This window comes from Bemisia tabaci, chromosome 2, assembly GCF_918797505.1.
Source record: "Bemisia tabaci chromosome 2, PGI_BMITA_v3".
Classification (NCBI taxonomy): domain Eukaryota; kingdom Metazoa; phylum Arthropoda; class Insecta; order Hemiptera; family Aleyrodidae; genus Bemisia; species Bemisia tabaci.
The window spans coordinates 35,467,743-35,721,250 of NC_092794.1; the positions used below are offsets into that span (position 1 = coordinate 35,467,743).

The 253,508-nt window shown below is 39.4% G+C and overlaps 1 protein-coding gene and 1 long non-coding RNA gene across 4 annotated transcripts; one reads left to right on the top strand and one right to left on the bottom strand.

The window, feature by feature from the left end:
• Positions 1 to 26,768: 26,768 nt before the first annotated feature.
• LOC109040889 (BOS complex subunit NOMO1) lies at positions 26,769 to 240,493 on the bottom strand. Of its 3 annotated transcripts, XM_072297223.1 has the most exons (18): positions 240,231 to 240,371; positions 239,067 to 239,199; positions 211,330 to 211,429; positions 206,665 to 206,793; positions 172,291 to 172,454; positions 157,583 to 157,742; positions 146,319 to 146,573; positions 137,378 to 137,552; positions 124,269 to 124,542; positions 108,429 to 108,610; positions 106,757 to 106,941; positions 74,786 to 75,075; positions 69,372 to 69,713; positions 68,063 to 68,186; positions 54,964 to 55,157; positions 52,168 to 52,342; positions 47,502 to 47,585; positions 26,769 to 30,163 (listed from the first exon to the last, which is right to left on the bottom strand). In XM_072297223.1, the coding sequence occupies exons 2-18, from the start codon at positions 239,111 to 239,113 to the stop codon at positions 29,564 to 29,566; spliced, it is 3,480 nt and encodes a 1,159-aa protein (XP_072153324.1). In that variant the 5' UTR covers positions 239,114 to 239,199; positions 240,231 to 240,371; the 3' UTR covers positions 26,769 to 29,563. The 3 variants fall into 3 exon arrangements, with proteins under 3 accessions (XP_072153324.1, XP_072153323.1, XP_072153325.1); XM_072297222.1 differs by lacking the exon at positions 239,067 to 239,199 and having other exon boundaries at positions 240,231 to 240,493; XM_072297224.1 differs by lacking the exons at positions 211,330 to 211,429; positions 239,067 to 239,199; positions 240,231 to 240,371 and having other exon boundaries at positions 172,291 to 172,469; positions 206,665 to 206,795.
• On the top strand, positions 31,440 to 52,157 carry LOC140224074 (uncharacterized). Its single transcript, XR_011899321.1, has 3 exons — positions 31,440 to 36,008; positions 48,045 to 48,262; positions 49,352 to 52,157. It is a non-coding gene; the product is annotated as an uncharacterized lncRNA (long non-coding RNA).
• Positions 240,494 to 253,508: the final 13,015 nt, after the last annotated feature.

A 253,508-nucleotide genomic window follows, 5' to 3' on the forward strand; every position in this document is an offset into this window, starting at 1 on the left:
AATTTTCTAACCTCAAAACGGCCTAAATGCCACCATTAGCCTCCTTTGATGACTAGGCGTGGAGAAATGTAGAGAGAAATATCCGGTTTTATCGTCTCACCTCTTAAGTGATCCACTGAAGTACCTTGAGTCAAAATTTCGAGTCGATCAGAGTGGTGCGCAACACCCAAGCACGCAATTTTCTAACCTCAAAACGCCGAAATTGCCCATTTCGGCACCCATTATCACTCCGTGTGAAAAAATAAGAAGAGATACATCCGATATTATAGTCCTACTTCATGGATTAGGCACTTGAGTACCTCGAGTCAAAATTTCGTGTCGATCAGGGTGATGCGCAACACCCGAACACCCCGCTTTCTAACCTGAAACCTCCCAAAATTCCCATTTTGGCATTCATTATCACTGTATGTCAGCCAAGATCCCGCTTGAAAATTGCATGATGCACATTTCAAAGTTTATTTTGGCACCCTGCCGCGTAGCAGACCCGGTCACTCAGGGAAACCTCTAAACTCCTAGGATATATATGATGCTAGGGAGGCTCGCTCATCCCCCACGAAGAAGCGTTCCCTCGTCCAAACTTCCATAATACGTAGCGGTGCAATGAGTGCTGGGGATTCATGAAGGGAATCCCTCTGGGCGCTGAAGGGTATACTGAGGCCAATGCTAGACCACGGTAAATACGACTATATTACGGTAAATACGTCTACTGTAATCCGTTAAATTCGGTTATTTAAGCGTTAAATTCGACCAATTGTCCTAAGTATTACGTGACAGATTGACTTGAATTTGCCAGCACTCATTGCACCGCTACGTATTATGGAAGTTTGGACGAGGGAACGCTTCTTCGTGGGGGATGAGCGAGCCTCCCTAGCATCATATATATCCTAGGAGTATAGAGGTTTCCCTGAGTGACCGGGTCTGCTACGCGGCAGGGTGCCAAAATAAACTTTGAAATGTGCATCATGCAATTTTCAAGCGGGATCTTGGCTGACATACAGTGATAATGAATGCCAAAATGGGAATTTTGGGAGGTTTCAGGTTAGAAAGCGGCGTGTTCGGGTGTTGCGCATCACCCTGATCAACACGAAATTTTGACTCGAGGTACTCAAGTGTCTAATTCATGAGGTAGGACTATAAAATCGAATGTACCCACCTCTCTTTTTTTTACACGGAGTGATAATGGGTGCTGAAATAGGCATTTTGGCCGTTTTGAGGTTAGAAAATTGCGTGCTTTGGTGTTGCGCACCACTCTGATCGACACGAAATTTTGACTAAATGCACTTAATTGCCTAATTTATGAAGTAGGACAACAATATCGGATGTACCCCTTCTTACTTTTTCACACGGAGTGATAATGGGTGCCGAAATGGGCAATTTCGGCGTTTTGAGGTTAGAAAATTGCGTGCTTTGGTGTTGCGCACCACTCTGATCGACACGAAATTTTGACTAAATGCACTTGAGTGCCTAATCCATGAAGTAGGACTATAATATCGGATGTATCTCTTCTTATTTTTTCACATGGAGTGATAATGGGTGCCGAAATGGGCAATTTCGGCGTTTTGAGGTTAGAAAATTGCGTGCTTGGGTGTTGCGCACCACTCTGATCGACTCAAAATTTTGACTCAAGGTACTTCAGTGGATCACTTAAGAGGTGAGACGATAAAACCGGATATTTCTCTCTACATTTCTCCACGCCTAGTCATCAAAGGAGGCTAATGGTGGCATTTAGGCCGTTTTGAGGTTAGAAAATTGCGTTTTTAAGTATGGCGCACCACTCCGATCAACACGAAATTTTTACTGTATCTTATTGGATGTATAAATTAAGAAAAGAGACAATTTTTGTTTGTGTGCATGTTTCCATACGCCACCTAGCCGCGAAAAAAGGAAAAAAAATGATTTTTTCAAAAATTTTACGAATTTTTTTGGAGGCTAAAATATGATCCGATGATAATGAATTTTTTTCTACAAAAACAAAGCTAATTGATGTAGATTCTGACAAATTTTGGTTCAATTCTATCGAAAATTACGAAAGTTATGAGGAAATGACGTTAGCGTAGTCAAAAATAGCCCAAAAAAGCGGTTTTTGGGGGTCTGAGGGGGGGCGGAGGGGGTTAAAATCCCCCAAAACCTCAGTTTTAGGACACCCTTGATGACTTAAAATGGTTAAAATAAAAATCCATTCACAAGGGCATTTTGACATGCTTATCCCGGGATACCCTTTGAAAGTTGTGCTGTTTCAATGTACTTCATTCATTTTTTAGATGCAAAGTACATTTTCAGAATTGCCTCGTAGAGTTTGATGCAAAATTAATGATACTCTGCTCTTGATTTGGATACTCACTTTGATTACCAATCTGCAACTTGAAAATTACTATTCTTAAAAAATATGTTTAATCCCATTAAACTTTTTTTTGCAAGTCTTCCAAATATATTTTTAGAAGTTATTTATTCTAGTTTTGAAAAGCTGGCATGAATCATGATGGATGGGCCCCTCCACCCAGCGTTAACCATGTCTAGGAACAGGAACACCTGTCAAACTATGCCAAGGTTTAAAGGCCTGAATACAAGATTAGCCTGAGCATAAGTCTGGCGTCAGTTTGATGGGTTTGTTGCTTGGTGAACGTCAGGAATTAGCGGGCCACCAAATCCTGACCCGCAACCATCAGTCCGAATTTCCAACATCCCGAATTTTTCTTACATCTACACTTCTACAGGTTGCCTCTCGACCTAACCTCAATGATTCGTTTGATTTTGATACTTTAAATAGGCAGGGAAAATTAATAGCAGCAAAATGTGAGTTTGGTGACGTCACCAAACCTGACAAGTCCAAACCAAACTGACATATTAGGCTTGGTAGGGAAAAATAATCGCAGAGATACTGCGATGCACCTAATTAAATCCTATAGTATGGAGCTTTGAAATAACAGAAAAGTAGTCTATAGCTTGATATGGCCAAATCACTTTTCAACTTTTTTTCAGAACCATTTTCTCCGATTAGCTGAATTCACTCTTATATTTTGTAGGCCTTATTGGCAACACTATTTTCCCCGTAAATAATCCGGAACTTAAGACGATTGCGTCACTCGACATACTTGACATTCAACAGTAAAAATACAATATTATCTCTCATCAGGGTTCGGGGTTAGAGTCCCTTTATACTGAGAGTCAAGACAATGTGAATCCATTGCTAATTGGTTCCCGTATTTTAGGCCTTCACAGTGTCACAAACGGGAATAATTATGACATTTTCACCGATTGCAAAGATTATAATCTGGAATGGACCAGGGAATTACGGGTTCGGCAAGGAACAAACGGAATGAGAGAAGAAACGGAAAAAGGAATTTGAGAAGGGGCTGATCAAAGATTACAAAAAACGTTCAATTTGTGTAATCTTCATTCCCGTTTGTGGCTCCATGAAGGGAAGGCGGATAATAAAGAATGGTGGTCTATGGAACGCCGTTAGTGTCAAAACCCTTTTCTTGCGCGCGCGGAATTTTTTCTGGCGCGCGGAATATTTTTCCGGCGCGCGGAATTTTTTTTCGGCGCGCGGAAAGAAAAAACCCGTTTTCGATGAAAATTTCTGAATTTCCGGATTCCGCGCCGGTTTTCCATATATTTGCGCCGTTTGTGTCAAAACTATTTTTTCCGGCGCGGCGCTCCAAATCTGTTCCGCGCGCAGAATTTTCGATATATCGATTCCTGCACGCCGATCGTGTCGAAACTGTTTTTTCCGGCGCTGCACCAGAAAATAACTCCGCGCGCTACTTTTCGATGTATCGATTTTTCTGCGCGCGGAGAATACAGGGTGATCCAAAAGTCCCTTCCACCCCCTCTAACTTTTTACCTAATTGAGGTAAAGATTTGAAACTTAAGGGATATTCCTAGGTCAAAGGGAGCTACTTTTTGGCCCCCCTAAAATTTTCAGGGGGGCCCCCTTGGGGGGCAACGGCCCCCAACTTTTAATTTTCAAATGGGAAGACCCCCTTTGTGATAGCTCGTTTGAAAGAACATAAAAAAAGAAAACTTTTCGCGCGAACCCGAAGTCAATATCTTAAACCGTTTCAAAATGGCGGCCGGTTATAGTTCAAAATGGCCGAAAATTCACATCGGTTATTTGTCGATGGATTTGCGCGAAAATCGGTATGAATGGGTATTTTGACACGAGAAAAACGAATTTGATGTTAGATTTAAAAAAAAAAACCAAAATTTCCAAAACGGCCGCCGGTTAAAGTTCAAAATGACCAAAAATTGATTTTTTTAGAACTCTAAGTTCAAATTTGTTTATCTTATGCCAAAATACTCTCAAATTCCAAGTTTTAGACAAATCCATCAGGAAAAAACCGAGGTGACAATTTTCGGCCATTTTAAACTTTAAACGGCGGCCATTTTGGAAATTTTGGTTTTTTTGAGAATCTAACATCAAATTCGTTTTTCTCGTGTCAAAATACCCATTCATACCGATTTTCGCGCAAATCCATCGACAAATAACCGATGTGAATTTTCGGCCATTTTGAACTTTAACCGGCCGCCATTTTGAAACGGTTTGAGATATTGACTTCGGGTTTGCGTGAAAAGTTTTCTTTTTTTCTGTTCTTTCAAACGAGCTATCACAAAGGGGGTCTTCCCATTTGAAAATTAAAAGTTGGGGGCCGTTGCCCCCTAAGGGGGGCCCCTGAAAATTTTAGGGGAGCCAAAAAGTAGCTCCCTTTGACCTAGGAATATCCCCCAAGTTTCAAATCTTTACCTCAATTAGGTAAAAAGTTAGAGGGGGTGGAAGGGACTTTTGGATCACCCTGTATTCTCCGCGCGCAGAAAAATCGATACATCGAAAAGTAGCGCGCGGAGTTATTTTCTGGTGCAGCGCCGGAAAAAACAGTTTCGACACGATCGGCGTGCAGGAATCGATATATCGAAAATTCTGCGCGCGGAACAGATTTGGAGCGCCGCGCCGGAAAAAATTGTTTTGACACAAACGGCGAGCAGGAATCGATATATCGAAAATTCCGCGCGCGGAACAGATTTGAAGCGGCGCGCCGACAAAAATAATTTTGACACAAACGGCGCAAATATATCGAAAACCGGCGCGGAATCCGGAAATTCAGAGATTTTCATCGAAAACGGGTTTTTTCTTTCCGCGCGCCGGAAAAATATTTCGCGCGCCAGAAAAAATTCCGCGCGCGCAAGAAAAGGGTTTTGACACTAACGGCGTTCCATAGGTGGTCGCATTTCGTACCCTCTGGACGTCACACGGTATCGAGTACATCGGGTACATGGGCTGGCCGAGGCCGGGGTGCCGACTCAACCTCGGATTGCACGGCAAAATCCGTACCCTCCTGACGTCACAACGCTTCAAGATGGCAGCCAAAATCGAAATGCGACCACCATTCTTTATCCGCCTTGCCATCTTGCCATGAAGGGGTGTTGTCTAGAGTGTGTTGTCTAGACTCTCAGTATAAAGCTGCCGTGATAGCGAAGAGAGCCGTAAGTGCAAAATTTTCGAAATCGAGTCTTCTTCAAAATTCGTCTAAACTCTTTTAGATGAAATTACTGAGACAGCTAAAACAGCAAAATTCATCCTAATTTAATGAAAACGAGACGTATGTAAAAGCCGTAAGTGCACAAAAAATTACACATTTTTTTTTCAAGACAGCCGTAGATGCATGAGAGCCAATGAAAACAGTGCTTTCCAGTAAGGTGCCGCCCTCTTCTCCCAATTTCTAACCTGAAAATGTGTTTGTTGTGCGTCCAAAACGCAACCACGAAAGCATGCAGAAGATAGCACTTACGGCTGTCTTGCCTAACAATAACCTAGCATGAAAATGAAAAATACCCTTTTTTATGTAATGGAAATAAAATCAGCCGATTTTTAATCATCCATACGATTTCCAGGAGTCTTCCGGACGATTAGTGGCAATTTGACAAAGAACGGAGGCTTCTTTCAATAAAATGATCTTGACAGAAGCTTCTGAGCCCGTTTTCTCAACACTTCATTTTTGCACTTACGGCTCTCTTCGCTTTACTATAGCTACGTTTATGCGAGGCTCGAAACCAAGGTTTCACGAAACCCGAGTTTGTAATGCAAGTTTCCTCCGTCGGGTTTATGCGGGCGCTGTAACCCGACTTTCGCGGGAAATCAAACTTTCCGATTCTGGCGCTGTTTATGCGCATATTTTCGATTGAACTTGAATTTCATGGCGCCATTTTCACAAGCTATACTTCATTTTGTCACTATGAATTGATTCAATAAAATTATTATTACTCTTTTATCCCGTGTATGTTCCACAATTTTTCCGCAATATTTAAGCGGAGGCTTCATCTTCACTAGAAAAGCCTTTACTGACATTCTGAGGAACAGTTGGAAAAATGACAGTGGACTTTTAATCATTTTAGGTTCATATTTAAAAATTGAATGAATACCTAGGTAATCTCAACAACTCTTCAAATCATACTCGAGCTTATATTCTGAGTTCAGAAAAGTTGCCATTGGTAATTTTAGTGATGTTAAAAATAATTGTGGCAGGCGCAGAAATTCATCATATTGTTTATTGAGCTTCTAATGATCTTACAATAGGTAGATATAGGCATTGAAAGTGTAGGAGTGCTAATCCAGTAAAGCACCGCACCTTCACTCCATGCTGTTGTAAAGATTGTATGTCTGCCATTATTGTAGTGAAACAAATAAAGAATCGGGATATACTTATGGGAATTCCTCCTTCAAGATATGATCAAAATAAGCAGATATTGATAGGTCAACAATGTATCGCTGAAGCAGAAGCGTCTAAATCCTCTTGAGGCAACGGACGGTGACAATCTCAACAAACTGGTGACGCTTCACAAATTTTGAATTTCCACATTCCCAGAGACACGCGCTGTTTCTCACCCCTCTTTCCGACTGCTCTCCGAGTCCATGAGCAAGACAGGAAGAAAATAGGCAAGCTACCTAATACTGTTTGCCTACCTATGTGTGTTTTTCTTAAACTTGATTTTCAAAGGTGACTCATATAAAGAGCAACTGAAAAACAAGATTTCAGAACCTGCCATTGCATTTCACTAACCTAAGACACCAACCCAACCTTACCATTGATATTCTTTCGCTTACACTGTATATTATTCTCCCACTGAGATTCGATATGAACTCAATTCAAAAATCCTTCTGAATTTAATTATTCAGGTAGATTGGAATCTGGAGCTCTCAGTCTATCTGTAAAGCGCATTTTCTAACATTCACTGCTGTCACAAGATATTTTTGCACAGGCAGAGCCACTTTCCACAGTTGATGCATCTCTAACGCCAAAGCTCAATTATGACAAGTGGTTCAACGACCAAAAATTGTTACACGCCTCAATAATAACCTTATTCTTATCTCAAATTGAAAATCTTGGATCACAGAGCACTCACCAAAAAATCTCCTTCCTCCTGCCGCAGTATGAGAAGAGTGACGATACTTTGGAGCAATAACTTTGAACTAGTTTCAATAAATGATGGCCTCAGAATTTGAGTCATCATTCACTAGAGATTGGATCAAAGAAATAAGTCAGCAGGTCACGGTTATGGCTGGAGTCACACTTCCAGTAGGACAATCAGGAAATACGTACACGGATAACACACAAATTCAAGAGCTATGCAGCTCTGATTGGATCAGATTTTAGATTTAATCGGTAGATTGAAATGAAAAAATTCGGTGCACTACTTAAAGGGAAGCAGGGTGCCTTATCTTGAAATCCTAGGCAAATCGTGTGGATACGGTAAAAAAGTTCTCCGCAGATGATGAACTGGTAGGTAAGGCTATTACTCAATTGTAGCCTGTAAAGCTCTTTGCTTGCTTTGCTTCTGTGGTCATAAAATGTTGATTAGAGTTGCAAGAATTATCTGAAAAAGCAGTACTTAATAAGCCTGGATTCCATCTGACACTAAACACCTTCACTAGAAAATAACGTCGTACGTTTAGCTAAATAAGGATAAATAAGCCACAGTAAACTGAAGGAATCACGTAAAAGTGCTGAAGCAACAATTAAAGTAAAATTATTATTGTAAAAGTGTTAAATAATGGCAAAATTAAAGCTAAATCGTGGAATAAGCACCAGTTGTTTACGAACGTTATGATAATAAATCCGCCATATTGCCGATCGCGCACCTGAAAATCGCATTTGAAGTCGAATTTCAACTAATTTCAACCTCCGGTTCGTTTATGCGGAGTGCGAAAACCTAGTCTTTAGTGTAAAATAAGGTTTCAAACACAAATTTCGGAAACCTACATTTCGTTAGTTCCGTATCGTTTATGCCGTGATTTGAACCATTTTGAACCTTGGTTTCAAACTCAGGTTTCGATTGAAGTTAGGTTAAGAGGCTCGCATAAACATATGTTTATGCGAGCCTCCTAGTTTTTGAAACCTTATTTTACACTAAAGACTAGGTTTTCGCACTCCGCATAAACGAACCGGAGGTTGAAATTAGTTGAAATTCGACTTCAAATGCGATTTTCAGGTGCGCGATCGGCAATATGGCGGATTTATTATCATAACGTTCGTAAACAACTGGTGCTTATTCCACGATTTAGCTTTAATTTTGCCATTATTCAACATTTTTTACAATCATAATTTTACTATAATTGTTGCTTAAGCACTTTTACGTGATTCCTTCAGTTATATGTGGCTTACTTATCCTTATTTAGCTAAACGTAGGACGTTATTTTCTAGTGAAGGTGTTTAGTTTCAGATGGAATCCAGGCTTATTACTGCTTTTTCAGATTATTCTTGCAACTCTAATCAACATTTTATGACTACAGAAGCAAAGCAAGCAAAGAGCTTTACAGGCTACAATTGAGTAATAGCCTTACCTACCAGTTCATCATCTGCGGAGAACTTTTTTACTGCATCTGCACGATTTGCCTAGGATTTCAAGATAAGGCACCCTAGGGTGCGTCAAAAAAAATGAAAGTCTGAAATGTTCCGCTCCCCAGGCGGCAATCGATGACGTTTGGTAAAAAAACATGTTTGCCAAAATTTGGGCCAATTTCAACCATTTTAAATGGTGCCAAAGGTCAATTTTGTGATGAAATTATGATATTTTGGTTTAGACCTCGATTTCGTACAAAAAACTCGATTTTACGCTGAAATCGTGCGTTTACGAGAAAAATGTCAAAGAACTCGACTTGTAGAGGATGAAATTTTACACTAGGAGCACGTCTTTGTAACCGATAAAAATCAAATTGAACTAGAAAAACTCAACTCGGTATTTATTTTTTTGGTCCTCAGAATTTCCGAGGTCTTACAAAGTAGAGGTTTAAAAGACTCATTTTTCACGAAAATAAGTCGAAAGAGGGTATAAATGAACTGTAGGCAAGTGTTAAGGATGCAAATGTCATCAGAACTTCCTCAGTTTCAAAAAAGTTCCAACTATTTTGCACAATCCTCCAAAAAGTGTACGGCTCGAGAAGCAGGATCGTGCCAGGGGATGTAAGGGGAAAGTGCGGTTTGACCGGGAAAAATTGCGTAACAAACTTTCCCTATGTAATCGTCATCGGTAGGTCCCCCTAAACAACTTCCTTCCTAAAAGTTAAAAATGGCCCGACCCCGGAATACCCCTCAAAAAAGTTAAAATTGAAAATGGCGGCCGTAATAAGAGGGTCCGGGAAATCGGTATTTTAAAATGCTCATTTTGTCTCATCCTGTGAGGTATCGTTTCCTATGTAATTTTGGTCGTAGATTTCATAAATGAATTCCACAAGGCCCTCCGGCCAAAGGAGGCGCTCCAAATCGAAGATGGCGGCCAAATGTGAAAGGCAGGAGGTTGCATTTTTTTAAATATTCACCGAAGGAACAAGAAAAGTGAAGTGTCTATATTTTCATGTATTTATGGCCAAGAAACTTAAATTTGATGTTATAAATATATTTAATAAAGGAAATTAAAGGAAACATACGACTACCGAGAGAAACTTAAGCTCAGAAGGGGCCTTGCGGAATTCATTTATGAAATCTACGACCAAAATTACATAGGAAACGATACCTCACAGGATGAGACAAAATGAGCATTTTAAAATACCGATTTCCCGGACCCTCTTATTACGGCCGCCATTTTCAATTTTAACTTTTTTGAGGGGTATTCCGGGGTCGGGCCATTTTTAACTTTTAGGAAGGAAGTTGTTTAGGGGGACCTACCGATGACGATTACATAGGGAAAGTTTGTTACGCAATTTTTCCCGGTCAAACCGCACTTTCCCCTTACATCCCCTGGCACGATCCTGCTTCTCGAGCCGTACACTTTTTGGAGGATTGTGCAAAATAGTTGGAACTTTTTTGAAACTGAGGAAGTTCTGATGACATTTGCATCCTTAACACTTGCCTACAGTTCATTTATACCCTCTTTCGACTTATTTTCGTGAAAAATGAGTCTTTTAAACCTCTACTTTGTAAGACCTCGGAAATTCTGAGGACCAAAAAAATAAATACCGAGTTGAGTTTTTCTAGTTCAATTTGATTTTTATCGGTTACAAAGACGTGCTCCTAGTGTAAAATTTCATCCTCTACAAGTCGAGTTCTTTGACATTTTTCTCGTAAACGCACGATTTCAGCGTAAAATCGAGTTTTTTGTACGAAATCGAGGTCTAAACCAAAATATCATAATTTCATCACAAAATTGACCTTTGGCACCATTTAAAATGGTTGAAATTGGCCCAAATTTTGGCAAACATGTTTTTTTACCAAACGTCATCGATTGCCGCCTGGGGAGCGGAACATTTCAGACTTTCATTTTTTTTGACGCACCCTAAAGGCACCCTGCTTCCCTTTAAGTAGTGCACCGAATTTTTTCATTTCAATCTACCGATTAAATCTAAAATCTGATCCAATCAGAGCTGCATAGCTCTTGAATTTGTGTGTTATCCGTGTACGTATTTCCTGATTGTCCTACTGGAAGTGTGACTCCAGCCATAACCGTGACCTGCTGACTTATTTCTTTGATCCAATCTCTAGTGAATGATGACTCAAATTCTGAGGCCATCATTTATTGAAACTAGTTCAAAGTTATTGCTCCAAAGTATCGTCACTCTTCTCATACTGCGGCAGGAGGAAGGAGATTCTTCGGTGAGTGCTCTGTGATCCAAGATTTTCAATTTGAGATAAGAATAAGGTTATTATTGAGGCGTGTAACAATTTTTGGTCGTTGAACCACTTGTCATAATTGAGCTTTGGCGTTAGAGATGCATCAACTGTGGAAAGGGGCTCTGCCTGTGCGAAAATATCTTGTGACAGCAGTGAATGTTAGTAAATGCGCTTTACAGATAGACTGAGAGCTCCAGATTCCAATCTACCTGAATAATTAAATTCAGAAGGATTTTTGAATTGAGTTCATATCGAATTTCAATGGGAGAATAATATACAGTGTAAGCGAAAGAATATCAATGGTAAGGTTGGGTTGGTGTCTTAGGTTAGTGAAATGCAACGGCAGGTTCTGAAATCTTGTTTTTCAGTTGCTCTTTACATGAGTCACCTTTGAAAATCAAGTTTAAGAAAAACACACATAGGTAGGCAAACAGTGGTAGGTAGCTTGCCTATTTTCTTCCTGTCTTGCTCATGGACTCGGAGAGCAGTCGGAAAGAGGGGTGAGAAACAGGATTTCAGCGCGTGTCTCTGGGAATGTGGAAATTCAAAATTTGTGAAGCGTCACCAGTTTGTTGAGATTGTCACCGTCCGTTGCCTCAAGAGGATTTAGACGCTTCTGCTTCAGCGATACATTGTTGACCTATCAATATCTGCTTATTTTGATCATATCTTGAAGGAGGAATTCCCATAAGTATATCCCGATTCTTTATTTGTTTCACTACAATAATGGCAGACATACAATCTTTACAACAGCATGGAGTGAAGGTGCGGTGCTTTACTGGATTAGCACTCCTACACTTTCAATGCCTATATCTACCTATTGTAAGATCATTAGAAGCTCAATAAACAATATGATGAATTTCTGCGCCTGCCACAATTATTTTTAACATCACTAAAATTACCTATGGCAACTTTTCTGAACTCAGAATATAAGCTCGAGCATGATTTGGTGGGTTGTTGAGATTAGGTATTCATTCAATTTTAAAGATGAACGTAAAATGATTAAACATCTACTGTCATTTTTCCAACTGTTGCTCAGAAAGTCAGTAAAGGCTTTTCTAGTGAAGATGAAGCCTCCGCTTATATATTGTGGAAAAATTGAACATACACAGGATAAAAGAGTAATACCTAATAATTTATTGAATCAATTCATAGTGGAAAAATGAAGTATAGCTTGTGAAAATGGCGCCAACATGAAATTCAAGTTCAATCGAAAATATGCGCATAAACAGCGCCAAAATCGGAAAGTTTGATTTCCCGCGAAAGTCGGGTTACAGCGCCCGCATAAACCCGACGGAGGAAACTTGCATTACAAACTCGGGTTTCGTGAAACCCCGGTTTCGAGCCTCGCATAAACATAGCTATAGCTACTAGCTACGTTTTTGCGATGCTCGAAACCGAGGTTTCACGAAACCCGAGTTTGTAATGCAAGTTTTCGCCGTCGGGTTTATGCGGGCGCTGTAACCCGACTTTCGCGGGAAATCAAACTTTCCGATTCTGGCGCTGTTTATGCGCATATTTTCGATTGAACTTGAATTTCATGCGTTGGCACCATTTTCACAAGCTATACTTCACTTTTTCACTATGAATTGATTCAATAAAATTATTATTACTCTTTTATCCCGTGTATGTTCCATAATTTTTCCGCAATATATAAGCGGAGGCTTCGCATCTTCACTAGAAAAGCCTTTAATGACTTTCTGAGCAACAGTTGGAAAAATGACAGTGGATTTTTAATCATTTTACGTTCATATTTAAAAATTGAATGAATACCTGAGTAATCTCAACAACCCTTCAAATCATGCTCGAGCTTATATTCTGAGTTCAGAAAAGTTGCCACAGGTAATTTTAGTGATGTTAAAAATAATTGTGGCAGGCGCAGAAATTCATCATGTTGTTTATTGGGCTTCTAATGATCTTACAATAGGTAGATATAGGCATTGAAAGTGTAGGAGTGCTAATCCAGTAAAGCACCGCACCTTCACTCCATGGTGTTGTAAAGATTGTATGTCCGCCATTATTGTAGTGAAACAAATAACTAATCGGGAATACTTATGGGAATCGCTCCTTCAAAATATGATCAAAATAAGCGGATATTGATAGGTCAACAATGCATTGCTGAAGCAGAAGCGTCTAAATCCTCTTGAGGCAACGGACGGTGACAATCTTAACAAACTGATGACGCTTCACAAATTTTAAATTTCCCCATTCCCAGAGACACGCGCTGAAATCCTGTTTCTCACCCCTCTTTCCGACTGCTCTCCGAGTCCATGAGCAAGACAGGAAGAAAATAGGCAAGCTACCCACTACTGTTTGCCTACCTATGTGTTTTTTTCTTCAACTTGATTTTCAAAGGTGACTCATGTAAAGAGCAACTGACAAACAAGATCTCAGAACCTGCCATTGCATTTCATTAACCTAAGACACAAACCCAACCTTACCATTGATATTCTTTCGCTTACACTGTATATTATTCTCCCATTGAGATTCGATATGAACTCAATTCAAAAATGCTTTTGAATTCAATTATTTGAGTAGATTGGAATATGGAGCTTTCAGTCTACCTGTAAAGCGCATTTACTGACATTCACTGCTGTCACAAGATATTTTTGCACGGGCAGAGCCACTTTCCACAGTTGATGCATCTCTAACGCCAAGGCTCGACAATTATGACAAGTGATTCAAGGACCAAAAATTTTTACTTGCCTCATTAATAAAAACGGTATTCTTATCTCAAATTGCAAATCTTGGATAACAGAGCACTCACCAAAAAATCTCCTTCCTCCTGCCGCAGTATGAGAAGAGTGACGATACTTTGGAGCAATAACTTTGAACTAGTTTCAATAAATGATGGCCTCAGAATTTGAGTCATCATTTACAAGAGATTGGATCAAAGAAATAAGTCAGCAGGTCACGGTTGTGGCTGGTCTCGCACTTCCAGTAGGACAACCAAGAAATAGATACATGGATAACACACAAATTCAAGAGCTACACACCTCTGCTTGGATCAGATTTTAGAATCAATCGGTAGATTGAAATGAAAAAATTCGGTGCACTACTTACAGGGAAGCAGGGTGCCTTATCTTGAAATCCTAGGCAAATCGTGTGGATACAATGAAAAAGTTCTCCGCAGATGATGAACTGGTAGGTAAGGCTATAACTCAATTGTAGCCTGTAAAGCTCTTTGCTTGCTTTGCTTCTGTAGTCATTAAATGTTGATTAGAGTTGCAAGAATAATCTGAATAAGCAGTAATAAGCCTGGATTTCATCTGACACTAAACACCTTCACTAGAAAATAACGTCCTACGTTTAGCTAAATAAGGATAAATAAGCCACATATAACTGAAGGAATCACGCAGAAGTGCTTAAGCAACAATTATAGTAAAATTATGATTGTAAAAAATGTTGAATAATGGCAAAATTAAAGCTAAATCGTGGGATAAGCACCAGTTGTTTACGAACGTTATGATAATAAATCTGCCATATTGCCGATCGCGCACCTGAAAATCGCATTTGAAGTCGAATTTCAACTAATTTCAACCTCCGGTTCGTTTATGCGGAGTGCGATAACCTAGTCTTTAGTGTAAAATAAGGTTTCAAACACAAATTTCGGAAACCTACATTTCGTTAGTTCCGTATCGTTTATGCCGTGATTTGAACCTTGGTTTCAAACTTAGGTTTCGATTGAAGTTAGGTTTAGAGGCTCGCATAAACATAGCTAATCTATTAGCTGAATTCAAATTCTTTATTCGTAGGTAGAAGTTTAACTGCAATTGGCCTATTGCAAACACTTGCTAGAGCTAAAATAAGTGTTGTCACTCATAGCTAGAAAGTGTCTCAAAAATCACGATTAGCGTATCGGCAAAGTCTGAAACGCACTCCTTACTTCACAATTTGCACAGTGGTTCGATGAAGTTGAAATAGGACATATTTGCAAAAATTCACTGCGGAGCGAGAAATAAACTTGGAGAGCTCGATTTCTTTAGAAACTGTAGGTAATTGAGTTTACTTTTCGAATAAATAATAGTTTTGAATGTCAAAGTAACTTAAATGTGAGTAAAATTGAAAGAAATTGAAAATTGAGAATTATTGACCGGTATTTTCTGTATTTACGTCCTTAGGCCTTGTCTCCACGGGACGTTTTCATGGGATTTGTCCCAAGTTCGAATCGCAGGAATGAAACTTCTGGGATTTTTCCCAGTTACCGTTTCTACGGGACGGGGCTCATACGGTCCTGCGACTAGTTTGCGTGGGAAGATAAATTAGTTAAAGACAAGTATTTAACCGGGATTAAAATAATAATTGCACTCAATTGACAATTAGACACATTATTTTAACGAAACAAACATGAACAATGGAGTAATGAACAAAATATCGCACAATGCGTTTTCACTTTTTCTTCCTCTCTCAGTGGGTCCGAGGGGTGCAAGAACCAAACTTGGTATTGGGAAAAATATTGATTAACTCAATATTTTCCCCAACTTCGTAAGTGGGATTTTTCCTTGGGACAAATCCCGTGAAACGGCTCGTGGAGACAAGGCCTTGTAAAGACCCGGATCGAAAAATACCCCTCTGTTAAAATTGAACAGCTTTATGCAATAAGGAACTAGGGTAAAATTTTCGATTTTTTTTTTATGATGAATTCCGTATCACGAGGGTATTTACTCACTACTGAGAAAAATAAAATCCTCAAAACGATTTTCATCCCGCTTCAGTAACCCCGCAAAAATTTGCCGTCGCAGGATCACGCGAAGTTAATTTTGCAATTGGAAGCTATACTACGGTTCCCTATTCATAATGCGAAACTCGGATTTCCCATTTTGCTATTCGGAGGACGGCAAAATGCTATCTCGGCTCCTGTTCGATCGATCTTGCTGATTTTTGGGTTCAGGGGGTATTTTAGGACGGGAAACTCGAATTTCTAGTCAAATTTTGGAAATTCGAAAATCCAAGATGGTGGATGCGGCCTAAAATGCTATCTCGGCTCCTGCTCGATCTATCGAGGTGAATCTTGGCTCTAATTGGTATATTTGGATGGGAAACTCGAATTTCTGGTCAAAGTTCAAAAATTCGAAAATCCAAGATGGTGGATGTGGCCGAAAAAGACCTCACTCAGGGGATTTTTCATTCCTCGGAGACACGCTTTTAAATGGGAGCTCAGAAGACGCAACCTCAAACTAGTTTTTTCGTGGGTTAAAATCGGAAAAATATCGGAGAAAATTCTTATGGCTTATGCGTAATCAATACTTCAAAAAATGTAACAATTAAAAATAAGTGAACAAGCTCATTAACAAAATTTCAAAAATTTCAAATTTTCGAAATTCGGCAAGGAATTCGAGTTTCCCGTCCAAAAATACCCTCTAGAACCAAGTTTCACCACGATAGATGGAGCAGGAGCTGAGATGGAATTTTAGGCCACCCACCGAATTCGAAATTCGAATTTTTGAAATTTGACCAGAAATTCGAGTTTCCCGTCCATATATACCTACTAGAACCAAGATTCACCACGACAGATCGAGCAGGAGCTGAGATAGCATTTTAGGCCGTATCCACCATCTTGGATTTTCGAAATTTGACTAGACATTCGAGTTTCTCGTCCTAAAATACCCACTGAACCCAAAAATCAGCAAGATCGATCGAACAGGAGCCGAGATAGCATTTAAGGCCACATCCCAAGCTTGGATTTTCGAATTTTCAAAATTTCACGATTCACGGGTTTGTTGACAGGATTATCAATTCACGGATTTTTCGAACGACTCATGGGGTTGTCAATTGATTCACGGATTTGTCGATCGATTCATAGGTTTTTGATCGATTCACGGCCGTCAATCGAATCAGTGCCGATCGAATCACGTCAATCGGTTCACATTACAACTTTTCGATCGATTCACGTCGGTCATGTCGGATTCATGACACCGGTTTTTTAATTTGTCGATCGTGTCGGTGTCGATCGATTCACGCTTCCATTTTTCGATCGATTCATGCCAATCGAATCTATTAATCCTCCCGTTCCAATTGCATGTTAATATCTGCCACCATTCTCGAAATTCTAGCAAGTCTGTGGGTCTGGGTATCCATATTTTTGGCTTACCCTGTTTTTGGTGGAATATCTTTCCGCAGGGACAATGCACCTCCCCCTGCCTCGTATGACGGGAGGAAGGGGTGTTTTCTCTGTTAAAGTGAACCCTCCAGTGTGTAATAGTGACACCAGGGTCGTCTCCCCTATGCAAGTCAGTGCTAAAACAATCTATAGTTCCTAATTGCAAAGTGATCTTCCCCGGATTCTTCATTTTGCAATAAGGAACTATAGCCTCTTTTTGTAATTTTTGGCAACAGTGTGATGTTTTCGAAAAATCTGTCAACACAGGGTGTTAAAGGAACTCCAAAGCTATAAAATGAACCATCAAACCGCAACATTGATCGTTTTGAGGAAAAACGCTATTGGTTTTTACAAAAGTTGCTCTCCTGAAAACCTACCGTATTGCCTATAGTTCCGAATTGCAAAATGCCGTCCAGTTGTAGATCGTTCTTTTAGCGTTGATTTGGTATATCACATCATAGGTTTATCTCTAAAATTGAGGGAGCGAAAGCGAAAAAACGGAGCGGGTCGACGCGGGGCCGCCTATGTTTTGAATCGTAAACTGGCAATTTTAGGTGGCACATGATGGCAGTGATGGTTAATTCACCTCTGCTTGTCTACTTACGACCAAAATTAATCATTTCCATTATAAAGGCTCTTTTCTAAAGCGTCATGGTTGCCAGTTTTCGCTTTATTATTTAACTGTTTACTAATTTGTTCTGGTAGCGATTCAAGTAATACTTACGGTTTTTTGGACGACTTTCTGAACCTCCACCCCTTGTGAAGCAACAGTGCAAGTACTTTTCAATCCCTTTTGGAATCAAGTAACTACCCTGATCGCCCCCCCCCCCTTAATTTTCCAGAAAGTAACAGAGAAAGTGTGAAAATATTTTATTATATATTACATATATTTATTTGTATATATATTAATTTTTTGACATAGTTGATCAGTTTTTCATTTGAAGATAAAATAAGGAGATCATTTACATAAAGCAGAACATACACAATTTCTGTACCGATTTTTAAGAAATATAAACAATAATCATAACTCGAGCATACAAAATTATTTGATAACATAAATTCGTGAAAACATTCATACCAATCTCGTGGTGATTCTTCCAGACCATAGAGGGATCTATTTAGTTTTAAAACTTTGTTTGGATCGATATTATAGCCTGGCAGAGGATAAACATAGACATCACCTTTACCTTTGCCGTTCAAAAAAGCAATTTGAAAATCCATTTAATGAATCATTAAGTTAAAAGTACATGCAAGAGCTAAAACTATTTTCAAAGAACATAAACGGGCAACTGAAGAATAAATTGCTTCATCTAAGCTAGAATGTTGCTGGTAACCTCTTGTAACAACACGGGCTTTTTTGCCATCAGGCTTAATTTTGTAAATCCATTTTGTTTTGATAATTTCTTTGTTATCGGGAGGGTCAACTTGTTGCCAAGTATTATTTTCTTCTGAACTGTTCAACTCATCATTCATATAGCTTCTTGCCAATTTACATGATCTGGAGAGATATTGCTTGTTTATAGTTATCAGGGACAGCAATATTACAAACATTTGCAAAAATAGGGTCTTCGATAAGGCGTCTTGGTGGTTTAGTTATACGTTTAGGTCTGGGGGAAGGGGGAGGTGGCACTGGTGTTGGGGTAAATTGATAAGCATTAGGGGTATTATCATTAATGACATTTTGATCAGGAGGTTGATTTGCAATATCATTCTTCTTTGGTTTTAGAAGATTAGAAGAATCATCGACAATTACATATTCTTTGTTTTTGTTTGCTTTACATGGAGATTTATTTTCTAATTTAATACTGTTTTCAGCATCATGAATAAATCTTACATGTCTACTAACAACCACTTTTTCTCCAATTAGAATTTTATACCCATAGTCAGTGTAACCAATTAGACTTCCTCTTATTGCTCTGCATTCTAATTTTGAAGGGTACCTTCTCACATCAGGAACCAGAACAAAAGAGGTAGTCTCCAAAATTTTTAGGTTTGATTTTGGTTTTGAGTTAAAGAAAATTTCATAAGGGGTTTTTACTAGTACTGTGTTTGCAAGAGATCTGCTGTATAAGAATGTTGCAGTTGAAACTAATTCAGGCCAAAATTTATGTGCAACACCTGTCTCCCTTATAAGACACCTAGTTTTGTCCATAATCGTCCTATTAACGCGTTCTGCAGCTCCGTTTAATTCATGTGTATAAGCAGGACAGGGTCGCAGGTAAATTCCCTTTCGTCTGATAAAATCATGAATTCCTTTGTTTAAATATTCAGACCCATTATTACAGCATATCGACGGTGAAACTACCAAACCACGTATCTCGGTTTGCGACGTCGCAGACTTCCTGTCATACTTCATTTTTTAGATGAAAAACTACTAAACGTCCAGTCTTGAAAATTTCTGTGATTTTTCCTCTTTGTGCGGAGAAAATTCCGTGAAAATTTCAAGGAATGATATTGATTTGGTCTACTTCAAAAAAATAAAATTTGAGCGTAGATTTTTAAACACCGCAAACGAGATACGTGGTTTGGTAGTTTCACCGTCGATATTTCATTGACCTTTATATTAGTTTGATTTTCAACAAAATTAACATATATGAAATAAAGCAGTTTAATACATCACTTTTGGATTTGATGAGGAAAACAAAGGCAAATTTACTGTAATCGTCAATAAAACTTAACAAGTAATGTTCTCCTCTGTAGCCAAGGGGATTGGTAGGTCCATTTACATCTGTACGGATAACTTCTAGCTCGTATGACCTCTTTGATTATTGAATTTGAGTTTGGACATTTTGTTTTCTAGACAAATTTCACAATCTAAATATCTTTTACTCAAAGTATTCGGTAAACCATCGGCTAATCTTAAATTTACAAGTTCCCAAAGATCGTTAAAGTTTATGTGACCTAATATGCGGTGCCATTTTTCAGTGTTACTCATATTAACTGTGTTAACTTCAATTCTATTGGCATTACTGCGATTGACTGGACATTTCGATTTATACAGATTCTCACTTCTAAAAGCAATTGAGATCATTTCATTTAAAGCATTATAAATTTTAGCACAATCTTCCAGAAAAACTACCCAGTAACCATTGTCGCTAATTCTTGATATGCTTAATAAATTACGTATCATTTCTGGCACATAAATAACATTATTGATTTCAGTTTTGATTAATTTACCAGAGACATTACAAAAGACAGACACTTTACCTAGTTTTTCAGCTTTTAAAATAAAGTCATCAGCCACCTTAATTTCGAGAGGGGTTTTCGAGATAAGAAATTTCTGAAAAAAGGGATTCATCATTTACAATATGGTCGCTACATCCACTATCTAAAAGGAATTCAACAAACAGATTTGAATCAAAAGAATGGCTTGCAGATAAGAGACTTATAGAACTAGAAGTTGAAGTAACGAAGCAATTCCCACTGTTCAAGGTATTTTCATCGTATGGAGAGTAGAAGTAATCATTACTAGACGTTGAAGCTGCATTGCTTTGGTTGAAACCTCTGCTCGGTCTTCTTGCATTGTATCCTCTGCTGCCGTAACTTCCATGCCCTCGATTGAAGTTGCCTGAATCTCTTGAACCACGATTGTTGCTCGGATGTCCTCTTGAGTAAAAGCCACCTTGGTTGTTACTGTAGCTTGGACAGACGTTGGCATAATTTCCTGTGCCACCACAGCGATGACAAAAGTTGTTGCTTCGCACCCACGGTCTTCTGTTGAATCCACGACTTCTCCCACCGTTGTAGGAACGGTTACCACTAGAGTTCCCTCGGCTTGACTTGTGGGCCTGGAGATTTAGGGCTTCACAGTTATCACTTAGCTTTAGACTGGAATCACTTGATTTCTTTTCAAAAGAGGTCATTATCTTCTTCTTCACAAAATCAACTTTGCGCTGAGCAACTGGTATGGCATCGACAATATCATGCAAATGAGACATAGACTCAGGAAGGTTTAGCAATAAATAGTTGAGATGGTCTTCATCGCTAACATTTGCACCTGAGTTTTTGAGGTCAGTGATGTTTCCTCAAAACTTTTGAAGAAAGTGGTGGGATCCTCAGGATCAAATTTAGTCTCTAGCAGCTTTCTCCTAATCATCAATTTCATTGAGGTATTGGTGATAGCATATGTGTCATCTAATTTGTTTAGCATTTCTTTAGCATTGTTCTCGTGTCTAATGAGAACAAGAATTGAATTAGATACGACATTTACCAAGTAGTATCGGGCTTTAATTTCCATTCTGACCCTATCTTCCTCTTCGATGTCTTCTGGAATTTCATTAATGTCGGGGTCCACAGCTTCGTAGCACTCTTTAAGTTATAGGAGTAGCTCCAGACGGTACTTCCATTCATCGTAGTCTTTTTGACTGCCATCGAATACTGGAATTTTTAATTGAAAATCATCATCAGCCATAATGTAGGTGAGGAAACAAAAAAAACGATGGTTCGGACAAATGGGCCACTTTGTGCATGGCTCCTTGAAAAAATTGTCATTTTTGTCGTTTTTCCTGAACACCTTTTTTTCTGGGTGATTTTTCGGCGAAAATGGTCGTGGAAAAGTGAAGTCAGCGAAAAATGCTACAAGAAAGACTCTCAATTTTTGGACTAATGAATGTTTTTACAGAAGTTAGGAGCGCTTGAAGTCGAAGACACCAACGGCCGAAATCGGCGTCAACGCTGGATCACGGTTCTGTCATATTATAAGGATTGTACTTAATATGGTTTCATGACGTATTATTTTAGCTTTGAGGCATTGAATCTCGCTGTGAACATTACAGTTAGAGGTTTCAATTCACCCAGTATGGCATCCCTTTCTAGATCCCTGCTCTGTCCCTATTCCCGCAGGTCTCGCAAAATTATGATGGAGCACTTTCCTTTCAGGGTCTATATTTTTTCGATCCCGGGGGAAAAAGAGTTGAAGTCGCCTAACCATCATTTCAGCATTATTATTAGGAATGTAAATTGTTTGTCGAACCTATTTTAATATCTGAGGTTCCAAACTTTGCGAACAGGGTCACAGGAGCCTGAACATTGAAGTTCCTGCCAACTTTAATTTTCAGGCCGTTTTTGGCCCTTTTTGTGCATGGCTCTTTCCCGCGGTTTTCAGCGCGCTCTGGTGGACGGTACATGCATTGTATCAAAACTTTGATGCATGTTTCAAAATAAAAATTTAACGTACTTTCGCTTTGCAGAACTTTATTTGTCGTCCGCACAGGGAACGAGTTATTACCGATTCTTGGACAAAAATGAGATTCGGCAACGTCTCTTCAAGATGGCGGCTTTAGCGGCAAAAATCGAAGGTAGCAAAGTTCAGATTCGAACATAGCGCTAAAAAACACATAGGATGCATATGCTAGAGATTTTTTTCCAGAATGTGGAAGGTAAACCCCTATTTTGGGATAGGTTGGCTATGGACTATTGTGCATTCACATGAGGCAGAAAAGGTCGATTTTAGCAACTTTCGGGCGGTCTGGCAACCCTTTCCCAGCAGAGTTCGACGGTCTGGCAAGGTAATATCTACTCAGGGAAGTCACCCCTACAAAATGAGACTAAAATCAACTATAATACTTTCCGGTTAAATTTTACGCAATTTTTCGGAACTTTCGGGCGGTCTGGCAACCCTTTCCCAGCGGAGTTCGACGGTCTGGCAAGGTAATATCTACTCAGGGAAGTCACCCCTACAATATGAGACTAAAACCAACTATAATACTTTCCGGTTAAATTTTACGCAATTTTTCGGAAATTTGATGGGTCTCAAATTTTGAACCCAGCGGCTATGACCAGCCAGACTGCCCGATCCTTGCTACACTCGAGTGTCCCGATCTAAGAATGTATGTGAAAATTCTTATACACTCCGGTTAGATAATTCGGTGCTGGCTCTTGGACTATAACGCCCCCCCCCCCCTCCCCTCATTCAATTATATTATTGTGAGCGTGACAATGATACGCCCTGAAAGTCACCTTTTAGAGTATGGAATTTTCGCATTTGTTTAAATTATTTCGTGATTATTGTTTGGGGGGAGGAGGAGGGGGTGGAAGAGGAGGGGGGAGGATAAACCCTTCTCCCCTCCCCCCCTCGTTAAATTATGTTAGTGTAAAGCGTGTTAATGACAAGCCCTGAAAGTCGTCTTACAAAGTGGAATTTTGCGCGTTTAATTAACGTTTTTCTTGATTATTTTTTAGGGGGAGGGGGAGGGAGGAGGATGTACCTCCCTCCTCCCTGTCACCTCTCACAAGTCACGCTGATGTTCTCTCAGAACAAACGCACTTGTTTTCATTTGGCCGCCCATTTTTGCGCATAACGCTACATCAAGGAAGCGGCCAATCTTGACGGTTTTTATAGGGTGGGTACTGCTGGGGGGCCCCCCTCCCCCCACGAGGGGTTAGGCCGCCCCTCGTATGAAAAATTAATGCTCTATCATTTTAGGGATAAACAATTTTACGATATTACCAACCTTCTCCGCGTCATTGGCGAGAAATCGCGGCGAAACGGTCATTTTCGCGGAAATTTGAGATATTTTTTAGTGTATTTTCCGAAGGAAATACACTATTGCGTTCTCCCCTGATGTCAGACCTGGACCAAAGACCATGTAATGAGCATCGATCATGGGCCGTAGATTACGAATATGCATGCCGTTTGAATTTATATATACAGGGTGGGCCAGAAGTTCCAGGACGGTCGGCTAACTTTTGAACGGTTCGAGATGGAAAAATGAAACTTTGGGAATGTTCCTATCTCAAAGGGGACCATCTTTTGGGGGAGTCAAAATTTTGGTCCCCCCTAAGGGAGGGGGCGGGGGGCCCCCAACTTTTTTTTTTCAAATGGCTACCCCTATCTTGTGATACCTCATTCAAAAGACCATAAAAAACTAAGAATTTTGGCGCAAACCGCAGATCAATATCTTAATTTTTGACCGAGTTATGATAGGGTCAAAGGTCAAATTTGACCTATTTTCAAAAAATCACAACTCCGGTTCAAATTATCGTAAAGAAAAAAATAAAACGAGAAAATTTACTAAATTGTATTCGCTTTTTTGTAAAAGTTGTAGAAATCACTTCGAACTAATTTTAAGGGGGGGTTCGGACCCCCAAATACGTCAATTCAAAGGTCATTCAATTTTCCCGCGAAATAAGCCAATTTCCCCTAGATTTGCCTCTACATTATCTCAGTAAGGTCAAAATCAGTTCAACATTACGTTGAGCAAGTCCCCAAATTTCAGGAAAAGTTAAAAAAACCCAATTTAAGGTAATTAAATTTGACCGTTTAAATTGGGTTTTTTTAACTTTTCCTGAAATTTGGGGACTTGCTCAACGTAATGTTGAACTGATTTTGACCTTACTGAGATAATGTAGAGGCAAATCTAGGGGAAATTGGCTTATTTCGCGGGAAAATTGAATGACCTTTGAATTGACGTATTTGGGGGTCCGAACCCCCCCTTAAAATTAGTTCGAAGTGATTTCTACAACTTTTACAAAAAAGCGAATACAATTTAGTAAATTTTCTCGTTTTATTTTTTTCTTTACGATAATTTGAACCGGAGTTGTGATTTTTTGAAAATAGGTCAAATTTGACCTTTGACCCTATCATAACTCGGTCAAAAATTAAGATATTGATCTGCGGTTTGCGCCAAAATTCTTAGTTTTTTATGGTCTTTTGAATGAGGTATCACAAGATAGGGGTTGCCATTTGAAAAAAAAAAGTTGGGGGCCCCCCGCCCCCTCCCTTAGGGGGGACCAAAATTTTGACTCCCCCAAAAGATGGTCCCCTTTGAGATAGGAACATTCCCAAAGTTTCATTTTTCCATCTCGAACCGTTCAAAAGTTAGCCGACCGTCCTGGAACTTCTGGCCCACCCTGAGGTATATATATATATATATATAGTGTGTGTGGTTTTTCCGATTTTCGCTGGGTTATATTTCCCTCATTTTAAAAAAGTTCCGGGTGAAACTTTTTGCGATGTAAAGTAGAGGAACAGGACTACCATTCTGCGAAGAAAAAACGGAGATCGAAGTATTACATTTCGAATGGTGGGGGGCGAGAAGTGGGGGGAGGTTCAATTTTGTGGGCGCGATAACTCGCGCAAATTAAAAGCTTCCCCCCTGAAATTTTTATAGAAGGAAGATCTTACTTAGTTCTAGGCTGGTATTGAATTTGAGCGAAATCGGTCGAGCCGTTTAAAAATGGCGAGCTTTGAAAGTTTTAGGCGGGGGGTGTGCGGCAAAAGAGGAGGGAAGCCGCACAGTGGGTCACGAACTGAAAGTTGGTGGACAAGACGGCAATGTTGTCGCACAGTGGGTCACGAACTGAAAGTTGGTGGACAAGACGGCAATGTTGTCGCACAGTGGGTCACGAACTGAAAGTTGGTGGACAAGACGGCAATGTTGTCGCACAGTGGGTCACGAACTGAAAATTGGTGGACAAGACGGCAATGTTGTCGCACAGTGGGTCACGAACTGAAAATTGGTGGATAAGACGGCAATGTTGTCGAACAATGGGTCACGAACTGATAATTGGTGGACACGATGGCTTTATTGTCGCACAGTGGGTTATAGACTGATAATTGTTGGACAAGACGGCAATGTTGTCGCACGGTTATGGAGATTCATCCATCGTCATTCAGGCTTGCCACAGCGTTTGTTGACATCTTTTCATATCAGACATTACATGAGGATTGTTGTTGCAATCTGGCGACATGAAGTCCTTATTCGAATAATCAATGCCTCCAACAGTGTAAACGTAAATCCAACCTCCAAAGATTGATAGCTCCCCGCCCCCGCCCCTCCCTTCGGAAAATACACTCTTCCCGCGGTGGACGCGCGGGTCACTTAAAAGACAGAACAACTGAGACCGGACACTCAAACTAAAAAAAAAATACACTAAAAACGCGCGCGTCCTGGGGGGGCTTGGGGGGGGGGGGCAAAGCCCCCCAAAAACCGGCGCGGAGCGAAGCGGAGCGCCGGTTTTTTACATTTTAAGCCCCCCCCCCATTTTGAGGAACCGCGGGTAAAAGCGAAAGTCACTTAAAACTTTTCTAGACCAGAATTTTACGAGCTTTCAGAATGGTTATCTGGAGTTTTGCCCTAAAATCAAGCCTTTTCGGGTAAAAGTGGGAGAATTCGGAATTCTGAGCAATTTTGGGGGGTTTAGGGGGGGCTTACTCCCCCCCCCACCACGATAGAATTCGCGTAAACAAGAAAAATCTTATTCTACTAGTCGAGAGCTTCAAGAAAATCACCACCTTCAAAATTCCCACGGGGGGGGGGGGGGGAGGGTTACCCCTTGCTGGCCCACGGTCTAAGATAGATCTTTCATTAAAAGAAAAGTTCAACTCAATCCGATTTTTCGCTCAAAAGTTATAGGCAGTTATAGGTTTTGCCTTTGACCCCCCGCACCCCTTCTCTGGGGGGAGGGGGGCTAAATCAAAATGACCACCATATTTGAACATCTCGCATACTACTGTATCACCCCTGAAAAGAATGATCATATTTGATAGGGGGCCAAATCTAATTGGGGATGGAACAACCTCTATGTGTTTGAAATACACAAAGATGAATATAAATAAAAATTACCAGTTTTGATAGTAAGAAAGTACGAATGTATTAACAAAAAATTACAGAAAGCATTTTAACACATACCTACTGAACTTCGAGTTCCATTCAACCGAATCTCCACAGAAAATACAGCCCAATTCACATGATATACGTTTTCATCCAACTTTTTCTCCAGATCTATTGAATGAAAATTTGTCCCATTTCAGTCATACAGTTAACATTTTCATGCAATAAAATTGGTACATACGTTGAATGAAAAAGTTGAATCGTGTGAATTGAGTTAAAAGGGAGCTCAAATCATGATTTAATACTATTTTGAGGAGGGACAAAATAAGAATGATTTTACTTTGACTTTTGTCAACAGATTGTTGGCACTTGCAGACAATGGCTGTCCAGTATATGCTGATACAAAGATCGCATGCCGACTTCTTTCAAAGATGGGTTTTTAAAAAACGTTTTCTTGGGAAACTCGGTAAAATATTTGCACTTTTAAAAAGACAATAAGAAATTCTTCCACTGGTCTCTTTTTCCAGAAACCTTTAGGAAATATGAAGGGAAAACTTTTCAGCATTCTAGGCGAAAAACTTAATTTTTGAATGAACGAGTATGTAATGGGCAAAGGCATATTTAATGAACATTAAAATAACATTCCAGATTACGTATAAAAAAGCTACGCTATCATTTTCATATTTTTTTAGAGACTAATAAATTTAAAACCAAAGAGCCGTATGCAAAAACGACATTTTTCGCCCCCCCACTAAAACTTATTCAAACTTCGTCTATCAGTTACTAATACTGGAGCACTTCTTTCCCCAAATTTTCAGACCCCCAAAAAATTTTGGGGGGGCGCTAGGGGGGGTGGAAGTCAAAACCTGTGAACCTCGATATCTTTCGAACGAAACAAGATATTGAGGCCCGGTTTGGACGAAAAATCGTCTAAAATTGCATACTTTAAGATTCTAAAGATCAAAATCCCAAAATCAAATTTTTAAATTAACTTATGTGCTTTTTTTCAGTTTTTGAGGAAAAACAATTTCTTTTAAACAGATTAAACTGAAATTTCACATTTTTTGATTTGAACCAAAACCAGTTTTTTAAATTGCTCGTCTTTTTCCGCATCCAACGAGTGGTCGTATAAGCTGGGGAACCGAACGGTTCCGGAGTTATGATTGATTGAAGTTTCCGCTCAACGCGCGCCGACCGATTTTCGCGCGCAAAAAAGTCGGATTTGACTGTTATTAAATCGGATTAAATGTTCAAACTGAGCAAAATGCATTATTAGGGACTCTTGAGGGTTGCTGAGTTCAGAAATTACAGATACTTCCAAAAAATTCGCGTTTTTAAAATTACAGATCCGCACAGGACCACTGAGCGGCTGGTCGGCGCTCAGTGGGCCTCTAAAGCAGCGCTACGGAGCTGTAATTTTAAAAACGTGAATTTTTTGGAAGTATCTGTAATTTCTGAACTCAGCGACCCTCAAGAATCCCTAATAATGCATTTTGCTCAGTTTGAACATTTAATCTGATTTAATAACAGTCAAATCCGACTTTTTTGCGCGCGAAAATCGGTCGGCGCGCGTTGAGCGGAAACTTCAATCAATCAACTCCGGAACCGTTCGGTTCCCCAGCTTATACGACCACTCGTTGGCTGCGGAAAAAGACGAGCAATTTAAAAAACTGGTTTTGGTTCAAATCAAAAAATGTGAAATTTCAGTTTAATCTGTTTAAAAGAAATTGTTTTTCCTCAAAAACTGAAAAAAAGCACATAAGTTAATTTAAAAATTTGATTTTGGGATTTTGACCTTTAGAATCTTAAAGTATGCAATTTTAGACGATTTTTCGTCCAAACCGGGCCTCAATATCTTGTTTCGTTCGAAAGATATCGAGGTTCACAGGTTTTGACTTCCACCCCCCCTAGCGCCCCCCCAAAATTTTTTGGGGGTCTGAAAATTTGGGGAAAGAAGTGCTCCAGTATTAGTAACTGATAGACGAAGTTTGAATAAGTTTTAGTGGGGGGGGGGGCGAAAAATGTCGTTTTTGCATACGGCTCTTTCGAGGGAAACTCCTTCAAGTCCACTTTAATTTCTTATACTGTTGCAAAAAATTCAGAAAGATGGAGAGGAGTAAAATACCTTAGAATGAATTCAGGTTTCAGTTCTCATTACCTACTACATTGACTTTTATTATTTTCTCTGCAACTGATCAAGAGATTTTGAGAATTATTTAGGGCATCACTCGAAATAAATGTACCTCAAAATGGACAAGAAATGTCGGCCAGACACAGAGGTTGTTTTACGTGAATAATATTGTCTCCTCCTATACACTTGACTAACAATAATCTTGCTCACAAGCATGAAGATAAATGCTATCAGTAGTTCTTGTAAGAAACACTGACAGTGACTGATTTTTGTTTCTTCAAGGGTGACATAAAAGAATTTCTCCACATTGAACCAATGGGAACCAAACTTTAATTTGTATAACTCATGATTTAGAAATAGTCATAGAAATTGAGGATTGCTTAAAAAGAGACGATGACTAATTTAGTCAACATTATACATTCCGGAAAAAACGTGGAATACTGATCAACTTCGATTTCTAAAACCTTGTAAACAAAGTTTATTTACAAATGATAAACTGCTTCCCAAAATCTACTAACAAAACTGTTTTCACAGGTGTTGCATGTTTTCTCCTCAACCGTTCAATAATGTAATAGATCCTACAATAAAATACCCCCCTAAGGTGTAAATAGAATATGACTTTCCAACGTTTTCTGATAAAACTTAGGATATTAGAAAGTTGATGTAAATGCAATAATTACTACAGCTTTTTCGGCTTCAATTTTCTCTTAATACTAACTGGCTCGACAATTACTACATCTGAGTTATTTTCATCATTTACAACTCTTTTATATTCTCGTGAAGTCCAACGTATTGCTGTGAGCGGGATGATACAATTCATCAACACATCTTGTTTGTAGTAAGCAATGGCCAGTGAAGCTAAAATGAGAACTACTATGAAGGATTTGTTGTTGAATTCACTTTCACTGAGTCGCGGCTCAGGATTAAATACAGCTTTAATTAACTGGAAGGAATCGTTTGCAATAAAACTAACTGATGGTAATGTGTAAGAATGAGAATTTTGGGACAAACTTGATTCAAGCTGGAAGAGGTATCGTGCACCATCCATTGAGACAGAAGGCAAGGTAATGAGGCCTGAATTGAGTGCATATGTGGACCATTTCCAGTTGCTCAGTTTTACAGAGGCCGTGGGTTTATCAGCTCTATCATCGCGGTACAACCTCGCTTGGAGTGTGCGTAAATGCTCTGGGTTATTCACTGATATTTGAGCTACAATGTTTGTCTGCGTGACGGGAGACAGAACTGTCAATTGAATGCCTTTTACATCATTGTCTTTTACCTAGGAGCACAAAATTCAGTTTCAGATTAAATAAAAAAGCCACAGGATTTTGATCATATATTTTTAGGATCAACATAAATTTATATGATGAGATCGATACGAATTACGCTGGTCAAAAAAAAAATACTTTTATAAATTTACAACCTAACTGTTATCTGTACGTGAGGAGATTCATAGCACTGAGTCCGAAAATGACCTCCGTTTAGCTGGGCTCCGTCGATTTCCGCCAGAAAAATCGAAATTTTCCCTAAACACTAGCTTTCACAGAGAAAAATCAATTTTCCGGAAAATCTGTGCACGATAAAGAAAAACAAAGGTCATCTTCAGATTCATTGCATGCAGCTGAGATGTTAGATCTGATGATTCCTTCTGGCAGAACTTTTCGCGAAAAACCCATTTTTCGCATTTGCAACTTCCGGAATTGAGTTAAAAGCTCCGAAAAAGCTCGGTAAAAAGTCGCAAAATCGCGGTAAAAAATAAACGATTTCCGTTGGCTGTGCCGTCAGTTGGTATACGAGGCCCCGCCCACCGCCATCACCCCTATCTCGACCGTGTGTTTATTGAGTCGAAGCGTGATCTGTTGTACTATTTTAGGAATCTAAATTATGAACGAGAAATGAGTCGCATAAAAAACTCAAACTTTCAAATTACCTTGATATTAACAAAAAAAAGGACAAATTAGTTTCGGGAGCCTAACTGATCCCATCTTCAGCGGGTGACGATTGAGGCGCTCGCAGCACACCCTTCGTCAGATTCCGAAACTAGGACAGAGAGTAGTGGATCGTCCAGCCCTTCAAGATCCTCATTCATAAATCTAGCTCTCTTCTTAAAAATGAAAATTTTCTCTTGCATTGGTAAATCAATTTGACGAATAACTTCTTTATAAAGCACAGGTTCTTCCTTTATCCTATGGGACTCTTCACAACAATTGAATCGGCTCGTGCAAAAACCGCTAATGTCCATTTTTTTCAATTTTGAGATTTTTGGGTTAAAATACTCTCGGAGGTTAGACACACTCATTAATGCGGTGAAAATGTTTGTTCCTTACGTTTGAACCTCTTTTCAGGGGGGGCCGTGGTCCGAATCATGCGAAAACCGCTAATGTCCATCTTTCGTTATATGCCTCATTATACTGTACAACAAACCAAAATAAAAAAAATGTCTCGTGGACAAAATTAGGTGATCTTAATGCATTTTAAGGCGCTGAATCCAAATATGACCTCCGTTTTTTCCCATCACCCTCAATTTTCCGGAAAAGCCGATTTTACTCGGAAAAATGACCATTTTGGTGCATTTTCGGTGTTTTTCCGACTGCTATCCCCTGCATAATGTAGGTGAAATTTTTCGTAGCTACGAGATTCAATTGTACCGATGTCTTTTTAACTGATGAGTCCGGAAATGACCTTAATTTTTCCCGTTCACCTCTCAGTTTTCCGGGAAAGCAACTTTATCCCGGCAAAATGAGCAAATCCGACGCATATTTGTCGTGCATGCAATGTATTTTTATAAATTTTCCTGGACCCGTGGTAGCATGTTACTCATGTATTTTGAGCTGCTAAATCTGAATATGACCTCGGTTTCTTTCTATCACGCTTCAGATTTCCGGTAAAGCCGAATTTTCCGAGCCTAAAATTGTGTATTGTAAAACCTTTGCCGGATCGAAGTGTATTCAAAATTTATTGTATGAATGTCTCCGACATGTGATACATCGGTTCCTTTGTATTTTGATCTGTTGAATTCAAATATGATCTCAGATTTTTCCGATCACCCATCATTTGTCCGGAAAAGTCGCTTTTCCTAGGAAAACGCTCTTTTCAGATATTTTTGCAATGATTTTTCTGCTCTAGGGAGTTTCAGAAATTTTCCGAGATCCTCTTTAGGTCTCTCTTGCTGTATTAAGAGGCACTGAACTTGAATTTGACCTTCACTCATCTTTGACAACCCCCCGTCTTCTAGAAGGGCCGATTTTTCCGGGCCTAAAGCTTTTCCGGACTGTTCCCACTTCTAGGGAAATTCAAAACATTTTCCGTATGTGTGATACATCGATTCTCATGTAATTTGGGCTGAAAACCCCGAATATGACCTTAGAAATTCGTTATAACCTACCGGAGAATTTCTGAAACTCCTACGAGCACAAAAATCATCGCAAAAATATCTGAAAAGAGCGTTTTCCTAGGAAAAGCGACTTTTCCGGACAAATGATGGGTGATCGGAAAAATCTGAGATCATATTTGAATTCAACAGATCAAAATACAAAGGAACCGATGTATCACATATCGGAGACATTTATACAATGAATTTTGAATACACTTCGATCCGGCAAAGGTTTTACAATACACAATTTTAGGCTCGGAAAACTCGGCTTTACCGGAAATCTGAAGCGTGATAGAAAGAAACCGAGGTCATATTCAGATTTAGCAGCTCAAAATACATGAGTTACATGCTACCACGGGTCCAGGAAAATTTATAAAAATACAATGCATGCACGACAAATATGCGTCGGATTTGCTCATTTTGCCGGGATAAAGTTGCTTTCCCGGAAAACTGAGAGGTGAACGGGAAAAATTAAGGTCATTTCCGGACTCATCAGTTAGAAAGACATCGGTACAATTGAATCTCGTAGCTACGAAAAATTTCACCTACATTATGCAGGGGATAGCAGTCGGAAAAAACACTGAAAATGCCCTAAAATGGTCATTTTTCCTAGTAAAATCGGCTTTTCCGGAAAATTTGAGGATAATGGGGAAAAACGGAGGTCCTAATCGGATTCAGCGCATCAAAATACGGAAGGGTGACTTTCTTTACCCGAAAGGCATACTGAAAAATATGCGTTTTCGATGATTTAGAACCGACCATGCACGAATCATGCGAAAACCGCTAATGTCCAGTTTATTGCTGGTCGTTTCGTGATGAAACTTGCTTTAAGTGCCACAATTGTCAAGAATTTTAGTTTTACAACTTTATTTGAATGATAATCTATTGTTTTAATATCTTTAGAATGAATTTTGAAAGTATCAAACGGTTCCTAAACTCGGAGATTTTCACGAATCATGCGAAAACCGCGAATGTCCAGAGTCTTTTCTTTTTAATAATTCCGTCCCAGACAGAAGAGGAGCTGGAAACTGTTAGGGATCCTTTTCTACAATCCTCTCCTGTAATAATTAACTTCCGAACATTTTTTAATTCCGCATTTTAAAGGCTCCTACAGTTTTTTGCAGTTCTCTCAAAATTAGAGAAAATGGACATTAGCGGTTTTCGCACGAGCCGATTCAATTGTTGTGAAGAGTTTTAGTAACAGTTGAGTTTTTAATGCGACTCATTTTTCGTTCATCTTCATTTCCAAAGATTGTAATCTCGTGTAAAAGTCAAATTGTCTAAATTATCCATATTTTTTCAAAACTACCGTCGGAAACCATGTCAAAAGGTGTGTAGAATCCTGTGCTATCTTGATCATATGCTCAGACACGATTCTCGTTCGATCCTCCGAGTTGACAAGTGCGTTGTGCGTTTTTACTCCACTTACCTCTCGGTTCTCGTTACTTTTCGATTTCTGTTTTTCGTTTTTTGTGTTCCTTTTACACTTATGCCCTCCAGTTAATCTATTTTTCTAGTCCTTTTTTCCTTGGTTGTTCCTTTTCAGCCTTGTCTAAGTTTTTTTGTTAATCAAACTCCGTGCCCATGTGGTAAGTCCTTCTTTCCTAACCTCCGTCTCCCTATGACAACCTAAATGTTTGATCCTCCAGTAGATCCAGGGGACCCTCCAGGTGGTAACCCCCAAACGGTTCCTGTTCCCACATCCATCACCACAACCACCAATTCGTTATTTAATTCTGTTGAAAGTAGAGGAACGATCATTCTTAAGAATAAAGTGGATCTGGTTTACCCTGAGAACTCTTCAGGCCCCTTCGTAATCTCTTTATCTTATGAAGGCATAGGCAACAAACATGCTACCCTTATAGGAGAATCTCTTTATAGATGCAATGTTCTTGGTATAAAGTCTATCGAAAAGATCAATAAAAATTTAGTCAACATTGAGTTAGTGAAACGTGAGCATGCCAATACTTAGGTTACCAATCATAAATCGATTCCTTTCTACGAAAATGCTAGGGTTTTCATCCCCCTTAATTATATTACTCGTAGATTAGTAAGTAATGACGTGCATACAGATCTCGGCATCGACTCTATAGGTAACTACCTAAAAGATAAATATTCTAATGTTATCTCAGTCCGACGTATCTACGGAAGAAATGAGAAAGGTGTTTTACCTCCCACCCCTAAGCTTGAACTTCTATGGGAAGGTACTACTCATCCTGATTTCTTCTATTCTCGCTACAAAGCTAGCACCTACATCTACAATGTTACAACCTGTTCGAACTGCTTAAACTACGGCCACCGTGCTGAATTCACGGGTATCTTACCTTGTAAAGGTCTTAATCGATGCCCAAACTGCGCAGACCAACATGCTGCCCATGATATTTGCCCTAATGCAACCAAATGCCTTCATTGCAAAGGCCCTCATAAAACATTCGATCCATCCTGCCCTTCCCTCCTTGAACAGAAAACTATTAAAAAAATTATGGCCTTTGAAAACCTCAGCTTCCATGAGGCGACCAAAAAGCTAGATGTGATGAAAACTGAAAGCATTAAATTGACCCTGAACGACAGACCATTAGCAATCCAGAAGAAAGTTAATGCAGGAGAGACCATTACTATTGAAGACATTGATCCCAAAAACTTTCCGGTTCTGAAAAACAAGTATCTAGTCCTAATCTCAAACGTTTATCAAGAACAAACGAATCCTGATAACTTCTTATATTCTATCGACGACCTTAGAAGACCCTCTTCAGAAATTGTTCTTTCCCCTTCCCCTATAAGAAAGAAAGTTAAGATTTCAGAGCTTAACGATCCTGTTATGCCATCAGGTAAATGGCTTAAAAACTATCAAAAACCAATCTTCCACTAGTCAGGTGTTCAGACCAACCAATGAGCAGAATAAAGGCTTCTGACCCTCTCCGATTAAAGGAAGCCAGTCTAGTATCTCTCAATCCCACTTAGCTCAACATCAATTTAAATTGACTCCTCCCCCTTTGATCAAAACTTCTTCAAACCCTAACTCATCCATCATTCCTACGAAACAAACCCTTTCCTCTAGATCCTCTCTACAATCACCTAACCCTGGACAAAAACAAGCCTCCCAACAACACTACAAACCTTCGTCTACTTCTACAAAATCAATAACCTCAACCAATCTTCAAACTGAAAAGATAAGTTCATCACAACCCACGAACAGTATACCCCCTTCCACTCTAACTCAAACTCAATCTTCTGAACCTGTTTCTCCGCCAATCCTTATGGATATTGGTAGTGAGACTGCTCTAGCTTCCTGATCCTTTTCCCCCAAACCCCAGTTCTGGTTTCAATCTTTTTCTTTTTTCCCCTTTCTTTTTAACCCCCCTTCTTTCCCCTCTTCCTTTCTCTCCCTATGACGCCTCCAACTTTATTTACTCTTCCTTCTAACTTTCATATTCTGAACTGAAATATGAGATCTTCGAATGAAACTGGTCTGAAAATTTTTCTCACTGATTTGAAGCCAGACATAGTGTTGTTATCTGAAACCTGGTTAAATTACTCCTCTCATTTCAAATTTCCAGGTTACAACATCATAAGAGACGATCGCGACGATGGTTATGGTGGCCTCTTATCACTAATTAAAATCAAATATAAATTTCAACGCCTCCCTCTAGATGCAACATCAATATTAAACACAAGAATTGAAACTCAAGCCTTCAAGCTTATCCTTGACAATTCATCTAAATTCTTCTTCTTGAATATGTACATCAATCCCGTAAGTAAATTATTACTGAACAACCTTCTGACCTTCTTTGAATCCAATAACCTGGTTGGTAAACCTCTCTTCTGGGCTGGTGACTGTAATGCAGAACACCCTCTTTGGGGTTACCCATCTAGTGACCCTATAGGCGAAGTTATTGTTAACCTTTCCCATCAATTAGATCTTTTCAATATCAATTCACTTAACCCCCAACCAACAAGGAAACCTGCTCCAGGCCGTAGCCTCAGATTCAACGATTTAGCCTTCATCTCTGAACCATTCTGTAGGAACACCTTCTGGAAAGCTCTCCAAACTGGAGGTAGTGACCACTTCCCATGCTCCTACTTCTTAAATAAAACAATCTCTTTAGATACCACATCGATACCCCCCCCCCCCCCACTTCCTCAATTTCTCCTCCTAAACTGGAAAAGTTACCAAAACTGGAAAACTGGAGTTCATTTAAAACCCACCTTAATCAACTTCTCACTTGCTCCTACTACAGTTATGAAGACTACATTAATATTGTTCAAGAAGCCTACGCTAACAGTGTGAGAGATGAGAGGTTATTGAAAACCCCTCAATCACAGTTTGTCCAACTTCCTCCCTCCTCTCCAACAATCCCTAACCTTTCTAAACCCAAGAAATATAAAAGAATTCCCCGGTGGAATGAGGAGTGCCAAATGTTAAAAAATAAACATGACTGCCTCCTGAGAGATTATCATAGAAATTGTTCTTTTTCTACTTTTTTAGAATATAAGAAGACCAGTGCTGAATTTAAACTCCTTGTTAAAAGTCCAAAAACGAAAAATTGGAGAGAATTCACAGCCAAACTAAATCCCTTTACCCCTGCCAAAGAAATCTTTGAAAAAGTAAAGATTCTTAATAGATCACTAACCCCGTATCAAGACATTAATTTTGATTGGATTGACGACCTTCATCTAGCCTTTACCCCTGACTCTCAGTTCATTAAACAATGGAACAACTCTTCATCCTTCTCTAACTCATTTGAAAAAATCTCGAAAGAGGAATTTCTTTTGGCAATTATGAAACTCAAAAAAAAAAAATCCTGGTTTAGACATTATCCTGGTTGAATTTTTTTCAGAAGCCCCCCCCCCCCCTCCAGCCCAAGCTACCCTCCTTGACATTTTTAACTATATCCTAACTACTAAAAAGATCCCTGATTCCTGGAAAAATGTTAAATGGACTACGTGCAAAACGGGGCGTTTGGGGCTCGGGGCCGATACCTTTGAGACTTGCCCTATTCATTCACCTAACAATGCCCTATCTTTCCCCAAAGTTTCAAGCCCCCCAAAAATTTTGGGGAGACGCGGCGGGGGGTCAAAGTTAAAAACCGGCAGAATTTTCGCGAATTTATTACTCGAAAACCAAGAAGTTTAGGAAAACGCGGTTTAAACGAGCGTATTCAGAATGACGAGAGCTTTCAGAAAATGTATAACATCATAGGGTTTTGTCAACTTCAGCTCGAGTTATCGCCTTCGAAGCGCCGGAACGCTCAAAAAAGACCCCTTATTTTTTCACGTTTGGGCCGATTTAAAAGAAAGCCATTTTTTTACTTACATGAAAAACTAATATGTTGTTCCTGACTCTCTGTAGCCCCTCTAGCTCTTTACCGCATGCTGGGGAAATGTTTTGGTCGCGAGTTATAAGAGCGGAAAGGAGCGAAGGTTGGGAAAATCGGCTATTTTAAACTGCGCGCGCGGCGTTGATCGGAGGGAAAACGTTCCCTCCCACTCAGTTTGACGAATCACACTCCTCTGCCGACCTCGCATTGTTGCCACATGTCTCCTGATCCGTCGCCGTGCGCAGTTTAAAATAGCCGATTTTCCCGACCTTCGCTCCTTTCCGCTCTTATAACTTTCTTGTGCTCAATGGGCCTGTTGCATGCAAGAGATACAGCCGTGCGAAGAGACTTTTTAGTGGTTAAATGACACGAAAATTATGATGCTCACATTAAAAAAGTCTGAAATGCACTCCTTATTGCGCAATTTGCGTTGTCAGGAACGCGCTTTTTCAAATTTCCCGCGTCTGGGGGCAGTTTTCTAACGGAAACAATTAACGGCAACTCGCGGCTATTTCCGGTCAACTAAAACTGACAACATAACCTAAAAATCGGAGCTCGTGATATCGTGAAATGAAATGTAGAAGGATTGCGTTGGATATTTAAAAGTTGATCGATTTGGTTACTGCATAAAGCGTATATGGACCACTATAAGAGATCACGTTGGGTTTGTAAACAAACTGAAGGAAAAAATAACAACAACAACAACGACTCAACATCTTCCGGAAATCACCGAGCCCGCCGTTTGCTTGTTTCCGGTGATTAGAAAACTGCCCCCAGACGCGGGAAATTTGAAAAAGCGCGTTCCTAACAACGCAAATTGCGCAGTAAGGAGTGTATTTCAGACTTTTTTAATGTGACCATCGTAATTTTCGTGTCATTTAACCTCTAAAAAGTCTATTCGCGCGGTTGTATCCCTTGCATGCAACAGGCCCATTCTCATGCTTTTTCTTCCCCAGTCACTCTTTGACCCTCAAAATGGCCGCCGCATAAGGGCGTCATAGCGCGCTTCCTCACTTTCACATAAGTACGGCTCCATATAGACTGTGCCGACGAGTATCTCAAACTCTTCACCCCGTTACCGTATGTACATGCCTGGAATTTACATGATATGCAAAAATGATGTACTTTTACCTTGTTTGCTATGCAAAATTCTGTTTTCAGTCAGTAAACTTTGATGTTTGAGCAATAGCCTGTGGGTGAGGTAAAACTAAAAAGGAAGGAAAAGTATTTTGATGACACTTTAATCCTAATCGTTGTACTACATATTTGTGTTAAGTCGATTCGCAGATTTCAAAAAGATCAAAAATTAAAAAATATAAGTCTTAACTTCGAACTTGTCGGTCTTAGAATCTTAGAGACAATTCCCAGAAAAAACTTGGCGAGGTGAAATTTTCACGTAAAAAGATAGTCTGAATTTTAGATATGGACACGGGTAACACTTTTAAATTCCACGAAAATAACATTACCTGTGATGCAAATATTTCAACGCATCTCAATTTTTATGACGTTACAAGGAGGCCTTGGGGAATTTTGTTGAGCCGAAAGTAGAAAAAAGGCCCCAAGTAACAGCACATATATTATTGATGGTGGATTTCTATTATCCGCAGTTTGGCCCCAGGGAGCAGAAATAATTTAAGATATTTTAGAAAATTACGTATCCCATATTTTTCGACATTTTGGTAGAAATCGTGTCATTATTTTTGACGGTTACGCACGTGACACATTGTCAACAAAAACTGCGGAAAGATCCCAAAGATACTGTAGATCAATTTTCAATGAAATTGCTTTCCATGAAGAAACAAAAGTAACTTTAAGCCATGAAAAGCTTTTATCTAATGACGAAAAATAAACAATACTGATAGAAATACTACAAAAAAGTTCAGGAACATTGGTATCGAAAATAAAATTCCAGATAGAGATGCAGATCCATTGATTATTGTTCAAACGGCCTTGAACTTGTCTTTGGAGTTAACCGAAAATTGTGTGATTGTTGGAGAAGAAGTCGATCTTTTGGGAATTTTTATTGCGTTGTCTTCAGAAAATGAGGAAATATTCCTTCTAAAATCTGGTAGACAAAACGTTAAAACATAAATTTACTCTTTCAATAGCCTAAACGCCCGCCCAAAACTAAATCACATACTATTTTTACAAGCATTTTCCAGATGTGATACTAAATGGGCGATTTCTGGAAAGGGCAAGATGGCACCCTGCAATTTAATAGAAAAAAATGAAGACCTGCAAGATTACTCGTCATTTTAATGATATAGGCTCAACGTTTCGCTCCATCACTGAGTCCGGTAGTAAAATTCTCTTAAGACTATGTGGTGCAAAGAAACAAAATGACTCATTAGACAAACTTCGTTTTCATTTATTAAAAAAAAAAAAAATTCACGCAAATTTTATTAATTTCATTTTTGCTTTAGTATTTAACCGCTACTAAAACTGTAATTCATAGATAAAATGTTCTTTCATTCCTTAACCGACCGCTTTTTACTTCCTTTTTTGTCCTTCCTGCCCCTTCTACGCCCTTGATTCTTGTTCATTTTAAAAGCCGTAAATTGACCTACAAATAATTAAAAAGCTGAAAATTAAAAAATTAAAAGCTTGAAATTCTGAAAATTTTGGCTCTATTGATACCTTGCTTAATGTTTTTATGAAGGAAATATCTGTCATTATAAGCCTTTTTGTCCCGTTAAAAACTTAAAAAAAAAAACCCCATTTCCTGCTTGGTTCTCATCAGATCTGAAACACACTATTATTACTAAGAAAAAACTGCACAGAATTTATGTTCAATCTAGATCCTAGTATGACTTCCTGAAATTTAAAGAACAAAGATCCCTGGTTAAACGTATTCATACTGAAGAATTTAAGAAATTTGTCCATGAAATTGAATGTAATGTCAAGTCAGATCCTAAAAGTTTTTTCGGATTTGTTAATAAATCAAAAACTTGTAACAGTATCCCTTCTGTCATGCATCTTGATAACAAGAAAGCTGATACAAGTTACGGTATTACTAACCTCTTTCGAAGCTTTTTGCCTCTGTATACAATAATAATTCCTTAGATAATTTCAACAAATCTTTCTCGGATGATTCTCTTAGTTCAATTCAGGTTTCTATTGCTGAAGTGCATGAGTCTCTTGAAAGTTGAAAGTATCAAAGTTGATGCATCCGCTGGTCCTGATGGGCTTCACCCTTTTTTTGTCAAGTCATGTTCTGAAACTATATTATTCCCTCTTTACTTCTTATTCAATGAGTCACTGCGCACAGGTTCATTTCCTTCTAGTTGGCGTCAAAGCCACGTTGTACCTTTTAATAAAAATTCGGGTGATAAAGCTGATGTTAGAAATTATAGACCTATTTGTGTCCAAAATGTTTTAGCTAAATTATTGGATTCTCTTGTAAATAAGAAAGTCTCTTCTTATTTATTTCCTTACATCATCCAAGAACAACATAGTTTCGTGCCAAAGCGTTCAACTGTTTCTAACTTGGCAGTGCTAGTAGATTATATTACTGATAATTTTGCCCAAGGCCATGAAACTCATGTAATTTATACTGATCTATGTAAAGTGTTTGACACTGTCAATGTCCGAAGGCTTCTTTCCAAATTAAAAGCTTGTGGTCTGATGGGTTCTATTTTGGATTGGTTCTGCTCTGCTCTAACAGACAGGAGACAGCGTATCAAGATCAACAACTTTCTTTATCATGAATTTCTTGCTTCTTCTGGCGTTGGGCAAGGATCTCATATGAGTGCTCTTTTATTTATAGTATACATCAATGATGTTCGTTCTGTTATTCGATTTTGTAAATTTTTGCTTTTTGCTGATGACTTTCAGCTTTATAGATCTGTTCTTTCCCTATAAGACTTATATTTCATTCAGTCAGATATTATTAGTGTTACACTTTGGTTCCTTATAAATGGTTTGTCCTTTACTGTTGGTAAATGTGGCTTCATGGTGTTCTGTAGAGGGTCACCTCTGATTGAGACTTATTCCTAGCATATTAATAATGAAGCCATTCCCCGTCTTGATAATGTGAAAGACCTTAGAGTTATTTTTTATCCTAAGTTACTTTTTAATGACCATGTTGATTTTATTGTTGGTAAAGCTTTTGAAAATTCTATTTTTTTAGAAGAGCTGCCTCGTCTTTCCAGGATGTTCAGTCTCTTCTCACTTTTTTTAAGTTGTTAGTGCTACCAATTTTAACTTATGCTTCTCCTATTTGGTTCTCTCATACTTCCCATAACATTTGTAAACTTGAAAAAGTTCGCCACAATTTTCTAAAGTTTGCATCCTATCGCACTAAAAGCCCCATAGGAATCCATGATCATTTTTATGAGGATATTGCTAAACATCTGAACTTATGCCCCCGAGTCTCTATGTGACGTTGTTATGATCTCATGTTTTTGTTTAAACTTTTTAATAATTTTAGTTATTCTCCTACTCTTCTTAGCTACATTCATTTTCATGTTCCTCCGAGATCTTTGCGAAACTTAAATCGTCTATTTGCTATCCCCTCACATATTGTCATCTGGAAGCATAGATCTGTTATTCCCAGAATTTCAGATTTTGCAAACAGCTGTACGGAATGGATCCAATTTTACGGCCTAAGTATCTCAAATTTTAAGTCTTCGGTGAAAGAACGAGTTCTAGTTTTGCCCGTTTTGTAGTATGTTTTGTTGCCTTTGTTTTTATTTCAGTGTTATGTAATTGGGACTTGTCCCGTTGAAATTGAAATAAATAAATAAATAAATTAAAAAAAAAACTACCGCGCAACTATGTGGGGCAATAATTAGGATCAAAGTGTCATCAAAATGTCAGTTGTCAGCCTCCTATGGTCTAGTGGTTGTAGCGCTAGCTCTATGATCGGGAGGTCCCGGGTTCGATTCCCGGCCAGGGAACCTGAGTTTGATGGTCGCAAATAATGGTTGCTTGGGACTGGTTGTTAGGGACGGAGGGGGGACGGGACTGAAGCGCAGGATTAGCCCTTGTAGGCTATTTGAAGTGGGGGGGAAAAAAAATACTTTTCCTTCCATTTAAGTTTTACCTTACCCACAGGCTATTGCTCCAACATCAAAGTTTACTGACTGAAAGCAGAATTATGCGTAGCAAACAAGGTAAGAGTACATCATTTTTGCATATCATGTAAATTCCAGGCATGTACATACGGTGACGGGGTGAAGAGTTTGAGATACTCGACGGCACAGCAACCAGCATGCGGTCTATAAGGAGCCATACTTATGTGCATAGTGAGGAAGCGCGCTATGACGCCCTTATGCGGTGGACATTTAGAGGGTCAAGGAGTGCCTGGGGAAGTAAAAACATAAGAAACTTTTTGGTGCAAAATTTGATGAGGAACATTTTCTTAATGACACGCAGCTCGCCATCTCCAACCGTCCTCGAGATGTAGCCGAGAAACCGATTTTTCAGCCTTTTTGGGAGGCTGGGGGACTAAGCACAAGGGATATCAATGGGGACTTTTAGCCTATGCCTCTCTGGACCCTAACAAGCAACTTTAGCTAAAAATCGCTTGTATGGGAATTTTTTCCTGTAATCCGAGATATTTGATCTAATTTGACTGGACTCATTGGCAAGGTAGGGCTCTAGAAGCTATTTTGACAGGAGGTATGGAATAACATCCACAGAAGGTCCTGACTCAGATGACCCTATTAAGTGTTGACCAATTTTCAGCACGTTAATTACGCTTTTCCTAAGATTTTCAAGGCCTAAAATTAATTCTTATTCCCTCTGTAGTGCTGCCGAGAAAATGGTCTCAAAATAAAATACCCTCTGAACAAAATAAGAAATAATGATTCTCTGAAAATACTAACTTCCAGAATATCTATACGGAAAATTCAAGGGTTCAATTAATTAAGCATGTAAGGTAGCTGCCGTTTACACAAAAGTTTTCACTATACAGGGTGATCCAGATCACCCATCCACTATCTTTTTCTCGAAAACGGCGGAGAATTGAGCTTCGGAACAAAAACCTTCTTAAGGCAAATCGACCCCAAAGAATCGAATGAAAATATTTTCAGCCCCCCCAAATGGCCCCTTGGGAAGGTTTTGGGGGGGAGCCCCCCCGTTTCTCGCGATTTTCAAATAGGAAAGATATGTTTTGACTTTGGATTCAGAATCTACGGCAAAAAATAAGAACATTTTGCTCCTTGCGCTTTTTCCATAAACCCCCATTTTTTGGATTTATGGGGCATTTTTGGGGCAATTTTCAATTCGCTGCTTTAAGCGGTCAAATTGTCCAAATTTCAAAATCTAAAAATCTCCTGAGAGGAGAGGTCAATACCTTTTTATTGATGTGTCATATGACCCCTGTTGCTCCAAAATTTGGGGGGCCACAGCCCTCCAACAATTTTGGGGCTTTGGAGGGCCTTAAGTCAAAAATTTCAAATGGCAAGAGTATTTTTTGATTTCAGATTTGGATTCTACGTTAAAAGTTACGTAGAATTGATATGGCGCACGGCCTGTTTCCTCAAATTTATTTTTGCCCCTTATTTTCTCCAAAAATACACGGCTTCTTATGGGGAAATGGGGTTCTTCAGTAATTTGGAGCAAACAGACCGTGCGCCCTATCAATTCTACGTAACTTTTCGCGTAGAATCCAAATCTGAAATCAAAACATACTCTTGCCATTTGAAATTTTCGACTTAAGGCCCTCCAAAGCCCCTAAATTTGGGAGCAACAGGGGTCATATGACACACCAATAAAAAGGACCTACCTCTCCTCTCAGGAGATTTTTAGATTTTGAAATTTGAATAATTTGGCAGCTTACAGCATCGAATTGAAAATTGCCCCAAAAATGCCCCATAACTCAAAAAAACGGGGGTTTCGGGAAAAAGGGCAAGGAGCAAAATGTTCTTAATTTTTGCCGTAGATCCTAAATCCAAAATCAAAACATATCCTTCCTGTTTGAAAATCGCGAGAAACGGGGGGGGGGGGGCTTCTCCCCCCAAAACCCTTCCAAGGGGCCATTTTGGGGGCTGAAAATATTTTCATTCGATTCTTTGCGGTCGATTTACCCCATGAAAGTTTTTGTCCCGAGGCTCAATTCTCCGCAGTTTTCGAGAAAAAGATAGTGGACGGGTGGTCTGGATCACCCTGCATACCGGGTGTCCGTAAAGTAACTGAAAAGTGTGTATAATTTTTGAACAAAAAAAGATAGAAGGTCGCGGTTTGTGGCATTCTTCATCATTCGAAAAGGGAAATTTTTCGATGGGGGATCTTTCTTGGTGGACCCCCCTGGGGTCCCCAAGGGGGGCAACTTTTAAAATTGAAATAGCAACCCCCATTTTTTTAGACATGGTTAGAAAGAAACTGAAAAGACAAGCAGAATGGCGAAAAAAAAATTAAAATCGGTTCACTCGCTCAAAAGTTATAGCCGGTCAAAATTTTGAATTGACCACTTTTTAAAAAATCGCCGTTGAGCTCCAAATTATCGAAAAAACTAAAAGCAAACCAGGAATGAAAAGTTTGAAAAGTGCCTTTTAGGAAAAGGAAAAACAATTGACGTTGTCACAAGTTCGGATGGCATTGTTTCAAAATAAAATTTTGGAAAATTCAACGTGGCAGCAAAGGACCCCGCACACCTCATATGGGAAGCTGCACCATGACCGATTGCCTTCTGACTAATGTCATTCGATTCTCCTCAAGATGCTGATCAAAAGTTACAATTGCGCCAACTTTCTACGATGCACCGTTTTCGCAAAAAACCTAAGAGAAGATCCAATTATTCGGCAACAATGAATAAAAACCAACAAAGCATTTGAGAACAGGCCCAATGTAAATAAGAAAAAAACGTAGCGGGTGTCCGTCTTCTTATCTATACCTGCCGACTCTGGGGCTATCTCCCTCCCACTCTCGTCCGGTTGACGTTCCGACTTTCCTGTTCTTATGCTCCTCAAGAATCTTATTTGGATGGTCGAGCAAAACGGCGTGCGGAATCCGAGATAAGACTGCCGGTCGGTGCGGGAGTTTCCCTGATTTGTTCACTCGAGTACTGAAATGAGGAATCTTTCAGGCTTTTTATCGTCGAATAATTAAATATTCTTTTAGGTTTTTTACGAAAACGTTGCATCGTAGAAAGTTGGCGTAATTATAACTTTTGATCAGCACCTTGAGGAGAATCGAATGACACAAGTCAGAAGGCAATCGGTCATGGTGCAGCTTCCCATAAGAGGTGTGCGGGGTCCTTTGAGGAAATGCAAAAAATGAAAATTCCAGAAACTGTTATCTTTCAAATACCCTCTAGTTTAAGGAAATCAAAGGTATCAACTTTGATTTCTTTATTTGGCCAAGTAAGAGCAATAATTTGCTGACTTGAAAGTTTTCAAGCGGAGCGCCTTCAATCGTTGAAGTATGCAACATCACAGGATTAAGTGAGCTGTCAAAACATGAAGCCGATCTGAAGAAGCGCTCCTCCTTTGAGATGCTTCAGAAATTTTCAAGGTCCTCCTCCAAAGCAGCAAAAGTAAGCACTAATAAATGAAACCAATTAATATTATACAACTTCATTTGTCAAATGACTTGATACCAAATTTAAAACAAACAAAAAGCCGGTGGAAAGTGGAAACAGTAGTTTTACTGTAAATCGAGAATAATCTGATAATTGCAAACTAAATCAGAATGCAGCATGATCAAAGGAACTTAGCATACTGATTTCAGCTTCGTAAACAGTGTCACCGATCAGATAGTGCATCAGATGTTACCTAAAAGATCGGTGCCTCAAATCGTGAGTTTGAGACTGTCAATAAGATAATCTCAACTCAGATAATAATCAAGAGTAGAACGGCGTTTTCGGAATTGAAAGCGCAGCAGATATCCTCCTTGCCAATTAGGAGTGTCAGGAGTTAGGGAATTAAAATTATTCTTGGATTTTTAATTTTCAGAGAGAAATGTCAAACATGTCAACCGCCCTTACCTCATCAAGATAAACCATGTTTCTTTGGCTCGCCAAGTTTATGGGTAACAAATTGCTCAATTTTTATTTTCTTCGTTTTATCGTTAAATTTGAGGAGGAGGACCTTGAAAATTTCTGAAGTATCCCAAAGGAGGAGCGCTTCTTCGGATCGGCTTCATTTTTTGACAGCACACTTAATCCTGTGATGTTGCATACTCCAACGATTGAAGGTGCTCCGCTTGACAACTTTCAAGTCAGCAAATTATTGCTCTTACTTGGCCAAATAAAGAAATTAAAGTTGATACCTTTGATTTCCTTAAACTAGAGGGTATTTGAAAGATAACAGTTTCTGGAATTTTCATTTTTTGCATTTCCTCAAAGGACCCCGCACACCTCTTAGGGGAAGCTGCACCATGACCGATTGCCATCAAAGGTATTTTGATTTCCTTAAACTAGAGGGTATTTGAAAGATGACAGTTTCTGGAATTTTCATTTTTTGCGTTTCCTCAAAGCCGCCACGTTGAATTTTCCAAAATTTTATTTTGAAACAATACCATCCGCACTTGTGACAACGTCAGTTGTTTTTCCTTTTCCTAAAAGGCACTTTTCAAACTTTTCATTCCTGGTTTGTTTTTAGTTTTTTCGATAATTTGGAGCTCAACGGCGATTTTTTGAAAAGTGGTCAATTTAAAATTTTGACCGGCTATAACTTTTGAGCGAGTGAACCGATTTTAATTTTTTTTTTCGCCATTCTCCTTGTCTTTTCAATTTCTTTCTAACCATGTCTTAAAAAAATGTCCACCAAAAAAAATCCCCCCCCCCCCCATCGAAGGATTTCCCTTTTTGAATGATGAAGAATGCCACAAACCGCGACCTTCTATCTTTTTTTGTTCAAAAATTTTACACACTTTTCAGTTACTTTACGGACACCTGGTATATATTGTAATACTCTTTCTAGGTTGAAAGTGTCAAAGCAATGAAAAAGAGGATGTGTCTTTTGAAAGTCATCACAACTTACTTTAACTAAAAATTTTTCAGGTACGGTTTTGGATACATGCTGATTTTCATTGGATTTGTTTGCAATCCCAATAGAATACTCGCACTGAAAAAAACGAGAAAAAATTCAAAATCAAAATCGAGCGATTTTCAAGTTCTGTCTCTAGAATGGTACAGAAAGTCATTAGGTTGGAGTAGTTCAGTAAAAGACCACTAAAACTGAAACCCTAAAAGCTGGAAACTCAATTTTTAATTCAAACATTTGTAGAAAATCTCAGTTAGAGAGAAGATCTCTGAATTAAAATAGAGCATGACCAAAGGATTAAAGTCGAGAGTTCTCCAGAATTGTCAGCATGGTGTCATGTCTTCATTGTATCATGCAAGAGTATTAAGTGAATGAAGGTAGATGTTGTTTTCTTAACTTTTTTTTAGTGAAAGCAACCAGGAGAAAAATTTACATGAATAAGAGCTCCATGAAGTTGGCTGACCAACATGAAGAACAAATTCCAAAAATAGGTCCAGCATTTAGTGCTTCAATTGCTCTTAATTGTTCTTCAAATTTCAGCTCATACCGCCAAAGGGTTCAAAAACTACAGCGTTAAAACGAAATGATAAGCCAACTTCACGCCCAAAAACCTATTTTTTACTTTTGCGGAGAGCTATTGATGCTATCAATTGTGCTTTGCGGCCAGCATTTAGTGCTTCAATCGTTCTTTCTATATCTGAAGAAATGTTTGAAATCCGTGCAACTGCTCTCCTACCACAGTCAAAAAAATAGTTTTGGTAAGCCAACTTTACGCCCAAAACCCGTTTTTTTTTTACTGTGGCGGTATATTTTTGATGCTAACAATTGTGCTTTGCGGCCAGCATTTAGTGCTTCGATAGTTCTTTCAATATCTTAAGAGATTTTTCAAATCTGTTGATCCGTTCTCTTGCCAGAGCCAAAAAACCGAGTTTTGAGCTAAAACGGCGTGAAGACAACTTTCTTGAAAGTTTTTGGACACAATTGTGCTTTGCGTCTATCATTTAGTGCTTCAATTGTGCTTTCGATATCAGAAGAGATTTTTTAAATCCGTTAATCCGTCCTCTCACCAGGGCTAAAAAACCTTTTTTTGAACTACCACTTAAACTGCGTAAAGACAACATTTTTAAAAATTGTTGGACACAATGGGCCTGTTGCAAACTTTTGCTAGAGCAAAATGAAGAGTTGTTTCCTATAGATAATGCCTCAAAAATCACGATGAGCGCATCAGCAAAGTCTGAAATGCACTCAGAAATTCACAATCTGCGTAAGAAATTTGCGTTATTTTGAGCTACCCGCTTCAAAAACGATACTACTGCACAGGTGAACATTTTGGTAGAGAAGTCGCTCCATCGTCGGCAATATTCATCATGGCCGACGCTTGCGCAGTTCCTCGCGTGATTCGAGGAGAGTTCAAGGTCAATTAAGGCGGGCGAGGAAAATATGAACGTAAACACGCCGATTGTTATATGGTTTAATCCTGTTCAGGTGTTATCTCGTCCCATCACACGTGTTTTGGCGGACTGGCGTCGGCCATGATGAGTATTGTCGCCAATGGAACGACTCCTCTAACAAAATGTTCACCTGTACCGTAGTATCGTTTTCGAAGCGGGAAGCTCAAAAAACCGCAAATATCTTACGCAGATTGTGAAGTTATGAGTGCATTTCAGACTTTGCCGATGCGCTCATCGTGATTTTTGAGGCACTATCTGCAGGAAACAACTCTTAGTTTTGCTCTAGCAAAAGTTTGCAACAGGCCCATTGTGCTTTGCATCTAACATTTAGTGCTTCAGTTGTGCTTTCGATATCAGAAGAGATTTTTGAAATCCACCAATCCGTTCTTTTGCCAGAATCACATTCCCAGCACCCGAGCGCGCTAATCCAGCCCCGGTTTGAGGATCCTGCACGAAAATTCCGGATCTTCAGTAGTGGCTATCTGGGACTGCGGAAGATTCACGGTCCGGCCGCGCATGAATTGGATTTTCTTCCAGGATTTCACCTATTAATTACATGAAGTTAGATATAATTCTCGTTAATGAATTTGACTTTCTTTTTTTTCGAGGGAAAATTTATTCTGAGTGCCTCGGAAGCTCTGATTTATATACAGGGTGGACCAGAAGTTCCAGGACGGTCGGCTAACTTTTGAACGGCTGGACGTAGAAAGATGAAATTTTGAGAATGTTTCTAGGTCATTGGGAGCTACATTTCCGCGTATTCAAAATTTCGGAGGTCCACCCCCGTATGCCTTCGCGGACCGTTACTAAAACTTTTTAAATGGCAACCCCTTTTTTTCATTTTGAAACCGTTTAAAAGAAGATTGAGGGAGAACAATGTTGACGTGAAGAAAAGGTGGTCCCGATTTTCCGCTTCGGACGCATCCTCGATCGAAGTTCGAAATAGACCTAATTTCAAAAACTCAGAAGTGCAATTTAAACTGTCAGAGAGAATTACACAAGAGGGGTAAATTACTCATAATTAATAGTACTTGTAAGAAAAAATCATAACTCATAGGTTTATACGATTTTGAGGCAGCATTCGAGACTACAAAAATTTTGAACGTTTGAGCTCCTACTCTTCTCTTTAGAACGGTTGCTGTTTCGGTAATCGGTCTTGGGATTTCAATAAAAACACAAACTGAGATTTCAAAGATACTAAATGCCTCCCTCCCCCCCTCCTGCGTAATCATCGATGAACTTTCGATTTCTATGAGCAAGAAACGGGCCTTTCATTTTCTAGTTTTTACAGACGAGGGAACTTTTTATTTAAACAGAGTTGCTAACAAGCATAACGACAAACTTTGGAGTAACGAAAATCCTCATTGGATTCGGAAAATTCAGGTTCATGCGCCATAACAAGTGATCACGTTTGCTGTTGCATATTTGGCTTGAGTGTCACTCTATACATAGTAGGTAAGCGTCACTGCTGCCATTCCTCCATCTGTGATGCGTAAATTTGCATTTCGATGGCGGTAAGGATCGGGATGGTTGGAAGGTGCTTTAGAGGACCCCGTAAAAGGAAGCATTTTATCTCAACTCACAGTAAGTTTTAAACACTTTTAATGCGGTCATTATACCACCCGCGATTTTTTTGCGGAAATGTCAACTAGAAGGCCTACTGCTGATTGAGGAACAACAAACCGCGAAATCTGTAGTTTGACCGTTTTTGAGAAAATGCGATTTTTCGCTTTTTTGGCGGGAATTTCGGGTCAAGGCGCTGAAAAAGTCAAGTTAGTCTGTTTTTGTGGCTTGTAAATGCATAGCCTATACATTTATAGTCAATCAAGTGTCAGTAGATTTGTGCATATTGCCCAAAATACATATCCTTAAATCCACGACTTTCGGATTTTTTGGGGGTTGGTCAAGGAGAAATCCGAAAAAAAGAGGACCCAGAATAAATTGCTTAACAAACTTTTCCTGTGTAAACGTTGTCAGTATGTCCTCTTGAACAACACACCAAAGTTCGTTCGATCCCGGAACACCCCTCCAAATAGCCTACATTTCAAAATGAAGGCCATAATAAGGCCTTCAAGAATAATTCAGGGTGACATCAGTCAGACTCAGGGTAGTTAATAGAACATAGCTTGACGTCAGGCTGATTCACTTTTACTAGGGATGTCACATAAACATTTCAAAAATTCACCCTCCTGCCTTTCAAATTTGGCCACCATTTTGGCATCTGGAGCAATCCCTTTGGCCGGAGGGCTTTTATGACTTCATAAATGAAATCTATGACCAAAATTACGCAAGAATTGATACCTTTCTTGCCTTATCACGCGAACATTTTAAAAATTCACCCCTTTGTCATTCAACATTGGCAGCCATCTTGAATTTGGAGCACCTCCTTTAACTTGGGGACTTTTCTGACTTCGTATCTGAAATCTACGACCAAAATTACATAGGAATTGACACCTCACATGACACTATATGCATATTTTAAAAAATCGAAAACCCAGAGGCCTTATTATGGCCTTTATTTTGAAATTTAGGCAATTTGGAGGGGTGGCCCGGGACCGAACGAACTTTGGTGTGTTGTTCAAGAGGACATACTGACAACGTTCACACAGGAAGAGTTTGTTAAGCAATTTATTCTCTTTTTTTCGGATTTCTCCTTGACTAACCCCACTTGATTGACTAAAAATGTATAGGCTATGCATTTACTATCCACAAAAACAGACTAACTTGACTTTTTCAGAGCCTTGACCCGAAATTCCCGCCAAAGAAGCGAAAAATCGCATTTTCTCAAGAGTCAAACTATAGATTTTGCGGTTTGTTGTTCCTCAATCAGTAGTAGGCCTTCTACTTGACATTTCCACAAAAAAATCGTGGGTGGTATGTTGACCGCATTAAAAGTGTTTAGAACTTACTGTGACTGGTGCGCCATTTTGTGAAATTTAACGAAGCCCATCATTTTACTTGTACCAAAAATTGGGGAAATCAACTAGTTGCAGGCCGATTCCTCCCGAGTTTAACTGACCCAGTATACTACAAAAATAATTTTCCATCAATGTGGAGGTCAGGCAAGGGTGGCATTTACATTTCATTTACCTACGTTCTTCCTCATAAATTGGCCTTCTCAATACACTTTTCTTTTGGGGGCAATTCAGTTCATTTGACCGTTACAACACTTTTTCAGGAACAAAAGTTTGATAGTCCTGAAGAGTGCTTACCTGTGGCTGAAGACCTCGAATACAAAAAAGACCATTGGCTTCAGACAAGCTTTCTTCCACGAGTTGAGTGCAAGCTGGTGATCCAATACCAGTTGCTTGAACAGAGATCCCCTCTTCCGGTTCACCATTTAATGCCACCAGTCTACCAAATACACTAAATGCAACACGTTCTCCACTGAAAATATAATAAACAAGCTTTGGTCAGTTGTGCAGAAAGTTCAAATCCTTCCTCAAATTCAATTGATCATCCTCCATCTTCACAAAAATTCATGATTAGTTCTTTTTAAAGACTCAAAATTTTTCCTCCAAGAAAGTAGAATCTTCCACTCCTCGGACACATTTAAACCAAAAATATCATAAAATCTGAGAGAGTTTCGCGTTCCTGTCCTGATGAGGGTTCTCTCATTGGAAAAAACCAAGCCAATTGCATGGTCTTAGTGGTGTAGTCAGAATCTAGGCTGAAATTTTCTATCAATATTGCTTTTGATTATGGTAATTTAGCATAAGATCTTTATGTTTTCTTATTGATGAAATACTGTGAGTATTATCTAAAAAAGCAAACCCCAAAAATAGCGAGATATTGACCCCCCAAGATGGGATGAATTTTTGCAGTGTTCAAAAGAGCCCGTTTTAACGAATCAAATTTTCTCGACTCCCCTCACTATGACTCCACAGCGAAACTCTGTATGAGTCCATAATACTTACAAAGAGTGTTTCTAAAGCAACTTTAAACATAAATTCTAAATATTTCATCAAAACTGAGCTAGAAATGATTTAAATGGCCATAATTTAGGGTTTTTTTATAATTTACTAATTTCTTGCCACTCGACATTCTAACTGAACTTTCCAAAGTACATACCGTCAAATTTTCGATTTTTCCCCCTAGTTCATGCTTACAATGTATACTTTTGGATGATGTACATATTTCAATTGCTATCGGATGGCCTGGGGCCTAAAAATTTCGAACAGGCCAAAAAAGGTAAAAGAAGGTCAAAAAAGGTCAAAAATTGATAAAAAAAAAGACGAATTTTTACACATTAATCCACGTGTCTCTAAAGTAAAGAATTCAATTATGGTTATTTTTTTTCCAGTTCCACCTCAAAATGTATAAAACCAATTTATCAACATTTAAAGATACCCATCGATCGGTTAACGACCTACAGTTAATAGAAATTGGCCGGAAATGCTAAAAAATGACGAAAAAAGACAATTTTTCGCACGGTAACCAATGTAACTGATGAATGGTCACTACTATTTCCAATTTTTTTTATCTATTTCAACCTTAAGATATGAGGACTTATATGTAACAATAGCGGATGTCGAGTTTTCACATTGTGAGAAAATCGGGTTTGAAGTTTTCGAAGCTTTGCACTCTGCCGCCTGTGGAAGCGAGAGGATTCTTATAAAAATTTTCATGAAGAGCAACTCCTCCTGTAAAAACACACATTTTTCGATCTAAGTAAGTGAAAAATTGAAGGGGTAACAGCGATTTGAAAAAAATGTGACATCCGCTATTTTTACTGAAAACACTTTTTCATGCATGACACAAAGTCTTCAGGAAGGGTAAGGCCGGTGAAACGATTGAAATGAACCAAAAGTATGTCAATGCTGAGTCATTTAATCAAATTCAACAGAAAACTAAACCGTCTGTAACTTCTACAACAAAAACAAGGAACAAATTATCAAATCCGTTGAAAATTCATCAATTCTGGCAAAATGATCCAGATATATGTTATTTGAGTGACAGCTGCAGCCCATGGCCGGTGCTTGGGCAGTTATCGCAAGCTCGTTAGAATCTCTGCGGTGTCCTGCCGCTCCAGCCGAGGAGAACACTGAGAACAGTGGATTCTCATATCTGCTGTTTTTACAAATAACATGGTTTTCAGTTCATATCTCCCCTAAAAAATTACACTGGAAGTCTAAAACTTTGCACAGGCATTCTTGAGGGCTCCAGAATTCGAAATAAGCATTTGCCCTAAAAATGGCAGATGTCAGCGACCGCTGTTGTTACATATAAGTCTTCAAATATACTTTCGAGTACTTATCTTTTACTATTGTGCATCGATGGGTTCCAATGTGTAAAAATTCGTCATTTTTTTTTTACCAATTTTTGACCTTTTTTGGCCTATTTGAAATTTTTAGGCCCTAGGCCATCCGATAGCAATTGAATAATGTACATAATCTAAAAGTATACATCGTAAGCTTGAACTAGGGGGAAAAAATCGAAAATACGACAGTATGTACTTTGGAAAGTTCAGAATGTCGAGAATGTCGAAAGTCCAGAATGTCGAGAGGCAAGAAATTAGTAAATTATAAAAAACCCTAAATTATGGCCATTTAAATCATTTTTAGCTCAGTTTTGATGGAATATTTAGGATTTATGTTCAAAGTTGCTTCAGAAACACTCTTTGTAAGAATTATGGACTCATAGTGAGGGAGGTCGAGAAAATTTGATTCCCTAAAACGGGCTCTTTTGACCACCGCAAAAATTCATCCCATCTTGGGGGGTCGATATCTTGCAAACGGAGCATTGGATGGGCAAACCCTTCAAGTTAGTTTCTTAGAATGATGTAAGGGCCCTGTATACCAGTTTTTAGCCAGATCCAAGGGTTCGGGTACCAGGCTTGGTTGAGTTGACGTGGAATGGCCCTGCTGCAGTAAAGAGCCGCCATGAAGTTAAGCAAGAAATCAAAATCTTACACATGAGTACTCAACTTTTCCGGTTACACATTTTCTCTCACTGACTTATCTTAACTTCTCTGGTTTTCTAAGTCTTTAGACACAAAGCATACTAACCTAAACACGATCTCAGCTGTAGCACCCTCGCTGACACTGACCATCCTGGAGGATGGAAGAAAGCGATATTCTTTCATGATGGGTCTTAAATAATACTCAGATGGACTTAATGAAAGAAAACTGATATTTCCAGTGGCATCAGTTTGTCCATTACTGCGGTAATTTTCATGTCCCGATAAGGAAATAAGCACTCCCTGAAATAAGAAGAGAAAGTTATGCAAAAATCAAAAGAAAGTCCCAATGGGTCTGTTGCTCGCAAGAGGTACAGCCAAATAAATGTACTCTCTACCAGGAAAATCGCATGGAAATCACGTTAGGTATGTCAAAAAAGTTTGAAATTCATTCCTTAGCATACAATTTGCGTAATTTGTAAGACACTTTTATAAGTTTCCCGCGTCTGTGAGCAGTTATTCTGTCACTGTCGACCAGGTTTGCACAGGCAGGAGAATAAGAAAAACTAACCTGAATAAACAAACGATTCGACTGATTTCTTCTACCGTATATTTCAATCGTTTTCAAGCATTTGTTACCTTTTTCTTTCTTATTTTGCAAAAACAAAAGCTTTGCCCCAATTGAATTAAGATGATTGGAGGGTTGCACACAAGAACGTAACACTGGGTTGAGACTAAGGCAAGAACGTAACACTGGGTTGAGACTAAGGCATTTTATTAAGAAATGCAAGAAATGCAAATATTCAACAGTCACAAATACATATGATGATCACAAGCAAGCAAGAGCAAGAATGGCGAATGCCTCATTGATGGATGATGACCATCGCACACTGTGGTATTTGACCGAAAAACCTGGCCAAAACCTCAATTTTAAATATTTTTTTTTTGGAAAACGAATGTGATATTCGAATCGAAATCTACACTGTTTTTCACCCTAGTAGACATGTATGTGCCATTTTTCGAGTGGCTCAATTTCCCGTGAAGAGACCACGAACTTACCTATTTCTTAGCGATTATTTTGATATGTTTCGGCGCGCTACTCGTCGATCAGTTTACTACAACTGTGCGGCCATGAAAGGGAAGTTCGGCGATATGCAACACGTTTTTAGGGGTATATTCTACACAACTACCCACAGTATTTTCGAAATTTCCTTTTGTAGTGATTTTCACGGGAGGTTGAAAAGAGATGTAAAAGTAAACGTTTTTTTCGAAATTCAGAGTCCGATTTCTTTTTGCACTCAACTGCGCTCAAGCGGTTTAATGCGAAATGTTATAGTCCAAAGTGGGTATTTTCAGGATTCAGGGGTGACAGACTGAGGAAAACTGAGGAAATTGAAATTTTTGACCTTAAAGATGGACTTTTGAGCGATTGTCACAAACATGAATGAGAAAAATTATATCGATACTAACAACTGAAATTGTATTTTTCCAACAGCTCTGACCCATTTAGTACAAAATTGGGTGATACTTGGTCACGCAATCTTTTTCTCTAGCCCCTGCGCCCCCGAAAGAGGGATGAAAAAAATAATTTGAAAGCGGATGAGAGGATCACTTTAAAGTCTTGCAAAAATGTTTAATCCGTTATCTAACCATCTCTTCGTGCATTATCCTTGAGTATAGACATATTTATGCCATGTTTTACATTGACAGACAAATTTGAGTCCATGCAGCCATGGGGTGGGGCTTCAAAAGTGGCCTTCTGGCACCATGAAATTACGCTGAGAGGCACATTTTGAAGCCTCGTAAAAGTTATTTTACGATTTTTCCTAAGCCAGCAGATTGTAAAGGGACATCATTAAAATTAAATAATCCATTATTATCAACTTCTATTTTCTGCGGTCAGAGTATATATACTACCCACGAATTTTTATAGAAAATACCTTCTGCATGATATTAACGTATTATTACAATTTAAATCAAAACTGTTAACACTTAAATATCGAGAATGATTCAAAACCTAAATTTTGAGAAAGAATACAATTGCACCTCGATAAGTAAGATATGTGGTTTTCTTACGAATTTCGCAGTGACTTACGCTGTTTTATATTAAAAAAGGCAATTTCAAAGGTAATGAGCTTGTTCAGCAATTCGTAATTCTTGCATTTTTGGAAACTAGAGAGTGCACAGAGTTCACAGGAATTTTCCCCGATTTTTTTGAGCAATATTAACCCACGAAATACGAGTCCAAAAGTCCGTATTTTGGGCTCCCATTTAAACGCGCGCTGCTTGGCCCATCTCAAAATGGCGCCCATTATCTCCGTCCGGCGGTGGCCACACTTTTGACCCGGCATGCCAGCGAGGTACCTCTGCATGCCTCTGCCGTGTGTGGGTCGTGTAAACAAACGAAGATTGATAACACAAATGATCCAAACAACTCGAAATCTCTTAATTTTAATTAATTTAAATCCATTTTCGACTTCAACCAAGCATTTGGCATTAATATTCATCGTATTTTACAACCAGGAGCCACGGCCTATCGGCTCATTTTAAGGTGCATTCTGAAAATCAGTCTTACAAGTCCAGTGTCCAAATCCAGACTTTCTTCTTTTACTTTTTTTTGACCATTCTCTTTTCATTTTCGCCTCAAATCAAATGTTTTGCAGTTTCTTTGTCTTAAGTATGTGGTCCTGAATTCATTCAAGAGTTAGAAGTTCACCATTTATTTAGTATTATAAGCCTTTTGACCTCTCAAGCTTTACCGATATGATCTCATGTAGTTCAAGGTTTCTTTGGCCCAAACCAAGTGATTACACATCTGATGTGTGTCATATGGCCATGTTCCTGACTTATTCGTATGGGAGGATGTAATTCTATGTCTTTTCAAAATCCTTCCATCCGTCTGTACCTGAGAAATTCAGTAAACCAGCCGACTTTCGGACTTTTAACAAGAATGGTCGGCAACTTTACCATTGAAATGATTCTTAGGTGTTTCTGAACAAAGGGACTTTATTAAAATTTTTGTTGGACAGGTTTGATTCACCCTGAATTCTTAAATAGAGAGAAAAAAAATAATTTCTTCACTCTAGAAAGACAAGAAACTGACGAAACTGTAGGTTAGTAAGTAGTTTTTGATTAGTTCATTCCATGAAATATGATGAGCCTTGTTGCTGCAGGAAACACAACATACTAGCAGGAATCCTCAAATAAATTTTCTGTCTTGTACAATATCTGTTGATACTTAAGTATTTGATGATACCTATGAAGTACAAAATTTCTGAAAAGACCCTGGGAATACCAGCAGAGTCATCTCAAAATTTTCTCCCAGGAACAAAACTAAAAATTGTGGAAGTTTCCTAAGAATGCTCTCAAGGCAAATTTACGTATTATTCATAGATGAAGTGTAGCCTGCTACATATCATGTCGTATTCCTCTTCAAATATACATGCAGGTGAGTAGATTTTGAAATTTTAAGCGCACAATTTGCTTATGAAAGAAGCGTGCACTACCATGATTTCCTCTTACCATTACCACTTCCTGATAAATTTTTATAAGTTGATGCTTTTGAAAGTTGAGTTGTGATGTTGGTTCAGCCGCAGCACTCACCAGAAAATTCCTTCTTCGATCGGACCTTTGATGATTCATTGTCGAAATAGCTTTGAACTGATTAAAGATAAATCACACCGCATGAGTGTCATTTAGTGATGAATCAGAGATCAAAGTATAAATTTGAAGCTGCTAGAGCAGTAATTTTATCAGACAAGAGTGACCGTCTAAATGCAAAATCCACTTGTGACAGATCTCAGAAACTTTGCATCACCGCAAGGAGACATTAACAGAATATCTATACACCAAATTATTTACGCAACTAGGTGAATTTCTTTGGTAAATTATTGCGCTTAAGAGAAAGTCCTGACTGTAGAAAACAAGAAATAATACCTGTACCGATAGCATAGCTGTGTATATGCACTACAGTGGTCACTTATGAAGAACAGACACGAACAAACACTTATGAAAAACATTGAACAAGAGAGCAGAACTGGATTAAGTAACTGTAGTCTCTGATTTAGTTCTAAACTGCGAATTTGAAGAGCCATATGACACACATCAGATGTGTAATCACTTGGTTTGGGCCAAAGAAACCTTGAACTACATGAGATCATATCGGTAAAGCTTGAGAGGTCAAAAGGCTTATAATACTAAATAAATGGTGAACTTCTAACTCTTGAATGAATTCAGGACCACATACTTAAGACAAAGAAACTGCAAAACATTTGATTTGAGGCGAAAATGAAAAGAGAATGGTCAAAAAAAAGTAAAAGAAGAAAGTCTGGATTTGGACACTGGACTTGTAAGACTGATTTTCAGAATGCACCTTAAAATGAGCCGATAGGCCGTGGCTCCTGGTTGTAAAATACGATGAATATTAATGCCAAATGCTTGGTTGAAGTCGAAAATGGATTTAAATTAATTAAAATTAAGAGATTTCGAGTTGTTTGGATCATTTGTGTTATCAATCTTCGTTTGTTTACACGACCCACACACGGCAGAGGCATGCAGAGGTACCTCGCTGGCATGCCGGGTCAAAAGTGTGGCCACCGCCGGACGGAGATAATGGGCGCCATTTTGAGATGGGCCAAGCAGCGCGCGTTTAAATGGGAGCCCAAAATACGGACTTTTGGACTCGTATTTCGTGGGTTAATATTGCTCAAAAAAATCGGGGAAAATTCCTGTGAACTCTGTGCACTCTCTAGTTTCCAAAAATGCAAGAATTACGAATTGCTGAACAAGCTCATTGAGTGCCCTCACTTCGAGATATGGACCATGGGTCAGGAGGGAACCTATCAAAATGAATCATTTTCACAGGTGCGTTCTGTCCTTACAATGGTTCTTATTACAATATTATTCATTTTTATCTTATAAGTTATCCTCAAATCATCATATGGAGGTCCCAGCATTTTCATACTAGCACTAATTTTGATTCAAAACTGTCAAAAATCTAATATCTAGAATGATTCATATTAATTTTTTTGAGAAATGTACAATTACTCCTCAACATGAGAGATCGGCTGTTGCGTCAAAAATTTTGAAGTGACTTACGCTGTTTCTTAAAAAAAACCATTAATGAGGTCATAGAGAGTCCTTCTTTCGAAAAGTGGAGCATAGGTGAAGGAGAAACTCGTCTAAATGCACCGCTTTAGTCCAATACTTTGCGTCCTTTTAAAGGCTTTTTGGAGGGCTTCTTCCATCCGCTTTAAAATCTCCGCAAATTGTCATATGATGTGTTAGATGGTTAAATTGTGCATATTATCACTTAAGAAGAAGTACTAATTGTAAAATATTTTTAAAACTCTGCGATATCTGGTGATAAATAGTTTTGGCCAGCTTTTCAGGTCCAATACCACAGTGTGCATCGGTGAGAGGCGATGGGTAGTGACGTCATGATGACATGACATCACTATCCAACACCTCCCCCTTCACACTTGTTTTTTAGAAACCATTAGGGCATCTTAATTAAAACTTATCTGAAACCATTGGGGCTTCGTAAATACACATTATCTGAAACCATTGGGGCTTCGTAATACAAAATTGTCTGAAACCATTGGGGCTTTGTAATAAAAATTGTCTGAAACCTTTGGGGCTCTGTAAATAAAATTTGATCTGAAACCATTGGGGCTTTGTAATAAAAAATTGTCTGAAACCATTGGGGCTCCGTAGTTAAAAATTGCTCTGAAACCATTGGGGTTTCCTTTACTAATTTTGAAGAGACACCATTGGGGTATTCAGGTTTGTAGATACCATTAGAGCATCATAATTTACAATTTAACCGAAACCATTGGGGCTTCATTTAAGAAATTTCACTAAACACTATTGGAAGGCACAGGTTTGAATTTTAAAACATCATTGCGATGTGCACCGCTTGACATTGATAACACCATTAGTTGAAATAGTGCGTTGAAAATTGTATGACACCATTGGGGCATCGCTAACGATTGACCAGAAATTCTTAGCAAGACATAATTAATATTTTAAGTTGAGCTAAGATTATGATAAGGGACAAGAGTTAATGATCTAATTTAAAAAAACAGTGATCTAAAATATTAAAACATAACAATTACCAGTTTATCTGGAGATTGGTAAATGTTTGTGCGAGAGCAAGAAAAACAAATAAGGTCTTAGCTAAACACATTCCATTTAAGGTTCAAAGAATACAAGTCAACTTTGTATAACACGTTTTAACTACTCATTTAGATACAAAATTAGGGTCAGGCTTTTTTGGTACGCCTCGACTTAAGTTCCTAAGCCTAATAATAGTGGGACTCACAAGTGTTGAGGGTTGAGCTTCTGGAGCGGAAATTCGTTGAATTGCAGTCGAGTTATCTATAATTGTGGAATTTTCAATTATTGTTATGTCTAATTCACTATTTTCAGACGTTGACCTATCCAATGAAATGATACTATCAGGGTCACTAAAAAGAGATTCTTGATCCTGGAGTTCTGGCTCAAATTCATTTTCAGGAGCTCTCTCAGAGTTACTAGAATGTGATTCTCGATTCTGTAGCTCTGTATCAACTACATTTTCAAGGGCACTTTCTGACTTATTTGATGATGTGCTATTCTCGGTTAGCTCATCATCAAAAAATAAGAGAAGTGCACCTGAATTATTTGTTTCTTTCACGTTTGTACTAAAGCTCTTGCTAATGAATCTAGAATTTCTCCTTAATGTTACTCCCTGCTGATTTTCAAGCAGATAGGATATAGGTGCATTTTCAATTTTCTTTAGTATCACAGCTGGATACCAACATTGATTACTGTCTTGCAACCAAACTTTTTCATTTTCTTCAAAGTCAGGTTTGGATTTGGCACTTTTATCATAATAATGCTTTGTTTTATTTTGAGTTGAAATAATTTTATCAGTCACATCACAAAGTTGCGGTTTCAGGTTTGCTACACTTGTTGGCAGCTTTGTTCTTATTGTTCTACTCATCATGAGCTGCGCTGGTGATTTATTCAAACTACTAATTGGTGCATTATTATGCTCTAAAATTGCTAAATCCAAGTCTCCATGACTTTCATGAACTTTCTTTAGAATTAATTTAGCTTTTTTCACAGCGTCCTCAGCCATTCCGTTTGATTGAGGATATCTCGGGCTAGAAGTCTGAATTGTAAAATTATATGCTTTTGAGAATTCTATCATTTCGTGTGAATTAAAAGGTTGATTGTCAGGTATCAGACGGGCAGGTATACCGAACACTCGGAAAATATCTTTAAAGACTTTTAAAACTTCAGAAGCTGTTTTTTTATTGATGGGCCTAATCTCGAGCCACTTGGAATAATAATCTGTGACAATGAGAAATTGTTTACTTTGGAATTGCGCAATGTCTGCTGCAATTTTATAAAATGGTGAGGTGGGAATCTCATGCGGAACTAGAGGTTCTTTAACTTGACTAGGGTGAAACTTATTACAAGTGGCGCAAGATTTTACAAATTTTTCAATGTCAGAGGTATATGACGGCCAATAACAAATGGACCTAGCTCTCTGGATAGTTTTCCCAATACCTAGATGGGCGTCACCATGGAGTAAAGTAACATAAGAAGCCTGTAATTTAGCCAGAATGATGAGACGGTTTTGAAAAAAAAAAATTCATCGTTTATCTCTGTTTCATGTCTTAATTTGAAATAGGGCATTAACACTACATCATCGCATTGATCCCAATTTTCAAGGTGCATTTTTTTTAAATGTGCCAAAATTGGGTCTTGCATCGTGGCTTCTGTATTTACTGTTAGACCGTTCAAAATTCACTTCCAGGTAATGTACAATTTCATCAAAATCAATTTCATCATTACTGACTATTTTACTAGAGAAGTTCCGAGACAACATATCAGCTACGTACATTTATCTACCAGGCAGATATTTGACTTCCAGATCATAAGGAGTAAGTTTAAGAAGCATCCGTTGAAGACGGTTGGACATGACTCTGGTTATTCTTTTCTTGAAAATAGCCTGTAATGGTTTGTGATCGTTTTCGACTATAATTTTGTAACCATACACAATATTGTGAAAACGTTTAGCAGAAAACAAGATACTCAGCATTTCTTTCTCAATTTGCGCATATCTCGTTTCAGCGTTCGTTAGACATCTTGACGCAAACGCTATTGAGCGACCTTCCTGTAGTAGGCAAGCTCCCAGGCCTTTTGAAGCGTCACATTGGATAGTAATTTCTTTGGACAGGTCAAAATTTTGCAAGCTTGTAATTTCACAGATAGTTTTTTTTAACTATTTTGAAATGCTCAGTATGTTTTTCTGTCCTAACAAATTTTGTTTGTTTCTTCAGAAGGGGTCTGAATGGTTCTATGAGATCAGCCATGTTTGGAACATAGTCTCTAATGTAATTTATAGTTCCTATTACACTTTGCAGTACTCAACGTGTTTTAGGGATTCTAAGATCGAAGATTGCTTGGCTATAATCATTATCGGGACGTATACCATCAGCACTAATTATGTGACCCATATACCGTACTTCTTTTTGCCTGAACTGAAATTTGTTACAATGAAACATGATGTTGTACTTGCATGCTCTGCTCAGTACTTTCGCGAGTGCAATATCATGTTCTCTGTCAGTTTCTCCGTAAATTAGAATATCATCAAAGTAAATAACTACATTTGGTATGTCCCCAAAGTATTTAGTACAGAAGTTTTTGGAACACTTCTGGGGCGTTGACAAGGCCAAAGGGCATGCGTAGAAATTTAAAACTACCAAAGGGTGTATGGAAGCCACATAAGTTGGATGCTTCAGGCGTAAGCTGACAGTGCCAAAATCCGTCTTTAATATCAAGTACAAAAAATATTTTCTTATTGACTAGTTTCGGTTTGATCTCCTCTAAGGTTGGAATTAAATAAAATTCACGCTTGATTACTTTGTTTAAGTTTTTGAGGTCTAAACATATTCTGATTTTACCATTTTCCTCCACAATAATAAGATTGCAGAACCATTCAACATTTTCAGTGTCTGGCGAAATAATATCAAACAAAACTAACTCCGTTAGTTTGCGCTTTAGTTTTTCCAGTAGGCGTACCGGAAGACGTCTTGGAGGGTCTACAACGGGAATCGCTTGTGGATCTATTTTAATGGCGCATTTATCCGGGAATGTGCCAAGACCTTTGAATGTATCCTGGTTGTTAGCAATAACTTGTTCTTTGGATTTGAAATTTTCAATATCATGCACAAAATTTCTAGTGACTAGACCTAACCAAACACATGACTTTAAACCTTACAGGGGAGTTTTCCCTACATTAGTAATTGTAAATGAAAGCTTACGGACAAGACTCTGATTTGGCAGTCTAAAATCTAGAACGGCATGTCCACAGGAGTCGATAGGAGCACCACCATAGCCCAGAACCATCGCTTTGCTTTGTAGGAGGACGGTTGAAGAGTTTTTGACTTGATCAAAAATGCAGCGTGGCAGAATGTTGACCTCAGCTCTGGTGTCCAATTTGAAGTTCACAGTTTGGCCATTGACAATGATGTTTTCCATCCAGCATCTATCAGGAGTTGTTACACTATGGATGTTGATTTCATCAGGGGTAGCAGGACCGATACGAACATTAACTTCTTCAGATTGTGACGAACTGTTCGACTCATTCACTTTCGCACTGAGGAGATGAAAGTTATTGACTAGTGGTGACTGATACGGTTGTATCATTGAGATTTCAGAAATATACAGGTAGTCACTAGCATTAATATCTTCCGAACAACCGCACGATTTGGCTTGAACATTTTCAAGCTGACCCGGATCACTAATGGATGAACAATGACCACACTGATTTTGTAAGTTAACTTGATCAGCCGTTTTAGGAGTAGGTTTAGAGCCACCTGAACTTTTAGGTTTGGACCGGCATTTGTTTGGAAAATGATTTAGCCGCTGACACAAGGTGCACTTTTGACCGTACGCTGGACACTGGCGAATTTTATGCTTGTACCCACAATTCCGGCAGTTGAATTGCTTGGTTGGTGACTGTGAAAGTTGTTGTTGACGACCACTTGGAGTCGGCGTTGTTGTTGAGATGTTTTGCTGACTTCTACGATTGTTGACCCAATCGATAGCAGTAGTCTTCGACGCGTCACTGGCCATTTCATTGGCTTGGAGTTTACCGGACGACACAATTTAACAAATTTTTCGAATTCATAGTCTTCACCTTGCAACCGTTCGCGAAGAATTTGATTATTAATACCGATAATGATTCGATCCCGAATGAGTGACATTTGGAGATCTTTGAAATTGCAATGTTCCGACAGTTTTTTAAGAGCGAGAGGAAAAGTTTCGAAATCTTCACCTTCTTTTTGAACTCTTGTAAAAAACTGGTGCCTCGAAAACACTTCGTTTGATTTGGGTTTGACATAGTCATCAAGAGCTGAAGTGAGTTTTGCTACAGTGTCAGCTATGTCATCAGCCAGATCCAGAGAATTGATGAGCTCCTCTGCTTCAATGCCGATTAGGTTCAAAAAGATCGCTTTTTGAACTGCTGCGTCCTTCTTACTGATTTCAGCTCCCACACTGTAGTTGGTCCACTGCCTCTTGAACTTTTCCCAGTTCTTTAGGATGTCTTCGTTCACCTCAAGAGGTGATGGCTTGATGAGAAACTCCATCACGATAAACACGTAAAGAATTGCAAGGAGCAATAGAAATTCCACGATTAGCGAGGAATAATTTAATTATCTAGAGTTCCGCGATTGGCGAGGAACTGAGGAGGACCTTAACACATTTGAAGAAAATTCCACGACATTTGGTCACGAACACGACATTGAAATAAGCACTTGATCCAAGATTAGCGAGGAACTTAGGTAATGTTCGAAGACCGAACGCGTTAAAATTAATTAAAACATTTCGAACTGAATCGATATTCTAAAATTTAAAAGAAGAATTGGTGCTACGAACACGACATTAAAAAACTTGGCCGCACTATACCATTTTAGGCCACCGTTTTGCGTGGTCGAGCCGCCGTGTCGCCGTCTTTATCCCGCTGCTCGGCTGGAATCCTTCTTCTTTCGTCGTTTTATCCTCGTCGCCATGATTTAAGATGATCGGTGGGTTGCACACAAGAACATAACACTGGGTTGAGACTAAGGCATTTTATTAAGAAATGCAAGAAATGCAAATATTCAACAGTCACAAATACATATGATGATCACAAGCAAGCAAGAGCAAGAATGGCGAATGCCTCGTTGATGGATGATGACCATCGGTGAGAGGCGATGGGTAGTGACGTCATGATGACATGACACCACTATCCAACACCAATTGAAATACTACGCAACATTGTTTGTTTCCTCAGATTAGGTCTCTTTCCAGGCAAACCTGACTGCCGGCCACCAAGAAAAACTGCCCGCATGCGCGGTAAAGTTGAAAAAGCGCGTTACAAACTACGCAGATAGCGCGTTAAAGAGTAGATTTCAGACTTTGTTGAAGTGTCCAACGTGATTTTCGAGTGAATTTACGCGTGCAACAGACCCATTGTATATTTCTTTCTAAGAATTTCCCTGGCGAGGATCAACCACAAAGGTGGCTGAAACAAAAGTTTAAACACTGATGCTTCATTAAATTGGTCATCAATACAGAGCCCATAGAGGTTAAGCCTGGACATTCGTCCTGAAGCTCGGATATTTGAAGTAAAAACAAACGGTGAACTCTAGTACAAAGTGTTGCCGAGTCATTCAAACAATTCAATAGTTTTCTTTTTATTTTTCAATTGCTTAATATTGGGGGATAAAATCTAGTTGAGACAACTACTGTCTCCAACCTGTCTCCAACCCACCAGAGGTCCCGTTCAGCGTAATCAATAGGGACACCCCTCCCCCGTGGGAAGGGAACCAAAGCTTTCTCGATGTTCAGCAGCGCGCCCACTGGTTTGGTTCCAAATTCTAAACCCCTGCCCTGAAGCCCCCCCGCCCCCAAACATTCCCAGCTGATTGAGGGCAAACTGACTGTTCCTCCTGCAGGTCTAAGAGAGCTTTTCGCAGCAGTATAGAACCTAGCTCATAATTCAAAGATTCGAAGAGCGCAGGCTCTTATGATAATTAACACCAAATGGTTGGAAAACCACATAAATCAAGGCAGATCACATTCCAATTCCATTTACTAGTTCACTTGGATTAAGACTTGGATACATTCCAAAACTTCAATACAGGGCAGTAGATTTCTACAAAAAAAAAAAAAAAAAAAAAAAAAACTGGCAGGACGCAATCCTTTGAGGATTGAATTGTCTTGGTTGATTCTACTTGGATTAGGGCTTCAAGCTGCCAAATGATGCAGAAAAAAAGGGAATTAGAATTCAGAGATTCCTTTCACAATCTGGTGACACTGTAAGAAAGCATTATGAATACAATGTTACCAAATTTTTAGAAACATGAAGCATTCAAAATCAGAAAATTTTCACGAGTTCACGGTTCTGGCAACGGAGGATTGCGGCTCCGCCATTATCGTCTTCATTTCAACCTCCTCGAGTCCGCTTCAAAAATGTGACTGTACGAGATCATACAGGAGAATCTGCCAATTACCTTTCTGGTAGCTATTATTCTATGAAACGGTTGGACGCAGTAGACAGCGTAAGTGGAGACATAACATCTCTAACATGTGCTCAAGGGCAACAACTTTCCCACGGTTACTTATCAAAAGGCACTCATAGATTTTTATACTCTCACACAAATTCATGGAATAATAGACAAAACAGTCTGTTCATTGGCAGCTTGGCTAGTCCACCTCAAAATTAAGAGATCCGGATTGGGTAGTAAAGAACCTGAAGGCGGAATAAATGATGACTTCCTTCTTGTTATTTTCAAAAACGTTATGATGGGTGGCGTATCTACAGCCAACTAATATGATCTATGCAGTAAGGAAAATAATGTACATACTCTCCGTCAGCAGCGCACTGACAAATAATCACATCCTGAAGTTACTGAGATACTGTGAACATAAATGCAATAAAACTTAGTGAGTAAAATAATTGGTAAATTCTGTAATTTACCAGCAGACTGTAGGCAGTTTGCACCTAGTAATATATTATTCATGATATTTTGGTTTAAAATGTTGTTTGGCCAAGCCGTTTCTCTCTACATGATTCCTAACCTACAGAAGATTTTATTTTGTCGATTGCAGCATTATCCTTTAACAAAACATAAAAAGAAGGGATGAAGATTGAGGATTGAACTGACCTGTAAGGGAGCTGTGGTTCTTTTGTCAATCGCTGTAACAGCAACCTCAGCGAGTTTCCGAGCTTTGAAGACCCCTGCGTTATCTGGACCACTTATGACATACCCCTCTTTTTCAGCTGTGATCCTGGAGGAAAATTACACGAAAATCTAAATTCAGTTTTAAGAGAATAACTCTGTTAGTGGATGGTAGTTCACAAGGAAGGAACCACAGGAAACGTTTTGTTCATCATAGAGCACCACCCTGCTTTGTCACCGTAGCTGTCATCGCGAGGATTTTAAATACGTTCTCACGGGGAGGAACAACTCCCTGCTTTCACCAGCGGCGCCATTTCAGGTTACTATAGGGCCCCGCAAAAAAGTGAGGTTTTTTTCCTTTTTGCTAGGCTTCAATTTAGTAATTAAGCTTTTTATTCAGGGTCCCCCATCCCCTGGATCAATATTTCAGAAAGGGCTGCGTTAATTTTGGACTAACTTGCTTTAGCTTAAAATTTTCTTAACTTCCTAACTGCTACAAAATGATTTCAAAATTGTGATGAGAACTCTGATTTTTAAAGTTGGGATCTCTTTTCTAGTCTCCAGGGCGCTCCAATGGTGCTTCGGCACTATGAGATTCAGATATCTTGGAGTCGATGCCCGATTCGCCCTTGTGAACCTCGACTCCATCTAACTTAGAATAACCGAGAAAAAAGCCTAGAGCCGTAGGTCTGGACCACCTTGTGCACAGAGTTGAGATACCTAAAATTCATTCCTTATGTTAGGTATGGCAAATTAGGTTCCCAACTGACGTACTCCACATTTTCAACTTTCATACGTCTACAATTGCTATTCAACCGGTGAGGCAATGCCTCTCGAGACATGTTGCAGAGAGAGATTTTAATTTCTTGATGCACAAAATAGAGAAAAAGAAACATTTAACTGGTAATTTTTCAGGGCAGGGGGGGGGGGAGTGGTGCACATGGCTCCAGTTATAGCTTCGAGGTTCCATTGGAAACACTTCTATGTCTTACATCTTGAAACACTTCAATCATACAAACGATCAGTAATAATGTACGCTGAGCGGAATGAGATCATGAGCAGCTAAATAGATATCATAATTCAGGAATTACAGCATCAGTCCCGAAACTTTTGAAACATCCTACGTATTTTATAACAGGAAAATCATGTTTGCCTTAAAAATCCTGAAAGGCCCTTAAATACTGCCTAGACTATCCGAAAAAGGTCTGGCATTTTGGAGTGAGATTCGAACACTGCACTTTTTCTAATGAAACAAGATAGATTTAAACTAAAGCTAGAAAAGAGTGAAACTAACTTATACGACAGACCAGCTTTGATAGGACCAAACTGATAGCGGCCGTCTGCTTCCGTCACCAGCTTGTTTATCACATTGCTATCATCATCCTTAAAAACAACAGATACACCCGAGAGCGGCGGAGTGATGAAGCCTGTCAGGATTACACCTTTTTCCGCATGAAATGGTTCTATAGGTGGATAACAATGATCTTTGCCAAAAACATGGAGAGAGAAAGGTGTCACAATGAGTAATTTCGATTCCGGAACCAACTCGATCTCTTCGTTAGGAGCCAGGAATACCTCCAACGTGTATACAAATTTTCCTGTAATGACTGAAGTATCAGCTTTCAGAGGTCCAGGCCTATGAATAAAAATAAAAATACAATTTTAAATAAATGCAAAAAAAATATAACGAAATTAACGATTATTAAATAATGAACTTCCTACGCGCCAATCTTGAGGAAATCATGGTTCTCCATCAACCCTGAAAGTACATAGAAGATCAGGCTGAGATTGGAAATGATTGATTTTAGATAGGGTCCTTTGTATTAAAGTCGCCTAAAACGAACAGTTAACAATCTAAAGGGAACTTGATCCGATAGCATTTTGAAGGATTCCCGAAATTTTTCAACGCAGCTTTTAGAGATTTATAGGTACTGATAATAGGAAAGGCGTTTATTCAAGACAGAAAAAAGGTCCCTGGCGTGGTTTTGAATCAAATTCTAGTATTTTATTCTACTGTATTGAATACGCCTTTCTGCAAAATTACAAGGCCTAAAACGAATTCTTTTCCACGCAACAGGGCTGCCAAGTGTGAAACTGTAAAGTTCCACCTCTATCAAACGAAAAAATATTTTGAAGTGCGGTTTGCGCAACGCTATCTAATGATCCTCGCCCGGGATTTTGTCGGTACAGGCGGAGCGTCATCCTTAAATAGCTCAAATTCCCGATCCCGTCGTTTCCCTGAGAGGTATAATACATCAAAAGAAATGGAAAAGTACGACTAATACAATGAACAGTTTTTTGTTTGATTTAGAAAAGAGGCATTTGACAATGTGCTATGATTTAAAAGAAATCGATGACATAAAAAAAATGAAAAATGGCAACGTTGCGAGTTTACAGTAATAAAACCTCCGATTTAATGACCTCTCCGGAAAACGCATTTTTAGAAGAATTTTTGCGCAATCCGCACTTCAAAATCTTTCTTTGTTCAATAGATATGAAACTTTATAATTTTACAATTTAAGACACTTCTGCACGGAAAAGAATTCGTTTTAGACCCTGAAATTTTGCAGAAAGGCGTATTCGATACAGTACAATTACATACTAGAAATTGGTTCAAAACCATGCTAGGGACTTTTATGCCGTTTTTGAATAAATTCCTTTGTGATAAGAGAGTCGAATATAACAAGCAACTACCTTAAAATCTGATTTTATTAATTATGCATCTATGCAGCTGCAGGTTTCAGCCATATCAAATAAAATTTGCTTGATGTAAGTAGCGGACCCACCGCTCTTACGAAAACTAAAACAAAATAATGATATGAACAAAAAATTGTGGAGTTTTAAGGATACATGAATATTTCCCTTACAGAAATCTGTTATGAATAAACCTTCATTACGTAAGTATTTAACATTTTGATGGAATATTTTAAATGGGTCTGTTGCACCAGTCACAGAATTGTGTTTTGATGCTTGATCCTTATAGATTAACTAAAAATGATAAGACCTGTCCAAACAGCAACTTAACATTCAATATTAACAGAGAAATCGCGCTTTGAAATGTCAGGTTTTACACATCATCTACCACAGTAGTGACACCCTTCGTTTCTTCCTCTTTTGCTCGTATAGTGATGCAGAGGGCGCAAAGCGAAAATTCAACAACATTAAATATAGACACACTGAGATGTATTTTGAAATTCAGGTAGCCAAGAGCTAGAATTAATGTACAAGATTTGATAGGAAAAACTTACATTTTATCGCATGAATTAGAATAGCAGACCGAAGCTTTCCGAAGCCTACGCTTCATTGTCAGGGTAGTTACAAAGTTTTAAGGTGAATCCAGGCTTGGAACTTCGCGATTTGGCCACCACGTCGCGCTGCTCAGAATAGCCGTATATATTTGTCGAAATAATAAAAACCGTAATACTTATTCACGATTGGGGATCCAGGGGATATAGCAACATACTTGAGGAACACTCAGTAAAAAAATCTTCCCAAAATTCCCAAAAATAAAGTCGTAACTACGGCGGAAAGTAATTCTCATTGCGGCAATGGGAGAGAGAGAGACAGAACATGAGGGATTCGGTTGTGAGCTCGGCCGCCGCGGCTGAGCTGAAAGTTTCAGCCGTACTTTCTCTGCGCTTGTAATTCTAATTGCCAATATTTTTGGCTCAAAAAATCAAGCAAAAAATAATCAATATCTTGTGGATCTGCTTTTTGTAATTTGAACAATATTATTTCAGTAATCGTTGAAGGAAAGTGAAATTCTCAGTGGTGACTGGTGGCGCTATCTCTTATCTTGAATTATCCCTAATCGAACCCTGGATTCACCTTAAACACAAGGGACATACCTTAATTTATAAAAACAATTAGTAGGTAACATTTGCATCAGACAAAATCTCGTGCCATTGGACAAGTGTTCTTAAACAATTTTGAAGAAATGAAAATTTTGAGTGATAAAAATCCTTTCTTTAAGAGAATCAAAAAATATTACAGATATGTTGATGATACCCTCTTTGTTTTTGTTGGACCGACTGCATAATTGGCTAGTTCTTGAATTACCTCAATAGCATATCAAAACACATTCAATTTACCATATAACATACAATAAATAGTCAGATTAGTTTTTTAGATCTTACAGTAATTATTAACAAAGATAACCTCATGTAATTCAGAATATTTTGTAAGCCTACAACCACAAATAGTATAATCCCTTTTCATTCAAAAAAACTCTAACAGCCATAAACATGCTGCAACACATGCAATGTCACATAGAGTATTTTTCAGTCCACTTGAGGGTCATCCATGAATATTACATAAGGCACTTTTTCCCGTTTTTAGACCCCCCTCCCCTCCCTTGTAGGGCACAGTAAGGCATCCCTCACCCACTCTAAAAATTACATGAGGCTCGACTGACGGATCCCCCCCCCCTTTTTTTTCAATTATCACAGATTAAAGCATTACGCTTTCTTTTAGAAGAACAATGACACTTTCAGGCCAAAATTTTTAGTAGTGAAACTAAATTTTTGAAGTAAGTTCATAGGAAATATTAATGATACCATTAGTTTAATAAACAAAAGTGCGTGGAGTAAAATTGAAGGTTTTTTGGGTCTTTTGAATAGTTAATAGTATAAAGTTAACATAAGGATGAAACCACTACTCATCATACCACGGAGTGGAGAAGTGTAAATCAAGAGAAATGACGGGAGCATGGTCCGATCGGTCAGCAATCGGTGATGTGCTGATTCCCTCTATTTCATCTTGAATTTTGTTATTAACCTGACAAAAGATGGATTTTTACTTTTCCTATAAATATAGGTTAGAGAGCTTACGTAAGGCTCAGCCACTACTAGCCCCTCTACCCTCTCGTAAGGCTACCTGCATTTCAATATACATAAATCAGTGCTACTACCTTTGGATATTGTTTTTACAAAGTTCGTTGAACTTGAAACTGAGATGAACTGACTGACCGCCTAATCTCTTCGCTGTGAGTGCAACATCTCCTGATAAGATGATCTATGAAGTGCAAATCTGTCTGTTTCTTGAGTTTGTTTATGTTTCACATCGTTGAAGTTTCGCGTTGCGCCCTCTGCATCACTGATCCAACAAAAGAGGGAGAAACCAAGGGTGTCACTACACCACGGTAGTGACACCCTTGGTGGATGACATCAAAAACCCGACTTGTCAAAGCACGATATCTCAGTTAATACTGAACGCAGGAAGTTGCTAATAGACGGATCTTATTATTTTCAGCTAATCCATAAGAATCAAGCATTGAAACACGATTCTGAGACCAGCGCAACTGACCCACTGACCAGAGTTTTATAGAGCTATGTTACATGGTAAAGTGGTTATAGCACAACCGAATGAGCAGAAACGCTCGAATGGGCCTGTCGCAAACTTTTGCTAGAGCAATAATAAGAGTTGTTCCTTATAGATTTTGTCTCAAAAATCACGATGAGCCCATCGGCAAACTCTGAAATGCACCCCTAACTTCACAATCTGCGTAAGAAATTTGCGTTTTTATAAGCTTCCCGCTTCGAAAAGGATACCTACTACAGCACAGGTAAATAAATCGTTAGAGGAGTCGTTCCTTCGATCCCTGCTCAACATGGCCGACGTTTTCGCGCGCAAGTTGAGGAGAGCACAAGGTCAATCAATGAGCAGGGGTTGGATGGAATGACTCCTCTAACGAAATGTTCACCTGTGCTGTAATATCCTTTTTGAAGCGAGAAGCTCAAAAAAACGCAGATTTCTAATGCAAACGGTGAAGTAAGGACTGCATTTCAGACTTTGTCGATGCGCTCATCGTGATTTATGATACACTTCCTATGAGTAACAACTCTTATTTTTGCTCTAGCAAAATTTTGCAACAGGCCCATTGTTTCAAGTGTTGGATAATTTCGCCAACGTGCACTCAACGTGATTGTTTCAAGTGTTGGATAATTTCGCCAACGTGCACTCAACGTGATTATAGCTTCGTATCAATTGTGAATGTGAAGGGAGTTAGAGAGCATTGAAAAGCTAACATCATTTCCTCCCTTACGAAGTGGAGATTTTTTGTCAAATCCGCCAAGTTTAATTTAGCATCGTCATGGGTTCCTGGTTTAAACAAAAGTCCATTGAAAAACGTGAAGTTGCTACGACTAGCAGGACTTCTAAAGTGCCTGCAAGTGCACAGTTCAAAGCGTGTGTGTTGGCTCTATATGTGAAGGTGGGGACTTGCATGGGTGAGGGTGTGTTGGTGTGTGTATGTTGGTGTGTGTGTGTGTGTGTGAGGGTGTGTGTGTGTGTGTGTGTGTGTGTGTAGGTGTGTAGGTGTGCGTATGTGCAGTGTTATTTGTTTAAGGTCCACGTGTGAAATACATGTGTTGTGATCGGTTCTGATAGCTTCATTATAGCATTTCCTTATCAAAATACTTCTTCTTAAGATATTTTGAAGGCTCCAGAACTCTTTTCATCCAATCCTTTTTCCTCCTTCCTAGGTCTGGAGAAACTCACTAGTCTAAATTCGATCCTGATTATTTTTCATTTATTTACAGAAAAAAAAGGGGGAAAAAAGGAGAGAACTTAATGATGAGAGCTTTGAATCTTTATTCAAGGTAATTTTTAGATGAACACTCAGTCTATAAAATGGTCGACCAAGAAATGTATGCAATATTTTATTACACCGGTAAGCATTTAGAATATAAGGAGCATCACAGTACAAACCTTGTTGTCTTGATGATCTTGTTTTCTGCAATGTAATTAACATTCATGTAAAGATCTTCTGTCTTGTCTGAGCTAATGATTTGAATTTTATTAGCGTGATTGATAGCTTTGATGGTCAACGGACCAGATCCACTTTTCCATTCAATAATATTAGATTCATATCCATGACAGCCACTGAATGCGAATTCATAATCTCCACTACTTGCTAGACAGAAACTTGATGTTCCTGCTTTGACTGATAACACGGAAGCTTTTGCAGGTACTTTCCCTCCTAATTTACGATAGGAACCCTGTTGATCATTTAAAAAAAATGTAATTTGATTGATTTGGCGAATAGATAGAGAGAGAGAGATAAGATACTTTATTTCTTCCCAAGGGGGATTTAATAAGGGGGGAGGGGTAGGGTGTTTCTTATTTTTTAAATTTTCGGATTTCGGAGGAGGTCCTGGTCTTAAAAGTTGATGTGTGGATAGATTTGGAGCCTCATGCAAGGAAAAAAATTTAAAACCATTTTTACCAGGTGCTCAAACGACTTTAAGTGATGCGGGTTGAAATCTGAGGTTTATAGATAAAATGACATGTTTCTCCATGGAAAACGCGGAGTTACGGACCTAAAGATAAAAAATGTCGTCCGTTTGGCCGTATATGCACTACAAAAGCCGCAAAACATCCAAGAAAGGCGCGTGCAACGAGAGACACTAGGAGCTTAATGGGTCTTTAAAAATTAACTACATTATTGGATCTGGCATAATCTTTTTCATTATTTCAGAAATCTGTCCATTTGGCTAATTTTTCTGAATATATTTTTACTAAAGATTAAGACCAGATATAGGAACGGGATCAATCTGGCCTCCTTTCAAGATTACGCACACTGTAACGAAACATAGGATTGCCCGGTCATGGACTTCCTCCGCAACTTTTCCCCGCTATATCCTTCGATCTTTATGGAGTTTCAGGTCAGGTTATATGGCTCCCCAAGCAATTTCATCGCAGAATCCGATTTTGACCTCAGTTTGGCCGATTTTCACACGGAAATGCATATTTTCGGGTGTTTTTAAGAAGTATTGCTCAGGATTGTAGGAACCAAGGTGTTTTCATACATTTCCTCTCCAGTTTCTTTCAACCGTGTCACTCTCTTTTCCAAAATTCCAAGTTAAATTTCACATAATCTGAAGTATTTTTATCGTAGAATTCGATTTTGACCATAATGCTATCGATTCGTTGACGCAAAGATTACATCACATCAACATCAAGGGAGAAGTATCGGGTACAATAAAATTATGCTCTTTTATAACTGATTATTGTGCAGTTATTTCAAAGTGAAATAATTAGAACATATTGAAAGAATAGGAAATTAGAGTAAACCGTCAGTTCATGAAAAAACTATACTTATTCAGTATACGGTTCGCTATTAGAACACAGTTGACATAAAAATTGGCCTCCGGCAAATTTATGCGCGGCGCAAGCGCCGCGTACCGGCGCTTCGCGCCGGCATGTCATGGTGCGAGGATCGCATAAGACTTTCTCGCTTTTGCCGGCGCGCCGGTATAGAAACTTTTGCTGGAATGTTTAGAAAAATACTGCCAATTTCAAAAATCATAAAGTTTGATTGGAATTTCGATTACAGGATAATAGTTATGAAAGATTTATTCAAACCACTAGACTTTATTGTAAATATCTTCGCGATATGTGATGAATTCATATATTCGGAATGGACTTGTTGATGGTATGAGGCATCTTCAATTAAATAATTGATTAATGATGCCTCCTATTGAAGACGGCGATCCTTAAAACTCTCAGCTTTTCTACGATTCATTAGGTTCCATTAGATTCATTGACATCATACTTCAGATACGATTATATATTATAATATTTCCTTAAGCACGGTAAAAAGCTATCAAAAACCTACTTTAATGGGTAGAATCACTATTCGATGTTTAAATAGTCTTAAAACAGGACGGTTATCGCCAAGCATCAATTTCAAATTTTACATTTGGCGGTCAGAATCTCCCTGCTGGAAATGGTTCACCACCCGCCCGCCGAGAGCGCCACCTCCTTAGCGCGTATCCCCGTAAGTCGAAAGGACAACAGCAGAGAGCACCACCTCTTTAGCTACTCGTATCCCCCTGTATTTAAAAAACAAAAACGTCAACAAACCTGGACGAGTGATAACGCGCTTTCGTGAAATCATCAATCATTAAATCAATTATGTTCGTGGAGTATTATTATATTATATTTGTGGTCAGTACCTCGTAAAAAGGAACTGCAAAAGATGGAATCTGCCGGGATTATAAAATTCATTAACAACAAACATATAACTTTCTAATGAAGATCTAAGTGTCAGTTCTAGGCGTTAGCTTTGATGATTCATAGTACATATGTAATGTAAGTGCCTAAACCAATGAATCAAACATTATAAACAAGATTAAAAAATATAATAACTTCAATCAGTGAATAATTTAAAATAAAATACTAATCTTGGAAATTTGAATTAATAATATTTAACTAATTATAATTATATTTTATAGAAGCTTTTAGTTGTCTAATTTTGCTTGGTGTATACCTACGGAGTAATTTTGGAGATAGTATATGATGCATTATATAATGCACTAGCCGCTGTGGCTCGCTTCGCTCGCCTCGCGTCTAGCCGGGGGCTCCGCCCCCTGCACCCCCGGTCACTCGCTTCGCGAGTGACTTACGGCTCGCAAGCGAGCCGTATTCCGTGCCGTAAATGCAAAAAGATGATAAAGTAATGTAATTCAATAAGAACTCTTCTGAATACATGAATACGAGAGGCATTCCTTCCTAAATTAGTTTACCTGTTTTCAGTTCCGTAATGATCTTCCTTGTAAATTTTCAAAAGAAAGACGAAATTACGCGAAATTGCCAAGAAGCATTATGGATAGTTTTCCTGTAAGGGATTTTTCTTCGGGGGGGGGGGGGGGCCTTAACTGTAAGTTAAATAAGGCGAAGTCCCTCCAGAATATGACAATGTAAGCCCTGCGCACTTGTTATTGGCCAGGAGGAGTAGCTCACTGGCGTCCTCCAGGTCTCCAGCCAAAGCCACAGACTTAAACAATCATACGTCGGGTGGCGCCAGTAGTAGAGAAGTTTAGGACTTAAGAAAAGAGACAATTTCGAATGTTACATTAAAAAAAAGCATCTCATGCATTTGGCCATCATATGAATGAGTGTATTTTCAAATGAATTTCGCGCAAATGTATGAACGAACGGGGTACAAAACGTATTACCTTACAAAAGAAGGATTTTCGGTTACTCGGCACTGACCGGCAAAATACATGTAAATTTGGAGTTACTCCTCCTAGTCGTTAGCTACTATTCAAGGAACATTCTGCGTAAAAAATTCGAGTGAATTGTTTGAATGTGTAAATTATTAGACTCATTAATTAGTATACGCACTAAAAAGAGACAAACTTCATGCACAGGACGCAACAATCTCGCACATTTGCACCCAGAAAATATGAGTAGAAATTGTGTAGAACGTCTCTGGCGAAAACAGGTGTACAATAGCCTCGCACTGGGTTGGACACTAAAAAACCGAGGATATTCCGTAAAAAAAAAGAAAGGAAAGAAAGTATGAATAGAAATTGCTAAATATCCATTCATCGACTGGCGCGGCCGCAAAAGAACGTATCTCGCGAATACAGAGGCAAAATAGTATCACTCAGTATCGGACACTCACAAATCGGAACTGTTCCGTGAAAAAAGAAAGAAAAATTGAGCAGATATTGTTAAGTACCCATTGATCAACTAACATAACCGTAAAAGAACGTATCCGACGAAAGCAGATGAGCGATGGGCAACCTCTCAAAAAGTCGCGAGATTTCGAAGTCTAATCAGTGTTGCTCTCGAGATGCAGGATGCTGCTAAGTTGGCAGCGTACACGAATAGACTGATTTTCGGAGCAACTCAGAGGAAGCAATTCAAAGGAAGCAATTCAGTCCTGAAAACATTTTGTTTCCTGTTTTTTCCCACGGTTTTCCTTTGCTCTTCGATAAAGGTGGCTGATGTAGGGGTAACGGGAGGGACGAACATAATTCTGCAGTGGTAAGGAAGAACGCCGTATGAGTCTTCAGACGTTGCCAAATTTCCCCTGGAAAACCACTTAATTTCAGGAAAATTTTTGAATGCTTGTCTACCAATTTCTTGGATAATTTTGTTTTTAATTTGATCTAAAACGTCTGAAAATTTCATGGGGAAAATATTCATAATTTTCCTCAAAAATAAACATTTTATCGAAGAAAATTTGGCAACTCTCGAATGTTCATATGTCGTTCTTCCGTAGCAGGGCAGAATTGCAAACACTGCGCTTTAAAAAAAGAGACCATTTTCGGCTTTTTTCAAAATATTCGGACATAACTCCAATAAAAATACAATGAGAGCATTAGCGCGAGGTTTGGATGTCGCTCCCTGGTCGGAAAAACATGTTTTGACTTGTCTGCCGACAAAATCTCGTCAAAGCGTTCAAGAATAGCTGGGCCTGGACATGAGTCAGGAGTCAGGAGACCAGGCGACAGCAATAGATCTCAATTCGTCATCCTTTTTTCCCTTCCTGCTCGGCCTAGTGGAGCTCCAAAAAAATTGATGAAATTTCTCTCATCGGGTTCGATTTCAACTTTCTCAGTAAATTTACGCTCTGCTAAAAAAGTATATTACAATGAACTAAATTTCGTCGTGATATGTTGATAAGTAACGGAAATATCGTTCAGCAAGTTATAAATGCAGCAGTTGTGGTATCGATCTTAGTGTACCGTAGAATCATGTATTTTCATTAGTTTGACCACCATTCTGCTCAAAATTTCACCGCGAATCGAAAAATGTACACTGTAAAAACAATTTCCGAATGATAGAAAAAATTGCATTTTTACTGTCTTTAAATTTTGAGGGTCAGATTTTGTTTGGCATATGAGACAATAGGGCTGCAATCCCGTAGCGGGCAGCCTCGGTCTCGAGGGTTGTTAGACAAAAAGGACGGGAAAACCCATGTCATCGCGCCGCTTCGACAGTTTTATGGAACCACGTAGCTGGGGCGGCTTCCTTTTATTCAGACAGAGCAGTGCTGAGACAGAGTCCGAGTTTGACCTTCGGCGTTGGGTGAAGGCTGTGTAGTAGTAATATGGAGAGGGGTCTATTTGCATCTCTCAGCGGTTTACACAGATGTGGCTGAAAAATTGGAAATTCTCATAGTTTTGCGAGCATCTAGGAGCTAGAAGCTTTCAATCGACCCAAAAATCGTAAAAATCGCCCCGGTAGATCTCTCAAAATAGGCGTTACAACAGGAACATACACCAATTCCCGAGAACTTAAGGCCGGAGGGGGGTAGATTTGGCTTTAAGAGCGTCTCAGGAAGAGGAGTCTGAAAAATTTGGAAGTCTGACAGTTTTGCGAGCATCTGGAAGCTAGAAGCTTGCAGTCGACCCAAAAATCGTAAAAATCGCCCCGGTAGATGTCTCAAATTAGGCGTTACAACGGAAACATACCGCAACTCTCGGAAACTTAAGGTCGGAGGGGGGTGGATTTGGCTTCAAGAGCGTCTCAAGCGAAAGAGGCTGAAAAATTTGGAAGTCTGAAAGTTTTGCGGACATCGGGACGTCAAGGGCTTTCACCAGAGTCAAGCATCGTCGAAATCGGTCCGGTAGAACTCCAAAAATAAGCGTTACAGTGAAACCCCCAACGATTTTATTTATATAGATTGGAATTCCTGGGTTACACCTGACTCAAAGCGTTTGCTGCTCATACCCAGGAGCGTTCCGACTCATTTATCGGAGAATTGAGCGTTTGCTATCGGCCCCTCTGCAATTATGAGATTAGTCCGAGGATCCTTTAGGAACTTAAATTAATGACTCAGGTGGTGCTTTCCTGCCAACTTTCAAAGAATTGAAAGGCGTTTTTTCAAAATCTACAGTCCGTGAAAGTGAGCTCTCTGTGTGATCAAAGTGCTCTCATCGCCATATGACGCGTAACCCTTCAATTTTTAGTTTAGTCCAAAGATCTCTTAGGAACGTAAATTAATGACCCAGGTGGTGCTTCTATGCCAACTTTCAAAGAACTAAAGGCATTTTTTAAAATTTACAGTCCTTGAAAATGAGCTGTCTGTGTGATGTCGCAGAGCAAAGTGCCCTACTTTTGGGCCTTGTATCCCTTGAATTTTGAGTTTAGTCCAAAGATCTTCCAGGAACTTAAATTAATGACCCGGGTAATGTCTTGATGCCCACTTTTAAAGAATTAAAGGCATTTTTCAAAATTTACAGTCCTTCAAAATAAGCTTTCCGTGTGATTTTGCTGCAAATGGACCTTGGACCCTAGCCCGCCTAAATTTTAGCGTAACCCAAAATCGTTTGACGAACATAAGGAGACTATATATATGGTGTTCTCTGCAAATTTTGGAAGAAATTGAACTGATAGATTCTGGGATATCGCTGCACACAGGTTTGAGGGACGGACGGACATACATTTTTTTCAAGTATGGTTATTTAGACTCCTGGGACCTTAAAACGTCTAGAAATGATGAAATTTCAACTTCCCCCCCCCCCCTTGCAGGATGACAATTGTCTTCTACCTTGGGGTAGCGAGAAAGTAAAAACGGTTTGAAGGCCTATACAGGGTGGACCAGAAGTTCCAGGACGGTCGGCTAACTTTTTAACGGTTCGAGAAAGAAAAATGAAACTTTGAGAATGTCCCTACCTCAAAGGGGACATCTTTTGGGGGAGTCAAAATTTTGGTCCCCCCTAAGGGAGGAGGCGGGGGGCCCCCAACTTTTTTTTTTCAAATGGCAACCCCTATCTTGTGATACCTCATTCGAAAGACCATAAAAAACTAAGAATTTTGGCGCAAACTGCAGATCAATATCTTAATTTTTGACCGAGTTATGATACTGTCAAAGGTCAAATTTGACCTATTTTCAAAAAATCACAACTCCGGTTCAAATTATCGTAAAGAAAAAAATAAAACGGGAAAATTACTAATTGTGTTTGCTTTTTTGTGAAAATTGCAGAAATCACTTCGAACTAATTTTAAGGGGGGGTTCGGACCCCCAAATACGTCAATTCAAAGGTCATTCAATTTTCCAGTGAAATGAGCCAATTTCCCCTAGATTTGCCTCCATATTATCTCAGTAAGGTCAAAATCAGTTCAACATTACGTTGGGCAAGTCCCCAAATTTCAGGAAAAGTTAAAAAAAAAACCCAATTTAAACGGTCAAAAATTACCTTAAATTGCGTTTTTTTAATCTCTCAATGTGGACGTCGAGGATTCAACGGACTGTGATCCAGACAGCGATGACTGCGTCTTAGACCTAGAAATCCAAGCTCAAAGGAAGATAATTCGCGTAAAAAAGGCGGCTATGAAGAGGAAAAGAGTCTCAAGTCCGGAGGACACAGCCAAATTCGTGGACAATCAAACCTCCGCGGGAAAAACCAGCAACCAAGGTCAAATCGGTGAGATCAACGCTAATCAGACGAAAACTATGAAGTCTCTTCCCCCCCTCCTATTAAAGTGGTAGGGATTGATAATTTTACTCTCTTACATGAGTTATTAACAAATAATGAGCTGAAAAAGTCAGATTTCACAACTAAGTTGATTGACGATAATATCTGGAAAGTGAATCCAATTAATGATACAGTTGCTAAAAGTATTCTTGATACACTGAAAAGAGAAAATCTATTGAACAACAAGATACAATACTACACGTATTCTAATAAGAACCTTAGGAACCTCAAAGTCATCTGTCGTGGTCTACACCCTTCTCTCGATGACATTGAAATCACTAAGGATCTTTGTGATCAAGGTTTTAAGCCTGTTAAAGCCACTTGCCTAATGAAGAAAGTTTCAACTCCAAATGACCCAAGCAAAACGACAGGCAATAACCATATACCCATGGAAATTTCTGATCCAAATAATGATATGGATGCAACCATAGTTGATAATGATAACCAACCCCTATTTTTAGAAGATAAAAATTATTCGCATAAGTTTAAATTAGTTAAGATACCTGTGCATCAATTAGAGTTTGAATCGGACGAGAATATAGAACGCATTTACAATATTAAAGGCATCTTGTCCATGTTAGTAAAAATTGAAGCCATAAAAGTCAAATCAGAGAGAGTAATTCAATGCAAAAATTGCCAACAGTACGGACATTCTGCCTCATTTTGCGGGAAACAACCCCGTTGCGTAAAATGTGCATCAAAACATCTGAGCCAAGATTGCCCTTGGCCAAAGCGCGTTATCAATCCTAAATGTGTTAATTGTGGGGCCACCGGACATCCCGCAAACTATAGGGGCTGCCCTGTTGCCAAGGAAGCGCAGTTAGAGAGAAAAAATGCAATCGCCTCGAGAAAAACTGGGAAACCACAAGTAAATGGTAGGTTCACTAAAAACAATAAACAACAATTTCCTAAGTTAAATTCTAAGCAAGGGAAACAATCAGAAACAACCGCAGCCTCACGAATTAACCCTAACATTAGTTTTGCTGATGCCTTATCAGGCGTAAATCAGTCAACCGATATTATTAGTCAATTACTTTCAACAATTGAGTCTCAAAGAAAACAAAATGAAGGGCTCACAAGCCGGCTAGCACGTCTTGAGTCGCTCCTTGTCTCCTGTGGTTTTTAACTCTTTGAATAAAGACCGCTTTAAACACTCTGAAACTAATATAATTGCATGGAATGCAAATGTTCTTACGCAAAATAAGTGTCTAGAGTTCACTGTTACACTAAATGAACTGCATACCGATATTGTCTTTTTAATAAAGCAGAATATTAGTCATTCACTTGTCGACATAATAGAGGGGGAAAAATTTCAAGTAGTAATAGCAGAGGTTTCCACTAGTCTTGGACGCTTCAATGTTGCAGCTTTATACTCGCCGCCAAAAAGTAAATGTACAGTAGATGACTATTCACACCTACTCTCTCGTCTCGGTTCTAAGTTTTTAATAGGCGGAGACTGGAACTGCAAAAACACAAGATGGGGTTCTCTTATTGACAACCCAAAAGGATCTGCTTTGGAAGAGGCTATAAATTTAATAGGTGGCAACTTCATCTCACCCAGGAAGCCCACTTTCTATCCACACGATCCAAATAAATCCCCCGACATTATTGATTTCTTTGCATATAATAATCTACCTCTCTTAAATAAAACTACATGTGACGTAATTGAAAGGAAAAAAGATCATGACCCCGTTACACTTTGTATTTACATTCATCCAATTTTGACTAGAAAGCCCCCGTGTTTGGTTTCGGCCCGGACAGACTGGCTCAAGTTCCGAGAAAAATTAACGAGTGAAATAGATATTAATAGCCCCATAACAAATATAAATGAGTTAGATAAAGAGGTGGAGAAGCTATCCCTGCAAATTCAAACTGCCGCTAAATCTAGTACCCCCGTAGCCTTTAATGACTCTAGAAAAGCTAATCCGTTGAAACTCCCTCCGGAGATCGTAGATATGATCACACAAAAACTCAAAGCCAGGAGAAAAATGCTCAATACAAGATTTTTTGAGGATAAAGAGGAGTATAATCGGCTAAACAAAATAGTACAAAAGCGTCTGAATACCTATCGAAATGAGAAATTCGAAAAATTCATTTCAAATCTAAGCCCACGTGAGACTGATGATTATACTTTGTGGAAAGCCACAAAGTCGTTTAAAAGACCAGAGCAAATAAGTTTTCCAATAAAAAGAGAGGATAACTCCTGGACAACCAATAATGAAGAAAAGGCAGATGTGATGGCCTCGCATCTGGAAAGTGTGTTTCAACCTCATCCTGCTAAGTTTAGTATAATTAACGAAAATGAGGATATCCACAACCTAAGTTTTTTACCGGACTCAAAGATAAGTCCAATCACTTATGATGAAATTTTCAAAGAAATTAAATATAAAATTAAATAACGCAAAGCCCCTGGCTTTGATTTGATCTCAGGCATCATATTTAAGCAGCTCCCTTTTAAGGCCATGCAAAAACTTGTTCAGATTTTCAACCCTGTACTCAAATTGAAACATATTCCCTCACAGTGGAAGAAGGCAGAAATTATTTTAATTCTTAAATCCGGTAAGCCAACATCGGCTCCTTTCTCATATCGGCCCATATCCTTATTACCTATTATGGGCAAAATATTTGAAAAATTGTACATTAAAAGACTTTTGAAAATTATTGATAAAAAGCACTTACTAATAAATGAACAGTTTGGATTTCGAAGCAAACATAGCACGTTAAAACAACTTCATCGTATTACAAACTTTATGGAAAAAGCACTGGAAAAAGGAGAATTTTGCAATGCAGTCTTTCTTGATGTGGCTCAGGCGTTCGATAGGGTTTGGCATGAAAAGCTAAAATACAAACTGTCCAAAATCCTCTCAGGAAATCATGCTAAGCTTCTTTTTTCATATACAGATAATAGATTCTTCCGTGTTAGATTTAACGATGCATACTCATCTTTTAAACCAATTAAAGCCGAGGTTCCCCAAGGATCTGCACTCTCACCTCTCTTATATAGTTTATTCACTTCTGCTATTCCTAAACCGAAAGGCAACTCCAAAATGGGCGTATATGCAGATGACACTACGGTGCTCTCAGCTGCCCCTACCTATAAAGAAACAGTTAACAATTTGCAAAGCACGTTAAGAGATATTGAAGACTGGACCGATGGTGATAGAACTGTCTTAAACGCTTCAAAGTCAGAAAACGTAGTCTTCACCAATAGGAAATATGTATATGAACCTTTAGTTTTAAACAACACACCTATCCCCTTTGCCAAAACAGCAAAATATCTGGGACTTACGCTTGACTCTAAATTAAGATACAAACAACATATCCTAAATAAAAGAAAACAGATTGAAATCAAGGTACGCAAAATGTTATGGCTATTCAGACGCCGCTCCAAATTAAAACTGCAAAACAAAATCCTCCTCTACAAAACAATGATAAGACCAATATGGTCTTATGCGTGTCAAATCTGGGCCTGCGCAGCAAAGTCAAATATAAAACAAATTGAAATAACTCAAAATTTAACACTAAGGAAAATTTTAAATGCTCCGTGGTATCTCAGTAACAAAGATATCCGTGCCGAACTGGGAATCGAGACAATCGAAGGCTACATTAGTAGACTGTATAACAGGTACGAAGAGCGCCTGTTCTCCCAGCCCAATTCGGAAGCTCTTGTGCTCCTTGATTGGGCGGGGGATATACGCCGACTAAAGAGAAGAAAACCTCATGATTTAGTCACCCCAGACTTCCTTAAAATTTAACTCTGTGTATGTCATTTAAGCATCGCCGATACCAGCCTTTGTCGGCGGCAATATTGGACCGCATCTTAAAATCAAAGTTCCTATTAACAGTAGGAGTCTTAAATTGTTATGTCTTAATAGCTTTTGCCACTTTTGCACCCTTTCCTTGTCATTTTTATTTTTGTTTTTAATCTTAACTATTTATTTATTTATCTATTTGTTACTTCACTTTCTCTCAATTTGCTTACCAATTTTTGTTTATTTTTTATCTGTTTAAAGTGGTTTTTATTGTAATACTAATTGATACATGTTAAGTTTAAATTTTTAAAGACACGTAAGGTCTGAAAATTAGATGTAATTTACTATTCTTTGGTTACAAATAAAAAAAAAAAAAAAAAAAAAAAAAAAAAAAACTGATATTTAACACTACTAAGCATAGTCATTATTATGTTCACAATATTACTTAAATGAAACTGCTACGCCTTAATTCGCAGGGTGTAATAATTGGATTAAGCGCATTTAGCAACCTGCGATATTTGCTTTCGAGAGGGGCAAATTCTTCTAAGCTTACATCGGGGAGGGGGGAGGGGGAGTGTTATAATTTAGGTATCTTGGGCAGAGGAATGCTGGTCTTAAAGCCATACCAAAATATATGAACAATTGTACATTTTCTAATTTTTTAGGAGGGACGTCCCAACGTATGTTATTGCAGGGTGCCTTGTGATGTCTGCAAAATTCAATAAATTTCGCGAATGTGCAGCTATCTGCAAGCAAATATGGCTGATTAACATTCTCGAAAGATTACTTGAGCACGCCATATGCTTACCTTTTTGGCAAAATGCGGCACAATTTTTAAAAGCTTGCTTAAAGTTCAATTTTTATCTTTCTGAAGCGGGTAACTTTAGAGATATGTGGTAGCCTTCAGCATTGAGATAATTTCAATCGTTACCAGTGAAAAATGTTTTGCAGAGTCTAAAAATAAGTTTCTAGCATCAAAATTTACATGGATTAATCTCACAACAAAATGTAAGGGTCGAATAGAGTTTGACGGAGAAAGACCTGCTCGTGCCGTCTGGCCTTTTCAGACGAAAATCAAAGAATTTCACGAATGTGCGCCTATCTGCAGCCAAATATGGCTGATTATCATTCTTGAAGGATTACTTGAGCACGCCATATGCTTACTTTCTCGGCGAAATACGGCGAATTTTTTGAAAGCTTGCTTAAGGTTCAATTTTCATCTTTTTGAAGTAGTAACTTTAGAGTTACGTGGCAGCCTTCAGATTTGACATAATTTCAAATATTACATTACCAGTGAAAAGTTTTCCTCAGAGTCTCAAAAATAAGTTTCAGGCATCAAAATTTACATGCAATAACGTCACAACAAAATACAAGGGTCGAAAAGATTTTGACGAGGTGTGACAATTTCAGGAACAGCGGAATCTGCCACATTTGAGGAGCTCTAGGAAACAAGTGGGGGGAAAAAATTGGGAATACATGCTAGATTCGTAAAGTATGAACCCTTAGGAACACTTCATGCCCACTTCGGATCCAAAATTAGCGACACCCCCATGTCCGACCTTTTGCCCATTTTGTTACAGTGTGCGCCGTAGCGCAACGCGCGCGCGTCCTCTGCAATGCCAAAGCGAGATGCGGCACGTACCTACGCACTAAGCTTACGCGGGCCTGAAAGTTCTTGTCCGTTGCAATGTATCATTATGAATTGACTTGGATACACTTAAACATTAAAAACAGTTGGAATGTATAAATAAATATATCAAAAAGACAAAGAGCGACGCCAAAAACGACCGTTTTTTGGCACAATTTGGGCCAGAAGGGATTTTTCTGAAACCGGGCCCAAACGATACCTTATGATACCCTAAAACTCTGGTAAAAATTTTAGCTTGAGTATACGCACCGTTTTTGAGAAATGAGGGGGCAAAGTTGCCAAATCGCCATCATTCTGGACAGCATTTATACAGCAAAAAGACAGGAAAAATGGACGAAAAAGTCAAATATTTGATGGGTTTCGGCTGTAAATGTTCTCATTGGGCCCCCAAGCATTTGACTGTGTTCAGTTTCAAAAATTTTGGTCGCACAGTGGTCCAAAATGGGGAGAAATCGTCGACAAATCAGGATTCTTTGTCAAATTTTTAGAAATGGAAGTAAAATTGTCGGTCTGCTGCAGTTTTCATGGCTAACAATGTTCTTATTGGTCCTCAATGTATGAAAATGTGTTCAGCTTCACAAATGTACATCGCACAGTGGTCAAAAATGGGGGAATTAGTGGAAAAATTAAGATCCTCTGTCAAACTGTTGGTCCCCAGTAGAGTTTAAATCCCGGAAAAATGCATGTTTTTATTTTTTTTAATTATTTATATATGTCAGACCGTATTGTTTATAGAACGTTGTTATAGAATAGACTTTGTAGCATTATTTCAATAAAATATGCAAACTTTCAAAAATTTAAAAAAAAGAAAGAAAAGTGGAGAGAAAAAATGTAAAAAAGATTTAAATAGTCAAAAAAAGAATTTAAAGAATTTTTCTGGGATCTAAAGTCTACTGGGAACCAATACTCGTACATCATTTTTAAAAAGTTAGGCAGAAGATCTCAATTTGTCCACTAATTTCCCATTTTGGACCATTGTGCGACGAAAATTTGATAAACTGAACCCAATTGAATGCATTGAAGACCGATAAGAACATTGTTCCCCATGATCTCTGCAGGAGACCAACAAGTTTACTTCCATTTTTAAAAAGTTTGACAAAGAATCCTTATCTGTCCACGATTTCTCCCCATTTTAGACCACTGTACGTCCAAAATTTTTGAAACTGAAGACAATCACATGCACGGGGGCTCAATAAGAACATTTACAGCCCAAACCCATCAATGGTGTAACTTTTTCGTCCATTTTCCCCGTCTTTTTGCTGTAAAAATGCTCTCCACAATGATGGCGATTTGGCAACTTCGCCCCCCCATTTCTCAAAAACGGTGCGTATACTCAAGCTAAAATTTTTACCAGAGTTTTAGGGTATCATAAGGTATCGTTTGGGCCCGGTTTCAGAAAAATCCCTTCTGGCCCAAATTGTGCCATTCTTGGCGTCGCTCTTTTCTTAGTAAAATACCTATTGGCTTTATGTAGGAAAATCAATTTCAACGACTTAAACAATTCAAAGTTAATGAACTAAATCAAATGATCGACAGTTTACTTAAAGGTTTAGAGTCATAAAATGTTTATAAGACTACTTTTATTATTTTTGGATGGTTTTATTGACTTTGGCTGTGACTTGTAAGAGATCATGAAAATGCAGCTTGTGTTCATATCAGGAGTTGGCAATTCAAGTACTGATTCCTTTGTAAAACTTCGGGTGAAACAAGATGGTTTGAGTGGTTTTCTCTGAAACCAACTCCAAAACTGAATAAAATAAGTCTCTAAGTTAAGGCCGTGTTGAAGGAGATATCCCCGCTTTCCTGAGAGCCCGCTTTCGTATCAGGCCAAACTTTCTGAGCAAAGATAAGGAGCAAATCGATGGCGTAAGATCACAATCACATACCTCGTTTGTGGTGTCTGAAAATCTCCGTCTCTACGTTATTTTTTAGAGGAGAACAGACTGACACTGTTCCTTGAAGTTTGTGCACACTTTCGCACAGAGAAAAAAAATCACGGCACTTCTAAAGAATTGCCATTGAGTAGTTTTCCGTTTAAAAAATAAAGTAGGTATGACAGGAAGTCTGGGACTACGCAAATTGAGTTGTGTGATTGTCGATTTACACTGTCGAAATGAATCAGCAGGATTGCCGTGTGAATAGTTTTGGAAACCCCAGAAAAAGTGGGTACCCTGTAAATGTATTATTTGCTCTTTACCTGGAGAGTTTGACTTGATACAGAGGGGGACTCATGGGATAGCGTGGGATATCCCCTCCATTACGGCATCAACTTTCAGAGCTTTTTTCAGTTTTGGAGTTTGTCTCGGAGGAAACCGGTGAAACCATTGTGTTTTTCGCAAAATTGAGCATAACAATCAATACTAATATCGCTAACTCCTGACACATGCAATATCTCCATTACCTTCCGTGGTTACCTACCCTCCTGCTGAGAGCGGACATCAGTCAGGGAGAAATACGGTTTGACCCGGAACAAATTGCATAACAATTTATTCCTGTGTAAACGTCATCAGTAGATCCTCCTGAGCAACAAACCAAAAATTTACCACGGTCCGACCCCGGAACACCCCCCCCCCAAAATGACGAAAATTCAAAATGGCGGCCATAATAAGGACCTATGGGATTTCGGTATTTTTAAATGTTCCTATAGAGTCATGTGAGGTATCATTTCCTATATAATTATGGTTGCAAATTTCATTTCTGAAGTCCAAAAAGCTCCTAGGTCAAAGGGGGTGACCCAAATCTAGGATGGCGGCCAAATTTAAAAGGCAAGAGGGTCATTTTTCAACTTTAACGTGATTGGGCGAGTGAGGTGTCGTTTCCCATGTAAATATGGTCAAAAGGGGGGGCTCTAAATCCAAGATGGCGGCTAAATTTGAAAGGCAGGAGGGTGAATTTTTTAGATTTTTACGTAAAAAATTGCGAGCGAGGGGTATCAATTCTTATAAAATTTTGGTTGTAAATTTCATATCTCAAGTCAAAACAGCCCCCCCGCTTATAGGGAGTGCCCAAAATCCAAGATTGTGGCTAAATTTAAAAGGTGGAAGGGTGCATTTTTGAAAAAAAATTCACCGAACAAGGCAAGGAAGGTGACTATTCCGTGTATTTTTAGTCAGTAAGTCTAAATTAAATGTAAAAGATGAATTTTACCCAAAAATGAGACGTGTCATTCAAGATAGTGACCAACATGCCTGCTCACGGTATGAAATGAATTTAATAGGAGCACCTAATGAGTTATTTTCGCTCATTTTTAAGTTCATCAAGTCTCAATCAAGATGAGGACATTGAACGTGACGGTTTTACTTTAGTCAATGTAGGAGAAAATCTGAAAGAGCGTGCTAATTCAAATTCTTTGTCAGGCTTGTCAGGACCGCCCATGCACCTCGGGTTTCTCCGAATTTTTACAGTTGGAGTCCGAGTCTTCACAACTTCTGCTCCTGCGGAAGTCCGGGCATGACCTTACAAGTATACCGCACGGTGTCAAACCCTTTCTTAAAATTACACCCGAAGATTCTAATTGAGCAGCGCTGCCGGAGCTGGAGGCAAGTCAGTAGAAAATGGAATGAAGCTCGTTGTTTTCATTCACTAATCCCCATTGACAAGCATCTAGATCGGCTTATCCGTCATCAATTACTTTCGAAAGTAGTTCCTAAATTGATGGTGCTTCATGGCTGATAATGTCGGAATTAAAATCTCTACTTATGACGAGAATTTTGGAAGGAGCTAAATTTTTCGTTGAAAACCTGATGACACACGTCTTTGAAAGTGTGAGGGGGGGGTGGTTTGTAGGTTTTTCTGGTAATAAATAGCGAGGGCTTCATTGACACATATTTACATTTGTATTCACTAATTTCATTTGTTGGCTTCACCAATATGTAAATACAGTTTTAAGTTCTAATTAAATGCTAAGAGCTAGCACGGGTCTCGGCCGTGGGGAGGGGGGTACGGGTCTTTGCCGTGGTTACATACGCGTCCGGAGCGTGTAGGAATACGGGTCTGAGCCGTGGATGAATACGGATCTGGGCCGTGATAGTTACGGGTCTAAGCCGAGGACCGGAGAGGGATTCTCTTTCACATTTTGACTGATACTGAGTTTGGGCCTATGCCTCGGCCACTATTTATAGTCGATCGCCGACTCCCCACCAGGCTGGTTTGCACAGCTTTGCGATAGGGAACCGAGCGATCGAACTGCAACTAGCGGCCGAAGTTGGAATTGCTTCGAGCGGACGCGTCAGCACGCCACGCGCATTACTGAGTGTGAGTGCCACGCCACGCGCATTACTGAGTGCGAGTGCCGCGCCGCAACACCTTACGCACCTAACAAAATTTTGAAGCAACTTCAAAAGGCCGAACGACCAGGCAAGATGGAGGGTGAAAAAACGGGCGCTAACTATGGAAGCTGCCACGTGAACATTTGAAAGGGGTGCTAATAATGGGGGGGGGGACTTCTTAATTAAGGGTACTATAGCATAATTCTAGCTAACTTATGGGCGCAGAATAGCGGCCGGCATGAGTAAGAGGCGCTAAGAAATGTGGCTGCCTCATAAGGAAGGTATGAAAAGGTATCTTATATCTTAAACTATAGGGATGCTGAATGGTAGGCGACTCATAAAAAAAATTATGGCATATCGTAAACTAGAAGGGCGCTTAATGGTAGCTGCCTCGGAAGAAAAAAAAATTACGTTACATCTTAAACTAGGGGGGCGCTCAAAAGCAGCCGGCAAGTTTGAGGGGCGCTGAATACGGTAGCTGCCTCATATGTGCTTCAAGTAATAATTTATAGATAAAATAAATGAAAAAGGCGCATTTAGAAAGTTGAGAAGCGTTTTTTTTGGCTGTTTGGGGGCTGAGGTTGACCAAAGTGTATGCTGTGGCAATGAATGTGTCTCGGGAGAGCCTTCCGTTTGGCGGGAAAAATAGTCAGGGAGGGGGGGGTTGTATGCTCGGGCGTCGGGATATGAAGGAAGCATTAGTGCACTGGAGACTGCTGCGCTGCAATGGGTGCTTGTGCTGCTGTGGCTGTAAATGTTAGTGAAGAGGCTGGTGATTTTTTGGGGCGTAGTTGCCAAGTTTCGTAGTGCTATGTCTTAAGTCTAGGCCGTATATTATGTGTCCTTAAGTATTCCTAAATTATGTACATTTTGTAACACAGCATGTGGGCTATAATGTGGGCTCGTCCTCAGATTCTGACAGCGCATCTGTGTCGTAGAGGCTTGAATGCGGGATTTCGCCCGGCTCCTTGTGCTCGCTGATTGTTTTGAAATAGCGAGGCAAGTAGAGCTTTCCTCGTGGTTGGGCTCTTGTTGCAGTTGACAGAATTTCAGTAAGTTGGTGCCGTAGTTCATGTGTGATGCTGTTCTTCTTTGTATTTGCTTCCGGGTCATCCATATTCTTCTCTAGTATTAGCTCAACATAGTTGTCTGCTTTTATTCCGAAATTTGTGTCCGTGATGTAGCTGACTTCTTGTGCCATGTTGTCATTTTTAAGGTTGAGAAAAGGGGAAAGAAAAAAAATAGAAAGAAAGGGGCGCTACGTTACCGCTTAGCGGGAGCTGCCCGGTTGCAAAAGCAAAAAAAAAAAAAATGTAGCTCAATACGCTGTGACAATAGCGGAGCTGCTTAGGTATCAGTGCTCTTAACGGCCGCGATCATAGCCAGGGGTAACAACGTGACAATGGCGCGAGCGCCTCAGAGCGGATTTGCGCTATGACAAAAGCACTACGCTCTAAGGAAAAAAAGATAAAAAAAAAAAATTATGTTTCTTCGCCGTGACAATGGCGGAGCTGCTGAGGTATCGGTGCTCTTAACGGCCGTGACAATGGTCAGGGGTAACGCCTTGACAATGGCGCGAGCAGACCGAGAGTGGATATGCGCTATGAGAGGAGCGCTACACTCTAGTTAAAAAAAGAAGCAATCAACCTTAAAAAGGAACTTTCGATTTTGGCACTGGTGCTGGATCCTTCAGGATGACTTGGTGCTGGGGGGTAGAGCCTGGCAGAGATGTTGTTGTGTGGTACAGGATCGTTGCGCCTCCACCATTGTGAGGGGGGTGGTTTGTAGGTTTTTCTGGTGATAAATAGCGAGGGCTTCATTGACACATATTTACATTTTTATTCACTGATTTCATTTGTTGGCTTCACCAATATGTATATACAGTTCTAAGTTCTAATTAAATGCTAAGAGCTAGCACGGGTCTCGGCCGTGGGGAGGCGGGGTACGGGTCTTTGCCGTGGTTACATACGCGTCCGGGGCGTGTAGGAATACGGGTTTGAGCCGTGGATGAATACGAGTCTGGGCCGTGATAGTTACGGGTCTAAGCCGAGGACCGGAGAGGGATTCTCTTTCACATTTTGACTGATACTGAGTTTGGGCCTATGCCCCGGCCACTATTTATAGTCGATCACCGACTTCTCACCAGGCTGGTTTGCACAGCTTTGCGACAGGGAACCGAGCGATCGAACTGCGACTAGCGGCCGAAGTTGGAATTGCTTCGAGCGGACGCGTCAGCACACCACGCGCATCACTGAGAGTATGTATGCGAGTGCTGCGCCGCCACAAAAGTCTCATTTTTTTTGGCACCATAGAGAGCTATTGTTACATATTTTTCAGCTTTTCAGTTGCTTTTTTTAATTCCATGCATGTGAGAGGTCAAGTCGCAACCAGTAAACTCATTTAAGAATAGGAGCTGATTACTTAAACGTTGACTAAATCTGTGACGAATATAAGGGATGTTGTGAGCGATAGTTTGGGATTTAGCGATTAATATCACTTCTAGGGCAAAGACAATTTGACGCCTTCTGATCTATTTCACAAAAACAATATTTAAAAGGTTCAATCTTTCAAGTAGAAAACAGTAATTCAATGCAGACTTTATAAGGGATGTTTACAAGTGATATAAAAAGTGATTCATGTAATTTTCGGCAGGAACACATGTAACTTTTACAATTGTAATAGAAAAAGTATTAATTGCTATCTATGTCCCATGAATTTTTTTTTTTTTAGCACATAAAAGGGGCCGACCAAAAACGGTTCCGGAGTTATGATCGATTGAAGTTTCCGCTCAACGCGCGCCGACCGATTTCCGCGCGCAAAAAAGTCTGATTTGACTGTCATTAAATCAGATTGAATGTTCAAACGGAGCAAAATGCATTATTAGGGACTCTTGAGGGTCGCTGAATTCAGAAATTACAGATACTTCCAAAAAATTAACGTTTTTAAAATTACAGCTCCGTAGCGCTATTTTAGAGGCCCACTGAGCGCCGCGCCGACCGGCCGCGCAGTGGTCCTGTACGGAGCTGTAATTTTAAGAAAGTGAATTTTTTGGAGGTATCTGTAATTTCTGAACTCAGCGACCCTCAAGAGTCCCTAATAATGCATTCTGCTCAATTTGAACATTCAATCTAATTTAATGACAGTCAAATCCGACTTTTTTGCGCGCGGAAATCGGTCGGCGTGCGTTGAGCGGAAACTTCAATCGATCATAACTCCGGAACCGTTCGGTTCTCCAGCTTACATGACCACTCGTTAGATGCGGAAAAAGACGAGCAATTTAAAAAACTGGTTTTGGTCAGGGATTTAGAGCTGAGGTTTGAGGGAGCATCATAAACGGAGCCGCATCGGCGCGCACGGCGGAGGCCCGGCGCGGACTTTCATGCCGCGTCGAAGAGTGCGCCGGGGGAGCGCATTTGCCGTTGAGGCGGCTTAACCTGGTGAAGCCGACACCCGGCTGATTTTCTGATGCTGCATCAGTTTTGATGCTGAGTCCAGCATCAAAATTGAGGCGGCTTCAATTAGCAGACACGTCGGACGCCAGCACCCCGGGCCCGGCTGCCGGTCGGCTAATTGCACCGGGCTGTGTTTTCAACCCTTCCTCGGCGTCCACTTCTTAGAACTTCTCGGCGAGGCGTGGGCCGCCGCCAAGACAAAGGGGGTGTTCCGCGAATTCATCGCCAAGCCCGAGGGTCGCGGTCTTCTGGGACAGCCCCGTCGGTAATTAAGCTGGGTGGCGGGTCCGAAAATTGAGGCCGTATCGGGCCGCAAGCCGAGGGTCGAGGGTCCGGCCTCAAAAGTTGAAGCCCATGTGCCAGCATCAAACCTCAGCATCAGCGCTTAATGCTGGCTCGGTCGGCACTCCAGCATCGGGCTTCAATGCCCGAAGCCGGCGCCGGCAGGTTGCGCGCGTAAGGCCGGTTTCACACTATACGGTTTGTCGTCCGGCAGCCCGAATCGGTAAGCAGGTAGAAAATCGTGACCCGGGCCGCGGAACATTGGCGCGAATGGAGCCTTTCACACTTTCCCGGTCCGGTTTTTCATACGCCGGCGTGCCGTGTATCAGTGGCTCACTCCTTGACCCGAATCGGTTGCCTGATGGGTTGAAAGAGCATTGCGGCCAATGGAACCTTTCACACTCAACCCGGCGGCGGCCCGTCCGGATTCCGCCGAAATTATCGAGCAATGCACACAGTCAATATCACATCTGCAAGAGCCCAGAGGATGAAGCTTCACGGAATGAATGAAGCATTATAATATTTTGGCGTGAGCTGCGGTTACACCATGCATCTATGCTGATTGAAGCTCCATTCCAAACTCATTCCAAGACATTCCGAATTCTGCATTTTCGCAAAGACTTCACCTCGACTTAGCCAGGTATTTTAGTTTGGTACTGACCGTTATTCCACGATCCACGTGCAGCTGCAAATCTCTTCGCGGCTCTCATTCCAAGTGAAAAATTGAACCTTCAATTTTTATTTTTGGTGCTTAAAAAATCTCAAGTGGCTATGGTGGCAATCGAAGTAGGTAATAAATAAATAATTAAAAAAGAAAGAAATTAATAATTTCGAAAGATTAAATTAATTTAAACAGAAAGAAATTAATAAATAATTAATAAAGAAAAAATAAGTAATTAAACAACTTTTTTCCGTCCTTCCGGAGTTCGGGGTATAATGTGACAAAAGCACCATTAAATTCCTTTGAACATTTGGATCGCATTTAGCAAAAAGGAGCCACCACGATTACAGTGTTTTCGAAACCGTAAAATTCTTTTTTTATTTTAAAAATAATAAATATTTGTACGGTATTACAATTTACACAATTATTTCCCTTTGAAATTAACAATTATTTGGTGTTATGTAAAAACTACTCGCATTTTAGGAGCTTTTTTAGGTAATTATGAGGAAGCAACATTTTAAGAACACTGTATTTGCGCTGGTTCCTTTTTGCTAAATGCGATTCATTTAAAATATGTATCCACTTATAAGGGCGACGTCTCTTCAATCTGCGGTACAAACACCATTTCGCGATAGCTGCAAGTGGACCCATGGTCAAAACGGCATGGACTGCATGTGGCGAAAATCATATTTTCCGTGGAATGTATGAAAATCGAATAGCGCGCCGAATAAGTGTGAAAAAGCCGCTTGACATTCGGATATCCTCCACCCGGTTTTCTACCTGCTCACCGATTCGGGCTGCCGGACGAAAAACCGAATAGTGTGAAACCGGCCTAAGGCGCGGCGCCGCATGCTCGAACGGCCACTACCTGGGCATACGGCACTAATGCTGAAGCTACGAGTCGATGCTGTACAGCATAACCTCATGAGGCGCCTCAAATGCCTGGTTTTGGTTCAAATACAAAATTGTGCTCTTTCAGTTTAATGTGTTTAAAAGAATTGAATAAATTTTAGTGGGGGGGGGGGGGGGGCGAAAAATGTCGTTTTCGCATACGGCTATTTCACTAAGACGGTTTTTTTTACCTGTTCGAACCGAATAGGGGGGGGGGGGGTCCCGTTGAAATTTCAAAAAAAAAATTGAAAAACCCTCACTTTTGAAACATCCAAGTGTCGCAGGCAAATAGTCACATCAGGCATCTTATCAAATGCCGAGGCAAATAGTCAATTGTTCTTACTTACAATTAGATTGAAATTCTAATCCTTCTGCTTATTTTAGACAAAATAATTCATAGCTCATGCAAGAAAGAAATCTCTGTAAAAATGTGTGGCATAAAATAGTATTTTAAATGGTTTTTAGTTCCTGAACGAACATTTATGTTGAAATCCACAGCATGTCGCGTAGAACACAATTTTTTTAAAAATTTTAATAATTAAATTCATGAAGAGCGTTTGCAGAAGAAGAAACTAGGAGACTTCAAAGATTTAAAGAGTTGTCTTTTCGAAAATATTGAAAATTCATGAGCTTCTCGTCATTAATTACTAGGAGCGGTAGTGACCCCGTCAAGCCTATAGAGATCTCCAACAACCAAGAACGGGAGCCGCTACTGTATCTTACACGAACCCGTTCAACTTTTGCGTTATTTTGAGATATCTCCGGGAAAACTTAACGAAACTCAAAACCCTTTGCACTCTGGCTGGCAAACTTAATTCCTCACATACAGGCGGAATTTGGCGCTGATTCACTGGGCAGTTAATTAATAATCGCTAATTAATTGCCGTTTTTTGGTCAAATTTTCTAATCACCCACGTCGCATCACATTCGTGCCTCGAAATTTTGCCTTCGATTGAAAATCCATATTAAATATAAATGTGCTGCCAACAATTAAAAAAATCAATGTAACTCATTTCAAATAGTCTACAGGGGTGCCTTTTGACAATTTCATGAATTTAGAACATACTTTAGAATTATTAAAACTTACGAAAGGCAACGATTAACGTCATTTCAATTCCACCATACCACTCGCAACTCAATTCGTACCTCGAAATTTTACCTTCAAGTGCTCATCCGTATTAAATATAAATGTGCTGCCAACAGTTGTGAAAATCAGCGCAACTCATTTCAAAAAGTTTAAACCAGTGCATAGGCATCATTTTTTGAATTTAGAGCATACTTTCGAATTATTGATACTTAGGAATGTCAAACGATCCAAGTGGTATCTCTTGATCGTCTTGTCTTCATTCAGAAGCAAGGGAATCCCTGCTGGTGAATTCTGAATCGCGACCCTCTTTTCTACGCTTGGAAAGAAACTGAGATTAAACATAGATTTGCGTTCATCACTCATTTTCCGATTTGTTTTTTTATCTAATAACAACTGGTTTCTAAGAGTTTTGAATTCCTTGCCTTCGTGACGTCGTGCCGGATAGTTAGCTGACGTCATAGTCAATTCAATCAATGTTTGTCTTTTTGCTTTCAGGTTTTAGCAAGATGTAAGAATACCTACACAAACTAAACTAATAAATAAATTAATATTGTTATTTCGAAATGCAAACGAAATTATACTAATGAAACTTCCCTTTATTTTTCATTACTATCTGTAAATTGTGTCAATACCTTTATTACCATGCTACAAGCTCTGTTTACTTTCCTCCATCTATGGTTCATTTGTTTGCAAGCAAAACTGTAAGTACCTATGACAATAAGTGAATTTAAATACCCTTATCCCTGCGGGAATCTGTTCGATGTCGAAAAATCCTAATAATCTAGTTTTGAGCGAGACCCATATCAAGGATTTAAAGGCAGCATCAGTAGCTTTAGCAACAAATCTGTGCCGAGTCGGATGCCGAAATTCTACTTAAAGTATGTGCTGAATTATTTCAATACGTGCTACCTAATATCAGAAGCAATGTTTGCTGAGCCATGCCGAACCACAGTGACCATGCAACATCTATCTGACTACTCTATCTTCAAACCCTTCAGGACACTCTAATTGTGTGTTGTGATTGTCACGTAAATTATCACTATAGTGCTCAAACCATAGTAAAGTTTCAGAGAATTTGTATGTTGATAAATACTTGCTAGTTATGAAGGTTCATTCACGAAATTTGCATTGCAATTTTCAAGTTTCCAAGGAGGGACCGTCTCGAGAGACGGCGCTCTCGGTGAGACGGTCCCGATACGTATCATTTGAGTGTCGGCTGCAGCCCATCTTCTTTTAAGCACTAAGGTATAGCCTCAATCAATGCAAGTAAAACGACAAAGGAAGGATTACATGAATGCTCGAAAAAACTCCTCTTAAATTTCAGCTGCCACTTTAAGCCTACAAAATTCGTTTCGTGACAGATCCCAAGGACTTATTCAGAATTCATTCACCTAAGATGAAGGAGTTGACTGTCAAAGGACCCCGCACGGTTCTTATGGAAAATGGCCCTCTGTCAAATGCGTTGAAACTTCAGTATGTTGTGCAGCATGTCATCGTGAACAAAAGTTCCAATAGGCCAAACAAGATCCCATGTGCGGTTTTCGAGATATTCGCCGTTTTATGTGCGTAACCGGAGGTTTCGCGCGCTCCCGCCGGAGCCATACCATTGTGCGGCGCCGCTCGTGCCCTTCCCTCCCAGTCACTCTCCGCTGCCCCGCCGCCCATACCTTGGCTCCTCTATCGCTCCAACTACGACGCTCACGAGGCTGCGCCCATCATTACCGGACCGCGCCCGCACGCCGTCTTCTTACGCGGCCTCTTCTTCGGCCATGTCGCCTCTTTTTCTCATCGATCCTTTCTCTAAGTCTTCAAAAACGTTTAAGAAGTCCATTTTTACTAAACATGATAATGCTAATAACACAAATAATACAAAAAGAGAGGAAAAACAAATGATAATCCATGCGAAAGTACGTAGGAGAGTTGGAATGCCTAAGAGACGTTAAATAAAACGAACTTTTTTTTATTTTCTTCCCTCTTCCTTTCTTTCTTTTTTTTCTTCATTTTTCTCATGTGGAAGCAGTGAAAGTAACTTCTGTCGGAAGATGATGTTGATGTTTTTTCTTTTTTTTTTTTTTCTTTCTTTCATTAATGACGTGGCGGAAGTTGAGGGTAATTAGTCGGCTGACGATGCCCGAGTAGGAATTAAGTTTGCTTTAGTCTTGACTTAGCTGACAAAAGGTCGCGTACGCGCATGAATGTTACGGTTGACCTGCAACTCTTTTTCATAATCTCTATGGAGTTTTTCTTGGATGTACGATCTGTTTAGAGGATACGATCAGCAGATAATAAGATGGCTGATAAGGTGGTGCTGCAAGTTGGAGCGACTTAAGATGTGACCATTTACGCCTAAATGGACATCTCTCTTCCTTGAGTTCAGTTATTAATGATCCCTCTCTCCTCCTCCATTGGTGCGGTTCAGCTAAGTCAAGACTAAAGCAAACTTAATTCCTACTTGGGCATCGTCAGCCGACTAATTACCCTCAACCTCCGCCACGTCATTAATGAAAGAAAGAAAAAAAAAAAAAAGAAAAAACATCAACATCATCTTCCGACAGAAGTTACTTTCACTGCTTCCACATGAGAAAAATGAAGAAAAAAAAGAAAGAAAGGAAGAGGGAAGAAAATAAAAAAAAGTTCGTTTTATTTAACGTCTCTTAGGCATTCCAACTCTCCTACGTACTTTCGCATGGATTATCATTTGTTTTTCCTCTCTTTTTGTATTATTTGTGTTATTAGCATTATCATGTTTAGTAAAAATGGACTTCTTAAACGTTTTTGAAGACTTAGAGAAAGGATCGATGAGAAAAAGAGGCGACATGGCCGAAGAAGAGGCCGCGTAAGAAGACGGCGTGCGGGCGCGGTCCGGTAATGATGGGCGCAGCCTCGTGAGCGTCGTAGTTGGAGCGATAGAAGAGCCAAGGTATGGGCGGCGGGGCAGCGGAGAGTGACTGGGAGGGAAGGGCACGAGCGGCGCCGCACAATGGTATGGCTCCGGCGGGAGCGCGCGAAACCTCCGGTTACGCACATAAAACGGCGAATATCTCGAAAACCGCACATGGGATCTTGTTTGGCCTATTGGAACTTTTGTTCAAGATGACATGCTGCACAACATACTGAAGTTTCAACGCATTTGACAGAGGGCCATTTTCCATAAGAACCGTGCGGGGTCCTTTATGATTTTTCCACCTGGCGCTCACAGTAATCAGCCGTTCTGAATTTTGAAGGACCTAGGTGACATGGAAATGGCGAGTGGTGAAAGGGAAGAAAGAAAGAAAAGGGAAGACTCGAACTGGTAAAAAGATGCATTTCCATTTTTCGGCAATTTTGATTACGGCTCTACTACCCTTATTATTGGCACTACCCTTTCAGCCACTGCACACCCACAAGAGTATCAGGACGGTCTCGCCAGAATTGTTGATTCTTCAGCTATTTTTTTTTGCTCTTTTTAGAAATTCTACCTTCATCTACCTGACTTTTTTTTTTTAATTTTCAAAGAGTGTGCCAGAATCTGAATTGAAAATATTTATTCTATTCTTGATCTAAACGAGGGAGGTCTCGGAAGTATTATACAATGGTTCCTTACATAGCTATTGTAGGTAAGAAGAGTTTCGGCTACCTGAAATGAAGGGGAATAATTAGCGAAAAATTAAATAAAGTTCATTGATGCATAAGAGTGGAATTTGTTTCCTAAAATGCAAAACGAAAATGAAAGTGAGATGAGGAGATGGTGAAGAATCTTGACTTCAAAAGATATCAAATATTTTGAGGTTGGAGAGTGAAAAAAGAACTGCTTGTTTTATCCCTCGTCATCTTCTCGTAGGAAACAAATCCAATTATCCTTCCTTGTATTAGTGACCCAGACAACTAATCTAGCTTCAAAGGTAAGCTGGTTGCATCGGAGACTTACTAAAGGGGACTCTCAGCCGAATTAACTGTCCACTTGCTCGTTGTAGTTCTGGGGCGTACCTATATTTAAAAAATCTTGACCTCAAATGATATCAGACATTTTGAGGTTTGAAATGGAAAACAGAGTTTGAGCTACTTTTCTTGTCTCCTTTTGTAATTTTCAAGAGATTACTACTCCCCCCCCCCTCCCCCTTTTTAAAATTTTTTTAGATACATACCAACTAATTTTGTGATAAGATCTCATAGGTTTGGCGGAATTTTTACCCTTTTTGAGGGTTTTTTTTTTAAACAAATTCATACGAGGGCTGTCCCAAAAGAAACCGGACTTTTGTCATAGAAGGCGAACCGAGCGTCGTAATGAAGTTTTCTTGGGCTTGTTTGAAAGCTGATAAGCTACTGGAGATGCTTGTTTTTACAGAATGCAAAAATTCGTCTTGGTAAGGAAACTACACGCTTTGGAGTAAAGGAAAGTCAAACTCGAGTTGCGATTTTTGTCTTTATTTCAAGAAAAATTTGGATACAACTTAAAAATAAACCCAGGTTTTAAGTTAAAAACTTCGTTGCTCTCTTATTCAAATGCTTAAAAATAAGGAAATTAACATTTTAAGCAGATTACCAAGTCATCACCTATCCCCTTCAAAATACTCGCCAGCTTTGTTGATGCATTTTTGCCACCGTTTCTTCAATTGGAAGAAAAACTGTTGGAAATCCTCAGGTTTGAATGATCGCAATTCCTTCAAGGTGTTCTCTTGAATTTCCGGAACGGTTTGAAAACGTCGACCTTTCCAGGTAGATTTAAGTCGCGGAAATAAGAAAAAATTACACGAAGCCAGGTCAGGTGAATAAGGGGGATGAGGGAGGACACTCATGGCATTCTTTGCACAAAATTCGCGAATTTGGAGGGATGCATGGGCAGGTGCATTATCGTGATGCAGAAACCAGGAATTGGCTCCGTGTGATTTTTTCTTATTTCCACGACTTAAATCTATCTTGAAAGGTCGACATTTTCAAACCATTCCGGAAATTCAAGAGAACACCTTGAAAGAATTGCGAACATTCAAACCTGAGGATTTCCAACAGTTTTTCTTCCAATTGAAGAAACGGTGGCAAAAATGCATCAACAAAGCTGGCGAGTATTTTGAAGGGGATAGGTGATGACTTGGTAATCTGCTTAAAATGTTAATTTCCTTATTTTTAAGCATTTGAATAAGAGAGCAACGAAGTTTTTAACTTAAAACCTGGGTTTATTTTTAAGTTGTATCCAAATTTTTCTTGAAATAAAGACAAAAATCGCAACTCGAGTTTGACTTTCCTTTACTCCAAAGCGTGTAGTTTCCTTACCAAGACGAATTTTTGCATTCTGTAAAAACAAGCATCTCCAGTAGCTTATCAGCTTTCAAACAAGCTCAAGAAAACTTCATTACGACGCTCGGTTCGCCTTCTATGACTAAAGTCCGGTTTCTTTTGGGACAGCCCTCGTAAACTGTCAAAATTTGAACACTTGCATACACATTTGATAGAATGCCTGATTTGATTAATTGCCTGCGACATACGTACTTTTAAGTCCCCTTGGAGGAAGATCAGAGTTAAGAGTCAACCTGCCAGGCAAATGATAAGACACATGAAAATCGTTAATTACTTCGAAGTCATGGAGAAGATTTGCCGATTGTGACTTGATACAGGCTAAATCAATTATACTTTTCCCGTTTTCGCCTATGTATGTATAATGAGCAGGTGAATCTGATTTTGATCTACCATTTGCTAGAAGCATACCTGACGATTTCATGGTTTCTGTGATCAGTTTTCCACGTTTGTTTTCCTTGTCATCCTAGGTTTCTCTCTTAGTAGTAAAAGTTGTTCCGCTTGAAAAAACCTCATCCTGAAGATTAAGCTGATTAAACAGTTCGCTACTGATACTTCAACAGTTTTTGGAGGTCTAATAGGGTTAAATAACGGTATCATCCAAAAAATGATAGGTTATAGTTCTATGATTAACATCTGCTGATTTATTTAAAGACTAAGGATTATATTAAATCTGTTTTTTTTCTTTAATTTTATAAGTTATATTTGAATACTCTGGTGATTAATTAATACATTATCTAGACTCTGGCATTTAAGTTCCCGGCAATGAAAGTGTGTGCATCCAAGTATCATCCCGCTAAATCATTAATCATTATACTACATAAGTCGACACACACACTATCGTCTCTGAAGGGCCTCATATAGACCGCACCAAATATGAAGCTATCACACCTATTCTGTATTTTAATGAATATCCACATAACTGACTTAACAAGAATTTCTATCTTCATTTGTTTCGAATATATACTATTTTTCACCAGGATGACAATCCCACCTGATGCCCTACCTTTTGATTAAGGTTATGTTTACGTTTTGCACGCGTCTGTTTGGCTCCCGAATTAACAAGTTTTTTCGCTGAAAAATGACAAAAATTATGTGATTGTTTTGTATTGGACACCTAAGAAAGAATCGATCTTAAAGTGCGTGATATTTTTCCAAAAATCCAGTGTAATGTGAATGAATAATCAGCGAAATTCAATATGTTGTCAGTGCGTGGAACATTCTGGAACCACGATAATTAGCTGATCCTTGAAAGTTTCCGAGCAAGCGTCAATCTTATTCCTGATACCAGGAGTACGTGGTCTAAGGAAGCTCCAAAAAGCCCATAGGGCGTATGGTGCACCCCCCCCCCCAAGTTAGCCCCCCTCTCTCATTCCTTCATTTATGAAAGTGGTCCCTCGACTTCCCTCCCTTTTCCGTCATCTTGACTGAGCCCTTCTCCCCCTCTTAGTCTCGTTCAACCATTTTTTCATTAAATTATGCATTTAGCCAATAGAAGATAGAAGGGGGGGGGGGGTTGTCCAGCCTTACGTAACTATTTAGGGGGGGAGGAGGCGGTCCAGGCTAGCCTAACTAATGCCTCACGGGGGAAGGGGGAGAAAGGGTCGGAATAATAGGTAAAAGTGCTGTACATAATTTGTAAACAGCCCCCAATGAATAATGGCAGGAATTTCAAAAGCGGGAAATTGAACTAAGCGGGAAATAGTGAATCTTGGTCTGTTATGGTAGGGTGAGTGAATTGAAGGTATGCTCCTTTGCTATAGACTGTCAAAAAGCGACGAAACGCTCCGTTCTGTTCCGTTTCAGTCGTGGCAAGAAGTTTGAAATAAATGCCGATTTTTTTATTCGATTCTTACTGGTCCAATCGCACCCGGCCGGAGGGAGATAGGAAAAATGAGAGTCAGGTATGAAAACCTTTCCATTTTTTTTGGTCGTTCTATTGTCGACGTGGGCCTAAGAGAGCGCGAAGCGTCCTCCAGGGGTTGGGCCGCTTAGCGGCAAGGGGGCATAGCCCCCTAGTATTATAATAGAAGGGGTTGAAAATTGGCGCCCAACCCCTCTTTGTCACTGAGCATAAGATAAGCGCAACGATCGAAAATACGGTATAAAAAATGCGGCACAACATAGACATTATATTAGGAGAATCTTGCATGCCGCGCCGCCTTGGCACAGTGTGTAGATACGGTTCCCTTTCTGCCTCCCCCCTTCCCCACCATGACGAGTTTTTTTATCACCCTTGAAATAGTTCTGTAATGTAAAATTATTAGGTTCAATGGATTCAGTTGCTATCAGCCTTAATCACGCATTCATAGTTCACAAGGAAATCACGGGCTGTAAATCTCAGGGTCCCCCCCCGACGCTTTTTTGGTCAAAATTGGGTGATTAGTGGGTGAAATCATTCCAGTATGTATTGAGGTGGCCTTAAAGTGGTAAGTTCCGCAAACTCCGTTAGTTTTATCCACTTGTGCACAGAAATTCATACAGGAAACCTGGATTTTATGATTAGAGGGTTCCCCCCTCCCCAGGGACCCCATAAAATTGGGCACCCAGGCTAAATTCGTTTCTTCATGGGTGTAGAAGATTTCCTGAACGTTTCATGCTTTTATCCAATAATGCACGATTGTTATACCAATCCGCCTCACTATGCTTGTGACTACGCGCTCACAGAGGAACGAGTGCCTTTTCATAAGAGCATTATTAGGCAACGCGCTGCGCCGTCGCTGAGAAGTCACCAGAGATTCTGCGGGAAACTAAATTCGTCGATAGTACAAAACCCCAGGTAAAATTTCTCAATTTGAATAAAACGGGGTCATCTAGGGACTATCACCTACCCATAGCCGACAAAAGAATGGAATTCAGCCCAAAAGAATGGTAGGTAGAGCAACCTGTGACAAACCATGAAAAATTTAGAGGGTCGGGAAAGTTATACTAATGATAAATTAAAAGGAGACTCATGCATGGATAGAATACAAAAACATAGAAATTTTCACATTCTCAAGCATTCAAAACAATACTTCTTTGCAAGTGCAATTCAGACAATTTTCTGTTTTCTGCTTGATCTACATGCTTTTCGGCAGAGGACTTCTCTTAAGTGACAGGTTTGATTCGGAAAGATGGGAAAAGGAATGAAAGTTGAAATCGGAAATTTTGTTACTTGAATATCATGAGAGGCAATAACGGTGATCTTCATCCCTGTGTGTACAAATGTTGGTGCAGTCGCAATTTCACTCGTCACTGATAAGGCCAGAATTGGGCTTTCCCAACACCAATCAAATTGATTCAACTCCACGGACACGGTGTACTCTCCGAAGATTAAATCATCAAACTTGTAGTGGCCGTCTAAACACATTCAAAGATCTTCTTAGAAATGAGAATATCTTGAAAGCAGCTTCATTTTGGATTGAAATCTTATGGAAAAAATACTTGCATCAAAAAGATTACGACAAAATACACTGCTGTAATGACAGGGTAAGATTAATTCTAGGAGTGTTATGAAAAACTAGGAGGTTGCGTCTCCTGACTGCTCCGCGGCCCAATTACAGGAGGCACTTTGCTCCAAAGTTCCTTTACATAGGAAGTATGAAAATTATGAAAAAAAAAGAACACGAACTACAACTGTTACGTGGAAAACATTGAATGATATAAATTTTTTATTGTATTTATAGTATGATGATTGATAATTATAGATTGTAAATTTGATGATTTGAAATAACAATGGGTACACCGTTTTATAATGAACAGTTTGATATCAATTTTTCATGTCAAGTGTAGATTATGTCTTTTGATTTTAATTTGCTCAAATACTCAAAGCAGAGGATGTTTGAAAAAATGGCCACAGAGACTAAAGATAAAATAGTCGGCCGGCCGGAATAGGCACCCTCACCCACTCCTCTCATCACTCCATGCGTGCATCCCTATTCATCAACACCCAGGACGAATTTATTGTACCCAGTGAAGTGAAAGTTTCACTAGTTTTGTTGAACGTTGCTGCTTGTCGCAGGAAATATCTTTATATAATTCATTCAGCACCACATTCCCAAGAAATTTAATGAACATAACGATGACAATGACCTTAAACCAGAACTAAACAGAATGAGTAATTCCCAAGCTCTTAGGCTATTATATTATAATAGCCTAAGAGCTTGGGAATTACGCAGGAAATATCTTTATATAATTCATTAAGCACCACATTCCCAAGAAATTTAATGAACATAATGATGACAATGACCTTAAACCAGAACTAAACAGAATGAGTAATTCCCAAGCTCTTAGGCTATTAATAGCCTAAGAGCTTGGGAATTACTCATTCTGTTTAGTTCTGGTTTAAGGTCATTGTCATCGTTATGTTCATTAAATTTCTTGGGAATGTGGTGCTGAATGAATTATATAAAGATATTTCCTGCGACAAGCAGCAACGTTCAACAAAACTAGTGAAACTTTCACTTCACTGGGTACAATAAATTCGTCCTGGGTGTTGATGAATAGGGATGCACGCATGGAGTGATGAGAGGAGTGGGTGAGGGTGCCTATTCCGGCCGGCCGACTATTTTATCTTTATTTCCGTTATTTCCCGTTATTTCCTCACCAAAAGGAACCATTTGCAGGGTTCCGCACTTTAAATTTCCGAAAAGTTGAAAATAAGGGCCACCCTACTATTATAATGCAGAAGATCATAATTTTAAGCTGTTATAATATAAAGATTGGAAAAGAAAGGCAACAGGATAAATATACATTGGAGCTAACAGAGGAAAGAAATACTCTCCTCACTGAAAAATATAGTATTATTGAAAGAGGGAAAAACATAAATTTTCAGGTTTATTACTTACCTTCTGCGATGGTGGTGCGCTGGAGAGACGGTACACTATTCGATGTAAGTAGAATCCTAATCAAAGGACATTTGTTCTCCAAGCACTTGATGGAGCCCTGTAATACTGCTTTCAACTGTGAAAAATCAATGTTAGAAATAGGGCTGTCCGTAACACTAATTTTCTGAGTAAGAGGTGAGTATCTGAAATAAGTAGAAAAAAGTTAAATGAGTCAAGAAGAAAGTTTAAACGAACTTTATGAAAATTCAGCAGAATGACCGAAGTTGAGAGAAAATGGGTCCAAGATACTTGGGAGGATTCGGCCTCTACTTAGTTATTTTCCACAGTATCTGGTACGATAAAATCAATGAGCATGATTAAATAGAACAAAAAATCATCTCTGCAGAGAAAAAATACTTCCTCTTAAGGTGCCCTCCAAAACACACTTCAGCCATCCCATTCCTTACTACAATCAAAATTCCAATTTATGCTTCATAGATGAAGGAATGGCAGCAGCGACTCTTACTTACCAACAACCACCAGGCTGCTGTTTGAATCATTGGTGAAATTTCGTTCAAGATAAGGTCAGTTTTATGATGTTTTGATAATGTTAAAACATTCAGAGAGAAAGGATCTTGACAAATGCGGCGTTGGAGAAATCTGATAAGCACATTAGCTGACAACTGAAATTCGCAAAACCGTACAGCTTTGCCTATAACCTCCTGCTGAACAACAACACACAACGACGCCATTGTGTATCCTTTCACTTCCAGTCTTGACACTTAAATTCAAGACAAACAAGCTCGCAGTTTAAGCCCTGGTTTTGGCTACCCTGATTTTGTGCACATTCGCGTGAACTTTCCTCCTGGTTGTTGTTATTAAAAAAAGATAGCGGAAAAACAGTAGGTTTAGTTCACTTAATACTTTTGAATGATGCGATTAAAAAAAATTACTAGACTGACCCATTTAAGATAGCTCATAATATACTTGTTCAAACGTGACGAAGTTAGCTGAAAAATAATAAAATCTGATGGAAAGATGCCAAACTGGTCCAATTTAACTGACTGATGGAGATAGCCCATTATGTGTATCACATTTCTAAAGAGCATTGAAACATGACTTAAACCTTGATAAACAGAGAATTGATGTAAAAAATGAATCGGACCTATGAAGCAAACATAAAATTGAGGAGCTTTCCGGAAAAGGGGCACATAGCAAAAAATTGCGTTTGAGAGAAATGCATTTGAAGTTTTGATCATTACTCTATGGTCACTGACAGTGACTTTCATTCGAAATCGGGAGTCCAGGCTGCGATGAAAAGTACCGCAGAAATTAATGAGAAATTAATGATGGAAACTTAAAATGCATTTTTCTCAAACGCTATTTTTAGCTATGTGCCCTTTTTTCGGGAAGCTTCTCAATTGTTGTTAATTTGTAATATATTGGAAGTAGCAGTCACTTGAACTTGTTAGGTAGGTGTGTAGCCAAAGTGCTGGAAAATGTGCAAGTGTTTAATTACATAAAATGATTCATTTATATAATTTTTGGTCAAAGTTTTTCGGCACAATTGCCATCTTTGTATTGAGAAAACAAAATTTAAATACTTTTTTTTCAATTAACAATCAATAACTTTGATATGCACTTTTTGACTAGGTAAGAATATAAATATAAATCAGATGTTTCAAGGATTAATCACTGAGTTCAGCACATCTTACATACAATTGGTTTGTTGCCAAATTTATTTCCGTTTGGGCTTTTAGTAAACTATAATTCCATTTAACTACCTTGACAATTTCAAACTTTTCTATAACTGATGATAATTTTCTGTCATTAAAGTGTGACATTTTAACATCGCTGTCATTAATTACGTGAATTTCATCTTTGATATGCATAAACACATTTGGGGATTTCAACTTTGTATGTTCTTTAAAACGGCATGTTATAAGCCTCTTCGTTTTGCCAATGTATTTTTTGGTAAAAGTATCTATACTACAAGCTCCGAGACCTACTAATTTTGCATGACTGGTAACGCTTAGTTCCAGCGTTCTACCGGGCCCATTTTCATGATTTTTGCGGCTATCGACGGGCCATTGTCTCTAGATGAGTCCGCTTTATTCAAATTTTCAAAATACGATCCACGATTTTTTATTATACGTGGTAAAGTTGTGAATTTACCCATTTAAACCATGTAAATTTATGTTTTTTGTCATAGTTTGTTCGAGCGTTCTACTGGGCCGATTTCCATGATTTTTACGCTTATTGACAGGTGATAGTCCCTAGATAAGCCCCCTCTCATCAGATTTTGGAAATAGGACCCAAAATTTCATACAATCAAGTTATAAAAGTGAGCGAATTTACAGAATGCTCCGCAACTGCTCCCGCTATGCGCAGAAGGTTGCACAGTGGCTGAGTAGTCTGCGCATTAGCTCTATTTATCAACACAAGATTCGCCCCGGAAACTTCAAGATGAGCAGTGACAGAGTCGTCTAAGACGTCGGAAGCGCCCACACGTTTCAAGATGCAAGTTCGATTCCTGACTCCTCAGCCACTTAGACCTGATTATCATCATTCGTTGTTTTACTGCAATGTTTCATTAATCAGTCATTGAAAAACGCGTCCTTTTGACTTCAAAATTTTTTTGTTTCTTTATTCGTCAAAAACAAAAATATTTTTTTTTTTTTTTTTTTTTTTTTTTTTTTTTTTTTTTTTTTTTGTAATGAGGGGAAAAATTCGCTACAGTGCCCCCATCATGAGGGTCGCCAAGACGCCCCTCATGAAAAGGGCCCACCGAATACCGGGACGGCAACGACCATCAGCTGGTGAAGAGCCGCCGAGGCGACCCCTAACCGACCCGACCGCTGTGAGATGGGAAGACCCGGTTATGTGGGGGTGAAGCACGCCTCTGTGTTCCGTACCCACTAAACGACCCCTCCAGGCCACACCCCGTGCAAGTGTGGCCCATCGGACGCTCTATCCTCCCGTCGGACGTCCCTAAGGCACTCTTCGAACGGCAGTCCCCGACCCCGGCCCCGGTTTAGCCGGCGCCCCTCAGGCCCCCCCACTTAAAGGGAGGGTCCCCCCATCCCCCGGGACCGATCTGCCGAAGCCATCATTGTACCTGGAGTCAAGGGCGTAGGAGGAGAGCCTAGGCCCAGCTTGCGCCAAACCCTGCGACAACCCCACGGCAGGGCTCTGGAGCCGAGAACTGGAGGGCAGGGAGGGCAGACCAGCTACGTCTCGCTCAGCCCTCGAGGCACCCGATCTTATGCGGCCCCAGAAGGGGGCAGCCTACACATGACTCAGCTCCGCGGGTGCGTCGAACCCGATATCCCCAATTGGATAGCTTGCGGTAAACAGGGCCAGAGACCCGAGGGTTTCTGGCCCACTAGAGGCATCCGTTATCCATTATCCATCTCATTGTCCATCTTTACGTTTGCATGACATAACACGTGTCGCGAATCGCTCAAATGCTAGCCAATTTCCTTTGCTCTCCAGTAGCACACCCATTAGCTCTTCCGGGGGCGGGATGGGACCAATAACCCCCTCAAGTTCCCGCCTTTCCGCAGTCCATCTGTCACAGTTGTACATCGTGTGTTCCGCCGAATCACGTTGGCTACATTGAGTGCATTGATCAGAATCTTTGATCTTAAAGCGATGTAGATAAGCCGCAAAAGAGCCATGGCCAGTCAGCAACTGAGTTGTCGCGAAGTTTACTTCTGCAAACTCACTCCTCATCCACAAATCAAGATCCGGGATCAGTTTTCGAGTCCATTCAGCTTTCCCCGTGTTTGAGTACCATCTATCTTTCCAGGCATCATACATCATTTCTTCAGCCATCTTCGGATCTTGCGTGTCAAATCTGGTCTTATGTTGGAGCAGAAGTAAATCCAAGGGAGGGATTTTCGCTAGCACGTCTAGCGCCTCATCTGACACAGTTCTGTAGGCCCTTGTCACTTTGATCTTGATTGGTCTGAAGGTTTTCCTCACCCAGCCAGCATAAGTCTTCGTCCTGACAATGTCCGCCCAAACCGGAGCTGCATACGAGAGTATGGAAATGGCCACCGAAGCGATAATCTTCCTTTTCCTTGCAGACGGTCCTCCATTATTTGGCATGATCCTAGTTGGGTTTCCAGCAACCCTTTTCACTTTTTCGCACGTTCTTTTGAGATGTTCTCTGAAATGCAAGCCCGCCGACAGCCATACACCGAGGTATTTGCCATGTTCCTTAGCTTGGATTTCCAGTTGGTCCACTTTTATCATTACATTACGATCTGCCTTCTTTGCCTTAAGAATTAAGAATTCCGTTTTTTCTATCGCCGTTTCCAGCCTGAGCTCCCAGATCCTTCTTAAGGTGTAAGCCACTGCTCTCTGTAATTTCCAGATAAGTCCATACATCGTTTTTTCCCAGGCGCTGACCGCGACATCATCTGCAAACGCGGTCAACAAACTATTTTGCGGGAGGGCGCCCCCCACCACAAAATCATAGTAGACCAACCACAAGAACGGCGACAAACAGCTACCCTGGGGCACTCCACACGAGGTTTGGATTTCTTCTCAGTCTACTATGATATTACGCTCCGTGATATAATCTTGGAGGATTCTGAGCAAATAAGTTGATACGCCTTTTTTCCTAAGTGCTTCAATTATTCCTTCCCACGGTGCGGTGTTAAATGCGTTCTTCACGTCAAGCATCACGATCCCAGATGGACGTCCCCTTTCCCATGCTCTGTTTGCAAAATCCACTACTTTCTTGATCGCCATTACTGTCGATTTCCCCTTCACAAAACCAAACTGGTTTTCTGAAATGAAAATCTCGGCTATGAGTCTGTGCAGAATTAGTTTCTCCAGGATTTTTCCCATAACATCTATTAAGCAGATTGGGCGGAAAGTTTTTTTGTTTCCTTTAACTCCTTTTGGTAGTAGGATTAAGTTAGCCTTCTTCCATATTTTCGGGAAAAACCCCGAAGTAAGGGCTTCGTTGAAAACTCCTAGTCCCGTTTCCACGTTAGTACCAAGAAACGCTTTGACCGCTTCCGGGGGGAGTCCGTCCGGTCCTGGAGCTTTTTTGTCTCTAGTGGTCCTCAGTGCTTCTTCTAACTCGCCTTTGGTGAAAGGTTGGATTTCATCCTCAACTTCAGGTTTTTCGAAGGACGGCAATGGTCTTTCCGGGAAGAGCTCTTTCACTACCTCAAGTTTTTCTTCAGTACTTAATTCGTCAGCTGGATTCCTTGGTCCCATCTTGCTATTCACGATTTTGTAACCTTTTCCCCAAGGGTTTTCTTCTAATTCATTTAGTATTTTGTTCCATGATTCCGTTTTTGCCTTGGAGATGGCTTCCTTAAGTTCCTTGTTCGTTTGTCCGTACTCCGTTCTCGTTCTTTCCAAGTCTGGGTCGTCTTTGCCAATCATTCTGGTCCATTTTCGTCTTAAAGTAACTGGTTTCCTATGTAGTTTTCCAATGTCCTCATTCCACCGATACTCTTCTCTCTTTTCCGACGGCGTAATCTTCATCTTCTTCAGGATGTTATTACATTCTCTCGTTATCAGCTGTGTCACCTCCTCCGCAGTCCTCTTCTCTTTGCTAGTGTAAGTGTTCTGTAACCTAAAAGTCTCCTGGAGAGCCTTCTTATCCTCTTCCCCTCTAATTTTCCATTTCCTGATTTGAAACGGTTTAATCGGGTTGGAATTTTCTCCTAGTGTGCACAAGATCGCTTGGTGGTCGCTCGCAGTGTTCATATCAATAACCACTTCCCATCTCTTTACAGAGCTCGAAAGCTTTCCTGACGTGATCGTTAGGTCAACAATGGAGGTACCTCCCCCAGGGGCCAGAAAGGTGGGCGTAGATCCGGTATTTTGGATGATCAAGTTGTTTGTCTCGACCCACTCTTCCAAAATCAGTCCTCTGTTGTTGCATTCTTTATCTCCTCACGTCTCAGATCTGGCATTCAGATCCCCTGTGATGAGGAAACGTTCATTAGCCGTGGGGAACTCCCGGGCCAGTTCTTAAAGAACCCTGTTATATTCCTCGTCAGTTAGGCTAGGAGGGAAGTAACAACCAAAAATCGTTATTCTGCGAAAATCCATTCTGACAAAGCCATTGAAGGATGAGCTCCTCATACATTGACCTAATTTAGTGTCGCAGATTCTCATTGCCAGTCTTTTCTCTTTGTCTCGAGTCCACAGCTTGTTGTTCGTTTTAAATTCGTTTGCTTCTGATAGCACAAGTACCGAAATTCCTCTTTTCCTTGCTTCTCTATTTACCAGGTCATGAGACAATTTACATCCGTTTTTATTATTTGCCGCCATTATCAGAATATCTTTGTTATGCGCCTCCTTGCAGTTGTTGAGGTTGATTTGTAATCCTTTAATGACTCTCGTTCTCGTTGTTGCAGTCACCTTGCCTGTTAATGTCCGTTTCCCAGGGGCTCGCTCCACCGTCTCCCTCGTATCCGTTGAAGACGATGGCCCCCCCCCCCCCCCTGGCCGAGCACTCCCGATTTCCATGTCGGTCCGTGGGTGTCATTTCAAAACGAGGTTGCTTTCGGACCCACTTGTCGAGTAGCGTTTGTCTGTCCATCATTGTTGTTGCTGTTTCCCGTTTTCGATCTCCATATTCTGCACCTGGCAGTCACGCGCGTTGTGGCCTTCTTTCTTGCATTTTCTGCAGCACTTGCTGTAGTCGACCGCGCTATTACACTGATACTGGATATGCCCCGCTTCGTGGCACCTGTAGCAGACGTTTGACTCTTGGTACTCCCTCACGGGACATGTCGCGAAGCAGATTCTGACGGATCACTATTGAGGACCTCTCTGCTTTTGGCGTTGTCCTTCACCCCGATAAACGCAATCCCGGCTGCGTTCGCTGGTATCCGGACGTTGACCACATCGAGCCCGGCAACCTTCAACTCCTCCGTGAGGTCATCCTCCGTGAGACTGTTATCCAGCCGCCGCACCACCAGCCTTAAAATGGGCTCCCTGGCTACCGCTTTTGAAGGGGCTTTCCTTTCTATTGCCTTCTGAAGTCGCTCAGCTCCGATGGCGGTTTCTACCTCAATCTTCATTCTTCCGTCCCTCGTCATCCCTGCGTCCACGATGAGGTGTGCAAGGTCGCCTACCGTCTCCCGGACGAAACGTTTCATCTCCCCGGCCGATCTGCCATCCGTTTGGATAAAGACGACGGGTCGTTTCGGTTTATTCGCCGGTTTTACAAAAATCATTTCATTTTAAATGTTAAGTATACCTTATATCGTACTTTTTTGTACACTCTATTTGGTACACTCCTGCGATATTTTTGTCATGGGATACATTAGAGATATTTAAATTAGTTTTTATATACCTGTTGACACTTTTTTTAATCTTGTCCAGAACGTTATGTCTGGTGGACAAAGCAGGAGTGTAGTTTACGTTTTGAAAGTATTTGCCTATTTTTCTGCTCATCGGACCAAATTAATGGAGACTGACAAATTTTTTATCCACCTTGTTACGATTTTCTTGTTGTTGCTTCTTGTGAGAAGCATTGGTTTTATGCGTTGTAAGAATTTTATTTACTAAGTATCTAGGACAACGATTTTCCCTAGCTATTTCTTCGAATAGCTATCTTTTGCTATATATTTTTGTAGCTCAAAGCGCGGGAACGGATCCGGTACACTCGTTACGTCACATCTCATGACAAATCAGGTCAAACCAGGCCTCCAGTGGTGTGGCACCACTTACAATGTATTTTCCGGAAATTTATTTTTTTAAAAAAAAAAAAAAAACTCACTTGCACGTCACATTAATTTAGTTGCGGACGCGTTTCGCTCCAGCCCGTGGATCATCATCAATGTGACTGGTTTTGTTCCTTTCTTCTTGATCCCTCAACTAGTCCTCGTTCCTCCTTTCTACTTTGTTTAAAATTGTAAACATGGATTGTTGATTCGACTGAGGTCCAAATTAATTTTAAATGGGTGCTTGTGTATGAAGATTGTCTGATTTTCGTTTCATTATAAATAAAATTAATCACAATAATTTCTAGAACACAATGTCTCAAAATTCTTAACTCATCAAACCAATTCACAAAATAAAAACGTGCAAAATGATGTAAAATTGCGATGTTCCCAAGCTGTCTCCTATTCAAGTGCTACGATCAATGTAGCTTAACCTTGGTGATCAGGCAAACAACTCTGCACTGGATGTGAACTTTCATCCGCGCAGTAATGAGATCCTTTGTTCAGCAGCGCGCAAATCGCTGTAGCCAATCACTAGTCACTGCGGCGCACGAGACTTGAACTCCGCCACAACAGAGCCCGCGCAATACAAACACAGCGGCAGCTTTCCCGCCCAATCACACTTGCTTCGCCAACCGACCAATTACAAGAAAGTTGTTTCCTGCATTCGTACACAAAAAAAATCTGCATATAAATATACCCACAATTCGCCAATTAATTCACTCTGAATGCAGCAGTCGATCAAGAAGCACCTCACTCTCAAGCTTTCGACAAGGATCAAGTCAAATCAAGCTAAGCAAGCAGCTGAAGAACGTCCTATGGAGCTCAGCAAGAAATTGGCGCTTTTTGGATCAAGACCGAAGTTCAGTTTCCCGTTTTATTGGCATCAACGTCAAGCACAAGCGGTCATCATTACACAAAACCCAGCAAATTCATTCTTCTCAAGCATTCAAAATTAATCATCTTCAAGTCATCTCTAATTCGGACTTGTATAACCCCTCCAATTTGGAGAAGACGATTCTTCTGAATCTGGAATAATAATAAGTGCAATAGCACGTAGCTCTCAAAATTCAAACCCTTCTGGTTTTCCTGCTCACAGCAGAAGCTGGTATACTATACACCTGGTAACCCTCCAGGTTTCCTATCTAAGGATAGTAGCCGATTTACTCTGAGTCAGGTAAAAATAAAAATTCCAAGAAAGGATCTCTTCCAGATCATTAACTCATTTTTTGCTGTCACCTCAAAATCTTTCTCTTCTCAAGCTAATTTTCCGAGCCAAGGCAATTTGGGGGGTCGCTACGGCTCTTCACTCGTCTCTCACTTCAAATCCTTATCCTATTCCATCTTTTCTATAATTTCTATAATTGGTCCCTCGGTACAACTCACTTTCAGCATTTAGGACTAGCATTTTTTTTCACCATTTTTGAGCCGTCATTCTTCAAAGATGTTTTCCCATACATTTAAATCCTTCCTGGTGGATACCTCTTTGAGTGAGGTAGGGTTGAAATCCATGATATGATTCTCATTACAAGCATGGGCTGCTACTGCTGATATATCTTATTCTTCCTTTTTTACACAGTTAGTATGTTATTTCCCTCTAATTTTTATAGATCCACATGTCCACCCGAAGTAGACCCTCTGACACATTTTACAGTGCAGTTTATATATTTCCACCTTTTTGCTGGCGTCATCATTTCTTTTCTCTATGCATTTGCTAAAATATTTATTAATGTTGGAATTATTGTAGAAACCCAGACTGACATTGTGTTTTTTGAAAATTCGTTCGAATTTAAAGCAAAATTCGGGATGAAAATCGAATCATCTAAACTTTTCCACTTCCTCGATCTTTTGAAGTGTTGTCCCTGATTCTATCTTATGTTTCTTTTTCACCAACATTCAATTAATCGAATTATGATGAAACCCATTTATACCTGCTACCTCGAAAATTTTAGCTTTTTCAGAATTAAAATTTTCTTCGTTGAGAGGAACCTTTACGATTCTATCTATCATACTCCGGAACGGTGCTAACTTATGGGAGGGCGAGTTGAAACCATTATTTTTTATGTCGTTTTCTGTATGAGTAGATTTTTTGTAAATACTGAACTTTGATCATTGTCTATTCTGTGAACTAAAATATCTAAAAACGGTAACCTCCCATCTTTTTCTTCTTTTTTTTCAACATTAATAAATATTTTAGCAAATGCATTGAGAAAAGAAATGACGACACCAGCAAAAAGGCGGAAATATATAAACTGCACTGTAAAATATGTCAGAGAGTCTACGTCGGGTGGACATGTGGATCTATAAAAATTAGAGGGAAATAACATACTAACTGTTTATTAAAGGAAGAATAAGATATATCAGCAGTAGCAGCCCATGCTTGTAATGAGAATCATATCATCGATTTCAACCCTACCTTACTCAAAGAGGTATCCACCAGGAAGGATTTAAATGTATGGGAAAACATCTTCAAATACAAGCACCCATTTAAAATCGATTTGGACCTCAGTCGGATCAACAATCCAATTTTTACAATTTTAGATAAAGTAGAAAGGAGGAGTGCAGACTGGTCGATCGATCAAGAAGAAAGGAACAAAACCAGTCATGCTGATGATGACCCACAGGCTGGAGCAAAACGTGTCCTCAACTAAATTCATTTGACGTGCAAGTGAGTCTTTTCTAGAAAGTTTTGATCATTTTCTTGTGCGGCCTCCAAGACAAAAAAGTTTTTCGATTTTTCGTTTCATTTTTGTTGAATGTATTTTCCCGTACGGAATTGGCAGCCCCTTTTCAAATGCAAATATCAAGTCAATCGATAATTGATTGATCAAAATGGAATTCAGAAATGGATTCCTTGCACGTTTAAATAGTTGAAACCTTAATTTGATAAATATGAACCGACAGGATAAACCATATTTTTAAGGAAAATTGAAGTCAAGGGGCGATTGTTTACATCTGTCACAGTGACAACAGAAGTTGAGGTTTAATTTGCAATAGCCATTTTCATGAGTTTTGACTTTTCAGTCACTACTTGAAGGTAAGTTTTTTTTGTAGATCAATTGCTTAGTAGGTACCTCAGAATCATGTTAAAAGCCGTAACGGTTTACACTGTTACAAATTCATTCAGATCACACTCCAGCAGTCCAACGCTCAAACATGGATGTAGCAAGCCAGTTGTTATTTGTTGATATTTCACCTTTCGATGTTCCACTGAAGACACCAAAATGATAGTATCAATCATTGATGATAAAAAAAAACTTACCTTTGACAATACTGATGAGATGAGGAGACCGGTATGTTTTAGCTGGAGGCAAGGAAAGTAGACGTAGAATCTCTCTTTGGTTACCAGACTTATCGATTAATTTTTCTGTACCTGTAGTGTTACATTGAAAACACAGAGGAATTTAAAGTAACATAAGTTTACAAAACGTGGGAATGTTCTGAATGATATTGAGATGTTTGTTGAAGAGTTAAGAATGCTTTACACGCACTGAGAGAACTTCCATGGTTTGAGCGTTGGACTGCCGGAGTGTGTTCTGAATTAATAAGTAACAATGCGTACCATTACCGCTTTTAACATGATCCTAAGGTACTAAAAAATTGAGTAACAAAAAAAAACTTACCTTCAAATAGTGACTGAAAAGTAAAAACTCATGAAAGTGGCTAAATATTGAGCTAACCACCATTTCTGTTATCACTACAGGAGATGTAAACAATCGCCCATTGACTTCAGTTTTCCTTGAAATTAGGGTTTATCCCATGAAGGTTTTAACCATCTAAACGTCCAAGGAATCCATTTCTGAATTCCATTTTGGTCAACAAATCTATGATTGACTCAATATTTGCAATTGAAAAGCGGCTGCCAATTCCTCATGGGAAAATACATTGTAAGTGATAAAAAAACCGGGTTTGTCATGAGATGTGATGTAACAAGTGTACCGGATCCGTTCCCGTGTAAAAGTGACCGCTTCGAATGAGTCGGTTCCAAAAACAGCTTTTTTTGAGTGTGAGAGGTCATCTTGAGCTTTTTCAGTAGCGCCATCTTCTTTTTGGGAAATTTGCCATTGGAATCAGTTATCAATTCGCAAATCCCCGCACCTTGCAACAGGCCCATTAAGTGTTAATAATTATTTTTTCTACAGTAAATTTGATATGATAAGTCAAGTCGATAGTTGATAAAGAAAGGGAGAAAGGTTAGAAAAAGATTATTAGGCTGATCGCAGAACAGCACAAAAATTTCGTGGGATGGGCGCACACACACAAGTTTGCCCCTACCTTCATAAATTTAAGTAAAATTAAAATAACGAGTGGAGAGAATATCCAATTCGAAAACTCAAATAAATTCAATTTACAACAAAAAATTAAAAATGTAAACTTACTGTTAAATACTGAAAAGTCTATATCTACTATCCATTACCAAGATCAACAAAAAGTGAGGACCATGCTTCTCAATGACTGTAACAAAATTCTAAATAAAAATGATCATGTAAATAATGCCTCGAAACATGATAAGGAGAGAAAATCGTTGTAATAAATGTATTAATAAGCCAAGTAAAACAATAGCTGACAACAACCTAGATCTCGTTCATGTAGAGAAGTAATGCCATACTCCAGATAGAATGTAAAGAGGTCGATAAAATAGTGTATTACGTTGAGACCAGTTGGAGAACTGCAACACAGGACTTGCCGCGCACTTTAAGGATGGAAACAGCCATAAAACCCCCGCTGCCCCCCTCATTTTTCGTTGCGGAGCAATTAAAAACCGCGTAAGAACCCTGTATTTCAATGATCCGACTGGTCGCAACGTTTCAAGGGTCCTCGTCAAGTTGGACAGCAGTTTCGGGCAACATTTCTGGCGAATTTCCCGGTTCTTACAACCTCCGCAACGAAAAATGAGGGGGGCAGCAGGGGTGTTTTGGATGTTTCCGTCCTTAAAGTGGGCGGCAGTCCCTATATTTCAATGCTCCGCCTGGTCGCGACGTTCCAAGGGTCCTCGTCATGTTGGACAGTGGTTTCGGGCATCATTTCTGGCGATTTTCCCGGTTTTTACCCGATCCACAACGAAAAATGAGGGGGGCAGCGGGGGTGTTTTGGATGTTTCCGTACTTGAAGGGGGTGGCATTCCCTGTATTTCAATGCTCCGACTGATCACAACGTTTCAAGGGTCCTCCTCTAGTTGGACACTAGTTTCGGGCATTATTTGTAGTGAATTTCCCGGTTTTTACCCGCTCTACAACCAAAAATGAGGAGGGCAGGGGGCTCAGAGTTTTGAAAACTCACTTTCAGGTCGCAGGCTGCGTTTGCGTTAACATTGGCAAGAAGTTCCACTCGGACTTGATGCTAAGTTTGAAACTCTTCTGTGACTTTTCGCATTTTAATGCGATGTTTCATTGTAACAGGCTCATCCCCCTTACGGTGCGGCTGTGGTGGCTCGGGGGCAATATGAAGACTTCGGTATCAGACTTGGAGAATTCGAGGACTCTTTGAAAAGAGAAATGGTATGACCAAGAGCCGCCGAAGCTACTCTAAAAAATGAAGGTACGGACCCCCTAAATAACCTTTGGACCCCCCTGACTTTTGATAGGGGGGTCAGATCAACTTCCGGTTTGCGCCAAAAAAATTATTTTTTCATGCTCTTTCTAACGATGTATCACATGATGGGGGTTGCCATTTGAACATTTTGAGTTGCCCCCCGCCCCCTTCCCCCTGGGGGAGGCGACGAACTGGAAAGTACCTCAAAAAGTTTCCCCCTCGATATGAGGAAGGACGCCACAAACCGCAAATCGATATCATCATTAGAACTAAAGTTATGACCAGTGGTGCATAACTTTTGAATAACCCTGTATAATCCAAGAAATAGCCAGGGAAAACCGTTGTCCAAGATACTTGGTAAATAAAATTCTTGCAAAGCATAAAACCAATGCTTCTCACAAAAAGCGACAAGAAAATCATAACAGGGTGGATAAAACGCAACTTTCAAAACGCAAATTACACTCCTGCTTTGTCCACCAGCAATAACGTTCTGGACAAGATTAAAAAAAGTGTCAACAGGTATATAAAAACTAATTTAAATCTTTCTAACGTATCCCATGACAAAAAAATCGCAGGAGTGTACCAAATAGAATGTAATACTTGTACCAAAAAATACATTGGCAAAACGAAGAGGTTTATAACATGCCGTTTTGAAGAACATACAGGGTGTTTCAGACCACCCGTACCAGGCCTTTTTCTCGGTTGGTTTAGGTCGTACGAAGTCGGAGACCGCGGAGTTGAACAGGGAATTTACCCCAAGGAATCCGAATTTTGTGGTCCCGAAACCCCCCCACCCCCCCTTGGGAGGTAAAGGGGGGGGTAACGATGCTAAAAGTCACGGTTCCCGACCGAATTGCGGATCGATCGCATCAGAATTGAAAAGCACGGAAAATTTCACGTGGAATTGACCCCTAAAAATCCAAAATCGGACCATCCAAGGCCCAAAAATGATCCCCTAAAGAGGGGGACAGTACCCCCCTCCATAATTTCTCTTTGGTCTCAAAATTGACGTAAATTCTCCAGAAAAAGACGATTTCCCAGGTAATCGACCTCGAGAAATCCAAATTTCGTGGTCCAGAAGCTCCTCCAGCTCCCCTTGGGGAATAAACGGGGGGGCCAAATTTTAAAAATCGGGGCTCCTTTCCGAATCGCAAATTGATTGCATCCAAATTGAGGAGCAGAACACATTTACATCTTAAGTGACTCCTAAGAGTTCTAATTGACCCCCCTGAACGGCAGAAAGTAATCCCCTGAGGAAGGGATCCTCGCCCCCGCCTAAAATTTCTCAGGATTCCTCTTTGGTCGCAAAATTGACTTCGATTCTCCAGAAAAAGACGGTCTCCCATGTAATCGACCACGAGGACTCTAAATTTCATGTTCCCTGAGCTCCTCGGGGTCGATTACATGGGAGACCGTCTTTTTCTGGAGAATCGACGTCAATTTTGCGACCATTGAGGAATCTTGAGAAATTCTAGGCGGGGGCGAGGCCCCCTTCCTCAGGGGATTACTTTCTGCCGGTCAGGGGGATCAAATAGAACTCTTAGGAGTCACTTAAGATGTAAATGTGTTCTGCTCCTCACTTTGGATGCAATCTATTTGCGATTCGGAAAGGAGCCCCGACTTTTAAAATTGGGCCCCCCCCCCCCGTTTACCCCCCAAGGGGAGCTGGAGGAGCTTCGGGACCAAGAAATTTGGATTTCTCGAGGTCAATTACCTGGGAAACCGTCTTTTTCTGGAGAATTTACGTCAATTTTGAGACCAAAGAGAAATTATGGAGGGGGGTACTGTCCCCCTCTTTAGGGAATCATTTTTGGGCCTTGGATGGTCCGATTTTGGATTTTTAGGGGTCAATTCCACGTGAAATTTTCCGTGCTTTTCAATTCTGATGCGATCGATCCGCAATTCGGTCGGGAACCGAGACTTTCAGCATCGTGACCCCCCCCTTTACCCCCCAAGGTGGGGTGGGAGGGTTTCGGGACTACAAAATTCGGATTCCTTGGGGTAAATTCCCTATTCAACCCCGCGGCCTCCGACTTCGTACGACCTAAACCAACCGAGAAAAAGGCCTGGTACGGGTGGTCTGAAACACCCTGTACAAAGTTGAAATCCTCTAATGTGTATAGGCATATCAAAGATGAAAATCACGTAATTAACGGCAGCGATGTTAAAATGTCACACTTTAATGACAGAAAATTATCAACAGTTTTAGAAAAGTTCGAAACTGTCAAGGTAGTAAGAAAGAATTATAGTTTACTAAAAGCCCAAACGGAAATAAATTTGGCAACCAACCAATTGTATGAAAGATAAGCTGAACTCAGTGATTAATCCTTGAAAAATCTGATCTATATTTACATTCTTACCTAGTCAACAAAAGCATATCAAAGTTGTTGATTGTTAATTGAAAAAAAAGTATTTAAATTTTGTTTTCTCAAGACGAAGGTCCTGTTGATGGCAATTGTGCCGAAAAACTTTGACCAAAAATTATATAAATAAACCATTTTATATAAGTAAACACTTGCACATTTTCCAGCACTTTGACTATACACTTACCTGACAAGATAAAAATGTTGAAATACTTAAAGTAGCCCAAAAGGGATTCAGGAATGGGGAAATAATTGCTTACTGAACTCCAGACGCTCTTTCCACTTCGCCCAGCTTGACTGATACCTCATAACTGCCAGGTGATAGAAAACCACAATACTTTTGGGTGTTCGAACGCACATCTAATTCTTCAAGAATTTCAGATTGGGCTGAAATTATCACAAAACGTTGCGCTCTCTCTCCATCTGGCGATGATGTAACTTTTCCGCAAACTCTGAATTTATCTGGGTGTATTGATGGTAGAAATGGAGAATTCGGTGATATCTTAACCTCTTTTGGTTCAAAAAAGTAATTCTCTAAAAAAAAAAAAAAATCAATTAACAAAAGATTGAATGAAAGTTGTGTTGAAACTTTTTCTCTCTGCTTCGTTTGGTTTTTTTTACTTTTTCATCATTTTTTTTTTTCAGTAGAGGCATGCCTGGTGGGCAGCTTGCAGTTAATAGAATATGGACAAAAGTGAGGACACAAAATACATATGGAAAAAACAACACTTTTTGATTTTTCATGATCGAGTAAAAGGGGCTTGCTACTTTTAGGTTTTATTAGTGCACATACCGGAATCCTACAATCAGGCATTTAAGGCGCCTCATGAGGTTATGCCGTACAGCATCGGCTCGTAGCTTCAGCATTAATGCCGTATGCCCAGGTAGCGGCCGTGCGGGCATGCGGCGCCGCGCCTAATGCGCGCAACCTGCCGGCGCCGGCTTCAGGCATTGAAGCCCAATGCCGGTAAGCGCTGATGCTGAGGTTTGATGCTGGCTCACTATGGTCCCAACCCTCTCGAGAGTGCTCAAAAATCGATATTTATGAAGTTGGACGACATTTTTTTTTCGAGTCAAAATTGATAAATATAGTATCTATGGGTCATAAACTACACCTAGTATGCCTCAAAAAAAAAATTTAGTCACTTTGAAAGTGTCACAAACTGTGCAAGTAGTCGGATATGTATTTTCTGACCTGTGAAGTGGCTATTTCTAAGAAAGCGTTCGGAGCCTCTCCTGAATCATGAAATGGTGTCTTAGAATTCTTGCTAATACCATTTTGTAGAGGACTCTAAGAGGATTGTAACGCACTAATTACAATTTTTCCCCGAGGAATTCTAATACATTATACACAAGGTAGAAGTTGGATACCTATTTCTCATCAAAAAATGCCGATTTTTCCCACGTACTTTAATTTAAAAAAAAGTCACCGAAGGTCACCTAAGGAGACACCTTTAGGTACCTTCTAAACATCCTTGGGAAGCTACAGTAGAAATATTTTGTGCTTTGGTTTGCTTTTTCTCGAGAAATCGAATTTGTTCGGTTCTAAGTCTGGGGCTAAAATAACGTTATTTGACCAGTTTAGCCATTAATCAATCTGCAGTCGTCTTAAACTTTTTTGAGGCATGCGATACCACCAAAAACGTGCTTAAATAGTCTCTATGAGTCCTTAAGAAGGATTTTAAACCAAAAATTGTTGGTTCTTCTTGCTTTTTGGACGGATTTTGAATCTTTTTCGTACCTGCGTGTTTCCTTCAAAATACTATATAACAAACCTGGAAAGCCCCTCGAAAAATATTCTGAGACATTTGGCACCTTTAGAGTTACTTTTAAGTCGTTTCTGCAGATCTTTAGGAAGGCAATTGAACCAGAAATGTTTGCTTCCACCTGCTTTTTCGACCAAATTTGAATTTTTTACGTGACTATGTGTTTGCCCCAGAAATACTCAATTTTTTGCTTTAAAAAAACACCTATAGTTGCAGCCTTAACACGTGCTAAGCACTTTGACATCTACAGAGATGCACTTAAGTAGCTTCTATGGATATTTTTGAGGCTGACCGTTTCGAAAAAAGTTTGGTTACCCCTACTTTTGGAGAGTTTTAGAAAAGTTTCCCGTTCCTCAGTTTTATCTATAAAAATGCTCTTTCCAATCCTAGAAAGTACCTATTAATTTTGCTGAGATAAAATTCCTTACTCCCCGAATATTTATCCATTGTTGATTGAATTTTTCTTAACGTGACAATATTGCACCCCCCGCTCTTCAACATTATTATGTATCCGATTTGCCTTTCCCGGCAAATCGACATAAAGGAAAGTCTTCTCTGAATCTTTATTTCGACATTTTTAAAAAAGACATTAAGTTTGGATCTATTTAATTTTTTTCAATTCAGTTTTTCTAAAAAGTTAGTGTGCGAGGTCCTTACATCACTCAAAGAAACTTGTTCTAGGGGTTTCCCATCCGACGCTCCGTTCGCGAGATATGGATCCCTAAGGATGGGGTGAATTTCAGCGATATGCGAGTAAGCCCGCTCTAGTGTTTCTCAGTTTCTCGACTTCCCTCTCTTTGACTGTCCATGGTGGGACTCTATATTGATCCAACAAACTTTTAAAAGATGTTTCTAAACGAATTTTTTATGTAGATTCTAAATCTGCCATTGAAATTGAGGTCAAAATTATTTAAATGACTGTAATTTAGGGTTTTTTAAAATTGACTATTTTTTCACCATTCAAGGTTCAAACCGAATTATCTAAAAAAAACAATCTCTCCGATTTTCAATTTTTTCTTTGATACTTCAAGCTTAAGATATATATTTTCGGTTTATTCTTTTTACTTTCTCGCTCCCCTAGGGTAGAGAGGAAGTATTGTCATCCTCCAAGAAAGAAAGAAAAAAAAAGTTGAAATTTCATCATTTCTAGACGTTTTAAGGTCCCAGGAGTCAAAATAACCATACTTGAAAAAATGTGTGTCCGTCCGTGTGGCGTCCCCCAAATCTGTCTACGGCGATATCTCAGAATCTATCTGTTCGATTTCATTCAAAATATTCACAGAACACCATATCTATGGTCTCCTTGTGCACGTCAAACGATTTTGGGGTACGCTAAAATTTGGGGGGGCTAGGCTGAATTGTCCATTTTTAGCAAAATCACACGGAAAGCTCATTTTGAGGGACCGTAAATTTTGAAAAATGCCTTTAATTCTTTAAAAGTGGGCATCAAGCACATCACCTGGGTCATTAATTTAAGTTCCTAAAAGATCTTTGGACTAAACTCAAAATTCAAGGGATTACGAGGCCCAAAAGTAGGGCACTTTGCTCCGCGACATCACAAACAGCTCATTTTCAAGGACTGTAAATTTTAGAAAAAATGCCTTTAATTCTTCGAAAGTTAGCATAAGAGCACCACCTGGTTCATTAATTTAAGTTCCTGTGAGGTCTTTGGACTAAACTAAAAATTGAAGGGTTAAGCGTCATATAGCGAGGAGAGCACTTCGGTCACATGGAGAGCTCATGGACGGTAAATTTTGAAAAATGCCTTTAATTCTTGGAAAGTTGGCTCAAAAGCACCACCTGAGTCATTAATTTAAGTTCCTAAAGAATCTTTGGACTAATCTCATAATTGCAGAGGGGCCGATAGGAAACGCTCAATTCTCCAAAATGAGTCGGAACGCTTCAGGATATTAGCAGCAAACGCTTTGAGTCAGGTGAAACCTAGGAATTCAAATGCATTATATAATGCATCATATACTATCTCCAAAATTACTCCGTAGGTATCACCAATCAAAATTAGACAACCAATTAGGTACTTACATTACATACTATGAATCATTGAAGCTAACGCAAGAACTGACACATAGATCTTTATTAGAGACTAATATGTTTGTTGTTAATGAATTTAGAATCCCGGCAGATTCCATCTTTCGCGGTTCCTTTTTACGAGGTACTGAATACAAATATAACATGATAATTCTGCACAAACATGATTGATTTAATGATTGATAATAAAGCGCGTTATAACCTGTCTAGATTGATTGACGTTTTTGTTGCAGAGGGTATAGAAGGTTAGAGGCCCGACTCAATGCTAAGAAATTGAAACAGAAGCGCTCTCAGCGCGCTCGCTGGCAATGTACGCAACTACTATTTTCTATTTTTCTCCAGTGACTAGCAGCGGGTATGTTGCTGCCGGACCACCTCCACGTAGGCAATTTTTTATACATCGTCCGTCCGCAACTCTCGCTTGGCCGATCTGCGCAGTGGTATGGGAATCCCGCTCGTCGCGCACTCTCGTGCAACTGCTTGCTCGCGGCTCAACTTCAGTTTCAATTCTTCCCTATCCAGTAGGGCCTCTAACCTTCTATACCATTGCCAGCAGGGAGATTTGCCCGCCAAATTTAAAATTTGGGCGATGGTAAGCGAAAACCGTTTAGTTTTACGACTATTTAAACATCGAATAGTCATTCTACCCATTAAAGTAGATTTTTGATGGCTTTTGACCGGGCTTAAGGAAAAATTATAATATATAATCATATCTGAAGTATGATGCCAATGAATCTAATGGATCCTAATGAATTGTAGAAAAGCTAAGATTTTTACGGATCGCCGTCTTTGATAGGAGGCATCATTAATGAATTACATATTTTATTGAAGATGCCTCATAATATCGACAAGTCGAGTCCGAATGTACGAATTCATCACATATGTCGAAGACATTTACAATAAAGTGCAGTGGTTTGAATAAAAATGTCATAACTATTATCCTGCGATCAAAATTCCAATCAAACTTTATGATTTTATGAAATTGGCAGTATTTTTCTGAATATTCCAGTAAAAGTGTCTGTGCCGGCGCGGAGCGCCGGCAAAAGCGAGAAAGTCTTGTGCGATCTTTGCACCATGATGGGGGGACGAAGCCCCCCCCCCCCACATGCCGGCGCGAAGCGCCGGTACGCGGCGCTTGGGCCGCGCATAAATTGGCCGGAGGTTAATTTTTTCAATTGCCATCGGACGGCGAGGGGCCTACAGAAATTCAAATGGGCCAAAAAAGGTCAAAAATTGGTAGAAAAAGACGACTTTTTACCTATTAATCCAAATATCTCGATAATGAACACTTTAAATGTTGATATTTTTTCCCGGTTCACCCATATTTTTCGTCAAGTTCATAATCGGCGATTTTTATTATGATAGTATCAGCTCCTTTAAATCAAATCATCGATTCAAATCAACTCCACTTTTTTTTTTTTTTTTTTTTTTTTTTTTTTTTAAAGTTTCCGGTCTATTTCTAATTTGACTTTTTAGATATTCCACCAATAAATGGATAATGTGTAAAGTAAGCTTTTCAAAAGCACACCTTACATTTGAGGAAGAGAAAAGAATAATTAAAATTTCAGTGACTATTCATGATTACCGTGTGAAAAACCGTACTTTTTGAGCATTTCTGGCCGGTTTCCATTCCTGTTTAGCTCCGTAACACTTCGATGCACATTTATTTGTGTTAAGTACTCGAAAGATTACATCATAAGGTTGAAGTTTTTTTTTTTTTATTATTATTTTTTCTTATTAATTAAAAAATTCAGAGACAAATAGAGACCGAGCACGCCCTATTCCGCCAATGAATTTTGAGTGAGGCACATCTAATTCTCGCGGATTGAACAAAACAACGGTCATCATATTTCTGATTTCGCCTAAAGTTGACTGGTGCTAGTCGCATCTGGTGAGCTTTTGGCAATATGGCGATTTGTTTACATTCTTCCTTATCACTTGCAAAGCGGAAAATTTTCCAATTTTTCCTTTGAAACTCTTCGAATTTGTCATAAAATGACTTTTTACCAAGTAAATAATTAATTCACCCCTTCTACTCAACATTTGTGATGCTTTCGGTGGTTTCACTTCTTGCAGTGAGAAACAGATTCCTCGAGACAGCCTGGTCCTCAGATTGTTCAACTTCCTTATGGATAATTATTTTAGCAATCGAAATGTTCTTTGACTGTAAATGGTGTATAATTCTTTCAAGATAATTCTCTGTAAATGATTCTGTTTCCAAAATCCTATCCCGAAGCCTGATGTAATGCATTGAATGCGGAGCATTACGAGACTGAAGTGTCGATATGTGTCTTTAAGGAGCCGTGTAAATGAAACGGTTGGATAAGCTTGTAAGCAGTACAAATTCTTTTGTGTGTGAAAAATAACTGAATGTCCAGAATTCTAAACACCTGACCGTATCTCAAGTACCTGAAGGAAATGTTGGTCAGGTCAGAGTTTGTGAATCCTTGGCAGCAGTTACTGAAATTCTCCTACGTACTTGACAACTTTGCTCATTAAAGTTTGGTAAGTGAGAAATGTAAACCAACAATAAGTAGTGCGCGGTTCGAATCTTCGCCTGTTCTCGTCAAGAGGTAGATTTGACGCATTATGAAAAAGCTAAAAACTGCAAATAAGCTGTCACATTTCTCTCTTGAAAGATGCCTGTTCAAACTAAATTTAGTTTCTTTATTTCTGAATGATGAAAGAACCTTTAAGGGCCGAAATATCACGAATTTTGATCTAGAAGTTGTAAGAGAGCACTCTGGTGAGATCCTCTTTCCTTTTTTCGAGTTGCACATTTTCCAATTTTACAGGAAGTAGTATTAGTTGCATCCAGTATCACAATTTATAAGTATTCAATACGTTTCCTCATCGAAATGAGCGAAGAAAAAACATTTACTTTTATTTTCACCGAATTAATGAGAGTTTTACTGCCAACTAAGCCAGCAAATGTTTACGGTGAAGCTACTTTATTTGTTTCACGACTCCCAATTTTAGGAATTCTAAGGCGAAGTTGATAGCGTATACATCATTTCTCATTTAATGCAAGGTTGAAATACTTTATAATGGTGGTGGAAGAGACAATTCTGGTAAAATTGATAGAAAAATCAGGAAGAAAAGTTCTTAGACAAATCTCACGAACTCCATCAGATGATGGGCACTTCACCCTCCAAGGATTTTTACACTATGGAGTTATGGACTAATACTGACAAGCATAATATGATGGATCTGAGCGGTCTCTTACTTACCTAACTTTGATGAGCGAAGGCCTTAAATACGTAGAAGAATTGCATTAACTGCTGCCAAGGATTCACAAACTCTGACCTGACCAACATTTCCTTTAGGTACTTGAGATACAGTCAGATGTTTAGAATTCTGGACATTCAGTTATTTTCCACACACAAAAGAATTCGTACAGCTTGCGAGCTTATCCAAACGTTTCATTTACACGCCTCCTTAACAACAAATATCGCATTTTGCAGCCATAACACTCCGCTTTCAACGCACTACATCAGGCTTAGAGATAGGATGTTGGAGACATCAAGCATTTGATCCACAATTAATACTTATCATAGTGAGCAGCTTATGACATAGACAGTAACTTTTTTTTCATCAAATTTCAATACAGTGTATCTGTAAGACTGGCAGTGCGCTGCTGTGATCAGGTTCTTGACAGATCTCAAATGGCTAAAATATCTCTATCCTGCGACATGATATGGAGGTTAATAGATTGAGAATTTGATCACAAGGTATTGATACTGTCTAGAAACAATTATACACCATTTAAAGTCAAAAGAAAGTTCGATAACTAAAATTATCCATTAAGAAGTTGAACAATCTGCGGACCAGGCTCAGAGTCTCGAGGAATCTGCTTCTCACTACATTAAGTGAAACCACCGAAAGTATCACAAATGTTGATTAAAAGGGGCGAATTAATTTTTTACCTAGTAATAAGTCATTTTATGACAATTTGGAAGAGTTTCAAAGGAAAAATTGGAAGAGTTTCAAAGGAAAAATTGGAAAATTTTCCGCTTTGCAATTGATTAGGAAGAATGTAAACAAGCCGCCATAATGCCAACAGCTGACTAGCATCAGTCAACTTTAGGCGAAATCAGAAAATACATGACTGTTGTCCCGATGGATCCCCGAGAATTAGATGTGCCTCACTGAAAATCCAACGTGCTCAGTCCCTATTTGTCGCTGAAAAAATTGTACAACTAGCCCCTGACAGGGCTATTTATTACATTATTTTTAATTTTATACTTAAAACTAAAAATTAACTAAGGTTAAATTTTTTTTGTGTTAACAATAAACCATTCATACCAATATGTCTGTTTCTTTTACACTACACTATTTCCTTACATTCAAACACCATGCATACAGGTTGAAGTAAAGAGAAAAAAATGAAAAATTCAGTGACAATTCATGAAATGTGTCGGTTCCCGTGTAATAAATCGTTTTGTTCCATCATTTTTGAGCATTTCCGGTCGGTTTTCATTTCCATTCATATCCCTGCTCCAACAATGCAAGTTAGTAAGTGTGTTTGACTCAAAAGTATATATAGAGAGAAAATTGGAAATAGCGGTTACTATCCATTGAAATGCATCGGTTACCGTGTGAAAAATCGTCTTTTGGCGTCAATTTTGAGGATTTTTGGTCGGTTTGCAGTTTCCATCGGGCCGTTAATCGATCGGTGAATGTATGGAAAGCGTTGACAGTCCGATTTTATAAATCTTAAAGGGTAAACCGGGAAATAATATCAACAATTGAAGTGTTCATTATCGAGATATTAGGATTAATAGGTAAAAAATCGTCTTTTTCTACCAATTTTTGACCTTTGGTGGCCCATTTGAATTTCTGTAGGCCCCTCACTATCCGATGGCAATGGATGATCATTACCTGGTTGAAACCTTTGCAAGTCTAGTTGGAATGTCGATTCAGCCGTGGCACTCACCAGAAACTTTCTTCCTCAATCGGACCTTTGATGATTCATTGTCGAATTAGCTTTGAACTGATTAAATATAAATGACACCATAAAGTTTCATTTATTAGTGAATCAGAGATCAAAGTATAAATTTTTGAAGCTGGTAGAGCAGTAATTTCATTTGGCAAAAGTGATCGCCTACATGCAAAACCTACTTAAGACGGATCTGACCGGAACCGGGAACGCGCAGAAAAATCGCTTTAACTCAGGAACGAATAGTTTCCCCAAGGTCAAACAAAGTGTGGTAGATGCAGAATTTCATGGAGAATCACCTCAACAGGTTTTTATTCACGTAGCAACGATTCCATGGAGCGGAGAAACGAAAAACGAAAAAAAGTCGAACCTTCAAAATCGAAAAAATCTATTTATGACTACGATAAATTACGCAACCGTGCGAACGGCATTAATATTCTAGTAGAGAATATTTTTTAACGTTTTTTAGCGCAAACTGCAGCACTTACACTCAAACTGTTCAGGAGATATCGAGTTTTAAAGTTTTGAAAAAATGGCAACTTTGCCCCCCTACCCCCTCCCCCCTAATTGTCCGAGGGGGCTGAAATTTTGCCCAAGCATCGGGGACACTTAGTACAACATCTGAGCAAAGTTTGGGCCAAATCCAAGAGGGGCAAAAATTGGCGTTTTTGGAACAACCTCTTTACAACGTTGTAGTCAAAAGTATTCTTACATATGACTGTGAAGTTTAACAGCTGAAGGAATGGACCCAGGGGACGCTGAGAGCTACCGAGATGGATTTCTGGAGGTCGCAGAAGGAATTTTTAGGAGCGATCACGTCCGAATTGAAAGAGTGTGTCAGATCATGGGAGTCGAAAATATCATCCTATTCGATGTCATGATCAGAAACCTTGACTGGTATGGTCATGTCAATAGAATGATGGACGTGGGACTCCCAAAGAAGATGCTTGAATGGGTTTCTCCTGGGAGTACCATTTCGACGTTTGGTGCCGTTATACCAACATTTCAATTTCAGCTTCCATTTTGGCCACCACTTGTTTTTGGGGCCTTGGCATCAAAATCGGAGAGTCCACCAAAGATTGTCTCACTCTGGGGACCAAAATGAAGAGAGCAAACTTTCGTCACAAACGTGCAGACGGGACGTAGTTTTCGAGCACATGCTCCCCTGACTATGCAATAAGTCGCTTTTTCCCGTCATTTTTGAGCATTTCCGGCCGGTTTTAATTTCCGTTTAGATCCGTGCCCCATCGATGCACGTTAGTAAGTGTTTATTACTCGAAAGTATATACCTTAAGGTTGAAATGGCGAGAGAAAACTGGAAATTGCAGTTACAATCCATGGAATGCATCGGATATAGTGTGAAAAATCGTCTTTTTCGTTTCATTTTCGAGGGTTTTCGGTCGGTTTCCAGTTTCCATCAGGCCGTTAATCGATCAGTGATTGTATGGAAAGCGTTGATAGTCTGATTTCATACATCTTAGAGGGTAAACTGGGGAAAAATATCGATAATTGAAGCGTTCCTTATCGAAATATTGGGAATAACAAGTAAAAAATCGTCTTTTTTTACCAATTTTTGACCTTTATTGGCCTATTTGAATTTTTTTAGGCCCTTAACCGTCCAATAGCAATTGAAAAAAGTATATTAACCAAAAGTATAAATCTTAAGCTTGAAGTATAAAAAAAATCGAAAATCGGAGCGATTGTTTTTTAGATAATTGAGTTTGAACATTGAATGGCGAAAAAATAGTGAATTTTCAAAGACCCTAAATTACGGCCATTTAAATAATTTTTAACTCAATATCGATGGCATATTCAGAATCTACATGACAAATTGGTCTAGAAACACTCTCTCAAAGTATGATGGATTGATACAGAGTCTCGCTATGGAGAGTCAAAGAGAGGGAAGGCGAGAAAATGAGAATCACTAAAACAGGCTTTTTGGATACCGCTAAAATTCACCCCATCTTTGGGGGTCGATATCTCGCTAAAGGGGCGTCGGATAGGAAAACCCTTCAAATCGGTTTCTTAGAATGATGTAAAGACCTCTTATAGGGGAGAGGCTTGTACCTAGGAATGATTTTCCATTTTTATTTTTTTTTAAGATCCTTTTTCGAAAAATTTAAATCTTTCACGGCTATGGCTTACTGCTGAGGGTCCTTAGTAACATATATTTTTTTGGTTTGGTTCAGACAATTTTATAATAGTTTTTTTGGGATTTTAAAAATTCCAAAAAATCGTTCCAAGCTACACCATGGTGGTGTACCGTGGAATGGCATGGGCTGTACGTTGGAATGCATGACAAAAATCCTATATTCCTCCTACTTAATTGGCATTTAAGCTGAAAATAAAGCAGAACACACTCAAGTTCATTTACAGGATGTAAGTTCCATGATACTGGTGGGTTTAAGTCAAATTGAATGATGAAAGAGAACTTTTTTTTTTGAACTTTTCGATGATGTAACGCTATCCCTCATCCCTTGCAGAGAGCTTTGCAGATTTAAATTATTTTTTGAAGGAATTCAGCCTTTGCTTGAAATTTAAGACTAACTCTCTCTCTTAGAAGCAAAAGTTAAGTTTTTATTAAAAAAATAAGTGTTTTATTGAAAAACCCGTGTTTACAATCCAAGGTACAATTTCAGCCAAAAAAAAAAACAAGTCGTGATTTCTAGGTTAGGAATCCAACAACGGAGTTCAAAAAACTGTGTGCATGTAGTACATGCATGTAGGTTTCAAAATATAAAAAGTCCAGAGACCTGAAAAATATTTTAGGGGGGCAGCATCACTGTATCCCTTTCTAAAAATTTTTAAAAAGGAGGTCAAAATTCGATTTTTTTCGATATTTGACGGAGATGATGGCATAGAGCAACTTTTTCAAGATGAATCCCTTCGTTACACGTCAGGTTACCTTAATTCATTATACGAGCACTCTAGCGCTATTATGACGGAAAATATGAAATTTATTCCAAGGTACAACCATCCCGAGGTGCAAGCCTCTCCCCTACCAATTTTCAGCCAAATCGGAGGGGGTCGGGTTCCGAGCCTGGTACACTTGATGTGGAATGACCCCAGTGTCATTTTTAAAGTAAGGAATGTTTTTTATTCTGGGTTCAGTCAAATTTTTCGCATTAAATATTGATGAGACTTTTTGTCCCTTTCGATGAAAACCAATCATTTCGGTAACACGGTAGGGGTAGAGAGGAAGGTTTCACTATCAAAAGTATAAAGACACACAAGGGATGTTTTGACCACAATTTCATCAGATTATTGGACTTACCAAGTAAAAGCTGATGCAGGTACCTAAAACACTTTTGACAGGCTCTCAAAAAATGCGTTGAAAAGTATTAACTCTAATAACCATTTTGGGTTGATAAGGAAAAATGTCTCATAAAATTTACAAAACAGATTTTTGAAAGAAAGACTCGTGTATGAAGAGTTAGGGTCATTTGAATTCTTGATTTTACATTTTAAAAATTCACACTAAAAGGGTTTTATAAAAAAATACTTATCCACAATTTTTCTTATAATTGTCTGTTTAAAATTTACGAGTTTCTGAGTTTTTTAAACAGTCGGCACTGGTTTGATGTCCGTGCAAAGATAATTTGAGAAGAAGACAACTAAGAGGGATTGTAATAATAATTAGAATAGATAGCCCAGCAGGAATGGAGGCGGCTCGCATCAAGGTAGCTGCAGTCTTATTTAGGCAGCAAATTTAAATATCAAATATTTTGAGCGAATGTAATGGGAAGGCTAAGTTAATTCAGGAAACTGGATTTCACAAGCAAAAATCGGAGAATGCAATCAACTTATTAGATTGCACACCATTGTCGGGCAATAGTGTTTAAGTTAGGATCTAAATATCACTCCTCAAATGTGAAGATTTAAACCGCATTGCTGGCTCAACGTATCCGTCTACCTGATGTGTGAGCAAAAAACATAAGACAGGTACAGCAACAGTTCCACACCTCCAATAGTTTGCTGGTAAATGGGTCGAAAAAGTCACTTTTCAGCCTTGCTTTTTTCAAGGAAGGTACTTTGAAAGTTAGATTTTACGGGCTAATCATCCTTTGAAGGTTGATATCAAGGAAAATCATAAAATAATATCCAAATTTTGACGGCGCCAAGGTTTAGCGAACTCTTGGTAATGCTTAGTTCTTCTGACACCAAGATCATCTTGCTGAGATAAACCCCTGGGGAAGTTATGCGGTTTTGAAATTTTTAAATTTAAACCTGCTCTCCTTTTCCCTATGGGCTGGGTGAAATTTTTGGAAATTTTTGAGTCTTTGGGACAGCCCTCTATCATATCCGAGAAACTTGTCGGATTCGGCATGTAAGCCATTCTGGGCAGAAAGTAGCGAGTAGCAAATATTACTGAATTTACCTCGTCTTCCTACACTTTCCAGTAATTGAAAATCTGTGCATGAGAGTCAAAATCTGTTAAATTTCATTCAGATTTTTTTTTAACATGAAATCTCAAAATGCCTTGTATAAATAAGATATTCTCAATTTTTAAAATTTTCAGTGTAACTGAAGAGACTTTATCTTCAGCAAATACTTTAAAAAATTCAAGATCAATATTCTTTCAGCGAAGGATACTTTCCGATAAATGAGTAAAACTGACCAGATGGATCTGTGACCTGAAGTTGATAAGTACCGATGTTTACGCTCTCTAGGATGAAAACCCCATTATCTTTGGTAGTGGCTGCATCCTTGCCATTCAGCTGAATTATACAGTTCTTGATTGCTGCTCCAGCTTCTTTTGACAAAACTTTGCCTTCCACACTGAATCCAGTTACCTACAATCAGCGATTACTGGATGACAAAATTTAAGTATTTGAAGTTTTTAGTGCGATGCAGGAAAAAAATAAGTCTAATGGAAAAATGACGTTTTGTAAATAGGGAATGGATTGTACTGTATCCAGCAAGTTATGGCACTTGGTTAATTAGAATAAAAGGCACGATGTGGTGGCTGCAAGCTGCTACCTCCCATGCCATATGTCAATGCGCCGAATCAGTCTTTCGTCTTACAATGGACAACGGTGCCGCATTGACGTGCTAGAGGCTATATTTAGAGAACAAATGAGTTGAAAAATGACTTAATTCCTTTTAGGAGCTTTAAGATTTCACCACGTACTATAAATCTTAACATGAGTTCTTATAATGGCGATGATCAAAGAATCTTAAGATAGAGATTTTTGATCGGTGATCAATACTATCCACTGTGTGAAGGATAAAACTGGCGGGCGTTGACATGTGACGAGGGTGAGAGCGGCTGCCCCTCTACCACATTGTGCCTTTTATTTCGATATACCAAGTGCAATAACTCGGTGGATAGAGTATAGTTGCCTTTCTGGAAAGAATATGGAAACGAAGCTGTGAGTCGACCTTCAGTAGTAGGGTCGAAATGGCAATTTGAGCGTTATTTTTACTGGAATTTCACTAAATTTTTACAGGATATTTATTTCCGACCTACTCTGAGTCAGGTGGTGTCGAGTGGCCTAACCAGGGTTTTTACCTATTTTTTTACAAGATTTTTTTCAGGATTTTATACAGGCTTTTTCTTTTTTGACCTAGCCTAAGTCGGGTGGTGCGGAGTGACCTAACTATCGATTTTCGAGCTATCAAAATGTAAAATAATCTAAGTGCGGTTGTGTCCAGTAACCTAGTCTGAGTTTGGTGGTATCGAGTGACCTAACCTCCCTCCACCATTGTCTGATGGTGCAAAAATAAATAACAAATAGAAAAATACCGATGTGTGTTATCAAACCTAAGTTCGGTAGTAACGGAAGCCTTATCCTTAGTTCGGTAGTCAACGTTGATGCCTCGCAGAGGAATTGTTTCGGAACCTTGGACGTCAAGCACCGGAGTGAAAATTTCAGATTTTCATTTTCGAATTGACATCGTTAAGTACAATCATTCTTCTGCAGGCCCAACTTGGGTCATGAAAAACGGTACGAACATTCTTCCTTGAAGCATCTTGAAATGTAGATCCAAGCAGATCTCCATCCAGTGGATTTGATGTAGACCCAACCAGAAACAGACAGCTTAGCAATGAGAGCCCGGCTGGAGCGCCAGACCAAGCTGGATGATTCCGAGAGCTTCTAGATTTCGATGAATATTTGGAAACCTCAAAGGACACCATTCTGGAAGAACTTTAAGAGAGAAAGCGCAAAACATTGATCAATTCTCAACTTCAGAATCTACGTTGAGTACGACGATGATGATGATGATAGGGAGGGTTCACAACTACACGCGTTCAAACTGAAAACATTATCCTCCTCAAATCGACCAATGAGGAGACAGTTTACACTAGATTCAAAGCTAAAATGAATAAGAAGACGGGCAGTCTAGGTTTCAAGTCGGGTCTACGTCAAATCCTTGGGATGGAGATCAGACTGGATCTACATTATGCGACGTATCAAGGAAGAATGTTCGTACCGTTTTCCAAGACCCAAGTCGGACCTAAAAGAATGATTGTATCTAGTGGTGTCAATTTGAAAATGAAAATTTGAAATACACACTCTGGTGCTCGACGTCCAAGGTTCTGAAACAATTTTTCTGCGAGGCATCAACGTGCACCGCCGAACTAAGGTTACAGCACTGGTCATCACCGAACTTAGGTTCGATAACTCACACCAGTCTTTTAATGTACTTATTTATTTATTTTCTACTCCCCTTATTTTTCTTAAAGCATATTTTGCACCACCAGGCAGGAGCTCAGGTCACCCAACACCACCACACTCAGTGTTGCCCCCACCAGTAAATAAAAATAAAAAAAAAAAAAAAAGACACTAGAATCCTGACCAAACCGCGTGTGCACGACGACTCATTCTGCGTGAGTTTTCTGAACTCTCGGCTTCCTAGTTTTATTGGAAGCTTGGATGTAAGTGTTTCTTAATTGTACATTCATGAATCACCACGGTAAACATTTGGACGTATTTCTACCAAACAGACCTATGTGTAGGTGAGAAATATGGGGTGTGCTCTAGAAAGCTACATAAGAAGCATTGTAAAAGTGGGCGTGATTCCTTTTGAAGAATTGGAAAAGCAGGATTTTATATTCTATCAAACAGACCAATATGCCAACTGAATGCGAGATTCGTGAGCCGCGGGCATGGCAAGAGAGCGTTGTGGACAGGGCTCATGAGTTAAAGCGCCCCGACGACGATTACCCCTCGCGCGTGTGCTCGATCATTGCCGCTGACGTCACGGGCGCTTTATTATTCTCATTCACTCTTACGGCCAGAGAACTAACGAGCACACCCAATGTTTCTCACCTCCACATAGGTCTGTTTGGTAGAAATACGTCCATTTCAAAGACTGGTGGAAAAGAAAACCCCTTTTTAAAATTTTATTTTGCTGCATTTATATGCAGATGAAGTTAAAACGAACTCGCTGAAGAAGTATTAATTCTGTTTTTTCTGAAGTCTCTCTTCGCAAGAGCCTTTCAGAGTTGTTTCGCTCACCACGGCGAATAAAACAACTTAAATCACGTCAATTAAAACTGGGAAAAAGGTTAGTATAACGTTACGAACTTAGGACACCTTTCTTCCGCACCTCATTTTTGCCTGGAATCTTTTTTATGAAAGCGTTTTGGGGTTTTTTCGCTCACCACGGCGAATAAAACAACTCAAAATAAATCTAGTCAATTAAAACCTAGGAAAGTGTAGTATAGCACCATGAAGTTATAACACATTCTCCATTCCCAAAGCGTTTTGGGATTTCTTCGCTTACCATGGCAAATAAAAACAGCCTAAATAAATTGCATTGATTCAAATAGAATCTCAGATAGAAAACTAGCACAGCTCGCTCGAGCTCAGAACTTTACCTCCACTTTATTTCTTCCGCAGAGAAAATCAAATTAAAATTATTCAGGAACAATCGTTGCCAATAGTTCCCAAACAGGGACCGAAAAATCCTACAAAAAAGCGGAAAGGCTATCTTTCCTGTTTGTCTAGAGGTAAAAATAAAACTGTGAGTAAAATTCAAGCAGTCCTCACTCGGCAGCGGGAACAAAGGTTTAATTCCCCGCACTAAATCGCCGCGCTACGGTGACCTAGAGTACCTTTATAGACAGAGTATGGCCATTTCTGTTCCGGTTTTTCATTGGTCGCGAGCGAATAGGCTGACACGATGCTCTTGGGGCCGTAAATAAACAAACAAGATGGCTGTTATCAGCAAGCAAGATTGAGGTTATGCACATCTTACATCTTCCTGTGATAAAGGTGAAAGGCGATTTAACAATGTTTTCGGGTTTTTTTCGTGTGTTATTCGTAGATATGCTAGTTTAAATTGTTACTGCCGTATAATTGAAATTTTTGTCAAATTTAGCTTCTTATTGATGTTACGGTGAGTCGCCATCTTGTTTGTTTCTTTACAGCCCTAAGAGCATCATGAAGCCTAAAAACTCGTTGACCAATCAAAAAGCGGAACAGTTTTCCTGTAGTAAAAAGATACGAATGGCCATACTCTGTCTATAAAGGTACTCAACGGTGACCGAGCGGGAACAAAGATGGAGCCAGTTTCAAATTCCCCGCCCTAAAGAAAGAGCCAGTTTTGAATTCACCGCGCGAACACGGCTCCCTGTTGGCTCACCGCTGCCCAGTCGGCTCCGAACGCATACCAGGAGCCAATGAGATCAGTCCAGCTTTGGTAGCGCTGGAACGTAGAGCTCACGGCGCTCCGCGGATCCACGGGGTCATAGTGATTTGATGCCTCTTCTCCTCTGCACACTTTTTCACCATAAATCAATTGCAAATTTTTAGCCCTGTTTTTTGGCCACCCTGCGAATCATGTTAGTAGGATTTTCTTAAAAAAAAAAATACAATAACTATGCGAAGCTCAGGACTTCCATCACCTGATCTCCGCATGAATTAAATAGACAAAATTCATAGAGGCAGAAATTAAATTAATAATCTGTGTCTTTTTCTCATCGGGAACATCATTGTTCTTATTTAAAACCTTGCGCGTTTAAAAGCTCAGGCTTTAAAACTGAAAAATTCTTGTCTATGTTTATTTTCATTTTTCTTTTCTTCGTGTCTCAGGTTTCACGTTGTGACCAGACTATTATCGTTTTATCTTGTGCGACAAATTAGTGACTATGTTTCGTCACTTTCCCTCGCCACGAATTAAATGGGCAATGAAGTTATTCTTGCAGCAAAGATTATCAAAATTATTCATCGCCTGGCACTATAAGAAATATTGCTCACTCATTCACTTAAAAAATGCATTAGAAATTTTCCGCCCATTAAAGTACGGATGCAAGTTTCTGCAGAACTTAAGCATTCACTTTTTCAATGCAAAAATTATTACGTCGTGAAGAAAATCTGAGTCTTTCTTCTTAATTTACAAAACAAAATTATTCAAGATTAAATGAACCAGCTTCCACATTAATGTGTGCGCCAATTATTAAGTATGCTACTGTTTACGTAGCTCCTCTTTTTCATTTTACTTTCTCTCAACTAGCATCCACTTCCCGTACAAAAATTGATCACGAGCGGGAACGAAGAACGAAGAAGGATCCAGTTTTGAATTTCCTGCGCGAACACCGCTCCCTATTGGCTCACCACTGCCCAGGCGGAGCACCGCCGAACGCATTCCAGGAACCGATGAAATCATTCCAGCTTCAGCAGCGCTCACGGCGCGACGCTTGCCACTCCCGCCTAGCCAGCACTTATCATCGTTGAAACTAGCATGCGGCACTTTCATTCTTTTTGCTTTTGGTCGCTTCTAATCACCGTTGCTTGCTATGGTCGCTTTTTCGATCTTCTTCATAAATCTACCACAAAACATTTCAATCTACACCTGAATTCGCTTTATATCAGTAATCAAGAACCTGAAATTCCCCGTAAGGCTGCTCATTGGAACCATTTGATGAGTTTCACCTGTTTTCCGCACGCATTCTCCCACGGAACTATTATATTTTCTGAAAAGTATACTTTGAGAGCTTGCTCGAAGCTTTGTTCCTTTTGGCTCTTGCATGGCATGGTATACCCAGGGACTCCGCATCAGTCTCCACTTGTTCTCTGCTGCTCGGACTGAAAGGATCTCCCCTGGAAGACTCTTGGACTGGACTCACTCTCTCACTTAGGACTTCGACCTGTATGAAGAGTGAAAAATTGCGCTCAGCTTTAGTCAAGGATCAATGTCACTGCAAGTAATCAAGAAGGCGCAGTTCTGGCTTAGTAGCGGAGGCTCCTTGCTCGCTTGAAGAACGAAGGTGGTGTTCACTCTTGGCTCAAGCTCTAGATCACCAACTCTTACAAATTTCCTCACCAGTCCAACCGAGCAGTTGAAGAGAGAAAGTAGAAAGTGGACTTGAAAACTGTCATATTATTCGACTCATAGCTCAGTACGCTACCAATCGATGCGTAATTAATATTTTTTTTTCTTTTTCAGCATTCGCGACTTGTATGCGAATATCCTCTGGATTTTTGCATACAAGCTTTGCTCATTCACTCTAAAACTCTCCTTTCCTTTTTCTGTCCTTTTCATTTTTTTCAAGTCCCTTAATTAAATATTATCCCAGCGTATGTTGCAATTCTAGCTTGCGAGTATACATGGCTATCCCGCATACTTATGACTTCACTTCTTTCTTAAATTGGGTTATCCTGACGTTTGCTTGCGATCACGTCAGTTTGCGAGTATTTTTGGCTATCCCTCATACTTATGATTTCAATTTCTTTCTACACAATCCTAACGTACGTTTGAAATCCACATTAGCTGCGAGCATCCTCCCTCGTGCTCATGATTAAAATTCTTTAGCACTTAATCTCATTTACCCCAGCATACGTTTGAATTCATGCTTGGTTTGCAAACATTCTTTCCAGGTGCTTACGTGTTATTCATTCAAATAGCTCACTCTAAAACGGCCCTTCTTAGGGCCACCAAGTCCATCGAGCTCTCTCAAAATCTTCGAAATTATTAATCCACTGCAAACACTTCGGTCTTTGCCGGTTTCTGGCCACTTCGTAAATTAAAACCGGCTGATCCCTTGGAACTGAACTGAACTTTACATTCCTTTGGCTCGTTTCTAATATTTATTATTTTTTTTTAGGCCCTCGCCGTTTCACTTAGGTTAGGTCACTCGACAGCACAGCACTTATTTATTACTTCAAAGAGAAAAAGAAGGATCTGTTTGCATTTCGGGCATCCTGGATTTTTTTGATGACATAGGTCGGTGCGGTGCGAAGTAAAATACAACTCATACGACAGAAATCACTAAGAGTACCTCCTGACAAAGATTCTAACGTTTTTGATGCCATGGGGGAGGGGGGGAGGGAGAACTAATGCATGATTAAGAAGCCTGAAAAAACTATTGTGGTGTGCGATTTGACTCAAGTAGACTCTTATTTATCATGTGAGTGGGAAAGTCAAATTGATCGTAACCATTACAAAATAAAATCGTTAATACCTTGATTGGAAATTTATTCCAAAAGGTTTCCTTGTGCACATTGTTACACATGAAATTTTGAACCAGAAACATATCAGAGTGCTTGAATATGTGCCTTGTCTGGTGGTCCGTTGAAAATGCAAAATTCCTCTTACTTTCTTTTAGACTGATAATGCAAACCTGACTGGTGCGGTTAAGTGAACAGTAAGTAAGAGGAGGGGTATCGATAAGGGCCTGTTTTGCCCCATCTAGAATCTGGAAATTTAAGCGGGTTTTCCAAGTTGACTCAATGTGAATACATGTGAAACGGTTGCCTGAACATACGTCTGCAGGTGTATTTTAGCATAAATGCGTGTTTTTCTATCACTTCGAGGCTTTTTTGACACCAAGCGCATCGTCTAACTAAAACAAGCTTTTGATATGTTATCAAGGAGGCTTAAAGACACAGTTTAACCCTAGTTTGGTTTTAGTTAGATGATACGCTCATAGTTAAAAAAAAACTTTTTCAAAAGTCGACTTTTAAGGGACAACCCCAAAAATCTTGGAGAAACACGTCTCTCCAACTGTATGCACGCTACATATATTTATCGAGGTCAATTATCAAGCCTTGTTAAACTTTTACAAGGAGATTTTCTTTAATTGTAACAAAAAAAAAAAAAAAACCCCTGACAACGTAATTCTGTAAGATTTCTGCGGATGTCCCTTAAAAGTCAACTTTTGAAAAAGTTGTTTTTAACTATGAGCGCATCATCTAACTAAAACCAAACCAGAGTTAAACTGTGTCTTTAAGCCTCCTTGATAACATATCAAAAGTTCGTTTTAGTTAGACGATGCGCTTGGTGTCAAAAAAGCCTCGAAGTGATAGAAAAACACGCATTTCCGCTAAAATACACCTGCAGACGTATGTTCAGGCAACCGTTTCACATGTATTCAGTGGCTTATGGACCAAATCATGATTACTTTCGTAGATTACATTGAGTCAACGTGGAAAACCCGCATAAATTTCTTGAATCTAGGTGGGGCCACAAAAGGCCCACTATGGGGGGGGGGGGAAGGACCTTATCGATACCCCTCCCATTCAAGCACTGCTCTGATATCTTCTGAATCTTCCGAGAGGATGGACGGACACACTGACTTCCCAACCGGCTTGTTAAGAATGGACACATTTAATGGTTGAAAAAAATGTAAAGAAAAAAAAAGTGAAGAAATTCTGTTAGCGTTTTAACTTCCATGTTTCATGCATTACACCTTGGTTCAAACTTTTGCCATTCAGTTCTAGAGTTCACAGTCAAGGTCCTTTTCACTTAAAAAAAAGGAAAATTTGAGTAAACATTTGAAGAGCTAGACGGCATATTTAGATTTTTCTCAAAAAAGAAAACAGTGCAGTTTCTTTACAAAAAGATCTTGGAGCAATCTGGGCAGTATTACAGACATTTATTTACCTTCCATTCAACTTCTTCATGCATCATTTCCAGAATTTCAAAAGTGAATTACTTATCAAGGTTCCATCACCAAATTTTATTTTAGGAAGTTGAAGAGAGGAACTTTAGAGGAGATTGTTGATATGAAACACTGGACAGAATCTGAACTAGGAAAACTCATTCGGTACATGTTTTTTTCTCTAAATTGCGTAGAGAATGACTCATGCTATGGGAAGTCAGAAATGAACTTCTGAAGAAGATTTAAACAGGTCTTTGTGTCACGGATCAAATGGACTGCATTTTGCAATTACGAACTATTAATTCTGGGTCTTCAGGAAAAACACTTATGTGCATAGGGAAACTAATGGCACATACGTTGTTTATAGACCAGGCTAGAATTTATAGTTCCAAATCGCAAAATGCAGTCCAAATGAAGGTTAGATTATACAAACAGCATCATTCATCATTCGATCAATTTTTATTGTAAACACTTTTGTCTTGCCTGGAAGTTAATTTCTAGACTTTTTGTTGTGCGATTCGTTTTCCTTGTGAAATTAAAAAGAGAGAAAATGTTGAATAAGACACGTTCGCACAGCTTGCCGAGCTGTTCGTCAAGCGACCTGACAAACACCGAAGGTCACCGCGCTTGTCAACCTGCTTGTCAAACAGCCTGACAAGCAGATCGGCAAGCCGTGTGAACGTGCCTTTAGTGCTTTAATTCATACCACTTTTAGAGGCCTATTGCCTACCTGGAACACTGTGTTTATGTGCAAACTATCTTTGCCAACACTAAATTTGAATAATGAGGGCTGGACATCAAATTTGGTGGCCCCTGGCCCTTCATAGTACGAGAAAATATGGTAGTCACCCGAAGGCACTGCTGGAAACATAAACTGGCCGGATGATTGAGATTTTGTGAAGCAAATCGGGAAGAGGTCCTTTTTAGGGATTGGGAAGTTTGCAAGATTTTTTGTTTCGCATCCAATGGCTGAAATATTTGGATTCTGGAATCAAAAATGTAAATAGTTATGGTATTTCATCAATATAAAGTAAAACGTTGTAGGTCAAACATGAGTAAAATAGTTTCTACTAAGTGCATTGACTGCCACATTATTTTGGCACTTATTTCCTGCAGGGCTACAAAAACGCATGAAAGACGCCCCCTGGAAATTCGAACGGTGCATGCCAACAAATTCTTTGAGACAATTAACACTAGCGCCTTCTATCGAGTATTTAGTGGTGCTGCTGGTTCACTAAAATGCTGAGAGATAGCGCCCTCCGCGTAGCTAAGCTGCACCGGAAAATCAGCTGCGCGAGCGCCTATTATTTACAACCATTAGTTAGACCTCCGTGGAATACATCGATACTGGTGGAATTTACCAGCGTGGCAGTTAACATGTTAAGTAAATAAATAGTATAGATCAGCGAAACTGACTGGCTAAATTTTTTGTCTCATTATCACAACACAGAATGTTTCCTAATACATAAGAAACTCTCTCTAATCAACAAGTCACTGGCTTATCTCTCGCTTTGGTAGTAGAGGCTCTCTACAACAGAGCAACAGCTCATACTCTAAGTGCAGAAAATGTGGAGTGATGGGTTGAGAAACGAACAAGTTTTCAAGGTTTTAGCATACTGAATCTGATGGCTTGATGGCTAATTGCAGGGCCGGACCGGCCAGGGGTGCTAAGGTGCTGTAGTGCCCTATCTTTTTTTTTTTTCTTTTTTTTTTCCAGATGAGTTGCACTTTGGTGGCTCAAAACTAAAGTTTTTCATGAGTACACCGCCGATTTTTTGGAGGGAGAGGGGGCTACTGAGAAGGTTGTAAGAGTGTACCCTTTAAAGGCTCCAAATTCAAGCGTCAAATTGTTTTAATCTTTATAGGGAGATTCGGCTCTAAATTCATTGCATCTTTTCTCAGTTCTCTTATGGGAGTTGATTAAATTCTTCTTCACTCTATTCCACACGGCAGTCACATCCTTGGGGTCAGACAGTGTTAGTTCATTTAAAGACCAATGCAATGATAAGGGGTGGGTGGGTGGGTAGTTGAATATTATTTCTAAAGGGGTGTGTTTGTGACCTTCATGTTCCGCTAAATTAAAAGCCAGTTGGATCCAATTGAGATTTTCGTCCCACGTATTGTGAGCGTCAGAATGGTATGCTAAGAGAGCACTTTTCACATTTTTATTGACTCTTTCGGCAGAATTTGCTTATGGGTAATAAGGTGGAGTTTTAAGAAGTTTTACTCCTAGGTTGTAGCAGAAGCGAATAAACAACTCAGCACGAAAACAGGGACCATTGTTGCTGGTAAGAAATTCAGGGAAGCTGAATGATTGAAAAATTTGCCGTAAAACTTTAATGGTGGTGTCAGCTGAAGCTTGACGCACTGAAAAGAGCCAAATAAATTTTGAAAACTGATCGATGCAAACAAAAATATGCATATAACCGGATTTACTTCGGACAATTGGACCAACGTAATTAATGTGAAGTTTCTTCATAGGTCTAGACGGAACCATGGACGCCGGATTTCCAAATCTAGTGTTCTGGGCAGGTTTAGCAAAGGCACAAGTTTTGCACTCTCGAACTCTCTGCATAATATCCTGATTCATTTTTGGGTAAACGAAATGTGCTCGGATTTTTTCTATGGTCTTGAAGGATCCAAGATGAGCTCCGAAGGATGAATCTTGATAGTACTTGAAAACCATTGGAACAAGAGAGCCAGGAAGTACAATTCTCGAGGCCTTGTATCGCGCTTGTTTGCAATACAACACGCCACGACTTAAAGAAAAAGGAGGTATTGAAATACCTTTTTTGAGAGCTGAGATTTTACCAGCAAGCTCAGGGTCTTCCGCTTGATATTTTTGGATATCCGTGTAGGCAAATGGAAAAACTGGCACTGATTGCTTGACCACATTCACAGTTAGATTTGGTGTTTCAGGAAATTCCTCATGAAACATGCAAGATAGGCAATCTGTCACGACATTGTCAACACCTCTAATGTGACGTACTCTGAATTTAAGAGCTGTTAGACGCATAACCCAACGACCGATTCGTCCGAATTGGCGTGGATGAGACAGAACCCAACTCAACGCCTGATTATCACATTAGAGCTGAAATTCTCGATGTTCAAGATAGACTGCAAATTTGTCACGAGCAAAGAGTACTCCGAGACACTCGATCTTGTACTGAGTATACTTTCGCTCGGCTTGGGTTAAAGTTCGAGAAGCATACGCTACAGGAAGGTAGGAACTATCAAATTTTTGCATCAAGACGCCTCCAATTGCCTGGAGAGATCCATCTGCTTGGACGAGGAACTCTTTGGTGAAATCTGGTGTCCTTAAGATAGGAGGACTAATAATGCATTGCTTGAGGTTTTCAAAGGCTGTCTGTTGTTCATCTGTCCAGACAAATAGAGCGCCTTTCTTACGCAACTTAATGAGCGGTAACGCTCTTTCGGCGAAGCAAGGAATGAATTTTCTATAGAACTGTGTCATTCCCAAAAATCTAGCAATGCCTTTTGCGTCTTTGGGAGGTTGAAACTCTCTAATAGCGCGAGTACGCTCAGGGTCAATTTCTAGACCACAGTTGGAAATTAGGTGTCAGAGATAAGACATTTTTTGAACTGCTATCTGGAGTTTCTTAGGATTAATAGTCATTCCGGCCTTCCGAAAGCGAGACAACACCTCATCCAGTAAGGCAATTAACTCCTCGAAAGTTTTCGCATAGAGTACAAAATCATCGAGAAAATTTACAAGATTTCTAAAGCGCAAATCATGAAATAATTAATTGCCTAAACGAGTTAGGACTTGAGCACCGGTGGCTTAATCAAAAGGCACACGGTTCCATTCATAAAGGCCAAAAGGAACACAGAAAGCGGTGAAAGCTTTTGATTGCTCAGACAAAGGAATTTGAAGATAAGCGGAGTTAAGATCTAAGACACAAAAATATTTTGCCTTACTGAGCCAATTGAAGGCTGTATTAGTGTCTGGAAGTGGCACTGTTTCTATGTCTACACTTTGGTTAAGTCGCCGATAATCGGTGACCATGCGATGAGAATCGCCCTTTGGAACAAGGAAAGCAGGTGAGGAATAACTACTACGACTGGGTCAGATGACGCCTTCCTTCAAAAGATGTTCAATATGGCTGCGCAAAAATTCCATTTTTGGAGGTGAAAGACTATAAGGTGAAGAATGCACTGGTTTGGTACTGTTCATCACGATATCATACTCTAAAGAATTACAACATCCAAGTTTGGTGGTCACCGTGGCTTTATACCTCCTCAGAAGTCGATACACCTGGCGGCGCTTACTAGAGCTAAGGTGACTAAGGTCAGGGCCTTGATCTTCTGAGGTTCGACTACTCTCTTAGGATAAAGGGTCCTCAATTCCAAAGCAATCTGCTTCAAAGGATGATTCACAATCTAACATGCGAGTCTGCTCATAGGCTCTGATAGGAAGACTGTCTTGTTTCCTAGCGAAACTAAACCAACAACGACCTTGATACAAATCCAAGACAAGGCCAGATTTTCTTATGAAATCAGAGCCAAGAATTACATCAGTATGTAGGCTGGGTGCTACCAAACACTAGAAAGTCCACGAGTTTTCAATCTTGAAATGAATTTTAACGCACTGAGTAATAGGCATTGGTTCATGTGCTGCCGTGAAACAGGAAAAGTTACAATCCTCAATTAGGATCAGATTAGGATTGATCTGATTTGTTTTAAATAGCAGTTGTGTTCTTATATAAATAACCTTGATTAATATGTTTGTTGGTTTGAATACTATCCCTTTTTCTGTTGTTTTTAGTATGATGATCCTTTGGCTTATAAACGTTATTTTACTTACTAAGTTTAAATTTATGAATCACATATATCTTATCATTTGTTTAATGTTCGTGTTAGGTTTATTGATTTTAAATTTTCTATCAGTTACAACATCTTAAATACATCTACAACACATCTTGGGTAATACATCTTGAATTCTTCAGAAGATTAAAAGTTTTTTCATTGACGAGGCACCGAGCAGCGCCTGAGTCTGCAAGGCAGGAAATTTCATAATTGCCAAAATTAGCTCTCAAATGAGGCAACGGGGCAGCGCGTCTAGCACCTACTTGATAACAACTGAGGTCTGGATAGGGACTATTACACATCTGACTCCCGCTGCAATCTATCAGATGCGAAATCAGTTTTTTGGGTCAACTCTCTTAGGGTGATCGCGTGAAATATGCCCTTTAATACCGCGGGTGAAACAATGACGAGGGCCTGGAGGGCGATTATTATGAGAAGAAGAAAGATGATTTGGCTTAGGAACGTTGGGGCTCACATGATTAACTTCTGGAATAGGCTCTGGCACTATACGTTCTAAGACATGGTTCACAACACGCTTGTTAGGAGGTTGAGCTAGATTGGGTCTGGCAAGAAAGGCTTGTTTCAAGGAAGTAGACTGATTCTTTCGCTGACTTTCAGCAAACATCCAGTCTTGAGCAATTTGAGCATGACAAATAAGATCAACAAAGGTTCGAGGATGTTCTTGGAATGTAAAATACATGCCCATGCCGGGGTGCATGTTGGGAATAACAATGTCCACTAGTTCAGACTCAGGTCTAGGGTCGCGAACCACACCAGCTATCAGGCTAATGTCTTGAACAAAATCAGCAAACAATTCAGCCTCAGCCAGGAAACGATCGACTGAAGTATATTTCAGCCTGCGCCCCATCAAGGCTGGTAGCAAACCTAAAGCTGCCTGATGAAAAATGTTAAAATCACCACCGGAATTTAACTCTTGGGTGACACGATAAGGCAGAGGAGGTCTGGTGATCGGGAGAATACCTTCCAAAATATCAATATCAACACTACCTATTTTATCTCTGATGCGAAGAACCTTTTTTAGAAAAACGATTAGTTTCTCAGGATCGAAACCATTTGCTTCAGGCGGACCCTTGCAACAACCGAGTCATGGGGTTCGGTATCTTGCTGTAAACCTTGGAATTTCGAAGCCAAGAATTTTCGCCAGAATAAGAACGATGTTCACCAGAAAAGGGCCGAATATCACACTAAGGAGTTGGTTCTGAAGAAACAGGTGCATTAGGGGCCTGAGTAGAGAAAACAGGTCGCTCATTCCCTAAAAATGAGGCGAAATTTGTAGAGGGATTAAAGCTGGGTACTGAGTACCTCCCGTGATTTCCCCTAGACCATTGAGAGCGCGAGAAAAGCTTTCCTGGGAATAAGCATTTCTGCTTGAAACAGGAACAAATGAAGAGGTACTGGGACCGAAAGGATCATTTCTGGAGACACTAGGATGAGCAAATCCAAAAGGTGAGAAACAAGGTGGCATCAATACGAAGGTAGACATCCCCGGGCGAGCAATTACTTGCGAAACGTTAGACGGTTGAGAAAAGGAAACACTATGAGACGTGGGCGCCCAGATTGATAAAATAGCAGCTGAAGCTGGAGGGGCACTAGTGAAAGCTGAAGAAAAAGTTGTCCACGTAGATGTAACAGTGGGAGTGAATGAGGGAGCGATAGAATGTGAAAGCAAGGAAGAATCCAGCAGGCTTGCTGTGGTGTTGACGACTTCTTCTCTCACTTGTCTCTCGAAATTCTCCAATAACTTCTAACTCGAATCATTTCAACACGCACAACTTCAGTTTGCTCAGAATTAGCTATACCAAGAATACAATGATGCGAGAGAGATACAATGCTGGTAACGAACAACAATAGGTTTATCCCGTCTGAGAGCTGGGTTGGATTCGTACTCTTTCTCATACAGCTGAACAAGTTTCACTTCCTTAGCCACAGGGGCTAATTCTCCTTCAACATCTAACGTTTGTAGGATCTGTGGTGATGGAGAGATGGAACTTTGCACCGCTTCGCGGAGCTGACCTCTTAAGGTTGTCAAATCACCCTCAGTATCTAAAACCTCTTACGGAAAGTTTGTATCGAACATGTGATAACATTAAGAGATTAGGATAGTTCCGGTAATCCATTTCAGGATTGCGCTTCAAATTTTTCACTTGTAGGACAATAATAATAAAAAAAATCTTTCCACGGAAAGGCATCCGCACCCCAAGAAGCATAAATTGCAATTTCATTGCAATGGATTGTGAGTTGATTGCAATTTTTGCTTGTTGCCTATACATTCATTTATAGGCGCTGAAAAAGTTGCAATTTTATTGGAATGAACTTGCAAGAAATGTAGGTTATGCTTGTTGTCTAACCTTCTTTTTCAAGGCACTATAGAGATTGCAATTTCGGTGCGATCATGTTGAAACAAATTCACGCCATATGCCTGGCATCCAATTTTCTAGTTGTTTTAAAGTTTTTTCGACTTAAATGTCTCACCTAACCCATATAGCCCAACATATTTTGAAAATATTGTCACCTTTATCAAAATATTTTCATGACAATATTGTAATTAAAATATTTTCAAAATATTTTGAAAATGTTTTTAAAACATTTTAAGGGAATATTTTGAAAATGTTTACAAAAAATATTTTTAAAATAATTCAAAAATATTGCCTGTAAACATGCATGTTAAAAATATTCCTTAAGAAAGTTTTGAAAATATTTTAAAAATATTTTTTGAAAATATTTTTAAGTTCTCAAGTTAGTATGTGGTGTAATTTACACCGGTGTAAATTTAGTGTAAGTACCTATTACGTGATATCGAAAAAAAAAAATCAGACAAAAAAAATATGAAAAAAAAATAACACGAAAAAAAATAAATAATAGGCAAAAGAAAGAAGCCTGAGAAAAACGGCGTTAATCAAATCTATGATGAAAGTTGAGCCGCGCACTGACGCAATGCATACTATAACAGCCTTAACAGGCGTGATTTCAACTTCACCCACCATCAGCTCCCTGTGGCTCAGTGGAAGAGTGCTCCCCTATGACAGTCGCGGGTCGGGTTCAAGCCCACTCAAGGGCGTCCGGTATTTTATGCTGCTAAACGTCGTAGGACATTAGGTAAGTATGGGTTCGAATTATTCTAATTTCCCCGGAAAATTTAGGGGTTGAAATTTAAAGGTCGTCAATATTGAAATTTCTTTGCAAAAAAAAAAAATTGCAACTTTTTTACGATGAGGGGGTCAGATGTTGTAAAATAATTGCAATTTTCTTGCAAGAAAGTTGAAATCGTCTGGAAATTCTATTTCATTTAAATTGCAATTTTTTCGTTGCAAAATGCTACTTGGGACGTTCAGCCTCGATCAGATATGATGGTACTCAATGGGCCTGTTGCAAACATCTGCTAGAGCAAAACTAAGAGTTGTTTCTTATAGATAATGCCTCAAAAATCACGATGAGCGCAAAGGCAAAGTCTGAAATGCACTCATAACTTCACAGTCTGCGTAAGAAATGCGGTTTTTTGAGCTTCCCGCTTCAAAAACGATACTACGGCATAGGTGAACATTTTGTTAGAGGAGTCGTTCCATCGTCGGCAATATTCATCATGGCTGACGCCAATCCGCCAAGACACGTGTAACGGGACGAGATAACACCTGATCAGGATTAGACCAGATAACAATCGGCGTGTTTACGTTCATATTTTCCTCGCCCGCCTTGATTGACCTTGAACTCTCCTCGAATTACGCGCGGAACTGCGGATGCGTCGGCCATGATGAATATTGCCGACGATGGAACGACTCCTCTAACAGAATGTTCACCTGTGCCGTAGTATCGTTTTGGGATTGGGAAACTCAAAAAAACGCAAATTTCTTACGCAGATTGTGAAGTTATGAGTACATTTCAGACTTTGCCGATGCGCATCGGCATTTTTGAGGCATTATCTATAGGAAACAACTCTTATTTTTGCTAGAGCAAAAGTTTGCAACAGGCTTATAACCAAAACATATCATTACACAATATGAAATTAACACAAGAGATCTGAAAATTCAGAGCCACAAGATATCACACATACACACACAAAATACCCTAACAACTTACGCACATGGCATTGACGACCTGAAACATACACATGAAACGCACATAAAATATTAAAAATTCAATCGAGTCTGCTCTACCTAACAAGACTCATTGACTCAAAGACTCAATGTGTACTCAAATTCAAAAGGGGATTGTGGGAAAAATAACCCAAGCTCTGCTACCATTTGGCCTAGACACTCTCTCTAAAAGCACGGGAAGCGTGAGAATACCAAAAGAGAGAGAGAGAGAGAGAGAGAGGGAGAGAGGGAGGGAGGGAGGGAGAGAGAGAGAGAGAGAGAGAGAGAGAGAGAGAGAGAGAGAGAGAGAGAGAGAGAAAGGCCACTAAAATAAATCTCTAATAATCAGGGCAGGTAGGTGAGCGCACGATAATGATTCTATAGTAACAATGATACAATATATATTCAGTCTTATAAATCACAGCAATCACAGAAAACACATGGCCATATCGGTTCAGGTACGAAATAAAACTAGACAGAAATAAAGGGGAGGTTAGCAGATAGACGATCTGTTTTGTCGCTGCGTTATCAGGAAGTGATAACGCAAAAACAACACAAATAGCCTAACTGGAGTTTCTATACTTTAGAAGAGTTACATATTGGACTAAAAGAGGGCCGCAAAATTAGTGAGAAGGTCGGCCGGGAACTCAACGGCCATTAAAACAAACGCTCATAGCCTCTAGGGCATCAATAAAGATAAATTCAAATTCGCTGGGTGGAGAGCAGAGCCAAACAAACAAAAGAACTCGAAAAAGCCAGGAACCTAAGGGTATGGCGATTAAAGGTGTCACTACCTAGCAAGAAATTCCAGAGGGAATTAAATACAAATAAAACGGTCTCACAGAATAATCAGCATCGCTGGACAGAGAAAGTGACACATGAAAACTTGCAGGTGGTGACGGTCCGGGTTCTACAAAAGGCTCTGAACGATCAGCAACAAATCTCTTAGATCAGCACATGCTAGAAAAAGTCTGGGCTTCCAAGCTGTAACTACAGTTTCCAAGTGGAAACTTGAACCCAACTTTTCAGTTGGGAGGAACGGTGGTGAATTCAGCCAGGCTGCTCAACGAGACAGACAGATTGGTTTGGATAAACTCAGTTTCTTCTAAGCTGCTTCAAGTCTCCATTGCCAGGAAAAGGATATCAAAACTTGGAGAAAAACAAAACACCCAGCGAAAGGGAAAAATGCGAATGGAGGTCACTCGGTTAGTAAACCGGCCGGCACGGCCGACGGGATGAACCGACGTCACTTCGCACCTGCGCGTTTGAGGGGAGCAGCCCGAGTTGCCCGAAAAAACCGCTAGATCGCGCGACAATGCTCTCTCGGAGCGCTTGTCTGGCGTTGTCGCCAAGTTGGACGGAAGAAACGTGCTAGGCGATTTTCGCAGTGGCACACTTAATTTTGGCACTTACTGCCCTCTTCGCTAACACGGCACAGCTCAGCCCCCTCCTTTCTAGATCGTTACGTATTCTATCAACGGCCCATCACTTTGACAAAAATTAATTACCGCATCTGTAGGTACTTTGAAAAGCAGTATCGTGATCTATTAACTCAAAGGCTCCAATGAATCATCATTTTCAGAAGAGGCTGAAATCTCAGGGAAGGTACTTAATATATTAAGGAGAATAGGGGTATAATGGGTATCATTAAAACTGGAGGTAACCAGAAAACAGTGGTAACAGTGACAAGGAGCGTATTGAGAATTGGCAAGAAGGAAACCAAAAACACAAAAGATGATCAAGTGATGGAGGTGTAAGGTTTTATTCCTCCGCGCACTTCATTGTAAAAGAAAACTTTAAATTTCTATGCTCGCAATGAAAATATTGTTTCATATGTATGAATCTAAATGTCGGGAGAAAGAAGAAACACAAACCAAAACAAGAAATGTTGTTTTTCCTTGGCTCTATCAAATTTTTCCCAAGGAATATTGGTGAGACTTTTCTTCCCAATAAATTAAGACCAATAATTCCGGAACCGCAGTCAGGGTAGAGAGGAGGGTTCTACCATCAAAAGCATAAGCAACACTGTGAAGATGATTTGACGGAGTGAAAGCAAATGTGAATACGTAGAGCACTTTTCACAAACTCTTGAAAAATTCGTCAAGAAGTAATAATTAGAATAACCCTTTTGGTATATCTTTTAAATGAAAAGTGTTTCAAGATACTTACATAACAGATTTTTGAAAAAGAAGCCTCGTGTGTGAAGCATTATTATGTTTTTTTCTTTTAATTTCTTTGAGAAGATTAAGTCGTAAAAACTTACAGTAAATTCAAATGTTTCAATTTCTTTACTGATGTTATTTCAATTATTGATATTATATTTTAAACCTGCGCACTAAAGGGGGCTTTATAAAAACTACTTTTAAACAATTTTTCTTGAAATTGTCTGTTTAAAATTTATGAGTTTCCGAGTTCTTTAAACAGTTGGCACTGATTTGATGTCGATGCGAAGATCATTTGAGAAGAAGAAGAGGAGGAGGAAGAAGAAGAAGAAGGAGAAAAAGAGATGGATTGTAATGATAATTAGAAAAGATAACGCAATAGGGATGGAAGCGCCGCGCAGCAAGGTAGCGGTAGTCTGATTTACGCGGCAAATTCAAAAATGTATATTTTGAAAGAACTTGCCAGGGCCGGCTAGTTGACTCAAAACACTGGATTCCATTAGCGAACATTGGGGAGTGCTACCGACCGCATGGATTTCTATATCATTGCCAGGTAATGGTATTTAACTCAGGATCTAATTATCACTCCCGGATTGATCCCTCAAATGTCAAGACTTAAACCGCATTGCTGGCCCATCGCATCCATCTACCTGGGTTGTGATTGCAGAACAAAAAAAAGGGGAATCCCATTCAGATTTGAAGCCAGTGTCCGCGATGAATCAATTCGGCCTCCCGACACTTGACGTAATGCGTGCCTTCATGAGCTATCGAAGAAAATCATATGCAGTCTCAGGCTGAACAGAGTTGTATGGATATTTGAGGAATACTGATGAAGTTACTTGTTTTAACTAGAGAATAACTTTCAAACCACTCGATTGTTAGAAGTCATAAAATATGGAAGAAACTTGCCAAACCTTTTTAGATGATAGCAAAACAAAGCTCACATCTCCCATTTCCTCGCCATCGCTTATAACTCTCCCAGAAACTTGGTATCCAGCAAGTTTAAAAGAGTCTTGGAGCGTGATTGCATCATTTTTTACAGTAAGCTGCAATGAGTCTTTACTTAAGAACCACCTGTAAAAGAACGACGTTACTAAATCATGGTACGTTAGGTATAAAATGGAAAAGAGATGTGTAAAACAATTTGCAAATGGAATCTATTCAAAGAAATGTTTGAACTTCAGATGATTTTTCAAGTGAATAAGATGTCTACTCTGAGCTGCAAAAAACACATCTAAGTGCATACTGATCCACTTGGACACCTAAAGTTTGATTAAAATCGGACGGAGTTTATCAGAAAGGAACTAGCCCACATTTCCGAAAAAATTGAGTTAAGAATGTTTTTGAGTTCCACTAGCCGAATAATTTCTTCTGCCAAAAATTGAAAGTCGAATAACAGAAATTAATTTATGAAAAGAGAGGTTAAACCTTATTTTATGCATTGAGCCTTCAGCAGGAATAAAATCTCAAACCTCTTTGTCTCAGCTCCAACTTAATGTGAGTTGGTTCCTTTCTGATGAACTCAGTCCAATTGAGAGGGCTTTGTTGAAACATAAAATAATGACCATTATCCTGACAAAAGGAAGTTAAGTAATTGATTTGTTAGACCAAAAACACTGCAAAATTATTAACATTGCATTTTGAAAAATTTGGGTTTTTTAAAAAATCTAACGTCAAATTCGTTTTTCTCGTTCAAAAATACCCCCAAATACCGAGTTTCAAACAAATCCATGAGCAAATAGCAGAGATGCCAATTTTCGGCCATTTGAACTTTAACCGGACGCCATTTTGAAACGGCTTAAGATAATGACTTCGAGTTTGCGCGAAAAAATATCTTTTTTTATGCTCTTTCGAACGAGATATCACAAAGGGGGTCTTCCGATTTGAAAAAAAAAAGTTGGGGTCCACTACCCCCCAAAGGGGGGCCAAAAAGTAGCTCCCTTGGACCTAGGAACATCCTCCAAGTTTCAAATCTCCATCTCAATTAGGTAAAAAGTTAGATGGGGGAAGGGGACTTTTCTAACACTCTGTATCTATATGTATACAATTTTTTCTTCTTGGCACGCATCCTAAATGGCGATTTTCAATATCCGATGCTGGAACTACGGCACTAATGTTTGAAGTTTGTTTTTGTTCCTTTGTTGTGACAATTCCATGTTAATTTTAAAGTTCAAGAAACTAGGGATTAAGACAGTAAGCAGCTCCAAAGTGCAAAGAAGAAGGCAGAAGCGTCATCTTCAAAGGAAATGGTAAGCCTTTTTTTTTAACTTTGAATCGCAACGCAATGTAAAAGTTTTTATGAAAACCAAACAAGCGCAAACAGAGAAAATCAATAGCGTCATCAATAGAAATAAGACTGCAGCCTGATTATTGAAATGTTTTGTTTGTCGGATCGACATAGATGACATAGGTTAAAAGGCGGAGCGTGATTGGTCGGCTATGTCTTATCGCTGCTTTGTCGTACCTTTGTCAGGTGGAATGATCGACAAGCTAACGGCACCTCTTAAGTTTCCGACAGTATGTCGATCATTCCACCTGACAAAGGCACGATAAAGCAGCGATATAAGACATAGCCAACCAATCACGCTCCGCGATTTAACCTATGTCATCTATGTCGATCCGACAAACAAGAAATTTCAATAATCGCCCCACAGCTTCCGAAAATAGATTTCGGTCATTCTTTGCAAAAAGGTTTGATTGGATACTAAAGGACTACGTGCAAAACGGGCCATTTGGGGCTCGGGGAGGATACCTTTGAGACTTGCCCTATTCATTCACCTAACAATACTCCATCTTTTCCCAAAGTTTCAAGCCCCCCAAAAATTTTGAGGAGACGCGGCGGGGGGTCAAAGTTAAAAACCGCCAAAATTTTCGCGAATTTAATACTCGAAAACCAAGAAGTTTTGGAAAACGCGGTTTAAACGAGCGTAAATAGCGTGACGAGAGCTTTCAGAAAATGTATAACATCATAAGTTTTTGTCAACTTCAGCTCGAGTTATCGTCTCTGAAGCACCGGAACACTCAAAAAAGACCCCTTATTTTTTCACGTTTGGACCGATTTAAAAAAAAACCATTTTTTTATTTTGATGAAAAACTGATATGTTGTTCCTGACTCTCTGTAGCCCCTCTAGCTCTTTACCGCATGTTGAGGAAATGTTTTGATCGCGAGTTATAAAAGCGGAAAGGAGCGAAGGTCGGGAAAATCGGCTATTTTAAACGGCGCGCGGCGACGGATCAGGAGACATGTGGCAACAATGCGAGGTCGGCAGAGGAGTGTGATTCGCCGAACTGAGTGGGAGGGGACGTTTTCCCTCCGATCAACGCCGCGCGCGCAGTTTAAAATAGCCGATTTTCCCGACCTTCGCTCCTTTCCGCTCTTATAACTCGCGACCAAAACATTTCCCCAGCATGCGGTAAAGAGCTAGAGGGGCTACAGAGAGTCAGGAACAACATATCAGTTTTTTATCATGTAAATAAAAAAATGGCTTTCTTTTAAATCGGTCCAAACGTGAAAAAATAAGGGGTCTTTTTTGAGCGTTCCGGCGCTTCGGAGGCGATAACTCGAGCTGAAGTTGACAAAACCCTATGATGTTATACATTTTCTGAAAGCTGTCGTCACGCTGAATACGCTCGTTTAAATCGCGTTCTCCAAAATTTCTTGGTTTTCGAGTAATAAATACGCGAAAATTTTGCCGGTTTTTAACTTTGACCCCACGCCGCGTCTCCCCAAAATTTTTGAGGGGCTTGAAACTTTGGGAAAAGATGGGGCATTGTTAGGTGAATGAATAGGGCAAGTCTCAAAGGTATCGGCCCCGAGCCCCAAATGGCCCGTTTTGCACGTAGTCCTTTAAGCGATGTTGAACTCCCAGAGAAAGTCCTAAGTGTACTATCACTTGGTAGAAAATTTTGCGTTCCCTATTATGAAAAAACGAGGAAGGACGAGTTTACCATGGAAACTTTTGCTCGTATAGAAGCAAAGGTCAAAGGAGGGGTATCGATAGGGGCCTTTTTTCTCCTAGCATCTGGCAGGCGCATGGCTAGCTCCAGGCATCATGGGCCCTCCTAGAATCTGGAAATTTATGCGGGTTTTCCAAGTTGACTCAATGTAGTTTACGGAAACAATCATGATTTAACCTATAGGCCACTGGATACGTGTTAAACGGTTGCCTAAACATAGGTCTACAGGCGTATTTTAGCGAAAATTCGTGTTTTTCTATCACTCCGAGGCTTTTTTGACACCGAGCGCATCGTCTGCCTAAAACGAGCTTTTGGTATATTATTAAGGAAGCTTTAGGACACATTGTAACCCTGGTTTGGTTTTAGTTAGATGATACGCTCATAGTAAAATAAAACTTTTTCGAAAGTCGACGTTTAGGACACATTCGCAAAAATCTTAGGGAATTACGTCCTTAGGTTTTTTTTGGCTACAATTAAAGAAAATCTCCTTGTAAGGGTTTAACAAGGCTTGATAACTACCCTCGATAATATACGTAGCGTGCATACAGTTGGAAAAACATGTTCCCTAAGATTTTTGCAGATGTTGTTTAAACGTCAGCTTTCGAAAAAGTTTTTTTTTGACTATGAGCGCATCATCTAACTAAAACCAAACCAGGGTTAAAATGTGTCCTAAAGCTTCCTTAATAATATATCAAAGCTCGTTTTAGTTAGACGATACGCTCGGTGTCAAAAAAGCCTCGGAGGTATAGAAAAACACGAATTTTCGCTAAAATACGCCTGCAGACCTATGTTTAGGCAACCGTTTAACACGTATCCGATGGTCTATGGGCTAAATCATGATTATTTCCGTAAAGCACATAAAGTCAACTCGGGAAACTCGCATAAATTTCCAGATTTAAGTTGATGTTATGCTAATAGTGAAAATATGCCTCCACTACTCCAAAATCCGTTATGTTCATAGCTGTTTGGAATATTCAATTTTTTCTGGACATAATTGAAGAAAATCTCCTTGTAAGAGTCTAACACGCCTTAATAACTGCCCTCGATAATATACGTAGCGTGCATACAGTTCGAGAGACTTGTTTCCCTAAGATTTTTGCGGATGTCCCTTAAACGTCGATTTTTGTACAAAGTTTTTTTTAACTATGAGCGCGTCATCTAACTAAAACCAAACCAGGGTTAAAATACGTCCTGAAGCCTCTTTAATTACATATCAATAGCTCGTTTTAGTTGGACGATGCGCTCGGTGTCAAAAAAGCCTCGGAGTGATAGAAAAACAAGAATTTTCGCTAAAATACGCCTGCAGACCTATGTTTAGGCAACCGTTTAACTTGTATCCGGTGGCCTATGGGCTAAATCATGATTATTTCCGTAGACTACATTGAGTCAACTTGGAAAACCCGCATAAATTTCTAGATTATAGGAGGGGGCCAAAAAAGGCCCTTTTCGATACCCCTCCTTTAAGGAGGGGAAAATGCCAAAAAAGCCCGCAACATTGTTGGATCATTTTTATCTAAATTCAATAAAGGATGCACGTTCATCCGAGATAGTAAGTTAAGTCGTGATCAAAAGGAGTTCTTTAAGATGTTTTATGATCAAATGATCAAAACAAAAAATTTCCTCAAAGAGAATTAAAACTTGTTGGTCCTAAGCGCTGATAAATCAAATAAACTGTAATAATGGATGATATTGTTTTTAAGAACAAAATGTCACAACTATTATCTGATACCAAAATTTATAGGAAAATAGGCAAATGTCTAACTTTTGCACTGCAAAACAAAAACAATGCGTTGGTAAAAAAGTGGTTTGAGGAAAAATTGAGAAGCAAAGCCACGTCACAAAATTTAACTATTGTGAACGAAATTCCATGCCGAATTTATGGGTTGATTAAAACTCATAAAGAGGGGATATCGCTTCGACCAATTGTAAGAACCTTAAAAAGTCCGTTTTATAATATGTCTAACAAGGGGAGGCTACCGATTGTCCACCTCAGATCGGGTTCAAATTTGGCAGAGAGGTAGAATAGGTTAATATAAGAACCCGTATTTTTTTTTAGGTGCCAATGCCCAGCCGTTTTTGAGTTATGAATTTTTGAAGTTGCCGTTTTTTCGTGTCAGCGACGCGCTCAATTTGAGCCTACTGTGCGCGCACCTTTTAATGCGATCCGAATGTCGGAGCTGATATGTGAGACAGTTGTCCAAGCGGTAGCGCGCTCGCCTGTGGTGCTACAGGTTCGGAGTTCGATTCTTGATCCATACACTTAAATTTTAAAATTGATTATTTTGTTTTTTAATCGCTTCATTACAAGAAATTGTAAGTCACCTTGTAGACGTTGTGATGCTAATTATGTTTTTTTCCTTTATTGTCAAACACTCATTAAAAAAAAAAAAAATATAAAATATACATAAAAAATAATTAGAATCATAACGTCTACAAGGTGACTTACAATTTCTTGCGATGAAGCGATTAAAAAACAAAATAATCAATTTTAAAAATTAAGTGTTCGGATCAAGAATCGAACTCCGAACCTGCAGCACCACAGGCGAGCGCGCTACCGCTTGGACAACTGTCTCACATATCAGCCCCGACATTCGGATCGCATTAAAAGGTGCGCGCACAGTAGGCTCAAATTGAGCGCGTCGCTGACACGAAAAAACGGCAACTTCAAAAATTCATAACTCAAAAACGGCTGGGCATTGGCACCTAAAAAAAAATACGGGTTCTTATATTAACCTATTCTACCTCTCTGCCAAATTTGAACCCGATCTGAGGTGGACAATCGGTAGCCTCCCCTTGTAAGTATTTTTGAAATATTCTGGAGAAAGTTGTACGGAAAAGTGGGAATACTGTCAAGAATACTTATGAATTCATAGATTTTCTCAAAACCCGATCAGTACCTGATGACTTTGTTTTAGCTTCATCAGACGTAGTGTTTATGTACACAAATACTTTGATAAAACTAGCCCTTGATGTTATTAAAGAAAAATGGCTGACAATAGCTCCCCATACAACGTTGCCAGAGGCTTAATTTTTAGCTGGCATTAAAGTATGTTTAGAGCCAACAGTATTTACTTTCGGCAATGAATGCTTAAAGCAGATAAACGGCTTGGCAATGGGGTCACAAGTAAGCGCCAATGTTGCCAACTTGATGATGGAATACTTTAAGGAAAAATTATTTTAAGTGTTCAAACATTCGATTTACAGTGATGTTGATTTTTATTCATTTTCTTATAGAAGTACCTAACAAGACAATTTGGCTCACTAACAAGGGGAGTCTACGAAGTGACATCCTGGGATTGGGTTCATTTTGCTTGTACATGAAGAAGAGACAAATCTAAGGTTGACATATTTTTTTTAAGCCGCCACCTCCCAACCGTTCTCGAGATATCGATTTTTAAAGTTACGATTTTTGCACGTTTCCGCGCGGAGTTCCGGCGAGTCAACTGAGCGCCGCACACTGTGGTATTTGACCGAAAAACCTGGCCAAAACCTTAATTTTAAATTTTTTTTTGTGGAAAACCAATGTGATATTTGAAATCTACACTGTTTTTTACCCTGGTAGACATGTATGTACCATTTTTCGAGTGGCTCAATTTCCCGCGAAGAGACCACAAAGTTACCTATTTCTCAGCGATTATTTTTTTGATATGTTTCGGCGCGCTACTCGTCGATCAGTTTACTTCAACTGTACGATCATAGGAAGGAAGTTCGGCGATATGCAACACATTCTTAGGGGTATATTCTACACAACTAACCACAGTATTTTCGAAAGGAGGGGAATCGATAAGGGCCTTTTTTGGCCCCCCCTTGGAATCTGGAAATTTATGCGGGGTTTCCAAGTTGACTCAATGTATTTTACGGAAATAATCATGATTTAGCCCATAGTCCACTGGATACGTGTTAAACGGTTGCCTAAACATAGGTCTGCAGGCGTATTTTAGCGAAAATTTCTGTTTTTCTGTCACTCCGAGGCTTTCATGACACTGAGCGCATCGTCTAACTAAAACGAGCTTTTGATATGTTATTAAGGAGGCTTTAGGACACATTTTAACCCTGGTTTGGTTTCAGTTAGATGATGCGCTCATAGTAAAAAAAACTTTTTATAAAAATCGACGTTTAAGGAATGTCCGCAAAAATCCTAGGGAATTACGTTGTTAGGTGTTTTTTTTTTGCTACAATTAAAGGAAATCTCCTTGTAAGGGTTTAACAAGGCTTGATAACTGCCCTTGATGATGTACGTAGTGTGCATAATGTTCGAGAGACGGGTTTTCCTAAGATTTTTGCGGATGTTTCTTATACGTCGATTTTTATAAAAAGTTTTTTTTAACTATGAGCGCATCCTCTAACTAAAACCAAACCAGGGTTAAAATGTGTCCTAAAGCTAAAATTTTCGCTAAAATACGCCTGCAGACCTATGTTTAGGCAACCGTTTAACACGTTTCCAGTGGCCTATGGGCTAAATCATGATTATTTCCGTAAAATACATTGAGTCAACTTGGAAACCCTGCATAAATTTCCAGATTCCAAGGGGGGGCCTAAAAAGGCCCTTACCGATACCCCTCCTTTCTTTTTTTAGTGATTTTCACAGGAGATTGAAAAGTGATGTAAAAGTAAACGTTTTTCTCGAAATTCAGAGGCCGATATCTTTTTTCTCTCAGCTGTTCTCGAGCAGTTTGAGGCGGGATGTTATAGTCCGAAGTGGGTATTTTCAGGATTCAGGGGTGACAGACTGAGGAAAACTGAGGAAATTGAAATTTTTGACTTTAAAGATGGACTTTTGAGGGATTTTCACAAACATGAATGGGAAAAATTATGTCAATACTAACGACTGAAATTGTATTTTTCCAACAGTTCTGACCCATTTAATACCAATTGGGTGATATTTGGTCACGCAACCTGTTTCTTTGGCCCCTACGCCCTCGAAAGAGGGATAAAAAAAATAATTTGAAAGCAGATGGGAGGGTCACTTTAAAGTCTTGCAAAAGTGTTTAATCCGTTATCTAACAATCTCCTCGTGCATTATTCTTGAGTATAGACATATTTATGCCATGATTTACTTTGACAGACAAATTTGAGTCCATGCGGCCCCGGGGATGGGGCTTTAAAAGTGGCCCTCTGGCACCATGAAAATACGCTGTGAGGCACATTTAAAGCTTCGTAAAAGTGAGATTTGTGGTTTTCTTACAAATTTTGTAGTAAAGTGCCTCACTTTAAGATGTGGACCATAGGTTAGGAAGGAACCCATCAAAATGAATCATTTTCACAGGTGCTTTCTGTCCTTACAATGGTTCTTATTATGATAAAATTCATTTTCATCTTATAATTTATCCTCAAATCATCATATGGAGGTCCCGGCACTTTCATACCAGCACTAATTTTGATTCAAAACTGTCAAAAATCTAATATCTAGAATGATTCATATTAATTTTTTTGAGGAATGTACAATTACTCCTCAATGTGAGAGATCGGCTGTTTCGTCAAAAATTTTGAAGTGACTTACGCTGTTTTAAAAAAACCATCAATGAGGTAATAGAAAGTCCTTATTTCGAAAAGTAGACCATAGGGGAAGGAGAAACACGTCTAAATGCACCGCTTTAGTTAGATACTTTGCGTCCTTTTAAAGGCTTTTTGGAGGGCTTCTTCCATCCGCTTTAAAATCTCCGCAAATTGTCATATGATGTGTTAGATGGTTAAATTGTGCATATTATCACTTAAGAAGAAGTACTAATTATAAAATATTTTTAAAACTCTGCGATATCTGGTGATAAATAGTTTTGGCCAGCTTTTCAGGTCCAATACCACAGTGTGCATCGGTGAGAGGCGATGGGTAGTGACGTCATGATGACATGACATCATGGCATGACATTAAAGGCTTTTTGGGGGGCTTCTTGCACCCTCTTTAAACTCTCCGCAAATTGTCATATGATGTGTTAGGTGGTTAAATTGTGCATATTATCACTTAAGAAGAAGTACTGATTGTAAAATGTTTTTGAAACTCGACGATATCTGGTGATAAATAGTTTTGGCCAGCTTTTCAGGTCCAATACCAAAGTGTGCGCCGGCAAGCTGCACGAAGCGCGTTCCCTATGAGCACTGCAGACCGGCCATCTTTATCAACTGCTCCGTGTCCGAGTGGTAGAGGGTTCGTCTACCGTTCCATCGATCGCGGGTTCGAGTCCCGCTTCGTGCCGTAGCATTCAGGGTACGCCGCAATGCGTTTTTACAAGTTTTCTTTATTTTTATCACACACCAAGGGGTCCGTCTCTGGCCGCTACGCGGCCCAAACCCCGGGGCGAATAGGCCCGCTTCGCGGCAAGCGAAATCATCGAAATCGACCGTTGACGGTTACTGGGTAAATAATTTTAATTTAATGAAAAATTGATGTTTCAAATAAAAATTTCCCACCACACAATATTCTTAATGACTTTTTCCTTACTCTGAATTTACAACCGTAAACGGTCGATTTCAATGATTTCGCTTGCGCTGAGCGATTTGCCTCGCTCGCTTTGCGAAGCGGGCCTTTTCGCCCCGGGGTTGGGCCGCGTAGCGGCCAGGGGGCGGACCCCTTGGTAAGTGATAAAAATAAAGAGAACTTGTAAAAACGCACTGCGGCGCGCCGCGGCGTACTTTAAAAGCTACGGCACGAAGCGGGACTCGAACCCGCGATCGATGGAACGGTAGACGAACCCTCTGCCACTCGGACACGGAGCAGTTGATAAGGATGGCCGGTCTGCAGCGCTCATAGGGAACGCGCTCCGTGCAGCTTGCCGGCGCTCAGTTGACTCGCCGGAACTCCGCGCGGAAACGTGCAAAAATCGTAACTTTAAAAATCGATATCTCGAGAACGGTTGGGAGGTGGCGGCTTAAAAAAGATACGTCCACCTAAGATTTGTCTCTTCTTTATGTACAAGCAAAATGAACCCAATCCCAGGTTGTCACTTAGACTCCCCTTGTAAGTTTAAGACTTTGGCCGGATTCTTTACCCCTTTAAATCTGAAAGTTTTTTGGGGTTTTTGCAGTTTATATCAGGTGGTTTTTGGAATGATGTGAAGCTAATGAAACATTTGGCTGGAGACGGAGAAGCTGAGAATTATATTTTCAATGAGCAGAACTGAAACTCCTTGTTTGATCAACTAAACATTAATAGGGGGTGATTGAGTTTGCAATCAATTAAAGTTACCTGATGTTTTGGTGAGTTTAAACTTCTTTCATCAAAATAGGGTACATAATGTATTAAAAACTGATGGATTAGCAATTATTTGTCATAATGTAGGCTACTTAGAATGAACTTCTTTTGCCACATAAATTATTCCATTCTCATAAAGTTTCAACATTAATACTGCAATTTTTACTGCGTTTAACTCAACTGTTGGACATACTTAGGTACATTCAGCCACTAGAATTTTAAATTAAATAACAGTGAGACCACTAAGTGGAAAGTCCATTCAAAGAGTTAATTTTTTTTTTTTGTTCACTCATTATAAAAAGTGTTTCCTGTAAGAGGTATTTAATTTATCAATAAAAGTGTGCATCAGCCAAGCTCCATCCGCCACAAAAGTATTTTTTCTTTTAACAGCGTGTAAGAATGTGACTTGAAACATGAAGATAAGAAAATTGTACATATATTATGCACTCTGTTGAACTTGAGCGATTCAGGTAATGATCAACTGAATTTCAACCTCAAGTTACAATGACCTCGGTCAGAAAATTAATTGAAAAAGAGAAAAACTTGTTGCATATACTACACTGTCAGCTTTACCCACCGAAGGTGGCTACCGCCACTCTTGTTACAGTAAACCTATATTGACGCTAGCGGAGAATATTTTTATGTATTTTGCTTCAAGTCGCTTCACCACAAAATTTGTCGAATCATATAACTGGCATGAAGTAAGCATTTAAATTTAATGGAGTCATTTCATTCGAATAAAAGATAATGAAGGCTACCTCTCACTTACCTGGTAGTTCATGGATTCCTAGTAATTTGGTTGTCCACCGTCGGACTAAAAACACCACCCCCAAACTCTTCATCAGAGCATGTTCCGCAATTGGTTCCGAAGCACAAACTTTTTGATCATATACGCTACTGATTGGTCTAATCTTTTTTGGCCTTGATTCACCCGATTACATTTATTCCATTAAGAACTAGGTAGGCACACGAACCATACATAGACCCAACGCTCAATGAATTTCAGAGTGCACTGTTTCACTGGAGTGATTATACTAGAAGATAAGCCTGGAAAGTTCTCACTATGTGAAGATGGAATACTTCAGTGACACATCGACCAACAACACCACAATATATTCACATACTATCTAACAGTCGGTAGCTACACCACCAGTGTAAGTCCATAACATAACCTCACTATTTGGTGTGTTTACATCAAGTTTTCATATGTAAAGATAGAGAAGGAATGGGTGCTACGTACTTACTTGGCCCAGCGATTCATGCAGCAAAATAAAACCTTCATTTAAAAGTAATCATCAAGCTGCGAAAATAGAACGAGTACATACCTTTCATGAAAGACTATGTTACACATTGACTGGCAAAATGGTGTTTTTAACAACTTCTGACGCAAAATCAAAGAGACTTGGAGAAAACCAAATTTGAGCTAATACTCATCGTCAAAGATCTCTGATTTAGGGACATTAAGTTGACCTAGTGATTGAACACACAGACTAGTGATTGAATTATACCTCGCATCCCCATATCCCCATGATGTCTTTGATGTAAACAAGCAACGGTAAGAGGCAAAAGCTTTCCAAGATTAGTCATGAAGAAAACAAGGTCTTAATGTCAATAACATACACTTAGGAAGAGCACAAGCACTCCAGAGCACGTAGGTTGAAAGCAAAATTTAAAGCGAATGAACTTCGATCAGAGCATAGTGACAGTGACGCGACAGTGATGTCGTGTGATGGGCAGAGGCTCATATTACAGTAATTTTTAGGACTTTACTTATGACTGATAGGGTCCACTGGAAACAACTAGATCTCTTGAAGATATGAAAATTAGCATTCGTGACTTGACGAAAACAGTAATATAATTAAAAACTGAGAGTAATAGTCGTTGACTCTCCCTTCGATCCACTGATTCATTGGTGTGCATGGTAGGGAAATTTTTGGATGCTTTTAGTGACGAGATTGCACTGTGGTGTAAATCCTGCTTCCTTTTGATAGTTTGGCACAACTTTGGTGTCCTTTTATCGACGTAATTTACCTGAGTTACATTTATTTATGCTTCTAGGTGAGATAGATACACGGACTGATACCCTCACTTCTGAAATCCATCGTTCAAAATAAACACATCACTTGACCTTTATGGAGAAACTAATTAAATAGTGTATCGGGCTCTGGTAGAAGACGTGCGACATAATAATTGAAGTGCGTAAAAATAGTAGTTAGCATCTACAGAGAATTGAACTCTTATTTAAATTAAATCAATTACAACTAATTATCAATTAAATCAATCACAACTAGTTAGTAAGATGTTGATCACGAATCAGAACGGGAAATTTCGTTCCCGAAATCGGACTGGACTGGCTGAACTGAGCGGAATCGACAAATGGCATTGAACCACTACCGGTTTTTTCTAAATTCAAACAATTATAGCTAAAATTTTGAAAGTTATTTGCCGATGCTGGATTATCCGAGCATTGAAACCCTATTAAATGTGGTAGAAATGAAATCCCCATATCCTCAAGCATGATTCTATGTAAGTTCCATTAGAATCTGCGGCCGTGTAAGCAAGAAATTTGTTGTGAAAGGTGATCATGTCAGGTGTGTTTGGAAAATTTATAACTAAAATTTTGAAAGTTATTTGCCGATGCTAAATTATCCGAGCATTGAAACCCTATTAAATGTGGTAGAAATGAAATCCTCATATCTTCAAGCATGATCCTTTGTAGGTTTCATTAAATCTGCAGCCATGTAAGCAAGAAATCTGTTGTGAAAGGTGATCATGTCAGGTGTGTTTCGAAATTTCAAACTTTCCCGCTACTAAACGGCCCATGTTACAAAAAATATTTGTCGTTTTGGGCCTTTAAGTGCTTTTAACTTTTTGAAAACTCAATGGATCTTGATGAAACTTTCCCACTTTGTAGGCTCAATCTAGGTGCGTCAGTGAACACCAAGATCGTTGGAATCCGTGCCGTCGTTTGGGCTGAAGTCGAGTTAGAACCGAATCAATTTTCAGAATAAGGGAGTTACGTGAGTCTATGGTTGACTGCCACCTTTTTCGTTCGAACGCTTTCCAGTGTTGTCGAGTTTAGACTTTGTCCGGAGGTGGCTACCGCCACCCATGAAACCTGAAGATGAAATTCAACTAAATGATATTGTTCACTGTGTGGATGTTAAATTTCAGCTGTCCAATGCAAAATTCTTAGGACTTCAAAATTGCTCTGAATTGCCAATTTTGGAGCTCTTGGATGTAAGCTTGATGCTTGTTCTGATCCATAATGCAAGGTGCGTTTGCTCGTTCAGTCGGAGTCGCTAGATGAGGGCTGCGCTCACTGAGAATGTGAAGGGCCTTATTCGAAAGTGAGGAGCTACGCTCAGAGATGATGTACGGCAGAGCTGAGTTGGATGGAGCACTAGCGAGAACTTGTGACAAAGAGATGCTAAGCGCCCGCTACCTCGCGTATTGATAAGCGCATGCGTGGACGGCCCGAAGAGCATTAATATGATTGGCTAGTGGTGATGGCGCCACAGAGCCATGATATTCGCCCCATGGATCTCCGAATTAATTAACTTAAATCTATCGAGCAATAAGCTGGGTGCAAGTAATCAGAAACATAGTACATGGTAAAAATTGGTACTAATTTACAGCATATGAAATGGGCCTGTTGCAAACTTTTGCTAGAGCAAAACTAAGAGTTGTTTCTTATAGATAATGCCTCAAAAATCACGATGAGCGCATCGGCAAAGTCTGAAATGCACTCATAACTTCACAGTCTGCGTAAGAAATTTGCAGTTTTTTGAGCTTCCCGCTTCAAAAGCGATACTACGGCACAGGTGAACATTTTGTAAGAGGAGTCGTTCCATCGTCGGCAATACTCATCATGGCCGACGCCAATCCGCCAAAACACGTATGATGGGACGAGATAATACCTGAACTGGATTAGACCAGATAACAATCGGCGTGTTTTAACGTTCATGTTTTCCACGCCCGCATTGATTGACCTTGAACTCTCCTCGAATTACGCGCAAAACTGCGCACAAGTGTCGGCCATGATGAATATCGCCGACGATGGAGCGACTCCTCTAACAAAATGTTCACCTACGCCGTAGTATCGTTTTTGAAGCGGGAAGCTTAAAAAAACGCAAATTTCTTACGCAGATTGTGAAGTTATGAGTGCATTTCAGACTTTGCCGATGCGCTCATCGTGATTTTTGAGGCATTATCTACAAGAAACAACTCTTATTTTTGCTCTAGCAAAAGTTTGCAACAGGCCCATTACACATCACAAACTTGCCAAAAAACTTTTGACATACTTTTTCTGATAGGATTATCTCTGATGACTCTGGTGCCTCTCCGGTGATAGACAGAGTAGGTCGCATGTATTTTCAATAAGGAATTAAACTGGAAGAGACAACATATCCTACTGATATTAGAGCAGATTTGACAAATATCCTCCTCAACATGTGTCCAACTTTAAAACGTCCTTACCTGGGATGAGTGGCCATAACTCTGTAAGATCCTGGTTGCACTGGATGCAAGGAGAAGCTACCGTCAGTTGATGTTGTGGTTTTCAAGATTGGTTCCTGCTCCTGAGCTTGAAAAAGTGAGATACTTATTCCGCCCAGCCCATCTTTTGCTCCATTTGTAGAGACCTGCAGAAACATTCACTGTAAAAAAAATTTTAAAAGAGGAAGAGAAAGAGAGAGAAGAGAACCAAAGAAAACTGCGGGTTAAGAACTTTGTATTCTCCTAAAAATGTATTTTAAAAAATTGAAGCAACTTACAAACTGTTTCAAAACATTCACAACTGACATGATTTTACAAAATGGACCCTGATGGGTTACGAAAACGGCACGGAGCGAAGCGGAGCGCCGGCTTTTGAGGGGCCTCGCCCCACCAGGACGCGCGCCGCCTTTTCAAGGTTTTCTCCGCATCTAGTTTTTATTCTTTTTACGTGTCCCGCGTATCCACCGCGGGAAGGAAGTGAATTTCCGGAAGTAAGATTGGTGTAGTCATGGAATCATACGTCTGTAAGCTTTTGTGTAATGATTAGTTTTTTTCCAGATATTTCCTTCCCTTGGGCCGCTATGCGACGAACAGTTCGTCCAAAAACTTTCTTCACCTGACCCACTGTGCGATGCACAGTTTGTCCAAAATCTTCCTTCCCTTGAACCACTGAGTGACAGAAAACTTGTCCGAAATCTTCCTTCCCCTGACCCACTGTGGGATGAAAATTTTGTCCAAAAACTTCCTCCCCCTGAACCACTGTGCGACGAACACTTTTTCCAAAAACTTCTTCCCCCTGACTCACTGTGCGACGATCAGCTTGTCCAAAATATTTCTCCCCCTGACCCACTGTGCGGCCGGCCCTACTTCGGCCGGCTCCCCTCATGCCGCGCACCCCCCGCCTAAAACTTTCAAAGCTCGCCATTTGTACGGCTACGACGATTTAGCTCAAATTCGATACCAAACTAGTCCTATCGGAGAACTACCATTCATAAAAATTTCAGCTCAAAATATTCATTTTCGCTTGAGTTATCCAGTGGACAACATTTGACCTTCCCCCACTTTTGAGCCCCGCCCCTCAAAATCTAATGCCTCAAATTTCAATTTTTTTTCGCAGAATAGTAGCTCTAATAAAATTCTACAAAATGCAAAAAAATTGGTCAAAATATCTTGCAATGTAAGAAAGATATAACTACTCAAAAATCTAAGTATCTCAAAAAGGCGGAAATACATACATACGTACATACAGGGTGATCCAAAAGTCCCTTCCACCCCCTCCATCTTTTTACCTAATTGAGGTAAAGATTTACAACTTGGGGGATGTTCCTACGTCACAGGGAGCTACTTTTCGACCCCCTTAAATTGTTCAGGGGGCTCCCTTGGGGAGGGGGGGGGCAACGGACCCCAACTTTTACTTTTCAAATGGGAGGACCCCCTTTGAGATAGCTCGTTCGAAAGAGCATCAAAAATGAAAACTTTCTGCGCAATCCCGAATAGTCCAGGAAACAAAGTATTTTGAAGGCCGAAAACGAACATACGGCTGGATTTAGGCCCAATCGATTCTTCATATGAAAAGGTGTTTTTCGTCAAAAGTCCCCATAAGTCCCCTTGGGAGATTCCGCACAGTGGTCCGATGAAGTTGAAAATTGGACATATTATCAAAAATTCACTGCGGAGCGAGAAGTAAACCTTGGAGAGCTCAATTTTTTTTGAAACTATAGGTAATTGAGTCTACTTTTCGAAGAAACTATAGTTTTAAATGTCAAAGTAATTTAAAGGTGAGTAAAATTGAAAGAAATTGAAAATTGAGAATTATTGACCGATATTTTCCGTATTTACGTCCTTATGAAAACCCGGATCGAAAAACATCCGTCAGTAAAAGTTGTAGATCGTTCTTTTAGCGTTGATTTGGTATATTACATCATAGGTTTATCTTTAAAATTGAGGGAGCAAAAGCGCAAAAACGGAGCGGGTCGGCGCGCGTTTTGAATCGTAAACTGGCGATTTTAGGTGGCGGATGATGGCAGTGATGGTTAATTCACCTCTGCTCGTCTACTTACGACCAAAATCAATCATTTTCATTAAAAAGGCTCTTTCCTTAATCGCCATAGTTGCCAGTTTTCGCTTTATTATTTAACTGTTCACTAATTTGTTCTGGTAGCGATTCAAGTGATACTTACAGCTTTTTGGACTACATTTTAAAACTCCACCCGTTGTAAAGCAACAGTGCAACTATTTTTCAATCCCCTTTGGAATCAAGTAACTGCCCTGATCCCCCCCCCCCCCAATTTTCCTGAAAGTGACAGAGAAAGTGTGGAAACTGGCGACTTTTTTTTCTATTCAAAATTATTATTTTTTCTTAAAGTGGGAGGCTCACGTAAAACTTGACTTGACTCACCTCCCCCTTCATAAGACCCCAAGAGCCAAACTTAGACCTAACCCCCCCCCCCCTTTTGAGTAGCTTACGCAAGGTTTTTTATTGTAGGGTAATGACTAGGCTTGCACTCTTCAGTTGTGTACAAATTGACTTTTTTTTTTTTTTTTTTTTTTTTTTTTTTTTTTTTTTTTTTTTTTTTTTTTTTTTTTTTTTTTAAAAATTCATGCGTTTTCTGTAAAGAGTTACTTAACTCACCAAGCGGCTTAGTCACTCGCAGACTTCATCTCTGGGCCCACCTCAATACCGCGCAAGGCTCGATGAGGGGATTCCATTTCAAAATTTCAGGAAGTGACTGGACCCTTCAGAGCCTTTTGCTCGCCCTCAGTGCGGCCCTTCATTTACGCCTTTTCTGTAGAATCATTCAAACTTTTTATCCATAATAAAAATCGCCTTTAGTCCTCATTTCTGGAGTTGATACTTACATCTGGTTGTTCATTGAAGCGTGCTAATTAAATTTTGGATAAAAATAACCTATTGTCCTCCATATGCCCTAGAAAAGGTGGTTACACAATTGGGACCGCTATTTCCACGATTTTAAAGATTTCATCAATTGACTTTGCAAACATGCAGAGAATTTGCTACCGGTTTTTCGGGAAACATTTTCATAATAAATCAAGTGGTATTTTTGGTTTCCAAGATGCCTGGTTTCTTGTTCCATGTGTACCTATAGCATATAGTTCAGCTGAATCGCTCGATATCGCTTAAGTCTCTTCATTTTTACTTTCTAATAATTTTCAAACCGGCTAGGTAAGCATGAAAAAATGAGTTTTTTTATTTCTAAAAAGACTATTTAAAAGACATAGGGGTCATTCCACGTCAACTGTACCAGGCTCGGAACCCGACCCCCTCCGATTTGGCTGAAAATTGGTATACGGGGTCTTTACATCATTATAAGAAACTAATTTGAAGGGTTTTCCCATCTGACGCCCCGTTCGCGAGATATCGACCCCCAAAGATGGGGTGAATTCTAGCGATATTCAAAAACGCCCGTTTTAGCGATTCTCATTTTCTCGACTTCCCTCTCTTTGACTCTCCATAGCGAGACTCTGTATCAATCCATCATACTTTGAAAGAGTATTACTAGACCAGTTTTTCATGTAGATTCTAGATATGCCATCGAAATTTAGCTAAAAATTATTCTAATGGCCGTAATTTAGGGTTTTTTAAAATTTACGATTTTTTCGCCATTCAATGTTCAAACTGAGAACTCGAAAAAACTGTCTCTCAGATTTTCGATTTTTTTTTTTTACTTCAAGCTTAGGATGTATACTTTCGGTTCATACAGGGTGATCCAAAAGTCCCTTCCACCCCCTCTAACTTTTTACCTAATTGAGATAAAAATTTGAAACTTGGAGGATATTCCTAGGTCAAAGGGAGCTACTTTTTGGCACCCCTAAAATTTTCAGGGGGGCCCCCCTTGGGGGGGCAACGGCCCCCAACTTTGAATTTTCAAATGGGAAGACCCCCTTTGTGATAGCTCGTTCGAAAGAGCATAAAAAAAGAAAACTTTTCGCGCAAACCCGAAGTCAATATCTCAAACCGTTTCAAAATGGCGGCCGGTTAAAGTTCAAAATGGCCGAAATTTCATACCGGTTATTTTTCGATGGATTTGCGCGAAAATCGGTATGGAGGGGTATTTTGACACGAGAAAAACGAATTTGACGTTAGATTTTCAAAAAAACCGAAATTTCCAAAATGGCCGCCGGTTAAAGTTTAAAATGGCCGAAAATTGTCACCTTGGGTTTTTCCTGATGGATTTGCCTAAAACTTGGAATTTGAGAGTAATTTGGCATAAGATAAACACATTTGAACTTAGATTTATGAAAAATAAATTTTTGGTCATTTTGAACTTTAACCGGCGGCCATTTTGAAAATTTTGTTTTTTTTGATAATCTAACGTCAAATTCGTTTTTCTCGTGTCAAAATACCCCTACATACCGATTTTCGCGCAAATCCATCGAAAAATAACCGGTGTGAAATTTCGGCCATTTTGAACTTTAACCGGCCGCCATTTTGAAAGGGTTTGAGATATTGACTTCGGGTTTGCGCGAAAAGTTTTCTTTTTTTATGCTCTTTCGAACGAGCTATCACAAAGGGGGTCTTCCCATTTGAAAATTCAAAGTTGGGGGCCGTTGCCCCCCCAAGGGGGGCCCCCCTGAAAATTTTAGGGGGGCCGAAAAGTAGCTCCCTTTGACCTAGGAATATCCCCCAAGTTTCAAATCTTTATCTCAATTAGGTAAAAAGTTAGAGGGGGTGGAAGGGACTTTTGGATCACCCTGTATACTTCTTTCAATGGAACTCGGACGGTTAAGGGCCTAAAAAAATTCAAATAGGCCAAAAAAGGTCAAAAATGGTAAAAAAAAGACGAGTTTTTACATGTTAATCCAAATCTTTCGATAGCAAACTCTTCAATTATCGATATTTTTTCCCTTTTTACCCTCTAATATGTATAAAATTAGACTTGCAACGCTTCCCATACATTCACCGATCGATTAACGGCCTGAGGGAAACCGGAAACCGACCGAAAATCCTCCAAATTTACGCAAAAAGGCGATTTTTCACATCGTAAACGATGCATTCCATGGATTGTAACTGCAATTTCCAATTTTCTCTATCTATTTCAACCTTAAGGTATATGATTACGAGTAATAAACACTTACTAACGTGCATCGATGGGGCACGGATCTAAACGGAAATTAAAACCGGCCGGAAATGCTCAAAAATGACGGCGAAAAACGATTCATTACACGGGAACCGATGCATCTCCTGAATAGTCACTGAAATTTTAATATTTTCTCTTTACTTCAACCTTATGGTGTAATCTCTCGAGTACTTAACACTAATAAAAGTGCATCGATGTGTTACGGAGCTAAACGGAAATGGAAACCGGCCGGAAATGGTCAAAAAAGGCGGGGTTTCCCCACCGTAATCCGAGCATCTCATGAATAGTCATTGCAATTTTCATTTCTGTTTCTCTTCTTCGAACTCAAGGTGTACTTTTGAAAAGCTTGCATTACACATTATCCATTTATTGGTAAAATATCTAAAAAAAAAAAACCGAATTAGAAATAAACCGAAAATTCAAAAAAAAAAGAAAAAAAAGGAGATAAATGACGTCGAATAAGTGGAGTTGATTTGAATCGATGATATGATTTAAAGGAGCCGATGCTTGCATCATAAAAATCGACGATTATAAACTTGACGGTGGAAAAATATGATGCACTTCATCGATCCTTTGGAGGACCTTTCTAAAGGTAAAGGCAGCCTGACACTCCTTTAGATTGATATAATCCACTCCGTAGATTGATATTTCAGTTTCTCTAATCTTTTCTCTCCTGAGCTATAACAAAGAGAAGGTGACTCAGAGTAACTGCCCCCGGGGTCAGCCTCTTCCTTCTCTTTTGATTGAGCTCAGTGGTCAAGTACGGCCTCCAGTGATGCGGTCAGGTCAAGTCAAGACCTTAGGTTCCTCTTTCTTTTCTGGAACTCTGGTTGTTATGGTTTTACTAGCCGTTCTGGACGCGCTAAGCGCGTCCGTCACGGCCAGCCAAGGGGCTGCGCCCCCTGGACCCCGATCACTCGCCACGCGAGTGACATTCAGCTCGCTCCGCGAGCTATTTTTCTCAGTCATTGGACATGTGATCACTAAGATGTATACATTTTGGAGACTCTGGAGGCAAAAATAATTTCGCCACAGAACCTTGTTGCCGGAGCGTGCCATCATTTGCACATGAATAGATGTGTGGAGATGAAGCTATGATGGGGATCGATCATTTCTTCAAAAACACATTTGATTGGGACGTCATCCCATCGGGTGGCGGAAAAAGACAATCCATGGATCTACTTCCGCGATTTGACTTACTGAAGTAGCAAAAGTTCATCTTTACCTCTTAAGAAGATTATCGGTGGCGTAGGGGTCTAAAAACTGCTCAACGATAATATAGTTTGAGTTCCGAATCGCAATGAGCCCACTCGTGTTTTTTTCTTAAACTTTCATCGCATATAAATTTCTCTGATGTTTTTGTTGATTGCATATTAGTAATCATATCCTCATTTCATTCCCTTTCCCTTCCCTTTTTCCCTCTCTGTAGCATCTGTGTCCATTTACAATTATTATTTCAAAATAGCTTTCCCCTAGTGTACAATTGATGCTTCAAACGGAATCAGTTGTTTTAATGACATTTCCGGCTAAATCATGGGTTTTCCCAGGAAGGCAGTCTATCGTCCCTCCCGGACTCTATTGTTGCCAGATAAGTTGCTTTTTTAGCACTTTTCTCAACTCAAATCCATGTAAAATATTCACATTTATCGCACAATCTGGCAACCTCTCGAGTGAAATAGAAAAAGGTAGAATCGCTGAAAGTCTGAATCCTTCGAAGTTTATATTAATGATATATTAATGATGGTTTTGTTCTTTGCTCTACTTCATTTGTATCGTCGCTTTTTCTTTGGTTTGAATCCGCTCTTCAAATTTGGGATTCTGAGTTTTCCAACAAATAAATTATACGAGTGTATGGAAAGGCAGCGTGATGTCTCACCCTTTTTCAAATTTTAGCTTTTACTTTTTTGCAATATTTATTGTCAATATTAATGAACGATATTTTCTTCCTGTCCGTAAATCAGGTCCAAGTCAAACCTCCATTTCTTATTCGAACTATCTTCCTCATTTTATTGTAACTATTGCTGGAATTCTCAGTCAAGTCGAAGTCTAAGACACACTTGGTCCCTAATTTAAACATCGTCCGCCGATGGATTCCCCTCAACCTCCTCCACGTGAGAAAAAAAAAAAAAAGTTAGGGCTGGCCGTTCTTCATCGCCTCTATTCAGAAGCCGTAGGGGTGTAATTCTTAGCTAGTTATCTTGGCTTCTAACTTTTTTGAAAGGAGTGTCAGGCTGCCTTTACCTTTAGAAAGGTCCTCCAAAGGATCGATGAAGTGCATCATATTTTTCCATAGTCAAGTTTATAATCGTCGATTTTTATGATGCAAGCATCGGCTCCTTTAAATCATATCATCGATTCAAATCAACTCCACTTATTCGACGTCATTTATCTCCTTTTTTTTCTTTTTTTTTTTGAATTTTCGGTTTATTTCTAATTCGGTTTTTTTTTTTTAGATATTTTACCAATAAATGGATAATGTGTAATGCAAGCTTTTCAAAAGTACACCTTGAGTTCGAAGAAGAGAAACAGAAATGAAAATTGCAATGACTATTCATGAGATGCTCGGATTACGGTGGGGAAACCCCGCCTTTTTTGACCATTTCCGGCCGGTTTCCATTTCCGTTTAGCTCCGTAACACATCGATGCACTTTTATTAGTGTTAAGTACTCGAAAGATTACACCATAAGGTTGAAGTAAAGAGAAAATATTAAAATTTCAGTGACTATTCAGGAGATGCATCGGTTCCCGTGTAATGAATCGTTTTTCGCCGTCATTTTTGAGCATTTCCGGCCGGTTTTAATTTCCGTTTAGATCCGTGCCCCATCGATGCACGTTAGTAAGTGTTTATTACTCGTAATCATATACCTTAAGGTTGAAATAGATAGAGAAAATTGGAAATTGCAGTTACAATCCATGGAATGCATCGTTTACGATGTGAAAAATCGCCTTTTTGCGTAAATTTCGAGGATTTTCGGTCGGTTTCCGGTTTCCCTCAGGCCGTTAATCGATCGGTGAATGTATGGGAAGCGTTGCAAGTCTAATTTTATACATATTAGAGGGTAAAAAGGGAAAAAATATCGATAATTGAAGAGTTTACTATCGAAAGATTTGGATTAACATGTAAAAACTCGTCTTTTTTTTACCATTTTTGACCTTTTTTGGCCTATTTGAATTTTTTTAGGCCCTTAACCGTCCGAGTTCCATTAGAGGAAGTATATGAACCGAAAGTATACATCCTAAGCTTGAAGTAAAAAAAAAAAATCGAAAATCTGAGAGACAGTTTTTTCGAGTTCTCAGTTTGAACATTGAATGGCGAAAAAATCGTAAATTTTAAAAAACCCTAAATTACGGCCATTAGAATAATTTTTAGCTAAATTTCGATGGCATATCCAGAATCTACATGAAAAACTGGTCTAGTAATACTCTTTCAAAGTATGATGGATTGATACAGAGTCTCGCTATGGAGAGTCAAAGAGAGGGAAGTCGAGAAAATGAGAATCGCTAAAACGGGCGTTTTTGAATATCGCTAGAATTCACCCCATCTTTGGGGGTCGATATCTCGCGAACGGGGCGTCAGATGGGAAAACCCTTCAAATTAGTTTCTTATAATGATGTAAAGACCCCGTATACCAATTTTCAGCCAAATCGGAGGGGGTCGGGTTCCGAGCCTGGTACAGTTGACGTGGAATGACCCATAAAGAGGCTGTAGTGAGTATATTAATGGGCAGGTTGGTACTAATATCAAGGTCGCAAACACGATTTTTATTGACTTTGCAGTGATTTTCATCAAATATTTTTAATAATTTGGTAACTAAGCGAAAATTGGGCCTTCAATTTTCAAAGAATTTTCAAAGTTGAAAAAGCAGCTTTTAAAATTATCAGGCAGTGGTCGCGCGCTTGGTACCATCTAAGAAGAAACAGAAAGGTTGATAAACACATCAGCGAATTTTTAGCGATTTTCTCTTACCTCTTGCTATTGCCTCTGAAGTGGTACAAGACGATTATCACCATTTTAATCTTCTATAATATGGTCTCTAAACATTGGAGGCCCAATTTTCTGCCCCCCCCCCCCAAAAATAAAGAAATATGCGAAATTTTCTTCAAAAAAAAATCGATAAGAACTGAATCCTTTGACCCTGCTTGGCTCTCCTCGGAGCTACGGAAATATTCCTAGATGAAAAATTTTAAGTCCCAATTTTCACATCCTTGCCAATTCACTAATAATGAGATGAAGTCTCCGAGTGACTAAGCAGCTGGGTGAGTTTTAGTAACTCTTACGAGAGTCAAGTCAAGTTTTACGTGAGCCTCCCACTTTAAGAAAAAATAATAATTTTGAATAGAAAAAAAAGTCGCCAGTTTCCACACTTTCTCTGTCACTTTCAGGAAAATTGGGGGGGGGGGGGGATCAGGGCAGTTACTTGATTCCAAAGGGGATTGAAAAATAGTTGCACTGTTGCTTTACAACGGGTGGAGTTTTAAAATGTAGTCCAAAAAGCCGTAAGTATCACTTGAATCGCTACCAGAACAAATTAGTGAACAGTTAAATAATAAAGCGAAAACTGGCAACTATGGCGATTAAGGAAAGAGCCTTTTTAATGAAAATGATTGATTTTGGTCGTAAGTAGACGAGCAGAGGTGAATTAACCATCACTGCCATCATCCGCCACCTAAAATCGCCAGTTTACGATTCAAAACGCGCGCCGACCCGCTCCGTTTTTGCGCTTTTGCTCCCTCAATTTTAAAGATAAACCTATGATGTAATATACCAAATCAACGCTAAAAGAACGATCTACAACTTTTACTGACGGATGTTTTTCGATCCGGGTTTTCATAAGGACGTAAATACGGAAAATATCGGTCAATAATTCTCAATTTTCAATTTCTTTCAATTTTACTCACCTTTAAATTACTTTGACATTTAAAACTATAGTTTCTTCGAAAAGTAGACTCAATTACCTACAGTTTCAAAAAAAATTGAGCTCTCCAAGGTTTACTTCTCGCTCCGCAGTGAATTTTTGATAATATGTCCAATTTTCAACTTCATTGGACCACCGGGAGATTTATGGGGACTTTTGGCGAAAAACACCTTTTCATATGAAGAATCGATTGGGCCTAAATCAAGCCGTATGTTCGTTTTCGGCCGGAGACGTATCCTATATGCCTTCGTTTACTGGACTAGAAGTCAATACCTCAAACCGCTTCAAAATGGCGGCCGGTTAAAGTTCAAAATGGCCGAAAATTCACACCGCTTATTTGTCGATGGATTTGCATGAAAATCAGCACCTAGTGGTATTTTGACAGGAGAAAAACGAATTTAACGTTAGATTTTCTAAAAAACCGAATTTTCCAAAATGGCCGCCGGCCAAAGTTCAAAATGACCGAAAATTGCCACCTCGGTTTTGTGCTGATGGATTTGCCTAAAACTTGGAATTTGAGGGTATTTTGGCATAAGATTAACACATCTGAACTTAGATTTTTGAAAAAACCAATTTTCGGTCATTTTGAACTTGAACTGACAGCCATTTTGGAAAATTCGGTTTTTTTAAAAGTCTAACGTCAAATTCGTTTTTTTGTGTCAAGGTACCAATTTTCACGCAAATCCATCGACAAATAAACGGTGTGAATTTTCGGCCATTTTGAACTTTAACCGGCCGCCATTTTGAAACGGTTTGAGATATTGACTTCGGGTTTCCGCGAAAAGTTTTCATTTTTAATGCTCTTTCGAACGAGCTATTACAAAGGGAGTCTTCCAATTAGAATTTTAATATCCAATTAGGTAGTTTTTTAGATTATATAGGTTTTTAGCTTAATTTTTTTAAATTTTTTTGTTTTAAGCAGCTGAGGAAGGGGTTGGTTGTTTCGTCCAAAAACGTACGGTATCTTCTATATGTGTTTATTTTTTTGTGTCATCTTTCACACACACACACACACACACACGCACCCTCATATATATATATATATATATATACAGGGTGTTTCAGACCACCCGTACCAGGCCTTTTTCTCGGTTGGTTTAGGCCGCATGAAGTCGGAGACCGCGGGGTTGAATAGGGAATTGACCCCAAGGAATCCGAATTTCGTGGTCCCGAAACCCTCCCACCCCCCCTTGGGGGGTAAAAGGGGGGTCACGATGCTAAAAGTCACGGTTCCCGACCAAATTGCGGATAGATCGCATCAGAATTGAAAAGCTTGGAAAATTTCACGTGGAATTGACCCCTAAAAATCCAAAATCGGACCATCCAAGGCCCAAAAATGACCCTTTAAAGAGGGGGACAGTACCCCCCTCCATACTTTCTCTTTTGTCTCAAAATTGACATAAATTCTCCAGAAAAAGACAGTTTCCGAGGTAATCGACCTTGAGAAATCCAAATTTCATGGTCCCGAAGCTCCTCCAGCTCCCCTTGGGAGGTAAACGGGGGGGCCCAATTTTAAAAATCGGGACTCCTTTCCGAATCGCAAATTGATTGCATCCAAATTGAGGAGCAGAACACAGTTACATCTTAAGTGACTCCTAAGAGTTCTGATTGACCCTCCTGAACGGCAGAAAGTAACCCCCTGAGGAGGGGGGCCTCGCCCCCGCCAAAAATTTCTCAGGATTCCTCTTTGGTCGCAAAATTGACGTCGATTCTCCAGAAAAAGATGGTTTCTCATGTAATCTACCCCGAGGACTCTAAATTTCATGTTCCCTGAGCTCCTCGGGGTCGATTACATGGGAGACCGTCTTTTTCTGCAGAATCGACGTCAATTTTGCGACCAGAGAGGAGTCTTGTGAAATTTTTGGCAGGGGCGAAGCCCCCCTCCTCAGGGAGTTACTTCCTGCCATCTATCCGCAATTTGGTCGGGAACCGTGACTTTTAGCATCGTGACCCCCCTTTTACCCCCCAAGGGGGGGTGGGAGGGTTTCGGGACCACGAAATTCGGATTCCTTGGGGTCAATTCCCTATTCAACCCCGCGGTCTCCGACTTCATGCGGCCTAAACCAACCGAGAAAAAGGCCTGGTACGGGTGGTCTGAAACACCCTGTATATATATATATATATATATATATATATATATATATATATATATGAGGGTGCGTGTGCGTGTGTGTGTGTGTGTGAAAGATGACACAAAAAAATAAACACATATAGAAGATACCGTACGTTTTTGGACGAAACAACCAACCCCTTCCTCAGCTGCTTAAAACAAAAAAATTTAAAAAAATTAAGCTAAAAACCTATATAATCTAAAAAACTACCTAATTGGATATTAAAATTCTAATTGGAAGACTGTGTGTAATTCGGAAAATACACTAAAATAACAAGTTTAAAACATATTATGGGACGTTTCGGGGCGAAAAAGCTCCCATCATCAGCCGAATTTTAAAAAAAAAGAAAAGGAAAAAGAAACTAAAATGGTCGTGATGGATCCGTTACATGGCTCGGGCCGGACTGATAATATCGTAAACAGACCGCTTGGTCACCTGATTACCGACAAACGGGGTAACCGCCACAGGATAGACCAGCAGGGACCACCACAGGGATAAACAGGGTATCAATCACGGAGAAAGTTTCTGAGGCTTCCAACAACAATTTCAACCAGTGATTTTTTACTAGGTCGATCAAAAAAGATTTTTCAGATACTTATTATTTTTGTAAAAAAAAACAAGAACATAAAGATTAAAATAGCTGACAAAACAAACAAAACGGTCATGATAAACTCCCAGGTTTATGAAGATAGACTGCTTGAATTACTTGGTGATGAAACGACGTATCAAAGAATTAGACATTCATTGATACCTACTGAGGTAAAACAATGGACTACGATCATCGGTCACTGGTATAAGAAAGCTTACATCAGTAAACAGCAAAAGGAGTCATTAATCAATAGTACTGCAGTAGTTTAAAAAATCTATAGGTTCATTAAACTGCATAAGCAAAATCACCCATTCTACCCAATGAGCTTGTCCAGCAATTCGTAATTCTTGCATTTTTGGAAACTAGAGAGTGCACAGAGTTCACAGGAATTTTCCCCGATTTTTTTGAGCAATATTAACCCACAAAATACGAGTCCAAAAGTCCGTATTGGGGCTCCCATTTAAACGCGCACCGCTTGGGCCATCTCAAAATGGCGCCCATTCGATCCGTCCGGCGGTGGCCACACTTTTGACCTCGCGTGCCGGCGAGGTACCTATGCATGCCTCTACGTGTGGGTCGTATAAACAAACGAAGATTGAAAACACAAATGATCCAAACAACTCGAAATCTCTTAATTTTAATTAATTTAAATCCATTTTCGACTTCAACCAAGCATTTGGCAATAATATTCATAGTATTTTACAACCAGGAGCCACGGCCTATCGGCTCATTTTTAGGTGCATTCTGAAAATCAGTCTTACAAGTCCAGTGTCCAAACCCAGACTTTCTTCATTTACTTTTTTTTGACCATTCTCTTTTCATTTTCGCCTCAAATCAAATGTTTTGCAGTTTCTTTGTCTTAAGTGTGTGGTCCTGAATTCATTCAAGAGTTAGAAGTTCACCATTTATTCAGTATTATAGCCTTTTGACCTCTCAAGCTTTACCGATATGATCTCATGTAGTTCGAGGTTTCTTTGGCCCAAACCAAGTGATTACACATCTGATGTGTGTCTTGTGGCTCTTCAAATTCACAGTTTAGAACAGAAATATTCAGAACATTGCTATGAAAAATTTTGGCATAAAACGCATTGTTGCCGAATTGTTCCCCTATTTTGCGCTCTAGCCGGTGACGGCCGCCTGGCGTTCAGCCTACGTTCGAACAATAAATCAAACTTTTAAACGAAGAAAAACATTTGTTCACTTATGTTATAGGTAAATCATGTTCTCTGCAACATTCACTTCAAAAATTGACAGAGTTTAGCCGCACACAGCCTATCCTCAAAAACTACAAAGCCGCCAAACACCCCTGAGTCCAAGTCTCGCCAAAATGGAAAGAAAATGAGCTACGATGTTGAAATTTGGCCTAGTTACTCTTCATAGCTCCTAGTTACACCTCCTAGTGGTGGAACCCGAAAATTTTCCATTGTTGCCAAGTTACAGCGAAATTCCGGTTTTTTTGGGTCCCCCCCCCCTCGTAACTTTTAGAATGAAATGATTTTTGTTTTTGATGAATAAAGAAAAAAAAAAATTGAAGTCAAAAGGACGCGTTTTGCAATGACTGATTAATGAAACATTGTAGTAAAACAATGACTGCCAAAAATCAGATCATAACTTAAATACATGAGGAGTCAGGAATCGAACCCACAACTTGAGGCATTTAGGCGCTTCCGACGACTTTGACGACTTGGCCATCGCTCGTCATGAAGAGACCGGGGAAAATCTTGTGTTGATAAGTAGAGCTGATGCGCAGGCTAAGCAGCCATTGCGCTACCTCATCGGCTACTGCGCAGCCTTCTCCGCATAGCGGCAGCAGGAGCGGAGCGTTCTGTAAATTCGCTCACTTTTATAACTTGATTGTAAAAAAAAACTGGGTCCTATTTTCAAAATCTGATTAGAGCGGGCTCATCTAGGGCCTATCACCTGTCGATTTACGCAAAAATAAAGGAAATCGGCCCGGTAGAACGCTCATAAAAACTATGACAAAAAGATAGTAGTCCGTGGACTACGCCAAAAAACCCTGCACTTTTTGATTGGAATATGCCGCTTTCAAGGCTCATTGGTGGTACCCTCAGGAGTAATTCTGGAAGGGGCAACACTCTGAGACCCGCGACTAGAGCAAGATGGCGGCCGTTAAAGTCCGCCATTTTGGTTTTTTCAAAACGCTGTCCTTCGGTTGCTATTGATCCGATTTTGATCCACTTCTTTTTAAATGATAGGTAATTTCCAGGAGAACAAATATATTTCTTATCAATTTTCCTGTTGGGCTTAAATTTTTTTCCGAAGTGGGAAAAACTAAAATTCTTCAAGTTTTTGGAAATTTCAAGGTCACATGACTTTTTGACAGGCTATAAAATGGATATTTTGCCTTCTCTAACGGAGCCGTAGAATTGCCTGACCTTTAATTTGATACCAAAACGATTTTTGTGCGATAATAAATAAGCGCATGAGAGCAATTTAAGTGTTGCGCGCTTCGCGCCGTGGGACCCGTTTCGGCGCTCTGGACGGTCGATGCGACCCTTCAAGACGCTGTGTCTCGGTTGCTGTGCAATCAATTTTGATCAATTTTTTTTTAAAAGCAGTTATACTCATGGAAAACTAGCTCCTTTAACAATTTTGGCGTTACCATGATATTTTTTTCAAAATCTTGAGGAAAAACGAAAATTTTGTAGTTAGGTAATGCCTGATGGGCGATTAAATATGAGTGTTTTGTCATTAAAAGTAGACGTAGGCTTGATTTAGGTTTAATTTGATACCAAAACCAAATTTGTGCGAAGAAAAATAAACCTACGAGAGCAATTTAAGTGAGACGGGATGGTGCGCGTCATACGACACGTGATCCGTATAGGGTCATTGGCGCCCTTCACTGCCGTGTAATTCGGTTGCTACTAGATCCGTTAAGATTATTTCGTTCTAAAAAGCTTGAAGAAACTGAAATCGAAGCTTTGCCTAATTGGACAGATCCGGGAGAGTACCCCTAAGTCGTTTAATTTGATACCATCATCATCCCTGCGTGACCAAAATCAGAACCGTGACAGCAACTTCATTTCATTCATAAAGTTCATCGCATTACTGTAGGATATCACAGTGGAACAAACGAAATGACACAAGTATCCTCGATACAAGATAAGGTGATCCTTATTTACTTTGAGGTGTTGAATTCGGAAATAGCGTCTATTTTTTTCCATCATCCTCCAGTTTTCCGGAAAAGCCGATTTTCACGGAAAATGTGCACTTTCAGCCATTTTTGGGACTGCTGCTTCCTGCATAATGTAACCATAAAACTTTTCTAGAGTTCAAGATGAGTCTCTTCCAATGTAATTCAAGCCGTTGAGTTCAAAAGTGGCCTCTACATTTCTGCCCGTCACCTCTCGTTTTCCAGATGAGCAACTTTTTCCCAGAAAAACGCTTTTTGACGTATTTTTGTCAATAATGCCATTTTTTTTTATTTTCTGGACCTTTGGAAGCGTTATTCTTCAGTAGGTATTGTTTGGTATGTATTAGTTATATAATTTCGTGGAAAAGGTAATGAAGATTATCCTGTTTAATTGAAAGGCCCCGATCGATTTATTGTTATTGATTAAATATGTGCAGTACAAAGGCATTGAGGGTACCTAAGCGTTATTCTTAACCCTCTTACATTTCTGGATTTTGAACTTTTCAAGCCAACTAAGACAGTGTATTAAGACAAAAATCGACTTTTCCTGAAAAATGGAAAATAAGGGGGGAAAAAGAAGGTCATATTTACATTCTGCATTCTGAAATTCCAAACAATATTTCTCATGTTTCTTGGACAATTTATAAAATAAAAACTGCATTCAATAAAAAAAGGTAAATTAGCTTATTTTCCCGGGAATAAGGGTGTTTCTAGGTAACTGGATAGAAAAGAGTGGAGGACCATTTTCGGGCTCAGCAACTTAAATACATCCAGAAGATATATCTCATGCTCATGAGTTACATTTTTCGTACAGGATGATCCAGACCGCCCGTCCACTATCTTTTTCTCAAAAACGGCGGAGAATTGAGCTTCGGGACCCAAACTTTAATGGGGAAATCGACCCCAAAGAATCGAATGAAAATATTTTCAGCCCCCCAAAATGGCCCCTTGGGGGCAGGGGTTGGGGGGGAGCCCCCCCGTTTCTCGCAATTTTCAAATAGGAAGGGTATGTTTTGACTTGGGATTCGGAGTCTACGATAAAAAATAAGAACATTTAATTCTTTGCACTTATTCCCTAAATCCCCGTTTTTTTGAGATATGGGGCATTTTCGGGCCTTTTTGTGGCGATTTTCAATTCGATGCTGTAAGCGGCCAAATTATCGAAATTTTAAAATCTAAAAATCCCCAGAGAGGAGAGGTCAATGCCTTTTTATTGATGTGCCTTGTGACCCCTGTTGCTCCAAAATTTTGAGGGCCACGACTCCCCAAAAATTTTGGGGCTTTGGAGGGCCGCAAGTCGAAAATTTCAAATGGCAAGGGTATGTTTTGAATTGAGATTTGGATTCTACGCGAAAAGTTACGTAGAATTGGTATGGCGCAAGGCCTGTTCGCTCCAAATTACTGAAGAACCCCATTTCCACGTAAGAAGCCGTGTATTTTTGGAGAAAATAAGGGGGAAAGAAAACAGGCCATGCGCCCTATCAATTCTGTGTAACTCCTCGCGTAGAATCCAAATCTGAATTCAAAACATACCCTTGCCATTTGAAAACGGCCCTCCAAAGCCCCAAAAATTTTGAGGGTCGTGGCCCCCAAAATTTTGGAGCAACAGGGGTCATGTGGCACATCAATAAAAAGGCATTGACCTTTCCTCTCAGGGGATTTATAGATTTTGAAATTTGGAGAATTTGGCCGCTTACAGCATCGAATTGAAAATCGCCCCAAAAAGGCCCGAAAATGCCCCATAACTCAAATAAATGGGGGTTTAGGGAAAAAGTGCAAAGAATAAAACGTTCTTATTTTTTATCGTAGACTCCGAATCCCAAGTCAAAACATACCCTTCCTATTTGAAAATTGCGAGAAACGGGGGGGCTCCCCCCCAAAACCCCCCTAAGGGGCCTTTTTGGGGGGCTGAAAATATTTTCATTCGATTCTTTGGGGTCGATTTCCCTGCAGAAGTTTAGGTCCCGAAGCTCAATTCTCCGCCGTTTTCGAGAAAAAGATAGTGAACGGGTGGTCTGGATCACCCTGTATATGAGGCAGGGTCTGACAGTCGCGAAAACATTGAAAATTCCCAAAAATACTCATTTTCCAGATGATACTCAACATTTTCAGAACAATGGTGAATGATAACAAAGTCCTGATTCCGTATTTGAGTTTTTCAGCTTTTATTACTTAAAAGTCCATTGAATTACGCATACGCATCATAACTCATTATAAAAATTCTTTAATGGAGGGGTTGCGATTTGGGCCGAAATCGGCCCCTCCACGGAATTGAGAAATTTCTGGATATATGGCAGTAGACGGTGCATATTTGTCAGAAATAATCGAGTTTCGCCGATACTCACGTTTTTTAGCTGCGAAACAGGGGCCTAAGTGTGGCTCTGGAGCCAAAAATAGCTGAAATTTCGCGTTTTTCGCAGTTCTACTTCAGATTTCGACCTGGGCCCAAAAGCAACGGGTGATGAGCTTCGCATATGGTGTCAAGGACACCTAGACACATAACATACTTGAATATGATCAACCGTAGCCTTTGGGCCCAACTTCAAAATCGAACTTTTCCAACTTTTTGGCCCGAAATAGCTGCTCGTGATCCTGCTTGAAGGGTAAGTAATTTTCCACATTTTATAATAAAAAATTCATGACCGTGTTTCTACGAATTATAATCATACGTCAAAAATATATCGTTACACTGGATGAGGAATGAAATAATTCTTTCAATTTAGGCGAAAAGGAAACACGTGCCCACGATCTCAAAAAGAAGCATTAATTTATCATGTGAAGAACAAACAATAAACAAGGTTTATCACCTGTCCTATTTGGACGCATATAAAAAACCGAAATAGAAGATTAAAAAACCGCAATATCAGGCGGATTTTTACATATGTCTATAGACGAAGGTTGACCATATTCAAGTATCTTACCTGAAATGTATATGCCATGTGAAAACATTGATATTCAGATATTTCGGGTTGAAAGTTGGAAAAGTTCGATTTAGAAGTTGGGCCCAAAGGCTACGGTTGATCATATTCAAGTATGTTACTTGTCTAGGTGTCCTTGACACCATATGCGAAGCTCATCACCCGTCGCTTATGGGCCCAGATCGAAATCTGAGGTAGAACCGCGAAAAACGCGAAATTTCAGCTATTTTTGGCTCCAGAGCCATACTTAGGCCCCTGTTTCGCAGCTAAAAAACGTGAGTATCGGCGAAACTCGATTATTTCTGCCAAATATGCACCGTCTACTGCCATATATCCAGACTCAATTCTGTGGAGGGGCCGATTTCGGCCCAAATCGCAACCCCTCCTTACCCTAGAAGTGGGTACGGTCCAGTAAAGCATTTATACACCCCTGTCGCCCCGGAATGATCAAATCTTCTAGGGGGGGGTGATCAGAAACAAGTGGAGGTCCAATTTGGGTTCAGTCACTATGGACTCATCAAGGTAGACCCAAAAAAGAACTCGAGAAATTTCTGAAACTCTTTACAACGGGAAAGTCGTCAACGCTCTCCATGGAAAATTGACTTTTCCGGGAAATGGAAATGTTGCATGTGTGTGGGATTTGCGATTTAACTGTTGTTTCTCATGTAAAAGTTCACAAAAAATACGATAGTACCACTGGTTTTCTCTGAAATCAACTCCCAAGCTCGAAAAAAGCTCTCAAAGTGAGGCCAAAATGGAGGGGATATCCCGCCCTACCCTGAGAGTCCACCTCTACATCAAAACAAACTCTCCATGCAAAGATAGGGAGCAAATACATTAGCAGGGTTGCTTCAGTTTTGGAGTCCCCAAACGAAGTGGCAACCCTGTCAATGTATTTGCTCCCTATCTTTGTGTGGAGAGTTTGTTTTGTTGTAGAGGTGGACTCTCAGGGTAGGGCAGGATATCCCCTCCATTTTGGCCTTACTTTGAGAGCTTTTTTTGAGCTTGAGAGTTGATTTCAGAGAAAACCAGTGGAACCATCGTGTTTCTCGCGAACTTCTACATAAGAAACAACAGTCAAATCGCAAATCCCTCACACATGCAACATCTCCATTGGTGTGCGAAAGAAAAAATCTTGGATCATATTCAGGTGTAGCAGTTCGAAACTACGCAAGGATCGATGTATTGCATGTTGGAGAAATGTTTAAAATTTATCTTCAATTCACGTGGAATTTGGAAAGGCATAGATTTGGACTGCATTAAACAGAAAGGAACCAAGTCACATCAGCTATTGCCAAATTTAATTGGCAATTTAATTTTTTACAAGAAAACGGTTCTGTAGATTTTCGTAGAAATTGCAGTGAAAATTCTCCATAGTTTAAGGCAAATACCATAAAAATTCCAAAGGAATTCGCACAAACGTTCTCTCGTAGAAAATTGTATTGCCCAATTAAATTTGGCAATAGCTGATGTGGCTAGGTTCCTTCCTGTTAAACTCGGTCCATTTAGACTCCGAAAAAATGGCTTTACCGAAAAACTGGAAGGTGATGAAAAATATTCGATGTCATATTTGGATTTAACAGCTCAATATACAAGGCATTCGAGCTTCCACAGGTCCAGAAAAATGTATAGAAAAACGGCATTAATGACAAAGAAACGTCAAAACGCGTTTTCCGAATCCCAAGTCAAAACATACCCTTCCTATTTGAAAATTGCGAGAAACGGGGGGGCTCCCCCCCAACCTCTGCCCCCAAGGGGCCATTTTGGGGGGCTGAAAATATTTTCATTCGATTCTTTGGGGTCGATTTCCCCATCAAAGTTTGGGTCCCGAAGCTCAATTCTCCGCCGTTTTTGAGAAAAAGATAGTGGACGGGCGGTCTGGATCATCCTGTACGAAAAATGTAACTCATGAGCATGAGATATATCTTCTGGATGTATTTAAGTTGCTGAGCCCGAAAATGGTCCTCCACTCTTTTCTATCCAGTTACCTAGAAACACCCTTATTCCCGGGAAAATAAGCTAATTTACCTTTTTTTATTGAATGCAGTTTTTATTTTATAAATTGTCCAAGAAACATGAGAAATATTGTTTGGAATTTCAGAATGCAGAATGTAAATATGACCTTCTTTTTCCCCCCTTATTTTCCATTTTTCAGGAAAAGTCGATTTTTGTCTTAATACACTGTCTTAGTTGGCTTGAAAAGTTCAAAATCCAGAAATGTAAGAGGGTTAAGAATAACGCTTAGGTACCCTCAATGCCTTTGTACTGCACATATTTAATCAATAACAATAAATCGATCGGGGCCTTTCAATTAAACAGGATAATCTTCATTACCTTTTCCACGAAATTATATAACTAATACATACCAAACAATACCTACTGAAGAATAACGCTTCCAAAGGTCCAGAAAATAAAAAAAAATGGCATTATTGACAAAAATACGTCAAAAAGCGTTTTTCTGGGAAAAAGTTGCTCTTCTGGAAAACGAGAGGTGACGGGCAGAAATGTAGAGGCCACTTTTGAACTCAACGGCTTGAATTACATTGGAAGAGACTCATCTTGAACTCTAGAAAAGTTTTATGGTTACATTATGCAGGAAGCAGCAGTCCCAAAAATGGCTGAAAGTGCACATTTTCCGTGAAAATCGGCTTTTCCGGAAAACTGGAGGATGATGGAAAAAAATAGACGCTATTTCCGAATTCAACACCTCAAAGTAAATAAGGATCACCTTATCTTGTATCGAGGATACTTGTGTCATTTCGTTTGTTCCACTGTGATATCCTACAGTAATGCGATGAACTTTATGAATGAAATGAAGTTGCTGTCACGGTTCTGATTTTGGTCACGCAGGGATGATGATGGTATCAAATTAAACGACTTAGGGGTACTCTCCCGGATCTGTCCAATTAGGCAAAGCTTCGATTTCAGTTTCTTCAAGCTTTTTAGAACGAAATAATCTTAACGGATCTAGTAGCAACCGAATTACACGGCAGTGAAGGGCGCCAATGACCCTATACGGATCACGTGTCGTATGACGCGCACCATCCCGTCTCACTTAAATTGCTCTCGTAGGTTTATTTTTCTTCGCACAAATTTGGTTTTGGTATCAAATTAAACCTAAATCAAGCCTACGTCTACTTTTAATGACAAAACACTCATATTTAATCGCCCATCAGGCATTACCTAACTACAAAATTTTCGTTTTTCCTCAAGATTTTGAAAAAAATATCATGGTAACGCCAAAATTGTTAAAGGAGCTAGTTTTCCATGAGTATAACTGCTTTTAAAAAAAAATTGATCAAAATTGATTGCACAGCAACCGAGACACAGCGTCTTGAAGGGTCGCATCGACCGTCCAGAGCGCCGAAACGGGTCCCACGGCGCGAAGCGCGCAACACTTAAATTGCTCTCATGCGCTTATTTATTATCGCACAAAAATCGTTTTGGTATCAAATTAAAGGTCAGGCAATTCTACGGCTCCGTTAGAGAAGGCAAAATATCCATTTTATAGCCTGTCAAAAAGTCATGTGACCTTGAAATTTCCAAAAACTTGAAGAATTTTAGTTTTTCCCACTTCGGAAAAAAATTTAAGCCCAACAGGAAAATTGATAAGAAATATATTTGTTCTCCTGGAAATTACCTATCATTTAAAAAGAAGTGGATCAAAATCGGATCAATAGCAACCGAAGGACAGCGTTTTGAAAAAACCAAAATGGCGGACTTTAACGGCCGCCATCTTGCTCTAGTCGCGGGTCTCAGAGTGTTGCCCCTTCCAGAATTACTCCTGAGGGTACCACCAATGAGCCTTGAAAGCGGCATATTCCAATCAAAAAGTGCAGGGTTTTTTGGCGTAGTCCACGGACTACTATCTTTTTGTCATAGTTTTTATGAGCGTTCTACCGGGCCGATTTCCTTTATTTTTGCGTAAATCGACAGGTGATAGGCCCTGGATGAGCCCGCTCTAATCAGATTTTGAAAATAGGACCCAGTTTTTTTTTACAATCAAGTTATAAAAGTGAGCGAATTTACAGAACGCTCCGCTCCTGCTGCCGCTATGCGGAGAAGGCTGCGCAGTGGATCTAGTAGCAACCGAATTACACGGCAGTGAAGGGCGCCAATGACCCTATCCGGATCACGTGTCGTGTGACGCGCACCATCCCGTCTCACTTAAATTGCTCTCGTAGGTTTATTTTTCTTCGCACAAATTTGGTTTTGGTATCAAATTAAACCTAAATCAAGCCTACGTCTACTTTTAATGACGAAACACTCATATTTAATCGCCCATCAGGCATTACCTAACTACAAAATTTTCGTTTTTCCTCATGATTTTGAAAAAAATATCATGGTAACGCCAAAATTGTTTTAGGAGCTAGTTTTCCATGAGTATAACTGCTTTTAAAAAAAATTGATCAAAATTGATTGCACAGCAACCGAGATACAGCGCATTGAAGGGCCGCACTATGGTCTGAGAGCGCCAAATTGTGGCCAAAAATCCGATTTTTGAAAGTGCAAAAATCTGGCAACCTAGCATGTAGCCCTAACCTCCATCCTTTGGAAAGTGTGAAATGACCTATCAAATTTTATTTAAGTGTTTTTAAGGTCAGATATATGGTGGCAAACTTCACACACTCGGCTAGGTAATTGAGCAAAAGTGAGAATTTGAGGTGCATTTCATAAATTATTGCCTTGTGTTGTTTTGTCAAAAGTCGGCGTAGATCCCCAATCAAATATGGAAAAAATAGCTCGAAGTAAGCTTTTTTTAATGGTGTAATCATTTTTAATATTAAGATTAATTTTGTGGCAATTACGAGACTCCAAAGTTTTGCCAGAAAATGAGCCAAAAATGACCTTGACCTCAACTTTTCGTTATCACGGTTTCTTACGGATTCATTCTTATTGGCGCAGAAATGTAGGTCATATATTCCTCTAACAGACTATAATAGGTTTTTTTGCGTCTTTTGCGTCTGGGGCCTTTTTTGGTCCTTTCAGTGCAGCGGTTTTGTGATTTTCTGAGTAATCCGATTTCGCTGTGCAACAAGATAAGGAAGATGACGCAAGGTCAACGGTGAGCTTAGGACAAATCTTATGTACTTTTGGCTGCAGAATCCAAAAATTATGCCCATCTTCTTCCAGCAGTTGCAGGTTTTCCGGAAATTTGAATTTTTTGGCGAGAAAACACATTTTTAAGCGAAAATAACGATAACTGAATGAAACGAAGGTCATTTTTTCATTCTTCAGCTTTCACTTGTAAGCACATTTACCAACTCACCTCCCTGTAGTGTAAGTAATGGTTGTAGTGCTAGCCCTATGATCAGGAGATCCCGAGTTTGACTCCCGCCCAGGGAACTCAAGCTTGATGATCGCAAGCCATATTACTGGGAGCTTATTGTTTAGAAGGGACTGATGGGGAAAGGAATTCAAGCACGGATATTATATCTCAGTAGCAATTAATTTGGTTCCGCATTCTTGTATTTACTTTATCTTGTTCAAGTTTATCATTCCAACTAAAATCTTTATAATAACATTTATAACCATAAAAATCAGCGCAAAATGGTTGAACAGCTTCCAAGGAATATAAAAATATCAAGGCTGTTAATTTTTAGGTATTCTATAGTATGCCCCCAAAACTTTTCGTAGCAGGGTCTGGTATGATCAAGGAGTTAGATACTTTTTTTTAAAAAAAACGACAAAAATGAACATTTTTGAGGGGAAGTTTCTGTTCAGAGAGAGGGCACTCTATACCTTGACCTTAAACCTCCCCCACTCCTCTTCTTTGCTTTCCTTTAGGTAGGTATGCATCTTAATGTCTTGCTAACACGAATAACACCATACTGAGTGTATTGTATATACAGGGTTATCGAAAAGTCCCCTCCATCCCCTCGAACTTTTTACCTAACTAAGGTAAAGATTTGAAACTTGGGGGATGTTCCTACGTCAAAGGGAGCTACTTTTGGCCCCCCTAAAATTTTCAGGGGGGCCCCCCTTGAGGGAGCAACCGACCCCAACTTTTAATTTTCAAATGGGAAGACCCCCTTTGTGATAGCTCGTTCGAAAAAGCATAAAAAAAAACTTTCCGCGCAAACCCGAAGTCAATATCTCAAACCGCTTCAAAATGGCGGCCGGTTAAAGTTCAAAATGGCCGAAAATTCACACCGGTTATTTGTTGATGGATTTGCGCGAAAACCGGTATCCGAAAGTATTTTGACACCAGAAAAACGAATTTGACGTTAGATTTTCAAAAAAGCCGAAATTTCCAAAATGGCCGCCGGTTAAAGTTCAAAATGGCCGAAATTTTTTTTTTTTTTTTTTTAGAAATCTAAGTTCAAATGTGTTAATCCTAAGCCAATATACCCTCTTTCAAGTTTGAGGCAATTCCATCAGCAAAAATCCGAGGTGGCAATTGTCGACCATTTTGAACTTAAACCGGTGGCCATTTCGGAAATTTCGGATTCTTTGAAAATCTAACGTCAAATTCGTTTTTCTGGTGTCAAAATACTACCGGATACCGATTTTCGAGCAGATCCATCAACAAATAACCGGTGAGAATTTTCGGCCATTTTGAACTTTAACCGGCCGCCATTTTGGAGCGGTTTGAGATATTGACTTCGGGTTTGCGCGGAAAGTTTTTTTTTATGCTCTTTCGAACGAGCTATCACAAAGGGGGTCTTCCCATTTGAAAATTAAAAGTGTGGGTCCGTTGCCCCCCCCCCCCAAGGGAAGCCCCCCTGAAAATTTTAGGGGGGCCAAAAAGTAGCTCCCTTTGACGTAGGAACCCGCAAGTTTCAAATCTTTACCTTAATTAGGTAAAAAGTTCGAGGGGGTGGAAGGGACTTTTGGATCACCCTGTATTACGCTCTAGTCAGGACTAATAGACAAAAAAATAAAATTTTGCATTTATTCAAGTGCGATAAATTTGATTTTTTTCTGGGAAAAATACTCATTTTTAAGCCTATTGCTCTCGTAAATGGGTCATTTTTGCGAAACTGAGCCAGCAAAGTGTAGTTTGGCGACCTTCAAACGACTGAACTGTCGTTTAACATGGCATCCAAATCATAGTTAGAATTTTTGTCTAAGTTTTGAGTTTTAAGGGTCTGCCGCCATCTTGAATTTGAGAATTTTGTAAAACTAAGGTCAAAGGACCCCGCACACCTCTTATGGGAAGCTGCACCCTGAAGAATTGCCTTCTGACTTATTTCATTCGATTCTCCTCAAGATGCTGATCAAAAGTTATAGTTGCGCCAACTTTCTACGATGCACCGTTTTCGCAAAAAACCTATGAGAAGATTCAATTATCTATATGTATAAATAAAATCGTTGGGGGTTTCACTGTAACGCTTATTTCTGGAGTTCTACCGGACCGATTTCGACGATGCTTGACTCTGGTGAAAGCCCTTGACGTCCCGATGTCCGCAAAACTTTCAGACTTCCAAATTTTTCAGCCTCTTTCGCTTGAGACGCTCTTGAAGCCAAATCCACCCCCCTCCGACCTTAAGTTTCCGAGAGTTGCGGTATGTTTCCGTTGTAACGCCTAATTTGAGAGATCTACCGGGGCGATTTTTACGATTTTTGGGTCGATTGAAAGCTTCCAGCTCCTAGATGCTCGCAAAACTATGAGAATTTCCAATTTTTCAGCCACATCTGTGTAAACCGCTGAGAGATGCAAATAGACCCCTCTCCATATTACTACAACACAGCCTTCACCCAACGCCGAAGGTCAAACTCGGACTCTGTCTCAGCACTGCTGTCTGAATAAAAGGAAGCCGCTCCAGCTACGTGGTTCCATAAAACTGTCGAAGCGGCGCGATGACATGGGTTTTCCCGTCCTTTTTGTCTAACAACCCTCGAGACCGAGGCTGCCCGCTACGGGATCGCTGCCCTATTGTCTCATATGCCAAACAAAATCTGACCCTCAAAATTTAAAGACAGTAGAAATGCAATTTTTTCTATCATTCGGAAATTGTTTTTACAGTGTATATTTTTCGATTCGCGGTGAAATTTTGAGCAGAATGGTGGTCAAACTAATGAAAATACATGATTCTACGGTACACTAAGATCGATACCACAACTGCTGCATTTATAACCTGCTGAACGATATTTCCGTTACTTATCAACATATCACGACGAAATTTAGTTCATTGTAATATACTTTTTTAGCAGAGCGTAAATTTACTGAGAAAGTTGAAATCGAACCCGATGAGAGAAATTTCATCAATTTTTTTGGAGCTCCACTAGGCCGAGCAGGAAGGGAAAAAAGGATGACGAATTGAGATCTATTGCTGTCGCCTGGTCTCCTGACTCCTGACTCATGTCCAGGCCCAGCTATTCTTGAACGCTTTGACGAGATTTTGTCGGCAGACAAGTCAAAACATGATTTTCCGACCAGGGAGCGACATCCAAACCTCGCGCTAATGCTCTCATTGTATTTTTATTGGAGTTATGTCCGAATATTTTGAAAAAAGCCGAAAATGGTCTCTTTTTTAAAGCGCAGTGTTTGCAATTCTGCCCTGCTACGGAAGAACGACATATGAACATTCGAGAGTTGCCAAATTTTCTTCGATAAAATGTTTATTTTTGAGGAAAATTATGAATATTTTCCCCATGAAATTTTCAGACGTTTTAGATCAAATTAAAAACAAAATTATCCAAGAAATTGGTAGACAAGCATTCAAAAATTTTCCTGAAATTTAGTGGTTTTCGGGCGCCACCCGACGTATGATTGTTTAAGTCTGTGGTTTTGGCGTGGTGTTGGCTGGAGTCCTGGAGGACGCCAGTGAGCTACTCCTCCTGGCCAATACCAAGTGCGCAGGGCTTACATTGTCATATTCCGGAGGGACTTCGCCTTATTTAACTCACAGTTAATGCCCCCCCCCCCTCCCCGAAGAAAAATCCCTTAACCATCTACTATCCATAACTATCTGAACTATCCATAACTATATGAACTATCCATAATGCTTCTTGGCAATTTCGCGTAATTTCGTTTTTCTTTTGAAAATTTACAAGGAAGATCATTACGGAACTGAAAACAGGTAAACTAATTTATTAAGGAATGCCTCTCGTATTCATGTATTCAGAAGAGTTCTTATTGGATTACAATACTTTATCATCTTTTTGCATTTACGGCACGGAATACGGCTCGCTTGCGAGCCGTAAGTCACTCGCGAAGCGAGTGACCGGGGGTTCAGGGGGCGGAGCCCCCGGCTAGACGCGAGGCGAGCGAAGCGAGCCACAGCGGCTAGTTCGGTGATAAAAAGCCAGAAAGATTCCTCATTTCAGTACTCAATTGACAAGCGGCTGTGTGTCAACAAGGAAATCATGGGGGTTCCCGCACCAAGCGGCAGTCTTATCTCGGATTCCGCACGCCGTTTTGCTCGACCACCATCCAAATCAGATTCTTGAGGAGCATAAGAACAGGAAAGTCTGAGCGTCCACCGGGCGAGTGCGGGAGGGAGATAGCCCCTGAGTCGGCAGGTACAGATAAGAAGACGGACACGCGCTACGGTTTTTCCTCATTCACATCGGACCTGTTCTCAAATGCTTTGTTCTTTTTTATTCACAGTCGCCGAATAATTGAATCTTCTCATAGGTTTTTTACGAAAACGGTGCATCGCAGAAAGTTGGCGCAATTATAACTTTTGATCAGCATCTTGAGGAGAATCGACTGACATAAGTCAGAAGGCAATTCTTCATGGTGCAGCTTCCCATAAGAGGTGTGCGGGGTCCTTTGAATTTAGCGACTCAAAAAACATAAGTACCCCAAGTTTCATTTTAATCTGACCATTTCCTAATTTATGGCCACAATTCGGCGCTCCCAGACCATAGTGGGTCGCGTCGGCCGTCTAGAGCACCGAAACGGGTCCCACGGCGCGAAGCGCGCAACACTTAAATTGCTCTCTTGCGCTTATATATTATCGTAAGAATCCGTGCCGTCGTTTGGGCTGCAGTCGAGTTCAAACCGAATCAATTTTCGGATTAAGGGAGTTAGGTGTGACTAAGAGTGTCGGCCACCCGTTTGCTATCGGGACTTTAGTAGGACGTCATTTACCTTGACCGAGGGTGGCTACCGCCACTCTTGATCGCACAAAAATTGTTTCGGTATCAAATTAAAGGTCAGGCAATTCAACGGCTCCGTTAGAAAAGGCAAAATATCCATTTTCTAGCCTGTCAAAAAGTTATGTGACCTTGAAATTTCCAAAAATTTGAAGAATTTTAGTTTTTCCCACTTTAGAAAAATTTAAGCCCAGAAGGAAAATTGATAAGAAATACAATTGTTCTCCTGGAAATTACGTATCATTTAAAAAAAAAGTGGATCAAAATCGGATCAATAGCAACCGAAGGACAGCGCTTTGGAAAAAACCAAAATGGCGGACTTTAACGGCCGCCATCTTGCTCCAGTCACGGGTCTCAGAGTGTTGCTCCTTCCAGAATTACTCCTGAGGGTACCACCAATGAGCCTTGAAAGCGGCATATTCCAATCAAAAAGTGCAGGGTTTTTGCCATTCTTGGGTCGTAGTCAACGGACTATAAATTTACATTGTTTAAATGGGAAAATTCGCAACTTTACCACGTAATATGAAAAAACCTGCGTCATATTTTTGAAATCTGAATAGAGTTGGCTTATCTAGAGACAATTGCCCGTCGATAGCCGCAAAAATCATGAAAATCGGCGATTAATCATTAATTGTTAGATCGAAGAAGAAATTTTCTTCGGAAAGCTATGGCTGAATTGACTTTACAACTGAACTTGTGAGAGCATCAACTGAGGCAAATTTTGCAGAAAGTTATACATGGTAAGTGATAATTATTTCAACGCTCTCTTAGTTTTAAAAAGAGATGAGTTTTAAAAATCAAAATCTACACAACTGTAGATATCCCTGAAAAGAAATACAATTGTAGAATCCCAAGAAAAGAAAAAGAAGAAAGAAAAGAAATACGAAGAAATTCAATGATAAATTGCAACAACGGTAGGTACTTATTTCAAATTAATTGCTCTAAAAATTGTTCCTTCAATGAGTAAATAGGCAACATTCTCAACACTACAATGCAATAGAAATAATTTTACCATGGAATTGAAATTCAAAGAAATGTGTGCAGCTGCTTGAGTAATAGAAGTTTGGAAATCAGGGCATTCAACAGCTTCCCAGACCTCATTAGTGTTACAATCTAAAAATTGTAAGGATTAAAAGTGTCAAGCTCTCAAAATTTTTGTTCTCTGATTATCAAGAAGCCCTGCTAAAAATGTTCAGTGTCATTTTTATTTTTGTTTGTGAAAGGAAATTATTTTAAGATTTTTTGGCATTCTTGGTGTCCTCTGAGACTCTGACAATTTTTGTACTTTATTTTTCATCAAATAATGAACATTTGCATTGTAATTTTTGTCCATATTTAGGAGAGTACATTATTCGATGATTATCTTCAGTATGTATTAGATCTTTCCCCCAGCGACAAGGTTTACTGAAATTTTATGAGATCTATATAGTTCTCATAGGTACTGACCTGCATCATGGTCATAGTATCATCTTTGAGGAGTAAATGAAAACAAATTATTTTCTCTTGGTTCCTCAATTCAGGGCTCTGATGAATAAACCCTGTTTGACAACAATGTTAGTGGGTAAAATTGCTCCCTCCAAAATCCTTTAAGCGGTATCAATTTAGTGGTAAAGTTATCAACGACCCTCATTGAATCTCATCTGGTTCACTGAATTTCTGAGGGATAGACAGGGTGACAGGTTCTGTAAAAGTTAGGAAATTAAGCCCTCCTCACTGTGAAAATATGTCAGGTAGTTTTGCTGCGGAGCATTGAAATTCCTTCTCCCAGTAAAAAAATTGGACTTTTCAGTTTAAAGAGACTAAACACTTAAAATTAAGTCAAGTAAAAACTTGAAATTTTTGTGAAAAGAATTTTTATCTGAGACACCTAATGTCAAAAGAGGACATTCCAAAATCAGGGAAAAGTTAGTGACCACTACGCTTAAAATCCCAGAAAAGAATTTTCTGCGCATCGAAGTCATTAATTACACAATTTTCAGAAATTATGTTGAATTATTTATCAGCAGAGAAATGAAAAGACTGAAAGTCTTTGAGGATGAACTTTGTGGATTGCGGTAAGTAGTTTCCCAGTTTGGCCATGGTATTGATATATTCGTTTCGTCATTAATCATTATCAATAAAAATATCCCTATCTACCGTAAATGTTGGAAAACCAGTGTGCATGTAATCTGGTAATCCTTAATTAATCAACTGTAGATTTCTTACCTGCTAAACTGCCTGATGAGTTGAAAAAAATGTTCACTTAGAGACAGATTCTTATGTCCTGGTTCATGCTTTCATAAGTTGAGTTGCACTGTCAATTCTGTCGCATAGCTTTCAGCAGAAAATTTCTTCCTTGATATGACGTTTGATGATTCATCGTTGAGATAGCTTTGAACTGATTGATGATGAATGGAACTAAAAGTGCCATTAATCGATGAATCAGAGATCAAAGTAAGATGTGAAGCTATAAGAGCAGGGATCGTAACGGACAAAAGTGAACGTCTGTTCTACGTGTCTAAACTGAGACTTATCTGAGAAATTTAGCAACACCACACAGAGGTTTTCACTTCGTAATAAAGCTTAAAATTATTTATCACTGGAGGAGTTTCTTTAGTAAATTAGCATGCTTAAAGGTACATCCTGACGTGAGAGAAAAACAATGGTATTGGTACCTGAGCGTAAGTATGTATGTCCTTGAGTGTTAACGTAGAAAGACTCTTAATAAACATTAAACAAGGAAACAAAACTGGACGAAGGTACTGTAATACCTAATTTACTTTAAAACTGCTAAAAGAAGAACCAAAAGACAAACCTCACTTATCTTAAATGTATAAACACTTGGTATCGCTCAGAGCTCAGAAAAACCTTGAGCGAAATGGACTCATATCCGTAGAATTTGAGGAGTAAAAAGGCTGTAATGCCAGAAAAATGTGAGCTTCGCACTCTTGAATGGATTCAAGATCACATAATTTTAGTGAAGCGACTTTAAATCGCTTGATTTGAACCAAAAATGAAGAGAGAAAAATGAGAGAATAGCATGGTGAGGTTTTGAGTTCTAAGATTGGATATTCAGAATTCACTTCACAATGAGGCGATAGACTTCTGTTCCAGGTTGTAAAACACGATGATAATGATTGTCACAAACATCGTTGAAGTCGTAAATGGATTGAAATCATTGAAACCAAATGATTTCATATTGTCTCGATCGTTCTTGATGTCCATGAAATAGGAACTAACCTAACATTCGTGATTTGTTTTGTTTTGTTGTTCCGCTCGCGAGTTGATGACGTTGATGACTGCAGAGAGCACTGACACTGTTACTCTACCGTGTGTATGTGTTAGTGAAGTCGGGTTTCATGATTTTCGAGTTGCTGTCCAAGATACAGCCTAAACGGTAAAAGTAAACCCCAACTTATGTATAATTTTTGGAATCCTCATATCTTCAAGATGATTCCAGGAAATAACCATAACTTCATTCCAGAATAGTGTAAGCGAGAAATTCAATGATAAGCGTCAGCAGGTCGGGTCGCCCATTGCACCCGAAAAGCAGTTTAGACGCAATATTTTTCTTAGGATGCCTTGGATATTAATGAAACTAAAATGCACACTACACGGGAACAAGACAATTCTTTTGATATAACATTACATAGGGCTCTGATGTCGCGTATTCTCCATAGCTTTGTCCGAACGTGAAAATGGTCAAGTTGGATACTTTTCGCTTTTTTAGGCACATATGCGTAATTATCTCTTTTAATAAATCATCAACCTCCTTGAAACTCAACAGTGCGTTAGACGGGATCAAGACGCATCTTTAGACACCAAAATTTCTAAAATCCGTCGCTCCGTTGCTTTTAAAAGTTTACCGGACCGCAACTAAAAACCCAAATAAGCCAAGTTCGTGTAACTATGGTGTCGTTGCCTCGACCGGGCTGTGCTGTGTTGCCAATTGTTGGAGGATAGGTTACTTGCCCGGTGGTGGCTACCGCCACTCATGATGCAATATTCGGGCTACGAAAATTTATCTCGTCATAAATATATACACACATACATAATCATATATACATACATATATATACATATATATGAATAAAGAAAAAAACACTAAGAAGTGGCCCGAAACCTGTAAGTAACGAGGTGGAGAAATGGTGCTGGGTCCACACCGTTTCGTGGGAAAAACAAAGCCAAGAAGTTCCAAAAATGAAAATTAGAGTCAAAAATAATTTTTTGAACTCTAATGCGCACCAGTACGAAACTGAGGAGGGAGAGTGTTCAGCTCAGGCAGTTTGCAATGGAATATTAAGTTGGAGTCACGTCGAGAGATCTATACCGGTTTGGGCCTTTTTAGACCTCATCAGTAGATCACACTTGGCAGTGAACCCAACTTAACATGCCGCAAAATCCAAGATGGCATTAAAACGCCATCATGGATATGACCCGAGGCATGACACAAAAGTGTGATCCTCGCGCCATCTACCGTCGCTGCTGAACAACTCTCATAACAAAACAAGGAAAACCCGAAAAAATGATAATCAGGCTGGTTGGAGACGCGAACGCATCTAGACGCAACCGCCCGCTCCCGAACGGGAGAAAACACATGTCCCCAAACTGTGCGTACAAATGAAGAAAAAAACACTAAGAAGTGGCCCGAAACCTGTAGGTAACAAGGTGGAGAAATGGTGCTTTGTTTTTAATATAAACAATTTATAACGACAGTATTTATTAGCCAACCAAAAGTTAAAAATTAAATTTCTAAAAAATATAATTAAATGCAGGATAGAAAAATTATATAAATTTAATATAAGCAGAGATAGTAATCTTTTACCTTTTGTATCAGGGTTAATTAACAATTAGAAGGAGTTTAATGTCTTCACTGCCGAGGGTGATCTACTGATGAGGTCTAAAAAGGCCCAAACCGGTATAGATCTCTCGACGTGACTCCAACTTAATATTCCATTGCAAACTGCCTGAGCTGAACACTCTCCCTCCTTAGTTTCGTACTGGTGCGCATTAGAGTTCAAATTTCAATTTTTGGAACTTCTTGGCTTTGTTTTCCCCACGAAATGGTGTGGACCCAGCACCATTTCTCCACCTTGTTACATATATATGAATTTGAATGGCATATATTTTCGTGATCTACGACACGTGAACGGTGCTCTCCACAAGGTCTCAGGTCTGGGTCCCACATCATGGGAGAATGCAAGTGTACTTTCTTTGGAAAATAAACTAAAAAATTGCAGAAATAATACTTAACATAACCCTGCACTTTTGCTGCATCTATAAAAGCCCGGAGGTTTGCCCAGAATGTCCACTTAATAGACTACTGTTCCTGTCACCTTGTGTGTCAGTGTCTCTGTCCAGATCATTTTGATTTTCATTGTAATAAACTTGCATGTATTGCCTAAACTTCAAGTTACTTGCACTGCCTCATCCTATTGATGACCTTTGTACTTCTTTGGCAACCTTGCAAATTTGGACTAATCGTAGCACTATAGCAGTCAACAACAATAATTACTAATTTCTAAATTATTTTCTTAGCTCACCGTCCCATTCACAACAAATCCTTGGAAATGAAAGTTTATGTCCTTCCCTTGACTGCATGGATCATTGGCTCCGTCCACATTTAATGCTATCTCAGAGGGCATGAAAACCCATCCAGAGGGTCCAGAGACCTAAGGAGACAGCAAATTTGTATTGATTAGTTATGAGGGTCAAAATACGTACTTTACTTTCAACCTAGAAACATAAAAATTGTGACAGTTAAAAGTAGTTGAGCCTGGTTGCTGAGGGATTACTTTTTAACCAAGGTGGGAATGGACATTGACAAAGATGAAACGTTTTGTGATTCAAATGACTTTTCATAGTCACTTTTTTTATATTATTTGAGTCACCTCTTAGCAAAGTTTCCTAATGGGCCTGTTGCAAACTTTCGCTAGAGCAAAAATAAGAGTTGTTTTCATTAGATAATGCCTCAAAAATCACTATGAGCGCATCGGCAAAGTCTGAAATGCACTCATAACTTCACAATCTGCGTAAGAAATTTGCGTTTTTATTAGCTTCCCGCTTTAAAAACAATACTACGGCACAGGTGAACATTTTGTTACAGGAGGCTCTCCATCGTCGGAAGTATTCATCAAGGCCGCCGCTTCCGTAGTTCCGCGCGTAATTCGAAGAGAGTTCAAGGTCAATCAAGGCGGGCACAAGGAAAATATGAATGTAAATACGCCGATTGGTATCTGATCTTATCCTGGTCAGATGTTATCTCGTCCCACCACACGCGTTTTGGCGGATTAAAGTCGGCCATGATGAATATTGCCAAGGATGGAACGACTCCTCTAACAAAATGTTCACCTGTGGCATAGTATCGTTTTTGAAGCGGGAAGCTCAATGAACGGCGAAGTTCTTACGCAGATTGTGAAGTTATGAGTGCATTTCAGACTTTGCTGATGCATTCATCGTGATTTTTGAGGCATTATCTGTAAGAAACAACTGTTAGTTTTGATCTAGCAAAAGTTTGCAACAGGCCCATTGTGAAGAGGGTAACATTCACAGTTATGAATAAAAGAGGTAAAAATTTGAGTTGTAACCATTCTCAAAATTTTCTTTCTCCTGCTATGCTAATGACTGCAGACACGGCAGTGGAATAATCTTTCATACACAGCATTCACTTCAGAATTACTAAATCGGGCAAGATACAGGGGTTTTTCCTCCCGATAAAACCTGCGACAAGGGATGTACTTTAATACTTCAAGCCTCACAATCTCATTTAGAATATACTAAGATTAGAAAAATGATTGCATAACGATTTGATCTAACCTAACCAGGAACAGCAAATAGTTTGTATTGTAGCATGGAGCTTCCTAGGAATGAAAGAAATTATTCTTCATAGAATTCCTATCTCACAGACTTAGGTAAGCAATAGCCCTGAGAATTTCCCCAACTTAGAGCAGAATTCCCTGACTATCCGGATTATTTCCGAATTCCCTGACTTTTCCAGGTTTTCTCTTAGCCTTGCAATCTTGAAGTATTTGTTGGAAGATGAATTTTGTATACTGTTGCAAAGATAGCTTTTCTATAGCCTGTCTGTTCTTCGTACCTGAACAGAAGATGCTAGGAGAGAAGTTTTTTGATGGGCCACTGGACAAGGTGCGAATTTAAGCATTTAAATTAATGTTTTTTCATTTAAAATTCAAGTGGAACTCAAATATGAACCTTCTTCAATGGATGAATTCAAACTTCTCGCCCATGAGAAAACTATGATCTACTTACTTGAGTAAAATTGCACACTAAACTTTACCACAAAAGTCTCAGCGGTGTGAAAATATGAAAACCTCAAGCGCTTGGATTCAGTTGTTGCACATTGTTTACTTTTTGAACAACAAAGGGAGGGGAAGGAAAACTGCTCAATTACAGAATCTGCCAATACTGTTGTAGTGCACAATTTGATACGTAGAGAATCTGGTTATTTTGTGAGTGGAAAATTGAAATTTATTGTAACCAGGGCTGAGTGAAAAAGTAAACATCTGGGTTAGGAGTAGATTACAGTAATTTCAAGTGTGCAAATCGTTCTCTACATGAAATTTTGCAGTGGACACCTTTTGGCGGCCTAAGTCCGCAACCACAGATCCTGTTTGCTGTACTTGATAATCTCTGATCCTTTTTTATTTTTTAAAAGGAGATCACATCAACATCATTCCTTTAAGTTTTCGCAGAAGTTTCTTCACACAGAAAAGAAAAATCATGGTGGTTATTGAATATTGCCATTTGATAGTTTTCCATTAAAAACATGAAGTATGACAGGAAGTCTGCATTGCAAATTGAAATATGTGGCTGTGGACTTTCACTACTGATAAGTCAGGATGCTTAAAGTACCTTGTGTAATGAGCCACTCTAGATTAAATTGTTATGCTAATCTAGACTCCAGTTAAAAAATTAGTAGGATCTTCATTTACCGATGAATTAGAGATCAAAGTATGACCGAACGCGCTTCCATTATTACGACAGATAAAGAAAGCTTAAAACCAAGCAATGCAAGCAATCAGCAACCGCCAAGAAATATAACTTGGAGAATGATGATCAGATCATCTACACCACTGCACAATAGGGGTGATCGAAATTCCCGACTTGAGCGCTATACAATCCGAATAGGGAAAAAAGGTGACCAAATTGCATGTAGATGACGGGAAAAATTGTCCGCAGCCGTAATTCCAACGGGAATATGGCGCTTAAGCCCTTCAAATATTTGCATTGTTAAAATACCTAAAAAATCAGGTTTTTTCTCATTCGGGTCGGTGGAGGTGCCCTCAAACACGCACTTTCAACATCAAGCACATGACATCCTACGTATTTTTTCACGAGGAATCAATTGTACTGGTTTTCTAAACGATACATCGTTGTATTTAATCGATAAATCGATTTTTCATTCGATTTTTGAGAAAAATTTGGTGATTTCTAACACTAACTGTACCAAATTCTATTAACTAGTCATACATAGGCAAAAGTTTAAATGCGTAAGTAAACTAGTGCTCACATAAACTTTTATAAACAAGGCACTTACCCTCAAAGCAGTGTATACTGACCATTTTTCAGTTTGGGTACTAGATGATGGCCAGAATGCCGGGATTCTTGGCGTCGCGGCAATCGCGTTTCATGGCCCATCAGTCGAAAAAACATTTTTTTCGAAATCCGACGACGGGTAGTGAAGGTGAGTTGCCTTTTGGCATCAAATGACGAGGAAAAAATCCTGGCTCCATAGGACAACACTTTCATCGAAAACATCAGACTCAAACTTCCAAAATCTCAAATTTTCGTTTTTACCAAGTTTTTTTTTTCTAAAATAATTTCTGGATGATAGGAAAGACACAACTGACACGTACCATGCGTGTTTTCATAGAAAATTTGAGTCAAGGTATCGATTTTTGTGGTTGAAAAATCAAGATATAGATTTAAAATATCGTTTCTTGCCATATTTTGTCCGAAAAAGCGATTTTTTTGTGTATATCCCAAGAAATTTTGATTCATCAATGCAAGCCTTTGATAAATCGACCTTAGTTGTCAGGATTTCTACGTACTTTAAGCAGGTGTAACCCCGTTACCCTTAGGATATTTTCACGAAGAATCTATTTTTGAAGGCAAAATGTCAATTTATCAAAGGCTTGCAATGATGAATCAAAATTTCTTGGGATATACACAAAAAATCGCTTTTTCGGACAAAATATGGCAAGAAACGATATTTTAAATCTACATCTTGATTTTTCAACCACAAAAATCGATACCTTGACTCAAATTTTCTATGAAAACACGCATGGTACGTGTCAGTTGTGTCTTTCCTATCATCCAGAAATTATCTTAGAAAAAAAAAACTTGGTAAAAACGAAAATTTGAGATTTTGGAAGTTTGAGTCTGATGTTTTCGATGAAAGTGTTGTCCTATGGAGCCAGGATTTTTTCCTCGTCATTTGATGCCAAAAGACAACTCACCTTCACTACCCGTCGTCGGATTTCGAAAAATATGTTTTTTCGACTGATGGGCCATGAAACGCGATTGCTGCGACGCCAAGAATCCCGGCATTCCGGCCATCATCAAGTACCCAAACTGAAAAATGGTCAGTATACACTGCTTTGAGGGTGAGTGCCTTGTTTATAAAAGTTTATGTGAGCACTAGTTTACTTACGCATTTAAACTTTTGCCTATGTATAAGAAAATGCTGTTTTTGTAATGAATGTGTGTTGCCTTTTGCTTGTGTATAGTTAATAGAATTTGATACAGTTAGTGTTGAAAATTACCAAATTTTTCTCAAAAATCGAATGAAAAATCGATTTATCGATTAAATACAACGATGTATCGTTTAGAAAACCAGTACAATTGATTCCTCGTGAAAAAATACGTAGGATGTCATGTGCTTGATGTTGAAAGTGCGTGTTTGAGGGCACCTCCACCGACCCGAATGAGAAAAAACCTGATTTTTTAGGTATTTTAACAATGCAAATATTTGAAGGGCTTAAGCGCCATGTTCCCGTTGGAATTACGGCTGCGGACAATTTTTCCCGTCATCTACATGCAATTTGGTCACCTTTTTTCCCTATTTGGATTGTATAGCGCTCAAGTCGGGAATTTCGATCACCCCTACTGCACAACAAGCGCCGAGAAGCTTGCGAAGACAATTAGAACAGAATACATGAGAATACATGAGATACTGATACACTCACCTTCAACACATATTCACCCCTATCAAAAACTTGAAGTACATAATATCCGTTGTTGGGGGCAGCGTCTATGTGGTCTTTTAGAGCACCCTGTTTCGACACTCTAAAAAAGAGAATGATAGGTTGTTAGAATTAAGAAAAAATTAAGTTGATTCGAACATTGAGAAGCTGAAAAAGGACATGGTACACTGAAGAATCTTTTGGCGAGATTAGTGTATGGAAAATCTGATTATAAACGCTCATTTTACCCACGGGAGTATGAGAAATATATTAAAAAATCCAGATGACACCAGATTTTTAGCTATTGTGTGTGTCCTTCATGAAACATTTGAAGTTCCGATTGATGTCCACAGTAACAATCCCCACTATAATAGTTACTTGCTCCCCACCCACTCATGTTTTCCGTTCACAATTACTTTCGAAAGAATCGCTTTAACTCATTAAAATTTTGCAATATTGTCCCTTTCGATCAAAGAAAGGCAAAGTTTGAATTTGGGTTCAATGGCTTACCGTGTATCTATAAACGGCTATTAACTTAAGTACCCTATTTGCTCTGTTTCCTGCTAATCCGTTTTTTTAAATTTCCAGTTCTTGGTTTTCTTTGTAACCTTGATTTTTTATCATTTGATTTTTTATTTGGATAATCGAATTTACTGTTAGAATAGAATTCACTTTTCTATTTTTGTACAAATGATCCGTGGCCATCATTAACTTTTCAAATTCCATCTTTCATCGTTTTTCTTCACCTCCTTGCATCTTTCACCAGGCCAAGTCATCTGATTCTTTATTGTCATTGTTTGTTTTTTTTTTTTTTTTTTTTTTGATAGGTTATGTTACATTTTTTTGTTCATAGTATTCAATGTCCTAAATGTCCCAAGGAGGAATAGGTCTATTCCACCAATTTTTTTAAATTCATTTTCGGATAATGTGCATCATTCTGAGTTTAAAGAATTTTTCCCAGAAATTTCTGACCCCCCCCCCCCCCCCAACCCTCCAAAAAAGCTCCTGAAATTTCAGAAATTGTTGGCGGGAAAATTTAAAGCAAAGAATGGCAGGAGAGTGTAGCCATTGTGTGACGTCGCAACCAGTAGCCTACGTTTGTTTATTTTACAAATACATGAAATTCCCGATAAGGAGTCAAGAGGCAACATTTCAAAGGGAATTATCAGACTGTTGGAGGCCGTATTCATCAAATTTTCTTGCAATAATAAGCTCTTTACTAGGGTGTCCCGAAAAAAGTTCGACCTCAAAAAATTACGTTTTCTGGTTATAGAAGTTTTCCATTAGGTTAGAAAACACTTTTGACCAAGTTTCAGATTTTTCGGTAAAGTTTAAGTGCTGCCGCATCGCACATTTGTGAAATTTGCGATCCCGATAATTGAGGTTTTTGGCGATTTGATGATTTTTTTTATTGACGAAGCAGTCTCGCTAGAACCCCGAAAATTTGAGATAGTAGCCTCCTAACACATTAATTTTGATATAAATTAAACATTTGGGCGTGCGAGACAGGGAAGTATGTTTTAACAATTCGGAAACTTGGCCGAAAACGCTTCTCAGGCGCAGATGGGACACAAATCAGCGAGTTGGCAAAATTTTTTTAAGTTTGAAGGAATATTGCTCTCGCCGTAAAAATTTAAGGTAGCTGACTTTTAATGGACTACTTTTGATAAAAATTACACATTTAAGCGTGGAAACCGCGGAAGTATTTTTTAAAATTCGGAAACATGAGCGAAAACATTGTTTTAACGCAAATATGCACTTCGGCAAAAATTGATTACTTTTTTAATTTTCGGAGAAATATTGCTGGCGATGTATGAACTAAAGGTAGTCGACTTCTAATGGCATATTTTTGGTCTCAGAGACAGAAAATTTACTCGTTGTTAAGGGACATTACCCGAAGAGAATTATTGCGAAACGCACACTGCAAGCTATGATGTCGGGAGGACGTACGGGCGCTCTCGAGACGAGAAGTTGTGTTTTGCTCGGCACCAGTTAATCAACCTCAAAACCCTGTTTTAAGTGACTTTTAAAACCAGTGTTTGGCATCAATCGATGCAATCTGGAAAGGAGCTTCCTTCTATAGACCTTTTTGAACCTTTTCTGTCCCTGGGGACCCAGTTTTGTGTCGTGTTTAAGTTCTGTGAAGTGGCCTAAAGTGTTGTGCAATCGAAAGATTTGCCAGCTTGGGCCACTCACGCAAGACTTGTCTGTTTTTGCGCATGCGCTCTTGAGCAGAAATTCGGCAACAATGGACTGATTACAATCTGAGCTAGCGATTGTCACCGTAGTCGTCTTTTTTTATGCCATCGGTCGCCATCAGTCGCCGTCACTGCGCAATCATTCGTGTTTTGTTTCGTTGATGCCATCAGAAATGGGCGGAGCTTAGTTTGTCAAACTGAGCTAGACCATCAGTCACGTGACGCTTTGACGCCATCAGCCGCAATCACTCGTCACCCGAGTCCGGAGTGTCTCCATGGAGCACCATCAGTGAAACCTAACCTCTAACAATTTTTTAGTAGCGTAATCCCGTGATTGGATAGAGAAAAATGGGCGTAACCATCAGTCGCAATCACAGCGATGCCATCGGTAAGCGACCGACGACATAAAAAAAGACGACTCGTGATTAATAATCCCACATACTTTGAGCAACACCTTAGAGCATCAACGCGGCGCGCGGCGCACGTCGCGCCGAACCGCTGACAACAGTAACGGTAGTCCTGCTGATTGTGAGCTCGCCTGCGTCTTATCGCCGAAATGAAGCCGTGTGTCCAACATGACCGGGCTCATTGCGAACAGTGCAAATGCGCTGTTCATAACGTCATGGACTGTCATAAAACCGACTGCATTAGGGAGAAACATTACTCCCTGAGTGCTCCTAAGGTTCTGGATAAGAAAAAAACCAAGGAGAAAACAGAACCCATGAGGACCTCTACTCCAATTCCTGATAACTCTGAACCCCCCGCCTCTCAATCACAGAGTAACCCTACCTTGATTGAGAATGAAAATGAAGTTCAAACAATGATGGCACTGATGAAAAAGATGACAAGATGGACTACACCGAAGCATCCCTGAAAAGAACCAGAAACGAAGACCTGAACTCTAGGGTGGGACTTATTTTTTTAAACCGACAAAACCAAATGTTGCACGGTCTTAAATGGTTCTATGTGATAAAAAAACACGGTAGCCAAGAGGATTTTGAGAAAAAAATTTTTTAACCCGGCGCGCACAGAGCCTAAACATCGAGATTTTTCCGGTTTTTTTGGCATTTTCGCCGTATATTTTTGATATTTTTGCCAGCAACACAGATTCGACGCTAGATGTCCAAGAATTGGTACAAACCTAGCACATACCTTGCTGATTAAGGGAAAATTTTTGTTTTTCTCGTAGGTCACTCTCAGTTCGCTTGGTAATGCCGAAACTCTCCGCTCGGCAGCTCTAAAAATCGAAATTTCGTCGTTTTTTAACGTATAATGAGCTTTTTGAGCAACCTATAATGGTAGTAAAAATCCGAAAATTTGTGGAAAGAAAGTCCATACCATCAGTATGGAAGGGCAGATGTCAGAAAACTCCTACGTCTTTTACTTTCTGCCAAGCTATGCCCAGAATGGTGGAAAACTTGTCAAAAATAGCTCAATTTTGACCGTTTTTTCGCGTTCGAAAATTTATTGGACACCCTGTAATGACAATGAAGGTCCGAAAATTTGTGGAAAGTAAGTTCATACCATCTGTATGAAATAAAAAATTTTACTTGGTTCATACGTCTTATATTCTTCGTCCTGCGATACCCGAAATGGCAGCGAAAACGTCAAAAATACCTCAAATTGGCCGTTTTTTGATAATTTTTTGGAACACCTTGTAGTGGCAGTGGAGGTCCGAGAATTTGTGCAAAGTAAGTTCATACCCTCCGCAAGGGATAAAAAAATCTACTTGGTTCCTATGTCTTACATTCCTCGTTGTGCGGTGCCCGCAATCACTTCGGAAACGTCAAATATATCTGAATTCGGCCAATTTTTCGAGTGTGAAATTTTTTTGGCACCCTGTTATGACATCAGCGACTCTTAAAAGTGCCAAGTAAATATACGTTATTTATACATCTGAAAGGAACGGCAATTTTTCAAAGACCCTTACATTTATAATTGTTGTCGCTAGACGCCCAGGAATGAGGCGAAATTTTCCAAAATACCTAAATTTATCCATTCCTTTCTTTCAACACTAGCTTCTTACATAATTTCGGACTTCCGCTGTCAGTACAGGGTGTCTGCAAAAATAATTCGGTAAAAAAAATTGACCGCATTCAGGTATGTAGTTGACGTTTCCGATGCGATTGCGGGCACCGCTCAACGAGGAATGCATACCATAGGAACGATGTAGAATTTTTCATTGCATGAAGATGGAATGATCTCACTTTCAGCATATTTTTCGACCTCTGTTGCCGTTACAGGGTGTCTATTAAATTTTAATAGCGAAAGACCGGTCAAAATGGAGGTATTTTTCACGATTTTTGTGTATCTGAAGACACCGTGCGACCAAGAATCAAACATCTATGGACCTTTTGAAATTTGCCCTTTTATACTGGTGGTATGGACTTGCTTTTCCCCAATTTTCGAACTTCCAGTGTCATTACAGGGTGTCTAATAAATTTTGCCATTGAAGAAACGGTCGAATTGAGGTATTTTTGACGTTTTCGAAGTGATTGCGGGCACCGCACAACGAGGAATGTAAGACATAGGAACCAAGTAGATTTTTTTATCCCTTGCGGAGGGTATGAACTTACTTTGCACAAATTCTCGGACCTCCACTGCCACTACAAGGTGTTCCAAAAAATTATCAAAAAACGGCCAATTTGAGGTATTTTTGACGTTTTCGCTGCCATTTCGGGTATCGCAGGACGAAGAATATAAGACGTATGAACCAAGTAAAATTTTTTATTTCATACAGATGGTATGAACTTACTTTCCACAAATTTTCGGACCTTCATTGTCATTACAGGGTGTCCAATAAATTTTCGAACGCGAAAAAAAACGGTCAAAATTGAGCTATTTTTGACAAGTTTTCCACCATTCTGGGCATAGCTTGGCAGAAAGTAAAAGACGTAGGAGTTTTCTGACATCTGCCCTTCCATACTGATGGTATGGACTTTCTTTCCACAAATTTTCGGATTTTTACTACCATTATAGGTTGCTCAAAAAGCTCATTATACGTTAAAAAACGACGAAATTTCGATTTTTAGAGCTGCCGAGCGGAGAGTTTCGGCATTACCAAGCGAACTGAGAGTGACCTACGAGAAAAACAAAAATTTTCCCTTAATCTGCAAGGTATGTGCTAGGTTTGTACCAATTCTTGGACATCTAGCGTCGAATCTGTGTTGCTGGCAAAAATATCAAAAATATACGGCGAAAATGCCAAAAAAACCGGAAAAATCTCGATGTTTAGGCTCTGTGCGCGCCGGGTTAAAAATTTTTTTTCTCAAAATCCTCTTGGCTACCGTGTTTTTTTATCACATAGAACCATTTAAGACCGTGCAACATTTGGTTTTGTTGATTTAAAAAAATAAGTCCCACCCTACTGAACTCCTCTAGCAGCGACATCGGATCCCATAAGGGAAACACTGGAAACAAAAAGCCAGCACTAGAAACTACCACCCTTCCCGAAAAACCTAATGTCGGGAAACAAAAGGAAGTTGACAAAACTGATGCAAATGAAACCGACTCTAACTCCGATGATGGTTTCCTGGTACCCAAGAGCTCAATCGTACTCACGAAAAAGGCCACAAAAAACAGCACAAGAGGAAGAAGCAAAAGCCTCTCATCACATCTGGCCTCCACATCTAGAAACAGAAGTGTTTCAGGAACCAGAAACACCAAGAACCCAACAAAGAAGACAGAAGAAACCCAGGATCATGAACCCAAAATGAGTGAGACCGACCAAAATGCTCAAAAACCCGCTGACGAAACGAAACTCCCGGAAATTACCATTGAATCTCTTTTTGGAAACATTGTTACCCCCAGTGAATTCTCTTGGCCAATTTTACAAGAAATGTTATTAGCATTAAGAAAATCCATTGTGACTAATGATAATCATTTTAAAGATCAAATTGATTTTTGGAAAAACAAATATGAAAAAGCCCAAACAGAATAAGTATCCTTAAGATCAAAATTTGAAGAACATATATCAGAGTTCAATAACAAATTAACAAATGTTCCACAAACCGTTAGCAAATTAGATAAGAAAAGTAATGACTTCCCTGCACTGAATGAAAAATTAAATTACAGTGAACAGCTCAAGAAAAACAAGCAAAATCTTACTTGTGGAGTTGTCAATAGAGTCTCCAAAGAAGTCACTATACTTTTAGAATCTAGTGTTTCTGGAAAAACTGTGAATGAACAACAACTATTTGAAATGATTCACAAGGAAATCCCACCCAACTTAGGGAAAATTTTTTCGTTAAAATTGAATAAGGACAAGGACTTTGTAATTAGAGCTAAAACTGATGACAGAGGAAGATTAGAAAGTGCACTAAAAAATTGCCTTAAATCCAAATCAGTAAATGTTAAAGCCACTTATCCATCAGAAGTTGTTGGTTTTGGTCCAGTTCCAGCCAACATGTTCGAATCCCAAGTTCTTAAGGAAATTCATGCCGAACTCAAAAACAAGCACATTCTCGAAAATATTCAAGGGAAAACACATATTTTCCGAACCATTAAATTAAGGAATAATTACAGTACCCCCAAAAATATAATGTACATGAGAATTGAATCACCCCTGCTTGAAGATGTCCTAATTCAAAGAAACTTTTATTTAAGTACCTTCGGCTTTGCTAAAGCTGAACCAAAAATCCTTGTATCCCCATGTATGAACTGCCTAGATCTGTATCGTGGAACAAAAATTTGTAAAAATGAAGTGTTATGCCTCAAATGTGGTAAAAATAACCATAAAATCGCCCAATGCAAAGAAGAAAATGCAAAATGTATAAACTGCGTCAGACATAAAATCAAAGAAAATTTAGATACTTCCCACTAGCTCCAAATACTCCATCTATCTTAAAGCCCTAGAACAGAAATGTAGACGATATGACGATCATGATAATCTATTCTATGAACAGTTCAGAAACACCTTGACACTACCTCACTGTGGCAGTACACAGGTAGTTAATAATGTAAACAATCCTGACCTTTCTCAACAAAATCAATCATGAATACCCGGACTAATAATCGATTTGAGATGCTTGAACTTGACACAGAATCTAATCAAATCGACTCTATTAACGCTAATTTGATAATGAACTCATATGTCAACATGTTCGTCCTATCTCTAAATGTATTATTTGTTTTGATCCTAGATCTTACTCGGATTTAAACTGTATCTAGTGTAAACACAATATCAAAGCCAAAAACTGCAGCAGGTGTAAAGAAATGTTACTTCCCCCTCTTAGACTGCCTTGCGGAAGAATCATTAGACCTATTATGCTTCCTCAATTATGGTCCGCTGCTTATAGCTCTGATGAAGATGATAATACAAACCCTTTGCCCGTACATGAGTTGCAAAACGGTGATTCATCTTGTCAAACCTTTAGCGAAGACTCAAACGTATTTACTACTAAAAGAGATAAAATTATCTTCAAAAAGGTAGAAGAAAAGGATGTGATACTTAGCAAAAATCCGCCTAGCGATAATTTGAATATAATTCGCAAAAATAAAGATGAAAATGAATCCGTGAATTCTTCGAACTCCGATATCGATACTAGTCAAGAGAAGACTAGTATGTCAATACTGTTAGGTAATGTCAATACTAACCCCCACTCACATGATTTACTGAAAGATATTGTTCAAAAGCGCAAAATAGGATGTTATTTTTTCACTGAACCCAATGTCACGAAGGCAAATCTGTCAAAAATTAAGACAGAAAATAATGGAATTAAAAAGAAAAAACCTCCCTCTTCTGGATAAATTAAACGAGTTGGAAAATCTTAAAAAAGAACTCACCACCAATATAATCGAATCAAAAAAGAAAAAATATAGAGATCTTCTGGATGAATTGGACACTGATATATGGGGTAAAGGCTACAAAATTTTTAGACGCCGTCTTAAAAATCCGCGCTCACATGATAACTCAACCCTCTCTGCAGAAGAGCTACTAGACCAGATTAAGAAACTCTTTCCAGATCATTAAGATGTAACCTGGAGAGAAACGGTGGTGGATCGGGCGGATATCCCGGAGATTTCCATGGACGAAGTCCGTTCAGCCATTAGAAAACTTAAAAATGGAAAGGCCCCAGGACCCAACGGTATCTTGCCGGTTATCACTAAACTTTTATCGATACTAATATTAAAATGTTTACAGAAATGTGTAATACTTTACTGAAAGAGGGTACCTTTCCTGACAACAGGAAGGAAGCAAAGCTGATTCTCTTCCCCAAATTGAAACCTGGTGATCCTCAGAAAAACTACAGACCTATATGCCTCATTAACACTCTCTCAAAAATTTTCGAACATATTATAGCAAGCTCTCAAATTCCTTTTCCTTCGATATTAGGCAACACAGCTTTCGTAAAGGCAAATCAACCATCACGGCCCTGGAATCACTAAAAAAAATCTTTGATTACCATATGAGAAAACCAGTTGCCAGGAGAGGTATCCTTAGTCTAGTATCGCTAGATATAAAAAATGCTTTCAACAGCATAAGCTGGCTAGATTTCATAAGCACCCTGTGTAAAAGAAATGTTCCACCCTATTTAATAAGAATTATGAAATCGTATCTTTCTGATAGATATCTTGTATTCCCGGACTTTAAAATTAAATTAAACTCTGGGGGAGCGCAAGGTAGCATTCTAGGTCCTCTAATTTTTCTAATAATTTTCGACGAGATAGTGAGAATGAAATTGGATATCTGTGCAGAGAAAAACGTTTATGCCGACGATACGCTCTTGGCTTTTGAGACAGAAAATGTCGAAACTCTTTTGAAAGACACTGAAACCACCTCTAATAAAATTAAGAAAAAACTTAAGAAGAAAAAATTAATAGTTGAAAAAAGTAAGACTGAGGCTTTAATTCTAGCTGGTACCTAGTATTAAAGAAAAAATCATATAAAAATTAAAATTGGTGATACACTAGTGGAAACTAAAAATGTAATGAAAAATCTGGGTTTCTATTTAACTAAAAATCTTAATTTCAGCAAACATCTGGAACTTACTTGTAGTAAACTTAAGAAAACAGCGAATCATTACAACCAGATTCTTCGCAATAAATTCGGCCCAACTTTTCATAGACGTATTTTATGGTGTTACAATTTGGATTACTGCTATGCAATGGAATAAGACACTCACTTTAATCGAATCTTCTATTCGGCCATTAAAGAAAACGTTGATTTGCGGTTATAAATCTGTGTCTAACTTCGCTCAAGATGTAATCTCTGGAGTTCCCCCTGCTAATCTATTAATAGAGCAAAAACTTAGAATGGCGAGAGGAGAGAATAGACTAAATGTAGAAATGGATATTCGAAATAAATGGAGAGAAGTATGGAGGAATGAGAAAGGTAATAAATGGATCAAAACCATCTTGAAAGACTTGGATGATTGGTTAGATCGTAAGCATGGTTATCCGGATTTCTATATTACTCAGTATATGTCTGGCCACGGGGCTATCGGTACTTATTTAGAAAAAAGACACTTAATCAATTCTTCCCTTTGTAAATGTGGCGAATTGGATACCCCTGAACATACTTTTTTTCTATGTAAATTAAATGATGCCTCTAGGTTAGAATTAGAAAGTAAGATGAACTCTAAAGTAAATGCAAATAATTTACTAGAATTAATGTTACATAATAGAAATAATTGGAAACTAAGTTACAAGTATATTAAGGACATTTTAGAATCTAAGGCTAAAACTTATAAGATAGCTGGTAATAATAGTAATAACTCCGCCCCTAAACCCCCCGATGTAATGCCCACAGGCGGTTCCAGGGCTTCGTTAGATTAGTTCTCGAAATTTAAGATCAATAATGTATTTAATCTGTACCATTTGTAATAAGTTTGTATTTGTATCTCTAAATATCTAATAAAAAAAAAAAAAAAAGCTATAATGTCGGAATCTAAACTATCTGTTTCTGGAACCAAAACTATTATTTGTTGTCAAAACTATACTATTAGAAGTCGACTACCTTCACTTCATACATCGCCAGCAATATTTCTCCGAAAATTAAAAAATTGATCAATTTTCGCCGAAATACATATTTGCGTTAAAACAATGTTTTAGCTCTAGAGTCCGAGTTTTAAAAAATACTTCCGCGGTCTCTACGCTTAAATGTTTAAATTATATCAAAAATAGTCTATTAGAAGTCAACTATCTTAAATCTTTATGATGAGAGCAATATTCCTTCAAACTTTAAAAAATTAGCCAACTCGCTGATTTGTATCCCATTTCCTTCTTCCGGCTTCTAATCCTTTTTTCAAATTTTTTAGGAATCTACAGCCATCTAGAGTACCTATATAGCGAGAGTATGGACAGATCGCTTCATGGAGGGCTTAGGGCCCAAAAGTGCAGCCACCCTTCTAACCAACTTCTGACGCACAAAATTTCACTGCCAGTCTGCAGATTCCAATTCCAAATAAGATGGCTAAGAATGTACATAAATGAGCGTTCTTCCCCAAAATTGAGTCAATTTATGCAAAAACTAAGTCAAATACATGCTTTATAAACGATGGTTCGTAACAATTGTATCAGTAAAGGGCTCTGAATAATTAAAATTCATAGGTTGGCTGCATTTCTGGGCCCTAACTTTATTCATGGAGACATCGGTGAAGGCCTGATGGAGTTTCACATCTGTCTATACTCTCGCTATACAGGCACTCTACAGCCATCTATAGACAAATGAGGTTATTTCGAGCTGAGAAGGATTTGAAAGAGTAGAATTGTAATATTGGACATTTTTAGGGTTTTTAGGGAGTTAGGTGGGGAGATAGTAAAAGTAAGTGACCCCTACACCAGCTTCACGCTAAGAGGCTCGACATAGCGACTAATAAGAAGATGATTGACTGAGCCATGGAAAACATACCAACTGAACAATCAGGACTAATTGTTTGGTAAGGTATGGAAAGGTTGTATGGACAAATAAAAACGTTAATACCTTCATTCAAAAAGAACTTAAATAATTTTCATTATGCACAAATCGTGCTGTACCGGTAACTTTGAAGGGGAAACCTATATCACAGTGCTTAAAATGAGAGTCTAGTTTCAAAACTTATTTTTTCCATTTTTTTTTTTTTTTTTTTTTTTCAAATTGCATAATTATGTCCTTTGAATTCTGCTAAAACGAACGATGTACCTATTCACTCTGGTACAACTCGACTGTACCTCGAGTTGTCGGGTCCATTAAAGTGAAAACGTTGAAATGAAATGAGTGTCAGCGCAGGACCCAAAGAGAGGGAGGAGGAGAGTGTTTAGCTCAGGTAGATTTATTGTAATACTAGGCTGGGGTCTTTTTTAGACGTTCGCAGTTAGGAGCAAGTGTTGTTTTCGGAAATCGTAACCCTAAGTTAGCACATCCACAGCATCAAATCAAATGTTTTTTCGAGGAAATTTTTCTTGTTCTAGAAGGTTTATTTTATCAACTATCACCACTAACTGTTGAAAGTTGTGAAGCTCATGTTCGAACTGAAACATAAGAGGTCCAACAGATTTTGCAGTTCCTTATCACCCTACCGCCCCTTATTAATAAGCTTTAGCTGTGTAACTTGGCCTGTTCGATTGATTATTATGTAACAAACGAACGAACGGTCTGGGTATTAAACGAATACTGATTCGTTTGCTGTGTGTCTGAAAAGAAGGGAAAAGTATTTCACACTGGTGTTTAATGGAGGAAAAATGGACTTCATTTTTCCACCTTCTGGCTATTTTCCAAAACTCGCATTTTCTTGACACCGAAATTTTTTTTTCTTTTAAAGTTTGGTTTATTCGGAAAATTAGAAGATAATGGATAAAACTGAGGTAATTCAAGCTTCAGCAGTCAAAATTAAGTTGGAGAAACTCCTTTAGATACCTGTGCACAAAAGCTGCTTTGCAGTCGTGACTTGCGGGGCTTTTAATTAGGAAGGCGTGGAAAATACATGCCTCTTATTTGTCTTTCTTTTTTTTCTCTCCCTCATCATTTTCTTTTGTAAAAAAGCTGAAGAGGTACCCTAGGGTGCGTCAAAAAAAATGAAAGTCTGAAATGTTCCGCTCCCCAGGCGACAATCAATGACACTTGGTAAAAAAACATGCTTGCCAAAAGAGGGTTATACAAAATCGGCAATTTTTCCCCCCTCTTGGATTTTGCCCGGAGTTGGATATGTTGTTCCCTATCACAAGACACGCCTTTTTCCGGCGTTGGCAAGTTCACCCGAAATTTTTCCCGCATGCTACAGCGTTACCAAGTTGAAAACAGGCAAGTTCCGTAAGTGGCATTAAAATTGAGCGATGAAGTTGCGGTTTTAACGAAAATTCTCTAAAAATTGCGCACTTTTACAAAATGACCATCTTTTTAATGTCGCATTAATTTTAACATGCATTATTGCCAATTTTTCGGTTTTTAAATTCGACAAATTTTACAAATCCGCAAATACCCAAAAAAGCTATCTTCAAAAATTGAATAAACAGTTGTCAAATCGATAGTTCGTTCGATTCCGCATCCATTGATATATTATAGCTTGCAGGGAAACTTTTGGATCACGAGATATCATCATTTTTGTAAACAGCTTTATGGAGCGACGACGCTTTTTGAGTCCGGGCAGATAGAAATTTTAGCCTCCAAAAACACCGAGTAGCATTAATTCCATGGTTTCCTATGTAATTTTTGGCGCTGAATCCGAATTTGACCATTTCATAAAAAAATTGTAGCCAAGAAGTTGCCAACGGGGTACGTGCAAAACGGGCCATTTCACGCTCGTGTCGGATACCATTGAAACTTGCCCTATTCATTCATCTAAGAATGCCCCATGTTTACCCAAAGTTTCAAGTCCCCAGAATATTTTGGGGGGAAGTAGTGGGGGGTCCAAGTTGAAAATCCGCTAAATTTTCGCGAATTTTTTACTAAAAAACTACTAAATATTTCAAAACGCGGTTTAAACGAGCGTTTTCAGCATGAAAAGAGCTTTCAGAAAATGTATAATATCACTCCATTTTTAATTTCTTTGAAAAACCGATATGTTGTTCCTGACTCTCTATGGCACCTATGTGTCTTTACCGTATCCTGGGGAAATGTTTTGTTCGCGAGTTATAAGCGCGGAAAGGAGCGAAAGTCGGGAAAATCGGCTATTTTGAACTGCGCGCGTCGCATGGTTTAGAAGGAGAACGCCCCATTCTGCTCAGTTCGGCGAATCACACTCCTCTGCCGACCTCGCATTTTTGCCACATGTCTCCTGATCCGTCGCCGCGCGCAGTTCAAAATAGCCGATTTTCCCGACTTTCGCTCCTTTCCGCGCTTATAACTCGCGAACAAAACATTTCCCCAGGATACGGTAAAGACATATAAGTGCCATAGAGAGTCAGGAACAACATATCGGTTTTTCAAAGAAATTAAAAATGGAGTATTTTGGGGATCGGCCCGAACGTGACAAAAAAGCGGGTCACTTTTTAGCGTTCTGGCGTTTCGGAGTGATAACTCGAGTTTAAATCGACTAAACCCTATGATATAATACATTTTCTGAAAGCTCTTTTCACGCTGAAAACGCTCGTTTAAACCGCGTTTCGAAATATTTAGTAGTTTTTGAGTAAAAAATTCGCGAAAATTTAGCGGATTTTCAACTTGGACCCCCCGCCACTTCCCCCCAAAATTTTTTGGGGACTTGAAACTTTGGGTAAACATGGGGCATTCTTAGATGAATGAATAGGGCAAGTTTCAATGGTATCCGACACGAGCGTGAAATGGCCCGTTTTGCAGGTACCCCACCCCATTGGCAAAAATGACTTAAAATCGGCCTTTTTAGCGGATTATGGCCAGTGACTTGCCAGGAGTTGATCAGATGACAAAATTGGTTATTTCCAAAGTTAAATCTTGCTAGACTTTCTACAAGTGAGTCAAATTTTTTCTGCTCACGGCAAAATTAAACGCGCGACAAGCAGCAAACTGAAAAAAAGACACCAAAATCGGCGCTTTTTGCGGTTTTTGTCCTAAGTTTCTTGTTTTCCGTCTGGATGAACATTCTTAGGAAAATCTGGATTACAGAGAGTGTAACGACAGACTATTGTATTCTTACATACATAGATAAGAACCGCTTTAACAGCGGTCTCTCGCGCCCCGCGACGCTTAACCGCCATAGTTCCTTGTCCTCCCACAGGTCCTCAGAAATTTGGAGCGCCCTGATTCCTTTTTAGGCCCCTTATTGCTCTTTCCTGGGCGTCTTCTTCACTTTGGTATTGTTATTTTTTTCTTTTGTACTCCATTTTCTCAGAATTATAAAATAAATATGTATACTGAATATAGGGCGATGAATGATAATGGTCAAGTACCGCCAACATTCAACAATTGTACGTAATTTTGGCAATATTGCAGTGCGCCTTGTCTTGTTTTAATGGAGTCATTCTGATGAGTACATTTTATTCATTTATTTTTAGCAGAAATTTTTCCATTATTGTTTCAAAATGTGATTTATTGACACGATTATTCGACAAAACTCACTGTTTTATGAATTTTTCCTCTCTGGACTAAGCACCCTAGTTATTAGTATACATCTAAGTTGAAAATTAAATTATTCTACAGAAGTGTATTATTTTGCGCAAGAGATACATTCATAAAATTTAAAAATAAGAAGTGAACAAAGAACATAGGACAAATATCGAAAAGACCAGCGAAAATTCAAGTATTTTTTGTTTCAGCTTGGCAACATTGGAACATGTCCGATTTTATTTTATTGTTCAGTCCAGGCAATAAAGGATTTTACCTTGCAAAATTTAGGTGAAATCAGGTTATGATTGATTCCTATGTAATTTTTTACGCTGAATCCGAATTTTTGGTTTCCCAACAAAGTTTCCCTGTGCTAACTCCGGAAAATCGGAAAAACCGCGAAAAATCACGTTTTTCCGCGGTTTTCCCGAGATATCTCTTATCCAGTGCAATATATCGAGAAGATAATTAGTTACAAAAATAAAGCTGATAACATTTCCTATAAAAATGATCTGAACGTTCTTTTCATACGTCCAGTAAGGGGAGTGCTGGAGCCGTGGAAAGCTGTTAAAACTCGTAAAATCGCGATTTTCCACGGTTTTTTCGCCATTCGTGTGAAATAAATTTGTTCTTTCGCAAAATTTCAGGATAATCTCACCTTAAAAATTAATGCTGCTTCCTTTTAGGACAAAAATGATGCCAATTTTTTCTATTTGGGTCTAGTGGGAGTGGTTTTAAAGCCGTGAAAAGCTCAAAAATCGCGATTTTCCGGCATATTTTCGTAACATGTCCGTTCTTGTACAAAAAACTCATTTAAAGTGACTTAAAAATTCGATCTCATAAAATTGTCAACATGCATACTAGAATTCGCTCCCTTGGCGCACCCTGGTGCTCTGCGACATCCAAACGCCAGGTGTGCTTATCCACGTAAAGGTTAGTAGACAACGAACGACGTAATAAAGTAGTGCAATTTTCAACATCAGGGTTCCCAGCCAATTTTGGAAAAAAAAAATCCCTGACTTTTCCAGGTTTTCCAGGCCAAAATGAAAATTTTTCCAGGCCTTTTTCCGTGGAAAAAACTCAAATAATTTGCCCTAAAAGAGACAGCGCGCGCATTTTTCGGTTTTTGTAAAAACTCTTCTATTTTCATCAATTTTTGATCTGGTTTAGCTTTTTTTTTTTATAAGAACCAGGCTAGGATAGTATCATAACACGAGTGAAATCACAAAAAAACTTAAAATGTGTTGAAAAAAAAATTGGCGAAATATAAACGCCTTCTTAAACGATACATGCATTGATGAAAGTAAATGATTTTTCAATTTGTTTCATTTACTCATAGTAGTATTGGATTTGAAAAATAAATCCCATCATGGTATTGCTGCTATGCTAAGGAAAAGAGCACTGAACAGATTCTTTTAAAATATAATCCAACCTGCAGTCTTCGTTCTGCAGACTATTAAGAACTTTTCTTAAAAAAAACTGAGAAATGCATATATATTTTTTAAATGAGCGTATTGTCCAGGGAAAAAAGGCAGAGTTAAAAAAAAAAATAACCTTTACCTTAGCATGCAGACATAGTTCTCAGCTAAGCGCAAGATATCCTAGTGAGTGTATTTGAAACTTTTACATTAAAGATTGAAGGTTACCCGATCGAAGAGGAGTGAAGAGGAGTGGCTAGCTCCTGCGATCTCTTTTTTCGTTGGACGCAACCGGTCGCACAAGATGCCCCAGGCACGTATCCAGGATTTTGTTTCGGGGGGGGGGGGGGGGGGCTTGTGGGGTCCCTCTACTACCGGTGGGTATGGAATACCCCCCAGAACGAAGGGGAGTCCGAGGGTCCTCCCCCGGAAAATTTTAGAAATTTGTAATCTAATTAGACGCAATTTGAGGCTTCCGTGAAGCAGATTTTCCATCAATGTCTGCAGAAAAGTTGCGTTTCCTTTTTGAACTTTCAGCAAAAAATACAAAATATGCATTCAAAAATATCCTGAAAATTTTTGAAATTTTAACTCTATTTGGACGCATTTAGAGGCTTCTGGGACGCAGATTTTCCATCAATGTCTGCAGAAAAGTTACGTTTCCTCTTTGAACTTTCAGCAAAAAATACAAAATATGCATTCAAAAATATCCTGAAAATTTTTGAAATTTTAACTCTATTTAGACGCATTTTGAGGCTTCTGTGACGCAGATTTTCCATCAGTTTCTGCATAAAAATTACGCCTTTTTTTTTACTTTCAGCATGAAATACTTTCGAAATATATGCATTCGACAAATCTAGAAAATTTGTGAAATTTCAACTCTATTTAGACGCATTTTGAGGCTTCTGTGACACAGATTTTCCATCAGTTTCTGCATAAAATTTTCGCTTTTTTCACACAAAATACTTTCGAATTGTTCCATTCTGCAAAGTTGGAAAATTTCAGAAATTTTAACTCCATTTGGACGCATTTTGAGGCTTTTCTGACGAAAATTTTAGGAATGAACATGGTGTTTTCATTTGAGACTCTACATTAAAACAGATAAATATCTTCGACAGTCTCAAACTTCATATTTTCTCGCACTTTCTCATCTTCTGTCTCCTCTTTCCTCCTCTCTTTTCCCCCTTTTGTGGCTTTCGGGGGGGGGGGGGGGGAGGCTTGAGCCCCCAAGCCCCTCCCCTGGATACGTACCTGTCAGATGCCCCCATCATTGTGGCTCACCTGCAGGGGGAGCCACCGAACACTTCCGAGTAGTTCCGAATGCCGATAAAGAGGATGAGTTGGCGGAAAATTCAAAATACAACGAAGGCATTGCAGTTTCAATTTTTTTATTTTTATTTGTTTACTTATTGATTGTTTTTTCTCAGTACTTGAAAAAATTCCAGACTTTAGGAGCAAATTCCCTGACTTTTCCAGGTTTTCCAGGTCATTTTTTTTTCCTGACTTTTCCAGGTTTTCCAGATCGCTGGGAACCCTGAACTAACTTAAATGATGTTGAAAGTTCCTTGTATATCTAAAGAAACAACGGATATGGAATTGTCGAAAGCGTAAATAATGCAAAGAGTTGACATTTAAAAAATGTATTGATACAATTGTGTGCGAGAACAACCATAATAGTATCATAATAATTTTAGAATAGTAACTACTATGATAGTAAATATGTTCAATGTCAATGGAAAATCATATTTTTTCGCATTATTTGAGCTACCCATAATTCTCTATGCCGCACTTTTTGACCCTTGCTAAAAGCTTTTCACGTCATATTATGTGTTGACAATTTTATAAGATTCAATATTGAAGTCTCCATTAGCTGAGTTTTTGGCACAAGAAAGGATGTGTGACGAAAATATGCCGGAAATCTAGGAAAATCATTCCAGAAATTGTAGTAGTACAATCTTTAAATGTCAACTTTTTGCATTATTTACGCTTTCGACATATCCATATTCATTGTTTCTTTAGATATACAAGGAACTTTCAACATCATTTAAGTATGTTGAAAATTGCACTACTTTATTACGTCGTTCGTTGTCTACTAACCTTTACGTGGATAAGCACACCTGGCGTTTGGATGTCGCAGAGCACCAGGGTGCGCCAAGGGAGCGAATTCTAGTATGCATGTTGACAATTTTATGAGATCGAATTTTTAAGTCACTTTAAATGAGTTTTTTGTACAAGAACGGACATGTTACGAAAATATGCCGGAAAATCGCGATTTTTGAGCTTTTCACGGCTTTAAAACCACTCCCACTAGACCCAAATAGAAAAAATTGGCATCATTTTTGTCCTAAAAGGAAGCAGCATTAATTTTTAAGGTGAGATTATCCTGAAATTTTGCGAAAGAACAAATTTATTTCACACGAATGGCGAAAAAACCGTGGAAAATCGCGATTTTACGAGTTTTAACAGCTTTCCACGGCTCCAGCACTCCCCTTACTGGACGTATGAAAAGAACGTTCAGATCATTTTTATAGGAAATGTTATCAGCTTTATTTTTGTAACTAATTATCTTCTCGATATATTGCACTGGATAAGAGATATCTCGGGAAAACCGCGGAAAAACGTGATTTTTCGCGGTTTTTCCGATTTTCCGGAGTTAGCACAGGGAAACTTTGTTGGGAAACCAAAAATTCGGATTCAGCGTAAAAAATTACATAGGAATCAATCATAACCTGATTTCACCTAAAGTTTGCGAGGTAAACCCCTATTCTATCCTCTATTGCCTGGGCATTGTTCATTTGTTTAGTCGAGAAACATTCTCTTAATCGGAAAACAAGAAACTTAGGACAGAAACCGCAAAAAGCGCCGATTTTGGTGTCTTTTTTTCAGTTTGCTGCTTGTCGCGCGTTTAATTTTGCCGTGAGCAGAAAAAATTTGACTCAGCTTGTAGAAAGTTAAACAAGATTTAACAGTGGAAATAACCAATTTTGTCGTCTGATCAACTCCTGGCGAGTCACTGGCAATAATCCGCAAAAAAGGCCGATTTTAAGCCATTTTTGCCAAATTTGGCAACTTCTTGGCAACAATTTTTTTTTTGAAATGGTCAAATTCGGATTCAGCGCCAAAAATTACATAGGAAACCATGGAACTAATGGTACCCGGTGTTTTTGGAGGGTAAAATTTCTATCTGCCCGGACTCAAAAAGCGTCGTCGCTCCATAAAGCTGTTTACAAAAATGATGATATCTCGTGAACCAACAGTTTCCCTGCAAGATATAATATATCGATGGATGCGGAATCGAACGAACTATCCAGGGTTGCCACAAAAATTTGGAAATGATTTTCCCTGACTTTTCCAGGTTTTCCCTGACGAAAAATAGAGAAATTCCCTGACCTTTGAGAACGCGCGCCATGTTCGCACAGCCAAATATACACCTTGCTAGCTACCATCGCACAAATATAGCGGCTCATTTGAAACGCGCTTAAGCTAAGGAGTCAGAAATTAATTGTAGAACATTTGGGAATACAAAAAGGGTTGTTAACATTTTCTTCCAATTTTGATGCTTTTGACTTTCTTGAGCAACCCAATTATTGTTTTAGAAATGAAAACTTTTGAACGATTGTTCTTTTGAAGAAAAAAAAAGGGTCTTCCCTGGTGTTCGTTTCGCTAGTTATTTCTCCCTTCCCAGGATTTTTCAAACACCTATTTTTAAAGTGAGCTTCAAACAGTTTATTTTTTCAAGAACTTTGATGCTTTGCGTTTGCAATAATCTTAGACACTCGAATTACTTTAAAGAAGAAAATTAAACGGTTAGTGGTTAGTCATCGGTAGTAGTTGAAATTTCAAAAATACACATAGGCGTAGCTAAGTCATTTTGCTGGGGGGGGCCCGGCCCCCCACCACCGGGGGTCTGAGGGGTATGGAATACCCTCCAGGTCAGTGGGGGGTCCGGGGGGCCTCCGCCGGAAAACTTTTGAAATTTTAACTCTATTTGAGCGCATCTCGAGGCACTTGTGGCGCGAATCTTCCTTCAATTTCTGCCTGAAAATTACCCAGTTTTATGCAATTTCAGGTGAAAATACGTTGAAATTGTTGCATTCAACAGGTTATTCTATTTATAGGCATCATCTCATGGGCCACAGCGACAGAAACTTATCGTAGAAGAAGGTGTTTTTGCACCATCCAGAATTTCTGGGGGGGCCAGATGATACTATTTTCAATTCTGGGGGGCCAGGCCCCCCCTGGCCTCCCCTTCCTACGCCTCTGAAAATCCACACAAAAACTGGGCATTCCAATTTGCGTTGCTTGTTGCGTTGGCGACCAAATACGGCTGCATAATTTAACTCTTGAATGCATCGCGAGATATGCCACTTCATCGCAATTTATATTGCGTTCAAAGCCGAAAAAAGAAAGATTGTAAGCCACTCGTGAAAATTGTCAATTTTTCCCTGACTTTTAGCTGTTTTTGGTCCAATTCCCTGACTTTTCCAGGTTTTCCAGAGCACTTTTTTCCCCCTGACTTTTCCAGGTTTTCCCTGAATTCCCTGACCGTGGCAACCCTGACTATCGATTAGACAACTGTTCATTCAATTTTTGAAGATAGCTTTTTTGGGTATTTGCGGATTTGTAAAATTTGTCGAATTTAAAAATCGAAAAATTGGCAATAATGCATGTTAAAATTAATGCGACATTAAAAACATGGTCATTTCGTAAAAGTGCGCAATTTTTAGAGAATTTTCGTTAAAACCGCAACTTCATAGCTCAATTTTAATGCCACTTACGGAATTTGCCTGTTTTCAACTTGGCAACGCTGTAGCGCGCAGAAAAAATTTCGGGTGAACTTGCCAACGCCGGAAAAAGGCGTGTCTTGTGATAGGGAACAACATATCCAACTCCGGGCAAAATCCAAGAGGGGGGCAAAATCGCCGATTATGTACAACCCTCTTTGGATCAATATTACAACCATTTTAAATGGTGCCACAGGTCAGTTTGGTGATGAAGTTCTGTTATTTTGGATTAGACTCCAATTTCGTACAAAAAACTCGATTTTACGCTGAAATCGTGTGTTCACAAGAAAAGTGCCAAAGAACTCAAGTTGTAGAGGATGAAATTTTACTCTAGGAAGACGTCTTTGTAAACAAAAAATATAAAAATTGAACTAGATAAACTCACCTCGGTATTTATTTTTTTGGTCCTCAGAACTTCTGAGGTCTTAGTAAGTAACGGTATATGGGTCATTCCACGTCAACTGTGCCAGGCTCGGAACCCGACCCCCCCCTCCCGATTTGGCTGAAAACGTATTAATTAACGGCTATGTATTAATCCACCAAACCTTTAAAACATGTGTCTAAACCAATTTTTATGTAGATTCTAAATCTGCCGTCGAAATTGAGCTAAAAATTATTTAAATGACTGTAATTTTGGGTTATATAAAATTTACTATCTTTTCGCCATTAAATGTTCAAATTGAATTATCTAAACAAGTCTCTCCGATTTATGATTTTTTTTTTTTTTTTGAACTTCAACCCTAGGATATATACTTTTGGTTGATTTACTTTTTTCACTGACTATCGGACGGTTAGGGGCCTAAAAAAATTCAAATAGGCCAAAAAATAAGGTCAAAGGCCAAGAAAGCCTACTCTAAAGTACCCGGAGAAGTAGAAGAAAAATGGCATTACATGTACCCGGGGAGAAGTCAGAAAGCGACGAGCCCACAGTTTACGCACGAAATATGGCCGGAGAAAAATAGTCAGGGTAGAGGACGAAAGTAAAGGGGGAAAACGCATGATCACAATGCCAAGGTGAAAGAAAGGAGTGACCGGCTGTCGCGATCCAGCGTGAGCGGACTGGCAGTTAGAGGAAAGAATCCGGGGGTAAAGTCCAGTGCCTCTGCGGGCAAAAGCGCAGCCGATCCAGATCAATTCGATTGGAAGCCCCATGAACGTCTTTCGAGGACGGCAATCGAGATCGGGTTTTAATTCCCTCCTATCTTATGAGGGGATGGCAATCCAGCCAGAAATTATATCCCATCTCGGGAACTAACCAGTTGGCCCGCGCTATTGCCTCTCGTTCTTCAAACGAGTACAATAATCGCCCCATTCGCCTCTGAGTTTGGGATTCGGGATTCGGGATCCGAAATTCTTTTACCTGCTCAGGCCTCTTGATCGAGTATAGCGATCGAAAAGCGACGCTTGATCGTTCGCGAAATCGGAGGGCAATCAAATTAATTTCAATTCCCTCTCGACCCCTGATAAAAACTTCCCTAGAAACTTATTAATCGCATCAGATGATTTAATTATTTCCGAAGTATCAAAGCATGTCACGAAAGTGAAGTTATGTTTACAATCTTATCTGGGATACATATAAGTCTTTATTTCATGGTAAAACTCTCTTAGAATGTAGTTCTAGTTCCTTTATTCCCAGAAACTATCTGCCGTGCATGACGTAGCTTTCTGCATCTAATTCATTGGATATTGGATCCTTTGATTCAACTTTTTTGCATGAAATGCGTCTCGCTCAGCTGCGCTAGCTGACTAGCTGAGGCATCTCATTTGAACATTTTTACTTGTTTAAATCTGCCTGCTGATAAGTAAATTAGTTGAAAATACCATCAATTTTATATTAGATGAGTAAGATTCTTCACCAAGCACCAGCTATGAGCCGTTGGAGGTCCTTAATCACCTGCCCGGTTGAGGAGTTACCCCCTCCGATTAATCCAGTGCCTGTTTGGATGAATGTATGGTATTTTGATAATTTCTTATAACTAATGATGCAAAGAGTGTATACAAAAACTATTCAGTTATGATATCCGGGGCAAAAATTTCAGTCAGTAGTTTCCATCATATTTGTAAAACTTCCTATGAGAGGGAGCTGTTGCAGTAAGCGGAATGCAGATCAGGAATACCTCACTCATACATCCTATTCACTGAAATAATGGGACAAAAGGTCATCATTCAGCATCAAGTAATGGATACAAACTTGGTTTTACACAATATATCCAATACATGCGTTCATATATTTGAGCAAAAACGGATAAATAGCATTGACTTGACCAGCGAAAACCCCTAGAGAGAGATATAACCTTACTTTCGGGACTTCCATAGCTGTATTAAACTTTAATACAAAGACATAAAGAAGGAGTGCCCGTATCTAAAAGCACGAGGAAAAAGTGAAGCCTGGTTTGGCGCAGGGTGCTTGTGTGAGTGTGTAAATGAGCGCGGGAATCCATGGCGGCAAACGGAAATTTGATTTGAACTTGTCCTCTTGATTTTTCCACATTTCTTCTTCGAAACGTATTTTAAATGCCTAAAACGAATATTTAAAGAAAGTTAGGACTGCGCCCTATTATAATACACCTAATTTTGCTCGGTAACAGGCAGTAATCTCAGATAAAGTTAGTTTTTCTTCTGCTCATGGTGGTTCTGCAGGTTTAAACAGGCCGTTACAGTTCTAGATGCCCGTTACTCCCAAATGAAATTAATCGGTCGACGACGGACCGAAGCTAACCCAAAGTTATACAAATATGAGTGGGTAAGTGAATTTGGGCAAAAATCAACCTAGAATACTTTGTTTCCGCAATTTTATTTAGTTCCCGCCCTACATTTGAATTTCAAACTTGTCCCGATTTCGCCGCCAATCCTCTAGCCAATAGTAGAGGTGGTTGAAAAGAAGCTTCATTTTTTGCTTTTAGCCCTCCGTCTTTATGTCTTTGCTTTCATATGATGCGATTTTAAAACATTCGTTTATGCAGTTGCAAAGTGGAAGATGTGAAGAGCTGTCTAAAACGACTTTAGATTCCTTAAACTGCGAAAAATCTATGTAACTGAAAAAAAACTATTTATATCTACCATTTTCACAAACAAAAAACTTAAAAAAATCTCTTTAAAATTTTGTAAAGTCTCATTACCGTTAAGCAACGTCGCTAAATACTTAGCTCAAAAAGAAAGAGTGTAACTTTAAAAAATTCAGACTAAACTGGCTATTGGGAAAGAAGTCCTCCCTCTCCTTAGACGGTAAGATTCTAATTTACAAACAAATCATAAACAACTCAGAAAGTTAAGTCACAGGTCGAAGTGTCGTCAAAAGGTTATTTCAGTTAAAAATATGTTTGATGTCAGCGAGATTGTGAAAATGCCGGAAGCATCTGGTCTCCCTGAAAAGTTAGATCGAAATTTCAGAGCTGCAGGTTTTCAAGCTATTTATGAAAACCGGTTTAATAACAAATCATTGTTCACTAGACTGAAGAGTAAAGACCCTGTTGAAAAAGTATCAAACATAATTTACCAACTGCAGTGCAAGGATTGTGAGGGCTCTTATGTGGGTCAAAGTAAAAGGTATCTCAAAGAACAGATTAAATCACATATGTATGATAAGAATGTACACTGGCACGCTTGACTGTTTTCCTATATAATTTTATAATTTCAGCAATAGTTGTATTTTTCATTTTTGCAACCATGTATTTGCTTGTTCGTCTTGTCTCGGTCCTTTTTATTGAAGTGGTCTTTGTAATAGTTTTGATTGTTTTGTTAATTATCCACCGATGAAGACATATGTGCAATGTCGGAACGTCTGGTGCGTAATTTTGGAATTTTCCATCTTGTTAACAATAAAATCTTGGAATTTTTTAAAAAAATTCCCTGGTTTTATTGCCGTAGTACAATTCTATTTGCTTATTTGCTTTGGATGATTGTTATGCATTTATGAAAAAATGCCAATACTCACTCTAATATATATTCCGGAGACAGTTCGGTCTGGCGGCCTTTAAGCAACCGATTTTGGCCACCAGACCTACTGATCCTTACTCAGGAGGATTTTCCGCGTAAAATGAGCCCAATAACAAGTGTGTTTGTTGTATTATACAAAATAAACTACTTATAAACCATGCATTGTACTTCATAGTACATTGATTAAATGGCAGTAATAGCAGCCTGCCAGGCCACAGCTACCCCCCCCCCCCCCCACCAAGCACCAAAAAATACAGCAACAGAAGTAATAGCATCAAATTAAGAGCAAAATAATTTATTTATAGTACATTAATAAATGATTGTAATAGCTGCCAGCCAGGCTGCCCCCTCCCCCTACCAAGTCCAAAACAGAAAAAAACAGCAACAGAAGTGATAGCAGCCCGCCCCACCCCGGCCGAAAACAAAAAACAAAACAAAAAAAAAGGGGAAATAAGGTGAGTAAATAAGACGGTAATCAAATATAGTAGGAGCATTTTTATCAAAGTTCGGTACCAGACATTTCAGCGGTTGCAAATCAAAACTGTGTGACTTTAATTACTGAATTCCTGAACAAAAGAGAGAGAAAAAATAGTAAAAAGTAAGTTGACCAGGCAACAAAGCCGAGTAAAGTGACGTCATACAATCTAAGTGTCGTCGGAAGGGCTGCGTAACCAAGACGACCATAGCTCGGTTAGCTGAGAAAAATAATAATGACAAATGCAAAGACCGCATAAGTGCCAGATGTCTCTTACGGGAGGGACGTTTATTAAAGGAATACTGAGGGGATTTTTGAGATGGAGTCTTATGACCCACGCAGTGACGATCCCTGACCTTCGCAATATATTCCAGTAAAATTTCGAAGTAATACACAGATTGGCCGAGGAGGAGATTTCGGACATACATACCCCGTCCGTTTTTTATATATGTATATCTTACGGGTAATCTAGTCAAACCGGGTAATGTCGGCAATAATTGACATAACCCAGGCCGTTTTGGTTAAGTTAGGTTAGATTAGGTTATAATACCCGCCATTCCACCCCTCAGTCGTCAGGGAGGGCCGCAGACGGGACCGGCTGGACCTGACCTAACCTAACCGAACCTAACCTAACCAAAACGGCCTGGGTAATGTCAATTATTGCCGCCATTACCCGGTTTGACTAGATTACCCGTAACACACACACACACACCCTCACACACACACACACACACACATATATATATATATATATATATATATATATATATATATATATATATATATATATATATATATATATATATATATATATACATACATAAAAATAATTTCCGGAGAAAGTTTGGTCTGGCGACCTTTAAGCAACCGAGTTTGGCCGCCAGACCGACTGATCCTTAGGACTCAGGAAGGTTTTCCGCATAAAATGATCCCAATATCAAGTGTGTTTGTTGCCGGTTGATATTTGAGCAATTTTCTTCCAGATTTGAATCGGTCTGGTGGCCCTTAAGCAACCGATTTCAGCTGCCAGACCGACTGATCCTTCCTTAGGAAGGTTTTCCGCATTAAATAAGCCCAATATCAAGTGTACATGTTTCTGGATAAAATCCGAGCAATTTTTGGGCTTTTTAGGGCCCTAAAACTTTCTTGGTGCAACCGGTTTGCCCTGCCTGACCTCCCGTTTCTTTTTCCCGACCAAAATCCGCTTCGAATGAGGTGGGTGGCAAATTAATATTCCCCTTAAATGAATCGTCATGAGCTTTCTGTCTACATACAAGGTTACGTGTTACAACGCTTTTCGACGATTTCTTGCTCTGCTTTTCAATTTTAATAATTAAATGGCCGAAAATGTGCTGTCTGTTACGACGAAAAAACTATTTCAGTTATCGTGAAACCACCCGTGAAGGCAAAACAAACTTCCACCTGGTCAAATAGGGGTATCATCCCTGAAACAACATCTGTCTAATGCCCCGGTAAATTCCACGAAATTAATCCCCATTAATAAATTAATAACTTTTGGTGAGGCATCTAGACCCGTGACTTTAGACGCGAGCTTCCCGCTAGTAAATAATAAAATGGATAGCTGTTTGTGTGAAACAAAACTTTGTAAATCTTTAAAATTTGACATAGGTTGTAGAAAAGGTAGGTACATGGCAAAATCTGGCTTGCTTGGGCTAAAAGTAGTTACCTGGGTAATAATTTATTAAATCAAAAAGATGTCTTAGTACATATGATTTGCTTGCTTCCATGTGCTTCAAAGCAAAGAAAAGTCAAACTGCTCCCAATGATAGAAATCAAAATAGACATCCAGAGTGCACAAGCTCTTATTAAAAAAAAAAAAAAAAAAATCTGTTGTTCTCTTTGGACTACACAGTCTCCAAATACTACCCTGCCCCAAGGCGGATCAAGAATGGTGATCGCATTTCATTTCGTACCCTCTGGACAACACATGGTATCAGATACATGGGCCGGCCGGGTGCCCGGGGGGGGGGGGGGGGGGGAGGCTGGCTCAACATCCAGTATGGGCATGGCGAAACTCATATCCTCCTGACGTCACAACGCTTCAAGATGGCAGCCAAAATCAAAATGCGACCACCATTCTTTAACTGCCTTGGCCCTACCCTGTCACCATGAAGATTGTCAAAAGCAGCCACAAATCCTATTCTGCCTCTCTCTGCAATTTCTCCTCTCGCGGAACCAAAAGTTTCTCCTCTCACTAAGGCATAAAATAAGTAGACTAAGTTAACAGAAGCGAAAGCTCCACATGAACCAATGTTATCAATTCTCTTCCCTGAGTCCGTCAATCTTTGAACGTATTGAAGCCTGCTTCGAGGTTAAACTACAAATATAAAATTGGATAAAAGTCACAAATTTCAAGCATTTTCACACTAAATTTCTGGCGTAACGGCAAGTAAGTGTAAACAAACTCTTTAAAGTCCTGGAAACGTATGTAGGTATCCATTACCATTAGACCTCCGCAGGACGGCAACTTACCGCAGACATAAAAAGTACTTATTGGGGCAGTTTCCCATCATTGACATGAAAATGGCGGTGGCTTGCGCTTTTGTTGACGTTAGTGTTTATGTCGTTTTTCTACTTTATTTATATAGGCATCCACAGGTGATTACTAAACAGTAGAGAAAAACATTTACAGTAGTCCACTTGCCTAGGGCTTAGCTTGCACAGCAAGTGTAAGCATATTATCCAGATAAAAGATTTGAACCAGATTATACAAATGGAATAGGTACTGAAAAAAAGATAGGAAACAATTTTTCCAAGAATAAGAAACACAGCAAGAAGATGCTGGTTTTTTTAAATTTGAATATGTGCATCCTTCAGTTGGCAAAAACAGTTCATTGGGTTCATTATCGGTTATTCGAGGACTTAGAACCATAAATTTTTCACCTTTCACAGTACAGTAAATTTCTGGCCAGCAAAATTTATGTTAATACCTACATACATAGAATTGAACCTGATCCGACTTGGTGATAGAACGTATCTTCGATTCAGATGATTTCGGCTGAGTGATTGAAAAAAACTTCTTTGGCCTTGTCTCCACGGGACGTTTTCATGGGATTTGTCCCAAGTTCAAATCGCAGGAATGAAACTTCTGGGATTTTTCCCAGTTACCGTCTCCACGGGACGGGGCTCATACAGTCCTGCGACTAGTTTGCGCGGGAAGATAAAGTAGTTAAAGTCGAGTATTTAACCGGGATTATAGTAATAAATGCACTCAATGGACAATCAGACACATTATTTTAACTAAACAAACATTAACAATGTGGTAATGAATAAAATATCGCACAGTTCGCTTTCACTTCTTCTTCTTCTCTCAGTAGGTCCTAGGGGTACAAGTACCATACTTGGTACTGGGAAAAATATTGATTAACTCAATATTTTTCCCAACTTCGTAAGTGGGATTTTTCCCTGGGACGAATCTCGTGAAAAGGCTCGTGGAGACAAGGCCTTAGAATTCATCTATCTCAAACGTGAGTGCTCCATGTTCGAGCATTAGAAAAACTTTCAAAATTACTCCAAAGGCGACTCTGATTCAAATTGCTAATTGCTTCTGCTCCATTACAGAGTAGGTATGACTGAAACAAGCCTGCTAAAAGTGGAGAGTATAAATACTATTTCCACGTAATGCTGAGTACTTACAGCTGGATTTCAACATTGGATAGATCAACGCCGGCATTGCTTTTGACGAACCCGTTGCAACTGATGAACTCTTGACAAAGTCCGTGGCTTGCTTGGAGAAGGAAATAAACTAAATGGACTAGGTTGACAGTATTAAAAAATGAGTGCATGATTCATACAAACTAAAGAAAATTTCATCGCCCGAACATGTGCGTACAGATTAAAATAAATGTGTAGCTGATGACATGACCTGACCATAGAATAAACACAGAATATATGGGCATAGAATAATAACTAGCTGACGCTATTTGTTACGACGCGAAGCTATTTGTTATTCTATGATATGGGCTTCTCCATAGAGAAAAAAAAGGGGGCTTCTCCAGCCTACATATTCTGTGGAATAAGAGACTAACGTCAACAGAAGCGACATATCGCTAACATCGGCGGAAGAGCGTGAGTAGTTTTGTGAAAGCCATTTGGCGGGAAAATCCATGGGCATTTAAAACTAGGAACCAAAACTGAACTTTTGGCTATTTTCAGCAGATTTTTGGCGGGAGAACTCTTCTTTTACAGATTTTTGTGAGATGAAATGTTCCGAAGAATTCAAGAATTAGTTTCTCAGTAGAATCTATGTGGTTCAATATTTCCAGATTAAAAGATGCAGCACTTTACCCCTTAATTTGGAATGTCTATCTCTCATCTGTTCTGGATGAATCGATCTTCACCGCCAGATTACAATATATCATATTTTTGAAGTTTAAAGCCTTAGAAACCGAAAATTAATGCAAAATCCTAGCAAAATGAGACTTTTGGTTCCTAGTTTTGAATTCCCGCCAGGCCCCCATGAGAGCAGTTAATTTGCTACCAACTGTTGTAAGAATATTGAAACAGAATACTTAGCATGACAGTACTTGATAAAATTGTATTTGATCAAAAACCATTATTACACATTACTATTTATACTTTATTAAAGCTTTATAATCAGATTCAAGAGGAAATTTCTCTCGCTCCGGTCAAAATCTTTCACTACTGGTAGTGCCATCAATTTTCTAAAGTTGTCTAACCTGTAGCAAAATTACTCACGCTTTCTAACACAGATTAGTCCAGATCGCTAACATCGGCGGAAGAGCGTGAGTAGCTTTGTGAGCGCCATTGGCGGGAAAATCCATGGGCATTTAAAACTAGGAACCAAAACTGAAATTTTGGCTATTTTCAGCAGATTTTCGGCGGGAGAATACTTCTTTTTCAGATTTTTGTGGGATGAAACGTTCCGAAGAATGCAAGAATTAGTTTCTCAGTAGAATTTATGTGGTTCAATATTTCCAGATTAAATAATTAAGGTGGAAATAAATAAAGAAGGAGAATTAATTAAAATACGAGTAAACAAGGCTAAAAATTATTGAAACACCAAAAGGTAAGACGTTTCGAGCTGCTTCCAGCTCATTTTCAGCTGCAAAAACACATAAAAACAAGTAAACAATTAAGTGGCGACCTGACCTCAGCCGTTATCACGTAACCACTCATAATAACGGCTGGGGTCAGGTCGCCACTCAATTTTTTACTTGTTTTTATGTGTTTTTGCAGCTGAAAATGAGCTGGTAGCAGCTCGAAACGTCCTGCCTTTAAGTGTTTCAATAATTTTTAGCCTTGTTTACCCGTATTTTAATTAATTCTCCTTCTTTATTCGTATAATCGGGCTATGTTTTTGTGCTTTATCGGTGGAAATAAACAAATCAGAGTTCATCAGTATACTGAGTAGATATAACATTATTGAAAAAATTTGCAGATTATAATATATCATATTTTTGAAGTTTAAAGCCTTAGAAACCGAAAATTAAAGCAAAATCCTGCCAAAATGAGACTTTTGGTTCCTAGTTTTGAATTCCCGCCAGGCCCCCATGAGAGCAGTTAATTGCTACCAACTGTTGTAAGAATATTGAAACAGAATACTTAGCATAACAGTACTTGATAAAATCTTATTTGATCAAAAACCATTATTACACATTACTATTTATACTTTTTTCAAGCTTTATAATCAGATTCAATAGGAAATTTCTCTTGATCCGGTCAAGTTCTTTCACTACTGGTAGTGCCATTAATTTTCTAAAGTTGCCTAACCTGTAGCAAAATTACTCACGCTTCTGAAGCATTGGCTAGATTGGATGTTAGCGATCTGGACTAATAGATCGTATTCGATACATCAAACTAGAGTCCTTTATACCCAGAGTAACGACAACTCGATTATCAGCTGACTGGCAGCCGACCTTGGCTGGCCATGGAGGCCGAAACTAGTGCACTCAAACGAACGATATTGGGGGATAAGGATCAGGAATCCTGCGATGTCTGTCACACAGAAACAACAACATCAACAAATTGATCAATTAAAAAGAAAATGAGATTGGTTTGTGAATAATTTCTTAATCCATTTTCATTTTGGACCGATGGCAATAACAATTTACTCTTGATAAACCACAATTAGGTAATATTTTCATTATTCTTGTTCACATACGAGGTACCGCCATCTTGGTGCACTAGTTTCGGCCTCCATGAGCGAGAACCAATCAGAATTGGATTTTTTTTAGGCCACTTTCAGCCCAATCCTGGCCCAACCAAAAGTGAGTTGTCGTAACTCTGCATCTGGGTATAAAGGGACTCTACATCAAACGGGTGAGATTGTATCGATATCGATTGGTTCAAAACATAAACATAGCCTCAAAAGTAAATTCAGAAATCTGAGAGAACGGATCTTTTGAAACAGATTTTTTATTCTTTTGAGTACCAAATGCCAATGCAAAGTGAAATTGTCAGGAAATTTCTCATTTTCAGCTTTTCCAATTAAAATCCTTACAGTTTGGTTTGAGGTTATGTTCTATTGTTTTGAACCAAACGATACATCGAACCGTTATCGAATACGGTCTATCTGTGCTTTCTAAGCATTAGCTATATTGGACGTTAGCGATCTGGACTAATCTGTGATTGGACGTTAGCGATCTGGACTAATCTGTGAGAAGCGAAAGCCACCGCCATTTTCATGTCAACGAAGCATAACGAAAGTAGATTACCTGTATAGGGAGAGTAGCGACAGATCGGTTCATGGAGGGCTTAGGGCCCAAAAGTGCAGCCACCCTTCTGAGCAACTTCTAACACACAAAATTTCACTGCCAGCCTACAGATTTCAATTCTAACCAAGATGGCTAAGAATGTACATAAAAGAGCGTTCTTTCGCAAAAATAAGTAAATTTATGCAAAAAGTAAACCAAATACATGCTTTCTAAACGACGGTTCGTAACAATTGTATTTGTAAATCGCTCTGGACATTCGAAATTCATAGGTTGGCTGCCCTTTTGGGCCCTAACTTTATTCGCGGAGGCATCGGTGAAGGCCTGATGGACTTTCGGAGTTTCAGATCTGTCCCTACTCTCCCTATACAGGTACTCTAAACGAAAGTAGAGTCCCTTCCAACTTTCAAGGTCAGAAACCTGGAGCCTCAACAGTTGTTTACCTTCTTAGTATTTTGAATTGATAAACGCTGGTTACACGTGAAGCGGGAGTTTATTACGGGTGTTTTATTCCGGAGCGGTTATTACTTAGAAATATTTGTATACATTTCAGTATTAATTTTATATTTTCGTTTGTAGCATATCACTACAGCAAGAAAATAAAATTTTATCGAATATATTTTCTTTTCATCCAAATCTGTGTTATGTTATTGTTTTTTGTTCTATACCTGGTCGAAATAACGCAAAATAATCACCTTCCGTTCATAATTGTCAGTTCAGTTACCTCAATTGACATAATTTAACCTAAAAATATTAATGTTGTTCAAATATTCCCGCCTAAAAGTTCCAGGAACACATGCTTGTGTGTCGACTGTCGAGACAGGGAACTTCGGTTGGTGCAACAAACTCGTAACAGTTGCACCTGATTCCCTCAACAGTTGCGCCGTCGAGACAAGGCCTAAAGACGGAGTCCTCGTACGATTAAGCACTTTGAGAAGGAAAGAGGTAGAGTACCTATATTGAGAGAGTATGGCCACTGGGGTTACCACCTCTGATTGGCTCAGCCATCTTAGGCTGAATGGAGCCCTTAGGACCCAAAAATGGCGGACGCCATAAATTAATGAAAAGCAAAATGACTCAAAATGTAGTTTTCTTTGCTTATCGTAACGAGAAATTTACCCAAATGCTCTATTGCGACATCTTTATATATTTTTAAGGCTAATCGTGTGCAATTTTTGAGAAAAATTATCGTAGATGTAGTAAGGTTGGCAGCAAGTGCGGTTGGTGATAACCGTCAAAAGTTGGCAATGACCCCCCTCCCATCCACAAAAACCAAAACAAAGCACCGCCATTTTTGGGTCCTAAGCCTCTCCATGGGGCCCAGTGGCCATACTCTCTCAATATAGGTACTCTAGAAAGAGGCGTTAAAAAGTTGCCACGAGCGCACCGGTAATCGACCGATGACCATTGACTATTCGGATGCTATCTCGTAGATTGGCGCGTGAATTTCGACAAAACAGTAGGATTGTAATTTTTAAAGTCGGAAATTAAAAAAATTTAAGTTGAGTGAAACATTAATTTTTTTTGTTGAAAAACATTAGTTGAACAGAATGCCACTAATTTATTAAAGAGCTGATGACCTAACCTAACCTAACCTAACCGAACCTAACCGAACCTAACCGCTAAGTCAGTAAAAGTCGCTGATTTAGCTAACTATTTTCAATATTAAATTAATTGTTGTAAAAATGAGTTTTGTGACTTATTTGGACGAAGAATCATGATTGGGGGATTTTACAGATTGGAAAAAAAAAAGAAAAATACTGTGACGGGATCAGAGTTAAGAAATTTCATGACAGATTATAAAAAGAGATTTCATAATGAAATTTCATGAAATTTCGTGAAATTTCATTTAACACGCAGAATTCAGGATTAAACCCTTGAAACTTATGAATCTCCTTAAGTTCATTTATAGGAACGTGGTAAACTGTGAAAGGGAACTTTAGAAATGCCCAGAAAGTTGAGTAAAACAGCAGAAACATAATTTTGAATTTTTTATCTTAAATTTTGGTTGAACACACAGCCGTACCGGTTGAACACCAAAATAAATTTTACGGATGAAGTAAGACGTTAGCTTTCATATTTGGAGCAAAACAAATTTCTTGACTATAAAGAATCCTAGTACCCCCTCATAGTATATCGTTCTTTTTTGGTACAAAAGGGAGGGATCTTGAACTATCTTTGAAACAATTTAAATGATTTTTTCATTTGTCTCTGATTTTTTTCAGAAATTAACAGTTTGAAATTTGAAGTTAGGGTCCCCGGTTCCCCTCCCCTTGATAAGCCAGAACTGCCAGAAGAGAAAGAGTAGTAAGAGAAGACCAGAAGAGAAGAGCTGAGAGAGGACCGCGCTCCAACTGGTCTAATTGACGAATATTATTCTCTTTGAAAATAAAAACAAATTCTGTTAGAAAAAATAAGCATTTTTGACATTTTGTCGGTCGAAAGAAATTTCATTCGATGAAATTTCTTTTAGCAACTCTGGACGGGATCCGAACCCGGCATCATCACAGTAAACACACGAACTCATCGATGCGGGTAGGTGCCACCACTCATCACATGCGAATTTTTAAAAGTTGCCTCCCAAGTAGCATGGATTGCAATTTCATTGCAATGGATTGTGAGTTGATTGCAATTTTTGCTTGTTGCCTATACGTTCATTTGAAGGCGCTTAAAAAGTTGCAATTTTATTGCAATAAGTTTGCAAGAAATGTAGATTATGCTTGTTGCCTAACCTTCTTTTTCAAGGCACTATAAAGACTGCAATTTCGGTGCAATCATGTTGTAACAAATTCACGCCATGTGCCTAGGCATCCAATTCTCTAGTTGTTTTAAAGTTTTTTCGACTTAAATGTCTCACCTAACCCATATAGCCCAATATATTTTGAAAATATTGTCACTTTTATCAAAATATTTTCATGGCAATATTGTAATTAAGATATTTTCAAAATATTTTTAAAACATTTTAAAGGAATATTTTGAAAATGTTTACAAAAAATATTTTTAAAATAATTCAAAAATATTGCCTGTAAACATGCATGTTAAAAATATTCCTTAAGAAAGTTTTGAAAATATTTTAAAAATATTTTTTGAAAATATTTTTAAGTTCTCAAGTTAGTATGTGGTGTAATTTACACCGGTGTAAATTTAGTGTGAGTACCTATTCGTGATATCGAAAAAAAAATCAGACAAAAAAAATATGAAAAAAATAAATAACACGAAAAAAAATAAATAATAGGCAAAAGAAAGAAGCCTGAGAAAAACGGCGTTAATCAAATCTATGATGAATGTTGAGCCACGCACTGACGCAATGCATGCGATAACAGCCTTAACAGGCGTGATTTCAACTCAGCTCATCATCAGCTCCCTGAAGCTCAGTGGAAGAGTGCTCCGCTTAGACATTCGCGGGTCGGGTTCAAGCCCACTCAAGAGCGTCCGGTATTTTATGCTGCTAAACGTCGTAGGACATTAGGTAAGCATGGGTTCGAATTATTATAATTTCCCCGGAAAATTTAGGGGTTGAAATTTAAAGGTCGTCAATATTGAAATTTCTTTGCAAAAAAAAAAATTGCAACTTTTTTACAATGAGGGGGTCAGATGTTGTAAAATAATTGCAATTTTCTTGCAAGAAAATTGAAATCATCTGGAAATTTTATTTCATTTAAATTGCAATTTTTTCGTTGCAAAATGCTACTTGGGCTTGCTTTCCGTATAGCCATAGAATAATAAGGCTACGCCGTTAGATTTATTATTCTATGGTATAGCCAGGTATAGCTAGCACAGGATGCACGGTCTACGTGATTCAATACGTGCCGGCAGCAAGCCAAACATGAGCCAAACCGCAATGGCAGAAAGCAGAATTTCGCCTTCGCGCTCCATAGAGTCATAGAGTTATGACAATTCCTGTTGCTCTAGTCGTCTAGTTTAGTCAGTAGTTGAGTCTAGAGTACCTGTATAGCGAGAGTATAGACATATGTGAAACTCCGAAAATCCATCAGGCCTTCACCGATGTCTTCGCGAATAAAGTTAGGGCCCAGAAATGCAGCCAACCTATGAATCTCAATTATCCAGAGCGCTTTACTAATACAATTGTTACGAACCATCGTCTATAAAGCACGTATTTGACTTACTTCTTGCATAAATTTACTCATTTTTGCGGAAGAACGCTCATTTATGTACATTCTTAGCCTTCTTGGTTAGAATTGGAATGTGCAGACTGGCAGTGAAATTTTGTGCGCTAGAAGTTGGTTAGAAGGGTGGCTGCACTCTTGGGCCCTAAGCCCTCCATGAAGCGATCTGTCCATACTCTCGCTATATAGGTACTCTAGTTGAGTCCCGCTCTCATGCCACCATCTCGTGTGTTCTGTGAGTAACTAAACTGAAGTGAGCTACATAGTTACCTACAAAGTTGATGGCCGATGTTTTCGGAACAGGTAGTATTCTAAAAGATCCGGAACCATCTTAAAACAGCGGAGTTCGTTCCGGGATCGATTTTCACGGTTTATTAAACCCTTTTGGAGTCTTCCGTATTAATGAATCGCAGATATTATCTTTTTAGAGCCAATTGGCAGAAAGGATAGTCCGAGGAGAGGCCCGTCGCGATCAGATGATGGCCAGGGAGGGGTGCATAATGCATTAGGGATGCGGGAAAAGCGGGGGAGTGTTAGGGAGGAGGAGGGAAAGGAAGGAGGGAAAGGAGTGGGGAGGTAGGCTAAAGGGGCGGTTGGTTGAGGGAGGGGAGGGGAGAGGGGAGGGGGGAGGGGGGGAGGGGAGGGGAAGGGAGGGGAGTGGCAGGGGGAGGGAGGGGGAGGGAGGGGGTGGCAGGGGGAGGAAGGGGAGTGGCAGAGGGAGGGGATAGAGTGGCAGGGGGAGGGGGATGATGGATGTTGCCACATCCATCATCAATACGAGTAGAGCCGCGTAAATTCGGATCAGGCTCCGTAGTTTCATCCATTTCAGTTGTTCATCTTGTCAGACACATTTTATAGTAAGAATGGCTTCAAAAGACGATCCTCTGAAAATTTCAAGAAATTCCAAGGGGGAAATTTCATGCAATGCTGCCACATCCGTCATTCATTCCTGTCAAGCCGCGCAAATTCGGAGCAAGCCTTGTCATTTCATCAATTTCATTTGTTCGTCCAATTCGACTCATTTTATATCATAAATGGCCTCCCAGGACCATTCTCGGAAAATTTCAGGAAATTCCAAGGGGAAAAATTCATGCAATGTTGCCACGTCCGTCATTAATACGAATCAAGTCGCGTAAATTCGGAGCAGGCTCTGTCGTTTCAACCAATTCATTTGTTCATCCATTTTGACACATTTTATAGTAAGTATAGCCTCAAAAGACCATCCTCGGAAAATTTCGAGAAATTCCAAGGGAAAAAATTCATGCAATGTTGCCACGTTCGTCATCCATACGCGTCAAGTCGTGTAAATTCGGAGCAGGCTCTGTCGTTTCATCCATTTCATTTGTTCATCCATATTGACACATTTTATAGTAAGTATAGCCTCAAAAGACCATCCTCGGAAAATTTCGAGAAATTCCAAGGGAAAAAATTCATGCACTGTTGCCACGTTCGTCATCCATACGAGTCAAGTCGCGTAAATTCGGAGCAGGCTCTGTCGTTTTAACCAATTCATTTGTTCATCCGATTTCACTCATTTTATACTGACTAAGACCTCCCAGGACCATTTTGGGAAAATTTCGAGAAAATCCAAGGAGGAAATCTCGAGCAATGTTGCCGAGTTGCCTCAACATCCATACGAGTAGAGCCGCGTAAATTCGGCGCAGGCTCCGTAGTTTCATCCATTTCAGTTGTTCATCTTGTCAGACACATTTTATAGTAAGAATGGCTTCAAAAGACGATCCTCTGAAAATTTCAAGAAATTCCAAGGGGGAAATTTCATGCAATGTTGCCACATCCGTCATTCATTCCCGTCAAGCCGCGTAAATTCGGAGCAAGCCTTGTCATTTCATCAATTTCATTTGTTCGTCCAATTCGACTCATTTTATATCATTTATGGCCTCCCAGGATTATCCTCGGAAAATTCAGGAAAATCCAAGGGGAAAATCTCGAGCAATGTTGCGATATCCATCATTCATACGAGTAGAGTCGCGTAAATTTGAAACAGGCTCTGTCCTTTCATCAACTTCATTTGTTCATCCGATTTGACTCATTTTATAGTAAGAATAGCCTCCCAGGACCATGTTGGGAAAATTTCGAGTAATTCCAAGCGAGGAAATCTTGAGCAATGTTGCCAAGTTGCCTCAACATCTATACGAGTAGAGCCGCGTAAATTCGGAGCAGGCTCGCGATCCGTCGTTTTTCATCGATTTCATTTGTTCATCCGATTTGACTCATTTCATATCATGTATGGCCTCCCAGGACCATCCTTGGTAAATTACAAGAAAATCCAAGAGGAAATCCTGAGCAATGTTGTCATATCTCTCTATCCATTGCGTAAAGTCGCGTAAGTTCGAAGCAGGCTCTTTCGTTTCATAGATTTCATTTGTTCATCCGATTTAACACATTTTATATCACCGATGACCTCCAAGGATTATCTTAAGAAAATTTCGAGAAAATCCAAGGGTGAAATCCCGAGCAATGTTGTCACATCTACCTATCTTACGCGTAAAGTCGCGTAAATTCGGAGCAGGCTATTTCGCCTCATCGATTTCATTTGTTCATCCGATTTTACACATTTTATATCACCGATGACCTCCAAGCACCATCTTAAGAAAATTTCGAGTAAATCCAAGGATGAAATCCCGAGCAATGTTGTCACATCTACCTATCTTACGCGTAAAGTCGCGTAACTTCGAAGCAGGCTCTTTCGTTTCATAGATTTCATTTGTTCATCCGATTTGACACATTTCATATCACCGATGACCTCCAAGGACCATCCTCGGAAAATTTCGAGAAAATCCAAGGATGAAATCTCGAGCAATGTTGTCACATCTATCTATCAATGCGTAAAGTCGCGTAACTTCGGAGCAGGCTCTTTCGTTACATCGATTTCATTTGTTCATCCGATTTGACACATTTTATATTTCCTACGGCCTCCCGGGACCACCATAAGAAAATTTCGAGAAATTCCAAGGGTGAAATTTCATGCAATGTTGCCGCATCCGTCATTCATTCGCGTCAAGTCGCGTAAATCCGGAGCAGGCTCTTCCGTTACATCTTTTTCATTTGTTCATCGGATTTGACACATTTTGTATTAATAATGGACCCCAAGGACCATCCTCGGAAAATTTAGAGAAAATCGAAGTGAGACATCTCAAGCAATGTTGCCACATCCATCATTCAAACGAGTCCAGTCGCGTAAATTCGGAGCAGGATCGGTCGTTTCGTCAATTTCATTTGTTCATCCGATTTGACTCATTTTTTATCAACTTTGGCCTCCCAAGACCATCTTAGGAAAATTCCGAAAAATTCCAAGGGGGAAATTTCCTGCATTGTTGCCACATCCGTCATTCATACGAGTAGAGTCGCGTAAATTCGGAGCAGGCTGACGTTTGATCAATTTCATTTGTTAATCCGATTTGACACATTTTATATTCAGTATGGACCCCCAGGATGATCTTCGGAAAATATAGAGAGAATCCAAGGGGGAAATCTTGAGCAATGGTGCCGAATTGCCTTAAAGTTCTTACGAGTCGAATCGCGTGAATTTGGAACCGGCTAAGACGGTTCAACAATTTTATTTGTTCATATTATTTAACTCATTTTATAAATATTATGGCCTCCGTGGACCATCTTAGGAAAATTTAGAGAAAATTTAAGGGGAAAATCTTTATCAATGTTGTTGAATTCCGTATCATCAATAGGAGTCGAGTCGTGTAAATTCACAAAAGGCTGCGAATTTTCTTTTGTTTATCCGATTCGCCTCGTTTCATAAGAAGTATCTATCTCGGACTATTGCATGTTTATTCGGTTGGGGGGCTGAGATCTACTCACGAGCATCCTCGGAGTCCGAACACACAAAAAAACATCATGTCACCGCGGAAAATCTCGGAAAATTCTCCTTTCTTTACGCCCTCCTATTTTCGTTACCCACATCGAGGAAATGATTTTTCGAAGGGAAAATTATTGTATGTTCATCCAGTTTCGGTGCTAAAATCCACTCAGGAGCATCTTCGGAGTCCGAACACCTTTTAAAAACATCATGTCACCGCGAAAAATCTTGGAAAATTTTTCATTTTTTAGGTCGCCCTAAAATCACTAACAACAAGGAGAAAATGATTTTTCCGAAGGTAAACTGTTGTATGTCCATGCGATTTGGGGACTGAAATCAACTCTGGAGCATCCCCGGAGTCCGAAAAAATTACAAAACCATCATTTCACCACGGAAAATCCCGGAAAATTCTCTCTTTTACGTTACCTAAATTATTTGTTATCTTCAACGAGGAAATAATTTTCCCAAGGGAAACGCTTCTTTTTCGATTACGTTTCGCAGCTGATATCTACTCAGAAGGACTCTCTGAGTTTGAACACAGAACAATAATTGTTTTTTATCACGGTAAATCCTGGATTCTTTGCACTGCCGGGAATTTGTCTAATACAGGGTGTCCGGAAGTTAACTTACTTAACTTTCAGGATCGCTTTTCCGGCTTAAAATATGATTTATTTCCCTATACACATATGCTCGAAAACGCTTCATAAGTGAGCTATGCGCTTCCAAAGTTGCCATTTTTTTCTTTCAAATTGATGTAAATCCTCGTCATTTTTTCATAAGTGGCTGAAACTTAGTATGGGGAATTTTTAGCGCTCTATTCATTTTTTGTGTTTTCAAGGACGTACGTCTTCGAAAAATGACGTCACAAGCGTTCCCGAATTTGAAAATTGCGAAAACTTTCTTGGTAAATGATATCTCGAAAAACGAATTATGGCACTTGAATGAGCGTGAAAAATCAAGGGGCAAAGATTATGCACAAAATTTTCCAGAAATGCATTTCAACGCAAAAGAGCTTTGACAAATTTTAAGATTTTCGAAGTTCCTTGCTGAGTAGGCAATTTTTGCTGCAAGGACTGTAAGAAAAGCCTATAGAGCAAGGGGTTTCGAAAATTCCGAAGCTATCGATACGGCTGTTGACCCTTCCTTTCCCTCACACTTTTTCCAGGCTTGGGACTGGCCCGAGCATCATCTTACGAAAATCGCGGTTAGGCGGCGATATTTTTGATATCAAATATCCACCGAAAAAGCATACTTGGAGGCTTATCGAAAACATGGTTTCAAAGTGCGTTAGTTTCGTAGCACGAGTGTTAACAAATCATGCCGCCCCGAGCATTCACACGTAATCACTAAGCATGAAATGTTACACTAATTTAAATTGTTACACACACAACAACCGCAATTATTGTTGTTTGTTCAAACTCACAGGGTCCTTCTGAGTAGATATCAGCTGCGCGAAACGTAATCGAAAAAGAAGCGTTTCCGTTAGAAAAATTATTTCCTCGTTGTAGATAGCAAATAATTTAGGTAGGCGTAAAGAATAGAGAATTTTCCGGGATTTCCGCGGTGACATGATGTTTTTTTGTGTGTTCGGACTCCGAGGATGCTCGTGAGTAGATTTCAGCCCCCAAACCGAATGGACGTACAACAGTTTTCCATTGGAAAAATAATTTCCTCGTTGTAGTTAGCGATTTCCCGGCGACTTAAAAATATGGAATTTTCTGAAATTATCCGCGGTGACATATGATGGTTTTTTCATGTGTTTGGACTCCAAGGATGCCCGTGAGTAGATTTCAGCCCCCAAACCAAATGGACGTACAACAGTGTTCCCTTGGGAAAATTATTTCCTTTTGTAGTTAGCGATTTCCCGGCGGCGGGAAAAATAAATAATTTTCCGAGGTGACATGTGGTTTTCCTCGTTGAAGATAACAAATAATTTAGGTAAGCGTAAAAGAGAGAATTTTCCGGGATTTTCCGTGGTGAAATGATGGTTTTGTAATTTTTTCGGACTCCGGGGATGCTCCAGAGTTTATTTCAGTCCCCAAATCGCATGGACATTCAACAGTTTACCTTCGGATAAATCATTTTCTCCTTGTTGTTAGTGATTTTAGGGCGACCTAAAAAATGAAGAATTTTCCAAGATTTTTCGCGGTGACATGATGTTTTTAAAAGGTTTTCGGACTCCGAGGATGCTCCTGAGTAGATTTCAGCACCGAAACCGGATGAGCATACAATAATTTTCCCTTCGAAAAATTATTTCCTTTTGCAGTTAGCGATTTCCCGG

Excerpts from the sequence above, each read along its gene's own strand:
- LOC109040889 (XM_072297222.1), bottom strand. The coding sequence starts at position 240,379 with ATGCACTCATTTTTTAATACTGTCAACCTAGTCCATTTAGTTTATTTC. Across the intron at positions 206,794-211,329 it reads GGGGTGAATATGTGTTGAAG|GTCTCTGGACCCTCTGGATG; the intron begins GTGAGTGTATCA and ends CTGTCTCCTTAG. Across the intron at positions 108,611-124,268 it reads GAAAGAGCGTCTGGAGTTCA|ATACTCACCTCTTACTCAGA; the intron begins GTAAGCAATTAT and ends TACTTATTTCAG.